Raw genomic sequence first — 252,365 nt, 5'->3', positions numbered from 1 at the left:
TTCATTCTTTAAATGATTTAAGTTTTGGTTGGAGATCATTATGCTATACTTCACACTTTTATTTGTGAGTATACATTATGTGTAGACAACTTGGATTCATTTTATATGATTATGATTGATCAGCATCAGATTTTAAAAATATCAATAAATTTAGATTGGGATAATTACTATTAGCCCCCTGTACTTTGATTTTATTACTATTGTATCCCATGTACTTATCAAAATTACTAATCCAACCTTTAACTTGGTCTACCATTACTATTGCCCCCCTGCCGTTTAGTTCTGTTAGTTTACTGATGATGTGGCATCTTTATATTTTCTCAAAAACTCCAAAATACCCTTATACTTATCTCTTTACTTATTTATCCTTTTGTCAAGTTACAGTAGTATCATTAATTAACTATGGAATAAAAAGTAACTATATTCCGTTTTATTCTCAAAAAAAAAAAAAAAACCACCAAATAAAGAAAGAATGATTGAATAAAACTCAAATAGAAACCGAAGAGGAAGGAAAATCGAATTCAACTCAAATTGGAAATTGAATATCACCTAAAATTTTCAAAATAAATGAAGTTTGCTGAAGATGGGAAACCAAATTGGATTTTATTTTGCCCATTTCTTTAATTCAAAATAAATGAATTAAAAAAATGAAGTTTAATGAAGGTGGGAAACCAAATTGGATTTGGATTTTGCCCATTTCTTTAATTCAAAATAAATGAAGCTTAGTGAAGGCGGGAAACCAAATTGGATTTGGATTTTACCCATTTCTTTAATTCAAAATAAATGAATTTTAGTGAAGGTGGGAAACCAAATCTGATTTGGATTTTGCCCATTTCATTAATTCAAAATAAATGAAGTTTAAGGTAAAATTGACATTTAATCTAGTTTTTTATAAATGGGGTAACATCATCTTTTGATTCATAATTTTAATGAAGGGCAAATTAGATTTTACATATTCAAACTTAACGGCTACTTAACACCGTTATAAGAAAGGGGGGCAACAGTAATTTCGTAAAAAATAGGGTTTTATTAGTAATAAAATCAAACTACAAGGGGGCAACAGTAATTATCCCATTTAGATTTCATCTCAATTCAGTAGTCTAGAGGATGATCTACTAAGCTTCTGTTGAGGGAGATTCGTTGTTTATAACAAGGAAAGTTTGTATTTCTTTGGGCCATGGGTTTTCATCTGATGTAGGGCAAGGGGATTTGAAGGGGGTTTCAAGCCCTTTGTTGAGGATTTCTATGCCAACCTCAAGGGAGGTGTTCATGCCGGAGATAGCAAGAACATTGCAGTTGCTGATGGATCGAGTGTTGATAGCATCACCGAGTGTTAAACATGTGGCAGCGAAAATGCTAGGTGATGCGTCTCAATTATCTTGCTGCTCCCGACTAAGCCTCCTCTGGTTCTCAAGATGATGAGTCCTGCAAAAAAGGTTAGACACGGGCCAGCTAAAGTACTGGGCAACCGCCTCCAATGGCTCAGTCTGACAGTGAACAGATTAAGGTCTCGTGCAAGAATTACACAAGACTATGTTCAGAATGTATTGGATGCTTACCGGAGAGGTGTGTCTTTGTATTTATACTGTAAGTGTTACCTTTTCTGTATTTGGTAAGTTTACTTGACAAAGGCTGTTGTTTCTCCTGGGATTGTGCCTCCTTGTCGTTGGTCCCGCCCGATCGGCTGCTGAGTTGACTTTCCCTATTGAGAGTGGTTGCCATATGAGTCTAGTGTACGTTACGCCTTGATCAAGTTGGTCGGTATCCATCCCGACTATATGGCATGTTGAGCCCCGACTGGGTCAGACCGGAAACTTCCGTATCACAAGCCCCCTATCCCGGATGTTGTTTACGTCGTGCGGGATAGTAAGGGAGTTTAAACCGTCGGGTGCATTTGATATTCTCGTTCCCTATTTTGAATGGGTCTTCTTCATACGATATCATCTCATAACCTGCCAAGTTTCTGAGAGAGTACTGACTATCCATGATGGAGGAAACTATAGATGAACACCCCAAGGACAGTCATATGTAATGTAGAGAGAGCTAGGTTAAGAGTGAAAGATGAATCTGCCTATGGTGGAAAATCGTGTATTGTCCCATGACATATGTCCCAACCAGGTTGTCTACTTAGATGTGCCCGGGCTTATGGGAGTCGGGTACAAATACTTCCCGTATAACGGACAAAAGCGTTCTATCCCGAATGTTGCTTTTATCATATGGGATGGTAAAGAAGTTTCGATGTTGGGCACATTTAATGCTTCGTGTGAAGTGGCTAGCCGTTACGCTAACGGTTTTTCTTGAAGCCCACGTCCAGTCCAGCTTTGCCACGTCAAATGGCTAAGCTTATAGCCATTATGGCTACCTCGGGAAGATGAATCATCTTTCTTGAACCGTCGATCATGAATCGTTGTAACCGTTCGATCAAGAGATGTAACGCCTCTTCCGGTAGTATAGATATTGTCTTTCCTTAATTGTTCCAATCCACTGTTTTCGTTGCTCTAGACCAAGAATTTCTCCCGACTAAGCTTTGAGATCCTTCAACTTTTAAACAGTAAGTTCTTTTCTTCCAATTATGGCTCCGAAGAAACCTAAACCGAGTTTAAGAGGTTTTAGGCATCAGCCTAGTGTTCCCATCTCAATATATCGTGAAAGGAGACGTCGTCAGGGCGAGGGGTGCGTGAGTGAGGGTGATAATGATTAGACGAGAGGAGTTAACCTAATCAGAGATTGTCTAAGGATCTTCATGAGCAGTCCTCGAATGAAGAGCGTACCCATACTTCTAGGGATAGTTCTCCCTGACAATGATCTTAGGGCTTATGAGGAAATAGTTGAGTTGAACCGTAGGGATCGGGAAATTCAAGCCGTTCGGGCCCAAGCCACCCAGGCTCGAGTTGATGATGTTCCTAGTGTTGATCCTTGGGATGCCTCTGAGTCTGCCACTGCTTCTGATTCTGCCACTCCTTCTGCCCAAAATGCTTTAAGGCTTGAATCTACGGCCACTTCACGTGACCCTTCTGCCTCATCTTCCCGAGTCTATTTGAGGCCAGAAACTTCGGCCTCTTCTCAAGTAGTTCTTTCTTGAAAGGGTCCACCCTGTCGGCCTTTCCAGCGTCCTAGTGGTTTCCGGGGAGTCATTCCCCGTAAGCCAGATAAAAGAACCTTAGATGAGGATGCCTTGGCATTGGCGAAGTCTCAGCATTTAACTCCTTGGCATGTTGATTTCGTTCAATCCTCTTCGGGACCTGAGTTTTATTCCTACTCTCTTTCCTCCGATGACTTATAAAGATTTCTTTTCAGCTTCAATTTACCCAAGGGGTATATAGTTGTCCTCTCAAGGGGGAACGAAAGAGTGACTAGTCCCCCCATGTATTATGATGCCTTCATCGGGGGGCTTTGCCTTCCTCTGCATTATCTTTTTATTGACTTTTTGAAACATTACGCCATCAGCCCGACCAACTTGAGCCCGAACAGTTGGCGTATTATGATTGGTTTTGTTGGTTTCTGTCATTCCTTAGGTGTTTTCCCGACCTTCGGTTTGTTTCACCACTATTATTCTTTACACCCTCACACCCAGTGTGGCTGGTTAGGTGTCTTCTTATTTTCAAGGGAATTTTCTTGAGAAAGATTCTCTCCCGTCCACAACCAAGAAATGGAGAGAATTCTTCTTGTTCTTCAATCCTCCTTCCCCCGAGCCTTTCCTTACAGAGTTCTAGGAGAGGTCTAAAGATGATATTGACCTCCTGAACACCCCGATCAACCTGGATCTCGACGAGGAAAAAAGAGTCGAGATCATTAATCTGGTTAAGGGGGACGATTGTGCAGTCCATGGTTATTCCATGGAGTATGAGCCTGTTCTTTAATTATGGGGCTTTTCCCCGGGTAAGCTTTCGTTTCAATTGTCTTTACTTTGTATTCCGTGTTCTGACCTGATTATATTTCTTTTTGTCGTGCAGTGGCTGCCAATATCCCAGATGAAGATCTTTTGGCTATTGTGAAACCCAGCCCTAACCTTGACCTGGAAACCCTGTTGTTTGTAGGTCCAACAACCCGAAGTAAAGCGAGAAGTCAACTATGGGCCATCCCAGTGGAAGACTTGGTGACTGGCTTTGAATCCATAAGTGTTGATGACAGTGTTCCCTTTATGGAAACTGAATCCTGATGAAGATCGGATTAGGTGATGGACTTGGAGTGCTCTCTATCATGGTTCGAAGGCATTTCTACCTATTAGGTAAGTCACTTGGTGTGTTTACAAAACCCCTTTATGTTTGGATTTGATCTGAGCCTTCAATTCCCTGTTTTGGACTTGCTGTCCTGATTGGTCGATTGGACCAGTCGACCAATCCAATCGACCAATGGGTTCTATCTTTGCTAATTAGGTCTTGCTTGCTCTATTTAAGTCCAATCTCGAGTCTACTTCGTATTTTCTGCCTCCAAACTCTTTGGAACGAACCAAAGACCTCTGCAAGTCATCTCCCTTGCGTCCTTGGTGTTTATCTTGACGGATCTTCGTCAAAACTTGTGTTCTTACACAAAAAGGTATGTCTACACTCTCTCTCTTCTTCTTCTTCTTCATCTTTGTTTTCTTTCCTCTTTGGGTTGAGACAGTAGAGGAGATGCTGCATTCTCTGTTGCAAACATCTCTGTACTTATCTCTCATGATCTTCCTAAGGATTAATGGCTAAAGCAATGTTCTTAATCATGATCATTGCAAGCTTTTGAAGGAATCATGATCTAAATCATGATCTTGTCTTCGTTCATCTTTGATTTAAATTCTTATCTTCTCAGATCTATTTTATTGATCATATTAGTAGTCAATCGTTGTGTTTTCTTTACATGATCCATAATCTATCAATCTCTAGTTATTTCTTCTTTATCATACCATGATTTCTTCAAGAATCATGACTGATACATCTATGGTAAGTTTTGTTTCCTTATTTAGATCCATGTTCTTCAGTCTTAGATCTATCTTCTTGAAGATCTATGCATGCCTCTCATGATTTCTTTATCACGATTGATGTTCCCAGGTCTCAATTCACGTTATCATTAGGTGATTAACTCATATAAATTATCAATTCAATTAAAAGAAAAACGCAACCTATAAACCCTAACCTAGCCTAACAATTCGGTCGTGTGATTTAACAAGAAAACAGAAGCAAGAAGAAGAAGAAACACAGGCGTTTGATGACGGAGTTCGGCTCTTGAGCCTACGTCTCCGGGACTCGGGATAGAGTCCAATTCACTAAGTCTTGAGATGTTACAAGTTTAGGGAAAAAGAAAGAAATACAGAGAACACTGTTACAAGCAACCATAGAGGCCAATACTTCCATCGAGTGGTCTTCAAGAATCACTGAACAAAAGCCCCCACCGATCTCTTCAAAGAGCCTCCAAGGATCCATCATCGCAGGTGTTCGAAGAAGAAGAAGCCATGAAAGCTCCAGAAACCTCAAATCGCAGATCAGAGGAAAAATCCCCAAATCGTATTTTGCACATATATGAGAATGAGAGTGAACCAAGGTTAAAGCTATACATAGCAATGAACCATCAATTGAACCAACTGGTTCAATTTCACTTAAACTGTGAAAAGTTCAGATTAACCCCAACAATCTCCCCCTTAATCTGTACACCCAAATTGACTATAGTGAACTGGATTACAACCGTCATCATCCACGAGTACCTGCACACACAAAACAAAAGAGACCACAGTACAAAGCAAAATAAAATATGCAAAATACCTAGACATATACTAACTATGCAACACTAAGGACTCCATGCAGATACACCATGCAACAAACTGCACCAGGTAGAGAAACCCTAAACATAACTCATAACTCACAACTCACTCATATAACTATGAAGAGTACACATGCACACACTAGGCAAATATCTCATAACTGAGACAAACAGAGAAAGAGTTATAAAAATTTGGGCAGCATCTCCCCTAAAACTGCAACAAATACAAAACCTGATAAACAAACACAAACATACCTGGACATCACCACACCATAGATAAATGAAAACAAGTATACAATCTCCACAAAAGATAATAACCCACCACATAGACTTACTCATGCTAACCAAAGCATAATAAATATATGAATTAAAACAAGTAAGACTTTAAACAAGAGACAAGTATAACTTCAAGAAATCCATGATGATATCCAAAACCAACCTAGATTAACAGAACCTCACAACATCAACAGATGAACAACATGGATCCTGACATAATTGTCAATGCCAATACAGCCCATAAATCTACAAATGCTTGCAATATAAGCCAAGTCAAGTTTAAAACATATCACATGATACATAAGAGAACTTAACCAACTAGAGAAAAGAGATTTAAACAATTCAAATATAAAAACATAACAAGTAAGCATAAATCTCTCCCCCTCAATCAGTAGATTCCAAAACTTAGAAAATTCCTAACAAATCCATGTATTTTCATTTCAAAATTCTGATTTAAAAAACCTTCCCCAAGGAATACAATCATGCAATCAATATGTAAACCACATAGATGCAGATATAAGATACAGAAAATGAAATGAGAAACTAGAGGCAACTGTCAACCTAAAATGCAAATACAATGAGAAAAAAAAAACTTCAACATCAAGTCTTATATATCAATGCCAAGGGTATTCAAATGAAATCACAACAGAATTCATTAACAAGTCATATTTTCAAATTCAGTTGTTAAAATGCCTAAAGAAGTTGCAAATCTTTCTTTCTTCCACACTAAAGTAAAGAAAGACAACAAAGATCCAATTACCCATTAAAATAATGAAGAGAGTAACTCAGGATAGCAAACATTCTAATAGCCTTACATTTAACCAACAAGATGAAAATATTCTAAACACACCCAAATAGGCAATAACACTTCCTCAATCCATCATTGGCTTACTACCACTACTCAAACCAAGACCTCTTCACCCACTCACTACACATGGCGGGTACAAGTCACAACTAGACACATCTAGGTCACCTAGAGTAGAAACCAAACCAGAGATAAAAGAAGTAAACTCAATAAGACTTGACAACTCTGACCAACCAGACCAGACTCAATGACCACATAAAAAATCTAACTGCAAATAAGACATAATCTAACCAATAAAACTGGTGCAAGTCATCTTACCAGACAACTCAATAAATCTGACAATAACTACTCCCAAATCAAAATCATACAAGCTGACAAACCATATCCCCTGAATCTCATGTGAACCCCAACCTGTGAGGACACACCCTCTTGACAACACATATGTCAAGACCAGCACCAATGCTGAACTGGAGAACAAACATCTCCCCCCTGGAGACCAACCTCTCCAAACACTTGACAACACTGTGTCAAAAAAAAAAAAAAAAACTAGCACTCATGCTACATATGGAGACTATACCTCTCCAAAAAACCAGGGATATATCTAATGCTATAACAAGTGAAATAGGAATCCTCATGTGTAACCAACTGTACTAAACAGTCTCAACACCACCTATTACCACTCAAGCATTACAAAAAACAGTCAGACAAGTATACCAATGCCAATAAAAGCATCCATGAGAGTACAAAACAACAACAAATACATAACATGCCATCACTATCATAATTGGTCAAGAATTCTCACACAACAAGGTATATCTTAACCAATAGAAAAACAGGCATAAAACATGTTGTCTCAGATTTATGAAAATAAACAACTTCCTTACACAAGCATATCACCTTAAAGATAAATAGACCACCTCCTTTTAACAAAGGAACAAAATAGGATAAACCAAAGTGTGCACCCAATGGAAACCCAAACAACCAGGTCTTAAAACAAGGTTTATGCTAACACAGAAAGCACCTAGGTCATCAAAGGACCTCAAACATGTTTATTTCACCAGGATTAGGCACATTATTATTAGAAGTCTCTTCTTCTTGCAGTTTTCTCTTATATGCAAAATAATTTTTCTTAAAGTGTTCTACTTTCTTGCAAAAGAAGCATCTCTTGAGGTTTGCATCAGACTTGTTGTTCCCATTATTATTCTTATTGTTATTCTCATGACTTTCAAATACTTTTCCCTTCCCTTTGGGTCTCCTTTGTTTGTAAGAGCCTTTACCCTTAACAAACAGATTCTCCCCACTGCCCTTAGTCATACCAGAAGCCAATAGTTCAGACTCCCTATTCTTTAAGGCATCAATCAGTTGTTCTAGGGAAATGTTTTGACAAGCATACTTGATTGAGTTCTTAACAACAAGATAATCATTATGAAGTGAATTCAATAGGATAATAGACAAGTCCTGATTTTCCAATTTAGTCTTCTCCCCTGTATTAGCTAAGTCTTGAATCAGCTTCATAAATATATCTAGGTTCTTGTCAAGGCTGATTGTAGGGTCCATCTTAAACCCATACAACCTCTCCTTCAAATAAATTTTGTTACCTAGATTCTTTTTCTGATAGATCTGCTCAAGCTTATTCCAAACTTTAATAGGAGTGTTGTCATCATCATCAAGACACCTGATAACCCCATCTGTGATGTTCCAGAGCATGCAACCAATTGCATTCTCCATCACTTCAGTCCTCAAGACTGGATCAATACTTTCAAAGAAAGCATCTGGGTCATCTATTGATCTTAGGAGCTTTTGCTGAGCCATTAAAGCTCGAACCTTCCTCTTCCAAATCCCAAAGTCCCCTGTCCCATCAAACTTCTCAATATCTACCCTGGAATCCCCTATAGGAGTATCCAAACTTAGGTAGCTAGGGTTCCCCCCTAGACCTACAGCTCTACTAGAGCCTGTGGTAACTACACTAACCACACTGGGAGGAGTATCCTCCCCTGGTAGACAGAAACCCTTGCTTAACTCCACTTTGGAGCAGGTAAATCACACAACTGATATAAACAATTCTGAGAAAGGAAGATTAAACTAATCAAGCATCAATTAATCACACTTTGTTTGCTAATATCATTCAAAACAAAAAAAACATCAGCATTTATTTAATTAGATGTTAACACAACAGGCCAATACAAACCAAGTAAAGTGCCAATATTAACAAACTAATCTAATAATGCAATTTTATAAAAAAAATATTCAGCAAAATTATAAAAATCAGTGATTAATCAAGAATTAATCATCTCAGAATATCTTCTCATACATAGGCTTATTCCATTACACTAATTAAAATTCTTCTCAAGCATAGGACCGAATATGATCAGGGGACAGCAGAAGCAGGTATATGCAAAATCAGAAAATTAACACATGTAAAAAACCTAAGAACCGTATGAGAACAAACAATCAAATTAGATGTAAATAACATACGTAACCTAATTTGATAACAACTAACTCAGGCTAACATGGCTACAGGCAGAAACTATACACACAAAAACAGATTATGTATATCATCAATTTTAATCAGATCATACAAAGAGCCAAAAGCATATATGAACATGTAATCAGGGTTACAGCATAGAACTGAAGCCTTATGGACATATATTTAGATTATGGCAAAGCATATATGAATATAAACATATCAGACTATGAGAACCAAATAAAAAAACATATATCAGAGGGCAGAGACCATACAAATCAAATGTATGTTTTCAAATTAACTCTCATACATAAAGTAATACAGACTACAGAGTCAACACAAGTCACACTTGAAAGAACCGAATACATACGAGTTAACTTGAGAAGCAGCAGAAGCATGTTTATATGACCAGAATTAAAATTTGTAATCAACCTATTGCAATATGAGATCATACAATCGAATTAGATATAGGAACTAAACAAAAGCCCTAATCCATCTAATTATCAATCACAAGAAAAAATGAACTGAAACACCGGCTGTCTCAGGCTAGCAGGGTAACCTCAGCTCTGATGCCAATTTGATGTTCCCAGGTCTCAATTCACGTTATCATTAGGTGATTAACTCATATAAATTATCAATTCAATTAAAAGAAAAACGCAACCTATAAACCCTAACCTAGCCTAACAATTCGGTCGTGTGATTTAACAAGAAAACAGAAGCAAGAAGAAGAAGAAACACAAGCGTTTGATGACGGAGTTCGGCTCTTGAGCCTACGTCTCCGAGACTCAGGATAGAGTCCAATTCACTAAGTCTTGAGATGTTACAAGTTTAGGGAAAAAGAAAGAAATACAGAGAACACCTGTTACAAGCAACCATAGAGGCCAATACTTCCATCGAGTGGTCTTCAAGAATCACTGAACAAAAGCCCCCACCGATCTCTTCAAAGAGCCTCCAAGAATCCATCATCGTAGGTGTTCGAAGAAGAAGAAGCCATGAAAGCTCCAGAAACCTCAAATCGCAGAACAGAGGAAAAATCCCCAAATCGTATTTTGCACATATATGAGAATGAGAGTGAACCAAGGTTAAAGCTATACATAGCAATGAACCATCAATTGAACCAACCAGTTCAATTTCACTTAAACTGTGAAAAGTCCAGATTAACCCCAATAACGATCAATGATCCATCATCCTATTTTTCTTGTCTATAATTTGTACTTTGAATTCTTCAAGAACTATGATTGATCTAATTATGGTAACTTTTGTTTCCTAATTTGTAACTTGAAAACTTGATTCGATTAGTGTTTTGAAGTCCTCTATATACTAGGATGCTACCATTGTAGTTTACCCCTTGTTTGGTACCATTTTGAACCACCAAATTCGGTTCTTATTTCTCAAAACTCTGATTTTGAAGGCCACTGTCTCGGTTGGTCGACTGAGACAGTAGACCAATCCAATCGACCAATGAGTACAACAATTCCAGATTTGGTCTGTTTTGGATGTTTTGATATCTTTCCTTCTAGGTATCTTTCCTAATATGTTGTATACACTTGTTTAGGACCTTCTTCTCAAGTTTGTCAGGATCTTACTTGAATTCTTAAGATTCCTTTGCGAGTTATATAAGGTAAGGATGGTTACTTCCTTAACTACATAAATTGTATATCTTAGTTTCTATATTTGAATCTTGTTAGTTTATTTCTTTAATTAAATTCTTACAATGTTATACTACTATTGTACTGTCTTGATATCAATAGCATTACTTGTTTATACTAAATTGACTCATGTATGATTCACTTACCAGTTCTATACAAGTTGAATGTTATTATTGATTTCTTTCCATATATGAAGTTACCATATATGTGATGTATGGATTGATGCTTGTGTATGCTTAAGTTATGGTTTGGAAAGGAGAGGTGCCCTTTTGACACTTATGTCCTTGGAATACTACGGGAATATTATGGGATGTTTCCGGAGATGCCCTCTGGACACCTTCCTAAACTGTTGGATGACATATTTAGGACTGTCTAGTAGTGTTTGACTAGGATGTCCCGTTATGTTAGACCCTAATCGGAGGGGTATTGAGACCGAACGACCCGTGGTAGCAATGGGGATTCGTGGGCGCTCAAGACCGGTAACCAATCCGTGAGAGGACATGGATCACATTGTGGATACTCGAAAGAGGCCATTTATCGGTAGGGTTGCATATGGTTAGACTTGGGCTCACGGGCTCTCAAGACCGGTAACCAACCCGTGAGAGGACGTGAGAGCTTCCCGTTTACCATATGTGGATGACCTATAGGGTTGATGAGTCCGTAGTCAAGGACTATGAGGACTATAGTGTGAAGGATACCGGAAAGGATCGCCAGGGGCGAGGAATGGACGTATCTGGATCTGACTTGATGTAACTGAGTAGGAGACTTGCATTTGGCTAGGCTTTGACCCTGACATGCGCCGGTACTTAGACCAATGGTGATGTGAGAGAGTGGTGACCTATACCCCCAGCCATGGAATGTCCCGAGGGATGCCGGATTACCAAAAGGCGTTGTGTGATGAGACCTTCCTAAAGAAGTACGGTGCTATGACTTAAAGCATGTTTGCCAATAGAGACCAGCATACATAGAGTTAGAATCATATTGCATCATGTGTTTCATATCATATAGCATTTTACTTTGCTTTGAAATCTTGCTATATATGTTGATATGGATTAACTGCCTTACTGAGTTTCGTTGAAACTCATTCCTTTTGTACAATGTTTTGTTAGACTACTCTACAGGTTCCGAGTATCATGACTGCTCGTATGAAGAAGCGCAAGGAGAAGAGGCATATCTCCAGGAAGGTGATTGCGGTTACGACAATTACACTGAAGATTCCACGGGTGGTTATGCTGCGTACGATGCTTAGTCCGACCATAGAGTGGAAGCGCCCTTGTGCCATTTTTGAGATTTATACTTATAGAGATGTTGTCTATAAGATTGAGAACAATTTAGTTACCTATTGTACCTGCTATTGGGATTAGTTTCCATTCTTTTCCTTTTCTTTTAGTACTACTATTCCGCTGGTTGTAGAGTGGGATTCCGCCTCACTTTACTTATTGATTTAGACACTCTGATTACCTTTCGTACTCTGATTATATACATGGTGTATTCTTTCCTTATTTGGATCTTTGGTTTATCTTTTGCACATTGATTATTATTGTTCATGATTATGTTATTGTTTATGTGGGAGGTTGATTACTCGATCTTGGTCTTCGGGGCTGTGGATCACACACTCGGGTATGCCAGGTAGGGTACCGGTTGGGTGGATGTGACAGCTATGGTGACCGGGTCCATGGAGGAAGCCCGGAGGAGGAAGCCTGTCTCCAAGTCAAAGGCTTCAGCTTCGGGTGTCGCCACGGCCAAGCCACCGGCTTCGAGTGCTGTCCCGGTCAAGTCTTCTGTGGCCAAAGGCCAACCCTCTGCCGCTCTAGCCGGGACTGCAAAAAGTCCAAAGAGGAAAGCCCCTCCTACTTCTGAAGGAGAAAAAGGGATTACGGCTGAGATCCTTCGTCCTCCCCCGGCCAAAAAAGTTCAAATTTCCGAGCCTCAGCTTTGTGCCAAGCCCTCCACCACTTCTGAAGTTGCTGAGCTTAACTCAATTTTTTGGGACTCAAGTTTTGTTGAATGGTGGGTCGAGGGAGCCACCCTCCAAGCTAATCGGGAGTATCTGATGAATCTCCCGAATAAATAATTTTTTGCTGACGGATACAGGTAACCTTTTTCCCGTCCGAGGTTTTTTTTAGGCATCTGTCTAATGTCTTTTCTTCAGGTATCTGGCCGAGGTTGCTCACATCTTTGCCGAGTCACTGAGTCGAGCTCGTGACCAATCGGAGCTGTAAAATCCAGCCTTATCTTAACCCTGACCCGGCCCAGATTTTGTACTGTTGTAGGTCCGAAGACCCGAAGTGGAGGTAGAAGAGACTTGTGGGTCCTCTTAGTTGAAGATTCGATGCTTGATCCAGAACCTATGGACATTGACAATGATGCCCCATACTTGAGCACATTGTCCGTGTTCAGTGAAAATATGCGCATCGAAGAAGATTGAATTAGTTGAAGCACCTATTGAACCCCCGTGCTCAATCCGAAGGTATTTCTTGAAACTAGACTCTTTGATTGACTTGTAGGAGAAAACCCAACTCAATTCGGATCAGTCTGGCCTTCCAAATCCCTGTTCTAAGGTTGTCGGCCTTGGTCGACTGACCAGTTGACTAGCAGTTATGAAATTCGAAAATTACAAAAATTACTTACCATTTTGACCCTACCTTTTTGGAACTCGTGAATGAAGGTCTACCCTGATCATTGGCACTCCAAAGAACGAGGAGTGACACTCTCTAGGCCCTCTCTTGGTGTTTGTGAAGATCGTTGATTCCAATCATTGGTTTTCCATCTCAATCATCACTTCTAGTATGAATCCTCTTATTCTTCTTCTAATCTACTCATTATGCTATCAATTTATAATCTTTGGACCATGGCTGAAGTGCTGCAACCTTGCAAACACTTGGCCATGAGCTTCCCCTTTCATTTCCATCAATCTCAATTCATTCTTGCTATGATTATGTTCACCTACATTACAATCCCATGATTCCTTTCATTTCAACATATTCTTTAATTCAAATTGATGTGTAGGTGTATACTAGGTTTGAATTACTATTGATTCATGATTCTAATTTAGTTCTTATCATCCCCTTAATTGATCCCCCATTAATTCTTACTATTGCAATCAATCCCAATTCAATCCTTGATGTTTAACATATAGAATATAGGGTTTTAATTTGGGTATTCACAATTGGACTATTGGATCGTGATAATTTTTGGTGTGTAGTGTCCCCATATTGTCATAATCATGCCCTCCAAGTTTCGTGTCGATCGGAGCACCAGAAGATCAGTTTCGGGCCAAATCCCCAATTCTGCCCGTTACTGTTTAGCTTTTGGTTACTGCTTGGTCGACTGACAGTCGACCAAGATATGACAGCAACTCTATCTTTGGCCGAAATGCTTTGTTTGACCTCCGATTCGATTGCTTCCTTCTCTAATGTTGATTATATGTTGTCTAGGGTACAAACACTGACTTTGGGCTATTCTTGGTGACTCTTGGTTTCCGACTCGATTAAGGTAAGGACAGTCGTTACCTCAAGTACATTGATAATGAAAATCTACTTCTACTTTGGAAACTTAGTAGATATACTTCATATGTGTACTCCTTAGCCATGAATGACTGTGTATGCATTTTATATCAGTAATAGTATGTTACATGTCATTCAGAATATCATGCTTAATTATTCTTTATGTTACAAATATGATTAATCATGTTATATGATGCCTTTGTTTATATGATGAATTATTGATCATGTATGATATGATGAGATTGAGCTTGTGAATGACTAAGTATGACTTGGGATTGGGAAGTGTCCTATTGACACTTCTGTCCTTAGACATCGGAGGGAATAGTATGGGATATTCTCCGAAGGTGTCCATCGATACTTTCCCGGGTTATTGGATGACATACATAGGATTGTCTAGATGTATGGCTAGGACTATCCTTGTTGTATCAGACCCGAATCGGAAGGGTATTGAGACCGAACGAATCGTGGTAGGGTATGGTTAATGGGCGCTCAAGATTGGTAATTACCCTATGAGAGGACATAAACCATACTGCGGATACCCGAAAGGGGCTATTTATTGGTAGGGTTGCAAATGGATAGACTTGGGCTCACGGGCGCTCAAGATTGGTAACCAATCCGTGAGAGGACGTGAGAGCTTCCCGTTTACCATTTGTGGATGACCAATAGGGTTGATGAGTCCGTAGTCCTAGTTGGTTGTAGCCATAGGATACGCTGACTCTAGTGTGAAGGATACGGAACCGAGTTGGTCAGTGCCATAGGGAAATCCAGATCTGACATGATACGACTGAGTAGATGACTTGCATTAGGCTAGGCTTTGTTGTGACATGCGCCAATACTTATACCAATGGTGATGTGAGAGAGTGGTGACCAAATCCCCAACCATGGTTTCTGATGAGGACTTTTACCCAATTACCCTGGCAGACCCAAGATATCATGTATGATTGAGGGGGAGTGACAGACTACCTAAAGAAGTATGGTGCTATGACTTAAAGCATGTCTACCTTAGAGACTAGCATACTTAGAGTTAGAATCATATTTCATTATTGCCTTATATCATCTTGCATCATATGGTGACTTGTATCATATGATTTGTGTATTGTAGAACGACTCACCTTGCTGAGTTCTTTGAACTCATTTCCTTTCTGCAATTGTTTTTGTTAGACATATCTGCAGGTACTGAAGACATTGATGGCTCCTACTATGAGGCGGCGCAGGATCCCTCATACTACGGTGAAGGTCCTGGCTATTACAAAGATTATGGTGAAGGTGCCGAGGGTGATTACCCTCCGTACTAGAGTTAGTCCGACCTTGATTTGGGAGAGGCCATGCTTGGTCTCCTTTGTGTACACATACGAGGGTACTCTATTCATGATGGAGGAGACTCTAGCCTAGGCCTTTATGTCTTTTTGGAACCCGGATATGTTGTAATAACTCTTTTGGATTTACTCTTTGATGTTGGGATTTGTAACTGATTTGATTAACCTTTTCCGCTACTTTGGAGAAGGAGTGACTTCTGATCACTCTTTTCCTCTTTTGAGATTTTCTTGATATGTACTTGATACTTGATAATTTCCGCACATTGATTGATTATCTTTTCTTATTCATTTGATCTGGTTATTACTTGCTTAAAACCTTGATTATATTTTTCATAATTATGTTATCGTGTATGTGGGAGGCATGGCCGCTCGATCCTTGATCCTCGGGCTGTGGATCACATTCCCGGGTATGCCAGATAGGATACCGGCTGGGTGGATGTGACAGGAGCAGTTGAAGCTTGCTGAGCAGCTTCACCAAAAAGCTTCACCAAAAGGCTAATGTTAAATCTGCTCAGGCGAAGAAAGAGCTTGAGGTGGCTCGGGAGAAACTTCTTATTTCCGTAACAGTCTTCGGTCTTTCCCAATCAGCCACTGCTTAAACATTTTTGGGATCAACACAAATACCTTCAGCTGAAACCACATGGCCGAGGAATACTACTCTTTTGAGCCAAAAATCACACTTGCTGAACTTAGCGTAAAGCTTCTTTTCTCACAGTCTTTGCAAAGTGAGACTTAGATGCCTTGCATGCTCTTCTTCATTCTTCAAATAGATCAAGATGTTGTCGATAAAAACTATCACAAACTTATCGAGCACATCATGAAATACTCGATTCATGAGGTCCATGAACACTGCAGGAGCATTAGTCAATCCGAAAGGCATGACTTTGAACTCATAATGTCCATACCTTGTTCTAAAAGCTGTCTTGAAGATATCACTTGACTTAACTTTCAACTGGTGGTATCCAGATCTCAAGTCAATCTTCGAGAACACAGTTGCACCTTTCAACTGATCGAAGAGATCATCAATCCTGGGCAGCGGATATCTATTCTTGATGGTCAACTTGTTCAACTCATGGTAATCAATGCATAGACGCATACTACCATCCTTCTTTTTAACAAACAAAACCGGAGCTCCCCAAGGTGATACACTAGGCTGTATAAAACCTTTATCTATGAGCTCATTCAACTGGTTTTGTAGTTCCTTCAGTTCGGTAGGAGCCATTCTATATGGAGCTTTAGATATCGGAGCAGCACCAGGAATGAGATCAATAGAAAACTCAACATCCCTATCTGGAGGCACTCCTGACAGATCATCAGGGAAGACATCAATAAAGTCGCAGACAATCTTGACTTCATCAACTTTCTTCTCTTCTTTAACCTTGCCTTCAGATGAAGCATCCTCCACTAACGTGTAGACTTGCATCAGTGCTGACATGGTCTTCTTACCAATCCTTCTTCTCTCGCCTTGAAATTCAAAGACTGGACTTCCACAGATCTGAAACGGAATTTTCCTTGAAGAACAAAGAAATATAGCTTTGTGGGCTGTCAACCAATCGATTCCCAAAATGATATCAAAGTCATTCATCTCGAGAAGTACTAAGTTGGCTTCCAAGTTCTTCTCACCAATCAAAACAGGACATTTAACTAATCCCTTATCTAGTTTTACAGTAGGACCAGTAGGTGCACTAATCAATAAACAACTAGATAATTTCTCAGGCGTTAGGTTAGTCTTCTTAATGAATGCAGATGATATGAACGAATGGGATGCACCCGTATCAAATAAGACAAATACAGGAATAGAAGCGACTAATAATGTACCTGTAATCACATCATGGCTTGCATCCTGTTCAGTATTGGAATATTGAACACTCTATCGGAGGGAGGAGCAAGAGCATTCTTCACTAAAGGAGCAAACTGTTGAACAGGCCTCTTCGGACATGCATGAGCAAACTGACCGGTTGCTTACCAGAAAAAGCAAACAGGATTGCTAGGTCCCATTGGAGTAGCTGCAACCTGGGGGCTTCGAACTAAGGGCCTAGGATTTGCATTTACAGGCCTAGCATTTGCATTCATCGGTGGTCGATTCCCGCCATACTGTCTATACTGGTCGGGCTACTGAAAACCAAGGCTCTGACCTACACTCCTAGGTTGGAAAGCAGGAGTAGGGTAGGGTGTAGGTCTCACAAAGCGCCGATCATTACGATCCACTAAACCAGGATTCCTGGACTGTCAGGGCCTTTGCACACGTGCACTCTCCTTCTCAGTCTCTTCCAACTTCTTCGAGTTCTGCACCACTTGAGCATAGCTCTCAATAGGCTGGACAATGAGATATGCTTTAATGGCAGGACGCAGTCCTTCAAAGAACTTCTTCACTTTGGCAATGTCAAGCTTCAAGGAGTCTGAAGCAAAGAAGTGAAGCTCCTCAAACTTTTGTTGGTACTCCAACACAGACAAAGGTCCCTGCGTAAGAGCCATAAATTCAGCCTCCTTCGCATCTTTCACTGCTTCCGGGAAGTAGTTATTGCAGAAAGCTTCCTTGAACAAATCCCACGACACAATGCCCGCATGTAAACCTTCCAAAATAGGCCTAGTGGAGATCCACCAGGCGTCAGCTTCATTTTGCAACTTCTGTTCAGCAAACAGAATCTTTTGGGCTTCAGAAGATTGCAGATGTCAGAAAGCCTTCTCCAACTCACGAAGCCACTTGTTAGGAAACAAGGCATCTTTGGACACTTCGGTGAAGGTGGGCACTTGCAAGCTTCAAAAAACTCTCCATCAGACGTGTATGAGGAGTTTCGGCCAACCTTTCCGCATTTGGGACCACAGCATGAGGAATTCCGTTAGCACCAGCACAATTCTCATTGTGCAAAGTCATGAACCCACCAGCATTTGATTGACTGGGCTGCTTGTTGCCAGCATCATATTGCCCATTATGTTGGCAATATCGCGGAAACTACCGATGTTCGGGGCATCGGGTATGTCATGGGTACCCTGATCACCAGTATGGGTCTGTTGATCAGAACCACCATTGGGTATCTCACCGCCTCCGAGAGGTATCTCACCATGTCCACTTCTCAAAAGAACCATTTTGCAAAAACCGGAAAGATCAAAACACCGAATTTCGAAGTTTCATCATAATCCACAAGTCCAAATGATTTGAAAATTTAAATCATGCTTAAATACATCCAATTACTCATCAAAAAATAATCCATAGGAAAAAAAATCACTTTTTCCCAAAATTCAACAGAAAATGAGGTCACTGGGTCCATTGGTCGATTGGTTCAGTCGACCAATGCTAACAGCACGCGAAAAATCAGGTTTTAAGGTGTAAAACCTCATTCAAACCTCATTTCAAACCTTGGACACTTGAGGGAGAACTCTAGGGTAAAGGTGCTAGAGCGTTTCTAAGTGTTCTAGGAGTGGATTGGTGCTTCAACAACAACTCTTTTCAACGATCAACATACAAGGTAAACCATTCATTCTCATCTCAAATACATCTTCCCATGTTAGCATTTCACCAAAAATCTTGTTTTACTTGCGTCTATAGTTAGAAATCATGTCTAGGAATACTTAGAAACATATTCCATGAATTTTAAATACAATGCCATGCATAGACAACAAGTTCTAACACTATTTTGCGTTTTCTCATCGTTAGCGCAACCGAAATCGCCAAACTTTAGAAAAAACTTGATTTCTCCCAAACCGCTTGGAGTTTTCGCACGAAATCAATTGCTACATGCTTGAAATGGTATTGTGGGTGTGTGCATGTAGTTTGATTCAACCAATTTCAGAATTTTCAAAAATCCAAATTTTGACCTAAATTGCAAAATCCCCAATTTCATCTTGCTGAATTTTTTATTTTAGGTCAAGATTTCGATGGATTTTCATCAAATAAACATCATAAACATGCTATTCCAAGTATTATGCACATGCTAGTATGTTCAATTTTCATTTTTCGAAAATTTCAAATTTGGGTAAAAATTACGAAAATGCCCTTCTGACTTAAATATTCGATACTACACTAACAAGCAATGTCCTTTGTCTCTTTCATAGACATTCATCATGTAGAGGGGAGGACGCGGTCGAGGTCGTATAGTAGGAGCTCGGAGAGGTAGGGGTAGAGTGCCAGCTCAGCCTAGAGCAGAGGTTATACGACTTGATTGCTTTGATACGCCACAGGCAGAGTTCCTGTATGAGGTGTACTTCAAGTATTGCCACATCAAGTACGGGCGTCTACTTCACCTCCGACAGCTGAGAGTGTTCAGGATCCTGCAGAGATTCGACACTCTAGCATGGACTCATCTTTTTACGGCGGACTTGCCCGTCTATCCAGATCTTGTGAGGTTGTTCTTCAGCAACCTCACGTCTATCGACGAGGCCAGAGGACAGGGCCGTCCTTTCAGACTTATCATCAAGAGCAGGGTCTTGGAGACATAGATCCGCTTCTCCACTAGGACACTGGCACAGATTCTGCAGGTGCCTTACTATCCACATCAGTGCTTGTGGATTCCCTCAGGAGTTGAGGTGGATAGCTACTTGATGCCCTACGAGCTTTATGAGATGTGTGCCACCCTCTGGGATGACTTGGAGTGTTATCTTCCGTGGAACAGCGGACAGATGACGGATTCAGCACGGATCATCGGTCACATTGTGGGCCGAAACATCATGCCGAAGGTCGGACATCACCTCAAAGTTACAGTGATGGAGGTCGTAGTCATCTACTAGATCTAGATGTGGCCTGACCGCTGGGATCGGGAGTCCACCTCCGAAGGCTAAGTCAGTTGATGAACTTAATCACAAACGGCTTTGCTAGAACACAGAGCTAAGGAATGAATAACAAGAATACGATTCAGATTGTAAGCATCTGAGTGTTTTCATCCGTCCCCTACCTTGTGGGTAGGTGATATCTTATATAGAGAGTACCTTTGAATCTTCTTCGTTGGATGTATTTGAGCCTTCTTCAGATAATCATTGGATCTTAACAGATAGATCTGTTGAGTGATAGATTTCTACTAGTTTGGACTAGTAGATGACTCCTAGGATAACACGATTGTTATCTGGTGGTTATCCGTATGATAGCAATGAGCGACAGCCGCCGAATACTGCTAGCTGTCACAAGGTTGATTAACCTATTCCAATCATATCGGATTAGGGTGTGCTTGTGACTGAGTTAGTTTTCTTCCTCAGCAATCTATCTTCTGGACCCGGCTTGCTCGGAAGCGAGTCGATTCCTTTCGTCCCGACCGGAGTCGAGGGTCGAACCAAGAATAAACCAAGTTCGGTCATATTTTCTCCATATCAGTTAGTTACCTACTAACTTTTTTTATTCACAATATAAAATCAAATAATAAAAATGAGAAAAAGAGAAACCATAAATAAATTGAGAAAGAGAAAGAGCATGGAACGAAGTTTCGATAATTTCGCCCGGTTCGCTACCGAAAAATCGGCGAGATTTCGTTGCCATTAAAACTCATGTGTGTGTCAAATTGCCAATGACTTTAATGTGTAACGTGAATGTTTTATAAAAAACCCATTTTTTCACTAAGAAATGAATGGGATTGTGTCAGTAGCATTAAATGTGTTGAATCAGATTTTATAAAACAAATAAAATATCATCAAGGTGACAATGTGTGTGGCTACAAATGTGACACTCAAACCACTTTTAACTTTAAAAAACAATTATTTTTTAATATGGATGGGACTTGGAAGAAAGTGGGAAGACAGCACATCGTCTTCTTCACTTCTTTCTTCAGTTCCTTTACAGAAACCGTAGGAAAGCCAAAAAAAGCCAAAGAAAAGCGATTGAAAAGTGAGAGTATTTTACAGTAATAGAGCGAGAGGTCAGAGATTCAGAGGTCATCTACTGTTGTTTCTTCAGGGATTTTTGATCATGTACCTGATGGTTCTGTTCTCATTCTCTTCTGCATAAACGGTGGTTTCGCCGGCGAGATTTGACTATGAGATGAACCAAAGAGGCAGAGAAAGAACATAGCAGCAAATTTACCATTTCCGACGATATTTGGCAGGTTGGATGGCGATTTTTGAAGGATTCGATAGTTTTTCCGGCGATGTTTAGCAACTTTCCGGCGACATTCTTGAATTCTAGTTTCGCCCCCTAGTATCGTTTCACTGGGGGGCGAAACCAGCGAATTTCGGCGATATTTCGCCGAAATTCGCCGAAGCTAAGTTCCATGAGAAAGAGTACCCAATTGTGGAGAAGATTTTTTTTTTCAAATTTTCGTTAACCGACCCTTATAGAAAGGGAAGAGATTAAATAGGAAGAAAGAAATGAAAGAGAATAAATAGGAAGAAAATAGGAGAGAGGAGAGAGAGGACATAAGAGAGAATAAATAGGGATTGAGGAGTTAGTTTCTAATTAGGAATGACATTTTGAATACTTAATAAGATTTTTTTTCCCCAAAATTTTCCTTTAACCCACGATTATAGAAAGAGAAGAGAATAAATAGGAAGAAAAAATGAGAGAGAAGCGAAGGGAGAATAAATAGAGAATTGAGGAGTTAGTTTTTAATTAGGGATGGCATTGATACAAATTATTTTATCTTTAAAAGTTGTTCAAAATATTGAAGGGGGTATGATATTTTACATTTGGGAATATAAAAAACTAGAAAAATTAAGGGAATTGTATAATTTTTTAAAAATGGGGGGGAGGGGGCATGGCCCCGCAACCCCACTTAGTTCTGCCCATGCATCCTTCCTTTGGTGCTATGTAGTAGATCATTTTGTTGTCTTTTGAATCTGCCACATTTTTGTAGGCTTGCTCATATACTCCTCAGTTAAGATTGAAGCAATTCTTGCTATATCCATAGGATTATTTGGTCTATTATTATGAATAACATGATTGTAGTTATTCTAGATGAAGAAGTAAGTTCATGTGTTCCTCTTATTGTTTTCCTTCATACAAAATCATCTACTTTACCTTGATTGAAGAGATGCAGTTAAAGTCCAAACAGTTGGTATTAGATGTGATCAACCCTGTTGCAAATCTAATGTGAGAAAAATGTAAGGGCATTTTGATAATAAAAATGACATTTTGCCATTGATTGATTTTTCTGAACACCGTAGGAGAGGAAAATGCATAACCCCATTGGGAGGAAATATATGATGCCATTTTATTTGGACCGAAAATGGCTTTAAACCAAATGGGGTCCAAATGAAAATTACCCCCGAAAAAACAAAAAAGTTCGACTCTGGATTGGACGATACTGATACCAAAGCAGGTACCGATATCAGTATGCGAAACATGCCTGCGAGAACTAAATTCTAGAAGGCGGCAACGTTCCCTCCAAGTCCTTGCTGGGCACACACGTAGGAAGCGAGGCATGGCTCAGTTCTGGAAGCCTGGTGCCGAGAGGCCTCGCCTTATCGATGATGAAGAAGGAGGAGTTATCTTCTACACTTCCTCCACTTCCTCCTCCTCCTCCACCTCCGGGTATCACTCATTATTGACCTTGCTGCTTTTATAATTTGTTTCTCTTCTTATTCAATCCATTTCATCTTCTCTTCGAGAATTTTGCTTATAGGTTCGGCTATTCGAGCATCGAGAGGCAGAGGCAGAGGCTCCCAGTCTTTAAGTATCGTACTGCCATTCTCTATCTGGTCGAGACTCACGCCACCACCATTATTGTTGGCGAGACCGGTAGTGGTAAAACCACTCAGATTCCTCAGGTCCCTTTCTCTTCCATTGTTTTCGATGCATTTTTTCCCGTTCCATTTTCAAGCATTCTACAGTATACTCAGAGTAGTTTTGTGCCATTTTTGCTTTTGACATATTTCAGTTCCTCAAAGAAGCAGGTTGGGCTGATGGTGGAAGAGTGATAGCTTGCACACAGCCAAGACGGTTGGCTGTTCAGGTTCTTTTTCACTCTTGAATCTTGATGATCTCTTGCTTTTTCGATGGGTTTATTGTTTTGGGTCCTCGTTTTATGCAGCCCTTTTCCCTGTTCTACGTACATTAGATTGTCGAAGGATGTAACCGTTGGTTAGTATTTTTTGTTTTTCATGATCTGCATCGTTCATCTGGGAGTTCGGAATTTAGGTTGCCATGAAGGATGATGAAATGTAATTTGATAGGTAAGAGGCAGCAAGGTTGCCCCATGAATCAGGAGAATTCACTCATCAGAGTCTTAGGGATGGATGGACAGCAGCCTTTTTGTTTAAGTTTTTCTCATGGAAGTACAGAATACTGATGTAGTCACAATTCACTGAGGTCATGTTAACCAAGGTCTTGATGGAACCAATCCAAAAGGGGAAAAATTAGGTACTTCGAAAATGCTGTCACGGTCTCCTTGGGGTGAAAATAGAAAAGTCTCAAAAGAGAGGGCCCTAGGACTTTGAGATATGGATGGCATGGTTATGGGAATATCCGAAAGATAATGGTATTACTTGATAGTCAAAACCGGCTTTAGATAAAACGTTTTTACAGGACCAGTTTCATAGAGATTTCGGTTGGGAGTCTTGAATCTAGGAATTCTGTGCTTGGATTGACATGTAACTTGGAGGTAACCTAGGTGATGATATAGGAAATGATCCTCCAGGTTTGGTGATGTCCTAATGGGTAAACTTCCCTAAACCTAAGTTTTTGATTTTAGGGTTTTAGGAATTACAGAAATACAAGGAAATATTTTTTCTATTATCTTGAAATTGGCTGGACAGCTAGGATGAAACCCAAGATATTATGGGGGCAGGCTGTGGTTTAAATCTTGCACAAAACTGACGGCTAAGACAGAATTTATGAAGATTCTTGCATTTCATGGTACATAGAGTTCGACTAAGGATTCTTGGCTTAGAACAAAGCAAAACAAAGGGAAAGGAGAAGGTTACGTTGCTGTACTGTACTTTAAACACCAGACCAGCCTTCTGCATAGGGAACAAAACACTCAAGCCAAAGCTGAATCGCACAAATTCTCCTCCGATCTGTCTGCTCCTTTCTTCTTTCCTCGAGGGGGGTATACATAGGAGCCAATAGCCTCACAATTCATATTAGAAATAGGAAAGAAACTCCTAGAAGAATCAGAACTGAAAAGCCTATTAGACCTAGGTCTCCTACTATGGACATGACTTGGATACTAAATACAATAAATAAAACTAAAGATTAATAACTTGAAGCATAGTCTGACCTTGGTTATAGCAGGTAGAATTTACACAATTGCTACCCATAACCGAAAATTAAAGCTACTGTAAAAAACTGTAAAAACGTAAGTATGGAATGTGTCCATCACTAGTACTAATGGTGGGTTGCAACCTCGTGAAACATGTTTGTGCTGGAACTGCATTAGTTGCCCTGGTTGCTCAGGCGGCTGCAAAATTGGCTAGGTGCTATTCCTCATATTGCATTGAAATTCTCAAACAAATTAGGAATGCCTTTGTACTCAATTGTTAAACCTCTTGCATCCAATAGTGTTACCTATATCGCTTTGGTAAGATATCATCTATTTGAGCCAGGTGGATGGATACTCTTGATAGTGGACTATATTTAGATTGGGGTCACTAAGGATTTACCTTATGTCAACTTTTAGGGCCCACGTTAGGTATATGGCCAAGCATTCTTAGAGCTCTTGTATAGAGATTGTAGAAAATAATGAAAAAATTCATATAATAAGGGGTAACCCGGCCTAGACCTGTGTCATATTGGTATCGGAACTAGATTCGGATGAAGAATCCATCTCCTTCCTTATCTTATCCTTCTCCTTTTTAAATTCTTGGGTGGTACTACCCATGTTGGGAGGTGACATCACCAACAAAGGACTGCACAACATCATTTGTTATACTGGGAGCTGGATGAGTGTTAAAGAAGAGTGATGACAGGTTTGGGGCCATGTTTGAAAGGCTAGAAGTTACGATTGGAAGAATCAAGCAAAATTTGACAAGTTTGTTGATGAGAGTTGTGAGACTTGTATCAATTTCACTGAAACCCTTTGGTTCGTGAAGAAAATTGGAGTCCAAGTTGTAGTGGGAGCTTTTAAGTCAACTCTTCACATCCTGCGGGTGAAGACACTCCACAAATGATTTCACTCATTACAAGCACAAAGGTTCGATTGCTGACTTGTCAGCAGTGATCCCTTACCCGAGAATATTGATAGGGGATTGTTTGATCCAACCCGAAACAGGTATGACAGTAATTGGCCCTCAAAGAGATGGAAAGGCGGGTTTCCAAAATTCATCAGTCTAAAAGCCGGTCTCCTTCCCAAACTTGCAAGAAGTCTATACATTCTGTGACAATTCTCTGATAGGGACTATGGTTGAACCTCTTTTGTGTTAGTTATTGTTGAGCAGAATGGAATATTTATACAGTATCCAGTGCACTTTTTCAACATGTGATCTAGTTGGATTGATACTGAACCCCATGACCAGATGATGCCATGGTATTTATTGTTCTTTTCATTGATGAATGAAACTTTTAGGTTTTTTTCCTCCCTATTTGTTAAACATCTTTTCCTGCATTTGAAAAACATATTTTGGGATGTAGAGCAATTGTTATACTTAGAGAAAAGTGTTTGTTCTTATGTATATCCTCTTGTTTCTACAATTATTCTATCTATTGCTTTATTACACAGGCTGTTGCTTCAAGGGTAGCTGAAGAGATGAGTGTTAAGCTAGGAGAGGAAGTTGGGTACACAATTCGCTTTGAGGATCTTACAGATCAAGTGCGTTTCTTTAACTTTATTTGCATTGCCACATTGGCATATTGTCATATTCTTTAGGGTCGCCATAACGTAAGGGGAAGTATCACAAGTGTCTGCATGGATACATTCGTTGATGCCTTATTATATACAATTTGGTCACCCCACCATATGAATTTTTTGTTATCTCATTAATTGGTGGTGGCATGCCATGAATGGTGGGACATGTTTCTGTTTTGGTACTACAGAATGCCACCAGGATCAAATTTCTTACAGATGGAGTGCTGCTTAGGGAAATGATGGATGATCCTCTGCTGACCAAATATAGGTATTAATTTTGAATTTAGAGACTAATGAATTGGCTTAACATATTATTTATTGAAAGTTTTTTATGTTAATTCTTTGAAGTGTATTCTTTTTCCTTTTACAACCGTATGAAATATTGTCTTAACAGTTGAAAGTTATGATATGTATGTGCTTATTGTCATGCCTTGGTGGGATATGCTATGTACTTTTATTCATTGAAGGCCGAAGTGTTAGGATTGAGGCAACCTAAAAGGCAGTGAATTGTTTTATCAACACAAACCTGGTAATTAAGGTCCATTCTCCCAGTGGTTTTACCAAGGATCACTCTTACAACCCAAACAACTTCACTCTCAACAAGAGAAGAACTTCAAGTTCTCCTTTGCCAGGATACTGCAATAAATTGTGAAAATGTGTTGAAGGAAGATACTCCAGTGAATGCATAATTGTGATTCTCACAAGATGGATGCTAAGAAAAACATTTTCAATATAATGCTCGACGTCTTCTGCCAAAGGCCCCAGCCAGAATCTAACAGGCAAAAAAGTGCCTCATCAGTTGACTGTCATTTTCAGCCAGTCATTCATATGCTAGTGACTGTCACTGTATATAGCTGTTTTATATCTGTTGACAGTAGCTGGATTAACACTGTTGCACGGTCTAAGCAACTAGAAGATTTCCAGCTGCTGTTGTTACCAGAGCCAGCATAGGTCAACTTTCTGTGGGTTTGCAACGGTTGCTGCTAGTGGACTGTGGACCTATGAAGCAGAAGGTTCTTAAAGCTCTCTAGTAGAGGAGTATAGGAAATGGAAAACCGGTCAAGCAATCAGTTGCTTTTGTGAGCTAATTTTGTTTCTATTTTGATCAACTTAGATACCAAAGTAATTCCACAATGGTCTAAGCAGAAACAGTTTTTGTCAAATTAATTCCTGAGGCTGGTCAACCAGAAGGTCCTAAGTTAAGGTATTTCATAGATTAGTTTAGGTCTTTTAGTAAGGTCTAAAATAAAGGAAGCTTTATGGAGGATTAACAATCAAGGCACAAGGTCCACATGAAAACCCAGTGGAAGTCCCGAAGAGCTTAGGAATCTACGAGCTATTTGTTCAGACCCTAGTCCATTGGGTGGGTGGAGGGGTAGAGTAGAGGGGTTGTAGGGTACCAAACCCATCCAAAGTTCCAAAAATGTGGGACATGGTCTACTACCATGCTGTCCTACATGGGACAGGGGTTGGTTAGTTGGTCAGGATTTGCTTTGGGCTATATTAGCGGTGAGGGGGTACAAAGAAAGAGAGGGTTTTGGGGGGGGGGGAGAATTTTGTAAGGGAAAGGGGACAAGCTGTGCTCATATGGGAGAGGTACTCTCTCAGGTTAGGGGTGATTGAGGTAGAGAACTCAGAGGTGAGGGATTATTGTATTTGTAGATCAATTAAGCCATTTTGTTAATGAATCAATCAAAGAGCTTCCTCTTACATTCTTGTGTATACATTTCAATTGTGTGTGTGAGTGGGAGTGAGTGAGTTGTAGGGTTGCCGTGAGCTGAAGTTCAGGTGGAGTAGCTGATTGTGGGTTCATTGGAACCGTTTAACATGGGGATTGTTTGAAGTTGCAAGATCCTTACAAGGAAATTACAGGGAAAGCTTATTCGAGGTTCGATTCGGGAAGTTATAGGGTCTTGGTATCAGAGTGCTAAGTACAATGCAGACTTTGAGTCTTTGGTTGCAGTCGTTGGAGAGAGATGCTGGTTAATGGTTAAGAGGGACCTTTATGGCAAGTTTAACTGAAGAAATACAGACTAAAGTTTATGACTTTGAATGACGATCTGACCCAAGTAATGGAACTAGCCCAGACCATTGAGGCCAGAAACTAGGCCCTACGAGGTCCATGAAGAGCCATGGGCCAACAATCTAACTCGCTTGGTTTAGGAGGAGCCCATTGAGACTTGCATATTACCACTGCTTCAAATGGGCCCAAGCCCAAACCAATGATAAGGGTTTAGACAAATACAGTTGGGCCCAATTCAGGTGGCTTACCTAATTCAAGCCTAGTTTTAGCGACGTCTAGTCCATTGGTGGCTCTTGCAGCATCCCAGGCCATGATGTCCACCACCGAAGGACACGATCACTCACTATAGTTAATGCCAGAGGAAATTAAAGTCAAGATGGACAAGGGCTTATGCTTTTGTTGCAATGCACCTTATTTCAAGGCCCATCAATGTTTGTACAAGCAACTTAAGGTCCTACTTGAGGAGGACTTGACGGCCATAGTGGGGGATGCGAGTCGTATGGTGCTGGCTACACTGGACAAACGATCAGATTCACCTTGAGGGCAAGGTGAAGGGGGACTGCTGTTAATTGTGGGGGAGCATACACCATAGAGTAAAGGGGTTGTAGGGGATCAAACCCATCCAAATATGCGGGGTATAGGATCAACTACAAGGCCAAGTGGTGAAATTTCATTTGGGAGCAGCCACAACCATTGTTAAAAATGTAAATTGCATTTTGGGGAATGTGAAAGGTGGCTTGTCATTGACAAATGGTATGCTCACATGTGGCAAAATGAGTTAGAATGTGGCAAAGGTGGCCACACGTTTTAGAACGTAGCAAAGGTGTCTACGCAGGTGTTATAATGTAGCAAAGGTGGCTACGCATGTGTTCACATGCATTAGTCTTTGAAAATCATGTTTATCACACTTTTAAATGTGGTAAATGTGCAAGTTTAGTCAAAGTCTTTAAAGGTGACTTGACTATAGCCACCCATATGGTAAATATGATTGTTTATTTTTAGCTTATGTCATAATCCTTAATTGCTAATGTATTCTATCAATATGTTGCATAAGTTCAAGCAAGAAAAAGTGTAGTGGAGTTGAAGTTCTCTTCTTTCTTTTAATCTTAAAATCTTTTGTTTTTCAGGTTAATTCATCTAATATATTAGCAAATATATTATTTATTTTCAAAGTTGTAGCCTCGAGGTCAAGGCATCAAAAGAACCTCCTAACAAAAAATGTTAAGACTATGTAGGGAAACTGCCCCCTGAACTCTACTTATGTGGAAGCCTTTGGCACTGGGTTCGCCTTTATATTATTTATTTTTGAAGTTGGCATCGGAGCTAGTTCAAATGGCTTTCTCAGATTCTGTTCAATTGCAGCCTCCTAAATTGAACGGAAAAAATTCCGGTGGCTGGGTAGGGCAATGTTGCTTAAGGTGTTCTTTAGATCGCAAGATCTTTGGAATTTGGTCAAGAATGATTACAATGATGTTACCAATTCCAAGGCCCTCAACGCATTGGAGAGGGAGGATAAGTCATTGTTGTCGTTTGTTCGTGACTTTTCAAGCTGTGGAAGAGTTGGTATCCCAAAAAATATCAAACTTGGAAACAACTATAATTAAGTGGGGTGCAAAAATCCTACAAAGGTAATGATCGCACAAAGTGAGCACGACAACAAATCCTTCAAGGAGATTGCGAGTCCCTAGCATGATGGACTCGGAATTAGTCTTGGGATATTTTGATCATGTTCAAGCATCAATCAACTAAAGACTAACGACAAAGATCTTACCAACCATCGAGTTGTAGAGAATAATCTTAGGTTCTTTGACTGGAAGATTTGACTACATTGTCGCTACCATTGAAGAAGGACAAGATATATGAACCATGACCTTGGAGCGATTAATGGGTTCATTGTGTTCGCATGAACAGCAGATGAATCAGAAGTCCAACCGTTTAAACTGAGCAAGCATTGTAAAGTCAGGTTAAACTATGCCAAGTCATGGAAGTTTTCAGGGTGGCTGGGCCGCGTATGTGGTTGAAGAAGAGGTAGAAATTACAACACTAAAAAGGATGAATCATATGAAACATGTGACAACTCACATGTTAAGTGTTATTGGTGCAATTGACATGTATGAATGCCGGCTGAGGATCCCAACGAGTTGGAGCATGCAAACATCGTTAATGCCAAAGAGAGTATGGTGCTTGCATGCAAGAAGGATGAGATGGAGATTGCAGAGTCTATTGATACCAAGACTTGGTATGTTGATACTGGTTACAGTAACCATATGGCTGGATAGAAAGAGCTGTTCACACAATTGGATGAGACCAGGTTTGATGTTATGCCATCTTTGGGAATAAATCCAAAATTCCCATGATGGGTAAAGCCGTAAAGGTAACATTAGTATCCAATCAAAAGATGACATTGTTTTACCTTTCCGATGTTTTCTTTGTGCTAGGACTTTTGGAAGTTGTTGAGTGTTGGGCAATTTATAGGGGAACAAAGTTAACATAGATAATGAAGTTTGTACCATTTAAAGGCACAAGCAGCAAGCTGATAGAAAAAATGCAGATGACAAAGAACAAGATGTTCCTATTGACTCTTTACACAAAGTGTTTGTTCAGGTTCCGGATGATAATTTTCTAAAAAAAAAAGAGGCTCTTAACAAATTTAAAGAATTTAAGGCTTTTGTTGAAAAACATAGTGGCTTTTATTTGAAGACTTTGAGATCTAGTAGAGGAGAATTCACCTCAAATGAAGTTTTCTCCTACTGTGAAGATCAGAGGATAAAATGACAGCTGACAAAAAGCTGCAAACCTCAGCAGAACGGTGTAGCAGAGAGGAAAAATAGAATAATCTTTGAGATGGCTAGAAGTATGCTGAAGTCTGAAGCTCTGCGAAAAAATTGCTAAGAAGAAGCTGTTGCATGTGCTATATTTCTAATGAGTAGGTGCGTTACAAGAAGTGTTTGTGGGAGCATACCAGAAGAAGCCTAGAGTTAACAAGCCAGATGTCTTGGCTTTTTATTATGTATTTGGATATGTTGCATATCCCCATATACAGGAGGAATGGATAAAGAAGCTGGATGGTAAAAGCCGGAAGTGCATCTTCATTGGCCATAGCGACATGACTAAGGGTTATAAGCTATATAATCTTGTCACCAAAGAAGTGATCATCAGTAAAGATGTTTAGTTTGTTGAGAATGAAGCTGGGACTAGAGCCAAAAGGGTGGCCAGAGAAGTGCTGTCATCAACAATGAACCACCAGAGGGGGAAAGAAAAATTATCACCAAAAATTTTCACCTTCCATCTGCCGTTTTAATCCACACTAGTTTCGACACTGTTGAGTCGACTGCAGCGGATTCACGTGATGCTTACACAATTGAAAGATTATGTGGTCACGTGGGATGTTGATAGTGATGAAATTACTGATGAAGAAATGGTAAACTTTTATCTTCTCGCGGATTGTGATCTGGTAAACTATGATGATGTAGGAGTAGATGAAAGGTGGGTCTAGGCAATGGAGCAAGAGATCCACTTCATGAAGAAAAATGACACGTGGGACTTGACTTCTTTACTTCACGGTAAAATGCCCATTGGGGTCAAGTGGGTGGACAAAGCCAAGTATAGATTGGACAGTCAGGTGGATCGATTCAAAGCCAGGTTGGTGGTTAAAGTCTACAAGTAGAATCTAGGTATTCACTATTTCGAGGTGTTTGCACAGGTCGCTCGAATGGATATTATTCGGATGATTATCTCTCATGCAACTCATGTATGTAAAATAAGAATTCCTCAATGGCTTTCTTGAAGAGGAAGTTTATGTTGAGCAACCCCCTGCATATGTGAAGAAAGGGCATGAGAATGATGTATACAGGCTAAAGAAGGTGTTTTACGGACTAAAACAAGTCACGTTGGGTTGGTACATGTGCATCGACATTTATTTGTTACAGCTTGGCTTTTGTAACTGTCCTTGTGAACATTCAAGGTATATGAAGTTTGATACGAGTGGAAATACTTTGATTGTGTGTCTTTATGTGGATGACTTGATATTCACAGGGAATTTTGAGCAGATGTTTGTTGAGTTTAGGAAGGCTTTGACCAGTTAGTTTGAAATGATAGATTAGGACTTATGTCCTACTTTTTGGGCATTGAAGTGAAGCAGAGAGGTGAAGGTATATGTAAATAAATATGCTAATGATATTTTGAAGTGCCTGAAGATGGAGTCCCTTAAATTGATGAACCCCAATGATGGAATGACTTAATTTGAAGAAGGTGGCAAAGGGCTAGTAAATCCCACTTAATTTAAAAGCATTGGAGGCACTTGAGATATTTGACCTGTTTGAGACCAAATATTATTTATTTGGTTGGGATTATTAGTTGATTCATGGAAAAACCCTGGGAATCACATTTACAAGCAGCTAAAAGGATATTGTGGTATGTAAGCATACTCGTGAATCGTGATCATGGAATTCTTCATTCTTGCTTGGACAATTTCAACCTAGTGGGTTATATAGATAGTGATTGGGTAGGTGATATTGATGCCTGGAAAAGCACATCTGGGTATGCTTTCTTTATTGGATTTGGAGATTTTTTTTGGGGGTCTTTGAAGAACCAAGTTGTTGCCCTTTCAATAGTAGAAGCAAAGTACATAGCTCTAGCATCAGCAGTGTCTCAGGCTGTTTGGCTTCGCAAGATGCTCAGTGAGCTAATGCATGAGCAAATCAGTCCTACCAAGGTTATGTGTGATAAAAAGTTAGCTGTTGGACTCGCAAAAAATCCAATGTTTCATGGTAGGAGCAAAAACATTGGCATTAATATCATTATATTCATGAGCTGGTCAAAGATGGCGAGATCGAACTTGATTTCTATAGATTCGAACTTAAGTTGTTGATATTTTAACTAAATCACAAAAGGCAAATATGTTTCAGAAGTTAAAGTCTATGTGTGGTGTGGTACCAAAATTAATTTATGGGAGGCTATGGAAAATGTAAAGAATGTGGAAGGTGACTTGTTATTAACAAATGGTATATTCACTTGTGGCAAAATAGGTTAGAATTTAGTGAAGGCGGCTACGCATTTGTTAGAATGTAGCAAAAGGTGGCTACATGTGTTCACATGAGTTGAGTCTCTGAAAATCATGTTTATCACACTTTCAAATGTGGTAAATGTGCAAGTTTGGTGAAAGTTCTTAAAGGTGGCTTGACCATAGCCACCCATGTGGCAATTGTGGTTTTCTGCTTTTAGCTTATGTCATGATCCATAGTTGTTAATGTAACCTATTAAAAAGGTTGCACAAGTGTTTTTTTTTTTTTGGATGAATAAAAAATATATATTAAACGCAAGGAAACAAGAGAACAAGGCCTTTAAACAGAAGGCCGAAAAGGAGAATTAAGACCCCAGGAGACAACAATAAGCCTGTTCCTTGGGGTATCATCAACATGGGGATGGGGAATAGCTATCAGCCTAGAAGAAACTTTAAAATAGATGGCATTCCAAATCCTATCTATAGAGCAGGATTTGGAGGTCAATCTCCTAAGATTGCGTTGCCACAATAAGTGATGGATCAAGGCACAATACACTAGCTTACCAATCCGATCGCAAATGGAAGAGCTTGAAAAGTTTCTCAAAATCCAAGATCAATCTCGAAAAACCCATAGGATCGCCTCGAATGGGGCCAAATGGAAGCAATGGCTTTTCCCCAGATAGATTTGGAGAAGGGGCACGAAAAGAAAAGGTGCTCACGGTTTTCGAAACTGTTCCAACAAAGGATGCAATTGGGGTTAGCAGAGATATGACGGTCAATATGGAATCATTGGGTGGGGAGGGCGAGGTTAAGGGCTCTCCAAAGGGTAAGGGAATGGCGGGGAATGTAGCCTTTGAACCAAACCAATGGGGGCCAGGGCGCTTAGGGTTATGGGATCTGATGAGTTTCCAGGCAGAAGAGGTGGAGAAGGTTTTGGATGGGGAAGGGAGCCAAACAATGTGGTCTCTAGAAGAGAGAGAGAGAGGGGGGAGGGATTCCCAAACTTGTGTGAGAATGGGGAGGGGGGTAGGGATCTATGACCCATTTGAGATGAAGTTAGACAAGGGAGTGGTTTTGGGGATACAGGTGCTGTAGACAATACAGGGGCCAAAGAAGTTATAGAGAATGCCCATCGGATGCCACGGATCAAGCCAGAAGGAGGTGGTGGAGCTTGAGTAGATGGAAGTAGAGATGGCAAAGATGGCACGGGGACGCAGCAAGAGAATTTTCCTCCAGACCCTCCAGACACAAGTTGTACAAGCAAGAACAAATGTAGTGAAGTTGAAGTTGATCTCTTCTTTGAGAAACATGCAATCTGCCTGCCTTTATAATACTGTATTTCCTTTTTAGCGCCAAGAAGAAGAAAGACTTTGGAACACGAGGTTGCCTATAGTGAAAAAAACTTTGCCTATGGTTAACTTTATTGTGTGTACAAACAATGGGGGCTTCAACGACATGAGAGGATTTCACTTGTGTACAAACTTTGCGTGGTACAGCATTATGGGTACTTGTATCCATATAACTGCCTTTCCATAGAACTCACATGGATTTTCATGATTTTTTTGTCCCTACATGCTGCATGTCATTCCTGGCTCTCTAACTTGTCCATTTCTCCAGTTCTGTGGTTCAAGTGTGCTAGCAGCTTTAATTGATATAAATGAAATAATCAATACACTATTTTTCTTCATAAGCTTGTAGTATATTTGGTGGATATAACAAAGTTCACTGACTCCCTTCCATGCCCCCCCCTTCTACCTCAAATTTGTTATGTTTTGTGTCCATCAGTGTTATAATGGTAGATGAGGCTCATGAAAGGTCCATTTCAACTGACATCTTACTGGGTCTCCTGAAAAAGGTAAATTTAAGCAGGCATTTTTGTTCTTGTTTCTAATACGGTAATTCACTTATGATATAATTATCACCATCCCAGATCCAACGACGCAGACGTGAGTTGCGTCTGATAATCTCCTCTGCTACAATTGAGGCCAAGTCAATGTCTGATTTCTTCTGCAACAGGTACCTGTCATGGTCATTTGATTTGGATATTGTCCTTGGTTTGTCTCAGATGGTGGTTTTTTTCATGATTATATTTGTTTTCAATGGAGAGAATGTTAGATGTGGCAATCATCATGCATCATGCATGGGTTATTATTGTTGGTTTTTGGTGGGTTGCATAAGATGGTGATGATTTGGATCAGTTATTAGTAGTTTCATAAAGTGAAGATGATGTGGAGTAGTTAGTAGTTTAGTAGAATGGTGTTAGTAGGGCTACAATCACCACAGAAGTTAAGTTACTTGTGTCATAGTCATTAACGGCTTGCATTGACAGCCCTAATTAATCCTTGTTGTGAATGAAGGAGGTTGTCAGATTGTAATCCTAAAACTTTTCTTGATTGAAACGAGGCTGGCTAACTCAGTTTAGCGACTCCCTTAAATGCATCTTTCATCTCTTTTAACTTCTTTGCCGACTACAATGTGAAGCATAACCAAACATTGTACATACCAGAAACTTACTTTCCCAGAATATGTTCTATTGGCAATGATTGGAGTACAGTTATTTTACAAGCTGCACATTGAGTCCTTAAGAAGACTTCCTCATAACGTGTTCTATTGGCAATTAGGTCTGTATATATGTAATACATCCCCCATCAATTAGAGATGGTTTTAGTATAGGGTATGTTGCTGCGGAAGAGTTTTGGTGATGTTGAGCAGTTCATACAAGATTTGTATAATACTACAATTTCTTCTCTTCTTCCTCTCAGAAAATTGATCTCATCCTTCTTTGGTTTTGCCTAGGAGGCTAACATGCTAGGACCAATTCTGTTTGAGAATATTAAATCAGATCTAAAATGAACTACATGTGATTGCGATTAAAATGAATGATGAAGGTTATGAAGATGATGAGCTAGATGGTGATGAAGATAGTTGACGATGAAGATGCAGCTTAGGTGTTCCACTAGTTGCCCAACCATAAGATTCCTACCTTGGCATACTTGATTCTCATGAGTTCTAACTTCTCAAAGGACAGTTTTCACAAAGTTCTTGGTTCTGAACCAGCAACCTACAGTTCCAAGATATGCTGTGAAATGCAAGGTTAGACAACATGTAATGTAGAGATATCAAGTAATTCAAATTATCAACTATCAAGTATCAAATACATTAACATTACACATTAAACTATCAAAAAACTTAAATGTCTTCAAAACTTTACAACCTTAAAAAGTTTTAGACTTTTAGTAAGTCATAAATCATAATCCATAAGTTAACAATCACAAGAGTACCAATCACAAGAGTACCAATCACAAGAGTACAAGAGTAACAAGATTACAATTTACAACTTACAAAGTTACAACATACAAGACTACAAGACAACAAGAGTATCACTCAGCATTCTGCATCAACTGATCTGAACGGTGGCCACATATGACTCCCAAGTCAACTCATCACTGTAGTATGTTACATATCGGTTTATATGGAACCGATATGTCTCCGTGTCAGAATACTGGAGGAATAGCACTCTGGGGTAACCATCAATTGTGGGTGGGTGAAAGAGCCATTGCTGCTTTTGCTGTTCGTGTTACTATTGAATATATGGGTAGGGGTTTCTAAACCAGTCAGTTAACAACCCACCTTCACTCCCATATGTGTACTCTCAGGTGCAGGGTCTTGATGAATAGCATGATCTCCATAAGAAGAATACCCAGTGTAATCATACCCGGTGCTGTGATTCCCGTATAGGGTACCCCGATGACTACCAACTGGCCAAACTTTGCAGTTGTGAACCACTATGACCATAATCTAGGCTCATGCTTCCCATGTTCATTTCAAGATCCTGCATGTTCACATAATCATTCATTTGCCCTTGGTTTGATCTGCTCTTCCTACTCCTAGGATAAGTCTTGGAGATAGGGGAATTGTGGCTCGCATGTGTTAGATGACTCCCTTTGTTGACCTTGACTTCCACCAGCAACACCACCTGCCTGACTGCCTCCATGACTTGATGGCTGACTTGGCCCTCTGGTATCATCAACATCATTTGAACTCCCAGTCTCCCACTACTAGACGTCACCGCAGTTGTTTCAAGTCGACCAAGTGGCTTCACAAATGGTACACTTGGTCCTGCTGATGCTGCTACAGCAGCCTTGACCCTCATCAGAAGGCACGTGGTTAGCCATAGCATCTGGGTCCATGGCAGCAACAATTGTAGGATCTGGCTGCCCTCCTGGCCCATCCATAGTTGTCACGGCGACGAGGCGATGCGAGGCGGTTTTAGCTAGTTGGGGCGATGAGTCGACGAGGCGCCCTCCGAGGCGCTTTCGAGGCGGTCGAGGCGTTTTAAGTGAAATTTTACTTTATGTACATCTTATACACTAATTCATTATAAACCTATCTTATATATAATAAAAAAACTAATATTAGCCATTTAGCCTACCTTAAGTCATCCATAATACTACAAACCACACATAGTAGGTCCTAAATAAATTCCAAGTATCATACTACTTGGAGTAGGATAGGATGCAGTAATCATATAGCAAGTTCAGAGTATGACATCAGAACATTACATGGATAACAACCACGTGAAAGTCACAGAGAAGTAGCTATGTCACAAGAACCATAACAGAAACTTTAATTGCAATTTGCAAGTCACAAAGAAGTAAATAATTAGTTAATAATCTCCAAACAGAAATTAAATAACGAGTAGCAACTTATAACATTGTTAAAACACAAAAGAAAAAGAAAAAAAGCATGTTGGCGACGTACCGTCGCCTGAGATGGTGAACAAAATCACCGGAGGCCGCTGCAAAACGTTAATGAATTAATGTTACAAATGATCCCATGTATTCCGTGTAACATTTGTATAAGCATTCAGCCATTAGATTATTCCCAATTGGAATCTAATTTCCAATTTATTTTTGGCCTTTGATTTGAAAAAAAAAATGGTGGTTTTTTAAAATCCCATAAGGCGGTCGCCTCAGGTTCTGAGGCGTCCAAGGCGCCGAGGCGAGCCCGAGGCGCCGCCTTATGGGCTCAACCGAGGCGATACTCGCCTCAGGCCCTCTAAGGCCGCCGGACGCGGCGCGCCAGGCGACGCCTAGGCGACGCCTTGACAACTATGGGCCCATCCAGCACTAGGCCACCTTGATCCCTAACCCATTGATATGTGACATCATCTTCCTCATCCTTTGCGAGGGGCTTGTGGAATATATCAGTCAACTCAATCGGTTCCCGATTTTCGTCATCTATATCATCTTGTATGTGCCCTACTCTCAATCTCATGTTGTAATGCACATACACTAAGTCCTCGAGCCTCTTACTCCCCAATCTGTTCCATACCTTACTATGGATGAGCGAGAATGCGCTCTAGTTCCTCTCACAACCAGAGGATGAGTAAGTCTATGAGAGTACTTTAATTGCTATATCCCTGAGATTTGGCGAACTAATTCCGTATAGCACCCACCAGTCAGCTGCATAACCAAATATAAGAATGCATTAGGCAAGTAAATCTTAATATTTATATAACTTATCAGTTATCACTTATAGAGTTATAGTAATGGACTATTTACCAGGATCATTCTTTTGCGTAGTTGCAACCATAGAAGACTTTCCAAAACTCCCGGAGTCATCCCTAAACTCCCTGATCTGTACACCAATTCTTCAATTATTGTACTTTTACTACTGTGTATGCACTAATGCAAGAAGTTGAAGAAACAATTGAATAAGTTCTCACCTCTTAATTAATTGTCCCCGGCATAATAGGATTTGACACAAGCTTCTCCACCACGTCTTGCACTGCATTTATCAACCTTACATTAAGCCCCAGATCATTCTTGTAATGGTACTTTGGGTTGAGGTAGTAAGCTTGTATTGTGGAAATAAAAAATTTGGTTAGTGATTTGGTTGTTTACTTGTTTATAAATTATAAGTTATAAGTTATAAGTTATAACGAATTAACAATGTAAATGAAAGTACACAAAAAAAACTTAAATGACTTAAAAGTGACTCACCAGCCAAGTGCAAAGGATGCATCAAGTGCGTCTCCCATATATCCTCGATGATCCTCTCGTAGGATTTGAAGCAGCAACTCTAACCAACTCTTTCATTTGCTGGAGGGCAGCATATATGTGGGGCATTGTGGGCTTCTTCTCCAAATCCACCATCCTTAAAACAAACACAATAGGCTCTAAAATGCCCATTGTCCTATTTAGCTACCTCCAGAAGGAATCATCAGCAATGGTTTGTAGGACTACTACTGCATCAGGATGGCTAAATCCACACCAATTAAACCACCCTCACTTGCAAACATGTGCCGTAGACCCACCACTTTCTTTTGGAAGCTTTTCAGAGCTACATAGTTGGTGGCGAATCTGGTCAATCCAGGTCTGACTAGATCACCCTTACAGTGGTTCCTAATCATCTTTAGCACATAACCATGGTTATAAATAAAATTACTTACCCTTCTAGCCCTGTCAACCACAACACTGATTGACTTTCTTTTCCCTAAGTCCTTCAACATAAGATCAATCGAGTGTGCTGCACATAGTGTCCAAAATAGGTGGATCCTACTGCTCTTATTCTTCATCAACATTTCACTAGCTTTTTTGAAGTTAGCACCGTTATCTGTGACAATTTGGACAACATTGTTTGGCCATACATCGAGAACCACCTGCCTAAGAAGCTTGTAAAGGTAGTTAGCATCGTTGATTTTATCTGAGGCATCAAATGACTTAAGGAAGGATGTTTTTTCATTGAAGCTCAGCATGAAATTAATGGTGGACTGTCTAGTAGGACCAGTCCATCCATCAGCCGTCACAGTAACACCATATGTAGTCCATCTTTCCTTCAATGAACCAATGTATTCCTCCACCTCTTGCTTCACCTTTGGTAAATATTTATTCATTGCTTCCCAAGCTGTAGGGCCTTTAACCCCTACACCTTCCCTAACAACTGCATTGATTATGCCTTGATAGTATGGTGTTTTGGCTACATTGGCTGCAATGTTGTTGAGAGCATGAATTTGTTGATTGCCAACCTAGCTTCCTCCTCCCTACTGCCTTCTCTACCTCCAGCAAACATATATGGAATGCTTATTTGATAGGTGTTTTGATGCTTGAAGAGGGAGGGGTTTTGGTCAAATGTGGCATCATAATGTGTAGTTTTCCTCCTCCTTTCAGTCCTCTCACTTCCATGAAAATTGTCTAGGTGGCATTGATGTCCCTGACCCCGAACCACCTGCTCCTCTTGTCTGTTCATATTCCTTCACATTCTCAAAATGTAAGGACTATCTGCTAGCTTTCATTGCAGCCTTCATCTATCTCCACTCTGCCTGTGACTCAATACCCATAACCCTCCTCTCCTCATTGTCGTTTGACTCCTCATCAACATCAACAAAAGGTCTAGCCAGCATTGTATCCTCAAATTCCCTTAGCTTTTGTGCGATCTTTTTCTTTTTTTGTCTCCCTCCCTTTAAAGTTGCTGCATTTGCTTTTTGCACTTCATAAGGAACCTTGGGACACTTGGCAACATCTTTGTAGCCACCAGTCAAATGTTGCTTTAATCTGGTTGAACCACCAGAATTCAAGGTCTTGAGGCAATACTTGCATCAGGATTTTTTCTTGTCGGTAGTCAGTGGATCCCCATGTTGCCAAGCAATGTCACGAGTCCCATTGCCAGTGCCGCCACTCCCACTGGTTGCCATTTAGGATACAAGTCTACAACACTGAAATACATGCTTGAATGTTCCCAAATAATCTTAGAATAATTTTTAGATAAATAAAAACATGTAAAAAAACAATTTATAAAACAACAAAGCACACACTTTGTTCTAAGATAACATAAATACAATGCTTAAATAGACATGTTTGTATTTTTAAAATAAACTACATAATATTAGCATCATTTAAAAAAAAAAACAGATAATTTTTTTATAAAATATTATTTTTTTAATAATTATTAAAATAAAAAAATAAAAATAAATATAGCAAGCATGATAATCAAAATATGAATACATGGGGTTGTAGCCCTCTCAATGTAGTTTAACATAAGTGATAATCACATTCATATCATAAGTATTTTTTTTTTATATTTTTTAATTTTAATTTCTTAGATAATATATTTTTTAAATACGAAAAGTCAAAAAATAAATTAATAATGAAACATTAAATTTGTTTCCATGAAAGTGTAGATCAAAGCTAGTAGATCAATATATATTTATACTACACTCACACACCTATTGTAGAACATTTTATTTAAAAAAATTCAAATTTGGGGGAAAATCTTACCTTTGTTGAAGATCTAGTTGAAATAGGCTTGAATGATGATAATCTGATGTTGTAGATGTGTTAAGGATGTTTAGAAGTTGAATCCCCAACAAATTCCTGCAAAAAATAAATTTTTTGACAAATTTTGAGGGTTGTAGCCAGAGAGAGGCGAGATATGCCTCTCTCGAGCGAGATATGCCTCTCGAGCGAGATAGGGGGTTTTAAAACCCCTTAAACCATGTGGTTGGACCACCTTTGGCGAGATCTCCCATCTCTCCCATCTCATCTCTCCTCTCGTCTCGCTATCCCAAGATAGTGAGATATCTCGCGAGATCTCCCACCATGACTGCATGAATTACTCCTTAGAATCCCACCATATGAAGCTGTTCAATTCACTAAAGCTTTGTCATAGTGCAATAAGAACATATTGTTGCAAGATCTGGAGAAATCCTAACTTGTGTCTGAAGAACACAACAAGAGCTTTATTTATACTAATTACCTTCCGAAAATAGGACAAATCAAATCTTTCTAATGTGTGAATATTACAAGAGAATAAAAGATCCTAAGAAATTACCCTAAAAATAAAGTAAATTTACTACTATTATTGCTTTACAACACTCCCCCTCAAGTTGTAGCATAGATATTTATCATGCTCAACTTGCCTATGATATACTGAAACTTCTAGTACTCAAGCTCTTTATAAGAATATCAGCTCGTTGATTGTCAAAGGTTAGAAAGGTTATTTGAATCAGTCCAGCCTCGATTTTTTCCTTGATGAAGTGCTTGTCGATCTCCACATGCTTGGCCTTGTCATGCTGTACTAAATTACGAGTTATGCTGCTTGCTGATTTGCTGTTTGATACAGCTGTATAAGTGTCTCTAAGCTGTCCCAAGCTCTTGAAGTAGCCCCTTCAACTGTAGCATTTTAAAAATACCTAGAACTGATGTCCTAAACTCTGCTCTGCATTGGACCTCGCAATCAATGCCTGCTTCTTACTTGAAGCCACCAAGTTGCCTCCAACATATGCATAGTAGCTCGAGGTAGACCTCCTATCATCTGGATCCTATGCAATCCGTGCCTGTGTATGCCTCACCTCTAAGTTGTTCATGAGCTGAAATCAGAATACCCTTCCTTGGAGTACGCTTCAAATATCTCAAGATCTAGTATAGTGCATCAAGATGGGAGGAATTGGGATCATGTATATGCTGGCTGACAAGACTAATTGCAAATGTGATATCTGGCCTAGTGTGTGATAGATAGATCAACTTTTTGACCAACTTCTAATAGCTTGTCTTATCAATTGATTTTCCTTTTGCCTTTACGTGTAGATTAGGCTCAACTAAAGTCTTTGCTGGCTTGCATCCTAACATCCCAGCTTCCTTCAGTAGATCTAGAGTATACTTCTTTTGAGGGAGAGACACACTACTAGCCATATATGATAACTCCAATCCTACGAAATATTTGAGTTTTTCCATATCTTTAATCTCAAATTCGGTTCCCAAAAAGGTTTTCAAGGTTGAAATTTCATCCTCACTGCTGTTTGTGACCACAATATCATCCACATATGCTAGGAGTACAATATTGTGTGAACCATCTCTCTCAATGAACAAGGTATAGTTTGCATTACTTTGCTTGTAGCCATAGAGATCATGGCTTTATAAAACCTCCCAATCCATGCTTTGGGAAATTGCTTTAACCCATATGATGCCCTCTTCAACTTGCACACTTTTCCATGAGTCTCAGTAGTAAAAACTTAAGGTGCCACATCCATATAACCTCCTCTTGAAGTTATCCATGTAGGAAATCATTCTTTACATCTAACTGCTGTAGGCTCCACTCTTTATTCATTGCACATGAAAGAATAGCCCGAACTTTGTCCATCTTGGCAACTGGGGCAGATGTCTCCTGGTAGTGAATCCCATATGTTTGAGTGAAGCCTTTGGCCACCAACTTGCCTTGTACCTCTCCACAGTCCCATCTGCCTTGTGTTTGATAATAGACACCTACTTGCACCTAATTGACCACTTTTCTAGAGGCGAACACACCAATTCCCACGTCCCTTCTTGTCTCCAGAGCTCACATTTCCTCATCCATTGCTTCCTTCCAATTTAAGTGAAATAATGCTTACTTCCATGTGTTAGGAATAAAAGTAGAGGACAAAGAGGAAACAAAACTTTGAAACTCAAACATAATTAGAGATAGGATGTTGGGTGCAAGTCCGTGGTTGCTTTCTCAATGTAATTGGTAAGTCCATCATAAATAGACTCACCTGGAGGAATTGGTACTTCAGTACTAGAAGTCGAAGCTTCCAACTGTCTTGGCACGGAAGGGGGTTCTTACTACTTTCTTTGATAAGTCTTCAGAGGTCTTTGCTCCCCCTGCACATTACTCACCAGTTGTTCCTGTTAGGTCACTACATCTTCTAAAGGACGATTATCAGCGGGAATCTCAGGAGAAATAACGAGAGGAGGTATCAAATTCGGAATTTGTTCACTAAGACTCTTTCCTTGAAGAGGTGTAGGGGCAAAGAAAGTAACTTTTTCTTGGAACACAACATGTATAGAGACGAAGAAACGACAAGAATTGGGATGATAAAAATTATAACCCTTTTGGGTTGTAGAATAACCTAAGAAAATGCATTGTAGCCCACATGGATCCAACTTTGAACTTACCATGAACATGGTGGTTTTGGCAAAGTCAACACAACAAAAAACCTTAGGTGGGACAGTAAAAGCTGCTGTCTCTAAAAGAACATCAAGGGCAGTGCTGGTCCAAAATTCAAGAAGGCATTCGGTTAATCAAATAAGTTGTAGTAAGGACCACATCACCTCTAAATTGAGGAGGTACATGCATAGTAAACATTAGGGAACATGCTACCTCAAGATGTTTATTCTTGCATTTGACAACCCAATTTTGAGGTGGAGTGTTGATGCAACTGGTTTGGTGTATGTTGTCATCATGGTTAATAAAGCGGCAAAGCGACCAAAGCAATCGAGGCCCCATCTTGGCGATTAGGCGACTAAGCGGCGCTTAGGCGGCAATAAAGCGACCAAAGCGGTTTAGTCAATATTTATAATATAACTATTTTTTAATACAAATACTTTTTATAATAAACTAAAGTACTAAACAAACATTCAACAATCACATTCATAAAAATAAAATAAAAAAATAAAAATTCAAGAATCACAATTATGAAAAATTTTCCAAAAAAAGAATAAAAACATAACTTCATCTCATCAAGCATCAAAAGATCATAACAATAATTATGTAGTATGTACTATATCGAATCAATGTGAAAATGAAAATGAAAGAAAAGTAGTATGACATACGAATCATTGAATATGGCCATGCTTCACATGGCCGCACGGGCCGGAGTTCATTTGCAAATGGGCTCGATTCCAAAATGGCTCACATATTTAAATTTATATATAGCATTGTAGAATAAATTATGATTAAAAAAATTAAAAATAAATAATATGCACAAATTACAAAATGTAAAAAAAAGCGGTTGCTTTAGCATCCAGGCGGCAACATGGCGCAAAGGGCAAAGCATAGTGCCTAAGCAAAAAAGCGGCAAGAAATCAGCCCGTTAATAGCGGTCACAATTTAAGCGGTTCAAAAACCGCTTTGCTGCCTAGGCGGTCGCGGCGCGCCTAGGCGGACGCTTTGATAACCATGGTTGTCATGTTCAACTTAAGATGGGAATGCACCACCTAAGTACTTATTTCCATTATCTGTACGAAGGATTTTGACTGTAACCCCAAACTGTGTCCTAACCTTCTTATGAAAATTTTGTGGAAATGTGAAAAAACATTACTTTTCTGGTTAAGTAAGTAGACCCAGGTAGTCCTTGTGCAACAATTAATGAATGTGAAACCATTTATTGCTAGAAATAGACATAGTCTGAGAAGACCCCACACATTAGAGTGAATGACAGAGAAAGAAACAATATTACAATTATCTGAAGCAGGCTAAACATGTCTAGTTTGTTAAGCTAAAATGTAGGTCTCACAATAAAAATCATTCAGATTACATCGTTTGATCAAATCAGAAACCAATTTAGTCAAAATAGGTGAAGGAATGTGGCCAAGATGACAATGCCACTGCAATAAGGTAAAAAGTGCAAGAGAGGTAGAACTAGAGGCTGTAGAAAAGGATGATGGAGACCCATCTAACAAGTAGACCCCCCCTTCTGTCTACTATAGCCAATCTAACGCTCTGTTTCTAGGTCCTGAAGCACAAAATGAGAAGGAAAAAAATGTTATCTTGCAGTTCATGTTACAAGTAAGGATACTAATGGATAAGAAGTTAGCCAAAAACTTAGGAACATGCAAAACATAAGAAAAGATAAGAGAAGGAGAATAGATAATTGATCCCTTTCCATAGTAGGAGGAAAAGATCTATCGGCAGTTCGAACAACTTAAGTCGAGGGAATGGAAGAATAAGTATAAAACAAAGATGTGAACCAGTCATATGGTCGGTTGCCCCAGAATTGATTATACACGAGGGTTAAGTCGAATTGATACTGTGACAACCAAAAACATCTTGTGGATCAATAGGGGAGCTATGGCAGAGGCTATACTCGGGCTGGAAGTCAGCAACGAGGAGTACATGTCAAGTCTAGCCATCAACTAGCCACGGTGTTGGAGCTTGTCAGAGCCAAGAGGTGCTGGATACTCAGGGTGTCAAAATTTGCTGATGTGCAGATGCTTGATTTCCTCCCCATTTGCATTCCTGTCTCCTCCACGGGAATTTGCAGGGACGGCTATGTAACTTCCAAGTTCCAACACTTGTCTTTTATATGCCGCTCTTTTATACAATACTCACACTTCATTGGGGGCGCGAGAATCACCAACAATAAAGTAAATAATCTATTATTATTTCCTTACAACAATATTTGTAGAAGGCCTAAGCTAGGAACAAGCCTTTGGAATCTTGTTATTCCGAACTACTTGAATATTCCATATCTCAGCTCTATAAACAGCCTGGGCAGTCCTTTGACTAGAAATGCACAGAGCAGTACATTTTACCCTCACATCATCCACTGTGGCTGCAATTAACTGCTCTGCTGATCTGGTTTTGTTCCTGAAGATCTGATAATTCCTATCAGTCCAAAAGTGCTTAATAGCTGCACGAAGTGCCAACTTTGTAATTACTCGAATCCTCTCCTTTACCTCCATATGATTTTTCACCCAAACAGCTGCTTCATTTAGCCTTGTTGGTGCTGTCCTGTTATTTGTTAATGTTTTAAAGTTACTTTCCACTCCAAGGAGCTAAAATGACAATGAAAGAAGAGGTGGTTCCTACTTTCAAACCCTGCTCAACAAAAACAGCAACTAGGTTGCACTGAGATTTTTCTTTTCTTCTCCCACCCCCCCCCCCCCCCAAAAAAAAAAAAAAAAAAAAAAGGCGGGTTGTCTCTAGCAGGCAATCCATCTCTAGAAAATCTCCAAACAGTAAACCAGTGTCTAGGGATTTTGTCAGTAAACACCACCACCTTTCACCAACTCAAACTCCTGTGCTCTCTGATGAATAATGTCCCAAGTGGTAAGTTTCGCCACACAGCTGTACAACTTCTCCAACAACCATCAATGAGGAACTTGTCCACCATCTCCATATGCTGAGACCTCGCATCCAAGCTGATTGTGTTGCCAATTTGCCATGTCTTTTGCTGAATGCTCCCTTAGGGTGCCAATTATCCAGCCACATACGAGTACCCTTTCCATCTGCAATTTCATGCTGTATAAGGGGTTCCGTCTTTTCCTGTACTTCAGAACCATTCGCCAAAGCATTAACAGTTAGTAATTGGTTTTACTGTCCTTATAGAGTCTTGCTTAAGGTATCTACTAGACACCCGACGGATCCATATGCTCAGTAATTGGTTTTACTGTCCATATAGAGTCTTGCTTAAGGTATCCTTCTTTCTTTCTTTCTTTCTTTTCTTTTTTTGGGGGTGTAGGTTGTAAGAGTCTTGCTTAGGGTATCTACCATACACTTGATGGATCCATATGCTCTCTTTCTCGGAAGCAATCCACCAAAGCTGTTTTAGGATACGTAGAGATTTAGAAATGGTTGTAACCAACTACATAATGCTTCTAATTCTGTATGCATGCATTAATTAGTTTTGATCTTTCTTTGACTAGTACTCACTAGATTAACTAGGACTGCTTTTTGGATGAGCCAGACAACCCGACCTGGGTGGTCTGGTATGAGCCAACTGAACCTGATTTAGTTGAATTAGAACAGGTACATTCAAGGATCCATAGGTCTGGATCCTTCTGTGTTTTGATGTTATGCTTGGAATAGAACTTATGTACATCAGAAAAACTTGCCACCTGCTATAGAGACATTTTCCTATGTTTTTCTTGAATCTGCATCGTTAAGTACTTCTAGGTTCAACTGGAAAGCAATTCTAAAATTTGAAGCTAGTCTTTGTGATTCTATTTATCAGATTGTAAACTGTAGTCATGATTGTAATGTTTTCACTTTGTTTTGTAGTCACTATATGCATTCTGATCCCTCCATTTTCATTTTTGTTGGTTTTTCTGGTTAACAGAAAGCGAGGTCAGGGGCACAACAGTGAAGAACATGGACCAAGACTAGATCCTGCTATTCTGTCAGTTGAAGTATGGCATGTTAATTTGTATATTCCTGTTAATGGTGACCATTGTCTCCTAGTGGTTTAAATAACTTTTGGCTTCTGTCTGTCGGTGTTAACAAAGAAGGTGTAAGAAGTTTAATCGAGGTTTCTCTCTCTTTTAATTGCAGGGTAGAGGGTTTAATGTACAAGTTCATTATCTTGAAGAACCTGCTTCTGACTATCTGCAAGCTGCTGTTTCAACTGTCTTGTTGATCCATGATCAGGTAGCCAGGTTTTGACATGTATTATACCAGTTTCAAGTTTGAATTAAGTCTGTGATGTAGTGTCTTGGCACCAATAGCAATGCCTAGAGAAGAAGAGTAGCTTGCAGTTTCAGGAATTCTTATCTGTCTTGGAGTTCTATTTAGAATTCTGTTTTAAGTTTCTCTTCTCATTCATTTTTATTATTTTTATATAACTAGTTCAGACTGCGGTATGAATTTGTTAGTCCAGCCTGTATAAGTTGATTTTCTCTCTTTCCCTTTTTTTGATAAGTAGCTTTGTGTTATAACAAAAACAAATATGATAAGCCGCTTCTAGGAACCCTCATGAAGGAGAGAAGAGATGCCTATCAGCAAAGAACAATCCCTGTTAACCATTATCCCAAATGCAATTCTGCCCCCTCTTACACACTATAATAGATATGGAATTCAGCATCTTTCTTTTTGAGATCGAGCAGATTATCAGGAAACACCCTAGGACAAAGATTCAACTCTGCATCCATGATTTGCACCCTAGTCGTAAAGTCCACTGGTTGGTTTTGTTCTCTCCCACATGCCTTACCTGAGACCTGCGAAGCATCTAAGTAGCTTGTGTCACTGCATTTGATTTTCTTTCATTGTGTCTAGTCCTTGTTGGTTAGGAATCCAAACATAGCTGGAGGTTCTTGAGTCATGTTTGGACGTGTTTTCAGTCTTTTATTAGTCAACTTAGCAGGCAGGTTGATTAATAATTGGGTAGGCTATTTCTAGTAGTGTTAGGAGTCATATTTGGAGAGCATATGTGTGTTCTCTTCTATTAAAACCTCAGTGAGATGTAGCAGCAACCCTTGGTAAGATAATAAGGTAGGTTGGTGGTATTCTATTATAGTTACAGGCATGGTTTGAAGTCTCATTTTGTCTCGCTATTTCACCCTACTGAAACAACCGAGATACTGAGATACCCGAGATAGTGAGATCTAGTACAAATTCTACCAGATTACAGTGGTATATTCTGGTGGGTTTATTCATTTTGAAGTCTGATTCTTCTTGGGCAGCATATTTTATACCTATAAACGCGTATTGCCCAAAAAGTAACTCATGATGGTCCTTTGGATTCTCACTCATGCTTGCTTGTATGAGGTCAAGAATCTGATGTATTTTCACACATGCATACATCCTCAAAGTATAAACTCATGTACATGACAAGCATTTTCAACTGATGATGAAACAAAACTCTGGGCCTACATTGAAGTTTGAATTACACATAACAAAAATGTAAGTACCTTCCTCGAAGTTTCAAATTTCATTACACCCTAAGTGCAGGAATAAGAGTCTGGGACCCATCATTAGATTCATTACTTTGACTACTTAGATACAAAATAAAAACCAAAAAGCACCTCTAGGCTGATAGAAACTGATACTTTACTGGTAGCTTGGATCAACCCCACTGCAACACTGTCAGAGTTGACTTGCATTCAGCTCTGATTGTTTTATATATGATTCCCTTGTCAAAGTCTCTGAGTAGAAATGGACTTAGTCTGACAGCACTAACATATATGTTGCATCATCATGACACAACACGTTGAAGGTAACCTTCCTAAGATATAGTGATGTACTAGTGCTATTACCCACTCATTTCACTAGCATATGAATAATGAATCATATAGCACTGTCAGGAACATGTAGGTGTGTGGTTACTAGTGGGTAGGGTAGGACTAGGAGAGTGTCTCATCGACAAATGATGATCCAATACTTCCCTGTGCTTGTGATTGTTAGTGGGAGCCATAATCAAAACTAGAACAAAAAATGAAGTAGGCATATGCTCCCCTATCCAGTGAACTAACCTTATGGTGGAAATATGATGCACTATACTCAGAGGGTGCTGGAGAAAAATGGCTTATCTCAAACTAAAGAAAAACCAAGCTTCTATGCTCTTGGAGCTTCAATCCAGTGATGTCTCGCATTTGTGGGCGTCGTTGTCCCTTCCAGAGAACTTGTAAGTCAAAACAGAGCCAATTGAACTGAGTACCATCCAAACTCGGTTCTAATTTTTTTCTTTTATATAAATAGAGCCCCTTGAAATACCAAAATATTGAAAAAGTTGGTCCATTTCTACTTTGGACTACCTTTTTGCCTTTCCTGGGTCGAAACTTTTGGAATATTTGAAGTTACAATGATGCTTGGGTGAGATTTCAAACCATGATTACTTCTTACTCTATGTCCGTTCTACCTTGTTGGGGATTAGTAATGTCTGTTGATCCTTTTTTGGCATTGATGAGCCTATATTTGGGTGAAAAATTTATTTATTATTGAAGGAGAAAGAGCTACATGGTACCGGGGGTGGGGGGGGGAGAAAGAATCTAGCTTCCAACAAGGGAAGCTACGGGGGTTAGCTGCTTTGACTGTTGCTGGATAGTGAAAAGCACCTGATAAATGCTGAATCTGCACTGACTACCCCATCTTTAAAAAATCATTTTTCAAGTTCAGTAGCGATTTTGGGGGAGTAACACGGAAGTAGCTGCTTTGATGATTCCAAAATAGAACTATTGTCTTGTAGCCATGCTTGGATGAAGTGTTCAATCCTCAGATTTTTTTTCCCGTAAAGAACCATGGGGGCATGACACTCTATGTGCTCATCTTCAAATCAGGAGCAACGTCCATGGGGCCCTCACCATCTACGACTTCAGCTGGCACTACTGCATTCATGGTGTTTACATGAACCTGTGTAGTGTATTATCAGTTTTGTTAAATCTCACTGAGTACTTGAGTCACCTACTCTGTCTCCTCAATAGCAATAACTTGAATATTCAGGCATGTATTGGAGTGATGTAAATTTCAATTCTAGGGTCAAGGTTTCTTGGGAGTCCCTAGAATTAGGATTTGCCCAGAATCTGCCTGCAAATAAAGTAAAAACATTATGGGATGCCTATGGGTATCCAAGAAAGTGGTTGGAATATCTTAGGAGGGATATGGGTCAATCTAAAATTATGTGGGAAGGCTTCTGGAGAAAGGGAAAAGTTAGAGTTTTGTCAAAACCTGAGATGCGATACTTTACTATGTAGTAGGGTATCCAAAATAATATTAGGGAAATTAGGGAAGGTAAAGGAACCCTGCAGTTGGGGTTTAGATGGGTTTGGGAATGAATCTTGGGAAGGCTATTGGTGGATCTCTAAAGGATCTTGGGCAATCTTGATTCTTTCTTGCTTTTCTTTTCTTCTTTCTTCTTTCTTCTTTCTTTCTTCTTTTCTTTTCTTTTCTTTTTTTTTTTTTTTTTTTTTTTTTTTTTTTTTTGTTTTTTTTTTTTTTTGTTTTTTGTTTTTTGTTTTTTGTTTTTTGTTTTTTGTTTTTTGTTTTTTGTTTTTTGTTTTTTGTTTTTTGTTTTTTGTTTTTTGTTTTTTGTTTTTTGTTTTTTGTTTTTTGTTTTTTGTTTTTTGTTTTTTGTTTTTTGTTTTTTGTTTTTTGTTTTTTGTTTTTTGTTTTTTGTTTTTTGTTTTTTGTTTTTTGTTTTTTGTTTTTTTTTTTTTGTTTTTTGTTTTTTGTTTTTCTGCTACTGTTGCCACAAGTCAGAGAGAGGAGAGGGGAGGGTGTAATAAAGAGAAGATAGAGAAAGGGGCAGCAGGGTAGGGGAGAGGTGGGGGGAGGGACTGGGAAGGGTCGTAGGGGTCTGGGGATGGGGTCTAAGGGCTGTCAGGGGTGGGGGGCTGCTGCTAGGGGTGTGACAGCAGGGGGTGCAGAGGGGCTGGGGAAGGTGTTCGATGGGTGTTGGGAGGGTAGGAAGGGGAAGGGGGTCTACTGTAGTTATTTGTAGGCTGCTGTAGTTCCTGAAGAAGATATGGGGAGTTTAAAAATATGCTGGAATTTGTTAATGGCTGCTGGAACTTGAGATTGATTGCTGATTGTTAATGAAGAACTTTTCAAAAATCCGCCGTGGCAGCGTGGCCCTCCCAAAGAGAACCACAACCTTGTGTCTCACAAATACTTTAATTTTATTCAATCAAACTTAAGGAATAACAAAGAACAATAGGCTTATTTATAGCCGACTAAAATACTTTTAACACTAAATGGGATTCTTTAACAAACTAGGATCCCATTGCATCTGAACTCTTAAAATGGAATCTAAAAAGACACATGCTGAAAATAAAACTTTAAAGTTATCTCAAACTTTAATAAGCACATGCCTGACTTCTATTTTATTAGAACTTTGAATGGCACATGTGCTAGAGTTAAAAATAACCAAGGACTCATTAACTAACTCAAAACAAGCTCTAATCAAAACTCAAAAGAAAACTCCTAAAAGATAACGACCCTTCTTGTATAAGAGTCTTTATCTTATCCACAACTTAACCAACTCAAACTAGGAAGTAAACCTAGATAGAAATCTAGGAATAATTCTGGAATTAATTCCAGCAATAAAAGAGGGCTGAAAATGCCCTAAATACCCTTACTAGGGGGTTCAGCCAGCTCAAGGGGGGTTTTGGCTAGGGGGGTCACTGTTCGCATTGTGGATTGCTCAGAATCACTTCTTTGAATTTCACTGTTTCAGCATTTGCTTGCATAGGCTTCTTCAATAATTGTTCTAGTTGTAGTATTTCTGTCGTTGGAGCTTAAAGTGCTACCTCTTTTTCTCCTTAGGAATTGCCTTGATCCCTTCAACTTTCTTCTTCATGAGTCCTTTTAAGAGAGCACAAAATTTTGTTTCTAGTGTTGATAAACCTCTCCACACTGTCATCCACCGTGTCACATACTTGTCAAGGCTGGGCAACACTTTGGCATACAGGTGTTCTTTTGAGAGGCAGTTGATTGCTTTATTCTAAGGGCCTTGCACGATTTATATTCGTGCTAAATCTGATATTGGGCCTAATTTATGCCTGATATCTTGTATTTCATTTATTCATGATATTATTTATATATAAGCAAATGAACTCTTATTTGAAATTCTGGGGTTCCAATAAAAATAGTTGAAATTTCAAATTCCAAAAGGAAAGAAGTCACCCTCAAAATCCATGTTAACTATGATCTTTCAGTTTTGGTAATAGTGAGAAAAATGGCCTCAATTTAAGAATGAAGACTGGATTTTCACTAGTTGGAGTTCTTTTTAGCTATAAAGGATTTTTTTTCTCAAATCTAGAATTTCTAGAAGTCTTAATATGGGAAAGCATTGCTTAAATCCTTGAGTGCATAAGGTCATGCATTTAGTTTTTGTATCTAAGAAAATGTTTTTTCATGTAGACAGCATTTGTGCATGCCATACAAGATTTGAACAAAGCATTAACTCATTCAATGTAAATTAGATTAAAGCAATCCTCAATTTGTTGGAAAGCGGTTTTGTGCATGGTGGGAGATCTAGCGAGATATCTCGCTTTTTTAAAGAAGCGAGACGAGATGGAGGTCGAGAGCAGAGAGTTGGGATATCTCGCCATAACTCGTTATATCTCGCCTTGAATCTCGTCATATCTCGTTGGAACTCTAAATTTTCGCCAATTTTTTCGCGGATTTCAGCTGGATTTTCACTTGCAACTACTCTTGGCACATCTACAACATCGATGGAAGATTAATCATTCTCTACTTGTCTTATGAACGTATGGTTTAATGACTTATCTAAAACTTCTAATGGTTGTATAATTTTATTATTATATTCTTAAAAATTGAGATTGTGATACTCATATGGATGGAATTTTGATGACATTTTGGTTATTTGATGCATTTGATACACTTGCTTTTCATTTATATGCCTTAAAGGTTCTATATTACATATTGTATAACCTTGGGATCATGTATAGGGATAATCCTCCAAGATGAGGAGAGTTTTGATGGGTAGATTGATGTGAATCTCACTTAGAATTTTGGCTTTCTTTGAAATGGGATTTCAAAATTCAAGGAAATAAATGAAGAGAAAGAATGGTGGTAGGGATGATCTTGATTTACGACAAACCTTGCTGCTTACCTTTTTCTTTGATGAGGACTGGATTAAGGTAGGTGTAGGCTGAAGCCACAGCCAGACAAGAATCTTGGACCTGATTACCGAGAAACTTTATCTAACCTGGACCTTAGATACTTAGGATCTCAGTTCTTTGACTTTGAATACCAAGAGCATTTAACCTGGACTTGAATCATCAGATCTGATCTCTTATGAAGAAGAAAACACAAAATACTGTTGAGCAAGAATTGTGTATGACTTGTTTGTTGTAGTCTTCCCATCAAGTAGAGCATATATTATTGAGTGGGGTAATATAGAGTACTAATGACTTCACATAAGAACTATGACTAATAAGAGTTGACTTTAAATAAGACCAAAATGTCCTAAATAGCTTTACTTAAATTGGAAAGAAATAAACCCATTGAACCAATTGAAGCATGGTTTAATTTAAACATAAAATGAACTGAAAAACAAAACTAAGTCTGTTGGATTTTTGTACTCAACTCGTTACCTGTGTTATAGGTCCATTAAGTTTGCCGATTATACTGGTAAACCATGGAATGATGGCCCAGTAAGGGTGCTACTGGTATGGTACCCAAAATAGGTACCTAGTATTGTGTTGCATATTATCTATTTAGGGATGCTATATGGTCGGGCTTGTACAAGCTTTTTAGAACCCTGACCCTAGTCCTGGGCCTATAGGATTGGGCTGGGTTTGACCCTTAACCCTGACCCTAAGCTTAACCACAAAATGATAAAACAATTCATGATTCCGTATTGTTGCCTTACTTTTACCTAGGGATCCTACAAGGTGGTTGGGTGGCCCAGGTCAAACAATTAATTTTGAGCTGGGACTTTGGGCGGGTTAGGGCGGATTCAGGCCATTAGGGCCAAACTTGCACCCGTGATATATCTACATTTTGGATTGTGTTACCATGTTGCTCCTGTATGGTATATACAAATTCAGTTACCAGGCTCAGTTACCATAGCTTCGGGAATAGTAGCAGAACTGCAATTCTCCCAGTCACGGCCTGGAGTTGCAGTGACCGATGGACAACTGTGATGGAGTACCCCTTTCCAAGACCTTGCTATGTGGAATGGTGAGCCAAGCTTGATAAAGCCATGAAGGATTCTGCTTTCTTTGCAAGTTGGTCGAAGCTTCCCCTGCGGCAGCGAAGGAGAATTGTAGATTTCGTTGTAACCTGTGATCTTAAAACAAAGGATGGACTGAAATGGTCCAAATTCGTTGATACCATCAAAATTTTGACTGAAATGAACTGTGAAATGGGTCAAAACCTGAATTTTTTTTTGCCCTCTAGGTTTCATCTCAATTGGCTGAAACTCCAAAATTTTGTTGGTTTCTACTGAAATTCAGACTATGACGTCACTACATTTTGTTATCTAGAGAAACTGCTATACTTCTGTAGATTTTCATCATTCAATTGTGATTTATTTCAAGGTCTAGAGAAACTGATTTACTTCTCTAAATTTTGGCCATTCTGATTGAGATTTCAAACTATGATGTGGCTGCTTAGTGCTGTTATTGGTACAAGTTGTAAGGAGTCTTGATCTCAAGTTTTGCTGGGGTGGAATCTTTCTTTTAAAACATTTATATTTAAATAAAAGCTAAATCTGCTCATCCAAACAATGTCAATGCCTTTCTCTTACGTTTGTATAGAATTACTGCTATTTTTACTCTGGGAAGTCTTGGCCTGGTTAGGAGCTGTTGATTGTCAGGGAAATGCTAGGACAAGGGATTTATTGTGTTTTATTTCATTTTTCTGCTTTCTTTCCTTGATGAAACTTTGGTTCGTTCCCTATACTGACATGATTTTAATATGATTATGCTGCACCAAAGTAAGTCCATATGATTTTCTTTAATTTAACATTTCTTGTGTTTGTCTACCAGGAACCTATGGGCGATATTCTGGTATTCCTCACTGGTCAAGACGAAATCGATGCTGCTGTCCAGTTGCTGACAGAAGAGTTACAAAATCGAAGAAAACAATCCTCAAGTAACTTTATTTACAAGTTTACTTCTTAAACTCACTGTTCACAATTGTCAGATACACGATTGTGAAGCAAATTGGTTATTTGATGATATTTATTAATCAATACCTTTGCTTCTATTTCAGTCATTTCTTAATGTAGTGGTTCAGGATGAATAGTGTGATGGATGTATCATGTCCTTTAGTATTGACCAGCATATATATATACTCTCAACTCTCAACTCTCAACCAAGTGTACTTTCTTTGTTGGATGAATAAACAAAATAAATGGGGGAAAGAACTAAGAAAAAAGTAGGAGGAGAAAGGTCAATAACAAATTGACTAACCTACAGGCACATCAAGTGGAAAAGAGACTACCAAAGAGGGGGAAAAAGGAGAGTCATAATCAGCCGCAGGCAACCATTCACCTGAAAAAAGGTCTACTTTACCCGTTATGATTATGGAAAGGAATGAGAAGAATCAACATCTTATTTGTGGGGCGTCTACTTTTGTCTTTTTGTATTCTGGTGTATTCTTTGTGATTTCTCACAGTTTTAACCATAAATAAGGGAAAAATTCTTTGTGGGATAACTGGGTACTTTTTTTATGGTGAATATGCATTAAAGTTTGGCGTGTGTGTGGAAACATGAGTGAAAAAAAAAAAAGTGCATGCATGGTGAAGCCGGTTTGGCCAAGCAAGGATTTCAGAAGTCTTAAATTGTGGTTGGGGATGATAATAATTTTTGAGGTTTTTGGCGGTGGTTCTTCCTTATTCCTGGGATCCCCCCCCCCTGCCTCCTTGGCTATTGTTATATATGCTTCTCTGATGTTTCCTTGAATGTTTGGGATGGGCTTGGCCCATCTGCACTTTGTATGTTACATGATGTGCTATTGATAGAATTTTGTTGTTTACAACAACTAAAGAAGAAGTTTAAAGAAAAACTTGAAAAGAAAGAAAAATAAAAAATATAGCACCAAGTTTTTTAGAGGACTTAGTGAAGTGTATGGTTGGAGTATGACTGAGTTCTCTGATAATTAGATCAGTGATGTGGCTTGTGTGGTGGGAGCTTGAAAATGACAACAATTGGGGTTTCAGTTTGGTTGTCTGAGGGCTGACTGGATTGTAATGGTGCTGATGGAATTTGAATTGGAGTGACTAACAAAGTAAGGTATTTCTAGGCCTAAATTATCAAACTATGACTCTAGGAGACATCTAAGATCAGAAGGTGAGTCGGTTAGGTTTAAATAGGCTAATTTTGGGTTAGGGTGTTTGGAGGTTTTTGGCTTGTGGTTACAGTTAATGATAGATGTTAGGTTTGAGTCTTTCAGTGAAGGTTATGCTAAGGAAAACACAAACCATGGACTGTTGACAGATTCAGTAGCAAGGGAGTGAGAAATGGAAGTTAGGGCTAACTTTATAGAAGGAAGGATGTGGGGTTCCTTGGTTTTGGCTGGTTGGGATACCACCTGACTTTGTTCAAGTTCCTAATGAGTGAAGGGAGACTTGATAAAGGTTTTTCTATTTCTATGGTCATAATGTGATGGGGTGATGTTTGTTCAATTGTTTGGGCCATGATGGTTGTTGGTGGTCTTGGAGGGAAGGAGAAGATAAGCTGGGGTTTGAATCAGATCCAGGCTTACTTCTTGTTGATGTTCCTTGGGCAGCTGTGAACTTGAATGCAGAACATTAATTTGGGAGAGCAAAAAGTATAGAATAAACCATCTGGGCTTCCCACTTAAAGTGTCAATTCCATCAAACCAGTCTTGATCAAACACGACATAATCTTCCGCCGTGAAGACAAACTAACTGCATCTCGAGGAGGTTCCCCCCCCCCCCCGCAAATTGTGTGAAGTAAGAAACCCTTCCCATTATCACCTTTGTGTATAGGGCCAAGTGGCCTACATTTCCTGTTCAGCCTAGGAATTAAAATCGCTGCCTAACTTTTGACATATATTGTCTAAGCATCGTGGAGAGAGTGGGACATTAAATTGGTACATGACTTCTAAATTGTAAAAAATCCTGAATCTGTAACCAGTACTGGGTAAACAGAAGAAGAAAGAGATTGGGGGAGAAGAGAGGCAACACAAGAGAATAGGGCTGAGTGGAAGAATCTATATTTTACTGTACCAGCCAACACATCAATTTATATTTATAATAAACCAAAAGAGAGTTACAAATTGAATATAACTTCTACCCATAGAAAAAATTTCGCTCAAAATGCTTGTAATTTGAGCGAAATGCCTGCACTTTTGAAAAACGAAACAAAATACAGTTTTTTTCTTTGGGATCAAATGTTTTGACTGAAACAAAACGAAATTTCAGTCAAAACGACACAATTTTGTATTGTGTCGAAACGACACAATTTGTATCGTGTCGAAACGACACATTCCAGGTTATAAATCTCAACATTTTCGAGTGAAACCTATGAAATAGTGTAGGTTCTGCCAGTTTCGAGACTTTCTGCCATTCAATATTTCGACCCTTTTCCAAGTTATATTTAGTTTAGAGTGTTGATTTATGATTATGTAAAGTTAAAAATAAATTTTTGCATATTGCTACTATTTTTTCATTTTTTTGTATTTAAAAATTCTTTTCTAAAAAATGTATATTCCTAAAATACACATGTATACACTCATGTATGAGCTTCCAATTGATGAATGTGAGACACCATCACTTCATCTATGCTGTGACGGTGTCGAATCAGTTTTTTTATTGCTGATTATTAATTTTAATTGTTTGAAAAATATGAAAAAATTTAAAAATTTATTTAAATATTAAAAAGATACTAATTAGTTTGTTTTGTATATTTATAAATAGGAGATTATTTATAGTAGCATGTATGTAATTTTTTTGAGCTTATTGTAATGCTTTTTAAGATACTAAGTATTTTTTTATATCAGACGCTCTCTTTAAAAGATGTTAGACATAGCTTGGCAACACGGGAGGCCACTAATAGCCGATAGGAAGAAGAGTGAGTGCAATTATTGCAAGAATTAGATAGGAGGTGGTGGTGCCACTAGATTGAAGGTGCATCTAGCTGGGGGAAGTAGGGAAGTAGTAGGATGCCAAAGGGTGCCTGCAGAGGTTAGGAAGGCAATGGACTCTTACTTGGCTGGGGGAAAGCAAAAGAGGAAAGAGAAGAGAACAAGGAGGGAGGAGTTTGAGGATGCATGCCTAGATGACCTTTTAGAGCCAGTAGAGTAGGATTTTGATCTAGAGGAGCCAAAAGAGTATGCATGTGATGCTGGCCCAAAGTCCACATAAATGAGGAGGGCGATGATGATGAGTAGGGAGCATGCTAGGATTGATGACATGAGGAGCCAGCAGAGGGCTATGTCTTCTGGGTCCTCTAGAGAGCCAACATGTATGGGAGGCACATGTAGCTCTCTAGTCCCTATGAGGAGTTAGAGTGTGAGGGAGGAGATTCCTATCCCACAGGCTCCAACAAGGTGTTGAGCTTCATCAGCTCATCCTATAGATTTGGATCTTGAGATTCTATTTAGGAAGCCTGAGCAAAAACAGAGAAAGTTGAAGCACTTGTGGGGGAGTGTGAAGGAGAAAGTGGGGATGACTTTTTCCAAATGGGCTATGTACTATAATATTCCAGCACATACAGCCTAAAGGCCCTACTATAGAGATATGATTGAGGAATAGGAAGGGCTGAGAGGGGTGTACAGGGGCCCACCCCACATGATATATATATATATATATATATATATATATATATATATATATATATATATATATATATATCTATTTGTCTAAGCATAAAGAGGAGTTGAATGAATACATTAATGGATTAGAGTCCATGGGTTTATTGGGAGAGGACCTGTGATGGCTAATGGTTGGACTGGTCCCATTAGATAATTTATCATCAGTTTCATGTTGAATTGTGATGGGAGGACAATGTTCCTTAAGTCAGTAGATTTATCTAGTGAGAAGAAGGACGCAAAATACATTTATAAATTATTGAAGCAAGTGGTGAAGGAGGTTGGAGTGGAGAATGTGATCCAAATTGTGACTGATAATGACTCCAACAACAAGAAAGCCGGGTTGAAGATGATGCAAAACTCCAGGCATCAAAACATGCTTCTACTTCTAATACTAATTTTAATTTTTAAACAAATATTAAATTACGTATACACTTTATGACTTTATATTGATGCCTTGATGGACAAATATAGGCTCTTTTGGACTCCATGTGTTGCTCACTGCATTGACTTAATGCTAAAGGACATGGGAAAGGTCAAGCTTGTGAAGAATACCGTGGAGCAATCCCGACAAGTTAGCACCTTCATCTATAACCACACCTATGCATTAAAGATGATGATGGACAAGTGTCAGTGTGACTCAATAAGGCCAAACATAACCAGATTTGCTACCAATTGGGTAACATTGCAGAGCTTTGAGAGTAGGAAGACTAGCCTTTGGAGCATGTTTGCATCAGAGCAGTGGTTTTTAACAGGGAGGGTTCTTCATTCGTAGGAGGAAGGAGAGCAGAGTTGACTATACTTGATGACAATTTCTAGAATAATGTGAGGATAGTGGTGAAGATGCTTGAGCCTGTGGTGCATGTGTTGAGGATGGTAATCAGCAGAGAAGACCTACTTTACCACACATATGAGTTGCAATAGATAGGATGAAGCAACAGCCAACAAGTTGCTTAGGTCTACCCACAGGGCAACAAAAAAAATCCTCAACATCATCCAAGTAAGATCAAAGTCTATATTACAACATCCACTAGATAAGGTTGGTGAGTTGTTAAGTCTAGGAATCAATTTAATTTTCATTATATTATCACACTATTAAGTATTGACTATTCCCTCTTATTTTTGCTTTTTCTTAGACGACATACTATCTAAATCCCAAGTACCATTACAAAGACAATCTTGGGATGAAGCAAGATTTGATAGATGCTGTCCAAAGTGTAGTGGAGAAGTTGGAACTGGATCCATCTAAAGAGGCAATCATCCTTATGGTGGTGAGATTGTGATTTGATATTCAAAATTCATAGTTTTATACTTATGTTATCAAGTGTTAACCTAGTTATTGACTTTTTTTTTTTTTTTTTTTAATATATTAGATGAAGGCATATAGGGATGCCATTGGAAGTTTTAGTCATTCTGTGGCCATATCGGGATGGGAATCCGCCCCTAGGGGTAAGTTAATTCATTATATATTTGATTAGTTATATTCTATCTTTAACTTAGTTACTTAAATATTGTATTGAATTGTTTGCTACCTTTTCAATGGTCAGCAGTATCATATATATTATATACTTGATTGTTACATTTTCAATGATTTTTTTTGGTAAACTAGTAGTTCCATTGTGTTTATTATTCTTGAAATAGGTATTATGCAAGAATCTAGATCATTTTACCTCCATATGAGGCTTGAAACTGAAGTTCGAAACTTAAGGAAAAAAATCAAATGTTTTGACTGAAATTTCTGTCAAAACCAAAAATTTTGCACTTCCCTGGGTCGAAACCAAAGTTTCGACCAAAATTTCTTCCTTGCTTCTACCTAATTAAGCCTAAAGCCTTATAGGAAACTCACTTACACTAGGATAAAATAACTAAAGATTCAACTCGATAAGCAAACCATGATAAGGGGAGTCGTCTTATTGTGTTACATAATATCTCATACCCCTAAGGCCCTAACATGAATAAATAATGTAAGATCACTTAAATTGAACCACCAGTTCAAGCAGCTTTGGACCTAGAACCCCCCCCCCCCCCCAATGTCTTACCTGGCCGATTGAGATATTGATTTGTAAAACTGCATTCATCAGAGTCTAAATTGAGAATTTGAAAAAGACAAAGAATACCAACGGTTTTATGCACAATTCCACCTTTCTTTTCCTTCTCTTCTCCTCATCTTCTCTTTGTTCTTTAATTTACAACTACACGTACTTAGGGAACTTGCTGAAGCATGTATGTGTTTTGTGCATGCTTTGTATGATGAGTTGGAGTGCTTGCTTGCAGAAATGGCATGCAGTTCTAAGTAGGCCTGACCTTTCTTGGTTGAAGGCAAGGGTGCATGTAGATTTCAGCTGATGGTAATTATTGAATGATCTGGCCAGCGGTGTTAAAAGGTGACAGCATTATGGTGATGGTACAAGGATAGTTGAGTGATCTGTTAGTGTTAATATAGACGGTGCAGGCTTTAGCTCATCCCAGCATTATGTTTTTAGCCTTCAGTAGCGCTGTGTGTGTGCATTGTGAATGCTTACAGTGTGTCAGAAGTTATAGTTGGTTGGGGAAGATTAAAGGTGAGCTAAGAAGTCTGTAAGATATAGTGTGGGGGAATTTTCAGATACTGATTCACTCCCTTCTCAGTGTCAAGCTAGGAACATCATGTCAATAGCACACTGCATTGGTTTACTTTGAGATCTAGCTAGTGAGGCATTACAGCAGAAAAGGAAAAAAAGAGAGGAAAAATAATGAATTTGCACTGTTACTTATATCATGATGCTTTAATTCTAAAATGTAACAGTAGATATATGCAGATCTTGTTGTGCAGTTTATGCTTAACTGGTTTTGCTGAACTGTTCGTTACAGGGTTGATCATCTTGCCTTTGTACTCGGGACTTCCACGTGCAGAGCAGGTTTTTGATACTTCTTGCTTTTGAAATTGGGTTGATGATTTTTTCTTCAAGGTATATAACCTTATCCTTTCTTTGTAGGACCTTGTGTTTTCTCCCACACCTAGTCGACAAAGGAAGGTTATAATATCAACAAATATTGCTGAAACATCGCTGACATTGGAGGTAAAGCTGGTCCTTTTATTGCTTTCTTCTTTGTGTAAGTCAAGAGGCCTTTATTGGGATAAGTTGTTGGAGGGGAGGGCGGGAGTGCAAGGGGACTCAGTTGAAAGTCTGATGGATATAATACTAAATTTGTATAGCACCCCCAATTTCTTCCAGAAAACTGACTTGCTATTTAATGATCTGATCTGGAGTCTGTTAAATGTAATGTTGTTCGGCAAGAGCCTTGCTTGTATTAAGAAGTGATACCGGTTAGCATGGTACCAGATCTTGCTCTTGAGGGCAATCTCGCCCTTGAGAAAAAGCGAGATCTCGCTTGAGATCTGGTATTATTTTCTGGCCAACTCGAGTGAACTCGATGGCCCATCTTGAGGGTTTTAAGGGTCAAGTTGGGCTCAAAGTTGGTATTTAGCCTATTTTAGGTCTTTTAAACACATTGGTGGCTTTAGATTTTTGATAAAACAACGTAAGTTTGAGTTCTAACTCGATCCTAACTTTGAAATCGAAATGCTGCAGGAATGAACATGCAAGGACACAAAACATGAAATATAGAGCTATTAAGACATATAAATGAAAATCAAGTGATAAGATACATCAAATAAATTAAATACCAATAGAATTCCATTAATATGAGTACAATAGAACATCACATTATCGATTCTCGAGAATACTATAATACAGCCATTGTAAATTCAATATAAATCATAAGTTCATAGCAGAAGTTTTGGGTATGACTCATGCTTCACATTTTTTTGATGACAACCTTCCCTCCGACACACATGGAGCCCGCTGCCCAGTCAGCGGGCAGGGGTCCCCGGGGTGCCGTTTGATGGAGTTGCATGGGGCAGCGCCCTGGGCCTGTAGAGGCCTCATATCACTTTGGGCCTTGGGATTTCCTTTGTAATTTGGGCTTGCTATTGTGGCTTTATGAAGCTGTTGGCGAGAGGAGGCAAAAAATGAACTTCGGAAGCTGTCGGCGAGTTAGGAGGTGAGATTGGTTGAGATCTCTACTTGTCTTGCTGGAAATGTGGGATTTTAAACTAGTGGTTTGACTGAGAGCTTGTACCGAGATCTTGGTCGAGTTATTGTAAATTTGAAAGTCTCACTAGAGATTGTCTCGAGATCTCAAAAAACGGAGATTTTGAGCAAGATCTCATTCAAGCCGATTAGGGCGCATGGATATATGTTGACATTGGAGTTTTGAGTTTACTTTTAGTGGAAACACCATCTTGTATTGACTACTTCAATAATACTTAGGTTACTTCTTCCCATATCAACGTGGATTTCCAAGTTCATCTTGTTGGATGGTAACCCATTAAGCTTCAAAGTGACATTGAAGTCATGCTAATTTGACCAATGTTACTTGGACATTCATAATTTGTAGTAAAAGAATGCTATAATAGACAAATTTTGACATCAACAACAAAATACTATCAAATAACTACTGAGGGGTAAAATATGGCCTTTGGTTCAATGGCTTGTACATAAACTGTAACAGGCCACATAGGGGTGTAAACGGTTGGTTTGGGCTGAAAAACACTCAGCCCAAACATGACCCCTTTGGAAAATAACAGTTTCGGGCCGGTGCTGTTTGGGTTCGGGCTGACTAACGGTTTAGAATTGGGTTCACTAACAGTTTGGGTTGGGCTGGCTAACAGTTTAGAATTGGGTTCACCAACTATAAAGCCGTTCATCCATCTGATTTTATGTTACTATTAACGCCCCAAATCTATACTTTATTCCATGTGAAAACATTCTTCTTGGTACTGTTTTGAAAACTCAGCACAGTATTACATCAATCACTTGTCTAGCTGATTAGGTCATAAAACCACAACCAAGATGAGGAGGTTTAGTTGTCCAGCGAGAACGAATTCACGGTCTCAACATAATTACCCATCTTGCTAAATACACTTGCTAAATATTTATTAAACCCATCTTCCAAATGGTGAAGGCTTTGACAGATTTGCTGTTTGCAGATTCCAAAGCAAAATAATTCAGGAAAACATATGTAACAAAGACCAACTTTGTCACTGAGCTTTCCAAAAATCCAAACCTGAAACCTGTAAGGAGATCAATTGAAAACCAACCAACCATTGTCACTGAGCTTTCCAAAAATCCAAACTGGAAACCTGAACCTCTCAACCCAACAAATTGAATTGGGATAGTTCATCACTAACCTTAGCATTCAATGAATAAAATTAAAATGAACAAATCGGCAAAGGCCAAAGACTATTAGCCTTGTGTAATTGACAAATGACAGTACACCTGTTTTAAGCAAATGACCTAAAACGAAAGAATTAAAAAATTCACATAGCTAAGCTACTTTACAATCTGAACTACTAATAAAAAAAACTTGCTACTTTCAAATCTGAAATACTAAAAAAAAAACATTTTGTGGCAAATTTTCATAACATGACAACAAAGAGTAAAATGTAATAGAAACTATGCTACTTGAGAATATAATTTAGCATTGCTTTTTGTGAATGAAGCAGCAGCCCCAAGAGGCCAAGCCAACTAGTTGACAAACCTGTGAGAACAAAAGTATTATTAGTGGTCTTTCTAACTAATAGAAGTGCATGGACTGTTATTTAAATTATAATGAAATGGTTGCCTAGTACACTACCTTAGTCTTTAGAAGTTAGAAGAAGCAGAGGAAGCGACAGCTGTAGAACTTGATGCCATGAAACTTCCCAACTCATTGCCTTACGCATTGTTTAAGTCATTAAGTTCATCAGCAGGTTTAGCTACACACCAAAGTAAATAAGTTATTAATTGAGACATGAAGGTTCAAACACATTTAGTAACAAAGTAAATGATTGAAGGGGGGAAAAACCTTTGAAGTAAATATCAAACATCCAATCTCGAAGACATATCGATGCTTCAACGCAAGGAAAAAGTTTCGATCGAAACATAAATTTTTATTTTGAAAATTCGAACTTCAATTCAGGCCTTATATGGACTCAAAATGATTTGGATTCCTTCATACTACCTATTTCAAGCATAATAAACATTATGAAACTACTAGTTTACCAAAAAAACCATTGAAAAGGTAACATTGAAGTATATACTATACATGAGAAGAAGCAAGAATTTTACCAATTACAAGTCTACTCTATTCCATGTCTCCCTCTTCCGTTTGCACCCCATACAGTGACAATACAAGTCCAAATGATGTTTGCCCCATATAGTTGTCGGTGTAGTCGGCAACTGCAACTTTGTACGTGGCCTCATCCACATGCCTAAGATTTCATGATGGTGGGAAGTTTTGAATCTCCGGATAAGGAAGTGGTTCAATTGCATATGGAAATGTTGGTGGTGGCTGTGGTATAGAGTGGAAGATCTGCTCAACAAATGAAGGAACACCCTGGTTGTTAGCATAAGGTCCATACTTACAATAAGGTTCTAGTGGCTAACTTTGATAGGTGACCGTGGGAGGGACACCATAAGCTCCATAAGCTCCATAACCTTATGGCTTCACTGGTGGCTGACCTTGAGTTTGATAGCCAGGAGGGACACCATAAGGTCCATAACCATAAGCTCCATAAGTCGACCCATTAGAACCAATACTCTCCACAACAATATCATATGAGGACTTTTCAGGCATATGCCATCCGGATCCTCTGGAGGTGGAGTCTTTTGAATCATCTATGCTTATTGATCTCATAGATCCCACCAAGCTCTCTGCATTAGTTGGATGGTAGGACCCATATGATGGTGTGTCCTCTGTGCTATAGCCATGCTGTCTCCCCTTCCCCTTCCTCGAATATGTAGATGAAATATTTTTACCTCGAGATGCAGCTCCAGTATGGTTTGATCTTGTGTCGCATGGGTGAACTGACTGTCACTTGTGAATCTCGGTGGTCGTCCTCCCCTTGACTCTCACGTACTGGTGGTGGTGGTGGTATGTCCTTAGGATGAACTGAATTCTGATCACAAGGTCCAACACCCTCCTCATCATCATCATTGTCATCATCATCACTATCGTTGTCATTGCTGGAGGCCTGAGTCGCATCATCCTTAGTGTCGGACCAGGCAATTAAATTTCTCACTCTGGGTGGATGCACTAGGGTATGGCATGAAGGGATGGGCGGGCACTACATTTGCACTCCCCTCCTTGGCCATAAAGTCCTCCACATCAGCCCCCATCTCTCTTTGTCCATTCCCTGTCTAATATGATCCTCCCTCAGTCTCATATTATAGTGTATGTAAACAAGGTCCTCTAGACACTTCACACCCAATCGGTTGTGCCTCTTTGAGTGAATGAGGCTGAAGATGCTCCAATTTTGCTCACAACTAGTGGCAGAATATGTCTGGGAGAGCACTTTGCTTGCAATAGTACTCAAATGGGGTGAGTAACGTCCAAATTGCAACCACCATTCAGCTGCAACAATCATAGACTCCAAGTCACTTCAATACTTAAATGACTTATTTAAAGATATAATATAATAATTAAATATATAATGAATGAACTTACCCCCAGGGGCGAATTCCAGTCCCGATACGGCCACTGAACAACCGAAGCACCCAGTGGCATCCCTAAATGCCTTTATCTAATATATAAAGAAAAAAAATACAATAACTAGGTTAATAACTTAGTATAAAATTATGAATTGTGAATATCAAATCACTATTTCACCTCCATAAGGATGATTGCTTGTTTAGATGGATCCAACTCCAACTTCTCTACTACAGTTTGGACGACATCCATCAAATCTTGCCTCATCCCAAGATTGTCCTTATAATGGTACTTGGGATTTAAATAGTATGCTGTGTAAGAAAAAAATATTTCATAAAAGGGAATAGTTAATACTTAAATACTTAATTTTGTGATAACATAATGAAAATTAAATTGAATCCTAGACTTAACAACTCACTAGCCTTATGTAGTGGATGCTACAACATAGACTCCCATCTAACTTGGATGATGTCGAGGACTTTCTTGTTGCCATGTGGGTAAACCTGAGCAACTTCCTGCTTCATCCTATCTACTGCAGCCCATATGTGTGGTAGAGTAGGTCTTCTCTATTGATCTACCATCCTCAACATATGCACCATAGGCTTAAGCATCTTCACCATTATCCTCACATTATGCCAGAAACTCTCATCGAGTATAGTCAAATGTGCTCTCCTTTTTCCTGCGGATGAAATACCCTCCCTGTTAAACCACTGCTTTGATGCAAACATGCTCCTAAGGCCAGTCTTTCTACTCTCAAAACTTTGTAGTGCTATCCAATTTGTAGCAAATTGGGTTATGCCTAGCCTCACTAAGTCACCCTGACACTTGTCCCTCATCATCTTTAATGCATAAATGTGGTTATAGATGAAGGTGCTAATTTGTCGGGCTTGCTCCATGGTATTCTTTACAAGCTTAACCCTTCTAATGTCCTTTAGCATTAAGTCAATGCAGCTGTACAACACATGGAGTCCAAAAGAGCCTATATCTGTCCATCCATTAAGGCATCAATACAACGTTATAAAGTGTACATGTAATGTAAATATATGTATCTAAAATGAAAATTAGTACTATATGTTTTGATACTTGGAGTTCCCCTGCATCTACAACCTATAGTCACAATTTGGATCACATTCTCTACTCCAACCTCCTTCACCACTTTCTTTAACAATTTATAATACATTTTCCTTCTTCTCACTTATGCATCTACTGACTTAGAGGATCACTGTCCTGCCATCACAATTCAACATGAAATTGATGATGGACTGTCTAGTGGGACCAGTCCAACCATCAACCATCACAGTTACTCCATAATGACCCCACATGGGCTTTAATCCGTTAATATACTCATTTAACTCCTCCTTATGCTTAGGCAAATGCACATTATATATCTCACATAGAGTGGGTCTGTGTACATCACTTCCAACCCTGCCTATCTCCTCAATCATATCCCTATAGTGTTGGAATACTATGGTAATAAGCCCATTTGGAGAAAGCCATCCCCACTTTTTTCTTCACACTCCCCCATAAGTGCTTCAACTTTCTTTGCTTTTGCTCAGGGCCTCCTAAATAGGGCCGGATCAGTGTGAAGAATCTCCAGATCCAGATCTGTAGGATGTGATGATGAAGCTCGACCACTTGTTTGGTCCCATGGGATAGGAACCTCCTGCCTCACACTCTGACTCCTCATAAGGACTTGGGAGCTGCCTGTGCCTCCCATACCTGCTGGCTCTCTAGAGGACCCACAACCCATAGACCTCTGTTGCCTCCTCATGTCATCAACCCTCTGCTGCTCCCTACTCATCGTCATCGCCCTCTTGATCTATTCGGCCTCTGTTGCTCTCGAAGGTCATATAGATATACATCCTTGAACTTCTCCCTCTGTGTTCTCCTCTTTCCTCTTTTTCTTTCCCCCACTTAAGTATGAGGCCATTGCCTTCTTGATCTCTGAGGGCACCTTTTTGCACCCTACTACATCCCTGTTTCCACTAGCTAGATGCGCCTTCATTCTAGTGGCCCCACCTCCTCTTATTTGTTTCTTGCAGTAATTACTCGCTCTTCCTCCTATCAGTTGTCAGTGGCCTCCCGTGTTGCCAAACTATGTCTGACATCTTTGAAAGAGAGTGCCCAATTCAAGAAATACACGCCAAGTATCTTGAAAAGCTCCACAATATGCTCCAAAAATTGCATACATGTTTTTAATAATAACCTACTATTTTTAATATTTAAAAAAGTATTTTTTAATATCTAAATAATTTAAAAATATTAAAATACACACTATTTATCTTAAAAAGCTCCACAACATTCTCAAAAAATTGGATGCATGCTTCCACTAATACTCTCATTTTTTTTAATTTAAAATAAAAATTAATTTTTTTATATTTAAATATATATTAAATATAGTAAAAATTGATAATTAACAGAAAAAATTGATTCAACATCATCACAGCAATATGGTGTCTCAACTCTCACATACATTAATTTGAAGCTCATACATTTTTAGCAATATACATAATTTACAAAATAATTTTTAATAACAGAAAAATAAAAAATAGTAGGAAGAACCAAGAATTAATTTTAACACTACAAATTCATGGATTAACACTCGAAAGTAAACTTACTTTTGGAAGCAATCCAAGAAGATTTAAGGCACAAACAAAACAAAAATAAAAAAAATGAGGAAGTTGGTTACTCACCTTGCAAGATTTGAGAAAATCTACAAATGGAGGACCAAATCTAATGTTTGAATGAAAGTAGAGTACTAGAAATTAGGTGAAAAGAGGGATGAAAGCAAGAAAAAAAAATGTCGAAATATGTCGAAATCTCAGTGGGCGATATGGGTCGAAATGGTGGAATGTCGAAATTTTGTTGAAAAGATGCATTTTTATAACATGGGAAGTATCGTTGTGGGTCGATACCAAACATTTCACGTGCATGCCCTAGTATCTCGTTTTGGTTTTGAAAACGCAGACATTTCGACGATTTTGGTCAAATTTTCTTTTGTGCTTCAATGTTGGAAGGTATCAACTTGCTTTGGGACTTATCAATGCCACAACCTCCGACACTAAAAGCATACTCAAATGCCACAATTGAAACTGGAATAACTAGTACGTTATGAGCCATTTGAGTAACATTTGAATATCTTGACCCATTTGACTTCCAATCATGGTTGTCAAGGCGGCAAAGCAACCAAGGCAATTGGGGCTCCGCTTAGGTGATTAGGTGAGAAAGCGGGCACCTAGGCGGCAATAAGGAGACCAAAGCAGTGGGTCAAATTTTTTGAATACAACTACTTTTATGCTGATAATTTCTATTATAAGCTAAACAAACATTCAAGAATCTCGTTCATCTAAAAAAAATAAGCATTCAAGAATCATAATTATGAAAGATTATTCAAAAAAGAATACAAACATAAATTTATCTCATCAAACATCATAACATATGACTGTAAACTTATATCAAATTATAAGTATGAAAATGAGAGTAGTAACTTTACATTTTTACCTACCTCTATGATAGTGTGATAGCAAATAAGTGCCTTATCCATTTAATGATTCATTGATTCCCAATTCCAAAATGAGTAGCTATTAAATTCGTATACGGCTTTGTAGAAAAAATAAAAAATATTATCATATACAAAATGTAAAAAAGGTGACCGTTTTGGCGTCTAGGCGGCAATAAGGCACGCAAGGTGACAAAGTGGTAGCAATTAGGTGAAAAAGCGGCAAAAAAACTTTATGTTAATAAAGCGGTTCAAAACAAGGCGGTTGAAAAACTGCTTTGCCGCCTAGGTGGATGCTTTGACAACCATGCTTCCAATAAACTAACACTTAAAAAATTTTCATCATCATCCGTGCATGGGATCTTTGGGTCAGTTAGATGTACATCTAGCTAAGATGTACCTCCATCATCCATCTCGGCTATCATAGTTGCTGTAAGTTCCTGAGGAATACATAAATTGTTAGTAATATTAGTAATTAAGATATAAATCTACAATTCTTAAAAAAATGATAATAGAATCTAAGTAGACTTAGGAATCACATTTACTTACAGTTCTTGTTCTAGATTTCCTAGGACAAGGAGGCAATATATTTGATAGATTCACATATCCACTTTGATGCATACTCTTGTATTCATCAAATAGTTGATACAGTGCAATCTTCACCTTGTTGAACATAACATCGGCATTTGAGTCCGAAAGAGCAACTTTTGAAAATGCCCACTTTATAAAGTCAAGCTTGTAACGAGGAAGCAATGATTTAGATTGTACTACAACTACTTCAATACTTATCAAATTTTATTTTCATCTCCATTGCCATTGGCCTCATGAAACTTCCTTCATTTGAAATCTCCTTTAACAAACTCAGATGTATCTCCCATATATAGACAAAGTATAGATTGGATGTAGGATACTTGGAACTAGACAACTAAACAGTAATTTCATAAAGAGGATGTAAGAAGCCTATCATACTTTCAATCTTTGCCCATGGATTTGAATTAGGGTATGCCTGATAATTGTTCTTCAAATCCTTAAGAACTTCAAATGCTTTTCGATAAAAGATTGCATATTCAAGCATAAGATAAGTTAAGTTCCACCTTGTGGCGACATCTCCATGCAATCCCTTGTTACTTTCTAATCCCACTTGCTTATAAACTTCCAAAAACTTTACCTTCCTTGCTTGAGATGCTTTCACATAGGTTACATTAGATCGCACTAACTCTATAAATTCATCAATACACTTCAATTCATCTTGCACAATTAAACTAAGAATGTGTACACGACTCCTATTGTGAAAAAATTCACCACTACACAAAAGAGCATTATTGAAATTTAAATTCCTATTCAGCGTCTCAACAAAACTGAAATTAGAAGTAACATTATCCTAAGTAATGAGAATAATTTTCGTTCAATGCCCCAATCATTTATAATTTGAGAAACCATGTTACAAATATGCATACCGGTATGAGGGAGTGACATTATGCAAAACTCAATAATTTCTTGTGCAACACCCAATCCTTGTCAATGTAATGTGCATTAATGAAATGTACCCATCATCGGATATGGATCACTTGTCAAAGAGATCTTACCATTAAAAGAGTAAAGCAGATACTTGATTCTATTATTCTTTGATCGATAAAGCTTCAAAATCTCAGTCATCTATTTATTTCTACTTATATGAGTGTAATCCGGAAAAATGTAAGAGATTAATTCCCTAAACTCCTATTCAACAAAAGTTAATGGTAACTCATGTCTAACCACAAGCCTAGTGACTTTGTCATGTACAAAGTCTTGATCCTTCTTTTTGTCTCTCACCATCAATTGCCCTTCATTTCCAACCATAAGCGTTTGGCCCATATCAGGATTCTCCCTCTTTGGACAAGTTTGAAGATGTCTTTGAAGAGTTCCTGTTCCATTTTTAGTACTGTTAGCCTTATATACACCTTCCCACATTTTTTGCATTCAGCTCTTTCTATCTCATTCTCAAAATTTTTCACATCAAGTACATTAAAGTCATCCCATATTGTACTTATCCTATCCCTCTTTGCAGCTGTTGCAGTAGTTATGGTAGCTTCACTAGATTGAGATGCCATAGATGCTTTAGGAAATCCCAATGTGTCATCATCAAACATCTCATCCGCATCAGACCCAACATCGGGCTCATCTACATTGTTAGGTCTTCTTGGCATTTTCCTAATCAGCTAAAATATATATTCATTTCAAACACTTAGGACTCTAAGAGGCAAAACGTAATCAAACAAAGTTATAGACAAACACTATTAAACAATCAAGTGCATGATTCAAGTTTCATGAAAATAAGTATTGTATTACTGATGTATGTTACTATTAAAAGTTGGTTTCAGCATATCTCTACCATCCTGATTTTTCTGAAAAATAACATGAGAACATAATTCATGATTTAAGAGAACAAACAAAGAGCTGGATATATTTTCAGCTGAAACCGGCCATGCTTTACTTGGCATTCTACCAGATTCTCATGGCCAGTTTCACCTGAAGATACATCCAGGCACATAGACATAAAAGTGAAGTGTTTGTCTGAGATTTGAAGCCATTCTAATTTCTATGAACACCTAGCTTCAAATAATAATCTTCAGAAGCAGTGCATAAAAATGACATGCTTTTTAGATAAGGTTTAATACCCTAGAACATAATTATTCCAGATCAATGGATTTATGCTAGAAGAAGCGTCACTTCAAACGGATCAAGTTTATCCAGCTTAACAACAGCTTGAAAAAAGAAAAACTAATGCCTTAATAGAATCACAAATGGTTTAGTCAAGGAGAAATGGAGGAGGTGAAGAGGAAACCGTCCCTGAGAATCTGGTAGAACGTGAAACCAAGAGCAGATCTGAGGAGCTCCAAGACTAAAACCTGAAGAAGCAAGAATCAAAATCTCTTTTTTGTTCTGTACCGTCCAATCTTGATCGTGTAGACTCGAATAGAGCCTCTGTGCGTTAGTAGTACTGAGAAGCTGCCCTGTGATCCATATGTTTTCACACTCCACAGAAGCACGGGAGAGTGGAGACTGCTTGATTTCAAGAAGCCATGAAGCGGACCAAGTGGTGAAGGAGAAATAGAGAAATGGAGAAAGAGAAATAGAGAAAGGAGCATGATAGTCGGAAATGAGAAATCCTAAAGCCGAACCCTGTTAGGTTTTCTTTTTTCTGTTTTCACATTTTATTTTATTTTATTTTATTCATAACGGGTTTAACAGGCTGGTTTGGGTTCGGGCTGGTTTTGGTTTGGTTCTGGCCAGTTTGGGCTATAACAGGCCGTTTTGGGTCAGGTTTTGACACCCCTAGGGCCACCTTAATGGCCCTCTAACATGACTACTAGTTTGATATATGATGTAATTGCTAAGTCAATAAGTGGAAGGAGTCATAGTTGGAACTTCAAATATTAGTTTTTTCTTTTTTAAATAGTCTTTTATTTTCAATGTAGTCAAATTTGATTACAAAAATGTTTGGGTGATTTCTAATCATGTTAGTAGTGAGCTTTAAAACTTCTTATATGTACACCTTGGAACATACATTCAAGCCGATGGATTATTAGTTATTCTTATGGTAGGTTTCTGTCTTAAATACTCTAGTTGTTACTTTCTGTTCTTCCGTTTCAATTTTTGCAGATGAGGTCAATTCTCTAGTTTGCTGTCATACCTTGTGACACTTTTGGTTTTATTTTCTAAAGAATCTTTTCATCCATGCTGCTGACATATTAATCTTTTCATCTTAATCCCAAGTTTCACATCTGAACTTTTGAAACTGTATAATTATAAATCCTATCCTAATTCTTTGTATATTTTTCTAAACCATATCATGTCTAACATTTTGAAGGCATATTTAAAGCTTAGATTTAATTTTTTTCCCTCCCCAATTTGATTGAGGGAAATATTAGAGAGAGATGTCTAAGGTGGTCATCTTTCTTGCATCATTGAGGGCACTCTGTCATTTGGGATCCAAGAAGGCACCTGGGTGCCTAGAGATGCCTTGACAACAATGTCCAAAAGTCAGTTTGATGGGCCATTGGGCTAGGACGCCAGATTGAATAGTCTTATGTTAGTTCTTTACCATACTGCCTGAAGAGATACCATTAGAAAAGCTAGTCGTGATCAATAAACCTCCCTCATGTTGATGGACTCTGCAGCCTATTCTACCTTTCATAGAGATTATTTGTGATAGATTTCTTAACTATTTTTCTGCTTATTCTCTGTCAAAACTTTGATGCAGGGCATTGTTTATGTTGTGGATAGTGGGTTCTCAAAACAACGCTTCTATAATCCAGTACTTATTCCCTCCTTATTGTCATCATTTTGTAGGACGCATCATTTGATATGTTGAGTTGTTTAGTCAAAATCTGGCACAATTGCTTTGGTCCGTCATCAAATTTGCTTTTGTAATTTCTATGCCTTGTTTCTCTGGTGTCTTATGTGTAGCTCTCTAAACTTCTTTCTATGCCAAAAGGACGTTGGTTTAAGTGGTGCTACATTTTGTTTTTCTTTGATTGTAATTTTGTACTAAATAGGGAACATATACACAAGAGACAGCATCTAAGAACACCCAGAGGTGGGCGAAAGAAATTCTTACTATGAAGGGCATATAAACTTTTAACCATGATCTGAAACAAACACTGCATCCAGCTTACATTCTACAGTAAATTTACACTGCATCCTTGTGCAATCTATCAGCTCAAAGGGATATCATGATTTCAAATCTCCACTTCCCTTGACTCTTGTCATGCAGTTAGCTGGCTGGTTTTGTTTTCTCCAAACATGCAGGACCTCCTTACCAATTAGCATAGAGGCTAAATGCTGGCAAATTACTTTTAATGCCTTGTATCTTCCAGGAACTCTGCATCCTGAGACTTACAATATCTACAGCCAACTTGGACTCTGACTGAGTTGAAACCCCCCAACAAACCACTATCAATGTCGTGTTGAATTATCAATAAATAGGACCCAGCTCCATGGCTAACAGTGAGGGCTTCTCTATCCTATGCAAATTCCATGATAGGACTCCAATTTGCTTCATGAATCAGCCCCCCATAAGCTGCACTGGGTTTGTAAGATCCCTATGGGGGTGAAGAGCAACCATATTCGCCTTGGGTGGGAACCAAGGACATTCTTCTGGGATTGATCTTATCAATCTGATTGGTATTCCCCAATTTTCTGCAATAAAAGTGTTCTGTTCATTTTGAGTTCCTGTAAAATCTATTGCCCCAGACTTTGCTCTCACACCATCTTTGATGGCTGCCACCACTTGATCTTTGGTTCTTGTTTTATTTCTGTCAATTCCGAAATTCCTGTGTGTCAATCAGTGGTGCATGGTAGTACAAAAAGCAGGCTTGCCAATTATCCCAATTTTCTCACTTGTAGAGTATTGGAGCCAAATGGCAGCATCCAAGGCACTGGTCAGTATCCTGCTATCCTTACGAGAAATTTGCATGGATGCATTTGCACACCATTGCTCTGATGCTGCACGGAAAAAATATATGCCTCTTGACTTTTCAACCCTGTCCAACAAAGGCTGCAATTAGGTTTCACTTGGAGTCTTCCTCTGCTAAGTTGGTTCCTTGTTGGCATTGCATTGTGGTAAAGAATTTCCTAGGCATGTTTTTCGTAAACCAAGTCGATGCAGTTAAGAATGTTCAAATGTATGGCTTCCATATACATTAGGCTTCTCATTTTGGGTTTATTGATGTAGTGCTTGAGTTTGATTAGGATATTTAATGGTTGATGAAATTTTATTTACGTTATTGAGTCGATAGAGTGATTAGGAGTCCTTTTTTTGAGTCATTTAGGAGTTTTAGAAGGTCTATATAGATGTAATGCCCCCATCAATTCGGGATGATTTACTTTAATAATGTAACTTTGAGTTTTGGTGCTGTTTGGCAGGGCAGATGAGATTGTCATCCTGGTTTTGATTTCTTCTTCTCTTCTCTTCTTTTCTTTTCATTCACATTAGCTGCATGTAATCTTCTAACCATTTCAATCTTTCTCTGACCTTTCGAATTGAGATCCAAGATGACTGGCCCCTAGTTGAACCTCTTCAATCTGGGACAACATACTAGTAACTCTACTACTCCACCTCAGCTGATTTCCTGTGAATGGACTCCCAAACTGAGTTGGTGAATTCCCCAGTGGTACTCCTTTTCCAAACAATTAGATCCCTGTAGGATAAAGCAGCCTCTTAGTGTTGGACAGCTCCCTCCAGGCCTGCATGGTATCCAATCTCTATTTCTCAAAAAACACTCTGCTATAGCCTTTCGTTGGTCAACTATCCCGTATCTGCTTCTGTCCCCAATTTGTTTATTAAGACCCCTATTCTGCCAGTTATCAAGCTACATCCTTGTATTCTTCTGATCGCCAACATATGTTGTACCAATAGTTAAGCTTTGCTTCTATACTTCACTTTACTGCAAACCCAAGAGGCAAGTATAAGTAGTAGGCGTTCTCATGATCCATAAAGGGTCCTGCTTTAAGTAACTGTTATACAGCTAACGAACTCAGTTACTGTCTTTCTTTGATGCTATCCATGAGATATCTATCATCATACTAGCCATGTTAATACCTTTTAATCGGTGAATCCCCAAACCCAGTGGATAAATCTAGAATCTTGCGGAACACTCAACACTTGGACTTCTGCTCTCAAAGTTGACATAAACCTGTAGTTGCAACAGAAAAATATACACAAACTGACAAAAGAATTCAAGGCCTGAGAGAACATATCAGATAATCTGAACTGTCTCTATCATTCCCTAATGGAGGTCAAAGTAGGCTTCTAATTGGCCTTACAACTTGATGTAACCAGGGCCCCCCCTCTAGAAAGGCCCCGGGAGCATAGAACAACTGTATGCCCAAAACCATGCGGCCCTATACGAAGGCTGAACCATATGGGGGGTTAACTTGGTCATTTTACCACCCCCTTTTGAGTCCCTTTTGGTTTTGTTAGGATCAACATGACTTTAGGATCCTATATCTCCTTTTATTTTGTTATTTGAGTTGTCGTTAAGAGTCCTAGCCAAGTTGGAATCCTATTTCAAATTAAATTCCTTCTTAAGATAGAAATTTCTTTAATTCTGCAATTATTATTTATTTAGGAGTCTTCGCAAATTGCAACATAGTCTTCCCTTAATTAAGTGTCCTTGTCAAGTGTGAGTTCTACTTCAAACAGAACTCTTTGTTTGTCGAGTCCTCTTGGAAAATACTTCATGTAAAGGCTATAAATAAAGCCAGTCATATGTAATCAAATCAAATTGATGATTAATAAAATTTATGATTGAAGGATATTGAGGGAGTGTCGGAGAGTTTCTAGAGAGTAGTGCTGTGGAACTTGAATTCTAGAATTTCTACAAATTTTATATATCAGCCCTCAACAACAGCAAGTACTAAGCCCCTCTTCAACCCCCTCACCTGCCTCTGTCTTCCTCCTCCCTCCTGCTCCCTCCTCAGCCCCTCTACCACCTCTCCAAACCTCCCGAACCCTTCTTCTCCCCTCCCTGAACCACAGACCCCTTTCTTCTCTAGCTCCTCCCGCTCTTCTTCGGGAATCCCCCTGTGCCATATCCCTCCCCTGACTGTCAATGGTCGTGTCACACTCTACTGTCTGGCTGGTTTTCTTGATGGCGAAGCTTCCTATTGGGGGTATTGTTTGGTGGACAGCTTCCTTGGATTAAGGCCTCCCTTCTAGGTTGTCCAAGCCTCTCTTTCTAAACAGTGGAAGTCCTCTGGCACTTTGGAAATTTTCTTGCTGAACAATAGCTTTTCCCTCTTCAAGTTTTCTAGCTTTGAAGACAAGCTTTGTGCTCTTGAAGGTGGTCCTTGGCTGATTGGTAAACGTCCTCTCTTTTGGCGTCAATGGGACCTCCAGCTTCAGCTCTCCCAGGAGGACCACTCCTCTCTCCCTTTATGGGTCTCTCTTCCAGGGCTCCCTCTTCACTATTGGTGTGTGAGCATCGCGGGATCTGCGCTTGGTACCCCTATCTCCTCCAATGTGATCGCAATGAAGGAAGAGCGGCTCTCATTTGCGTGGAAATTTCTGTAGATGCCCCTCCCCTCTTCAATCTCCATATTTGAGGAATCGAGATAGAGTTTTCATCCAAGAGTGTGATACAAATGGAAACCCCCTCATTGCCTATCATGTAAATGCTTCGGCCATCTCCCTGCTTGAAAGATCCTTCCTCGCCGGCTTTGGTAAATCTTCAACCTCCTTTAACAAGCACTGACTTGAGGCTTCCTTCCACTGATCACCTTCTTGCCTCCCCTAGTGGAAGCCTGTTGTTGCTCTGGTGTGATGCCTTGTTGGTAGCCTCTGCCAGGGCTGATTCAAATTGTTTCTTAGTGCTGGAAGATGTAGATGACTCGGCCCTGTCAACCTCTGAGTCGATTCTCCCCGATCCTAACCTTCCTTGGCCTTCCTCTGCTCTTGTTGAGGTTCCTGCAGGAATCCTTGCTCAACCTATCGCCTCTCAGCCCCCTGCTGCGAGCCTGTTAATACTTGCATCCATAATTAGGGTCCAATGTGATAATAAGCTGGTTCCCAATGAACCGGGAGTCAATGACTCTGAACCAGCAAGGGGAACATCGTATACCCTAAATAAAGAAGTTAATTTTAAAAGTATGATCTTGGATATGATGATTGCGGGCTTAACACGGGTAGTGGTACCTCAATTCTTAGTATGAGGACATTGACATACTTGATTTATCAATGAATTCAAAGGTAATTGAATGATAATATGAAATGGAAATGAATTCTAAATCATTAATGAGTCGAAAGCCAATTTTGTCTGTGGCCCCACATATGATGGAATTAGATTGAATCGAAAACGAGAAAATGATCAATGTAATTTTCTGGACCCGAAGGTGCTAAGTACCAACAATTGGATCCTTAAGTAGATCCTATACAAGATATTGTGGTGGGCCCCTAAGTCTTTAATTTAACAAACCATATATAAGATGGATATGTCAAAGACATTCTTAGTTACAGAGCCTTGGACCCGATCCATTGTAACTAGCAGCCGCTATTTCTAGAACATGGAACTCCATTTTGTTTTTCAGTCCTAACTCAATCAAAATTGGCTTACTTGAAATAGTCCATGCTACTATGAGGAAAGGCCTTTTCCTAAATAAATTCCAACATCTAAAAATATGATTCGACTAAAAAAAGCGAGAACTTTGATTCACCATCTAGTTTTAGTTTCAGAGAGAAACTACTTTCCCTATTGAAAAACCACTACAAGCCACTCATTTTTGGCTCGAAGTGGCAAATTGCATTGAGTTCTACACACTAAAAAAAAAAAAAAAAAAAGACTTTTGGTTGATTGGAAAAGGAAAACCTAATTGGGACCTTGAGAGGAGAGTCACACAAGACATGCAATCCAACTCCACCCGGGCCGATATAGAATAAACCTTGACCATCTATCTATTTATCTTTATATCAAATTCAATATATAGGGCTTTCACTGCCTCCCCTAATACAATACAACACAATTATTGTGAAGAGACATCCATGACGTAAGAATATGAAAACTGAAATGACTTTTCAATCACAGTAGAGCAAGTTCTCCCTTCTTATGCTTGAAGGTAGTGTCTTTGAATTCCTTTCAAAGCCCCATAGTTTAGAAATAAAGATCTATCACCGCTTTAGGTGATTGCGCTCTTCGACAGTTTGATCTTTCATTGCCAATCATCTGGCATTGGATCAAGACATGCGTTCGAGGACAATAAGGGATTCATTCCTAAAAAGGGCGGAATACTCTAACCCCTCCTTTCCTGAAACCCAAGTAAGCTGATTTCTCACGTCAAAGGTGCGTATATTGCGCTAGTCTTGAGCCTACCCTTAGCCCCTTGCTTTCTATTGATATGGGCTAGTAGATTCCAGGTGTAAATAAAACTCGAAAAGTGCCTTGCTAACGCCCCTTGACTAGCTAATAGCGCTTTTGGGGCCATAACTAGAGGGCAAAGTGTAGAGAGGCAAAACAAAACTTACCGCAGCTCAATGAGGTACCAATTCCGTCATACTACCACCCTCAAACTTAGGGGAGGCCCTCAAAGAGTCCACACCCTTTCTTTGTAGTTCTGCATAATCAAGTCAAGATGCGTTGTCTGCCTATTCAAACCATCGGTGAATGTACAACGCCAAGCATCTTTCTTGTCTTGGGGCAAGGGCTGAGGCTTTGGGGCATGCCTGGCACCACCTTGATGAACAGTGGTTGGTGAACGGTAGATGCATGAATAATAGTGAATTAAGGCATTATTCAATTCGCCTCTTGAACTTATGGAGTAGAACCAACCAACTCGCTTGAATAACTCAGCCTTGCCTAGAAAAAAGCATTTCTGATGCAAGGTTGGGACTTGGGGCTAGGTCTAACCTTTATGAAAAGTAATTTGAGTGCTTCCCTACTCCTTTAGAGCCTCAACTATTCATTTTCTATAGGGAAAGGAGAAAGGAGGGACCTTTTACCACCGATCCACATTCCCTTGTGGGTAAAAGAGTGGATTTCTCATGGTCTGAACTCTAAATCTGATCTGGAACTCAGGAACGAGCCGTAAGGGCTTTCTAGAGCATTAGACTAGGTCTTCAGGTACATATATTGCTGATTCCTCATTCCTGAAAGATTCTTTGGGAAAGGGCTCCATAACATCTATCTCAAAAGAAGGAAGGACATTCTTTTATGCCTTCCCCCCATTCCTGGCTGTAGCACGGGCAAATCTATCTTCAACTGGTGTCTCGAATGCTTAGTCTTTCCTAAGAGCAATTCCTACCATTATCCCACGTCCCTTGTCTTTACTGCTCTAGCAATTGCCATTCATTCCTTGCCACTTTTCATGCATTTTTAAGGGCACTTTCTAAAGAAGAAGAAAGCTCCCTTCTTCCCTCACCCTTCTTGCTAACACTAGTTATTGTGAAAGAACAACTCCGCTTTCTCTCCTTTGAAAGGCTTTGTTTCACAGAAAAATGATTATGTAATCATTATTTTTTGTAGTGGTGATGTTGGCATCAATTGACCTGGTTGATATATAAATTCCTAAAAACTGCTTTGCAGGATCGAAGATGCGCGAATGCGCTTTTCTTTTTTTTTTTGACAGCAAGGAGGTGATTTGTTCGCTGGGCGATTCAGCTAGCCAAATCGCACTAACCTAGACGCCTGCTATCCTATAGAGCAATTTATTCCGTCTAGGGCGACTCATTCTATTCTCTTTGAGGTCAAGTAGGTGAAGCGTGACGCTTAGGGGGGTGCGTTGAATTGCTGAAAGGCCTTGGTGATTTGAACCCCATAAAGCGGTAATCTGTAGATAGAAAACCACAATGATTCCAAACTTGACTTCAATAGTCTCGTATCCATGCTGCCCCGACTCCAAACTCAATCTTTGTTAACAAGCGGGATACTTCCAAACTCTTTCTTATCAAACCTCCGTTGCCCTTGCCAGGCAGTTATCATTGTGTGTCCTTGGCAGTATGACGGGAGGTTAGGAGTGAGTTAAGCCAATGCTTTCAAATAGACAAACCATGCTCCTCCTTTTATGTTGAGGTCTATTGAGGTCAGTGTAAGTCTGTCTATGATGTTGAGTCTAGGTGGTGTTGAAGCTCGCTCATTCATGCTAGTAATCTTAGAACTATGAGTTAGAACAATGTTCTCCAACTCTTCCATAGTTATCTTGTTCGTATATAGATAAAGCTTTTGAATTGGAGTTTTAATCAAAACATTAAATGAAAGTCTTTTGTCTCCTCCCCAAGGTAGCATTGCCGAGTGGGCGATCCCTGTCTTGTTTATTCAGCTAGCTTTTATCCTTGGTACTAAAAAACGATTTGTGAGAGCTCTTGGCTAGTTTTTTTTTTGAAAGGTAAGGTGGGACCTTAAACCGAATTTTGAAAATGCCTATTTATAAGTTCTGATAAAAAGAGGGAACTAGTCCCACAGAGATGTGAAGTGGGGGAAAGATTGAAATTACAATCTCTTTTGGAATGGAAGACCTCCCATCCACTGACAAGAAGACTGCAGCCTAACACCCAAGTTAGCTTGATGGTCAGCTAAATGAGTCGCTTCCTTCTTCACATTCAGAAGAACTTTCAAAATATTGAGAAATGTCTTATCAAGATAAAGCATAGGCACCAAGGTTCTTGATCATTACCATTCACCCATCGAATCATGTTAAAACATTTTTTTTTTTTTGATGACTTGAAAAGATTCAATAGTTTGGACAAAACTATGGTCATGCATGTATGAAATCTTCTGCAAAGGTTGCATCTTTGACCCCTGGAGGAGACCAGAAAAATTCCACATGACAGCACCATTGCCATCTCTTATGACCCCACCATAATCCAAATTCCCAGAGTAGCCTTCCCTACTCCTTCAAAGTTCATCTTGATGTGATTTGAAGAGGAAATTGCCACAAGATTGAGATAGATATGTTTGAATTCCAATTTTCGTAAAAAAACATTGAGTCTTGTAATAAGACCTCGTCATGTTCATCCTTACTAACATCCCATCCAATAAAACTTTTTTTATGGTCTCGATTTATTCAATCACCTTAACGAAGGAGGTGGACTTCAACCATACTTCTTATGAATTGGCTATAGAGATTTCCAAAAGAAAAGAAAAAGCCATGGTGCTCATATTTGGCTGCTAAGTACCTCTCCAATGGCAAAAATTGATTGACCAACCCACCTCTTAAATATCCTTTATCTAGAAAGTATTAGTTGGTACTGAGACACTTTCAGGCAGAACATGAGCGTCACTTTGGTTGGGCAATGGTAAGCTGATTAACCACGGGACGATGTTTGGCCGTGCCACTCTCCTCTGAGATGCATGCCATAATTAATATCAATTCACAAGGTTCTTATGACCTTAAAGTGATAGATTACATTCAATATGAAGGAGAAAAGATTCTTTTTCTCCTTATTTAACTGCCCATCCAAGAGCATTTGGCTTTAGAATACTCATTTTTTCTTTTTGTTTTCTATGGACAACAAAAATCTTCCAGCCCATAAAATTGAAGTTGCTTTTCAAATCTCTTTTGGCAGCTCAATCCTCACGATCAAAATTCTGCCAATTATGCTTAAAAATCCCTTCAGGTGATCAAGAGGGCCCCCTTTTTCAGTAGATGATATTTGGATTCAAGGTATTATTTCAACGCTTCTTTTCTCTAGCTTGCTCTTCAAAATAGAATTTCAGCTTAGTCATCATCTCCTAAATTTTTATTTTTTGTAATAGGAAAGTGTTGTTCTAAATTCTGCCTTATTCCATGAGATCTAGAAGCACTTTTGCAACCTTCTCTCTATCTATCTTTCCCTTTTGCTCTTTTTGAAGCTGTGAATGAAGGCCTGCCTTAGAAGTTCTTGCTTAATTGAAAGGTGATCACACATACGAAACCACGCTAAATAGGAAAGGCTTCGCTGACTTTCTGAGGTATAACCTTCGCCACGACATTAGTGGCTTAGCTCTTCGTGCTTCCCGTAGGAACGAGCGGATAGCGAAATGTTGGCCATGAAGTAGGAGATGTGGATTTATGGACCAGGCCTGTGCCTTTCTGTGCTTGAAGGGCACATGGGCAGATGTGTTGGTTGCGGGAACCGATGGTGATGAAGCTGGCCGATGCGGCTGGTTATTGGGAACCTTTTGGTTCCCAGGAAATGATGTTCCCTTTGTAAAGTAGGCCTTTTGATAACTAATTATAGTTGACATGAAACGGATCACGGAAGAAGACGTATTCGATGAATGAATGATTCAATCCCCTCCCACTCACACAGGTTCTTTTATTGAAGAAGTTCCCTCTTCTACCTGGATTCAACCCAATCAAGTCACTCCTTGGATGTGAACATAGATCTCATGCCCGACTTCTTTTCCTACATACTACTTAGGATGACGAATGTCGTCGAAAGTCTTGTTAAACTGGGTCGCACCAACTCACCTCTACCTGTTCACCTTATCATGTCCAGAACAATGTTATGATTGTAAATGAAATTTGTTACTTGTCTAGCCTTCTCCACTGTGTCCTTTTACATGCTGATCTTCCCAATGTCCTTCAACATGAGGTCGATGCAATGGGCTGCATAGAGTTTCCAAAAGAGATGATACTTAGGTGAAGTCATCAACACCTCACCTTGGTTCTTAAAGTTGGAGCCCTTGTCTATGACAATTTGTACAACATTCTTCTTACCAACCTCATCCACCACATCATGTAGGAGACCAAGGATATAGCTGTGGTATTTCACATTATTAGTGAAATCTACAGATCTCAAGAATATCGTTCTTCAATCACAATACACCATTAAGTTGATTATGGACTTTCTCGTCAGACCGGTCCATCAATTAGACATAATGGTGCATCCATATGTACCTAGAGTGGTCTCATACTTTCGATGTATTGCTGCAGCTCTCCTTCTCTTGTGTAAGGTAGGTGGTCATCACCTCCTTTGGGGTGGGGTCCTCATATCTAGCACCTTCCTCAACAATAGTATCTAATCATATGCTTGTTGTATGACCCTAAGCTGTGTTTGCTGGAATGGAACTGTAGAGCTTCTACTTTGCCACTAAACTTTTAACATTTTTACCCAGACTCTTCCATGCACCTGTTATCTGGGGTTGCTTGACCCCCTCCTTACTGAAAATATTAGGATCTTGCTCTAAGATCGGGTCTCGACGGGGTGGATAATCACATGGTGTTGGATCTTCTGGAGTGACCCTTTGACTTTGTGATTTGCTAACATTCCTTATATGCCATCCCTTCCCCTAGATCCAGATGCCCCAGCCCGTGCAGCCCTAGAGGGACCAACTCCTGTAGCTCTAGCTTTGGCTCTCTCTTGTTCTTGATAATGCGATGCCCTGATCTCTGCCATCGCCTGCCTCAACTCCCTCTCCTCCTGATCTCTTCTCACATCAACTATGTCAACATCCTGATTAGAATCCGAATCAATCCTGTATATGACGGTCCCCGCATTGCATCATCTAGTGACTTGTCCACTCTCCTCTTCTCCTCTTTCTTCTTCCTCTTCGCTTTGTCTAACTCCCTGATTGCCTTCACTACATCCGGATGGTCCTTTGAGCATGTGACCATATCTTTCAAACTCCTGGTGATATGAGCCTTGAACTCGTTGATGCCACTTGAGTTTAACTGCTTCTTTTAGAAATTACATTTTGTTTTGCTCTTGTTTCCATTAATGGCCACACAATACTACCATCTTGGGTCAACCCTCCCTCATACTGCCTGTCTTTGTGGCTGTCCTTGGCCTTGATGTCCACCTTCTGGTTATGAACTGCTTGCTCTCTGACTGCCTCCGGCATACATGATAACTATTGCATAAAAAATGATTTGATAAGTCATTGAACAACGCCAAAATAATTTTCACTAGACAAAGAAAAATTAGGTACCTAGCTAGCAATTTTCCTTTGCACATGTATTTTTTTTAAATATAAAATGAAAATTTTAATTTTTTTCCGTAAGAAAATAGGCTACCATACCAAAACTGGCGATGAAACCATATGGGCAGCACTTGAAAAACATATACATTTCTATTCCATAATTTTCAAAACTCTTTCCCTGTTTTTCCCTATTTTTCTATGATCATTTATAATTTTTATAAATATTTTACTAATTTTTGAAAAATAAAATAATTATTTATTGGGTGAAAAAATATTTCTACTCCATGAAACCATAGATTGGCCTATGGAGTTCTACATATACTTATTTCATCACCATACAAGACATCATGTAAAAAAGAAACCATTTTAGTGTCAAAATACAATTTTTGGCGCCCGAAAATAAAAACATAAGATACTTTGTAGGAAATTTTTTTTGACAGCGTGAGTTCGTAGATCGGCCCATGGTCTTGAACATACTTTAATATCATACTCATCTAACAACATTATAGTATTCATTTTTGGAAAAAATAAGCTTGGAGAACAGTGGTTACCTCTGAGATGGAAAAACTTCAAGATTTGTGTGAAACGCCACTTGATCGACGCGATGCATGCGATTGCTAGCAAGAATCAAGCAAGAACTAGTGGTAGATGTCGAAAATTGGAGCAAAAATCACAAGAATCTCCAAAAACTAGGAGATAGAAGCTTTGGAAGAGAGGCTGGAACTTTCGTTGAAATGAGGCGAAAGTTCGCCTCGATTCTGGTTATATAAGCAACATATCACCAATTTTTGGGCGAAAAATTGAAAAATTATGATATGTCGCCCAACAGTCGATTTTCGACCATTGGGTGATATATTGCCCCTGTGTCGGCGATATTTCGGTTACATATGGGAATATTGATTTCCTTGGCTAGTTTCATGTTGCTACTTGGCAATACATCGACATTTCGCCTAGTTTTGGCGATTTTTTGCCGATATTTCATACCTTGATAGGAACCTTTGAATTTGACCCAATATCCTAGAGTGGCCCTCTTAGCCATAGTACCTCACAAATGCCTTGAGCAATCGCCCTAAACTCGGCTTCAGCACTAGATCTCGCAACTACAACTTGTTTCTTGAAGTCACCAAGTTACCTCCCACATACACACAATACCTAGAGGTAGTAGACCTCCTATCATCTGGACATCTTGCCTAGTTTGCATGTGTATATTCTTCAATCTTCAGTCTATGAGCTGAAATGAAAATCCCTTTTCTTGGAGTGGTCTTTAACTATTTAAGTACCTCAAGATACAATATATTGTGTCCAAGTGAAAGGAGCAGGGATCATGCATATATTTGCTAACAAGACTAACTGCAAATGTGATGCTTGACTGGTTATAAATCAACTCTCCCATCAACTTTTGATACCTTGTCTTGTCAACCGGTTTTCCTTCTTTTGCCTTTAAGTGTAGGTTAGCCTCAATCAAAGTCTCAGGAGGTTTACACCTTAGCATCACAGTTTCCTCGAGAGGAACTAGTGTGTACTTTCCTTAAGAGGGAGATACACCACTTGCAGAATATGTCAACTCCAGCCCTAGGAAATATCTGAACTCCCCAATATCTTTGATCTCAATTTGGTCCCCAAAAAGGTCTTCAGTGGTGAAATCTCATCTCCACTACTTCCTATGATTATAATATCATCTACATGTATTAGTCCAGTAGTGTGGGGACAATCTCGTTTGATGAACAAAGAGTGGTCAACATTGCTTTGTTTATAGCCATTAGAGATCATGGCCTTATGGAACCTGCGAAACCACACTCTTGGAGATTGCTTCAGCTCATATAATGCCCTTTTCAATTTGCATACCTTCCCATGAGTCTCGACAACAGAATATCCTGGTGGCACATCCATGTACACCTCCTCTAGGAGTTTGTTATGCAGAAAAACATTTTTCACATCTAAAATCTAACTGTTGTAGACTTCACCCTTTATTCATGTCACATGAAAGAATAGTCCGAACTGTGTTCATTTTGGCCACTGGGGCAAATGTTTGAGTGAAGTCTTTAGCCACCGATCTTACCTTGTACCTCTAAATAGTCTCATCTGCCTTGTACTTGATCACGAACACCCATTTGCACTCAACAGTCTGTTTTCCTGCAGGCAAAGTCACCAATTCCCACTTTTTGTTTTTCTCTAGAGCTTGCATTTTCTCATCTATAGCTTCCTTCCAGTTTGAGTGAGATAATGCTTCCTGCCAAGTGTTTGGAACAGAAGTAGAGCACAAAAAGGAAATGAAACTTTGGGGAAAGGGACTGATATGAAACATAATTGAAAATAGGATGTTTGGTGAAAGTCCGCTACTGCTTTTGCAATGCAATTAGTGAGTCCAAAGTAGGATCAAATGCAGGGTCAAAGACGGACTCTCCTGGAGGAACGAATTCTTCAGGAGTAGGAACTGAAGCTTTCAAATAGCTCAGTTCAGAAGGGGTCACTCACTACTTTTTTTTTAAGTCTTCAGAGGTTTAGGCTCCCCTTGCACATCATCCACTAGCTATTCCCATCCGGTCACTCCATCTTCTAGAGGAGAATTATTTGCAAGAATAACAGGAGAAATATCAATAGGAGGAATTAAGACCGGAACCTCTTCGTTAAGACACTTATTTTGAATAAATGTAGGGGGAACAAAAAGGAACTTGTTCCTAGAAGCATCATCCATAGAGACATAAAAACAACGAGAATCAGGATGATAACACTTGTAACCCTTTTGTGTAGGAGGATAACCTAAGGAAATGCACTGTAATTCATAAGGATCCAACTTATCATTAAAGTGGTAGTTTCTGACAAAGGCAACGTACCTAAAAAGCTTAGGGGGTACTGTAAAGGCTGCCATTCCCAAAAGAGCCTTAAGGGGGCAGAGCTAGTCTAAGTCTCAGGAAGGCATTTAATTAATCAGATAAGTTGCGGTAAGAACTGCATCACCCCAAAACCGAAGAGGCATATGCATAATAAACATTAGGGAACCTGCTACCTCAAGTAGATGTTTATTTTTGCGTTCAGCAAATCCATTTTGAAATGGAGTGTCGGCACAACTGGTCTGGTGTATGATGCCATGGTCAACTAAAGTAAGAAGAGAATGCACTGCCCAAGTACTTAGTCCCATTATCTGTATGAAAGATTTTGACCGTGGCTTTAAACTGTGACCTGACCATATTATGAAAATTTTAGAAATAGGAGAAAACATCAGTCTTTTGGTGAAGTTAGTAGACCCACGTGGTCATAGTGCAATAGTTAATAAATGTGATAAACCACCTATGGCTAGAGAGACATAGTCCGAGAAGGACCCCACACTGCGAGTGAATAACTGTAAAAGGAACTTTACTATGATGGTCTAATATATGGTAAACATGCCTAGTTTGTTTGGCCAAATTGCAGGCCTCCCAATAAAAATCATTCAAATTACGTCTTTTAATTAGATCAGGAAATAACTTGGACAAAACAGGTAAAGGAACGTGGCCAAGATGACGATGCCACTGTAATAAAGCAAAAAGTGTAGGAGAAGGGAAACTAAAGGTTGTAGAAAGAAAGGGCTGATGGAGACCTATCCAACAAGTAGAGCCCCCCTTTCTGTCTACGGCTGCAAATCATACGCTGCATTTTTAGGTCCTGAAACACATAGTGAGAAGAAAAAAAGGTTATGTTGCAGTGCATATCATAAGTATGCAAGACATTGGACAAGGTAGGAGGAGGCTAATAGATAATAGATCCCTTCCTAGAGATAGGGGAGAGAGATCCATCAGTCGCTTGAACATCTTAAGAAAAAGAAATGAATGAAGAAGTAGAAAAATGAAGATGAACCAGTCATATGGTCGCTGGTCGGTTGCCTCAGAGTTGATATCCAAATGGGATAAGTCAAATTGACACTATGACAATTGAAAATAGTGGTGGATGATTGTGGATCACCAAGGGAATAGTGGCAAAAGCTACACTTACATTGGAAGTCGGCGCTTGAGAAGACACGTCAAGTTTGGACATCAACTGACAAAGGTGTTGGCACTCGTCTATAAAAAGAGGTGCTAGAGTACTCAGGGTGTTAGAACTAGCTTGGTTTGTAGATGCTTGATTATTGCCCCTATTTCCATCATTGCCTCTTTCACAAGAATTTGTTTGACGTTCGTCGAACTTCTAGCACTATTTTGGGGTGTAGGCATTGCCAGAACTAGTCTTATTGTTGCCATAACCAGCCACTAAAGCAAACATGTCAGATGTTTGAGCACGTATTGTGGCCGTTCAACGACTGTCCTCAGTGTCAACCATAGCATGGGCTTGCACTAGAGAAGGAAATGTTCCAGTGCAAGAATATGTGCACGAATCTGATCATACTCAACATTCAGCCCCACCAAAAAATACACACTTCTGATAGGCTGTAACATCCGCAACCCAAGATGGAGTAAAACGGCCATAGAAGCCTCGAAGAGTGTTGTAGTATTGAGACAGGGTAAGCTCCTTCTGTTGCGACTGATGAATTTTTCTTCAAATCTCAAAACACTGTGTATCATTTCCAACTTTGGAGTTTTGTTTGGCAACCTTCCATATAGTAGCAACATCAGAGAGGAGAAGATAACTTTCTACAATACTTGGTTTAATGGAATTGAGGAAAAATCCCATAACTAAGCATTCATCTGTTTTCCACTTTTCTTGTGTCACACCAGGAGAAGAAAGCTTAATAGTGGGTCCATGGAGATGGCCAGTCAAACCATGAGCACAAACCACAAGAGAAACAGAATTGGACCAGTGAAAATAATTGGTCTCGTTAAGATTAATAGTGGTCATTTGAAAAAGGGAAGAATCCAATCCTGTGAAAATGAGGAAATAGGATGATACTCCATGCCAGATGCACCAGATGTGGGGGAGGAGACAATGTAGGCCATTGCAGGAACAAGTCACAGATTAAAAAATTTTAAGTAGGAGAAAAATACTCATTACTGAAAACGAGTCATTACTAAAAGTTTTTTCCTCCTTTTTTTTTCTTTCTCATCTCTCTCTTCTTCCCCCCCCCCCTCCCCCGGGTTTAGATGAAGAGTAAGAAGAAGAATATGATTCTCTTAAGCCTATCGCATATGGTTGATGTTGACGGTTTTAATGGGAAAAGAACAAAGGGGAAGGTGAGGCGATGGAAGCCATGGGTTGCCTAAGTGTGTTGAGGCGATGGAAGTTATGGTTAGTTGAAGATTATAAAGAAAAAAGAAGAAGCTGTTGCTGGTTGCAGGAACTATTGCAGAGTGTTTTGCGATTCAAACAAAAAAAAGGAATGAAAGGATTCGGTGAATGTGTTCTGGGAGGTGCAGTTTGCAGACTTGCAGACGACAGCTGTGATGGAGAAAAAAGGTAGAAGGTCAGGTGGTGGTTCCTGATGGGTCTACTGGAGTTCTCTGCTATTGTGTTGGGTTCTGCAAGGCTATTTTCCCAGATTTCTGATAAAAAAGGAGAAATAATGTTCGATGGTGGAGGCAATGTTCTGGTCGCATGTTTGATTGTGGTGGATGGGTGCTGTGGTGGTGCTATGGTGGAGGCAAGGGTTTTGGTCGGAAGATTGAGTTGCAGGTAAAAAAAAAAACCCAAACCGATGTTAGTCAGAAAACTCAGTAAGTCAGAACATGGTGGAAGTTCTTGCGACTTTTTCTTCTTTTTCTTTTTCTTTTTGAGGTTAGAACCAGGTGGAGAAGGAAGGGGTTGATGCTCAGTGATGGATCAGAGTTGACTCTGATACCATGTTGGAAGAGTTGAAGAAATACTAACTTAGGTCTGAAGAACACAGCATGAGCTTTATTTATACTGAAAACTTACCAAATACAAAACAAACCAAATCTTCCCAGTGTGGGAATCTTACAAGAAAAATAAATTCCTAACAAATCTGCTCCCAATGATGAAATAACAGGAAAGGAAAGTACTAACTAAAGCTAACCACATTACACAGGTCTTTCAACAATCTGGATATATATCTAAACAGCCCTTTTCATTAACCGTCCATTTTTATATATTGTTTTATGTACATTTTATTTCGAGTTTGTTAGGAGGTATTAATTGGAAGTGTATATGGTAGGTTTCGTATTCTTTATTTCATTTGAGCTTTCTTTTTTGTACAGATTTCAGATATTGAGAGTTTATTAGTGGCTCCAATATCTAAGGCATCTGCTAGACAGAGGGCTGGTAGAGCTGGAAGAGTACGCCCTGGGAAATGTTATAGGTATTTAACAAAAGGCGAATTCATATTAAAATGCTTCATGTTCCAACTAGTGATATCGTTTTTTGGTTATTAAAACATTATGACTTGAGATTTTTTTTTGTATTGCAGTACTTCAACTAGACTTATTTTATCATCATGCACTTGCTTTGCTGATGTTGAAATCTTTTGCATTTTGAAAGGCATAGTAAAACCCTGTATGGAGTTTATGTCTATGCTGGTATTGTGGTTTGTGTGTATCATTGTATTAAAGTCATGGTTATGCATGATATCAACCAAGGTGTTTCATGTTATCACCTACATAATGGAGTGTTGTTGGTTCCTATGTGTAGCCAAAAGGCTCTCTCTCTCTTGATTCCGAGATTATGTGATGAGATGCATCAACTTGACATGCTTGCGTAATGTTTCCATATCCCAGGGCTGTAATGACTCTAGGACTTGAACTGTTATCATAATCAATACAACTTAACCTGATTTGTGTTTATTGCAGAAAATTTTATCTTCTAATGGCATGTTTCTTGTGGTGCTATTAATCCAACTATTAACATTATCTTGGGTATCATCAGGTCAGATCTGTTATACGATTGACCTGTCTAGGCATGCTTGCAAGCTGGCTCAGGGTTACCTGTTGCAGTCTGTTGTGTGATTCAAATTCTTGACCTGACTTCAAAAATGGATCTGCACTGACATACGTTGGTGGGCAACCCGAATGACTGGACTCTTGAGATATATGATGGAGTAGAGGGCTTGGGCAGTAGTCGACCTTTTTACCAAACAAAATCTATAAATATGTACCCAATGATCTATTAGGTCATTTGTGAGATGTGGGATTTTTTTTCTTAGGTGTGGATGAGAATTTTTTTAACGTCATTTTGGCAATTGGTTGAGAGATTTCATTGTAGTCCTCTTCTCACATAGTGAAAGTTCTTCGCTCGTGGACGTAGCACATCGTGTTGGTGCGTGGACCAGATAAATTTATGCGTTCCTTTAATTTGTTTCTGTTAGGATTCTTCATTTCTTGGTGTTCATTTGCACGTTCCATAGTTTTAAAATTTTTAAATCTTCACTCATGCTTAGTCTGGGGTATGTGGATATAAAAACCTACAGCCTCAAGATGAAGAAGAAGAAATAGTAATAGTAGTAATCCATAGGGAAGGCTCAAAAGGCCCTAGTACTATGAGCCAACCCTTTGCTTATTCTTGGTGAGGGCTGAATTTGGTGCTGGATCGAGATGACTACATCATAGTCTGAACCATTGGTTCAATTGAAGTGATAATATGACGGACTTTTTTGTATTGTAATTAAGACTGCTACCAAGGCCTACAATTTTCCTTGCAGGGTTTTTTTTTTTTTTTTGGGGGGGGGGGGGGAAGGTCTGTTGCTATATGTTTCTCACTGCTACCAAGGCCTTCAATTTTCCTTTTTGGGGGGGGGGGGGAGGTCTGTTGCTATATGTTTCTTATTTTAATTAAATACCTAGACTGAGGCCTGACATGGGAGGGGACTCAACTTTCAGATTTTTGAAATTCTCTCTGCAAGCAGCCGCTGCTGCTGCCTTTTGTGTCCATTGGAGTTTCAGTTTAGGGTTTGATCTAAACTCAGGTGGGACTGGTGTATGATTAGGTCAACTCCTTGACTGTGGGAAGCTGGGGGTTTCAATTCAGAGCTCCTGTCTGGCATGGTTGAACAACAACTTCAATCTCAAGATTTATTGAAAAACTTCTGTTACCCTTCAACAATGAGTTGCATTCTTCCTACCCCTAATTCTGCTTCTAAACCTCCATATCCCAAACCGTAGCTCCTGCTTTCAATTTTTGTTTCCACAGACCCTAACCACTCCAAACCTTCCAATTCCCTCGTTGTAATCAATTCTATTTTATCCCATAGCATCTCCTCGTCACGACCTATGCTTTACCCTCGCTGCTGCCCTTTCCCTCCTTGAAAACCCTAACATCCACTATAAGAATTTCTCCCTGTGAAACTCTAATTTACATATCTCACAAACTATCAACTCCGTTCAAGTCTTTGATCAAATTTAATCTACAGCCCAACTAGAAATCAATCTAAAACCTCAGCACAAAACTGCAACTCCAATCCTTAATTTTCCACAAAGATTCTTTTTCAAAATTGAAAGCCTGAGACCTAACCTTTAATTTGTTTGAAACATCAAAATTCAAGATCAGCATTCAAGCCACTTCTACGAAAGCTCGTACTTCAATTGATAGCTTCCACATTGTCTACATGACTAAAGCAAACCATCCAACCTTAAGATTGACCTAACCCTATCCCTCAAATGGGCCCCACATTCCTAGTCGAATTGGCTATTTCATACAAGATCCTGGTTTATTGGTCCCTAATTGATCCTTTTCAACCGAGGGGCACATCACTAGGAAGATGAAAAGTCCAAGGTTCCAGGTCTGGGTATATCTTACTAGAATACTATGGGCCATAAGCCCGATTTGAAATAGTGCAAATATTATGATGTACTGATAGATTTATGCTGGGCCTAGTGCATATTTGTCATGCTGAATGGTGCTAATTTGGAATGGTTTAAATGTTAGTTGGGGCCATCCTTAAACTTCATGGATTTTCTATTTTAGCATGATTTGTTCAAATAATCAGAATGGGGGGGGGGGGGGGCAGTAGAGTGGTAATTTGGCTTTTGGACCCTCGGTTGCTAGTACAGTGTATCCTATTGTATCTTTTTTCTTATCTAACCTATTCTACACGACTACACCATGGTCCTAGATCTTGTGAGCTATCTTGTTTTATCTAAAAGCCGAGATGAGATGGGAAGCGAAACCTGGAAAAAATTCCAATATAGGGGTGGGTCCTCTATTCTTAGTGGTCTCAAATTTGTCATGTGAAGATGTGTGATGTATAGTATTATATAGTTGTTTGAGTTAAAACTTAATGTATTGATAAATGAAGTAAATCATGATTACTTCATGTTTTATTAATTTGTGTCTCTTGCTTCTTCAGTGTAGGTGTTTTCAAACTGAGGGTTTAATTGGAATTTGGAACTGACATTTATCTCATAATTTGAGGGGGGCACCACTGTGTTTAGAAGACATAAAATAGGCTAAATATTGATTTCCAACCCCAAGAGAGCCCAAAAACGCACCAAGTTCGGTTGAGATGGAGGAGTGTTTTCCTCCATCTTGACAAGATCTTGCCAAGACCTTGGTTTTTTGGCTCACCGAGATGGCCATCAAGATCGAGTTCTTGAACCTTTTCTACATATCATTCAGTCCTAGAACACAGTACATTTAATAAATGTATGAGGTGCAGCATTCCGCAGCTAAGAATGATCATATGGATAAACTATGTGTAGCATAAATGAGGATGTTGAGATTGATGAGTGATAAAACTAGAAATTATAAAATGAGGGATGATCATATTAGGCCTAACTTGGGAGTAGCTTGATACATGATAAGCCATGGAAAAGTTGTTTGAGGTAGCATTGCATTGTTCTATGGAGGCCTTTGGGTGCTCCAATGTGGAGGAATAATCTGGTTCAAGTATGGGAACAAAAAGAGCCAGGGGTGGATCTTAAATGACCTTGGGATGGGATAAGTGATGAGATAGACATTTATAGCTTAATTTTAAATACCCCCCCCCAAAAAAAAAAAAAAAAAAAAAAAAAAGGAAAAGAGAAAAACATGCATAGCTCAATGTAAATGTATAATATTTGTAGTTTTGTTTTACCATGCCATAATATCTGCATAGTCTAACTTTAAATTTTTAGTGTACTGTGACTTTTTAGATGCACATAAATACATCATTCTTCTTGTCAGTAACCTTCAGTTGGCTTACCTATTTGTATTTGTTGGTGGCCTGCAATCAGACTTTATACAGAAGAGTACTTTGAGAAGGAAATGCCTGCTGAAGGAATTCCAGAAATGCAGAGATCAAATCTTGTTCCCTGTGTAATTCAAGTATGCACACTTACCGCAACAAATGACCTTTCTGTTGATTGTTTGGTGGTTGTTTATTACTACTTCATGCTGAAGTTTGATCACTGATAACGGTCAAAATAATTTGAGTTTGGATAAGTGGTCTTGTCTTTTGTGGTGATTTTATCCTTGGAACTAGTAATGAAACCCTTGGAGGATTTGGCTAGTTGCTCTGCCTTGTTCTTGGAGAGATCAGTGAGACCACTGATCAGTTTAATTGGCAGAGCATTGGGTCTGGTGGAGATGGCCAAGGAGGCATCAACAAGTTCACCACCTCCCCCACTGCCTGGTGTTGCTGCTGCTTCTGTAGCACCAGCCTGGGTGAAGTTCTCTATGTTAGGAACTGATGAGTTTCTCTCCATAAGGCTCTTAAGAGTCATGGCTGAATTTGGAAGAACAACAACAACAACAACAATAAGCCTTGTCCCAACTAAATGGGGTTGGCTACATGGATTCTTGCCCTCCAATTAGTTCTGTTCGAGGCCATGCTAGATACAAGGCCTAAGCTATACATATCCTTTCTCACCACTTCTCCTAAGGTTATCTTAGGTCTACCCCTAGCTCTTCTAGTTCCTTCGATATGGATTTTATCACTTCTCCGTACAAGGGCATTGAAAAGAAGTAACATAACAATAAATGAACAGAACAACATAGAGAAATATAACCTTAACCCAATACTGTAGGCATCTTTGATCAAGGACCCCGCGGGGGGGGGGGGGGGAGGGAAACACTAATAAACTGCTAAAAGTAAATTCCTAATTTAAGAACTGGAATGGTAGATAGTAGTGGGAATGGAGGGGGGAGAGAAGACTATTGATGAAGGTAACTTACTTGCATTGAAATATTATAATAACGAGAGCAATTGATCGATTTGAAATTCAACCGACCCTAACAACTAGATCTGGACTGAACTAAATCTAAAATTACTAGAGCTAGTTAAAACTACATTTGCATAAACAGAAGGGAGCAAACTACTAGAAACAACTAATTACATTACATGTAAGTTGAAAGCCTAAACATTGAAATTAAAAATTGAAGTCCACAAAGCATGCAAAGGAAGAGCAAACCTAAACCAAAAAACTAAGGAGAAGGGAATTTGTAACCTAAGTTTTGGAGGAGAGTGGTATTTCTAAGGGTTGGTGAAGGGAATGCAAATATGAAAATAATAATATTATAAAGGAATATTAATTCAAAGAGGAAAAAAATAAAAATCTATTAGAAAGTTGACACATGTGAAAGGGGAATGAGAGAGGCTAATTAAGTAAAGACTGAGTGAAATAAAGGAACCAAAGAAAAAAAAATGCCACCTAGATTCCTTGGACAAAAGAGGGCTAAGAAAAGAGAGAGAGAGAGAAGGTGAGAATAAAAAATAATATATCTATTTAAGGAAGTGGATTTGTGTGAGGTAAGATAGAGATGTGGGAAAGATTAAGAGAGCGTAAATATGAAAAGAGAGAGAAATGCGAGTTAGAGAAAAAATGGAAAAAAAAATAATAATCTAAGTAGAAAGTGGCAAGAGAGAAAGAATGGAAATAAATAAAATAAAACAATTATGATACAATAAAACAAAATAAAATACCACAAAATCTTGGGATAATATGGAAGAATAAGGAGACTGACTCATATAAGTAAAAGGAATCTCAATCTCCACTACTTGATTTTTTTATTTTTCAAAAAAATAAAATTCTAATTAATCTCAACCATTGATCATAATTGCCCTCTTTGGAATGATTGATTTGGCCCAAGCTTGCATTTTGATTCACTTATAGCCCACCATACTTAGAATTGGGCCCTATTTGCAATTGAGAATTTACATTGGACCTCTTTATGTGTAAGATTGCGTGTATCGTACCCAAAAATCTTGAATATCTCAGAAACTTAAAAAATCCTAAAAGCTGCAAATATGTCAGAAAACCCAAGGTAGCTCTATTCTAAGTGGGTAAAATGCATGCTTTATGCCATATATTTCACTCTCATGAGTTGTCCATCTCAAGAGCTGTATGCCACTGCATCTATCTTAACATCTTCTCTGAATGTGCAACATATGCAATGTATGGAAAATTTGAGACCATCATGGCGTAGATCGAGTTATGGTATCTCACATATAATGATTTGACATACTTTTTTCAAAACAAATTAATATGGAAATTAATTTTTAATTAATTTTTAAAACCAGAAACATTAAAAAATGTGTTGGGAATACTACAAAGGAAAACTTAATAGCATGGATTCATAGGTCATGCTCCTAAACTAAACATATTGATCTCAAGAGCATTGATGGGTCAACTATCAAAAAATTGAAATTTAGGGAATAACACACAATATCTAACTTCAAATGATCTTTGATCCACCTTAATCTAGCAAGATACATGTATGATTAAAAGTAATGGAGGGTTTTGAGTGAAAATATACATGTTTTGGAGTAAAAAAAGGGGTGAGTAGGTGAAACCCTCAGAACTATAGAGGCCATTGAAATTGAGTTTTGCGTAACTCACAGATTCAAAACTTAGTATTTTAAGTGCTGGCTTCAACTGAAATGGTTGAAACCCCCGAAACTTCGATTGAATTTGAAATGAGTTGAAACTTGTTACTTTTTTCTTCAATACCAGTTTCTTCTTAGTTAGATCTTGGCAAAGTTTTGTGAGACCTAATATGGATATCTCGGGTTTAGCCTTAGTTTTGGATAGACTTGAAACTGAAATATGTGTTCTCTCATATTAAGTTTTTATCGTTGGGTTTCAACTTGAGGTTTCATTTTGGTCGAGCTTGAAATCAATACAACTATTCGGTCATTTTCAACTAAAACCATGGAATAAACGAAGTTTCAGTCGAAATGCCTGCATTTGCAAAAAATGAGACAAAACTGCTAGGATTTTGTCCCAGTACAAAGTTTATATCGAAATTTCGTAGGTTTTGTCGCTCCAACTTGTTTTTTCTTGGTTTTTGTTTATTTCTATCCCATTTTCACCTAATTTTCACAACAACTTTGCCTTTCAACACCTATTTTTCTCCTCTATTGCCTTCAAACACCTCTTAAGCCACAATAGCGATACCTAATAGTTCCAAACTTCCCATTTTTATATTGTTGTTTTGTTCATTCCTTGAATGATCTTGTATTGCTTTGAAATTAATATATGTCTAGTCTAGGACTATGATTATGATTGTGTGTTAAACTTATTTTTTGATTATTCTACTATTTTTTTTTATTTTAAAAAGTATTTTCAGTATTTTATGTATACATGATATATGGGTTTGAACTTAATGTATTTGAGACACCATCACTTGATCTAGTTGGTCATTGTATATTGTTGACTTCTTATATATATGGTTTTCAAGGCATGCCTAGGTAGTAAGATGGTTTTTCAACTGCCTTATTTGCCACTGCTTTCTTTGTACGCAGTTTTTAAGCCGCTTTTTCACCTAATTGCTACCACTTTGTCATATTGTGCGCCTTATTGTTGCCTAGACGCCAAGGCGGTCGTTTTTTTTTACATTTTGTACGTAGTATTTTTTTTCTTCTTTATTTTCTTTTAAATCAAATTTTATTCTACAAGGCCGTGTACGAATTTAGTAGTCTGAATGCTTTTTTTTTTTTGGATGAATGTGATTCATGAATGTTTGTTTAGTTTATAATAGAAACTTATCAGTTTAAATGTAGTTGTATTGAAAAAATTTAACCCAACCGTTTTATCGCCTAATCGCCTAGGCAGAGCCCTAACTACTTTGGTCTCCTTGCCGCCTTGATAGCCATGGTTGTATATGTAACCATTTTGTTTGACAATTCATGTATGTTGATGATTCTATGCTTGTATGCAATACAATTTTTACTAGTCAGAACCAGTCATTTGTTAATATACTTGAATGATAACTTTTCAACAGTTTTTTTTGGCAAAATACTATTTCTATATTGTTTATTATGCTTTAAATAGATAAGAGGCAAGAAATCAAATGAAATGGAGGTCATACAAGGCCCAAAACCTAATGTCGAAATTTCAAAAAAAGTACCAAATTTCGATAGAAATTTCAGTTGAAATATGGAGATTTCGGTTCTTGCCTAAATTTCAACCGAAATTTGCACCATGACTGAAACCTTCAGCCATATTTGAGACAAGACTTAAAGTATGCATTTCTTTGGCCTTGGTGTAATGCTTATGGTTGGTTAATTGCATAGTTGTAGACATTTAGGCTATATTGGCATGCGAGGGGGCGGGGGGTGCCAAAAAAATCAAGGCGACACTTAATAGTTCACTTAGCCACAAGGAGGCACCTTGGTGTCTAGGCAATGCTGAAGCGCCTAGACACCTATGCCTTGACAGCTATGTTCCAGTGTGACCTAATGGGTTTGAGTCTGGAAATAGCCTTAATGTGAAAGCAAGTTTAGGGCTGCATACTTTATGACCCTCCTAGAATCCACAATGATAGGAGCCTTGTGCACTAGGTGTGCCCTTTGATCATCAGCATGGTAGAAGATCTCGATACCATGAAAAACCAAGATCTCGACCATCTTGGCGAGATCTCGGTCGAGATATGCCATTTTTTGGGCGTCAACTTGATAACCCATCTCGGGTTTTAGGGTCCTAGTTGGGCTAAAATTTGGTATTTAGCCTATTTAAGGCCTTTTGAACACACTAATGACCTTGGATTTGTGAGAAAACAGCTCTAAGTATGATTTCTAAGTTTACCCATAGTGTGAAACTGAAATGTTGTAGGATTAGAGAATGCAAGGTTATATAACATGTAATATAAAACCATTAAGGCATATAAATGAAAATCAAGTGTATCAAATACATCAACTAACTTAAATGTCATTAAGATTCCATCCATATGAGTATTACAATCTTGACTTTCGAGAATAAAATGATAAAGTATACAACCGTTAGAAGTTCTATATAAGTTATTAACGCATAAGTTCATAAGATAAGTAGAGGATGATTGAGCTTCCTTTGATGTCGTAGATGTGCTAAGAGTAGTTGCAAGTGAAACTTTGGCTGAAATCCACAAAAAATGGGGCAAAAATTGCAAGATCTAGGGCGAGATATGTCGAGATCTCGAGTGAGATATCCCATTTCACGAGATCTCCCACCATGATCATCAGATCTATCCTCCAAAGTGATGCATCCCAAGGTCTCCTTTGATCATACTTGTGTCCAGCTCAATGCTCAAATAGCTTTCATATAACTTATAATGTATTGGGGCAACTTTAACTCAGCTTTAGTATGGTCATTCTTACTTTATTCTCCCTAATCAATTGATCCTAACATCTCATCTTTGCTGCTGGGTTTATCTACTTGAAATTTCATAGCTGCTCATTCCACTTCATATATCATAGCCGGTTGTGCAACTGTCATATGGACTTCCTTCAAGCTTTAGGAATACGTTAATCACCCAACATTCTGCACATACCTCTTCAATTCATCTATTTGACATTGAATCTTTGTGAAACATCGTTGTATTTCACTTTTTTTTATTGGCGTCTCATCTAGCAAACCAATCATCAGCAAATCACACTCCATGACGTACATGTCCTTCTAGGACAGACGTTGTTTACAAAAATGGAATAATTATTATTTCATGTATTTAAAGATATTCTTCAAAATTAAGGAAAAAGCCTCTACTTGAAAATTGTGAAAAAATATTTAATTCCAAAGTGGTAATTAGTCAGCGGCTCAGCGCTTTCAGTTAAAGAACAAAAGGTTAGATTTCCCGGCCTTAGTTGAAAACTTCAAGTTTTAATGTTGGGTTTTTCTCAAATCTGAAAATTCCATTAACTTTAATATGTTTAAGTATTGTTAAAAGCCGAAAGAGTGGTGAAAAAATTGTTTAATCTAAAAAACTATTTCCATTTAGAGCGATTTGACAACATTTGTGCGCACCAAATAAAGTTTGACCGGGACATAACCCTTCAGTATGAATCATATTTATGCAATCTTTATTTGTTAGGAAGCTGGTTTTGTTCTTGACTTAATTCATGTAAAAGAAAAATTAAATCAGTCATTTCCATAGTCACCCCCACAAAATTCAATTTTAGCAATAATTTCCATCTGAAACTTTATTCAAAATCAATACATGTTAAGAGAGAGAACAAGAATTTTGTGCCCAATGGAATCTAAGAGTCAAAAGGTAAGAGCACTCAACTGAATATTTCATGGCAGCCAGCAGAGCCAAATGTGTTGCAATTCAAGTTTGTGTTTTACATTTCTCTTAATGGATCTTCTTCATGGGTGAGTTACATATAAAATCATCCATTTTAATGAGCTGCTTGATTATCCATGAAGTTTGAGTATTTGAAGAATTAATAAATGAAGCCATAGTATTTAAGATGGGAAAAAAATAAAATTGGAGACCCGTACCATTTGCCTCCCTACCCAGTCCCTCTTTAAGTCTTTATCAGTTGGTCTATCACCCTCCCCTTCTGCATTTTCTGCCCTGAGCCAGAAGACACTATCTTTTCTTTGCCTACCCCTTCTCCAAACACATTTGGGTCCTTGCCTCGTGCTGCTGCCCACAAGCCTTTGAGACTGAGTGCTGCTAGATCACCTCCACCTTCTGTGGCTCCATGATGGCTAGCATGGTGGGGAAGTTGCTGTTTGGTGTGTGTATTTCACACATCTGGTTGGAGCACTATCTCCGCAGATGGTCTACCAATTCTAGATCTGCTCACTAGATTTAAAAGCCATCTGTAGGGACTGGGGATGTCTGTTGCAAGCTCTCTTTTCTTGTGCCTAAACTTTTGTTAGACTTCCTCAAGAACGGACTCGTTGTTACTTGGGGTCTTGATTCTTCTTTATTGACCCCTCCTAGGGATTTCTAATCTAGGTTGATCCCCTCCCCCCAGGGGGCGTATTCTTCCCTTTTGGGCTGTTTGGGCAAATTCAGTTGTGCGCTCACCCATTGGTAGCTGTATCCCCGAATCGACGGGCACCCAAGTTCAATCCACAAACAATTTCACTCAACATCCAAAGGAGAGAGAAACCACAATGTCTCTCTTGTGATGAACACCGTCTCATTTCAGTTAAGATTTGGAGGGGAACATTTTCCTTCACAGATATTAGCCAAAACCTAGTCCCAAAGCCAAAAAGGTCTATGGATGTGCTCAGTACAAAATTCTTACCTGTTGGGTGAACCAAGAGTTCTAGGATCGTTGAGCCTGCAGTGGCACCTTGATTGTGATCCAAGTGAAGATAAAATTGAGTGGATCTGGACATACCGTTGTAAAAAAAAAAAATAATAATAAATAAATAAAAAAAAGATTAAACCCCTAGTTTTCTGTGTCAGACATGTAGGAACGGTTTCTTTTTTGAAAATTAAAATGACAACCGTGAAAGCTTATTACTCAAAAGATGAAAAGGGAGAGATTGAGAGCAGAGAGAAGATATGTTCAGACCAAGAAAGAGTAGGCCTTCCCAGCCAAGAACCTCTGTACAGTGCTCAGTCCTCTGAATTGGCTTCTCCAACCATTGAAATGATCGAACCTCTGTTGAGACATGGTATCTCATGTTAGAGTGAAAGACAACCCTGCCCTCATGGACTGAAGCGAAATCCATGTTCCTCTGCCATTTTGCTTAGCAATGTTTCTCAAATGGTATTTCTGTACGAGGGCTCAAAATGGGTCAAGTTTTGAGTTCATGCCAGGAACTACTTGAATTTGAGGTGTTTCTTTTCCGAAAAAGATGAGAAAATGCCAGAAATGTGGAGATATAGTGTCATCACATGGTGACATGCATACGTTGTCCCATAGATTTGTAACAATTAAATATGCTAATTTTTATTGGAGATATATCTTCTTCGTAATTTCTGTTTAAATTATTCTTGCTTATTAGAAACTGATGATGCTTTTAAAAGCAGTAGTCAATGTTCTTATTGCCCATGATAAATGGCTGAAAGACACTTTTGTGTTATTAGCCGATTTGTTATCCTTAAATTCATTTTATTCTTAAGATGGTGTTTGTGCATCAGCTTTGAAATGAGCTTCAGTTCCATGTAGTCGATTGACTTGTTTTTATTTTACAGTTAAAGGCCTTGGGCATAGATAATATTTTAGGCTTTGATTGGCCAGCAAGTCCATCGCCAGAAGCAATGATTAGAGCACTGGAAGTTCTATATGCACTCGGGATCCTTGATGATGATGCAAAGCTTACTTCGCCCACTGGATTTCAAGTGGCTGAGTTTCCATTAGTATGTCCATTGCTTTCTTTTCCTTTTTATCTTTGTGACATTGTCCATAAGTCCATAAGGTCATTAGCAGTTTTATGATATTGTTGTAAGCAACATCAGTGTTATTTCTGAAAATATACTCTAGGACATCTCTTTGACTTGCTATAATAAACATTTGGATAGAATCATGTTAAAGATCTAGTTTTGGAAGGGTCAAGGTTCATTTCCATTGTCAAACGCGTTTAATTTCCTGTATAATGCTTATAACTCTACAGAATGAGGCATTTGGACAGATAAACAGTCTTTACAATGTGAATAATGACTAATGATCAAGACATCAAGTAGTGATGAAATTAAATATGGAAATACTGGTTTCCCACTTCTTACAGGTTAATTAGTGTGCATTTGTAACTGCAATTGTTGTTTGGGATAACTATCCACCATAGGTAAATAAAGGGCAGCTTGGAATAAACAGGAACATTTAGATCAGGTGAGTAGTTTCCCCGTCATCTAGAGCCATAAATGATGCGTATTGAATGATGAATCTGCAAGTGATGGGCTAACTTATGGGTTGTAGGGAAAACATCTGGATTTAATGGAAGATATAAGAGCAACATATATAAGCTAGATAGAATTTCAGGTTCTTATGGTCAGGCTTATAATACATGAACAACAACAACAACAACAACAAGAACAAGCCTTATCCCAACTAAATGGGGTTGGCTACATGGATCCAAGGAAGAAAATTCGGCCGAAACAGGAATTTCGACCTTGCAAAAGGCCGAAATTTCGATGTTTCAGTTGAAATTTCAGTCGAAACTGGACACTTTTTTCTGGAAATTGGAACTTCAATTTTGGGCCTCATTTGGACTCAAAATGATTTGGATTCTTGCATATTACCTATTTCAAGCATAATAAACACAATGGAACTAGTATTTTGCCAAAAAAAAAAAGCAATTGAAAATTTATCATTCAAGTATACTAACAAATGACTGGTTCCGACAAGTGCAAATTGTATTGCATATAGATATAGAATCATCAGCATACATGAATTGTTTGGTAGAATGGTTACATATACAACAAGTCAACAAAATAAAATGATCGACTAGATCAAGTGATGGTGTCTCACATATATTAAGTTGAAGCCTATATATCATATATACATAAAATAAAAAGTACATAACTTTAGAAAATAATTATTAAAATTAGAAAATGAAAAAATGGTAGCAAATAATAAAAAGATAAGTTTAACAAAACGCAATCCTAGATCATAGTCCTAGCCTAAACATATATTAATTTTAAGGTAATACAAGATCATTTAAGGCATGAACAAAACAAAAATAAAAAAAGGGGAAGTTTGAAACTGTTGGGTATGGCTTATGCTTCACATTCTATTGTTGCCGGAGTTTCCTTTGTAGCTGTTGTGGTTTAGGAGCTGTTTTGAGGCAAAAAAATGAGCAAAATAGATGCTTGAAGGCAAAGAAGTTGTGGAAATTATGTGAAAATTGGATAAAAATAAACAAAAACTAAGGAAAAACAATTTGGAATGCTGAAATGGTCGAAATGGTCAAAATGGTCAAAATTTCGGGTCCAAACCTCTGAAATGGTCGAAATCTCCAAAATTTCAGTCGAAATTTGACACTTTTCCGAAATAATTGGAATTTTGTTTCGTTTTTGAAAAATGCAAACATTTCGACCGAAATTTCAATCGGTCGATTTTCTTCTATGTGTGGATCCTTGTGTTCAATCCCAAAAAAAATGGGGATGGCTACATGGATTTTTGCCTTCCAATCTGCTTTATTTGGTGTCATATAGATATAAAACCTAAGCTATGCATTTCCTTTCTCACCAATTTTCTTAAGGTTATCTTATGTCTGTCCCTAGCTCTTCTAATTCCTTCAGTTTGGATTAAATCACTTCTTCGTACAGGAGCATTTACAAGTCATCTCTAATATGAATATTCCTTACATTACCTAGCTGTTTTAATTCCTTCAATCTGGATAGAATCACTTCTCCATACAAGAGCATTTACATGCCAGCTCGAATATGAATATTCCTTACACTATCTTTCCTAGCTTTGGCACTCATCTGTCTTGGCATCCCAATTTTTGCTACACTAAGTTTATCTATATGATGCCTTTTACTAGCCCAATACTCTACGCCATACATTGCAGCTGGTTGTGTGATGGTTCTATAGAATTTTCCTTAGTGCTTTACAGGAATACATCAATCACACAAGACTCCAAAAACACCTCTCCTCTTAATCAACCCTATTTAAATTCTTTAGGAGACATCATCCTCTATATCGCCTTCTTTATTTATGATTGAGCCAAAGAACCCAAAATAATCATATGTTGTGGAATCTCCTTCTCATCAAGTTGTTCCACCTCATCACCCATTTGATCAAGATTGAAGTTTCACACTAGATATTCTGTCTTTGTTCTACATAATTTAAAGCATTTTTCAAAGTTGCTCTCCATGATTCCAACTTAGTAGTAATCGCCACATGTGTCTTATCTACCAAAAGAATACCATCAATAAAAAGCATACACTAAGGAACCTCACCTGAAATATCTTTGGCTAAATCATCCATTATGATTGCAAATAAATATGGGCTTTTGTAGCTCATCTTTATTAGGAAATTTACTACCTTGTCCCCTTGTTTATACACTTTTCACTAGACCATTATAGGTATCTTTAACTATGTCCACATATTACTCACAATATTTATTTTCTCTATTACTTGTCAAATTAAAACTCTAGGGACTCTATCATAAGTTGTCTTTTCCTAGGTCAATAAAGACTATATATCATTTTTACGCTATCTATACCTTTCCATTAGGTCTCCTAATAAGGTATATAGGTTCCGTTATAGATCTTCCCTGCATAAAACCAAATTGCTAGTGTTTTCACATCTAAACAATTAAATGCACACTGTGGGGTTCAAACCTCTAACCTTTCTCCAATCAATTCAAATTTCAATAATTTGAACTACATTAACAAAATATTTAATTATTTACCCCACCCCCAAAACAAAAACAAAAAAAAAAAAATATTGGCAGGGATTCATCATTTACTTAATATTGCCCTTCTATTTTACTTGGGAGTTCTAGCTTGACTAGGACTCTTCAAAAACTTACCCAAAATGAACCAAATTCAAGAACAAAAATAGACAGAATCCTACTAGCATATTGGATCCAACCAACCCCTAAGTTGACTCAACTAAAGCAAGCAAAATTACCAAAATACCACTAGTTTCCCATAGGGTGTAGGGCCCTAGGCCTTGTTTTGGCCCTTAGAGAGGTCCTAAAGGCATTTTTGGGGGCTGAATTTGAAATGAAAGACATGGGGAACACATATTTTCTAGGCATTGAACTGGCATATTCGGCTAATTGTGTCTCTCTTTCTTAGAGGAAATATATACAATATCCATTAACCGAGACAAGTAGGTTGGGATGCAGGCCAACTGAAACTCCTATTGAGAACTCACTTGAAGGATAAAGAAGGGAAACCGTGGACAAGACTAACTATCAGAGATTAGTTGGGAAGCTGATTTATTTGTCTCATACTAGACCTGGCATCACTTTTTCTGTTAGTTTAGTGAGTCAAGTACCTGAATGATCCTTACTCCACACATCCGGAATCCCGGATGCAGTCTACCGGATCCTAAGATATCTTAAGGCAGCCTCAGGAAAAAGGATTCCGATTTCTCCTCATGGAGACTTGAACATTAAGGCATATACAGATGTGAATTGGGCAGGATGCTTGTATGATAGGAAGTCTACCTCTAGGTACAACACCTATGTGGGAGAAAACTTGGTGGCTTGGAGACGTGAAAAACAGGTAGTGGTCACTAGGTCTAATGCCAAAGCAGAAGTTGGAGCAATGGCACTGGGTATTTGTGAAGTGTTGTGGTTAAAGGGGCTACTTCAAGATCTGAATGCAGAGTCAAAAGCTCTCATACTATTGTTTTCAGATAGTAGATGGACAATCAACATAGTCCATAGTCCAGTTCAGCATGATAGGACCAAGCATGTAAAGATTCATAGGCACTTCATTAAGGAGAAAATTGAATTTGGACTGATACACATTTCTTTTGTCTAGTTTGACAACCAGAAGGCTGATATATTCACTAAGAGTCTTGAATACTAAATTGTTTGGCAACATTGCTAGCGAGTTGAGCATGATAAGTATCTATGCACCAAGTTGAGGGTGAATGTTGTAATTCTAAGAACAGAGGGTAGAGTTGTCTCTAGGATATTATTTGTAATAATCCCACATAGGGAATTTCCTATTCTTTTGTACTCCTCTTATTATAGATAAAGGCTGACTGTTTCTTTGACACAACTCAGAAGTTCTTGGACCATTCAATAATGTGATCTTCCTCACATCCACGATTCTGGAGGGAAAATAATTCATTTATCTTGATCTCCTTATGAACAATTTCAATTTGTGTATTTCTGATTAGAATAAGTTATTGGGGGCTCCACATTTTCTGTTGGACTGTTGATCAATTCTGTTGCTTCAATCTTGGTCATCTCATCTCTTGGAGATTATCGAATGGGAATACATCGGCTATTGGATTTTCTAGCTTCTCTTGTAGGATACACTGAAATTTCTTTTTCAATTTAGATCTCTCTTGAGGTATAAGTTCTCTCAGTTTCCCTCAAACCACTTTTGTAGCCTTTTTATGTAGTTTCTGCCAGGTGTGTTTTTGTTTTCCAATCAAATGTCAATTTAATTACATGATAGATCTTGGTCACGTCATCTCTTGAAGATCATCAAATACATCAGCTATCTGATTTTCTAGCTTCTCGTAGGATATGCTGAAATTTATTTTTCAATTTAAATCTTTCTCTAGGTATAATTTCTCTCTGTTTACCTCAACCACTTTTGTAGCCTTTTTGGTAGTTTCTGCCTAGTGTGTTTTTGTTTTCCAACAAAATGTCAAAAAATCACATGATTGACAGATTGCTTATCCATGTTCAGGATTATGGTCTGACACCTAATTATGCGGATAGAATGAGAAGTGATTGGGGTAGACATGGCTTTCCACTTGTGACTTATAGGGAAGTGACCGTCTGCACCACTGTTTTATTGTATTTGGAGTTGTAAAAGATCAAGAAATGGACTCAAACCCCAGACCTCTTTGTTAGATTTTGGCTTCCTCTCCTTTGATGTTAAAAGAAGACTTTCTTTTTTGCAAATGTAGGTACTGACTTCCCCCAGAAATAGGAGCATTCTAGCATCCTGAGGGATCTCCCTGTCTCCCCTCTGGTGTTTCTTGCCTTCCCTGTTTGAGGTTGAGCTTCTTGTTCTTGTTCCCTCCCTTTGGAGTATGCAGCTGTTTCTTCTGTCTGGCTCTATAATATTTTTTTCATTTCCCCCCCCCCCCCCCCCAAAAAAAAAAAAAAAAAAAAAAAAACAAAAAACAAAAGAAAATTGCAGATTGAATGATGTTGAAATTGCTCTTTCTTTAGCACGTTTGGTAGGCAACCTGTGATCCTCCTTAAATCGCCAAAAGCAAGAGATTTGGCATGTTAACATGAGAAACTGCATCCCACAATTTAAATTATGAACTTGAAGTTATTTTCAATTAAACTGAGGTCTAATTTTTTTATTTTTTTGGGGGTGAATAAATAAAATTTTACCAAGAAACTGAAAAGAAAACAATATTCAAGACCGTGCCCTTCATAAAGGGGGGCAATAGCATTTAGAGAAAAGAAGGGGAGAGGCCCCAAGAAGCAACAAGAATACTAAGAATACTATTTATAGGGGTGATGGCACTGGCAGATGAAGAGGGAGCCACCTCAAGCTTAGCTCTGAATTCAAAGATGAAGTCCCAGATCTGATGGAAAGACCTGGACTATGGGAGGGTCCACCAGCTTATTTGTTGTATAGAGATTTGTCAATTGAGGTCTATTTAGTTCTTGACTTGATTGTAGATATTTTGCACCTTGAACATTTCAGAATAAGTTCCACAAGAGAGGACCTTGATGTAGTTCTTTCTGATATGGTAACTTTGTATGTCCATTTTACTTGAGAAATACTTTTCAAATAGCATTCTAAATTAAAGGTAAGGTCATTGCAAGACAAATAAATGAAAGGCTAGAATGTGACAGACCACATAGCTGGAAGAAAGAAAGAAAAAATAATAAAAAATCACTTTGGGCAAATCTTGTTAGACTAGATTCAAGAAGTTGTTCTTTTGTGGAACTCTTGGTCCAAGGATGTTTAAACAGTAAATTAAGGAACTGATATCATGGTGTTGAAAAGACATTTTGCCAGTAAATCCTGTTTTCCTACTTTCAAATACAATCCAAATTGTTCCAAATAGGTATTCACTAAATAATATGCATGGGTTTGTCTGAAAGATGCTATGTCAACTGTGTACCAAGTAATGTCTAAGTATTATTTATTCCCATTTGTTATATACATGAATTTTAAGTGAACTTTGTATTCAAACTATGTTATTTTCTCCTTTTACTTGCAACCAGTCTATTTTTTGATACATCATTTCTTTGATATTTCCTTGCAATTTTTGTTGTAGTATATGTGCTTAAGCATCTGATGCTTGATTAATGCATGGTTAATTTCTAGTTGTTTACTGATGTACAGTCCTTCGAAAAATTAAATTTCATTTATATTTCTATACTGAATTATTTTTAGGATCCGATGATCTCAAAAATGATTTTATCTGCAAACCAACTGGGTTGTTCCGAAGAAATCATCACCATGGCAGCAATTCTGTCCGTTCAGGTGGAGTGCTGCATGTTACATATTTCATCAAATTTTATATCATATGATCAAAGTTATGGATTCCTTGCCTTGTTATTCTAAAATTGCTTTCTTATTGATCAAACTACTTGAATCTGTTAACTTTGTTGGGATGACGCTGATATTTTTGGTTGCCCTTTTCACAGTCTATCTGGGTTTCTATTAGGGGAGCACAGAAAGAGTTGGACGATGTGAAGCTGCGATTTGCTGCTGCTGAGGTTTTTCATCTTAAAACCCTGCTGATCTGTCTCAATGACTCAAATAAAAAAAAAAAAAAAAAAAAATGTACCTTATCTCAGTTTAAATATTATTTGAGAGTTGTATGGATGGTTTCAATATTGGGAGTACATAGGTGTTTCTGGAGATGATAACTTGCCACTTAGTCTTTTGGGGTTTTGTCATGGTTTAAAGTTGTTAGAAATCATGCTCTTAAGAATCTAAACAGTAGCTGATCGATGAAGATAATAGAAGAAGAAGAAGAAGATCCAGCAGCAGGAGCCTGCGATTCTAGATAGAACTCCTAGAATCGCAGGCTGTCTTATTTATAGATTGCAAATTCCAAAGTACAACTTAAGAGACAAGCATTCTTATCCTCTAAAAAAGGAAATGAAAATATGACTCATGGACAGAATAAACTAATCCAAAATCTATCCAAAATAGAAAGAAACAAAAAAGGAAAGTATGAAATTACAAAGAAACTGGAAAATAGAAACTATGCAATCTAACTCTTCCAAACTTTGTGCACCAATGATTCTTCTCCAAGAAAGGAAACAAAGCAACTCAAACACACACCAAGCCAACTATCCTAAGGCAGGTATCCTTAGACCTTGTGCACTAAGCCTGTGTAACTCTCAACACTCCCCCTCAAGTTGAAGCATACAAGTCTCCCATGCCTAGCTTGCAGCAGATATATTGAAAACTAGGTTTGAACAAAGTGAACAAGTCAGCTAGCTGACTAGCTGAACCACAAAGGGAATCTCGATCTTGACCGCATCACGAAAAAAATGACAATCCACCTTTATATGCTTCGTCCTCTCATGGAACATTGGGTTGCTAGCAATATAAGTAGCAGCCTGATTATAAGAGAACAAATTCATAGGGGTAGAGATTGAAAACCCCATCTCCTCCAACAAGGAATGAAACCACATCAACTCGGTAGCTGTGTGGATTATACTCTACTTCAGGCTAGATAGGCAATGGTGGACTGCTTCTCCTCCAAGTCACAAGATTCCTACCAAAGAAGGTACAATAACCTGTAGTAGACATGCGATCTGCTACAGATTCTACCCAATTTGCATCAGAAAAGGCAACCAAATCCATTCTCTGATTTGGTCGATAAATAAGCCTTTTACTAGGACCACTATTGAGATACCAAAGTATTCTCATCATTGCATCCCAATGGGCCTTTCTAGGAGACTCCATAAATTGACTTAACACAACTACATAATAAGAAATATTAGGACGTGTAACTGTGATATAAATAAGCTTCCCAACAAGACTTTTGTAGCCATGAAAATCATCTATCAAGTCACCTCATTGAGCCCCAACTTTAACTGAGGATCCATGGGAATGTTAGTAACTTTAATGGCAAGCATTCTAGTTTTTGTCAAAAGATCCAAAACATATTTTCTGTGACAAACTACTTTCTTACTACGAATTACCTCAATTCCTAAGAAATATTGTAGGTTTCCTAGGTCTGGAAATATCTCTGTAAGTGTGCCTTGACTGTATTGATGGCCCCAACATCACTGCTTGAAAGAATAATATTATCAATGTAAACTGCCATAATGATTACATTACCATCCCGTCGTCTAACAAAGATAAATGGTTAGAATAACACTGGACATATCCAAAAAACTCCAAAATCTTATTAAATATCTCAAACCAAGCCTGTAAAGACTGTTTGAGTCCATAAATTGCTTTACATAGCTTACAAAGAGTGGCACTGTCCTCCCACGAGCAACATACCCTGGAGGTTGCTTCATATGAACTTCTTCATTGAGATCACGATAAACATTTGTGATATTGAGCTGAAAAACAGGCCAGTCATAATTCACAGCTAAAGAAATCAACATATAGATTAAATTGAGTCTAGCCATAAGAGAAAAAGTCTCAAAATAGTTTTCACCATATGATTGTGTATAACCCTTGGCCGAACCTTGAGCCTTGAGCCTTGAGCCTTGAGCCTTGAGCCTTGAGCCATTCAACAATACCATCAGAATGATACTTAACTGTATACACTCACTAATAACGGACTACATCTTTTCTAGGGGGTAAGCTTACCAAAGACCATGTATGACAAGACCATAAAGCATCCATTTCCACATCCATGGTGGCTTTCCAACCAAGAATTTTAAGGGCCTCAATAAGATGGGTCGGAACATGAATGGAAGATAGGGAAACTGTAAGAAGACGGAAGTTAGGGGATAGATGAGAAATAAACACATAATTGGATACATGATAAACAATGTTATAGCGTAAAGTGCAAGTACAAGTACCTTTCCTCAAAGCAATTGGTAAGTCATCTGAAGGAGTAGGGCCTCCACTAGAAGAATCCACTGGTGGAGATAGTGAAGATGGAACAGTTGGAGGACTTGCATCAACCTCCACTGGAGAAGAAATGTTAGTATCAACAGCAAGGAAAAATTTTCGATCAAAACAGGAATTTCGACCATTCCGGTCGAAATTTGTAATTCTTTTATGAAAGTTTGATGAAAATTCGAACTTCAATTTTAGGCCTCATATGGACTCAAAATGATTTAGATTCTTGCATACTACCTCTTTCAAGCATAATAAACACTATAGAACTACTAGTTTACCGAAAAAATCATTGAAAAGGTAACATTCAAGTATATAGTATATATAAGAAGAAGCAAGAATGTTACTAATTACAAGTTTACTCTATTCCATGTCTCGCTCTTCCATTTGCACCCCATACAAATGAAAATAGAAGTCCTATGATGTTTGCCCCATATAGTTGTCGACGTGGTCGGCAACTGCAACTCTGTACGTGGCCTCATCCACATGCCTAATATTTCCTGATGGTGGGAAGTTTTGAATCTTCGAATAATGAATTGGCTCAACGGCATATGGAAAGGCTGGTGGTGGCTGTGGTATAGAGTGGAAGATCTTCTTAACGATTGAAGGAACACCCTGGTTGTCAGCTAAGGCAGGGACACCATAAGGTCCATACTGACAATAAGGTTCTAGTGGCTCACTCCGATAGGTGACCATGTGAGGGACACCATAACATTGTATGTTACATGTTGTATAACATTGCATTCTCTAATCCTACTACATTTCGGTTTCACACTATGGGTAGACTTAGAAATCATACATAGGGTTGTTTCTAACAAATCCAAGGCCACCAACGTGTTCAAAAGGCCTTAAATAAGCTAAATACCAAGTTTCAACCCAATTGGGACCCTAAAACCCACCAAGATGGGCTACCGAGTTGATGCAAAAAAATTGTATTTCTCGACCGAGATCTCTCTTTTTCAAGGTGGCGAGATCTTTCTCGAGAGTGAGATCTTCTACCATGGCTGCAATATAAAGTCCCATCTAATTTGGATGATGTTGAGGACTTTCTTCTTGCCATGTGGGTAGACCTGAGCAACTTGTTGCTTCATCCTATCTACTGCAGCCCATATGTGTGGTAGAGTAGGTCTTCTTTGCTGATATAACATCCTCTACACATGCACCATAGGCTCAAGCATCTTTACCACTATTCTCACATTATGCCAGAAACTCTCATCGTGTATGGTCAACTGTGCTTTCCTTCCTCCTACAGATGAAGAACCCTCCCAGTTAAACCACTGCTCTGATGCAAACATGCTCCTAAGACCAATCTTCCTACTCTTAAAACTCTGCAGTGCTATCCAATTGTAGTAAATCTGGTTATGTCTGGCCTCATTAAGTCACTTTGACACTTGTCCCTCATCATCTTTAATGCATTAATGTGGTTATAGATGAAGGTGCTAACTTATCGGGCATGCTTCACAGTCTTCTTCACAAGCTTGACCTTTCCGATGTCCTTTAGCATTAAGTCAATGTAGTGAGCAACCCATGTAATCCAAAAGAGCTTATATTTGTCCATCCATCAAGGCATCAATACAAAGTTATAAAGTGTACATATAATGTAAATATGTGTATTTAAAAACGAAAATTAGTACTAGAAGTAGAAGCATGTTTTGATACCTGGGGTTCCCCTACATCTTCGACCTAGATTTCTTGTAGTTGGAGCCATTATCAGTCACAATTTGGATCACATTCTCCTCTCCAACCTCCTTCACCACTTGCTTTAATAATTTATAAATGTATTTTGCATTCTTTTTCTCACTGAATGCATCTACTGACTTGAGGAACACTGTCCTGCCATCACAATTCAACATGAAATTGATGATTGACTGTCTAGTGGGACCAGTCCAACCATCAACCATCACAGTCACTCTCTAATAAGCCCACATGGGCTTTAATCTAGTAATATACTCATTTAATGCCTCCTTATGCTTAGGCAAATAGACATTATATATCTCATATGGAGTGGGTCCCTGTACACCACTCCTAGCCTTGCCTATCTCTTCAATTATATCCTATAGTAGGGCCCTTAGGCTATATGTGCTAGAATACTATGGTAATAAGCCCATTTGGAGAAAGCCATCCCACTTTCTCCTTCACACCCTCATAAGTGCTTCAACTTTATTTGCTTTTGCTTAGGCCTCCTAAATAGGGCCAGATCACTGCGAAGAATCTCCAGATCCGGATCTGTAGGATGTGTTGATGAAGCTCGACCCCTTGTTAGGGCACGTGAGATAGGAACCTCTTGCCTCACACTCTTAACTCCTCTTCATATGGACTTGGGAGCTGCCTATGCCTCCCATACCTACTGGCTCTCTAGAGGACCCATAACCCATAGACCTCTTCTGCCTCCTCATTTCATCAATTTCGGTTGAATTTTTTTCTATGTCAACAGGAGGGACTATACTATCCAATGTACGCTCTGCCAACTTACGCTTCCGCTGATAAACCTATAGTGGGGCATTGTCGTTTCAAGGAACTAAAGATGGAATGGGAGTAACATCATTCAGAATAAGGTTTTCGTTAAACAAAGGTGGACTAGAATAAATACGAGGTATCCTCAAAAAAGGTCACTTCAGCACTCAAACTATTTTTGATGAATAGGTTCATAGCATCGAAAACCTTTTTGGGTACAAGAGTACCTAAGAAAAATGCATGTAACAGATTGGGAGAAAGTTTATCCATAGTATGGGGTTTGTGAACAAAACAAACACAGCCAAAAGCTTGGGTGGCACCAAACATGGGTCTCTGCTCAGAAAAACAATTGAAAAAGGAGATTTGTTAGAAAGCAAAACCATAGGCATTCGGTTAATCAAATGACAAGCAGTCGAAAGAGCATCACACTAGTAACTCTTGGTACATTCATGTGAATTAAGAAGCTTGTAAAACCTTCAAGAGGTGACGATTCTTGCGTTCAACCATTCCATTTTGTTGAGGAGTGAATGAACAAGTGGTTGGATGAATCATCCCTAGAGAATTACAAATGTTAGATATATAATTTTGCACTTATTTTAAAGCATTATTAGATCTAAAAATTTTAACAGGAAGAGAAAATTGAGTCTTTATTTCATGAATAAAATTTTTGAATATAGGTAAGAACTCACTCCGATCCTTTCAAAGATACAACCGTGTAAAATAAAAAAAATAAAAAATCTAGAAAAGTGACGGAATACCGAAAACCATGCTTATACTAACTTTGCCAGACCTCAATTATCTGAATGAATTAGAGAAAACAAAGACTCACTGCAAGGGACAGAGGGTGGATGATAGGTGGCACGATGATGCTTTCCTAACTCACATGCCTTGCAATTTAACCTAGAGACAAACTTAAAATACGGAAACAAAATTTTTAACCTAGCCAAGGAAAGGTGGCCTAAAAGGCAGGTCATTGGAGAATATCTACGCCTTCATCAGAGAGAGCCGTAATTGGGGCAGCATAGTCTAAGTAGTAGAGTCCATTCCATTCACACCCTCCATCCATCGTCTTCCTCGTGTGAAGATCTTGAAAAACTCACCAATTATGAGGAAAGGTCATAGATTAGTTCAAGGCTTTAATTAACTGGCTAATAGATAATAAATTAAAAAGAATGTTAGCGACATGAAGTACAGATGACAAAGTAAGGGAAGATGTGGGAAAAATACTAAATAAGGATGACTTACCAATCATGTGGGAAGAAGCCCCTAAATCAATGATCTATAAGGTGGATATAGAAGTAAGAAGTGTTGTGTTTCCTATATAAGAGAGAGTCGTAGCAGAAGTACCAATGGATGTGGAAGTAACGGTTTCAATATTTTGCAGATGGTGAGGGATTTGGCTTACATCATCTTGTAGAGTCTTGGATAGTTCCCCAGAAGAAGATCTAGAAACATTTTTGTTGGTTGTTACTCTTTTAGTACCACCATCAGATACGACATGACTGGCAAGTTGCTTGACCCATTCTAGTTTTTCATGTTAAGCCCAACAAGCTTCTACCAAGTGTCCACCACAGTGAATACATAGGCGAGATTCCTTATCCAACTATTGGACCCCACGACCACCAGATACTAACTCCCCCTGAACGACTACCACGACCCTTTCCACAGGTAGTAGTAATGGCAGAACTTTCTCCTTTAGAACTATTTCCAGGCAATGCAATCCGTCAAAGCCTAGAATATGCTTCACTGAGATTAGGGACATGCTTACCAGCGAACAAATGTCCTTTGATAGCTTTCAGTTAGGGTTCAATCCGGCAAGAAACTTAGACACAAAAAATTCATTCCACGGCGCCTTAAGCTTCTTTGTGGTCTATATTTGTAGTGAGGGGCTGAAAAACATTCAACTTCTCCATTATGCCCTTGAAACAATTGTAATAATCCTACAAAGATTTGTCAGGCTGCGGAAACTGAATTTTTTTTTCATAAATGCTATAAAAATGTCATATTTTTAGCTTGGGAATAGGCCTCCTGCAAATCATCCCATATTCCCTTTGCAGTCTTGTGGAACATAGCATTGGCTGCTATGTCATGCATGGTTGTCAAAGTGTCTGCCTAGGCGGCGGTTTTTCAACCACCTTGTTTTGAACTGCTTAATTGACGCCCAATCTACAAAGGAACTCGAAGGCCCAAAGTGATAGAACCTATTATGCAGTGTAGAATCGAATTGGTAACTACAAAACCGAAAAAATAGAGAATAGATCTGTAGAGTGCAGAAACAAAGGATTAAAAAGATCCGGTCAAGTTCTGGGATAATTAAGGAGTAAAAGGTAGGGAAGATCAGTTTAGATGAACATCTGATCTAACATTAAATTAAGTGCAGCAGTAGGTGGCTATGCACCAATGAAAACTAGAGTAGAAAAGGAACTTCAGAAGAAAGCAAGGGAGACAGCACTGTGTAGATTAAAAGTGTTTTGATGCCATCTTAGAAATCAAGCTCTTAAGAATCTAAATAGTAGCTGAATTGATGAAGAGCACAGAGAAGAAGAAGAAGAAAAGAGGAGAAGAACCAGCAGCAGGAGCCTACGATTCTGGATAGAATTCCTAGAATCGCAGGCTTTCTTATTTATAGATTTCAAAGTCCAAAGCACAACATGAGAGACAAGCATTCTTGTCCTCTAAAAAGGAAAATAAAAAATACAACTCATGGACAGAATATATTAACCCAGAATCTGCCCAAAATAGAAAGAACCAAACAGGGAAGTATGAAATTAGAAAGAGACTGGAAAATAGAAACTATGCATTCTAACTCTTCCAAACCTTGTGCACCAAGGATTCTTCTCCAGGAAAGGAAATAAAGCAACTCAACACACACCAAGCCAGCTGTCCTAAGGCTTGCACACCAAGGCAACAACCTTAGACCTTGTGCACTAAGCTTGCTCAAGTCTCAACAAAAGTATTGTTGCATTCTTTTGGGGCATTATCCATTATCTAAGGGCAATGATATCAGTACCGTTGGGTGACCTGATGCTCATTCCAGGTTAGCGTATAAATTTGCACTATTATGTTATTCTGAAAATTTGAATTCTCTTTATTAGAAGATTAAACACATATTATCATATTTGTAATGTGCTTAATTTAAGTCACTGGATATTTAAGGATGATGGCAAAACTGTTTCCTTTAGTTTAAAGAAACAACAGAAAATTCTGTTTAAGTTTATCAAGAGTGCCAGATATATGGCATTGAAAAGCAATTACATCTGAAAGTGGTACTTCTCGTAAAGGTAAAATACAGTTTTATTTTTTATTCTCAGATCCTATTGGAGTTGGGGGTTTACCCCTAGTTGACCAGTTAGAATTCAGTAAACATTTGCCACTAAAAGTTCATATTGATAAGTTAGTTGTAGACCAATTTATATACCTAAACACCAAGAAATAAGAGAGGAAAGATTTTTATTTCTCCTAGATCTCAGATGGATAGTCAGCATCTTTCTCTTTTCTTCTTTCTTTCTGATATATGTGTTCTTTTTAATCCCTTTCCCTGATATATGATATGCAGGGTGATCTTGTGACATACCTGAATGTATATAAAGGGTTTGTTCAGTCTGGTAAATCTTCTCAGTGGTGTCATAAAAACTTAATTAATTATCAAGCAATGGTAAGTTTTATGTCGTAAAAAAATTCTAGAAGCAATTGTGATCTGCTCTGCTGTCAAGGATCATCTATGATACTCTATGTGGTGCTAATGTTAGAAGCAATATCAATGCAGAAGAAGGTTATTGAAATTAGAGAGCAACTTCGCAGGACAGCGCAAAGGCTAGGTATATTGTCAAAATCATGTGATCGAGACACAGAGGTAATATATTTCTTCCCCTTCTGTAGCCTGTTAGAATAGTTACTTCATTGCTTTACTGTTTCAGTTCTAGTCATGGGTAGTTCAGCTGTCCTCTAATTTCTTGTTTTCCTAGTGTGTTACTTAAGGCATTTGTTAAAAGAGTTGGAAATCCTGACGTGTGTCGGAAAGGCACCGCATGAGCTTTATTTATACTTAAAACTTACCAAATACATAAAATATTAAATCTTCCCAGTGTGGGTATCTGCAAATCTAATCCCAATGAGGAAGGAACAAAAAATGGAAAGTGAACTAAAGTCAATCCAAATCAACCAAATCACCCAAATCTCCCATAATCCATTCTGTCTTTCAACACTCTATCATGCCCAACTTTCCATTGATACTACTGAACACCTTGGTACTCAAGCTGTTTGTAAGCACATCAGCCCACTGATTGTTTGAGGTAACAAAGTGATACGAATCAACCTAGCCTCAAGTTTCTCTTTGATGAAATGCTTGTCAATCTCCACATGCATTGTGAACTATGCTGACTACTAACTGAGTACAGATGCATAGGAACCTCTGATTCTGACCCAATTTCCTAAAGCAGCCTTTTAGCCATAGTACCTAACAAATGCCCTAAACTCGCTTTGGCACTGGACCTCGCAACGACAACCTGTTTTTGCTTCTCGAATTCACCAGGGTACCCCCTACATACACAATGTCGTATGCTAGATCTCTTATCATCTGGACACCCTACCCAATTTGCATCTTTATATGTCTTATTCTTCAACTGTCCATGAGCTAATAAAATCAGAATCCTCATTCTCTAGGAAAGGCTAATACCTTAACTTCTCTGTAGAATCTCAATTCTAAGAAAATATTGCAAATTCCCCAAGTCCATCTAAAATCGAGTGCCAAGAGTTTTCGTTACTTCCTCAATACATGTAGTATCATTTCCAGAAACAATTGTCATCGACATACACAATTAGTAACACAATTCCAAACTCTTTCTTGCGTACAAAGAGTGATCCATATAGCACTGGGAAAATCCCACTTCTGATAATATGGAATTGAACTTTTCAAACTAAGATATTGGGGACTGTTTCAGTTCATAAATTGACTTATGAAGTCTACATACTTTAGTAGAATCCTCCCCTCCCATCCCCCCCCCCCCTTTCCCCCTTCCCTAGCAACATACCCAGGAGGTTGCTCCATATATACCTCTTTAGCCAAATCTCCATATAGAAAGGCAGTTTTTACATCTAACTGATGGAGAGGCCATCCAAGTTAGCCGCAATGACAATAAAATATGCACTATATTCAAACGGGCTACTGGAGAGATTTAAAAACAATCTACACCATAAGTCTGGGTATACCCTTTTGCAACCAACTATGCTTTAAGGCACTCCATAGGACCATTAAAATTATATTTAATCACAAATACCCACCAACATCTAACTAGATCCTTACCTTGAGGTAGACTCACAAGAGTCCAAGTATTTCTAGAATGTAAATTCTCAATTTCAGATTTCATCATAGCTTTCTAACACAAATCAGAGAGAGCCTGAGAGTATGTAGATGGAATAGTAATAGAAGACAAGGATATTGTAAGGCTACACTAATGAGTAGGCAAGTAAGAGGTAGTGACATAATGAAATAGGACGGACACAATTTGACCTTGCAGAACAAGAACGCTTACCTTTCCTCAAAACAATGGGAAGCTCATCAAGATTATGAGACACTAGAGGAGGTCCATAGAAGAAATGATATTGATGGTTGTACCATTTGATTGTTTTTGTTTCTTTTGCCAATGAAGACTTGCAATGGTGGAAATTGGACTTGCACCTTGTCCGGACTTGGAAATATAAAGGTTCATCTAGGCCTTTAGAGGGAAGCTCAAAACATTCAGATGTTTCCTTAGGCACCCCAACCGTTCGGGGGTCTTAGTTGAAAACGACACAACCACAGGTAAAGAAGGGTCAAACTTGTCGTCTTAAGTCAGTTGGTTAGGATCATAATATACAGTATCATCAAAGATTAGCTGTGACAAATTGATGCTTGGTTATAGGATCAAAAACTTTGCATCCTTTTTTAAATCGAGGACAACCTAGAAAAATACACTTATGAGCCTTGACCGAAAACTTATCTTTTGGTTGAAGCAAAACATGTGCATAACACTCACAACCAAAGACTCTAGTGAGATGGAAAATAGGGGTGACTCTAGATAAACAACTCAAAACGGATCCCATTTTGCAAGATGAAGATGGCATTTGATTTATCAAAGTATATGTTGTAAGTACACAACATCACACGAATATTGTTTGGGAACATTCATATGGAGCATAAAAGACCTTGCTTCTTCTAACTAATGCCTATGTTTCCGTATGGCCACACCATTTTGTTGAGGTATGTATGAACAATTCGATTGATGAAGAATTCCTTTAGTAGAACATAAGTCAGAAATCGCATTTTGCATATACTCTAAGACATTATCAGTATTAAAAATCTTGACAGAGGTATTGAATTGAGTAGAAACTTCAGCAAAAAAATCTGTAATATTTTTAAAACTTCACTCCAATTCTTTATTTGAAATAACCAGGTAAGACTGGAAAAGTGATCCACAAAAGTAGTAAAATACTAAAAACCAAACCAATTGGGAATGCGACAAGGCCCCGAACATTGGAATGAACTAAAGAAAACAAACTTAATTCTAGGTTCAATCCTAGTAGGAAATTTGTCCTACGATGTTTACCTAACTCATATGCTTCACAATTTATTGAGTAACATTTTTTCAATCAGGTACTAACAACCCAAGCCCACTAGGAGAAAGGTGTCCCAAACAATAGCGCCAGTCCAACGGAGAGACACTGTAGAGTTTTACAGTAAAAGTATCAAAATTGGTTAGAAGTACAATCCATCTTTTCCAATTGCCACACCAATCCTCATTTTTGTTGAAGATCCTAAAATTCAAAAATTAAAAAGGGGAAAAACAACACACAACAATGTAAAGCTTTGGCAATACGACTCACATAAATAAGATTAACTGGAAATTTTGGAATATATAAGACAGAGGAAAGGTTCAAATTTTGGTAAAGAATAACCACTTCATTACCGATTGTAGATAACTTCTCCCAGTTGGCCATAACAAAAGGGGTGGGGTTGGGAAACTCATAAAATTTTCAAAGTAGGGAAGAGGTAACAAGTCATATGCTCGAAGGCCTAAAAGTCTATAGTTTAGGTGCCCAAAGCGTAGGACCAGTAGATATACCTGTGAGCAAGATTGGATGTACTTTGGCTCTGCTGCAACTATTGTAGGTGCTTTAGATTTGACTGTGGTCTACACTAGGAGACGAGGAATTTGTGAATGCCACACACCCAGAAGAATGATTAATACGAGTTTCTCTAGTAGTTGCTATCATGTTAACATAATTCTTAGCCCACTCAAGACGACCATTTTTATCCCAACAATTTTCTTCAACATGATATTGTTTCCATAGTAAGAACACAACTGATTACCTTTTGACAAATTTGTGAAGGAGGGGGACCTCCTCTTCCTCTTCCTCGGCCAGCACCTCTTACACGTGATGGATAGGTACCACGGCCACGACCAACAACCATGGTTGCATTCTCTTTGCTTCCTTGAAGATTTTTACTTCCACTAATAAGCAACAATCTGTAGAACGCATCACTTAAGATATGAACAGTTTCAGTTGTTAAAATTTGACTTTTACTTGTAAAAAAATCTGGGCCTAAATTGGCCAAAAAATTGAAGACATAAAATTCAGCCTTCTAGGTCTTTAATGTTTCAAGATTAGTGGTGGGAGCATGGAATAAATTTCAATCGGAATAATTTCGACCGAAATCACAACATTTTCGAAAATGGAAATGAAACCTTCAAAATTTTGTCGAAATCATAGGTTTCAACTGAAATTTTGCACATTTCGACCATTTCGTAGGTTTTGACTGGAATTTCACAAGTTTCGACACTGCAACTTTTTTTCCTTGGTTTTTGTTGATTTTTATCCCATTGTCACCTAATTTCCGCAACTCCTTTGCTTTCAAACACCTCTTTTGCCTCCAAACACCTTTTAAGCCACAACCGCTACAAAGGAAACTCTGGCAGCAGTAGAATGTGAAGCTTGAGCCATACCCAACAGTTCCAACTTCCCATTTTTTTAATTTCTGTTTTGTTCATGCCTTAAATGATCTTGTATTGCCTTGAAATTAATATATGTTTAGTCTAGGACTATGATCTATGATTTTGTGTTGTTAAACTTATTTTTTTATTTTTTTATTTTAAAAGGTATTTTTTAAATTATGTGTATACAATTGTACATGATATATGGGCTTCAACTTAATATATGTGGGACACCATCACTTGATCTAGTTGGTCATTGTATTTTGTTGACTTGTTGTATATGTAATCATTCTATCAAACTATTCATCTGAGCTAATAATTCTATGTCTGTATGCAATACAAGTTGTACTTGTCAGAACCAGTCATTTGTTAGTATACTTGAATGATAAATTTGTAGTTGTTTATTTTTGCAAAATACTAGTTCCATTGTGTTTATTATGCTTTAAATAGGTAGGAGGCAAGAAATCAGAGGAATGGAGGTTATATAAGGTCTGAAACCTAGGGTTGAAATTTAAAAAAAAATACCAAGTTTCAATTGAAATTTCAGTCAAAACCTGGAGTTTCGATATTTTCCTGGAAATTTGCACCATGGGTGGGAGGCTGATGTTGTTACAACTCTTGATTAATCCTTGAAAACCACTATAATACTTGATCAACAGACGATCATTCTGAGTGTAACTAAACATCTAATTATATAAGTCATATACATGCAAAATATTTTTTTCTTAACCAAAAGAATCACACAAGTCCTCTTGGATTTGCTTGGACGTGTCATAAAAAATAATATTATTAGCATTGGAAGAATCAACATTGTTCCAAATCAATACCTTGACAACAACATCATCGCTATCATTTGCAAAAATTGAGATTGTATATCAACAATGGGGCAATCCTAATTTAAGCACTTCGGATTAGTTGCGCATGGATAAAGGTGTATATCGCCTTCGCCCAGAGAAAATAACTTCCTGCTCCTTTCACCTTTTTTTTTTAAGTGAACCTCTTTCAACTTAATACTCGTGATTTGGAACGGTATACCTTCCTTGACATATTCTTCGAAGGATCAGTGTAACGCCCCAATATAGAAAATTAGGTCAATATTTAACCCAATAATCGGTTTCCCTTAGGTAGCGAACCAGTCGTGATAATGACCATAAATTAAACTCGAAGATTTAGAATATTTAAGCAGCGAAAGTCTATTTTTAAATTGTGATAAACTGAAATATTTTCATTATTCTAAAATATCCAAAATAAAGGGTTCGACTATTACATTTATCAAATAAAACATTTCATGACCAATTACATAATTATTTAAATATAGATAAAAAAAAATATTTTAAGTCTTTAACAAATAATATATGAATGAGGTTCATCAGCAATATGGACTTCTTCTGTATCACGACCCAATTCTTTAAAGTCATGCCCTACACATTCACCATCTGGAGAAAAATATTGGGTAAGTTTCGAAAAACTTAACAAGATTAAATCCAACAAGATATCGACATGTTTGAAATAACGTATCGAAATAATACAAGAAATACTATGAAATGAAATAAATAATGCAATAATGCTAATGCACAAAATTATTATTTATCTTATTTGGAAACAATACGATGCTCCATGCCGTTACATGGCTTGCACACGTTATACAGCCTTGACATGCGTATTGCTCCATTTGGGATTCAACACATCATACCCCATGCCGTTACATGGCTTGCACACGTTATACAACCCTGATATGTGTGTTGATCCCTCCAGTGTTATCATGGGTATTTTTAATAGGAAGGGATGAAGGTTGAAGGGATGAAGGTTGATCCACGCCGTTACATGGCCTGCGCGCATTACATAGCCCTATCAACCCATCCAATTCTGTATCGGACCATGATAAATGGAAAAGTTAATGTCTTCTTCTTATAATGCAATACGCAATGCAATGCTAAATCTTGATATTCATATAAATTTATAAAAGACAGCAAATCAAACATATAGATATAATGCCGGGGTTTGCAACATAGATCAAATGATACAATGGTTCAAGTTAGTAGATATACATAAAGGTTTCTCACTTGCAATACATATCAAGATAAAATACAATATTTCAAACTATAGATAATATGAAGAATTATTACTTGTAATTTATATCAAATAAATATTACATATCAAACATGTAGATATAGTGCAAAATTATCACTTGCAATACAAATCAAACACATAATTATTCAAAAAAGTGGATATAGTGCAAGATTATCACTTGCCTTTCTAATAGATTTTAAAATATAGAAATCAACCAACACTTTGTCAGCCAAAAAGCAATTACTAATTCTCTCTCTCTCTCTCTCTCTCTCTCTCTCTCTCTCTCTCTCCCAATTTTTGTATAGAAATCTCCCCCGTAAGGTGAAATCCCTCCCCCTATTTATATGCAAGAAATATAATAATAACAATTAAGTAAATTAATAAAACTTAATGTATGATAAATTCTTAAGGGATTAACTATTTTTAATATACATAAATTAATTTATTACATTATATTTTAACTCTTAACGTATTTTGATTTCTTTTTACTTGATTATAAAGTATTGAAAGAGTTAAGATTTATTAAACTAATAATAATAAATACTTAACTGATATTATAATTATTAACTTAATATTTGAGTTTATTTAATTATTACAAATTGAATAATAGAAAGAAATAAAAAAAACCGTTTAATTCAATTGTGATTTGGTTTCCTTATTTTCATTAAATAATTAATTTATCAAAATTATTATTACTTTCTAAAAAAATGGTAATTACTATAAAACAAAATACATATATAACTAAAAGATATAATAAATAATTATTTTATGAAAATTGACCAAAATACCCTTAGTAAAATCTAGGGGTATTACAATCAGCCATGGCCATAACTTATGCCATGATACTAATTACAGACAAGAACAACTATCATGAACATAGAAGATCATTGTCTTCGTCTTACCTCTCACATTTTCAAAATTATAATACTTTTGTACCTTGAGGTCGCTGCTGCCACGCACGGCAGCAATTGCAAGAACTAATAAACCCCAATTTATGGGTAGATCACACCTTCAATAGATAGCCTTTGATACCATGTAACAGAACCAGAACCTTTATTGAAGATCAATTGATGACAGAGACGAGATAAGACGAGAGAGAAAGAGCGAAGAAAACGAGAAAAAGATATGGGAGAGAGGCATGACTCAAGCAAGCCTCTCTTCTTCTAGTTCACATGTTATTTATTCCTATTGTTCCATCTGAGAGCAATCGCCGACAGGCAATACTTTCTATAAAGCATGGACTGGCTGCTCTGTCTCTGGCCATGGAAGGATCTTGCCCTCGGTCTTTCTGCCCATACAAGCAATTCAGTCAAGTCCTTGCTCTTCTCATATCTACTCTTCTCTTTGTAAGCTCTTACAAGCTTAAGATTAGATCCCAATATCTGATGGGATCCATACTACTAATTTAGGACACCTAACTGAATAAAATCGAACAAACATAAGTTCTAATGTAACTAAAAAGGAAAGACAATATTCCACCAAATCAGCCAGCTTGACAACTTGATTTTTTATTCTCTATGATCCAGTTTCCTTATTTTTTCATTTGATAAGCTCCACGACTGACTTTCCTTATTTGCAACATTGAAACGTCAACAACTGTTTCTTAAGATGGACTGGGGTCGAAACGTGCAAGACGGATTGAGCTAGACTGAGATTTGGTACTTTTTTTTCCTGTCAACTGATCTTGTCTCGATTTGCTAGGAAACATGAATTTTGGCAAAATCATGATGTAAGTCCAGTCTAGAGTCTAATTAGAATCAAAGCTTCAAATAAAAATAATGATACAAATGTTACCTACCGAAAGGTGTGACACAATACTTTTTGAGTGAGTGATGATGTTGTTGGGAAATGCCATGTCAATATTGCCACATCAACCTCCATTAGTTTTAATGATAACAAACACAAATTAATAATGTCTGCATTAAGCGGTGTTTCTCCAGCTCATTACTAAAGTGGACTGATTCCAACTCATTGGACCAAACTCACCGGATGCTCAAGCCCAAGTCAAGATCAAACAATCTTGGACAAAGAATCAAAGTCAAGATGAGTATCAAGTTCAAAGCACAAGAAGATGTGAATATCAAGTCAAGATCAAGACTTAGATGAATTTAGTCTTAGGACACTTTCACATACACGCATATGTATCCACATTAATTATATGCATATCATGTTACTAGACTGATCTAGGACATAGTAGGAAAGTGTATGAGGCTTAGGGTTGACCAAAAATACCAAAAACCCAAGCCAAGTCCAAGTCCCAAACTTGACTGGACCACTATGCTGTAGACAGACGACCGTCTGGCCCAAACGGACGTCCGTCTGATCTTGACATAAGTCTAGCGGCTATATTTTAACGGATAAAATTTGAGACGAAGCTTCGTCTGATTAGACGGACGTCCGTCTCAAGGTATCCGTTGGGAGGTTGGGCCAAACAATTGAATAACACTTCTATATATGCCCAACCACCCCCATTTGAGAGTCTCTACCTTGTCCATTGAGCTATTACTCCATCATAACTCACAAAGCTATCATTTGGTGAATTAGCATTGATTACTTGCCTTCCAACTCCATCCAACTTTGAAGGACATTCCGAAGTTATCAAGCAAGCTCATTGGAGTCAAGCTTGGAGTTATTGAAGGCCATTGAGACTTCTTGATGGTGCATTTCATATCTTGAGCATGCATTCCTCATTTCGTCACATTCACACAAGGGGTAAAGTGTCACTCCCCTTGTTAGGGTAATATCCTTCACTTCTTCAAATTGTATTGATTGTTCAATTCTAGTATAGGTTGATCAAAACTGGTAGAGGGTGCTCTTGCCCTATTTAGAACAAAGATTGTAAAGGTTGCTCTTGCCCTACTTAGAACAAAGATTGTAAAGGGTGCTCTTGCCCTAGTAAACATAGATTGTAAAAAGTTTGATCTCTACCCATTGTATTGAAAGAGAATCACTAGTGGAATAGAGGAGTGGACGTAGACTTGTAAAGTCGAACTACTATAAATACTTGTTTTGTGGATTGATTGCATTACTTAATTATCTTTGAAATACACAATTTACTTTGCATTTGCAATTAACCGAAAAATTAGGCAAGTCCATTAGTTGCAACCTATTCACCCCCCCCCTCTAGGTTGTATTAACAGATGTGTAGTGTTATGAATGAAGTTTTAACGCACCAATGGTCTCCTCGAATGACTTCTTCCTCTTAATGATGCTTTAGGGAAGGTGCTTTGAGTTAGTTGCAGCAAGCTCTTCAGTTATAAGCAATTAAACTCTAATGAAATTTGGCCTTTTAGGGAGACAAGGTTGAAAGAGAGGTTAATCATTGTATTCTTAAATATGATTAAGGGGTCATTAAGACCTCTATCTATAGCCAAGATATAAGCAGTTATATTTTTTTTGTCTGACAATCAATCTGTGCTTGTGTTGGTCTACCAATACACTAGCCGTTGTAGAAAAGTAATCGTTGGAGGCTTTTTGGGCTAGACGAGTGCTTTATGGTTGATCTGTACTTTTGATCGTTAGGCTGACAATTGACCTACTAGCCTAACGGGCACAACCATCAAGCTTCTAACTCTGACAGTTAACGCATTATCAACTTCTTAAGGCTAGTTAGGGCTACTTTTCCAAAGTTTACAACTATTCTAAGGTCTGATGCACTCATGGTTGTCAAGGCGGTAAGGCGATCAGGGCTCCGCCTAGGCAATTAGGCGACAAAGCAGCGCCTAGGCGGCAATAAGGCTACCAAAGCGGTTGGGTTAAAAGTTTTCAATACAAAGACTTTTAAACTATTTTTCAATACAATTACTTTCTATAATAAGCTAAACAAATATTCAATAGTCACATTCATCCAAAAAAAAAAAGCATTAAAAAATTATAATTATGAAAAATTATTCGAAAAAAGAACACAAACTTAAGTTCATCTCATCAAACCATGGTTGTGAAAGCGTCCCCCTAGGCATTTACTAATTCATTGATTCTTGATGTTGAATATGGCTCATGCTTCACATTCTGTTGCCGACGGGCACAGGGGTCCTTTGGAGATTCGGTATCAATTAAGCGGTTTAGAACAAGGCTGTTGAAAAACTGCCTTGCCGCCTAGGCAGACGCTTTGACAACCATGGATACACTAGTAGCTCATGCACAAATGTTCAAAACATATTTAGATGTTTACATCATGCCAAGTTTCCTAGTCTAGATGCTAGGTCTTCCATATATGCAACTGGATATTTGAATTGATCTCTTTTAATATGTCCAAGCATATTAAATCTTCTTTAATTTTCTGTCACATAGATTGTTTGCATGTACCCGCCTGTCTGTGGTTCTTAAAGTCACTTGGAGGGTAAAAGGGTCATTTCCAAATAGTTTCTGCCCATACAATAACTTCTTGAGCTGATACACTATATCATTGTCCTTAATCAGAACACGCAATGGATTACTCCATATAGAGGTACTCATTGAGATCAGATGCAGAAAGTGGGTCAAGTAGGCCTTAAAATATTTCATTTTAGCACATGGGTAGATTCTGGGGGTGGGCCTTGGCGCAATGGTCAGTGGACCACCAGTTGTAGCCTACGTTCAAGGCAAACAAATAGTCTCTCAGCGAAAAATTGTTGGGCTAAGGCAGCGTAGGAAAACTACCCCCCCCCAAAAAAAAAAAAAAACAAAAAAAAACAAACTTTGTTTGTCGGAAGCCTTTGGCACCGGGTTCACCCTTTTTTTCTTGATAAGTTCTATAGAAACCATGATCACACCAAGCCTATTGAGATTGGGTATTACTTCATCAAGGATGAGCTGAAATAGGGAGTTGATTCAATTGTTCCCATTTGCTCACTCTAGTGAGGAATTTAACTATTCTCCCCAAGGGAATCAGTAGTAGAAGTTTTGATTCTATGGTTAGCAAGTAGGACATTTCTGATATTTATGTACTATAACTTGAGAGCAAGGTTTTTCTCCCTTGGGGTATTTTTGTCCTTGTTCCTGTTCTAGAATGTTCCTCGGTTCTTCATGGATAAAGTGGCTGTGACCATAATATCATAAACCATTATTCTTAAATCTCCACATGCACCATGAATGGGGAATCATAACATCAATTATTTATTTCTGATATGGTAAAAACTACCCAGTAGAGCATACGTAAACACTCAAGTCCCAATAACAGAGTACCGTTTGACTACCCAGTGTGTCCCAATAACAGAGTACTGTTTGACTACCAGTGTTGTTTACATAAAGACCCAAGTTCCAACAATGCAACCGCATGGTAAATGCATGCCAAATTATAGTATGGGTGAAGAAACTTGCATAGCCCTCTACAATTCCCCATAAATGACCTTATTGACATAGTGGTGGTAATCCATCCTAGTGTATAGAGATCACCATAATTTGAAGAACTAGCATGTATGACTTGATAGCATGGCAGCATGTTACTGGTGGGATGGAGTTAACCCCCGTTAAATGTTCAAGGATTACCACAGCATTTTAACGTACTCCAGTATTTTCTCGATACCATCTCAGACTGTGGTATGTTATTCATGTACTGTTATTGGTTCTGAAAACACTATCTGTTTGGGTTGTACATGTGATCCTATCTGGGGTTCTGCTCTTCAATTCCTTGCTTTACATCACTTTTATCCCACAAGCCATCAGATGTTATTAAATAATCCATCTTGGCCACCCATGGCAGCTTCTATGCATTGCCACTTAATATATCACATGGAAATAGGATTTGGGAGATCCACTCCCCCAATAAATAATAAAGGAATCTTTAAACACTGCCACATCACCAGCTCTGGTTGAGCTTAAAGTTGACTGGTAAGCGACATCACCGGCTCTGGTTGAGCTTAAATTTGACTGGTAAGCGGGGTATCATGGGACATACTCATGCACGAAATCTGGGCCTTAACTTATTTTCCTTGGAGACCGTTTATTTGATGGAATAAAATGGGGGTGGACAAAAACGAGTGAGAATATTATGCTATTTCCAGTGAGATCCCGCTAATTGAGTTTGTTTGGTTCTCTAGGGTCGGAGAATGAGCAAACAAACTTCCTTGAATAAGGAGCTTGTCTACTGACGTGGCTCCATCTTTTTCCCACCCCATGTCTAAAAAAAATACCATCTTTTTTATTGGATTGATGAAAACATAAAATAATGTCGTGGAACCCAGACATTTTACTTCTCCCTTAGGTCTCTTACTTTTTATCCCCTCACCTCATTGTATATGGGTCCAACACTTTTAACTATCCCACCCCTTTTTCTCCTGCGAACAAATAGTCTATTATAGAAAATAGGATCCTATATTGTAACATCTGACGGGTGGACCTAAAGTATCATGGTTCAAAAAATATTTTGTGCTTATCTTGAGCATATCCATCTGAAAGGATAAATGATTGGGGACTGTTCTCTAAAGTAACATTTAGCTGTTCATTCAATTCTAGGTCTTTGGTTTGGTGACCTTTTAATATGCTGATACCCCTCTCTCTCTCTCTCAAAAGCAGTATATGTCATGATGCTGGTTGTTAGTTTCCCATATATTTTTGACCTAGTAGTCAAGAGAAGCATTCAGTTGTGAAATGTAGGACTGAGAATGTTTTATTTGGGGATGACCAATTAGTTATTATTATTATAATGATAAATGGTGATGATGATGATGGGGTGAAAAGAGTCTGCATTCAGAGTACGATTTTTTTTTTTGGGTGAAAGGAATGATCATTTAATGCTTGCCTGCTTTTCAAGTAAACATTCTGTGTTTGGTGGTTGTTGCATTTGCAAGTCTGCTGAGTATCAGGATCAGAGGTAGACAAATTTATCCAAATTATGTGTAAGATCTACTGCGTTGACTGGTTCAAGGTTAAATATGGGCTGCTATTAGCCTAAATTTTGTGTGGTAAGATATTTGTGATAGGAAAGGGCCTTTAAGCTAGCAGCTCTGACATTCAGTTTTGATTTTTGGGGGTCAGCAAGTGGAGTGTTTCCAACTAACATAATTAAAGGAAGGATGAAGGGTAGAAATATAGGTTTATACAATGCCATATTTTGTAAATCCAATGATGTCTATTTTCATTTCATGTTTTTGTTTTTCTTTGATGGTGTATGAACTACCAACGTCAAATTCTTACAGATATTGAGGAAGGCAATTACCGCTGGGTTGTTTGCTAATGCATGTCGTTTGGAAGTAAGTACCATCTTTTTCTTCCATTCGACATTACAACTTGTTCATGAACATCCTGATGTTGTTTACTCATTTCCTTTCTACCTCCCCCTTCTGATTTTGGGAAGGTATTGTGTTAAGACCCCTGATAGTCTCAGCCCAATCTCAACACCACATTCACACTACCACCACATTCACAGCCAAGGAAGAAGGTTTGACCGAAACAGGTATTTCGACCTTGCGAAAGGCTGAAATTTCGTGTTTTGGTCGAAACTGGACACTTTTTTATGGAAATTGAAACTTCAATTTTGGGCCTCATATGTACTCAAAATGATTTGGATTCTTGCATACTACCTATTTTAAGCATAATAAACACAATGGGCTGGTTCTAACAAGTGCAAACTATATTGCATACAGGCATACATGAATTGTTTGGTATAATGGTTACATATACAACAAGTCAACAAAATAAAATGACTGACTAGATCAACTGATGGTGTCTCACATATATTAAGTTGACGCCTATATATCATATATACATAATTTTAGAAAATAATTATTAAAATAAAAAAAATGAAAAAATGGTAGCAAATAATAAAAATATAAGTTTAACAAAACACAATCATAGATCGTAGTCTTAGGGCTAAACATATATTAATTTCAAGGCACCCATTTAAGGCATGAATAAAACAAAAATAAAAAAAAGGGGAAGTTTGGAACTGTTGGGTATGGCTAATGCTTCACAATCTATTGTTGTCGGAGTTTCCTTTGTAGCTGTTATGGTTTAGGAGGTGTTTGGAGGCAAAAAATGAGCAAAAGATTTATTTTAAGGCAAAAGAGTTGTGGAAATTAGGTGAAAATGTGATAGAAATCAACAAAAAACTAAGGAAAAACAAGTTGGAATGTTGAAATGGTCGAAATTTCAGTCGAAACCTCCGAAATAGTAGAAACCTCCGAAATTTCGGTCGAAATTTGATATTTTTCCAAAATAATTTGAATTTCGTTTCGTTTTTTAAAAATGCAAACATTTCGACCGAAATTGTCGAAATTTCGGTCAAATTTTCTTCTATGATCACAGCCATGAATAATGAACACAGAATACAATAAGGATGCTTCAATCTCAGTATATGATTACAAATAGAGCATCATACACATTCAGCCTTCCATTCATCAACATCAAAACCATTACAAGCCTAGATTCTTTGCTGAAAGGACGACCTTCTACCACTCCGCTTCCACTTGATCCAAGCATTTACAAGGCCTCCATTGAGGTATCTAGCAGCCAGCGCTCCATTACCCTTTCTTATCACCTTTTTTTTTTTTTCTTTCTTTACTTTGAGTTAACAATACACCCAAAATTCAAGGTCAGGTATACTTTAATCGAACCTTTAGATCTGTCCCAACCTTGGAGGATCATATCCCTAAACTATTACTTATGTTCCCTCCAAGTTTCTGCCCTTTCTGACACCTTATAGACCCAATTTCCCTACCTGAAGCCACTTATCCTACATCTCCCATGGGATAGGCTAATAATCCTCAATACCCTAGACATTATTTAAGAGCACATCACTTTTAATCACAGGACCCTGAGCTAACCTTTTCCCCCCAGAGCTAAACCTATCCACCTCATATGAGTTGGTTTTCTTAGAAGATCTTGATAAAAGTGGCCCTTCATTTGAGGTTATGAACATTCCTCTTAATGGATCCCACACCTGATCCGCATTACAGCCCTCTCCCACCCTTGAATCCCTAAAATTTATGAAACCGTAAGCCTAACACAAATTCGCAATTTTCAGGGTTCATTCCTTTAAAAGCTCTAGGCAACATCGACCTTTAGTTGCTTTTATCATTCTAGGGCTACAACAGAGCCGCTCAATAGCTAGAAGGGGGGAAAAATAGCATCCTATTGCACGAGGCTCCGACAACATGGTCTGGAGCATAAATGTAATAACAAATAGGGTAATTTTCATCTAGACCCCCTAAGGTTTGGTCCATGTCACTTTTAGTCCAAAGAAAGCTTCCCTTTGCATATGGCTCCCCTGAAGTTTTTGAAAATGACTAATTGAGGACAAGTCATAATTTTGATGACCAACATACCCTTTTTCAAAGTCATCTTCCTCGTGATCTTTCTTCTTTTTTTTTTTTTTTTTTTTTTTTTTTTTTTTTTTTTTTTTTTTTTTTCTCTCCTGCCTTCTTTGATTTCTAAAACCAAAACCCCCCAATATTTTACAGAATGTTCAAATCAAAATGAACACAAATCTAGATGTGATTCAACAATTCATTACTTTGCTGGTTGCAAATAAAGAAGTCTCAGAGAAAGGATTTTGTAACCCATCTATGGTATTAGTCAGTCTTCACAACACTCAACAGCAGCCAAAGAAAATTTCCAAACAAAGTGAGATACAGGAGAAAGAGAGAGGTTACTCCATTTTACTGCAATCGGAGTATGGCAGAGATAATCTAGATATTCACCCATCTCTTGAAACGTCAGCACATCATCAACAAACTCTACATTCTTCATGAACACTAGGCCAGTGAATATTTGTTTGCAAGGAAGATCAGTGAACCGAGGGTAAGAGCGCATTATCTCAGAGGCATCAAGGATTATTAACTCTTTTTCTTTTTTGACCAAAAAAAAAAAAGAAATCTTCTGTTTCTTAAAATTTTCTGATCGCTTGAAGAAGATGATACGGCAAGAAGAAAAATACAAGGAAAGAGCAATTAGAATCTTCGGCAATAAATCTAAAAAATCTTGTTTCCCACAATTGCTTTGGATTTAAGTTTCTCCCTCCCAACTCTCGATCTCTTTGCTTGAGTGACGATTTGAAGAACACTGGTGTTTTCATCACTTTTGGTGATTAACCCCATTAAAATCTCTTAACACAATAGCAATGCCCTCAGATTTTGAAAGCTAGAAAGATTAGGGCTTTATGAATTAAACAACACTAGGATCAAAATTAGAAACATACAAATCAAATAGTACAGTTGCAAAATCGAATGGAGCAACTCAGCAATAGGATCTCGCGGTTGGAGGTTTGGCTTTCAATGGAGAACAAGGTTTTTAGAGAACGAATGGAGAGGAAGAAAACAGGGGTATTATCGTCACCAAATTATGATTTGTCCTTAAGTAGTCATTTCTAGAAACCTCAGGGGAGCCATATGCAAAGAAAAACTTTTTTTGGACTAAAAGTAACATGGACCTAACCTAAGGGGGTCCAGATGAAAATTACCCTAACAAATAACATATGCAGCCTTACCCCCTGCTTCGTAGGATAGGCTATTTCCAAGATTTGAATACTCAACCAACGGGCAACAGGTTACAATAGCATGACTTAACTAGAACATGATATATAAAAATCAGCATCATCTGATGGACAGAATTAGTAACTAAGGGTTTCACCAAGGAAAAAACTAAGGGCAGAATTTAGCGATTACCGGTATATCCCTAACCACAGAACCTATCAGTTTACAACTAAGGTCAATGGCAGTGTAGTTAACTCATTTATATCTTCGGATTCAGCCCATTCCAATGGCGATAATGAAATAGTTGTCCTGGAAGTAGCAATCCATAAAATTCTCAAAACAACGAAATTCAAACCCTCTATTGGTCTGCAGGAATCTTCAGATGCTAAAATTACATGCGTACCACCAATAGCCTTCTATTTAGCAACAAAACAAAGGTTTGAAAACACCACAGTAACAGGTATGGCAGCTTTCAAGATTCCAGATCCAGAAAAATGGAATAAGAAGTGGTTGAAAAAACAGCGGGATATGACATAGCCCCCCCCCCCCTCCCCATGGCCGTGGGTCATCTCACCATCTGTTAGGGACTGTCAACTTCATCATCGTATCTCACAGCAAAAGGCAATGATATTCAATCTCTTTCTTTGATCTCAAAATCATGGAGTGTTTTATGACCACCACCCCCGCCCCCATATTGATAGCAGCAGCTAGGGCTCCCTTCTTGTGTGCAGAAGGAATGCCATACAAAGTAGTATAATCAGGGTTCAAGATCTCACTCTCAAGGGCCATCTCGCCCTTGAGAAAAACTGAGATCTCCTCGAGTTAGCGAGATCTCAAGTGAGATATGGTAACTTTTGGAGGCCAGCTCTAGTGAACTCAAGGACCCATCTCAAGGGGGTTTTGAAGGGTCAAGTTGGGCTGAAACATGGTTTTTTTCCCCTATTTTAGGCCTTCTAAACATATTTGTGGGCTTAAATTTGTGAGAAAACACCCATATGTGTATGAGTTCCCAACTCAACCCTAAGTTTGAAACAGAATGCTGTAGAAAGGAACATGCAATGTTATAAAACATGGAATATAAAACCAACTGATAAGATACATAAAATAACATAAATTGTCCATCCATCAGTACTCAAGAGAGGAATACAAATCATCAGTCTCAACTCTCAACTCTCAACTCTTGAGAATACAGTAGTAGCAGCATCATTACTCATAACAACTACTAAAAAAGGTGAAATGAATCAATCAACTATTTATCAAGGCCCAATGGCTCGTCCAGCAACTCCATATCCTACAAGTCCTCTTCTGACGGCTCTACGTCATTCAGCCAACTTAATGATGTGGTCAAGAATATCATCTCTCACAAAATTAGGGACAACAAGGCACCTAAGTGTATCCTTATGGGTGGTCAATATTTTTTTATTTTAATTTCTTAGAAAATATATTTTTTTGAATCCAAAAATTCAAAAAAAATAACAGAAAATAAAAAAAAATTCCATGAAAGTGTAGATCGAAGCATGATGTTAGACATATGTTCAACCCACGATCCAAGACCTACTCTAGAATATTGTATTTGAAAAAACATTAAATTTGGAGGGAAATTTCACCTTACTTGAAGAACTCCTTCAAATGGCTTTGATTGATCTTGTTTTCTTGACATAGATTTACTAAACCTTGCTTAGGAGTATTGTAGGCGAAGATCTAGCGAGAATCTGGCAAAAATGAACATTTGAAGCTCACTGGCGAGATAAGAAGCAAGAGGAGTTAGACAAAATTGAGACAAGATTGATCTTACCTCGACTCCATCTGCGTTGTAAAATATATTTATATTTATATATATATATATATATATATATATAACAACAACAACAACAACAACAATAAGCCTTGTCCCAACTAAATGGGGTCGGCTACATGGATTCTTGCCCTCCAATCAGTTCTATTCGAGGCCATGCTAGATACAAGGCCTAAGCTATACATATCCTTTCTCACCACTTCTCCTAAGGTTATCTTAGGTCTACCCCTAGCTCTTCTAGTTCCTTCAATATGGATTATATCACTTCTCCGTACAGGAGCATTTATAGGTCTCCGTTGAACGTGGCCGTGCCACCTCAAACGACTTTCTCTAAGCTTATCACTTATGGGAGCAACTCCCAGCCCAACTCTAATATGATCGTTTCTTATCTTATCCATCCTAGTTTTGCCACTCATCCATCTTAGCATCCTCATTTCTGCTACACTGAGTTTATCTATATGATTCTTTTTAACAGCCAACACTCTGCACCGTACATCATAGCTGGTCGAACAACGGTCCTATAAAATTTTCCTTTAAGCTTTAATGGAATACGCCGATCACATAAGACCCGGACGGACGCACCTCTCCACTTCATCCACCCTATTTTAATTCTTTGGGAAACCTCATCTTCCAAATCACCTCTTTTACTTATGATTGAACCTAAGTACCTAAAACAATCACTCCGAGAAATCTCTTTATCGTCAAGTATCACCACCTCATCATCATCTCGCCGATCATGACTAAAGTTACAAACTAAATATTCTGTCTTCGATCTACTAAGTTTAAAGCCTTTTGATTCCAAAGCTAATCTCCATGATTCTAATTTGGTATTAATCCCCACTTGGGTCTCATCAATCAACACAATATCATCCAAAAAAGCATACACCGGGGGACCTCATCTTGAATGTCTTTGGTTAATTCATCCATTACCGGTGCAAATAGATATGGGCTTAAAGTTGACCCTTGATGTAGCCCAACTGTTATCGGGAATTCATTACTTTGTCCCCCCACTTGTTCTAACACTAGTCACCGAACCATCATACATATCCTTAACTATATCTATATATTTACTTGCAACACTTCTTTTCTCTAGTACTTGCCAAATTAACGCTCTAGGGACTCTATCATAAGCTTTTTCTAGGTCAATAAATACCATATGAAGATCTTTCCTACATTCTCTATACCTTTCCATAAGTCTCCTAATTAAGTAAATAGCCTCCGTTGTAGATCTTCCTGGCATAAACCCAAATTGGTTCTCCGTAACTATAGTTAAGTGTCTCAAACGGGTTTCAATTATTCTCTCCCATAATTTCATCGTATGGCTCATCAATTTAATGCCCCTATAGTTATTACAACTTTGAATATCTCCTTTATTTTTGTAAATTGGAACCACAACACTTCTCCTCCAATCATTTGGCATTTTCCCTGTGCTCATAATCTTATTAAACAACTTAGTCAACCAAACTAGTCCATGGGTTCCTAAGCTCTTCCATACTTCAATTGGGATTTCATCAGGACCTTGTGTCTTGCCGAGTTTCATCCTCCTTAAAGCTTCTTTTACTTCGGACATCGAAATTCTACGTATATAAGTTCGGACCTTGGTGCCTTGGTGAAAAGTGTAATCGTCCGAAACATAAGTGCTTGAAGAATGCTCATTTAGTAAACTAGAGAAATAGGTTTCCCATCTTTTCTTAATATCCTCCTCACAAACTAATACTTTACCATCTCCATTTTTAATACATCTAACATGGTCAAGATCTCTACTCTTCCTATCCCTCATCTTAGCTATCTTATAAATAGATTTTTCCCCTTCCTTTGTGCCCAATTTATTATACAACTCTTCATATTTCCTTTCCCTTGCTTTTCCTGCAATTTTCTTAGCTTCATTTCTATCCAACCTATACCTATGAAGATCCTTAACATCTTTAGTTCTTTGCCATGCCTTAAAACTAGCTTTTTTATTCCTAATGGCAACTTGAACCTCACTATCCCACCACCACGTCTCTCTATAAGAATGAGTCTTTCCTTTTGATTCACCTAGAACATCTTTAGCCACCTTCTTAATACACATAGCCATCTCATTCCACATTGCATTGGTATCCCCTTTAAAATCCCATTTTCCTTGTTTGACTACTTCATTAATGAAGGATTTAGAGTACTCTCCTTTCAAAAACCCCCATTTTTTTGGGGGGTGGGGTTTGGGTGGTTTTTTTTGGTGTGGGGGGAAGAAGCACATATCCAAAATTGTTGGACCAAGATCTCAGTCCAGTTAAACATCTTTTGGTATTGCCTAGGATCGTGACTCGCCGGGCCAAAAAATCGAGATCTCGCTATGATTATAATATTGAACTAGAAACTAATCTTAATCTAAGATCTTAACTTATGGATGCAAATCAAAGTAGAAACTACATCAAGTATTAGATGGAAACTTATTAGAAAGTCTTACCTAATATACTAGGTTCCAATCTAAGTTACATTATGTGGGGTCTCCTTAGATTGAATTAGATTTTATTTTATTCTTCTCAAATTTTATTTTATTTCCTTAACTCCTACTTATTTGATTAGGATATTAGTTTCTATTTTTATGTAGCTTTACTAGCAAGCAATACTTGGGGGAGATTTGTTCTCCTTTTCTTCTTGTTACTTGGGTATGAAACAAGTCTATCTTTGGATTGTTGAAGATCTTGTAACCAGATTTAGGGATATTTTGAAGATTTTTCTAGTCTGGACATTTTTCAATAATGAATGCACTATTGAGGGGGGCTGCTGCATCGTGCAGAACTCTCCATTCCCTCCTTGTCCATCTCTTCATCTCCACCACTTCTTTTCTCTTCCTTTTGTTCTCTGTTTTATGCTAGTTATTTTAAATTTAATTCTGTTAAGAATATAATGTAACAAGCTACTACTGACACGCAATTTATATAAAAACATGTAAAAAAACAAGAATTAATAATCCCCCACGCATGTATTGTTTAATTTGTAGTATTGGACCTAAATCTGGTCTATGGAGACCACAATGACAAAGGCCCATGCTGGCTTGAAGTTGCCTACCTGATGGGGCTTGCTAGCTATTGAACTTTTCTTTTCCACCTTTGATCTATATAGCTCTATGTATATGAGAAGCCTAGATGATGGGGAAGTTGAGGAGGTTAAGCCAATGGAGGTTTTGGAAGCGTAGTGACTGAGGAGGCGGGGGGGAATAACTAAAGGGTGTCGATGGGTAGTGGAAAAGAGAAGTTTTTTGTTTAGGCTTTTTATAGACCTTGCATGGTGCGAACTGTTCCTAGGTGTTTTGGGGTGTTGACTAGAGAAAATTTGATAAATAGGAAGTGGAAGGTGATAGTGTTTGTAGGTTGTTCAGGGATGTGCCAAGGATGGATATCATTTTTTTTAACTGGTGGTCGCTTCTCATTGGGGTTCTTGGTTGATTCTTTCATTAGTGGGAAACTTTGTTGATGAACCGTATATGCTGTGCAAGTGCACAGAAGAATCCTCTATCTGATGGATATTCTTTTAATTTGAACCGTTGTTATGAAGCATATCTTTCTGCATACGAACTTTCATTTGAAGGATTGATAGTTTCAATTTTAGTCTCCTTAGCACATCTTATGATTGTATGGCCTTCATTAGCATTTGGTCACTGTTCCTTTGAAACTAAATTTTGTCTTGGCTATTTCTGATGGTTCTATTTTACCTTTTGTCTCAAGTCCTACAGTCAGAATGGGATGTACAAGACTGTCAGGACTTCTCAAGAAGTATATATTCATCCATCATCTGTGCTGTTCAGGTAAGCAGAGTAATTTTCTACTGCCATACTTGATTGCTATAGATAAATGCTATATTGGTTTGTCTTTCGTGACTTAAAATTCAAGTGGATATGTTGGTGCACTATGATGGTCTTTGATAAGTATCCTGCTAATCTTGCCATTGCAGTTTCGATTAACTATCACTGTTTCCAAAAAATTAAAATTAAAATATTGTACCAGCAATTTACATTTTAATGAAGATTCTTTGAATGATATGGTGTTTAAATCCAGCAAAAAACAACACTTTGTACGTGTTTCTAGAGTAAATTTATCTGCTTGTTTTAAATCTACTGTATGCAAAAATTTCCTCTTTGCCCAGTGCATCATCTGGCAGTGAATGCACTCTTGGGGTCAAGGTGTGAAATCACCCTAGAGTTTGGGACTGCAATACCTAATGACTCACAAAAATTAAAAAGAAGAAATAAGAGAACCAAGAAAGAGTAAAAAAGAAGATGCCAGGATGGGGAGACAGCAGGGAAGAAAAAGAAAGCAGAAAGTGTTGATGGGTGTAATATGTCCAGTAAGATGAAGATGAGTCATACCCACCTAGCTTACCTTATTTGTTACCTTGTTTCCTAAATGCAGTCTATAGATAAAGTTGGTCTCTGCCGTGTAGTTGCAAGTCAAAACCCATTCTGACCCCCACTCTATTTTTCAACCTTGTTACCAGGGCACCAAAGAACCCTAAATAATGTTTGGTTTTCTTTTTCTGCCGCTGCCACCTCACCAGGGCAGACATGGTTAACATGCACCAGTACATGTTGTACTGCATATGGCTGCTGTTGCTACTTGCTACTGCTATCACAAGCTAGCTCCAGTGGCAGCTGGTTCACTGCTCCCACACCATCCCAGGGCTCCCAACTCAGACTGAGACGCCCAGGGCCGAAATTTCTGGCAAAACATTTTCGGTTGAATGTTTCAGTGGGTTCTAGGTGGGTTTTTGGTCTGCTTTTTTGTGGACAACCTGATTTGAGGCCAATAAGCACAATGGCAACATTATCTTTCACTAAAACCTAACATGAACTGGTCTTCCTGACTTGCACATGCCTAACTGTATGCGGATAAAACTAGATCATGTATTTTCACAAATCTAAACATGGATATACAAGAAAACATTGAAACTTTCATTAAAATGCAATAACGAATGCTGAGAAGTAGTCTATTTTCAGTTATAGTGTACAAACTACATAATACGAATTACAAATTATAGTTACAACCATGGTGGGAGATCTCGCGAGATCTCTCGTTTTTTCACATAGGCGAGACGAGATGAAGATCGAGAGCAAAGAGTTGAGATATCTCGCTCGAGATCTCGCCATATCCGCCCTAGATCTCTCTGAAACTCTCACTTTCTGCATTTTTTGTGTGGATTTCGGCTGGGTTTCACTTGCAACTACTCTTAACACATCTACAACATCGAAGGAAGATCAATTATTCTCTGCTTGTCTTATGAACTTATGATTTAATGACTTATATAGAACTTCTAATGGTTGTATAATTTTATTTTTCTATTCTTAAAAATTGAGATTATGATACTTATATAGATGGAATTTTGATAACATTTAGGTTATTTGATGCATTTGATACAATTGCTTTTCATTTATATGCCTTAAATAATCCTACAACATTTCGGTTTCACATTATAGGTAGACTTAGAAAACATACATAGGGTTGTTTTCTGACAAATCCAATGCCACCAATATGTTCAAAAGGCCTCAAATAGACTAAATACCAAGTTTCAACCCAATTGGGACCCTAAAATCCACCAAGATGGGCCTTTAATAGGCTAAATATCAAGTTTCATATCATGCCTATCAGACAATTCATTGAGATACTGATGGATTTCTTAAGGCTCTTTTTGGTATCAATTCGCATTCTCTATTATGCCTATTTAAAAGAAATAAGTACAAGAATTCATTATTGGTCAAGAATGAAAAATGGTTTGGTGACATTTCTCGAGAATAAATTATTGAATGAAAAATAAGTTGGGTATGTCAAAATGAAAAATTGTTAGAAAATGATAATGAAAATTAATACAAAAAAAAAAACCCTAATAATCTAAATATTAACAATTAACTAATTATAAAAAATGCATTAAACAAAATATTAGCTTAACAGTATTCATATAAACCATGAGTATTATAAGAAACAATCATACTCACTACAATTTCAATGTAATCTCTACTAAAATTAAAACTACACCAAACACTTGTAAGGAAAATAAGTATCCATATATTCACATCTATCCTAATAAACTTCCATGATTTGTTTCGCAATTTCCTTTCGATATGCTTCCCATCGTAATTGCTCAATGTAACCTACCACATTGGCGATGTCCAAGACCTCATCATCATCACTATTACTGCTTTCAAATTCATCATCAAACTCTCCCTTCTCAGCTTTCTCAAAAAGCCAGTCTAAAGCCACTTGTTTTCTAATAAAGTTATGTAAAGTAGCACAAGCAATAACGATCAAAACTTGGATTTTGAACTTATATGGCAGAATTGTCTTTAAAATAGGAAAGCATTTCTTCAACACCCAAAATGACCTCTCTATAATGGTTCTTAATGAATAATGTGTAAAATTAAATAGTTCATCTTGTCCTCAAGGTTGACGACACCCAAAGTATTGTTGATGATGCCGTACATTCTTGAAAGGAGCCATATAATAGGGTGCATTTGTATATCCAGAATGAACAAGATAGTATTTTCCTGCAAGAAAATCAATTAATTAAATGTTAACAAATCAAACAATATATATAACTACTTCATAAAAAATATGAAATGTTACCTGGTGGTGGATGTGGGAAGTTCAGACGAGGAGTGTGGATAACTTCCCCTAATATATGATTATCATGTGGTGTCCCTTGCCAACCAGCCCAAAGAAAAGTGAAGCACATATCAAAAGAACAAATAACACACACATTTTGTGTAACTTGACCTTTTCTACCAGATCTATATGGCACTTGTTTCGAAACTGGAATTGATGCATTTATGTGTGTTTCATCTATTGCTCCAATGCAATTTGCAAAGAATAAATAATACTTTTTATTGGACTTTATATATGGTGATGTCTTATCAAATGATGGAGGTTTTATCATTTCCCTAGAAAATGTCCGCAGTGCATCCAATACATTATGGAAATGACAGCTCACAGTTTCACTTGAATGTTGAAAACTTTCTTATATAACTTCATTTCTAACATTGTGAGTCATAATAAACATTCTCATTGCCAATTGTTCCTCTACTTTGGTGTTCTTTGTATCTGCCATCAAATCCCTCCCTTTTAATGCACTTACCAACCTAGAGAAATGCTCTCTAGACATACCAAATAGTCTTCCAAACCTTCTACAATGTGTATTTGATCTCAGCATTTCAAATATCCAAGTATGACCTGTGAATTGTTGTGTGTGCATAGGTTGTTTTGTAAATCGAGAACTGAGCTCATCACTAGTTTCACTATCATTTACATCATCAATATTATCATTGTCTTTTGTCTTATGTTTCAAATGGTGATGTACACAACCAATAATAAGTGGTAATAATGAGCTTTCACTTAGAAGTACTTAAACATCACTATCCATCGCAACTGAACATATAAAAACCTCATGTTAAACACATACATTCAATCTATAAAATTGAAGTGATAAAAAGTAAAGTAATCATGTGAAAAAGAACACGCACACATATTCTAAACATATATTGAAATCTAAAACATAACATCTAAACAAAGGTCCAAATACACATTGACATAAATATATATGTTTATGATTCTTACAAGGAATTTTAAACATAACAACTTAAAATATCCCCACATTATAAGTGTTTATAGAAAAAGAAGTTCCAAAGCACATTCTAAAAGATCCAAAGACACATATAAGTAGCAATTTAACATATATCAAGCAAGAGATCCAGACTCGTCTCTTATTTTCCTCTCAATTGCTCTCAAAAGCCAAGGTAAGCGAGCCTTTCCATTCATTGATATGAAGGCTTGTCTCTTGTTTTGATCTTCCAACACCTTCAAAGCCATCACATAGTTGTTGCTACAAACCTCAATTCCAACTAAAGTGTCAAAAATCTAATAAGCTTGGTCAAATGTTGTGTTTATCTTTTCTCCACTCATACCCGCTTTTTTCATCTCAAGGTAAGTTGTTATACCTGCTGTCTTATGCTCTTCTAGAGCAATCACCTTTTCAAGTGCTTCTTCTAAAGTGTTGCTGCTCCTAGATCTCTTGGAGGATCCACCACTTCTTTGTTGTTTCTTTTTCTTTTTCATTGACAACTCACTTGGCAATTCATCATCACTTGAGTCATCAATATCCAAGGCTGCTACACTATTAGAAGCAAATCCCATCTTTGATAGTGGTTCATTTTCACTTGTGTAAATGGTACCACTCCCATCAGCAACAAATCCTTTAAATAATTCTTGCAGTTGTTCTTCATATTGTAAGGGGCCATTCTTGAACTACTTTCCTTGTGGATATCTCTGCAATTTTATTGACATAAAATAATTATCTAAAAATATTTTACATTCTAAATTGAAAATCAAAATTGAATTTATTGTGTAAAGGGTTCACATTCACATAATCATTCCAATGCTCTTTGCTAGGTGGCTCAACAATTCCTAGATCCATGTTCCACCCACACCTAGTTGTCTTATTCTTCAAATACAACCACCCATTCCACAGTGACTTCAAAACATTCCGTTTGTTCTTGAGTTCAATTGAGGTCACTTTCTTCTCACAATTTTTGTTATATTCTTGCAATATTCATTGCCAACCTTCCTTTGTAAAGTTTGCATTCAACTTTTGTCCATTTCGTGAACATTAAATACCAAGATTTATTAACAATTTTGTCCTTAATCATCCAAAAAAAAAATTGTCCTTTCTTCTATCCAACAATATGTTTCTCTTAAACCCTTTGAATCACTCGCCATACTAACTTTAACCCTTCATCAAAACATAATAAAAAGTAACAATGTGAAGACCAAAATACCACAACTAATCAGTACAAATCAGGATATCATTCATAAAGCCAAAACAACTAGACTTGTGATTTGGGGTAAGCACTAAGACTAATGATAATGAGCTATAAAGTGATGATTCAAGGACAATAGCCGAAAAGTTATGATTAAAAGCAACTTTTGCCCAACTTTTATATCACTTCCTCAGATTCTGTCTTAAAACAACTTAAAAGTCACTACATTAGGCAGACAGATACAGGTGCTGCTTTTTCCACTGAAGAAAAGTGAAAAAGAGCATTTCTATCCTCTTGTACTAATTGGCCAGCTCAGGTGAGGCTTTTATTCATAGGCCGATTCAAATTTACTAGTTTCTGGATGGGTTTGGAAAACTTTGAGGTCCCCACACAAAGCCCCAAATAGACAACTGGAAAGTGCAGTAACACCAACCACTTTGGGTGTCTGAGGGCAATAAGCCATTAAAGCAGAGCTGTAGATCAGTGCATAAGGTTAAGGAATTTAAAGTCACTACCTTTTGGATAATATTTGAAGCCCCACATTGGCTTTTCATTTACAACTCTTCTGAGGAAATTAATGGTAGATCAACAAACACTCCAATCAGACAATTCACCACCCACCAAACAAGCATCTGTGTTTACCCAAAAAAAAAAACAAGCATCTGTGAATAATCTGCATTTGGCAGCTAGCCAAAAGGGGTCTACATATTGACCACTTCATTTTGCAATTAAGCTAACTAAAATAATGAAGCTCTAGTCTCAAAGCACTCTCAATTCCGATATGCAGAACCCAATAATAAACCCTTCTCTCTTGGGTATTTCCTTGTTAATAATATCTTTTCCCTCCTTTGCTCTGCTAACCGAGGCAACTTAACTTGCAGGCAGAGAGACACATAGAGAGAGAATTGGGAATGGAAGAAACTTAATATAATAATCTAATGGCATTAAACTAAGGCATATTTTGATGGGTATGTAGTACAGAACTACCTGTTCACTCGATTTACCTGCATAATTTCATGTTTGAGGACAAATTGCAGCTTCTACCCAGATCTCAAGCTCTTAATAAGTCTGCTTGTGCTTTCCCATTAAACGGTGGAAAAAATTAAAGAACCCAAGAACAAGCATCCATTGAGAGATAAAATAGCTTCCGATCCCAGAGGGGTCAATCTAATACTTTACTCTCAACAGCATAAACCAAATGCACGTCTGCAACTCAAAGATTCTGCAGGTTATTTTTCCCCCCAATTTGCATTCTTCAAAAATGATTAAACTGTTGCAATGAAGTGCAAAACGATAGCATAAATGTAGAGCAGTGAGGTAATAAAAGTTTAGGTGAGATGGGAACAACCATTATTGTTAGGGATATTTCTTTCATCTGGAAAATCTAACCACCATGTGTGATAACCTTGAACCCCTTCTTCTCTGATGCGAAGAATATCAAACCCAGAATACAAATTAATCCACAAAGCTCTCTCTCTCTCTCTCTCTCTCTCTCTCTCTCTCTGAATGTGTTTTTCTCCCATTTTCCTTCTCTGTTGATCTGGGTTTGGGGTTGAGGTTGAACGACCGTGGTGAAGGCATGGTGGTTATGGAAAAACTTGTTGGTGAAGGCACACAGAACCACAGGGGAAGGTAATAAAAACAGGAGATAAATACAGAGAAGCAGTTTCATGAGCACCGGAACTCACGCTGCTTAACCCCCACAAGCAAAAGATAAAAAGGTAAAACGAAGCACACAGACAGCTGAAACGCTGAAATGTCAGCAACGCATTATTCAGTTCCTCTCTCCTCACTCAACAGTCAGAGAGGCTGAGAAGAGAAACAACAAACAAATATCTTTCTCTTTCTTATTGTTTTCCTCATTCTCTCTTGATCACTCGAAATGAAAGGAAAAAAAAGAAAGAAAAGAAATGAAAACAAACCTGAAAAATGTGGAGCGTATGATTCTCCTAAGAATGACGAATCTGTTGCAGAGTTGAGAAGTCCACCGCAAGCGTTCGTTCTAACGTTTGGATTTGAGAGTGAGAAGTGAGAAAAGAGGGATCTGCAGAGTTGAGAAGCCAAGCTGTTCGTTCTTAAGCAAGAGTCATTCTTACGTTAGGGTTTGAGAGAGGGCTTGAGAGTAAGTGAGAAAAGAGGGAAAAAGTTGGGTTTTATAAAAGAGTGTATTGACTGTTTTATCCCCCATCTTAACTTTAAATTTCAAGTAAACCTGTGCATAAACGAGGAGAATGAAATTCTCACCCATAATCCATAATAGACAAAAAGTCTATTATGGATTTTGGAGGTTTTTCTATTATTTTAAATAAAAATAAAACTGATAATAGATGCCAAACAATTTAAAATAATGAAAAATTCTCATAATTGAGAATGATAATGGATACCAAAAGAGCCTAAAGCAAGGAGGAAATCGAAGAAACCTTTTTGTTTTCGGGATGAATAAATAACTATAGCAAAAGCCACAAAGAGGAGGAAATCAAAGAAACTTATTTTCACCGTATTGTACCATTAACATGTGATATCGATAGTTGGCAGCTGAAACTTTGAAGCTTGAGAAAAATATTAGATAGGCCAATGCATTTTAGAGATTCTACGATTAAACATGAGTTGAGATCACCAAAAACACATTTTAACATATATTCTCTCAACAGATAACTGTGTCAGTCAAGAAACCTTGAGGTACCTTCAAATGGTCAAAAGTATAAAAAACCAAATCTAGCACTTGTATTCCTGTTTGTCCTGCAAATGATGAAAGCATTTGGATGGCATATAAGGTAGTTGAATTTACATGTGATATGTTGTGTTTTCTCCTCTGCTTTTCTTGTAATCTAATGCATTAATTTTCACATAGCTGGAGCTGAGCCTAGAATCAGAATATAAGTTCATTCAACACCTATATTTCTTGCAGGGTAAATCCAAAGTGGATTGTGTACCATTCTGTTGTCTCCACTGATAGGCAGTATTTACGCAACGTAACTGCCATTGATCCTTCGTGGTTGACAGAGGTTGCTCCTCACTTTTATCAGCACCAGATGATCAGTTCTACCGCTCACTGACTCCACTAAAGGGGGAGAGGAACAAAGCTATTTGACCATTGAAATTCTAATACGGATGTTCAGATCATCTTTCACAGGAATTTGATGCAGCGGACAATTCCTTGCTGAAAACATGCTTCAGGGTTAGTGACAATGAATTTTATATAGAGAGAGCTGTTGTTAGGTTTAAAAAAAAAAATACAACATGAGTATAGAGTATATAAACAACCAAATGTTTGTACTAGTCATTTTGTTTAAAAAATTATGGTTTCTTTCAATTTAAGGCATACGATAGCGAAACATCCTGTGTTTTCATTGTTCTGCAGCTTATTCGACTGGGTATTCAATTTATTTCATTCTGGATAGATTTGACCCATCATTTGGAGTTGAGACTTGATTATGTTTGGGGAATAAAGAAGCTACGTTTTTCCATGGTACGTCAACAATGGAGCAGAGAGGAGATCAAGTGACAGCAGAAGAGGCTTTCAACTTACTCACAGAGACTTTACCATCTTTGTAGCATAGGAGTTTGATACTTAACACAGCCTTGAGATTCTGTATGAAGCAAAACATTTGCATAGTCCTGAACATTTTTGTTCTTTTGGAGGAAGGTAAACAAGGCTGCCTTGAATGCCATTTGACGTTACCCAAGGTATGTATGTTTGTGAACGCTTGTTTTAGTTACTGGTATTTGTTTTAATCATTTGACTCTACAAAAAGTTTGTAATTTCATGAAGTAAAAGAACTTCAATTGCTAGGTTGAAATTGTTGCAAAAATAAAAGGAAAGAATGTAGACCAAGCAGAGACATATGATCAGGGGCTATAAATCCATAGGTTTGGATAATGAAATCCACCTTCCACCATGTTCTAGAAATGTTCTGATACTTACCAAAAAAAAAAAAAGAGAGAGGGAGATGTTCTGATACTGGATCTGTCTATTGTAAAGGGTCAAAGGAGGGAGCAAAAAACACTGAACTTTTGTCCCATTTGCTACCAAAACAAAATGAATAAGAGTTTCATACAGAGTCATAATGTCCCTCTGTCATTCTATTTTGTGCCTAATGCCCACCATCTAAACCCTTTGATCTCTTCTGCATGTATGTAAAAGACTACTACTTTCTGCAAATATTATGGTTCTGCAAGGAAAAGGAACACTCAGATAAAGAAAAAGAAGCTAGTGCTGTTACAAGTCTATAATAGCTTTATGCTGTTTTATGCTGTTTGAAATTTTGAAGCTACAATCTCTCTCTTCTGGCAGTTTTAACTTCAGCTTATGTCCAGAACATTGTCTTGTCAATGGATCCTTAAAATCCTAATTAGCTCGTCTACTGCTTTTATTTATATTTTCTGTGATTGTAATATTCTCCCTGAGATTAATAAACTCTTCATTACATTGTTGCGAAAACAACAAAGTTTGTTGAAATTGATCTGTATGGGCCTATTATTCCTTATATGGTGTCATGAAAGCATTTCCAAAATACTTGCTGATGCGTTGATAGAGGATCTGGACTTAAAATGAGGTGGGATCCTCTAGCCGTTTGGTTAGAAGATTGTGTTTTTTCCAAACACCTCCATCATGTATGATATATCTAGGAAGTGAATTTACTGTTTGTACATTGATAAAATGAACCATAAATACTTAGAAGTAGTGAGATGAACACAATCTTTGGGGTAGAGGATTTAGACTTATTTTTTATCTAAACTTGTACAAAAACCTTATTAGAATTTTTCAAATAATATGATATTGGTGCACGAGAATGCTTATTGCATGAATTATGAAACAAACTCAGATTCTTCATCTGGTTCATTGGAACACAATGACCTAAAAATATGCACAGCTTAGGTTAGAACCTAATAGTATTTAACATAGCCTTACTTTTTAAACTTGGTTGAGGAATGTTACAATATTCATCTCTACAATCGTTAGAGATCTTAAAGGAAACAGTTTTTTGTATGGGAAGAGAGATATTTATTTTTCTCTCTTTAATGAGTAAGCTTTGTAGTAGGGGTGCAACTTTGGCCCTGACCCGCCCTGAGCCCGAATAGGGCTTGGGCTAAAGATTTTGGCCCTAAGGGCGGGTTAGGGTCAGAATATTCTGGCCCTGAACTAGGGCCAAGGGCGGGCCTGGGATTGCTCTTTGGCCAGCCCAGCCTATCCCGGCCCGTCTCTAATTTTGGCCCTAATCTTGGGCCTGATTCTAGCCCTGATTCTGACCCTAATCTTGGCCTTGATCCTAGCCCTGATATTGGCCTTGATCTAGGCCCATGATTTGAGTCTGGACCTCCACCCATATGGAGAGGAATTAATTATAATCCACATGGGTGAATATTTGACACCTGTCAAATTTTAAAAACATTATCATGTTTTGTAAAAAAAATTAATAAAAATAAAGTATATTTTCATTACCAATATAGTAAGCATCTACCTGATTTTAACTCAATCCTGACCCTAATTTTGGCTCTAATCTTAATGTTAATTTGACACTCATCGTGTATTAGATTTTACCTTAATCTTCACATTAACATTGATATAACTATAAGTCTTGACTTTGACCTTTAGTCATTTTGATAATATTAGACTATGAGTTCACTTTTTATATTATTTTTATTTTTGAATTAAATCATTTTAGTTCCAAAAAATCATTGATTTTTTTTTTTTTTACTAAGGCGAGATAATACATTAAAAATAATAAAAGCTAGTATATAGAGAATTAATATCTAACAAATCTACACCCCAACTTCTCATCATGAATATTGACATCTTTTTTTTTTTTTTTTTTTTTTTTTTTTTTTTTTTTTGCCTCCAATGTGATATTTCAACAAATATATATATATATATATATATATATATATATATATATATATATAATATATATATATATATATATATATATATATATATATTAACAAAGTTTTGATATGATTTTTTTGTTGAATGTCAATGGGAGGAGTTTTCAATTTCCATCACTAAAGTAATGGGGGAGGTTTTCAATTTCAATCATCAAAGCAATGAGAAACTTTTAGAGATCATATAAAATTATGGAGTATGAATTAATTTATGTTTAAAGCAACATTATCAACTTATTGATTATTTTATCATTTTGTATGAGCTTGAATCATCTTATATTTCTATGAATTTTATTTTTAGTTTACTTATGATATTTTTATTATTATTATTATTATTATTATTATTATTATTATTATTTTATGAATTTATATTTGTTATTTTAGGTCAAAGAATATGACCAATTAAGGCTAGGGCCAAAATAGGGTCAATCAGGGCCAATCAGGGCTAGGGATAGGGCCAATCAAGGCTAATCAGGGTCAGGGCCAATTAGGGCGGGAATGGACTTGGCTTGACCCTGTAGGGCTTAGGGTCAGGGACAATAATCCTTGGGGGTCAGGGTGGGAATGGGCTCAGATTAGAACATATAGAACTGGGCTTGAAATTGCAAAAGTTCGACCCAATTGCAGCCCTACTTTGTACAAGAAAATGAAGTGCATAATAAGCAATCTCCAATAACCACCAAAAAAGTGAGAGACTGCATCCATGAAGACAGTTTTGGTGTTTCTATTGTATCGTCAGGAATATTTTTTTTCTTTTATAAATATCCGAGTGAATATCCATGGACTTCTTTTCTTTTCTTTCTTTTTTGGAGCTGAGTTTATTCCCAAAGTTGAATATCTGTTCTTTTGGAAATGAATTAATAAAATATTATTGATTAAGGACCTTTGTAATCTTTTTTTCCAAGTTTATAAATATAATAATGGATCATTTTCTCTTTTTATTTTTTGTTTTTTGGGAGTTGTGGTTCATGCAGACAACTTACATGCACCTCGACTACTTCCTCAGGAGAGACACCTTAGTAAGAATCAAACCCACAATCTCTCACTAAGAGGCGTGGGTTTTACCGTTACAACAATTCTATGTTGACCCAGAACCACTATGTTCATACACAAGGAGGATTATTTTCATGAATAGTTTATCATTTTACATTTTTTTCATAAAAGGATTCTTTAAAAATCAAATCCCAAAAGGTTTTTAATTAGCTCGAATTAAAATATTATGCTTCAGTTAGAAAAGTCTTAAGTTCCATTCATTTATCTATCTAATTTACCAATGGCTCTTTTGCCCAATTTGATTAATATTGGATATTAAAAGATCCATCTCTTCCTCTACTAGTGCATGATGATATTATATACTTATAATAAATGGTTGCCTTGAATACTTATAATAAATGGTTGCCTTGAATTATGATATTTTATGGCCTTGGTCAATGGTTCCATAATATACATTTCGTACACATTATCACTAAAACCACTTTAATGGCGAGACATGCACAGAAAATTGGGGTAGATCATATGTAAAAATAATAATAAAATAAAAAGTAAAAATTCAAAATAATAGTATCTTTTATACGAGGAATCAAATTGACTTTTGAATTAAGGTTGATTCGAGGAAAATCTAAAATTATTTGAACTTATATCTCAAAGCATTATAATAATTAAGTAGTCTTTACTTGGATTAACAAACCCATATGACAAAAGGAGTCCGGATCCTCACCCCATCGGGGGAACACATACTGCTCATGACAAAAGATTCATTGTTTGTGAATTTTTTTTTCCTCTCTCTAAAATATAGAGATGGCACCAAAGAGAGTCATTGGCAGCTGATGATACGAAATCCTGCTCGTCCTTCCTTGTCAAGTTCCTGCAAAACACGTGCTCGACCTTAGGGGGTCGAGGTATGTCTCCAACGAGCAAGTCAGTACCAATGAGATATGATCACAACTACTCAATAGAGAATTCAAGTAATTGATCACACATAATATGAATACTTACTTTCTTATGTCTGCTTAAGGTATTTATATAGTATAAGATATTAGAGTTAGATTTGGAATCTAACTTTAGGAAGAGTTATTTTACTTGACCCATTCTTCTAGATAGTTGACGTACCGTAGAAGTATACTTTGATCAGGCATCTTAGTAAGATGGCCTAGCCGACCTCATGAAGTAAAGTTCTAAAGAACCACTGGTCGGACCAGATAAGTTCCAGATTAGACCAAATTGTATAGAATGACCTTTTTGGCCATTAACATAAGCCCCCAATTCATTGGAGTCGTAAGCCAAGTGTTCGACCCAAGGGATTACATAATTCCCGTGCATGACGTACTTGGTCGGCCCGATCAACCCTCTTTTTTAGAAGACATAACGTCATACTTATTAGCACACGTATATCGACGCATGTCTTACGAAGTTTGCACGAGATTTGACACGTGTCACAACAGTGATTTATCATTAAATGACGATCATCATGGCAAAAAAATCTCTTTATATTCCAACGTCCACTTGTCCGTTACTGCAGCCCTTGGATTAGTATCTTTAGACAACCTGATCATTGCTGTTCATTGAATAGATTCGCAGCTTCGTTGGATTAGAATCTTTTCTTTGTATATATATAAGTCATCGTCTACTTCTTCATCACTTTGTTTCTGCAACCTTGAGAGCAAAAAAAACGAAGCTTCCTATCTTTGAAGTGTGCTTCATTTTCTTGCGTGAGTTGCTACTTGACTTCTTCTTCTCAACAAACTTGAACCAGTAAGGTCCTTCTACTTCTCTCTTTTTCTTTTCGTGACTTTTTGTAGGCTAAGTAGTATAATTTTTCTTTCCCCAAACCCTTATGCATTTTTCTGTTTTTCCTTTGTTCTTATGTGTTTCCCTCCTCACCTCTACCGTAAACTTTATATATTTACTTTTTAGAAAACCATGGTAGTGGTAAGGAAAGGTTCTGTAGTCATAAGACCTAGGAATGACATAGAAGAAAAACCTTCGGCTTCGACATCTTTGACTGATAAGAAAACCGAAGATCCTGTAAATCCAGATCACAGCTCCAGTTGTAGGTCCGATGAGACTCATGAGACATTTTCTGCTTGTGATCCCACTAGTTACGATGGTGAGGAAGTAGAAGTAGATGTTGAATCCCAACCTCATGTAGTTGCCCTTAGTGCTCGAGCTTTAAAGTCGAACGCAAAAAGTGGAAAGATAGTCTTTCTCTTGAGGAATATAAGCTCGAGCAAGCCAAGGATCTTACTCACGATCATATTGATTATGATCCGTATTCCACTGGCCCGGACTTCTTGCCTTCCCAAATGAGTGAATTCCGACTAGATTACCTAAGACAAAAATATGAGATACCCTCTGACTATGTCCTTTGAGTCCCGACCCAGATGAAAGGGCTAACTCTCCCTGGCCCAGGGAGTTTGTTCTTTATGAAAATGCCTTAAAGAGTGGCTTTCGTCTTCCCATTCACCCCCTTTTTCAAGAGATAATGCTTCATTTTCACATGTGTCCGGGGATGTTTGTACCGAATAGTTGGAGGAATGTCATTTGTTTCTAGGGCTTCTGTCAGGAAAAAGATGTTAGGGCCCGACCATCCCTTGCTTTATGTCTTCAATTTTTCATGGCGAAGAAGCAAAAACAGGATGGGTGGTTTTATCTGGTCCAGCGGACATCCTCCTAATGTGGTTAGGATGGGAACTTCGTCGGTACTAGTACCCTCCCATCCAATACAAAAGGATGGCGACCCAAGTTTTTCTTTGTACGACCACCTACCGAACCATCTTTCTCTGTGCATTGGGTTCGTGGTCCAACTCAAGGATCAAATGATTTTCCCATTTTCCCATTTTCCCATTTTCAAGGTCTATCTTTTGATTGGTTCAGGAGTTGGCTCGATTTCATTTTGGTCAGACTCCTGCGTTTCAATAATAAGGTCTGCCAGGGACTGAGCTTTGATACTTGGTCGAGGTTTGAATTCTATTTGATGTTTGCTCAATTCTACCACCAAGTCACCAATCTCCCTGCCAAGTCTAGTCAGTGTATAATATTTTTCAGAGGTAAATTTGTCATCACTGCAATGGGGTGAGATTGGAAGTACAAATGGAGCTTTCTAGCTGCTATAACTAGTGCCAACACTTGTTTATCCATTTTTGGGTAGCGAGTCTCTGCATCATTTAAAACATGACTAGCATAATAGACCAGTTTTATATATTACCTTCTTCTTGAATGAGTACTGCACTAACTGCAACTAATGATGCGACCAAGTATATTTGTAGCTCCTTCTTGTTGGTCAGCATCATGAGCAAGGGTGGTCGTGATAGTTTTTCTATCAATTCTTTGAATGCGCCCTAACACTTCTGATTCTAGATGTCCCCTTTTTGGTTGGCTACCTGTTTCAAAGCTTTAAAGAAAGGTAAGCATTTTTCCCCTGATCGAGAAATAAATCTATTCAATGCTGCTACCCGACCTGTCAAGCACTGGACTTCTTTGATGTTTCTTGGTGGTTTCATTTCCAAGATTTCCTTTATCTTCAATTCCCCTCTGAGATACCATGAAGCCAAGAAATTTTCCAAAAGATACCCCGAAGGTACATTTGTCAGGGTTAAGCTTCGTCCTATATTTTCAAAGTACTTTAAATACTTATGTCAGGTCAGCCAAATGGTCTCACTTTGAGATGCTCTTTACAAGCATATCATCTACATATACCTCCATATTTTGACCAATTTAATTTGCGAAGATTTTGTTTACCGCCCTTTGGTAGGTTGCTCCATCATTTTTAAGACCAAATGGCATTACTTTATAGTAATAACTATCCCTGTCAGTCATGAAAGTTGTATGCTTCTCGTCGTCTGGATGCATTAGGATCTGATTGTATCCTGAGTAAGCATCCATAAAGCTAAGCATTTCGTGTCCAGCAGTTGCATCTATAAGAAGAAAATTCTTGGCAGTGGGTAACAATCTTTTGGACAGGCTTTATTGAGATTTGTGTAATCTGTACACATTCGTCATTTCCCATTTGCCTTTTTACCATCACCACATTGGCCAACCATGTTTGGTGATCGGTGCGCTTTAAACCAGAATGTCTTAGCTTTTGCACTTCAGTTCGAATGGCTTCATGCTTTTCGATAGCGAAATTCCATTTTTTTTGCACTACTGAGATTGCATGTGGATCAATACATAATTTGTGTTCGGCCACCTTTTTGTCTATACCTGGCATATCCTCTGCCGACCAATCAAATGTATTAGAGTTTTCTTCTAAAAAGTGTGTGAGCTTGGATTTGAAATCTGTTTCTTGCTCTGATCCAATCATTGGTGCCTCGGTTTTTCTGGTCGGGATTTAGGTATATTTTTTCTAATTTCTCAACTGGCTCAGCTCTTTGCAAAGTTTCTTCATCTCGGTCATCTCTGACTTCAATAGACATTGTTGAGTTCGTCCTTGCCTTCTTTCGCATGTAGTTGTTGTAACTTTGTCGGCTAGATTTATGGTTGGCCGTGCATTCTCTAATTCCTTCTGTGGTCAGGAATTTCATCTTCATGTGTAAGGAGGAGACAATTGCTTCAAGCACATAAAGAGTTGGTCGTCCAAGAATAACATTGTATGCTGACAGGTCCCAGACGACCATAAAATTTGATTGTACGACCCTATCCCTCGGATGTTCCCCAATCCATAGATCTAGCCGAATAGTACCCTCTGCTCGAGTGGACGATCCCGTGAACCAATAAAGTTGAGTTTCACAAGGAGCGAGCATATCCTCCCTCAATTTTAATTTTTGAAGGCTTCCAATGATAATATATCTGCTGAAGATCCAGTATCTATTAGAACTCTGTGAACCTCGGTTCCTGCAACGATTCTCTCTTCTTAAACAACCTATATCCTCAGGATAACTTTGAATACAAGAGCATCATCATAAGGAATCGTGATATCATGTATGTCTTTGGAGGAAAAAGTGATGGGCTCTATTGATATCTTTCTATCGGTTTCAGTGTTTCCAATATTTCGAGCTTTTTTCTTTATTTGTCGGCTTGATTCTTCTGTTGGGCCACCAAACACCGTGTATATTGGACTTATCTTTCTTTGATTGTTCTCCATCTCTGGTCGGCGCTTGGTCGGACTCCTTCTTCCCTCTTGATTATCCGGCCTTTCTCTTTTCCAACTGAACTTGTTTTGTGGTCGAGCTCCTTGCTTGGTTTGGACATATTTCTTTAGTTGTCCCTGTGAGATTAAATTTTCAATCTCTATCTTCAGGTTTCTGCAATCATCCGTCCAATGACCATGATCTTTATGAAATTCGAAGTATTTTCTTTTATCGTGATCACTTGGTGGAGCGTAGATTTTGCCCAGCCATTTGAGAAGTCCTTGATCTTTGATTTGCATCAAAATCTCCAACATTCTTGTATTGAGAGATGGACAATTACCCTTGTGATGTTTAGGGGGTTCTGGTCGACCAAGTTTGGTCAAACTTAACCCTAACATCCTGGTCGGTGGGATTCTTTTTCTGTTGTTTCTCCTTTCAACTCTTGGCTCTTTCTTTCGGGATTCTAGGGTTTCTGATATATCTGTTTGTTTGTGGCATCTCTCGACTAGATCTGTATATGTTTTTGACATATCTAGCAATAGTCATTCGAGCAGGCCTTCATGACTGAGTCCCTGGTACAATGCATGGAAAACAATCTTTTCATCCAAGTTTTCAACTTGCATGCTCAGATTGTTGAATCTTTGAAGAAAGTTTCAAATGGACTCTGTTTGACCTTGTTTTATAGAAAACAAAGTATCTTCTCTCTTCTTGGTACCTACTCCGCTTTGAAAGCGCAATAGGAACACCCAACCAAGATGATCGAAATTTTTGATAAAGCCGTATGGAAGTGCCAGGAACCAATCTGATGTTGCTCCAATCAGAGAGGTAGGGAAGCTTTGACACATAGTCACTTCATTGTGTCTATATGATGACATGACAGACTTGTAATGCATGATGTGGTGCCTTGGACATCTTGATCCATCAAATATAGTAAAAGTAAGGCATTTGAAGCTTTTTGGCATCTTTGCTTTCAACATGGTTTGGATGAAAGCATCCTCTTTTAAAACAGCATATAGCTCATCTTTGCAAGGATCTTTCAACTTTTTTAACTTCTCGTCCAATTCTTTGATTCATTTGCTCCTGTGCCCCTCACGCTTACTTGGGCCATTGTTGCTCTTTTCGTCATTTGGATTTTTGACTGGATCTGTACTACTTCCTTGATCTTCGTCTTTGTCAATTGGAGGTTTTTCCTTTGGAATTGCTTCCCTCGATGCTCGAGACTTTTCTCCCTCCTTCTCTTTTGCTTTTTGTAATTCTCTTTGAGATGGTCGATGTAACAACCCCCGTTTTTCTAACCCGGAATCCGTATTGCAGGTCCGAAAACCTGAAGGTCTAGTAGGATTAATTTTGTGGAGTGTCCAAATAGAAGTCCATGATCCATATCCAGAACCCATGGATCCGGATTCTCTTGTTGAAAAATCTGGCTTACTGGGAAGTTGGATCTCTGGTAGAAGGCAAGTGGTGTTTGGAGATGTCCGGAATGAAGGTAAGACCTCCCCCATGTGTTGTTTAGGGCTAGGTTGTGTTTGGGTTTCAACCCCCTAAGCAAAGCATCCTTGTATAGCAATATACTTGGGGGCGGTTGCTAGTGGCGGTTGATTAAACCAAGCGACCGCCCGGTTCTGCTTGCGGGAAAATGCCCTATTTTGCCCCCTGTTCGTTATAAATAGCATCCCTCGCCCTATTAACGCATTATTATGTTCGGGATTGCTATTTTGGGCGATTAGGCGGCAGTGGAAACGTGCTGGAAGGTGGGCGAAGTGTTGTTAGTGATCTGGAACCTTTTCCCTTCTATTCTTGATGATTCTGGTTAAGGTAATGAATCTCTATCTGCAATTCTCTTCTTTTTAACCTCAAATCGATATAAACCCATCTCCATTTTGTTAGTGTTTACCCAACTGATCAATTGTAGCTCTCTTTCCAATGTCCTTGATGAGATCCTGTCCATAAATGAATCCCTGCATTTGTTAATGGATGGATCTAATCAAGGGGAATGATTTGGGTATTATATCTTTGTTAATTTTAGGGTTTCGTTTCACTCCTTTGTTATAGACCTATTAAGTTTGAAATTCGGACTAAGATCATCCTAAAACGGATTGAAATTGGATGATCAAAAGTCTAATTTTTGGAGTTGGAAACCGCCTGAAACAGGGGCGGTCACTTGTGGAGGTCGCTTAACCTAAGCAACCGCCACTAGTGACCGGCTGGTTTCCATAGAACTGTGTAGGTTTGATTTTGGATTTGTTTTGACTCTTGACTCTTATACATTCTTGTAACCATGTATATAGGTGTCCTCTGTTTCTACTTAAAGTTTTATAATTATGTTTGGATTGCAATTTAAAGGACTTCTACTAAATTACAGGTAAGGACATACATTCTTCTTTATATGCAATTACATATACATGATAATTTAGTTGTTCTATTTACTATTCTTTGATCATTTAACTTGCTGTAATTGTGTAAAGCATGTGAATCTTATTGTATACTTGCTGTTAGTGCTATTCTTTGATGTACTTCATCTTTTATGATATTGCACAACTGTTCATGGTATTATAAAAAGTGATGTAGTGTAGTTGTGATGGAAGGGGTATTCCATTCGGATATCTTGGCTAGAGATATCAGAGGGTTGTGGTATGGGACACATGCTCACTAATGCCTCTAGCACTGTCATGATTACTGGATGACATACTTAGGAGAGTCTAGAATTGCATGGCTAGGTACCCCACATGCTATTACCCTTTCGGCAGGGCAATTGAAGCTGGGTGACCCGTGACAATGGTGACGTGACTCTGTTTCATCCTACAGCGGTAACCAGTCCCGTGCAGAGATTCAGTGGTCCACTGTTGGTCATGCAATGGTAGGGTTGCATATGTTAGGGTTGGGCTCATGGACGTCCAAGGAGCGGACCAGGTGTTGTGAGGAGTCATGAGAGCATCCGCCCCGAATAATATGTGGATGACCATAGGGTTAAGGAGTGGAGTCCAATAGCGGTAGCCAGTCCGTGAGGGTTCTCACTCCTAGGTTGCGAAGGATATTGAACCGAGTTGGTTGGTGCCATAGGGGAAGTATCTGGACTTCATATAGTATGTTACCTTTATGACTTGCATTGGATTAGAAACCCCGACATGCGCCAGTACTCATTGCCAATGGTCATGGTGAGAGAGTGTTGACTTAACCCCAGCCATGGTTTGAGAGCCAGGTGTGGACTTACCCCTTTGCCCAGGATCCCTACAGAGGTAACCAGTCCTTGCCGGATCAAAGTGACTAGACCTACCTAGAGGAGGGCTAGTGTATATCTTAAAGCATGTCAGCTGTTAGAGACTTGCATAGTTAGATCCTATTAGCATTCATATTTCTGCATATCATCCATATCATTTCATGTATGCATTCGTGGATTGTATTGACATATATATGAGAATTGTCTATTCCTTATTGAGTTCACCAGAACTCATTCCTTTCATTGTATATATTATATGAGTTGTACAGATGGTGGCACAACGTCGGAAGTTGGAGATGATTCGTATGAAAGAGCCTTCTCGTATGAAGCTGATGTGGCACAGACAGTGGTTCATGAACTTGCAAGCATGAAGCCTCTTGAAAATGCTTGGTGTGCGCTTTTAACACCCATTGATAGCCGACGGAGACAGAGTGCCAGGATTTTGATGATCGTATGGAGAAAGATTGGAGGACCCCTTTACTTGCTAATTTAGAAAATCAGTTTTTAGATTTAGAAAAGAAAATTGAAAAGAAGATTATTAATTTTATTTATTTTGCTTCCGCTGAACTCGATTTTACATTTGATTCTTGATTCTTTCCTTTGATTCTTTCTTGGAGAATTATTGGAGTATTTGGACTCCTGTAATCTTTTTATTAATTATTGCACTTATTTTTGCTCTTGATTGTCTATACTTGTGTTTATTATTATTGATGGGTAAGACAGTGGATCCTGTGACAGTTCACTCCCACGAGTTGTAGGGCGGATAACCGAGACCGGCAGGTGGGGTGTGACAGTCGGGGTGTCTACTCGGGTATTAGTGGTCGATCATGTCTGCTCCCCTTCGGGATTGTTAGGTTTTCCTGATGACCTGCTCCCAGGGCGATTAGGTGACGCATGCTCATCCTGACCAGCTCGTTCAAAGATGAGATTTGTTTTTGGAGCTCATCGATCTGATTCATGATTGCGAATTGGTTAGATTGCTCGAGATGGTCAGACTTCTCCTTCCGTTGATCGGGATTATCCTTCTGCTAAGGAATCTCCAGTGTTTTTTGTGGAGGATTTTCTTTATCGACTTCATCTCCGTTCTCATTGTTGTCTCCGAGCATCGATCTTGTTCGCACCATGGCTTCTTGATGCGTTTCCCACAGACGGCGTCAATTGTTGATACGGAATTCTGCTTGTCCTCCCTGTTGAGTTCCTGCAAAATACGTGCTCGACCTTGGGGGGTCGAGGTACGTCTCCGACGAGCAAGTTAGTACCAATGAGATATGATTACAACTACTCAATAGAGAATTCAAGTAATTGATCACACAGAATATGAATACTTACTTTCTTATGCCTGCTTAAGACATTTATATAGTATAAGATATTAGAGTTGGATTTGGAATATAACTCTAGGAAGAGTTATTTTACCTGACCCATTCTTCTAGATAGTTGACGTACTGTAGAAGTATACTTTGATCGGGCATCTTAGTAAGATCGCCGAGCTGACCTCGTGAAGTAAAGTTCTAAAGATCCACTGGTCGACCCGGATAAGTTCCAGATTAGACCAGATTGTATAGAATGACCTTTTTTGGCCATTAACAGCAGCTGTTAAATTAAGAAGGGAATGATAAGTAATTGCAATAGAAAATTTGAATACTTAGAACATGGTAGTGGCATTGATGTGAATTTATATATTTGAGTCTCAAATGAATAGTTGGCTAATTTAACAGTGCTGCTCCCATGTTAGTCTCTAATTTTTTCAATCATTTTGTTCAATTTTAATGCATATTTTTGTTAGGCTACCCACCATTATAAGGTGTCTACCTATACAATTAAATCGAAAATAATACAGAAAAAAAATATTGATTTGGTGATTCAATGAGTTCTAACTTTATATATTTAAAATAAAAAACCGAAACATAATCATGGATTATGTACTAGGCCCTCCATTTTTATTTTGAAGGGCTGTGATATGTGAAGGAAGACTTTTCTTGATACAAAATCCTTTGATGATTTTAAGTTAGTCACGTTTATGTACCATAAGGAAATCAGATGCAAAATGTGGATTTTTTTTTAAAATTATTTAAAATAATAATTATCTAAGATTTAAATTGATTACAAATTTTCTTCTTTTTAATAGAGATTTGTTATTATATTACCGTAAGAATATATGAGATCTTCACATACGTAAATGTAAGTGAATGCTTGTGAGACGTCTAATTAAATCCACCAAAATTAAGGAAGAGAAACTTATTATTTTAGGCATAGAGATCATAGTCATACAATGAAATGTTTTTTGTGTAATGGTGACAATATTTTACATAGAAATAGTAACTTAGAAGGAGGTTTCAGATTTGAGTCTCCATCTCTTGACACTATCTCCCAGATTTTTATTTACGGCAGCCTGTGACGTATACGACTAAAAATCTAATGGTGTGAATAAAAGTGCGGAGATGTAAGTGTAAATATAATTTTTTTTATTTTACAAAATCTCAATTAGTTTTTTGAAATTTACAAAATCAGCTCCCTGGTGTTCACCCGACTATGATGCCCTCGATTTAGGGCTTTTCAATCCCGCTTTCTTCTTCATCCCTTCCTTTTTTCTGATTGACATATTCATTCATGTTTTCAGGTAGTAGAAGAAGCCGAGATCATCTGAGATTTGGAACGTGTTTAACCTGAGCTCTTGCTTCTTCCTGTTTTAATTCCTTTATTCATCTTTCACCGTCTTTCATGAAATTCACAGTTCTATCTCTCTGTTCACTCGTTACTGTCGAGAGGAGATTCCCATTCTTAATTAGGGCTCCAAGTCTCCAACTTTCATGTGGGATATTTCATATTTCCCCTGTTTTAGGGTTTTCGAGCTAATTTCGAATCAGAAATTATCCCGATTTGTACTTAGGTTAGAGTTTTCTACCCGGAATACTCTCTGCCCATTTTTCTCACGAATGAGCTCTGTTGGTTGCTAGGATACCTAAGTGATGCGTCCAAAATCTGCTCAGCCCTTAGATCTCCTCGTGATGTCCTGCAAAACGAAAGCGTCAGATGTGGCCCGACCGCTGGGGTCGGGAGTCCACCTCCGAAGGCTAAGTCAGTTGATGAACTTAATCACAAACGGCTCTGCTAGAAGCGCAGAGCTAAGGAATGAAGAACTGGGAAAGGTGATCTAGATAGCAGATCGCTGATAGTTTAGGTCTATCAGTATGTATCTGAACCTGAGTCTCAGATAGTATTCTTTTCGATCCCCTCACCTTGTATGGTAGTGAGGTTTATATAGAGTGTACCTTCGAATCTCCTTCGTTTGATGCACTTGAGCCTTCTTCGGGTAGTCGTTGGATCTTTAACAGTTAGATCCGTTGAGCAATAGACTTCTACTAGTTTGGACTAGTAGAGGACTCCTGAGATAACCTTTAGGTTATGTGATGATTATCCCTTCGATAATGATTATCCGCAGCCGTCAATTCTAGTCTGCCATCATTAGGGTGATTACCCTAATCCATAAGTAGGATTAGGGCACGCTTGCAGCCGAATAAGCTTTCTTCTTTAGCAAGCCATCTTCCGGATCCGGTTCGCTCTGGAGGGAGTCGGTTCTCTCCGTCTCGACCGAGGTCGAGGGTCGGGCCAGGTATGAACCCGGTCTGATCATAATCTCTCCGTATCACGAGCCCCCCAGACCAAGCGTTCGGTCGATCCCGAGGGCTTGGTTTTTAACTAGGTTCGTCGTCAGGTGATAATCTCTGCGTGCTTCATTAAATGTCATATCACATTTAATGCGGTGGTCACTTTTCCTCGAGCGTTGTGAGTGTAAGGCCACATATCTTCTTGCAGTTGATCTGTCGTGGCTCACGTCATCCAAGCGACAGTTTCCGAACGCCTATTTCGGATTCATGAGTTCAAACTTTCAAAACGTCTTTCAATCTTGATCGCTGATTTTGAATCAATCTCGATCGTTCAGATTCCCGAACACTCGTGCGGGAGTTTTAAAAGCGGTTCGTTGTCTTCGTAGGTTTCATTCTTCCTGTCTGGAATTTGAACCTTTGTTGTCTGCTTCGCGCTTTCTTGCTCTCAAGCTTCCGCCTCACGAATCGGTAAGTTTCTTGGTCTTTTTCTTTTTGTAGTTTCTTGAAACAAGTAATGGCGGACGATAGGGCTTCTCTGGTACCCAGTGTTGGTAATAGCATTGAGGCTTTTGCTTCTCCTGCTCCCGAACAGTCGGATAGTGATAACAAAACCCTAACTGTCCTCTAGCGCGAGTTCGCTGAAGTTTCTCAAAAAGGTTTAGAAAGAAAAACCGAAACTTCTCCTGTCCTTCTCGAGTCTGGATCTTCCAAGATTGTCGAGTCTTCTAGGCAGCCTCAAACTTCCGAGTCCGATGGTGGACCTGGCTCTGTTCCCTCCATTTATAATGAGGAAACCCTTCTTTAAGCTGTCCAAGATTTTGATTTTCCTTCCTCTTATCAGGTTAGGGCTCCCCACCCTGATGAGAGGGTTGATTCATCCCTTTCGGGTGAATTTTCTCTGTATATAGATGCACTGGAAAGTGGGGTTCGCTTTCCCTTTTTTAATCCTTTGTTCTCCGTAGTTCTGAATCATTGGAACATTTGTCCCGGAATGCTCCTCCCCAATAGTTAGCGTCTTATCGTCGGCTTCTTGGGTTTGTGTTTTGAACTTGGCATTATGCCATCTCTTTCTCTCTTTGTACATTTTCATGTTCTTTCTATCTCCCATCCTCCCGGATGGGTTTTTTTGTTCAAACGCAATAAGGCTGAACTTGATTGGAGGGGCAGCATCCTTGTCAAAGGAACTTGCCCTTCTAACCACAAAAGATGGCGCGAACGATACTTTTTCTGTCGAGCGCCTCCATCAGATCTTAACTTCCCAACCACCTGGAGGAGGTGTACTTCTTCTTCCGAGAATAACCGAGGCCTTCTGTGAAATCCCGCCTAATCCTAACCTTGCTACTGTGCCAAATCCATACCTACCTTATACATTGTTCGATTTATTCTTTGTCATATGAGTTGCCTAGTTTCATTTGGTGGAAGTTTATCTCGAAGCTGATCTTTTTCCCCTTCTATTTCTTCCCTTTGATGAGAGAGTGATCTTAAGTCATTCCCATGACTGATCCTTCTATCCCTGCTGTTGTAGAGTGGACCTCCATACACCCTATAACCTTGTGAACTCTCCACATGATGATTTCTGAGAGAAATCAAGTGTGATCTTCATGATTTGTTATTCCTTCTAATTATTTCTAGACTTCAAGCTTTTCATCCCCTGTTCCTCAATCAAAGTTTAGTAACCTCTCTTGTATTGTATTGATCTACTTTTACTATGTTTTATCCTTTGTGATTGAGATTTAGAAGAAGATGCTGCATCCTTGCAACCATCTCTCTACAATCTATTTTCATTTTAAGGTTTTATGATCTTCATATTGATCTTCACCATGATCCTTATGAAATCTTCATAAAGCCATGATCGTACTTTACTCTTACTATGTTTTATTCTTTGTGATTGAGACTATGAAGAAGATGCTGCATCCTTGCAACCATCTCTCTACAATCTATTTTCATTTTAAGGTTTTATGATCTTCATATTGATCTTCACCATGATCCTTGTGAAATCTTCATGAAACCATGATCATACTTTTGATTCGATTTCAAAGCATGTTAGATTTATTCCTTGTTTCTTATAAAAAACTTTTTGTTAATTGTTTTCCTAAGATTTTGGGAGAAGAAAGGTCAAGATAAAAGCAATGTCCTCCATCTCTTTAGAAGCCTAGTACTCTCCCAATTTCGAGGACGAAATTATTTTAAGGGTGGGAGAATGTAACATCCAGCCCAAACCTAGCCCGGACACCCTTCTTATTTTGGGATAAAGAAAGACTTGTTTGATATTAGACCTTAAAGTTGGACTTTAGTTTCAATATTATTATCTTTGAAAACCTTAGGAAGCCATGTTAGACCTTTCCCTTAGGGTAGATTTGTAATGTTTGGCCTTATCCTACCTTGGCCCGGCCTGGGACCTATTATGTTTGTAGGTCCGAAAACCCAAAGTGGGGGGAAATGAGACTTGTGGACCCTTTTGGTTGATGATTTGGTGTCGGAACCCAAGCCCGTGAACATTGACGATGATGCCCCTCACTTGAGAGCATTGTCAGTGTTAGTTTTGAATCTGCACACCAAAGAGGGGTGAATTAGTTGAAATACCAAATGAACTCCTGTGCTCAATCCGAATATATTTCCTGAAACTAGACTTCTTGATGGACTTGTAGGAGAAAACCCCATTCCATTTGACCCCATATAGCCCTCCAAATCCCTATTCGAAGTTGCTGAACTATGTCTGGCAAATCCTGCTTGCGCATCGAAGAAGGTGAGCTTAGTTGGTGGACCTAATGACCTCACATGCTTGATAAAAAGGTATTTCTGGAAACTAGACTTCTTTATTGACTTGTAGGAGAAAAACTCACTCAATTTGACCTTTTATAGCCCTCCGAATCCCTATTCGAAGTTGCTGAACTATTTTTGGATTTTCTGCTGAAACCTGTTACCTGTTTTGGTCGAAGCTCTTTGGTCGATACCATCGACCAAGGACCATCGACCAAAGTTGCCCAGAATCGAGAAAAAGATGCTTTTTGGATATTCCTTCATCTTTATAAGTGAAACCTCGAACCTAGAACGATATTTCACTCATTTCAACACCTGAGAACGTGGGAAGGCTCCTTTTAGGCTCCTCCTTAGCTTGGGTGATGACCTTCTACAAGAATCCTTGTCTCTCTTCTCCAACTACCATCTTCTAAGGTATGATTCTCTCTCTTGCTCTCTATTCTACTCACTTCCCTTCTTCTTTTACTGATGAGACCATGGCCATCGACCAAAAGGATCGACCAAACTTGTTGCTGACAGCAACCTTGCTCCGTTTTGATCCGTTTGACATCCGATCTTCCCAACTTCTTCTCTAACTTATTATTGATGTTTGTTTAGGGTCTTAACAATTCTTTTGGACTAATTCTTGGTATTCTCAATTCATCATCAACTCAACCTAAGGTAAGGATGGTTATCTCCATAAACATATAGATCATCAACTTATGATTCATGTTCTTATTTATGAATAGAATCTCTTGATTATTTTTAATCTTTATAAGACTGTTATATATGTGTTAGAACAATAGTATTGAAATCTTTATACTCTTGTCATGTTACTTTACTATTCTTGTTTACTTATATCTATGATGATTCATTTCAATATCATGATTTAACTTGTATTATGAAGATGCATTGGATGCATGAGAAGTGATGAACTTGAATATGTGATTGCCTACGTATAACTTGGGATTGGGGAGTGTCCTATTGACGCTTCTGTCCTTGGGCACCGGAGGGAATAGTATGGGATGTTCTCCGAAGGTGCCTATCGACTCTTTCCCGGGTTATTGGATGACATACATAGGATTGTCTAGTGGTTTGGCTAGGATGTCCCTGTCGTATCAGACCCGAATCGGAAGGGCATTGAGACCGAACGACCCGTGGTAGCAGTGGGGATTTGTGGGCACTCAAGACCGGTAACCAACTCGTGAGAGGTCATAAATCTCATTGTGGGAACCATTTATTGGTAGGGTTGCAAATGGATAGACTTGGGCTCACGGGCGCTCAAGACCAGTAACCAACCCGTGAGAGGACGTGAGAGCTTCCCGTTTACTATTTGTGGATGACCAATAGGGTTGATGAGTCCGTAATCCGGGATTACGCTGACTTTAGTGAGAAGGATACCGGAAAGGATCGCCGGGGGCGAGGAATGGACGTATCTGGATCTGAGTTGATATGCCTGAGTAGATGACTTGCATTGGGCTAGTCTTTACTGTGACATGCGCCAATACTTATACCAAATGGTGATGTGAGAGAGTGGTGACTAAATCCCAACCATGGTTTTTTTGAGGACTTTACCGATATTCCCCGGGCATTCCCAAGATATGGAACGGGAGAGTGACAAACGACCCAGAGAAGTATGGTGCTATGACTTAAAGCATGTCTACCTTAGAGACTAGCATTCATAGAGTTAGAACCATACTTGCATCATGTGTTCCATATCATATTGCATCATGTTATGGCTTGTATCATATGGTTTATATTTTATGGAATGACTACCTTCTTTGAGTTCTTTCGAACTCACTCCTTTTTGCAACATACTTTGTTAGACTTTCCTGCAGGTACTACCACCGTTGGTTGATTGTGGCGATCCAACCCTCCGGAGGCCGAGTTGAAGACTTGTATCATACTGGTGGCGATGAACCAGTTGATAAAGACGAGTAGACCGAGATCGGGACTTGTTTGTAGCAGTTCAGTTTTATATTTGTGTGTTAGGGATGGGATGTCGCCTCATTCCCTTTTTAACCTTTTATTTGAATTGTCGGGACTATAGCTTAGTTGTTTCACTTGTTATTTGGTGAATTGGTTGTAACCTTTACTTTTAGTCGTTTCATCTTCCGCTAATATTATAGGACGGGTTTCCTCCCTCCATTTTACACTTGATTGTTTATACTAATGAAATCCTTTCCGCACTCTGATGTTATTTGTGAATCCTTCTGAGGTACTTTCTCGACTTTTATTATTGAATTATTTGGAAATAAGGAATTGTTCTTGCTTTTGATTATATTATTGTGCTAAGTGACTATGATTGTTCCTAAACTTGATCGGCGGGACAGTAATTCACTCCCCGGGTAATCCAGATAGGGTATCCCCTTGGTGGATTTAGGGCGGGATGTGACACCTTCCCTTATCCAGAGAAGACGAGGCGGCCGTCAGGAAGATCAAATCCATTCCATGGTATCAAAAGATACATGGACTTGAAGTGGAGTATAACTCCATCCTTCAGTACTGGGGCTTGGCTCATTGTGAGCTTCTAACCACCATCCTTTAATTTGACTGAAGTGATATGTTTTTAATTCTGACTCTTGTCCTTCTTCTTTGCAGTGCCTCCAAGAATGAACCCTGAAAGCCTGCAGGTGAAGGCCGCTAGGGCCGTTGTGACAGCCGAGCAACGATCGCCCAGAGCCTTGACCGTAGATCAAGAGGCTTCTATTCCCTCTCCCGACCCCTCTTATAGGGGTATCAGGAATATCAGGCCCGTGGCTGCTGCTTCGGGTAAAGGGAGGAAACCGATGGTGGAGAGGTCTAATGTCTCTTCCTCCGCCCGAACCAAGAGGAGGCATGACACAATTGATGCTCCTTCCAATAAAAAATCCAAAGCTTCAACGGATGGTGAGGAGGTCTTCACCCCCCAGTGGACCCTGAAGCTGACCGACAGGGTGACTCGGGATCCCGAGAAAGCTGCAGAATGGAGCTCCCTTAGTCTTGCTCCTTCTGATCGCCAGGAATTTGAAGCCCTGGATGACACCTCCCTTGTTAGTCAATCTACAAGGTACCGGTCTTCTTGCTTAGTTATTTTTTCATAATTTCTTATGACTTCTTCTGATATTTTCCGCCTTCCCAAGAATGTTGTGTTGAGCTTTTATCAACACATGGAAGCATTGAACCGGGTTGGTCGCACCAGCTCCTTGCTGCAAACCTGTGAAGAGAATTTGGCGAAAGCCAATTCTGAAATAGACCAGCTGACCTGCAAGCTGCCGTGGAGCTGCGGAAAAAGCATGAGGAAGAAGTGATCTCCCTCAAGGAGGCCCTCGAAGCTTCGAAGATTCGTGCCGCTGCTCGCCGAGCGCGAGGCCGGGAAGCAAAAAGCAGCTGCCACGTTGTTTGGTGACAGGCTTGAATTCAAAAGTAGGGAGCTCGAAGAACATCTGAAGTTGGCGATCCCTAGCAAGCCCAAGCATATAAAGCCAGAGCTTCGGAAGGAGTGTGTTCGGAAATACCTGAACAGCGTACCTTTCTCCGAGCTGCTAGGTATCTACAACCTTCAAGCTTATCGCTTGGGGCAGAACGACGTTTGGGAGCGAATCCTCGGATCAATCCCTGCCTTCGACACTGCTCCCTTTCGTGAGGTGTGCCATAAAGAGGTCATCGGGAAAGTTGGTATGGATCTCCCGGACCGGGGCTCGGGAAGAAGATGATCCTTTTCCACTGACCCTCAATATGAGGCATACCCGGCTGACGAGCCGGCACTTCCCGGAGGAGAAATCACAAGCCGAGTCTCAAGTTGCTGCTGTAGAGGACTCAGCCGATGCCATTCTTGAGGAAGGCTCTTCTCATGATTCTGAGAAAAGTCCTCCCGATCAGGGTCCCTCGGGCAACGATGAAGAAAAGGCTTAGGGAGTTATTTTTTTGTACAGATTTACCATCTATTTAATAAATAGACATTTCTTTCTCATGTTGGCCTTTATATTTCCCCGTCTCCTGCCGAAATCTTGCCTTAAATATCAAAGTATTAATGATAAAACTCATCACTTAACTTTACATTCCTCGCCGAATAATAATCTTGTAGAAATATTGTGAAGATGCGTTTCGGGAAGATGCATTAATCTTCTCCACTACTTCATTTATTGCAAAGTCCGCACGTTTCCCTTCTGTGAAGTTCAAACGTTTTCTTGCTTTTGTATACCATTCACTGTTTCCAATGAATCGGAAATACATCTATTATTTTAATGGCGGTGCGACGATTGGAGGTATCTCTGCATCATGTGCTCGCTTCCGCATGTTTCCATGTGGCATCCCTCCGACCGTTGATCTTGCTTTCTGCGGATTTCGAAGCGTCATTTCGATCTAGGTCGTCGGTTGTCCTTAGCCTTCAACCGTCGTCTTAATACCTTAGGCTATTTAAAGCCTTCGTGGGTACTCTCCATCTATCCCGCATACGCAAGTTAGATTTGCTAAAGTGTTAAAGCGACCTTTCGTCCTTCGGCCCTCTTCAGTATTCCTCGTACTCCAACAATAGCTCTATCAACTTCTGAACAAGTGAGTTTCTTGATTACTCATCTCTTTCCCCACTTACCCCCTGAGTAAACTGCACAGTAGTTATACTTGGGGTTTAGTTATTTGGTTTTGTCGGAAGTGATAAAAAACTAGGGTTTTCCCTCTTGTTGTTGTCGTTTATTTCTGTACTGATACGGCTCGTTTGTTTGCATAGTGGCTCCCAAGATCAACCCGAACTTTATCAGAGCAAAATCTTGCAAGAAAATCGTTCCGTCGGTGGTGGTTGGGGCCAGTGTGGTGGTTTCAGCTAGTGAATCCTCCAAGCGTACGGAGACTTCTGCCGGTGAATCTTCAAGTCAGATTCCCATAGTTTCTATTGATGTCGTCCCTGCTCCTCCTTTGCCCGGAAGTGATCGCTCGTCTTTCCTAGGAAGATCTTGATCACTCCGTTGCCGATGGTGCTGCCGACGCCCCTGCTGGTGAGACTGTTGGTGCACCCCCGAAAGAGACTCTTCGGGCATCTGAGGCAACTATGTTGGTGTCTGATGAAGGTGTGGTCCCAGAAGGTGCTGCTCCTATTTCCAACTCCAGTGCTTGTTTGGCATCCTCCTCCTCTCCTTTCGAGTTGGAGGATTTTGCCACTAGGAAGCGCCATCGGGTGACAAGTGATGCAGCTCATCCTTCTCTTGGTGTAGCTCATCCTTCTCATCCTTCGCCTGAATTAGTGTCAAACGAGTTTGACAGAGCGTTGGAATGGTGTACTGCTGCTCAAATGACTTCTGAGAGCGTAGTTCTTTCCAAACTTCCAGATGAAGTATTTACGAAGTCACTAGTGATGTAAGTCTTTCTTCATTATCCTCTGATTTTGAAAAATTACTTTTCTGCTCCTCGTTAACTCGGAAGTTGTTTGCAGGAGTCTTGCTGGTAACTTCCACAACCAAGTGGAAGCAGTTACTAGGCTCAGTAGGTTGAGCAATGAAGTTTCTAGGCTTCGGGAAATCTCCGAAGCTAAAGATGTTGAGATTGCTCGCCTTCGGAATCTAGCTTGGGAGGTGACAGGAGAAAAAAATTCGATGATTGGTCGTCTTCGGTCGGACTTGGATGATGCGGGGGAGAAGATCCGGCGACTAGAGCGAACAGTTGGAAAGTCGGGAGCCAAAGGATCCGAAACGTTACCTGAAAGGCAAGTCGTTCCTTTGCCCGAATCCCTTCCAACCGATGTTCGCAGAGCTGCGTCCTCAAGTATTTACACGGTAAGCCTTTTGTTGATATGCTGAATGCTTATAACTTGCAGGCGTCGGGATGGTGAGAACGAAGTATGGGAATCAATATTAAGGAAGGATCATCATTTTGATACGACTCCCTACAAGTCTTGTTTGCCATCCTGAAGTATTTACTGACCTGGGTATTCCTCCTCCCGACTGGACCAAGGATAAGATTGATCCTCCACCTTCCGATCCAGATATTATGCATTATCTGGAAGATTCTCCTGTTTATTCTCCCCTGGAAGAAGTCAATTATGACGAGCTTGTCCTGAATGCGAGTTTGGTCGAGGACCATGCTTCTCCTGGACAAGCTGGACAAAGAGTATGAAATTGCGGAGGATTTTATGCATACCGAAATATTTTTTGTAATCCTCACTTCTGCTCTTCTTTTCCTTGAATCCCCACCAATGGTTGACTCATATGTTTGTTCTAGCAAAGTCGCGTCGATCTTGTATAACTTCTTAACAGTCACATATGATGACTTTCTTTTTTGACCAAAGATTGTATCAAGCTCTTGTAATTGTTTTGATACTGGCCTCTTTGGATCTTTTGAAGAAATAAGAAATTAACTTTATCTTGAACTTTGCTAGCCACTTGAATTGCAGTTGCATTAGGTCTTAGTTGTTTGAAACAATGCCTTTACTTAAGGATTTCCGGAGAAATACAATAAGTCTGAGAAGGAACTCACTCGGGTTTTAAACCGATGCCTTTACTTAAGGATTTCCGGAGAAATACAATAAGTCTGAGAAGGAACTCACTCGGGTTTTAAACCGATGCCTTTACTTAAGGATAATTCAAAAATTCAATAAGTCTTGAAGGAACTTACTCGGGTTTCAAACCGACACCTTGCAAAAGGAACTCACTAGAATTTTCATCCGATGCCTCGACTTAAGAAAGTCCGAAAATTTTCCATAAGTGTTGAAGGACCCACACGAATTTTCATCCAATGCCTTATAGTTGGATCTTGTTCTTGAATGTGGTGTATGATGCCCCCCAATCAAAAGATAGTTTGTTGAAAGCCAAAAATTGCATTGATTGAGTTGAAAATGATTACAATGCGAACAAAATTGAAATCATCCTCAAGGATAAAACTTTATGAGATGCCTAGCATTCCACGATCGATCCAACTCTTTCTGGGTGTTGATGTTCTTCAGCCTGTAAGCTCCTGAACCGACCGGTTTCACAACCATATAAGGTCCTTCCTAGGAAGGGTCCAATTTTCTTTGGTGACGCGGGTCGGAAGCTAGGGTGTTTCTCAACACCAAATCTCCGGCTAAGTACCGATGATTCTTCACTCGAGTATTATAATGAGACGCTATCCTTCTTTGATAATGTTGAGTTTGTGCTATTGCCTTTGCCCGAACTTCGTCCAACAAATCAAGACTATCAAGCAGTCCTTGTTTATTTGCTTTTTCCTCGAACTCACGATCCCGTAATGTCCCCGCCATTATCTCCACTGGTGCCAATGCTTCGGATCCATATGCCAACCTGAATGGAGTTTCTCCTGTGGGTGTTCGAACCGTAGTTCTATAAGCCCACAAGACATTATGAAGTTCTTCGACCCAAGAAGCTTTGTCGGCTTTGAGTCTTCTCTTTATTCCTTCCAAGAGCGTTCGGTTAGTAACCTCTACCTGTCCATTGCTTTGGGGGTATGCCACTGAGGACATACGATGCTCGATCATATATGTTCCACAGAATTGCTCAAATTGTGGACAGTCGAACTGAGTACCATGGTCAATGACAATAATCTTTGGAATCCCAAAGCGATATATGATTGATTCAAGCACAAATTTCTCCACTTTTTTCTCAGTAATTGCCGCCAATGCACTGGCTTCTATCCATTTTGTGAAGTAATCAATTGCTACTATCGAGATATTCCCGTCCTCTGATGCCTTTGTGAATTTGCCCATGATATCAATTCCCCACATCGCAAAGGGAATGGGATTTAGAATTGAAGTCATAGTTTCCGCCGGGCGCTTCGATACTGTAGCATGAATTTGACAGTTACCACATCGACGAACGTATTCCATAGCAGCCTCTTGGACCTTAGGCCAATATAACCCAAGTCTCAAAATTTTGTGAGCCAGGGCTCGTCCACCCATGTGAGCTCCACAAATTCCTTCATGAACCTCAGCCAAAGCTGATTTTGCTCCTTCGGGGCCTATACATCTCATAAGGGGTCCAGCATAAGATCTTTTGTATAGTCTCCCATTCTGAATGACAAATCTAGCTGATCAAATCTTGATCAACCTTGCCTCTACTGAATCCTCAGGTAATTTGTCATCCCTTAGATACTCGATTATCGGATCCATCCAGCAACGTTCTGCTTCAATATAAGAAATTTCTTTCTCATGATAACTTGGAAAAGTTATCTCTTCAATGTAGACCGAAGGGTCTAGATTCTTTTCCTTGGCATTGGCTAGTCGAGATAGCTCATCTGCCACTGAATTTTCATTCCTCGAAATCTGAGATATCTTCAAATTCCGAAATTGGTTTTGAATGCCTGCACTATCTCTTGATATTTCTGCAAGCGTGGTTCTTTAATACCATACTCCCCCTGGACTTGGTTGACTATAAGTTGAGAGTCACTATAAATAGTAACATCTGCAATAGATAATGCTTTTGACAACCGAAGTCCTGCTATCAGAGCCTCATATTCTGCTTCGTTATTACTTGCTTCAAATGCGAATCTCAAAGCATATCGAATAATAAATCCTGCTGGACTCTTTAATAGAATTCCAGCTCCTGCTCCATCTTTATTACTCGAACCATCCACATATACCTCCCAAGTGGTTGGTATAATGGGATCCTCAATGGTGGGTTCCACCGGTGCTGTAGTTTCTACTACAAAGTCGGCTAATGCCTGAGCCTTGATTGCAGTTCTGGGCTTAAAGCTCACTTGGAACTCGCTGAGTTCAACCGACCAGGACACCATCCTTCCAGACAAATCAGGTTTGTTAAGAACTTTACTAAGAGGAAAAGTTGTAAATACCTCGATTGGATGAGCCTGAAAATATGGCCTTAGCTTCCTGGCGGCCATCATGAGAGCCAGAGCCTGCTTCTCAATCTGTGAATATCTTGTCTCCGCATCTAGCAACACGTGGCTTACATAGTAAATCGGCCAGTGTTTTTTATCTTTTTCCCGAACAAGTACTGCACTGACCGTCGAAAGGGACGTCGCTAGATATAGCTGTAATATTTCCCCCTTCTCTGGGTCCGGACACGGGATCGGTGGTTGTCCAAGTGCTTCTTTTAATTCCTCAAAAGCTTTCGGCACTCTTCAGTCCACTTTGCTTCCTTACTGCCCTTCAGGTCTTTAAGTGCCTTGAAGAAAGGCAAACATTTTTCTCCAGACTTGGAGATGAATCGATTTAAAGCAGCAACTCTCCCTGTTAAACACTGCACATCCCGAACAGTTTTGGGAGCCTCCATATCAATTAGAGCTTGTATTTTGGCAGGATTAGCCTCAATTCCCCTCTGTGATACCATGAAGCCCAAGAATTTGCTCGAGGAGACTCCAAAGGCACATTTTTATGGGTTTAGCTTCATTTGATGTTTCCGCAGTACTGAGAATACCTCAGTCAAATCTGCAATATGATTTGCTTTTGTAAAGCTTTTCACTAGCATGTCGTCAACATAAGCTTCAACATTCTTTCCTATCAGCTCTTTGAAAATCTTGTTGACGGCCCTCTGATATGTTGCTCCTGCATTCTTCGAGGCCAAAAGGCATGACCTTGTAATAATAGCTTTCACGATCAGTCATGAAAGCCGTATACTTCTCATCCTCCTTATTCATAAGGATCTGATTATACCCTGAGTAGGCATCCATGAAACTTAAAGTTTCATATCCTGCAGTTGCATCTATCAAGAGGTCAATCCGAGGCAACGGGTAGCAATCTTTTGGGCAAGCTTTGTTAAGATCTGTGTAGTCTGTACACATCCTCCACTTCCCATTCGCCTTTTTTACCATTACCACATTGGCCAACCAAGTTGGGCACTCAATTGGTTCTATGAAACCAGAATTCTTAAGTTTTTCAACTTCGCTTCGAACGGCTTCATATTTTTCAATGGAGAAATTTCTTCTTTTCTGTATCACTGGTTTCGCCTTAGGGTCTATCCAGAGTTTGTGCTCTGCAATGGCCCGATCGATTCCGGGCATGTCCTCAGCAGACCATGTGTTGTGACTAAAATATCCACTTCTGGCTTATACCGGTCTGACCAGGTTCAACCGGATTCAGCTGATGAGACGAATGAATTTAAGGGACCACCCAAAGGTTAAACAAAGGCTTAATCATAGCCATCCGATCTATACTTTCCATCCGACGGTCATCAGTGACAAGAGCCAACGTATTAAAGCCTATAAATAGAGCCAAGATTCTCAGGAGAGGGAAGCTCATTCTAATATTCACACTCTTCTCGCTCATTTTCCATTAAAGCTCTCTGAGAGCTCCACTTCTGATCATTTACTGACTAGATCGTCGGAGACGGGCCGATCAAGACGATCGGCTTCGTTTCTCACTGGTGTTCTATATTTCAGGAGCGAGAGGTTGATTGACGATTGAGCAAGCCAGATCGATCCAGATCTGAATGGATTGGTGCAAGGATTACGGTTCAAAACCTCCGGCAATTTTAGCACCAACATTTGGCGCCGTCTGTGGGAACCTGAGGAAGAAGCTATGGCTCAACTACCGGAAGAGCATGATGATTGACCGATCGTTTTTCTGCAATCTTTTTGTTCGGAGATCTTTGGCTCAGTGATCAAGTTTTTCTTCTAAGATCTATTTCATTTTTTGGATTCTTGAACAGTCTTGGAGAAGCATCAGAACTTCTATGTTCTTTTTCCGATGAAGTTTCATATACTTCAAGCGAGATCTGAGTCGGTTATGTGAATTTGGAGAAGAAAGCGAGATCTTCTTCACAGCTCTTATATCTTGGTTTTCATAAAGTGACAATAATGGTGGAGCAAGAAGCATCCTGCTATATCTTGTTTCTTGATTTTTGGTTCTAGCTTCGATCTATCTCTAGATCTTTGATCGGCATCTCAAAAGATCCCTATTATTCTGATCGGTGTCTCGATCGGCAGTTTTTCTTTTTGTCCTGTGACTAGCGTTTCTTCTGGATTTGGTTCTTTACCTTCGATCTATTGGATCTACTGATTATGGTTCCACAGAACAACCAGCAAAACGAAGTCTCTTCTTCAAGTAGCCTCTGCTTCAAGATCCCCGCAGCCAACGATGACACTCGGCCATCATCAATCTTGCTGATAAGTTTTCCATTCACTCTGCTCTAAGTGTCTCTGTTTTCAGATCCGAGGTCTCAATCATCGTTTTTCCAGATCTAAACATCTCCGTTTTCTTAGATCTCTACTGTCCTCTCGGATCTAAAGTATCTCTATTTTCTAAGATCTTCATAGCTCCTTTCTCGCAAATTCGTTTTTGTTGATCTCCAAATCTTTGTTTCGGTATTGCTTCTGCTCCAAGGATTAAGATGGTTTTGAGTTGTCTCATTCACATTGAATCCGAGAATTCCATTATTTCAGCCAAGTCCGAATCGACTTCGGTTTTCTTATCAATTGAATGAGAGATGTAAACGTTTTGAAAAGGTTCAAAAGAGTCTTGGAAGTAATGAGAACGGGAAATTGTTGATCTAGATAAGCGATTACATCGAATTTTTGTTGAATTTGATTGTTTATGGAGTTGATTACAACTTCAGGAGGCAGATCTGGAGATTGCGGAGACCATAAGCAATTCGTTGCGAAATTCGGGAACTAATGACGGAGATGAAGTCGAGTATTGAGATGCTCGGACACTCACGGAGGCTTCTCTAGTTATGATTTCTTGCTTCGAGACACTGCTCGGATCTATTACTCGAGCTATTAGATTCTCAAATTTGTTAAAGATCGAGGTAATTTGATTCCTTTCTCAGCTGAGTTTTCTTTGATCAGCTGTGCTTCCTTATTTGGATTTCTCAAGGAATTAAAGAACCTAAAGAACTGCGACTGAGTAAGTTTCCATTGCAATTATGATTTTGTGTGTGATCTGCATCGCTTCACTGTTCTTAATCAAGAATGTGAAGAATCTATGTTATGGTTGACTTGTTCTGATTTAGTATTCCGAATTCATTAATTCACCTCGGGAGTGCTTTTTTTGTGTGGATCCTTTTGAGTTTTCTCATTTAATTAATCATTGGTTGCGACATTGATCTTGATTCTCAGAGCCAGAAGATTGCTTGACCTTTTGCTTCATTTGGTTATGCGTAACACTTAGTGGCTATTTTTTCCTGTGTTTTTGCTGGTTCAACTAACGAATTTGGTTGGATGAATGGTAATGCTAAGTCAATAAGCAAATGGAGGAAATTGACAACAGAGATTTTCAAGGAAATTTCAGTAGAAAAGCTTTCTTGTTGCAGCGATTATACCACATCAGCTTCGGACGGTGGTTTCTCTTGAAGTGATTCTTCAAGCAAATGGCCGATTTGAACGATCTCCATCTCATCTAATTTGATTGCTGCTCTGGATCAGATTCGCTTGTTCCATATCTCTCTGGATTAATTTCTGGATTTAAGATCAGAGGTGAAGCCATATAATCTTCAGTGAGCTTCTTCGTCTACAACAAGTTTGCGAGATTTCTAGGTTCATTCATGGTTCAATTATTTTCCCATTAAAAATAACAATTGACTATAGTATTTGTGGATAATTATGGTCTGATTACTCCCTAATTGATCTGCAGTAACTGATAACCATATAATCCATGGTATAAATTGTTTTTCTGGTCTGCAGTAGCCATATTTCTTACATATCTTTGTAGTTCTTATTTATATATTTATCTGAAACATCTGTTTGGGCTTGATCTTTGCTTTTGTTTGAGCAGAATACTTGTTGCTAATTGCTACATGCCTTCCTTGGATGACTTTTGATGCTGCAATTTTATATTTCTTTACCCATTTCTCTGATTTCTGAGTTTATCGTTTCTTTCCATTGGAGTCAATTCTAGACGACTGAAAAATGAGAAAGCAAGTGAAAGGAAATTGCCAGCTTTGACTCTTGTGACCAAGTTAGACAAAAATAAGACAAGTGTTGGCAATAACTCAAGCTTTGCCTTCCCTATCTACTGGTAAAAGACAAATTCTGAATATAGAAATTGTGAGACTGGATTCTCCTCCACTTCGAAAAGAAGAGTTGTGGATCGATATGAATAAGTTTATCATGTTTTTGCCTATACCAATTTTTGGGTGAGGCACTGAAATCAAGTTCTGTAGATGGGATTTCTGATAACCCATAAATCTTGAGGAAATTGTGGTGCCTAGATCTGGGATACAACTCCTGTAGCTGTTTTCATGCATGACTTCAACTTTGTAGGTCCTCTAGAACTTCAAGTCTTAGTTTCAGATTTCACTGATGCAAGGATACTCTAGGCTATTTCTTAATATTCAAGTGTATGGTGCTTAACATTAATATTAGGGATGAATTAATGGTAGTTGCATTTCAGAAAAAAGTAATTTACTTTTATGTTTGATTGTGATCATGTCTTTATACTGTTCTTTAGTGTTGCTCCTGAAAGTAAATATCTCTTTGCTTCTTTCTAATATCTAACAATTGTTGTTCGGTTGCTTCCTTTATCACTTTTGGGCAGTGAAAATTCATTTGTATATTTATAACAGCCATAAGTATTGGGCTTGGCATTCATTTTAAGTTACTTAGCCATGATAATCCAATTTATATGTTCTCTAATAGTTTTTCTTTTCAGTAAGGGAGTGATTCTGAGAGACCAATTGTGTCCTATGCACTTAATATCCATAAGCATATTTGAATCAAAATTCAACCCAAAACCATATCTCATTTAGCACCCATGGTCTATTCCACCAAGAAGACCTGATACCCAACATAGCCTATAAGAGTATGGTTTATACTGCACTTGCTATTGCAGATCATCATCTGATTGAGCTTCTGTGTATGCTTGTGTTCAGTAAAGATTTTTTAAACTGCTGGACGTTTTCCTTAACTCATTGGAGATTCTTGTTTGACAGTCACATTGTTTTGATTTCTTTGAATTGCTGCTTCTGAAGGTATGGATGTATGAAGTGTTGGGATAATCTTATATATTCTTATAAATGGAGATGAAATATTTGTACAACTGCAAAGAAGCAAGAAAACAAAATTTTCTCATGTTTAGATGCAGGGGATGCCACCACATACACCTGGCTCTTGGTCCTCGCTTCTCCCCTCCAAAGTGTTGAAAGAAATTTTGATTATAACATGACCAACTCATAATTGATTAGATGTATATGGCTGAGATGCAAACTGCAAAATAGTTGAAGGATTGGGGTATTCAATATCTTGCCAATTTTGTTTTCTTGCCTAATAGTTTACTATTTGATATTAGTGAAATAGATTACCACAAAAAAAAAAAAAAAAAGGGAGAAAGAATAGACATTGGTGAAATATGCATTCTGTTAGTATTGTATATAGTTAACTTATGACGGAAGTTTGAGTAAATAGAATATAAGTTTAGAGGAGTCATAGAAGTTTTTATTTTGTTTTGTATGTTTCTGTTAATTGCATATAGATATCAGTACCCTAAACAAACATTTGTGAAGTGTCTTATTTGTTTTTATTATTAATCATAAAAGAATGTCTAGTTATCCTTCCCTATAGTCTTATCTTTAATGAGATAACGTTTTATCTTTAATGAGGTAGGAATCCCATATATTCTATACTGAATTGATATGAAATGCTTAGTTCCTAACTATTCATTAATCAGTCTTTTTATTAAGTTTCTAACCGTGGGCTTCCCTATAGTGTTATGATATATTATTCTCCTTTTATGATTGTCAGGTTTAGAATTGAAGCTTTAAGTTTGCAGGTGGAAATAGAAAAAGGAGGAAATACATCTTGGGAGTTCATCAGTCCAAAACTACATAAATTAAAATTTCTTGAGGAGTTGCAATTATTGCAAACTTCATATTATCATTTTATTATTTGATCTTGCACTTTATGGCAAACTTTGATGTTTTACTCTGCTCAATTTCAACAGGCTGAACATTAAAGCATTGATCATTGTGCAACTTTCTCTAAAGGCTTCTCTCAGCCACATAAAAGGTTGATCTCGGTTATGAAGGCTTCTGACCAGCAATTTTTTATAGAGCAGAGACTGATCATCATTCTTGAAGACTTACATTATTCTTGAAGACTTATATTATTCTTGAAGACTTATTTTTATCAGTAGAAAGAATCTTCTGGTATTCTTGGAGAAATCATCTTATTAACCGTGGTCATCCAAAATTTCTTCTTCATTATTAATCCAAAGGACATTTATGCGAACCAGTTCTTCTGATCAAGCCATTTCAACGCTGATCCAGGGTCATTCCTTCCGAGGATGATCCCGACTTTCCGAAGTCAGGCCCAAGTGGCCAGCCTTCCGAGGCCTGGTCATGCTTTTCGAAGCTGATCCGGATCATTCCGTACCGAGGATGATCCCGACTCTTCGTGAGTTAGGCTCAAGTAGCCAGCCTTCCGAGGCCTAGTCATGCTTTCCGAAGCTGATCACGGATCATTCCGTACCGAGGATGATCCCGACTCTTCGTGAGTTAGGCTCAAGTAGCCAGCCTTCCGAGGCCTAGTCATGCTTTCCGAAGCTGATCACGGATCATTCCGTACCGAGGATGATCCCGACTCTTCGTGAGTTAGGCTTGGGTAGCCAGGTCACGCTAAGCTAATCACGGATCATTCCTTTCGCGAGGGTGATCCCGGATTGTTCCTTCCGAGGAATGATCCCGACTTTCCGAAGTCGGGCTCAAGTAGCTGAGCCTTCCGAGGCCCGGTCATGCTTTCCGAAGGCGATCACGGATCATTCCGCATCGAGGATGATCCCGACTTTCCGAAGTCAGGCTCCAGTAGCCATCTTTCTAAGGCAGCATTCGGATCAAGTACGACGGAATTAATCAATAAAACAATTCAAGGATCAGGTTATATGGAGGATTATTTATTGAAAGCTCAAAGATTTTCTGCAGGCCATTATCTGAGAATATCTGATCAGCTATTAAAGCTTCATCAGCTATATTTTCTTTAGAAATATCTCATCAGAAGCTAATACTGAATACAAGTTTGATCAGAAGTATATATCTAATTAGATATGCAATGATCAGAGGATGATAAGTCAATATTATAAAGAATTCCTTCAAACTACATTATCATCAAGGCCAAAAGGAGCTGATCAAGAAAATTTCTCACAAAGCAGATTATATTGAAGATTCTAATCAAAGTTGCTAAGACTCTCTTCAACTATTGTCTAAAGGACAGAAAGCTTCTGATCAGCTATTAAGGCTCTTGTTAGCCGTTTTCTCTAAAAGTTTCTGATCAACTATTAAGGCTCTTGTTAGCCGTTTTTCTCTAAAAGTTTCGATCAACTATTAAGGTTATCATCAGCCATTTTCTCAGAAAGTTTCTGATCAATTATTAAGGCTCTCATCAACCATTTTCTCAAAAAGGCATCTGATCAGTTATTAAGGCTTTCGTCAGCTGTTTTCTCAAAAAGTTTCATCAGCCACTCTTTCCTAAGAATACTTCATCAGCAACTGATCAAAGATACAGCAAGTGATCAGAAATACAACGAGTGGTCAGAAGTATATTAGATGTGCAGCAGATAAGCTCAAGTATTGAAGAATTCTCACAACCAATACAAGACGAAGAATATTCTGAAGTCATTTGAAAGAAAGATTCAAACCTCCTGACCAGAGTCTCATACAAGTTCGACCTGATCAGCAGGCTTGGGGGCTTGTGTTGTGACTAAAATATCCACTTCTGGCTTATACCGGTCTGACCAGGTTCAACCGGATTCAGCTGATGAGACGAATGAATTTAAGGGACCACCCAAAGGTTAAACAAAGGCTTAATCATAGCCATCCGATCTATACTTTCCATCCGACGGTCATCAGTGACAAGAGCCAACGTATTAAAGCCTATAAATAGAGCCAAGATTCTCAGGAGAGGGAAGCTCATTCTAATATTCACACTCTTCTCGCTCATTTTCCATTAAAGCTCTCTGAGAGCTCCACTTCTGATCATTTACTGACTAGATCCTCGGAGACGGGCCGATCAAGACGATCGGCTTCGTTTCTCACTGGTGTTCTATATTTCAGGAGCGAGAGGTTGATTGACGATTGAGCAAGCCAGATCGATCCAGATCTGAATGGATTGGTGCAAGGATTACGGTTCAAAACCTCCGGCAATTTTAGCACCAACACCATGCAAATACATCTTTATTCTGCTGAAGAAATAACTTCAACTCATTTTTAAATTCTTCCAGCTGTTCAGACCCGATATAAGTAATCTTTTTCTCATCCTCGGTACACAGCTGGATTTGTTTCAGCTTCTCCACTGGTTTGGGTCTTTGCATCTCTATCTCTTCCCGATCATCTCGAACTTCTATGGGGAGGGCAGTCACCTTCCTCGGGCCCTCCTTGTCTTTTAAATAGGCAACATAACACTGCCGAGAGATCTTCTGGTCAGAGGAGACTTGACCAATTCCCATATCAGTCGGGAATTTTATCTTCAGGTGTTTTGTCGAAACAATAGCACCTATCTTGGATAAAGATGGTCGCCCGAGGATCATATTATAAGCTGGCAATTCCCGAACCACCAAAAAATTGATTCGGACAGTTGTTTCCTTAGGAAAACTTCCAATGGATAAATCCAATCTGGACCGATCCTTCCGCGGTGCGAGATGACCCCGCAAAACCGGATAGATGTGTGGATGAAGGTTTCATCAAGTCCCGATCCACCTTCAATTTTTGATACACTTCGTAGGAAATTAGGTCACCTGCAGACCACTCGTATCAATCAAAACTCTATGCACTTCCCGTCGTGCAATCTCTACCTTGATGACTATAGCATCATCATGAGGTAAACAAACATCTCTTTCGTCTTCCTCGCTAAAGGTGATAGAATCTTCACCATTCAGCTTCTTTCGCTTCTGCGTCTCTCTCCGGTTCCAACAAATTTGGATTTTGTTTTCAGACTCCGGAGTGATTCGGGCTCTGGTCCCCCGAAGATGGTAAGGATTGGTGACCGAGTAGCTTCAATCACCTCCTTGCCCTTCTTAGACTTCGGGGCCTCCCTTGATCGTTCCGAACTAACCGAACGATCCCTTTTAGGAGCAGCCGCACGTGGCTCACGTGGCTCCTCCCTTCTTCTGCTAACGAAACTGGACAGATGTCCCCGAGATATTAATCTCTCAATATCTCGCCTTGGGATGACGACAATCATTAGTATAATGACCATAGTCCTTGTGGAATCGGCAATACTTTTCTCGATCCTCGCCGCTCTCGGGTTTCAAAAGAATTTTAGGCAGCCACTTTAAAATATTTTTTCTTTTGAGGATATTTAAAATATCAGCCCGAGGAGCATTCAATGGAGTGTACTCACTTTTACCGGGGCACCTTTGGCGCCAAGGCTGAAATTTTCCAACCTGATCACGAACATTTTTCTTTGGCTTACGTCTTTCAGAGCCTTCTGTTCCTTATTGGAGACTTTATTATCTCCTTGGCGCACATCTAGAATCTCCATGACTTCAGCCTGCTTTTGGCATCTCTGTACCAACTCAGCATAAGTCGTAGGCATATCCTGTAGTAATAACTCATGGAGTTTCCGATTAGTGAGTCCCGTGAATAGAGCAATTTTGGCTACTTGTTCATCCAAATTTTCTATCTCCATCGTCACTTTGTTGAATCTTTTCAGAAACTCTCCGATTGATTCGCTCTTTCCTTGTTTGACAGTAAACAAGGTTTCTTCCGTTTTCTTGACCTGTATTCCACTCTAGAATCGCCCTATGAATTGGCGAGCCAATTCGTCAAAGTTTACGATCCTTCCAGAGGGGAGGTTTGAAAACCACTTTTGTCTTGCTCCGATAAGTGATGAACCAAAAACCCCGCATAAAATTTCATCAGAATTACCGAAACTGCCATGGTCTGTTGGTAATAGCCGATGTGAGCTGTTGGATCTCTGGAGCCATCGAATGTTGAAAAGGTAGGCAAACGGAAGTTACGGGGAAACTGATATCCTGCAATTGGCTCGGCAAAGGGAGTCTTCCGAATGACTGAGTAAATATCCTCAGTTATTCTTCCCTTAGCAAACTGCCCTAATTTCTCATTGATATTGGCCAATTCCTGACCAATCTGGGTTGGGTGATCTTCAGCAATATGATCACGACCTCGATTAACACGATCATCCCGTGCTACTCGATCATCACGAACAGCCCGTCCTTCCCGAGCATTCCGCTCGTCGCGAACTGCTCGATCATCACGAACGGTTCTTCTGACAATGGGTGAGTGAGTTCTTACCCCTGTATCCAACCTTGTATTTGAATCAGTTGTACTCTCTTGCGGTCTGTCGAACCGATCGTCTCGCCTTGGTTGATCATCGATCCTCTTAAGTCCTCGGTCTCCTTCACGGAAATTCTGATCAATATTCCGGTCTTCAGCCAATCTCTGGTCACGTGGCAATGCACGTCTCCCTGAATCGCGCTGATCAGGCTCTTGTGGTAAAACCACCCGTCTGGTGAGCATGCGGAGTGCTTGGCTCACCTCCAAGAGTTGAATCTTTACCTGATCCAATTGATCTTGGATTGTATCAGGAGGAGGATTGTCACGCCCTCCCAGCCGGTACCCTATCTGGCATACCCGAGAGTGTGATCCACAGCCCGAAGATCAGGTATCGAGTGATCAACCTCCCACATAAACAATAACATAATCATGAACAATCATAACATGAGTGCGGAAGATAAATCATAGATCCAATAAAGAAAGAATGAATCATAAATGAATCAGAATAATAGATATAATCAGAGTATCAAACAGATAAGTAAAGCGAAGCAAAAATCCCACTTTACAACCAGCAGAAAAAGTAGCTCTAAAAGAATAAACTAGACAAAATCTAATCCCAGTAACAAGTACATTGGGTAACTAAATTGTTCTCCACTTTATAGACAACATCCTTGTAGGTGTAAATCTCATAAATAGCACAAGGACGCTTCCACTCAATGGTCGGACTAAGCATCGTACGGAGCATAACCACTCGCGGGATCTTCAGAGTAATTGTGGTAACCGCAATCACCTTCCTGGAGATATGCCTCTTCGCCTTGCGCTTCTTCATAGGGACCGTCATAGTACACAAGTCACTGCAGGATAGTCTAACAACATTGTACAATAAAGGAATGAGTTTCAAAGAAACTCGGTAAGGCGATTAAAACTCCATAATAACATAAATGGCAGGATTCCAGAACACTCATAAATGCAATATGATATGAGACAAACAATGAATGAATGAATCTAACTCTATGTATGCTGGTCTCTATTGGCAGACATGCTTTAAGTCATAGCATCGTACTTCCTTAGGAAAGTCCACTCACATCCTCAACCATTTAAGATATCTTGGATTCTCTCACGGATCATTTCACCGGTCTTGAGCAGCCGATTGGTAAAGGGTCCTTCATCCCTTAGGACAAACCATGGCAGGGGGTTAAGTCAACACACTCTCTCACAACCATTTGGTATAAGTACTTGGCGCATGTCGGGGTAAAACCTAGCCAAATGCAAGTCTTCTACTTGGTTACATCAAGTCAGATCCAGATACTTCCATTCCTCGTCCCTGACGATCCTTTCCGGTATCCTTCACACTAGAGTCAGCGTATCCTATGGCACCGACCAACTCGGACTACGGACTCATCAACCCTATTGATCATCCACATATGGTAAACGGGAAGCTCTCACGTCCTCTCACGGGTTGGTTACCGGTCTTAAGCGCCCGTGAGCCCAAGTCTAACCATATGCAACCCTACCAATAAATGGCCCCCACAATGTGATTCCTGTCCTCTCACGGGTTGGTTACCGGTCTTGAGCACCCATGAATCCCCATTGCTACCACGGGTCGTTCGGTCTCAATACCCCTCCGATTAGGGTCTGACATAACAGGACATCCTAGCCAAACACTACTAGACAATCCTAGATATGTCATCCAACGGTTTAGGAAGGTGTCCGAGAGGGCATCTCCGGAAACATCCCATAATATTCCCGTAGTAGTCCAAGGACAGAAGTGTCGAAAGGACACCTCTCCTTTCCAAACCATACGTAAGCATACACATGCATCAATTCATATCATCACATATATGGTAATCTTCATATATGGAAAGAAATCAGTAATTACAATCACTTGTATAACATTGGTAAATAAATCATACATAAATCAATTTAATATGAATAAGTAATGCTACTGTAATCAAAGTTATGCAACAGTAGTATATCATTGTAAGAATCTAATTTAGGAAACATATTAATGATATTCAAATATAAAAACTAGATTCATGCTATCTATGTAATTAAGGAAATAACCATCCTTACCTTTTATAACTCGCAAAGGAATCCTAAGAAATCAAGTAAGATCTTGGCAAACTTGAGAAGAAGGTCCTAAACAAGTATATACAACATATTAGGAAAGATCCCTAACAGAAAAGATATCAAAACATCCGAAGCAGACCAAATGCGGAGTTGCTTTGTACTCATTGGTCGAGTGGATTGGTCGAGTGGTCCAGTCGACCAATCAGTCGACCAATGCGGACGATAAGCCTATAAAATCAGAGTTTTAAGATATGAAATCCGAATTTGGTGGTTCAAAAGGGTACTAATCAAGGGGTAGACTACATCAGTAGTATTCTAACAAATAGGGGACCTCAAAACACCAATCAAATCAAGATATCAAGATCCAAATTAGGAAACAAAAAGTTACCATAATTAACTCAAACATGGATCTTGATGAATTTGAAATAGAAAACAAAGACAAGAACAATAGGAGGATGGATCATTGCTTTCGGTAATGAAAACATGAAAACTTACATAGGTCTTCATGGAATAAGGCTTAGAAGCATAAATCTAAATAAGGAAATAAAACCTACCATATATGTAACTATCATGCATCATGAAGAACACATAGTATGGTAGAAGAGAACATCTAGAAATCTATAGATTATGGATCATGGAAAGAAAACACAGTAATTACTACTAACATGATCAACAAAAGAAGATCCAAAGAGATCGGAATTCAGATTAGAAGTTTAACGAGAGATTAAATCATGGTTTGATCATGAATCCTTCAAAAGCTTGCAATGATCATGGTTAAGATCATTGTTCTAGCCTTAAATCCTTAGGATGATCATGAGAACATGTTCGAGAGATGTTTGCAACGAGAGAATGCAGCATCTCTTCTACTGTCTCAACTCAAAAAGGAAAGAAAAACAAAGATGGAGGAGAAGAAGAGAGAGTAGACATACCTTTTGATGCAAAAAGAAGAGTTTCGACGAAGATCCGTCAAGAAAACACCAAGGATGCAAGAGAGATGACTTGCAGAGGTCTTTGGTTCGTTCGAGAGGGTTTGGAGGCAGCAAATACGAAGTGGACTCGAGATTGGACTTAAATAGAGCAAGAACAACCTAATTGCCAAAGACAGCACTCATTGGTCGAGTGGATTGGTCGATGGCCCGATCGACCAATCGGTCGACCAATGCCGACAACAAGACCAAAACGAGGGAATTGAAGGTCCAGATCAAATCCAATCCTAAAGGGGTTTTGCACACAAGTCAAGTGACTTACCTAATAGGTAGAAATGCCTTCAAACCAAGATAGAGAGCACTCCAAGTCCATCAACTAATTAGATCTTCATCGGGATTCGGTTTCCATAAATAGAACCTCATCATCAACTTTCATGGATTCAAAGCCGGACACCAAGTCCTCTCTTGGGATGGCCCAAAGCTGACTTCTTACTTTACTTCGGGTCATCGGACCTACAAATAACAAGGTTTCCGGGTCAAGGTTAGGGCTGGGTTTTACATTCTCCCCCCCTTAAAGAAATTTCGTCCCCGAAATTGAAAGCGTACTGTGCTTCCAAAGAGGTAAGGAAACTTCTCCTTCATATCTTCTTCCTTCTCCCAAGAAGCTTCTTCAGGGGTATGGTTCTTCCACCGAATCTTCACCAAAGGAATGGCGCGATTCCGCTTGTTGCTTGTCCTTCCTATCCAAGATTTCGGCCGGTTCTTCATCATAGGTCAAATCAGCACTAAGTCCTTCGGTGCTTGCTGCAAAATGTGTTCCGGATTCTCTATGTATTTTCGGAGCATCGAAATATGAAACACATTGTGCACACCAGCAAGAGGCGGAGGTAATGCTAATCGATACGCAACAGGTCCAACCTTTTCCAAAATCTCGAAAGGTCCAATGTAACGAGGGCTAAGCTTTCCCTTAACATTGAATCTCATCACACCCTTCATTGGTGAGACCTTGAGAAAGACTTTCTCTCCAACTTGAAATTCCAAATCGGTCCTTCTCTTATCAGCATAAGATTTCTGTCTCATTTGGCGAGACTTAATCCTTTCTCTTATCATATCTACCATAGCACTTGTAGCTTCAATCATCTCGGGACCTAAGACTTTTCTTTCACTGTCTCGAGTCCAGTACAAAGGTGTCCTACAAGTACTACCATACAAAGCCTTGAATGGAGCCATGCCTATTGTGGCTTGATAACTGTTGTTATAGGCAAACTCAACCAAAGCTAGGTGTTCATCCCAATTACCACCCATATCCACCACACAAGATCTGAGCATGTCTTCCAATGTCTGAATTGTCCGCTCGGATTGTCCATCGGCTTGTGGATGGTGAGCTGTACTCAAGTTCAATTGGGTTCCCAAGGCCTTCTGCAAACTATTCCAAAACCTTGAGGTGAACCTAGGATCACGATCCGAGACAATACTCAATGGCACACCATGCGGACGAACCACATTATCCACATAAAGCCTTGCTAGCTTATCCCAGTATGAGTGATCTTCATAGGAATGAAATGGGCTGATTTGGTCAACCTATCAACAATCACCCACACGGTGTCATTGCCTTTACTTGTCCGAGGCAAGCTAGTCACAAAGTCCATGGAGATATCCTCCCACTTCCAACTAGGAATAGGAAGAGGCTGAAGTAATCCAGGATGGAGGTTGTCGAACGGCTTTCACACGTTGGCAAGTCTCACACTTGGCAACAAAATCATCAACATCCGCCTTTAGACCAATCCACCAAAAATGTTCCTTCAAGTCCTTGTACATCTTGGTGCTTCCGGGTGTCTGATAAAGTACCTGGTGTGCTTCCTTCAATATTTCTTTCTTAACTTCTTCGTTTGCGGCACACACAGTCTTCCTCTAAACAACAAAGCACCATCCATGGATATACCAAAGTCGGGGTCCGACTCGGGATTCGAAGAAATCTTCTCAACTTTGATCAAAAACTCTTGATCAGAACTCTGCAGAGCAACAATCTTATCTCTAAGACCAGATCTTGCCGTCATGGCGGAAAGAATAAAATCAGAATTCTCGGGGACGATTTCCAAATCAAAACTCTCAATAGAAGACCACAATGGTAAACTCAAAGCATTCAAATCCAAAGTCTTCTTCTGGTTCTTCCTACTAAGAGCATCAGCAACAACATTTGCTTTCCCAGGATGATCCTGAATATCACAATCATAATCGGAGACTAGTTCCAACCATCTCCTTTGTCTCATGTTCAACTCCTTTTGGGTAAAGAAGTATTTCAAACTCTTATGATCCGTGAAAATGGCAATCTTCTCACCGTAAAGATAATGTCTCCAAATCTTCAAAGCAAAGACAACGGCGGCAAGTTCTAGATCGTGAGTGGGGTAATTCCGCTCATAATCCTTCAATTGCCGAGAAGCATAGGCTACGACCTTGCCATGTTGCATCAGTACACAACCCAAACCAATCTTTGACGCATCGGTATAAACTGTCATACCACCGGAACTATCAGGTATAGTCAAAACCGGGGCACTTGTCAATCTATCTTTCAACTCTTGGAAATTCTTCTCACAGGCGTCGGACCAAACAAACTTCTCTTCTTTCCTGGTCAACTTAGTCATAGGAGCAGCCAACCGAGAAAAGTTCTCAATAAACCTTCGGTAGTAACCCGCCAATCCAAGAAAACTTCTTATTTCCGTTCTGACTTCGGTCTCTCCCAATCAGCCACAGCTTGGACCTTTTCAGGATCGACACGAATACCTTCGGCTGAAACTACATGACCAAGGAATACCACTCTCTTAAGCCGAAATCACACTTGCTAAACTTAGCGAACAACTTCTTTTCCGCAACCTTTGCAAAGTGAAACTTAGATGACTCGCATGCTCTTCTTCGCTCTTCGAATAGATCAAGATGTCATCAATGAAAACAATCACAAACTTATCAAGCACATCATGAAATACTCGGTTCATGAGGTCCATGAACACCGCAGGAGCATTGGTCAATCCGAAGGGCATGACTCTAAACTCGTAGTGACCATACCGCGTTCGGAAAGCTGTCTTGAAGATATCACTAGACTTCACTTTCAATTGGTGATATCCGGACCTTAAGTCAATCTTCGAGAACACAACTGCACCCTTCAACTGATCGAAGAGATCATCGATTCTGGGCAGCGGATATCTATTCTTGATAGTCAACTTATTCAACTCACGGTAGTCGATGCACAAGCGCATACTACCGTCTTTCTTCTTGACGAACAAGACCGGAGCTCCCCAAGGTGACACACTAGGCTGTACGAAACCTCTATCAATGAGCTCATTCAACTGATTTTGCAACTCTTTCAACTCAGTAGGAGCCATCCTATACGGAGCTTTAGATACCGGAGCGGCACCGGGGACGAGATCAATAGAGAATTCGACATCTCTGTCCGGAGGCACTCTGATAGATCATCGGGGAAGACATCAACAAAGTCGCAGACAACTCGACTTCATCGACTCTTTTCTCCACTATACCCTTGCCTTCGGATGAAGCATCATCCACTAGGGCATAGACTTGCATCGGTCAGACAGCACCTTCTTACAAACCCTTCTCTTTTCACCCCGAAATTCAAAGACCGGACTTCCACAAATATGGAACTGAATCTTCTTTGAGGAACAAAGGAACACAGCTTTGTGGGCTGTCAACCAATCGATTCCCAAAATAACATCGAAGTCCTTCATGTCAAGAATCACAAAATTGGCTTCCAAGTTCTTCTCACCAATCAACACGGGACATTTAGATAACCCCTTATCTAGTTTCACAACAGGACCAGTGGGTGTACTAATCAATAAACAACTAGACAACTTCTCAGGGATTAGGTTAGTCTTCTTGATGAATGCGAGATGACATGAACGAATGAGATGCACCCGTATCAAATAAGACAAATGCGGAAATAGAAGCGACTAACAATGTACCTGTAATCACATCATGGCTTGGATCCTGCTCGATCTTGGAAATACTGAAAACTCTACCGGAGGGAGGAGCAGGAGCACTCTTCACCACTGGGGCAGGCTGCTGGGCGAGGCCGCTCGGACAGGCACGAGCAAAATGACCAGCTTGCTTGCGGTAGAAGCAAACAGGATTGCTTTGGATCCAACGGGGGTGGCTGCAACAGAGGGCTTCGAACAAAAGGCCTTGCACTTGCACTTGCACTTGCACTTGCTGGTGGTCGGTTTCCGCCATCTTGTCCTAAACTGGCCGGGCTGCTGAAAACCCGTGTTCGACCTACACTCTTAGCCCGAAAGGTAGGAGTGGGGTAGGGTGTAGGTCTCACAAAACGACGGTCATTGCGATCCACCAAACCAGAATTCCTTGACTGCCAAGGCTTTTGCACACGAGCACTTTCCTTCTCTGTTTCTTCCAACTTCTTCGAGTTCTGCACCACTTGAGCATAGCTCACTATAGGCTGGACTGTGAGGTAAGCTTTAATGGCGGGCGCGATCCTTTGAAGAACTTCTTTGCTTTGGCGAGGTCTTCCTTCAAAGAATCTGGAGCAAAGAAATGAAGCTCCTCGAACTCTGTTGGTACTCCAACACAGACGAGTTCCTTGAGTCGGAATCATAAACTCAGCTTCCTTCGCATCCTTCACCGCCTCGGGAAAGTAGTTCATACAAAAAGCCTCTTTGAATAACTCCCAAGTTACAACTCCTGCATGCAAACCTTCCAAAACAGGACGAGTGGAGATCCACCATGCATCAGCTTCTTGTTGCAACTTCACGCTCAAGCAAACAAAATCTTACGAGCTTCCGAGCATTGCAGATGTCGGAAAGCCTTCTCCAACTCACGAAGCCACTTGTTAGGAAACAAGGGGTCCTTGGTAACTCCAGTAAAAGTGGGTACTTGCATCTTGAGAAAACTCTCCATCGGGCGAGTATGAGGAGTTCAGCTAAACCTCCCGCATTCGGGACTGCGGCATGAGGATTCACATTAGCACCAGCCCGGGTCTCATTATGCGAGTCATGAAACCCACCAACATCTGGTTGAAGCGAGCCGCTTGCTGCTGCATCATATTGCCCATAATATTGGCAATATCTCCGAAACTTCCAACATTCGGGGCACCGGGGATCTCATGAGTACCCGATCAGCATTTGGTATCTCACCACCTCCATGAGGTACTTCACCACCTCCCTGAGGTATTTCACCACCTCCATGACCACTGGATTCACCACGCCCACTTCTCGGAGTAACCATTCTCGCAAAACCGAGAACATCAAAATACCGAATTTCGAAGATTCAACATAAACCACAAGTCCAAATGATTTGAAAACTTAAATCATGCTCAAATATATCCATATAGTCATCAAACAATATTCCATAAGGCAAAAATCACATTTTCCAAAAATTCAACAGCAAAAGAGGTCATTGTGACCATTGGTCGAGTGATTGGTCGAGTGACCCAGTCGACCAATGAGTCGACCAATGAAGACAGAATGCGAAAATTCGCATTATAAGCCTCATTTTCACATTCCAACCTCATTCTAACTTCTTCCAAAGGTGAGAGAGCTCTAGGGAAAATCTCCAAGAGTTCCCACAAGTGTTCTTGAGGTGATTTAGTGCTTCAACAACAACACCACAACACACCATCTTCACAAACAAGGTAAATCTCTCATTCTTTCTTCTATTTTCATCTTCTCATGCTTGCATTTCAATAAAACCATGCTTTACTTGTATCCAATGCTAGAAATCATGCTTAGGAATGCTTAGAAACATATTCCCTAGGTTTTAAACACAATGCCATGCATAGACAACAAGTTTTAACACATTGGTGCTCATCTCGCAAAGTTTTATACCGAAATCGATATCTTTAGAAAAATTTCGTTTTCTCTCAAACCGCTTGAAATTTTTGCACGAGATCAAATGCTACATGCTCAAGATGACATTGTAGATAGGTCCATACAATTTGATTTAACCAATTTCAACTTTTCAAAAATCCAATTTTGACCTAAATTGCAAAATCCCCAAATTTCCTTCTTGCTGAATTTTTCGCTTTAATCCAAGTTTTCGATCGATTTTCATCAAAACAACTTCATAGACATGAAATTCCAAGTATTGCGCACATGCTAGTATGTTCAAATCAAATTTCCCCCAAATTTGAAATTTTCCGAAAAATTACGAAAATACCCTTTTGGCTCAAATCTTAAAATAGCACTAATTGGAATTGTCTCTTGTCTCTTTCACAGATACACCATGCAGAGGGGAGGGCGAGGAGGAGGTAGAGGTCGTGGTCGCATCGTAGGTGCTCTTAGGGGGGCAGAGGTCGGGTTCCTTTCGAGCCTAGAGAGGAGGTTAGGAGACCGGACATGTTTGACACACCTCGGGCCGAGTTCTGTACGAGGCCTACTTCAGCTATTGTAACATCGAGATGGGACGTCTACTTCACTTACGCCAGCTCAGAGCCTTTAGGATTCGGCAGAGGTTCGACACTTTGCAGTGGACTCATCTCTTCACCGAGGATTTGCCGGTATACCCGGAGCTAGTGAGGTTGTTCTTCAGCAACCTTACTTACACGGAGGAGGCTCGAGGCCGGGGACATCCACTCGGACTTGTCCTCGGGAGCGGGGTCTTCCGGACTCAGATTCGCTTCTCTACCCGGACAACGGCTGAGATCTTGCAGGTTCCTTACTATCCACGGCGGTGTGTGTGGATACTGCGAGGAGCAGATCTGGACAGCCATCGATGCCGTACGAGCTTCGCGAGATATGCTCTACGCTATGGGATAGCCGTCGATGCTTCACACCGTGGACTAGCGGACGGATGACGGGTTCTGCACGTATTATCGGTCGCATAGTCGGCCGAAACATCATGCCGAAAGCCGGACATCACCATCGGGTCACAGTGATGGAGGCCTTGGTCATCTACCGCATCTACATGGGCTTCGAGATCGATCTCTCCTACATCATTCAGCAGGTCATCTTTGGACTTAGTTCTGCGGCCTAGCATGCGGAACCTTTGCTATGGGAGGCTTCGACTTTGATCTTCGGGCATTTCGGGGTGAGTTTCGAGGATACACCGATGGACACTAGATCACGGGGATACCCCATTGGGACTCGGACCATTCGTCGGATGAGACTACATCGGTCGGAGAGATCTCCTGGTCCCGGAGGGTGAGGATGATGATGAATCGGAGGATGAGGATCAGGGATCGGAGGATGGAGGAGAGGATTTCGGTCCTGATAGTGATGATCAGGCCGGAGATGATGCGGATATGCGCGAGGCTGAGCATGTGCATCACGAGTTTCCTTCATCACACTTCGAGGTAGGTGGCCCTTCACATGCGGTTCCGGAGACTTCAGATCTTGGTGCACAAGATGAGATCGATGACTTCCATGCTAGAGAGGATGGAGGTCGGACGGGGAGCAGATGTACGAGAGGATGGAGTCACGACGGGATAGGATAGAGCATCGGGTGACTCAGCTAGCGAGAGGAGTTCGGAGCATACGAGAGATCGAGTAGATCACCTAGATAGACTGTACCTTAGGATTTCCATTTATGCATTTCGGATGTAATCATTGTAAAAACTTTTGAAATTAATGAAGTTCATTTTGTTTCTCTTTAATTATTGTATGTTATGCAACTTTCTTTTCCTTGCATTAGTGACATTTGTTCAAGTATAATTATGGTATGTTATTCAGAAATGTTCTGTTATGCCTCAAAGGTCAAGTTTCTAATTCAGTGTTCTATTATTCACTTCTAAGAGTAGAGGAGTCATTTCAGATCAATGACTCGGGAATGTTCAGTTGTTGTCTTTTGTGGTTAGGATCTCCTCGAACCTTGGGCTCTGATACCAATCTGTCACGCCCTCCCAGCCGGTACCCTATCTGGCATACCCGAGAGTGTGATCCACAGCCCGAAGATCAGGTATCGAGTGATCAACCTCCCACATAAACAATAACATAATCATGAACAATCATAACATGAGTGCGGAAGATAAATCATAGATCCAATAAAGAAAGAATGAATCATAAATGAATCAGAATAATAGATATAATCAGAGTATCAAACAGATAAGTAAAGTGAAGCAAAAATCCCACTTTACATCCAGCGGAAAAGTAGCTCTAAAAGAATAAACTAGACAAAACCTAATCCCAGTAACAAGTACATTGGGTAACTAAATTGTTCTCCACTTTATAGACAACATCCTTGTAAGTGTAAATCTCATAAATAGCACAAGGACGCTTCCACTCAATGGTCGGACTAAGCATCGTACGGAGCATAACCACTCGCGGGATCTTCGAGTAATTGTGGTAACCGCAATCACCTTCCTGGAGATATGCCTCTTCGCCTTGCGCTTCTTCATAGGGACCGTCATAGTACTCAGTACCTGCAGGATAGTCTAACAACATTGTACAATAAAGGAATGAGTTTCAAAGAAACTCGGTAAAGCGATTAAAATCCATAATAACATAAATGGCAGAATTCCAGAACACTCATAAATGCAATATGATATGAGACAAACAATGAATGAATGAATCTAACTCTATGTATGCTGGTCTCTATTGGCAGACATGCTTTAAGTCATAGCACCGTACTTCTTTAGGAAAGTCCACTCACATCCTCAACCATTTAAGATATCTTGGATTCTCTCACGGATCATTTCACCGGTCTTGAGCAGCCGATTGGTAATGGGTCCTTCATCCCTCGGGACAAACCTTGGCGGGGGTTAAGTCAACACACTCTCTCACAACCATTTGGTATAAGTCTTGGCGCATGTCGGGGTAAAACCTAGCCAAATGCAAGTCTTCTACTTAGTTACATCAAGTCGGATCCAGATACTTCCATTCCTCGTCCCCCCGACGATCCTTTCCGGTATCCTTCACACTAGAGTCAGCGTATCCTATGGCACCGACCAACTCGGACTACGGACTCATCAACCCTATTGATCATCCACATATGGTAAACGGGAAGCTCTCACGTCCTCTCACGGGTTGGTTACCGGTCTTAAGCGCCCGTGAGCCCAAGTCTAACCATATGCAACCCTACCAATAAATGGCCCCCACAATGTGATTCCTGTCCTCTCACGGGTTGGTTACCGGTCTTGAGCGCCCATGAATCCCCATTGCTACCACGGGTCGTTCGGTCTCAATACCCCTCCGATTAGGGTCTGACATAACAGGACATCCTAGCCAAACACTACTAGACAATCCTAGATATGTCATCCAACAGTTTAGGAAGGTGTCCAGAGGGCATCTCCGGAAACATCCCATAATATTCCCGTAGTAGTCCAAGGACAGAAGTGTCGGAAAGGACACCTCTCCTTTCCAAACCATACGTAAGCATACACATGCATCAATTCATATCATCACATATATGGTAACTTCATATATGGAAAGAAATCAGTAATTACAATCACTTGTATAACATTGGTAAGTAAATCATACATGAATCAATTTAATATGAATAAGTAATGCTACTGTAATCAAAGTTATGCAACAGTAGTATATCATTGTAAGAATCTAATTTAGGAAACATATTAATGATATTCAAATATAGAAACTAGATTCATGCTATCTATGTAATTAAGGAAATAACCATCCTTACCTTTTATAACTCGCAAAGGAATCCTAAGAAATCAAGTAAGATCTTGGCAAACTTGAGAAGAAGGTCCTAAACAAGTATATACAACATATTAGGAAAGATCCCTAACAGCAAAGATATCAAAACATCCGAAACAGACCAAATCTGGAGTTGCTGTACTCATTGGTCGAGTGGATTGGTCGAGTGGTCCAGTCGACCAATCAGTCGACCAATGCGACACGATAGCCTATAAAATCAGAGTTTTAAGATATGAAATCCGAATTTGGTGGTTCAAAAGGATACTAATCAAGGGGTAGACTACATCAGTAGTATTCTAACATATAGGGGACCTCAAAACACTAATCAAATCAAGGTATCAAGATCCAAATTAGGAAACAAAAAGTTACCATAATTAACTCAAACATGGATCTTGATGAATTTGAAATAGAAAACAAAGACAAGAACAATAGGAGGATGGATCATTGCTTTCGGTAATGAAAACATGAAAACATACATAGGTCTTCATGGAATAAGGCTTAGAAGCATAAATCTAAATAAGGAAATAAAACCTACCATATATGTAACTATCATGCATCATGAAGAACACATAGTATGGTAGAAGAGAACATCTAGAAATCTATAGATTATGGATCATGGAAAGAAAACACAGTAATTACTACTAACATGATCAACAAAAGAAGATCCAAAGAGATCAGAATTCAGATTAGAAGTTTAACAGAGATTAAATCATGGTTTGATCATTAATCCTTCAAAAGCTTGCAATGATCATGGTTAAGATCATTGTTCTAGCCTTAAATCCTTAGGATGATCATGAGAACATGTTCAGAGATGTTTGCAACAGAGAATGCAGCATCTCTTCTACTGTCTCAACTCAAAAAGGAAAGAAAAACAAAGATGGAGGAGAAGAAGAGAGAGTAGACATACCTTTTGATGCAAAAAGAAGAGTTTCGACGAAGATCCGTCAAGAAAACACCAAGGATGCAAGAGAGATGACTTGCAGAGGTCTTTGGTTCGTTCCAGAGGGTTTGGAGGCAGCAAATACGAAGTGGACTCGAGGTTGGACTTAAATAGAGCAAGAACAACCTAATTGCCAAAGATAGCACTCATTGGTCGAGTGGATTGGTCGATGGCCCGATCGACCAATCGGTCGACCAATCTGCCGACAAAGAAGGCAAAAACAGGGAATTGAAGGTCCAGATCAAATCCAATCCTAAAGGGGTTTTGCACACAAGTCAAGTGACTTACCTAATAGGTAGAAATGCCTTCAAACCAAGATAGAGAGCACTCCAAGTCCATCAACTAATTAGATCTTCATCAGGATTCAGTTTCCATAAATAGAACCTCATCATCAACTTTCATGGATTCAAAGCCAGACACCAAGTCCTCTACTGGGATGGCCCAAAGCTGACTTCTTACCTTACTTCGGGTCATCGGACCTACAAATAACAAGGTTTCCGGGTCAAGGTTAGGAATGGGTTTTACAAGCCCTCTGTTGCAGCCACCCCTGTTGGATCCAGCAATCCTGTTTGCTTCTACTGCAAGCAAGCTGGTCATTTTGCTCGTGCTCTGTCCCGAGCGGCCCGCCCAAGAGCACCTGCCCCAAGAGTGAAGAGTGCTCCTGCTCCTCCCTCCGGTAGAGTTTTCAGTATTTCCGGTGTTGAGCAGGATCCAAGCCATGAAGTGATTACAGGTACATTGTTAGTCGCTTCTATTTCTGCATTTGTCTTATTTGATACGGGTGCATCTCATTCGTTCATGTCATCTGCATTCATCAAGAAGACTAACCTAATCCCTGAGAAGTTGTCTAGTTGTTTATTGATTAGTACACCTACTGGTCCTGTTGTGAAACTAGATAAGGGGTTATCTAAATGTCCTGTGTTGATTGGTGAGAAGAACTTGGAAGCCAATTTTGTTATTCTTGATATGAAGGACTTCGATGTTATTTTGGGAATTGATTGGTTGACAGCCCACAAAGCTGTGTTCCTTTGTTCCTCAAAGAAGATTCGGTTCCATATTTGTGGAAGTCCGGTCTTTGAATTTCGGGGTGAAAAGAGAAGGGTTTGTAAGAAGGTGCTGTCCAGACTGATGCAAGTCTATGCCCTAGTGGATGATGCTTCATCTGAAGGCAAGGGTATAGTGGAGAAAAGAGTCGATGAAGTCGAGTTGTCTGCGACTTTGTTGATGTCTTCCCCGATGATCTATCGGGGAGTGCCTCCGGACAGGGGATGTCGAATTTTCTATTGATCTCGTCCCTGGTGCCGCTCCGGTATCTAAAGCTCCGTACAGGATGGCTCCTACTGAGTTGAAAGAGTTGCAAAATCAGTTGAATGAGCTCATTGATAGAGGTTTCGTGCAGCCTAGTGTGTCACCTTGGGGAGCTCCGGTCTTGTTCGTCAAGAAGAAAGACGGTAGTATGCGCTTGTGCATCGACTACCGTGAGTTGAATAAGTTGACTATCAAGAATAGATATCCGCTGCCCAGAATTGATGATCTCTTCGATCAGTTGAAGGGTGCAGTTGTGTTCTCAAAGATTGACTTAAGGTCCGGATATCACCAATTGAAAGTGAAGTCTAGTGATATCTTCAAGACAGCTTTCCGAACGCGGTATGGTCACTACGAGTTTAGAGTCATGCCCTTCGGATTGACTAATGCTCCTGCGGTGTTCATGGACCTCATGAACCGAGTATTTCATGATGTGCTTGACAAGTTTGTGATTGTTTTCATTGATGACATCTTGATCTATTCGAAGAGCGAAGAAGAGCATGCGAGTCATCTAAGTTTCACTTTGCAAAGGTTGCGAGAAAAGAAGTTGTTCGCTAAGTTTAGCAAGTGTGATTTCTGGCTTAAGAGAGTGGTATTCCTTGGTCATGTAGTTTCAGCCGAAGGTACTCGTGTCGATCCTGAAAAGGTCCAAGCTGTGGCTGATTGGGAACGACCAAAGTCAGTAACGGAAATAAGAAGTTTCCTTGGATTGGCGGGTTACTACCGAAGATTTATTGAGAACTTTTCTCGGTTGGCTGCTCCTATGACTAAGTTGACCAGGAAAGAAGAAAAGTTTGTTTGGTCTGACGCTTGTGAGGAGAATTTCCAAGAGTTGAAGGATAGATTGACAAGTGCCCCGGTTTTGACTATACCTGATAGTTCCGGTGGTATGACAATTTATACCGATGCGTCAAAGATTGGTTTGGGTTGTGTACTGATGCAACATGGCAAGGTCGTAGCCTATGCTTCTCGGCAATTGAAGGATTATGAGCGGAATTACCCCACTCACGATCTAGAACTTGCCGCCGTTGTCTTTGCTTTGAAGATTTGGAGACATTACCTTTACGGTGAGAAGATTGCCATTTTCACGGATCATAAGAGTTTGAAATACTTCTTTACCCAAAAGGAGTTGAACATGAGACAAAGGAGATGGTTGGAACTAGTCTCTGATTATGATTGTGATATTCAGTATCACCCTGGGAAAGCAAACGTTGTTGCTGATGCTCTTAGTAGGAAGAACCAGAAGAAGACTTTGGATTTGAATGCTTTGAGTTTACCATTGTGGTCTTCTATTGAGAGTTTTGATTTGGAAATCGTCCCTGAGAATTCTGATTTTATTCTTTTCGCCATGACGGCAAGATCTGGTCTTAGAGATAAGATTGTTGCTCTGCAGAGTTTCGATCAAGAGTTTTTAATCAAAGTTGAGAAGATTTCTTCGAATCCTGAGTCGGACCCCGACTTTGGTATATCCATGGATGGTGCTTTGTTGTTTAGAGGAAGACTGTGTGTGCCTGCAAATGAAGAAGTTAAGAAAGAAATATTGAAGGAAGCACACTAGTCAGTCTTTACTATACACCAGGAAGCACCAAGATGTACAAGGACTTGAAGGAACATTTTTGGTGGATTGGTCTAAAGGCGGATGTTGATGATTTTGTTGCCAAGTGTGAGACTTGCCAACGTGTGAAAGCCGTTCGACAACCTCCATCTGGATTACTTCAGCCTCTTCCTATTCCTAGTTGGAAGTGGGAGGATATCTCCATGGACTTTGTGACTAGTTTGCCTCGGACAAGTAAAGGCAATGACACTGTGTGGGTGATTGTTGATAGGTTGACCAAATCAGCCCATTTCATTCCTATGAAGATCACTCATACTCTGGATAAGCTAGCAAGGCTTTATGTGGATAATGTGGTTCGTCTGCATGGTGTGCCATTGAGTATTGTTTCGGATCGTGATCCCAGGTTCACCTCAAGGTTTTGGAATAGTTTGCAGAAGGCCTTGGGAACCCAATTGAACTTGAGTACAGCTCATCATCCACAGTCTGATGGACAATCTGAGCGGACAATTCGGACATTGGAAGACATGCTCGGATCTTGTGTGGTGGATATGGGTGGTAATTGGGATGAACACCTAGCTTTGGTTGAGTTTGCCTATAACAACAGCTTATCAAGCAACAATAGGCATGGCTCCATTCAAGGCTTTGTATGGCAGTACTTGTAGGACACCTTTGTACTGGACTGAGACAGGTGAAAGAAAAGTCTTAGGTCCTGAGATGATTGAAGCTACGAGTGCTATGGTAGATATGATAAGAGAAAGGATTAAGTCTGCCCAGTCAAGACAGAAATCTTATGCTGATAAGAGAAGGACCGATTTGGAATTTCAAGTTGGAGAGAAAGTCTTTCTGAAGGTTTCACCAATGAAGGGTGTGATGAGATTCAATGTTAAGGGAAAGCTTAGCCCTCGTTACATTGGACCTTTCGAGATTTTGGAAAAGGTTGGACCTGTTGCGTATCGATTAGCATTACCTCCGCCTCTCGCTGGTGTTCACAATGTGTTTCATATTTCGATGCTCCGAAAATACTTAGAGAATCCGGAACACATTTTGCTGCAAGCACCTGAAGGACTTAGTGCTGATTTGACCTATGATGAAGAACCGGCCGAAATCTTGGATAGGAAGGACAAGCAGCTGCAGAATCGCACCATCCCTTTGGTGAAGATTCGGTGGAAGAACCATACCCCTGAAGAAGCTTCTTGGGAGAAGGAAGAAGATATGAAGGAGAAGTTTCCTTACCTCTTTGGAAGCACAGGTACGCTTTCAATTTCGAGGACGAAATTTCTTTAAGGGGGGGAGAATGTAAAACCCAGCCCTAACCTTGACCCGGAAACCTTGTTATTTGTAGGTCCGATTACCCGAAGTAAAGTAAGAAGTTAGCTTTGGGCCATCCCAGTAGAGGACATGGTGTCTGGCTTTGAATCCATGAAAGTTGATGAGGAAGTTCTATTTATGGAAACTGAATCTTGATGAAGATCGGATTAGTTGATGGACTTGGAGTGCTCTCTATCTTGGTTTGAAGGCGTTTCTACCTATTAGGTAAGTCACTTGACTTGTGTGCAAAACCCCTTTAGGATTGGTTTTGATCTGGGCCTTCAATTCCCTGTTTTGGTCTTCTTTGTCACAAGCATTGGTCGATTGATTGGTCGACTGGGCCAGTCGACCAATCCACTCGACCAATGAGTGCTGTCTTTGGCAATTAGGTTGTTCTTGCTCTATTTAAGTCCAATCTCGAGTCCACTTCGTATTTGCTGCCTCTAAACTCTCTGGAACGAACCAAAGACCTCTGCAAGTCATCTCCCTTGCATCCTTGGTGTTTTCTTGACGGATCTTCGTCGAAACTCTTCTTTTTGCATCAAAAGGTATGTCTACTCTCTCTTCTTCTCCTCCATCTTTGTTTTTCTTTCCTTTCTGGGTTGAGACAGTAGAAGAGATGCTGCATTCTCTGTTGCAAACATCTCTGAACATGTTCTCATGATCATCCTAAGGATTTGAGGCTAGAACAATGATCTTAACCATGATCATTGCAAGCTTTTGAAGGAATCATGATCAAACCATGATCTAATCTTGTTAAACATCCGATTTGAATTCTGATCTCTTTGGATCTTCTATGATTGATCATGTTAGTAGTTAATTACTGTGTTTTCCTTCCATGATCCATAATCTATCAATTTCTAGTTGTTCTCTTCTACCATACTATGTGTTCTTCATGAAGCATGATAGTTACATATATGGTAGGTTTTATTTCCTTATTTAGATTTATGCTTCTAAGCCTTGTTCCTTGAAGATCTAAGTATGTTTTCATGATACCATTACCTGAAGCAATGATCCATCCTCCTATTGTTCTTGTCTTTGATTTCTATTTCGAATTCATCAAGATCCATGGTTGATCTAATTATGGTAACTTTTTGTTTCCTAATTTGGATCTTGATATCTTGATTTGATTGGTGTTTTGAGGTCCCCTATATGTTGGAATACTGCTGATGTAGTTTACCCCTTGATTAGTACCCTTTTGAACCACCAAATTCGGATTTCATATCTTAAAACTCTGTTTTTTAGGCTACTGTCTGCATTGGTCGACTGATTGGTCGACTGGGCCAGTCGACCAATCCACTCGACCAATGAGTACAGCAACTCCAGAATTGGTCTGTGTTGGATGTTTTGGTATCTTTTCTGTTAGGGATCTTTCCTAATATGTTGTATATACTTGTTTAGGACCTTCTTCTCAAGTTTGCCAAGATCTTACTTGATTTCTTAGGATTCCTTTGCGAGTTATAAAAGGTAAGGATGGTTATTTCCTTAATTACATAGATAGCATGAATCTAGTTTCTATATTTGAATATCATAGATATGATTCCTAAATTAGATTCTTACAATGATATACTACTGTTGCATAACTTTGATTACAGTAGCATTACTTATTCATATTGAATTGATTCATGTATGATTTACTTACCAATGTTATACAAGTGATTGTAATTATTGATTTCTTTCCATATATGAAGTTACCATATATGTGATGATATGAATTGATGCATGTGTATGCTTAAGTATGGTTTGGAAAGGAGAGGTGTCCTTTTGACACTTCTGTCCTTGGACTACTACGGGAATATTATGGGATGTTTCCGGAGATGCCCTCTGGACACCTTCCTAAACTGTTGGATGACATATCTAGGATTGTCTAGTAGTGTTTGGCTAGGATGTCCTGTTATGTCGGACCCTAATCGGAGGGGTATTGAGACCCGAACGACCCGTGGTAGCAATGGGGATTCATGGGCGCTCAAGACCGGTAACCAACCCGTGAGAGGACAGGAATCACATTGTGGGGGCCATTTATTGGTAGGGTTGCATATGGTTAGACTTGGGCTCACGGGCGCTTAAGACCGGTAACCAACCCGTGAGAGGACGTGAGAGCTTCCCGTTTACCATATGTGGATGATCAATAGGGTTGATGAGTCCGTAGTCAGGGACTATGAGGACTCTAGTGTGAAGGATACCGGAAAGGATCGTCAGGGACGAGGAATGGAAGTATCTGGATCTGACTTGATGTAACTAAGTAGAAGACTTGCATTTGGCTAGGTGTTACCCTGACATGCGCCAGTACTTATACTAAATGGTTGTGAGAGAGTGTGTTGACTTAACCCCCTGCCAAGGTTTGTCCTGAGGGATGAAGGACCCATTACCAATCGGCTGCTCAAGACCGGTGAAATGATCCGTGAGAGAATCCAAGATATCTTAAATGGTTGAGGATGTGAGTGGACTTTCCTAAAGAAGTATGGTGCTATGACTTAAAGCATGTCTGCCAATAGAGACCAGCATACATAGAGTTAGATTCATTCATTCATTGCTTGTCTCATATCATATTGCATTTATGATTGTTCTGGAATCCTGCCATTTATGTTATTATGGATTTTAACTGCCTTATTGAGTTTCTTTGAAACTCATTCCTTTATTGTACAATGTTTGTTAGACTATCCTGCAGGTACTGAGTTCTATGACGGTCCCTATGAAGAAGCGCAAGGCGAAGAGGCATATCTCCAGGAAGGTGATTGCGGTTACCACAATTACTCTGAAGATCCCGCGAGTGGTTATGCTCCGTACGATGCTTAGTCCGACCATCGAGTGGAAGCGTCCTTGTGCCATTTATGAGATTTACACTTATAAGGATGTTGTCTATAAAGTGGAGAACAATTTAGTTACCCAATGTACTTGCTACTGGGATTAGATTGTGTCTAGTTTATTCTTTAGAGCTACTTTTCCGCTGGTTGTAGAGTGGGATTTTTGCCTCACTTTACTTATCTGTTTGACACTCTGATTATATCTATTATTCTGATTCATTTATGATTCATTCTTTCTTTATTGGATCTATGGTTTATCTTCCGCACTTTTATTATGATTGTTCATGATTATGTTATTGTTTATGTGGGAGGTTGATCACTCGATACCTGATCTTCGGGCTGTGGATCACACTCTCGGGTATGCCAGATAGGGTACCGGCTGGGAGGGCGTGACAGTGGGGCTAACCCTGGTACCCCGAACCATAATCCTCCTTGGCACAATAATCTTGGCTCTCATCATAGCCATCACCCGAAGGGTAGTATGTGGGATCATAGCTCGTGTCGTAGAGTGCGCAATCAATGTCTTCTACACCTGCAGGATAATCTAACAAATTGCACAAAAGGAATGAGTTCAAAAGAACTCAGCAAGGCAAGTTGTTTCATAATACACAATTCATTCGATACAAGTCGCGATATGATGCAAGATGATATGAGACAATGATGATATATGATTCTAACTCTAAGTATGCTAGTCTCTAAGGTAGACATGCTTTAAGCCATAGCACCATACTTCTTTAGGTCGTCTGTCACTCCCCCTCAATTATACATGAAATCTTGGGTTTGCCGAGGTAATTGGGTAAAGTCCTCATCAAAACCATGGTTGGGGTTTAAGTCACCACTCTCTCACATCACCATTGTTATAAGTATTGGCGCATGTCATGGCGAAGCCTAGCCCAATGCAAGTCGTCTACTCAGTCGTATCATGTCAAATCTGGATACTTTCCCTATGGCACCGATCAACTCGGTTTTGTATCCTTCACACTAGAGTCAGTGTATCCTATGGCTCCCACCAACTTGGACTACAGACTCATCAACCCTATTGGTCATCCAAAAATGGTAAATGGGAAGCTCTCACGTCCTCTCATGGGTTGGTTACCGGTCTTGAGCGTCGGTGAGCCCAGGTCTATCCATTTGCAACCCTACGAATAAATGGCCCCTTTCGGGTATCCGCAGTATGGTTTAAGTCCTCTCACGGAGTGGTTACCGGTCTTGAGCGCCCATCAACCATACTCTACTACGGGTCGTTCGGTCTCAATACCCTTCCGATTCAGGTCTGATACAACAAGGATAATCCTAACCATACACCTAGACAATCCTATGTATGTCATCCAATAACCCAGGAAAGTGTCGATGGACATCTTCGGAGAATATCCCATACTATTCCCTCCGATGTCCAAGGACAGAAGTTTCGGAAGGACACTTCTTAATCCCAAGTCATACGTAGTCATTCACAAGTTCCATCTCATCATATCATATCAAATCAATAATTCATCATATAATTAAAGGCATGTCATAACATGATTAATCATATACATAATCATAAAGGATAATTAAACATGATATTCCGAATGACATATAACATACAATTACTAATGAAAATGCATATAATAGTCATGCATGGTTAAGGAGTATACATAGGAAATATATCTACTGAGTTCTCAAAGTATAAGCATGTTTACATAATCAATGTACTTGAGTTAACGACCATCCTTACCTTAAATCGAGTCGTAAATAAAATCAATGATCACCAAGAATAGTCCCAAAAGTCAGTGTTGGTACCCTAGACAACATACAAGTAACATCAGAGAAGAAAAAAATCGAATCGGAGGTCAAACAAAGCAATTCGGCCAAGTGCAGGGATGCTACCATCTCTTGGTTGACTAGCTTGGTCGACTGTCAGTCGACCAAGACTTGTTAACAATGGGCAGAATTGAAGATTTGGTTCGAAACTAACCTTTTGGTGCTCCGATTGACACTAAATTTGGAGGGCATGATTATAACAATATGAGGACACTACACACTAAATTTCATGACGATCCAACGGTCAAATTATAAATACCCAAATCGAAGCCCTATGTTCTATATGATAAATATTAAGAATCGTATTAGAATTGATTGACATTGTAAAGGATGATGGGAATCAATCAAGTGAATGTTAAGAATTAAGTTAGAATCATGAATTCATAATAATCTAGACCTAACATGCATTTACATATCAGTTTGAATCAAGAGTAGATTGAAATGAAAGGAATTAAAGCAATGAAATGTAAGCAATTCTAATGGAAGCATAACATAGCAAGAGTGGGGTGATAATCATGGAATTGAAAGGGGAAAAAACTCATGGTTAAGTGTTTGCAAGGTTGCAGCACTTCAACCTTGCAAACACTTAACCATGGTCTTAAGATCATAAATTGATAGAATAATGAATAGATTAGAAGAAGAATAGGTGGAATCATACCTTGAGTTGATGATTGAGGTGCAAGACTAATGATTGGAGTCAAGGATCTTCACAAACACCAAGAAAAGCACAAGAGAGTGTCAAACCTCATGCTCTGGAGTGCCAATGATTAGTTTAGGTCCTCATTCACGAGTTCCAAAAAGGTAGGGTCAAAATGGGAAGTAATTTTGTAAATTTGCGAAAATCATTTCTGCTGGGCGATCGACCAAGGCTTGACAGCAACTTAGAATAGGGAATTGGAAGGCCAGACAGATCTGAATTGAGTTGGGTTTTCTCCTACAAGTCAATCAACAAGTCTAGTTTCAAGAAATACCTTCAGATTGAGCACGGGGGTTCAATAGGTGCTTCAACTAATTCAATCTTCTTCGATGCGCAGATTTTCACTAAACACTGACAATGTGCTCAAGTAAGGGGCATCATTGTCAATGTCCATAGGCTCTGGATCATGCATCGAATCTTCAACTAAGAGGGCCCACAAGTCTCTTCTACCTCCACTTCGGGTCTTTGGACCTGCAATCAGTATAAAATCCGGGCCGGGTCAGGGTTAGGATAAGGCTGGATTTTACAATTGGGACTAGGACTATCAGACAAATGAGGCTCACTCAGACTGTGAGGTCTCCAGGTCCAGATGGTGAGGAGGATACAGAGATGCATAAGGCTGATCCTAAGCATCATGAGATTCCCAGATCACCACACTTTGAGACTGGAGGTCCTTCACACTCAGTTCCAGAGTCTTCGGATCTAGGTGCACAGATGAGATCGATGGCTTCCATGCTAGAGAGGATGGAAGTCAGACATGATCAGATGTACGAGAGGATGGAATCATGGCAAGAGAGGATAGAGTCTCAGATTACTCAAATGGCCGAGGACTTCAGAGCATTCAAGGAACTGTTTTTCTTTGCTCCTGAGTCTTTGAAAGTTGATCGAGCAAAGGTGAAGAAGTCCTTCAAAGGACTTAGTCCCTCAATCAAGACTTATCTCACTATTCATCCGATTGAGAGTTATGCACAGATTGTTCAAATTTCGAAGAAGGTTGATGTCACATCCACCCAGCCGGTACCCTATCTGGCATACCCGAGTGTGTGATCCACAGCCCCGAAGAACAAGTGTCACATCTACCCAGCCGGTACCCTATCTAGCATACCCGGGAATGTGATCCACAGTCCAAGGATCAAGCATCGAGGGACCATGCCTCCCACACACGCGATAACACAATCATGAACAATGATAATCAAGGTAAAAGCAATAAATAACAGATATCATGAATAAGATAAGAACAGATAATTAGAGTGCGGAAATAAATGATACCAAGTGTATAAGTATAATCATAAAAATGAGAAAATGAGCGAAAGTCACTCTCTCAAAGGCAGCAGAAAGGTAGTAAAATCAACTTAAGTTACAATCCCATATCTAAAGAGTAACTCAAAGAAAGTTAATTACATATCCCAAAGTTTAACAAATGACCAGGGCAATGGGGCACTATTCAAGGGTTTCTTCTATCTTAATAATTATCTCTTCAAAAGTGTGGACGAAGAAAGCCCAGCACGGCTGCTCCCTCACCACAGTGGGGCTAACCCTGGTACGTAAAGTAATCCTCTTCGGCACCATAACTTTGATCTTCACCGTAGCTACCACCCAGAGGGTAGTATGAGGGATCAAAGTCCATCTCGTAGGGTATGCAATCAGAGTCCTCAACACCTGTAGGAAAATCTAACAACATTTGCACAAAAAGAATGAGTTCAAAAGAACTCAGCAAGGTAGTTATTCCATAATTCATAACCATATAAGTACAAATCATAACATGATGCAATATGATATGAAACATATGATGTAAATATGATTCTAACTCTATGAATGCTAGTCTCTATGGTAGACATGCTTTAAGCCATAGCACCATACTTCTTTGGGTAGGTCTCCATCACTTAAGTCGGTGGAAAGTGGGTCCTGCATCCCTCTCAGACAAATCCATGGTTGGGGTTTCGGTCACCGCTCTCTTACATCACCATTTGGTCTAAGTATTGGTGCATGTCAAGGTAAAGCCTCGCCTAATGCAAGTCATCTACTCAGTCGTATCAAGTCAGATCCGAATACGTCCATTCCTCGCCCCGAGCGATCCTTTCTGGTATCCTTCACACTAGAGTCACGGATATTACCCACTAGACTCATCAACCCTATTGGTCATCCACAAATAGTTGATGAGAAGCTCTCACATCCTCTCACGGATATGACCCACCGATCTTCGAGTGCCCGTGAGCCAAAGTCTAGCTATTTGCAACCCTACCAATAAATGGCCCCTTACGGGTATCCGTAGCATGGTTTACGTCCTCTCCCAGGTTGGTTACCGGTCTTCAGTGTCCATCAAACCATACACTACCACGGGCCGTTCAGTCTCAATGCCCTTCCGATTCGAGTCTGACACAACAAGGACAATCTTAGCCACACAACTAGACAATCCTATGATTGTCATCCAAAAACCTAGGAAAGTGTCGATAGGCACCTTCGGAGAACATCCCATACTATTCCCTTTGATACCCAAGGACAGAAGTGTCAATAGGACACTTCCCAATCCTAAGTTATACCTAAGAAATCACATACTCAAGTCCATCATATCTCATACATTTGATACATCATCAATGATAAAAGTTAAATCATAACATCAAAATGATCCATCATAAATACAAGTAGCAAGAATAATAAATCATTATGACAAGAGTACATGAGATCACAATACTACTATTCTAAAACATGTATAGCAGTCCTATGATATTCAAAAGCAATTATGAGACTATGTTCACTAAGTTATAAGCATCAACACATAAGTACATAGCCTATGTGTTTATGGAGATAACCATCCTTACCTTATGTTGAGTTGATGACGAATCAAGAGTTACCAAGGAATGATCCAAGAGTGGTGTTAAGACCCTAAACAAACATAAATAAGAGATTAGAGAAGAAATCGGGAAGATCGGATGTTGAACGGGTCAAAACTGGTTGAGGTTGCTGTCAGCAACAAGTTTGGTCGATGCTCTTGGTCAATGGCATCGACCAAGGATGATCGACCAAAATAGTTTCGGGACTGCATAATGGGTTTTAGGGATTTTGGTCCTAAATTGGTCTTCCGGGGCTCGGATCGATCCGAAACTTGGAGGGATGCTTAAGAACAATATGAGAACACTACAAATCAAGGAATTAACATAATCTAATGGTCTAAATAGAAAGCCCCAAATTGAGCTACTAAGTTCAATAGACAAGAATCATAGCATGGATTGAAATCGATTGCATTTGCATTGGAAAGGAATGCATTAGCTAGGGGAACTTATAGGAATTGAATTAGGGTCATATGCTAGCCTTAAATATAGACATAGCACCCTATATACCTCAGTTCATGATAAGAAAGCATGAAGTTAAGAAGAAAATCAAGGAATGCATATGCAAGGCTTGAAATGAGAGCATGGCATCAATGGACAAGGGAGAGAATCATAGTTTAAGCAAGAGTGAACACTTGGAGTGATGGTTGCAAGGTTGCTGCACCGTCTCCAAGGTTTCAATAGCAATAGAAGGAGTAGAAAAGAGTATAAAAGAATAGAATAGAGAGTGAGAATGATGAATCATACCTTGTAGTTGTTGATGGAGGCAAGGAACAATGATTGACAATGATTTGGGTGGAATCTTCCTCACCAATGCCAAGGAGGTGCTTTGGGAAGCTCTCCCCATGTTCTCGGGGAGTGATAATGATTAGAATAGGGCTCAAAATACGAGGCTAGTATAAATAGCATAGGGGATATTCTAAAGAATCATTAACTTTGAGTCTGGGAAACTTTGGTCGATGGCATCGACCAAAGAGGATCGACCAAAATAGGTTTCAACAAAAAATCCAGAATTAGTTTAGCAACTTCAGGTAGGGATTTGGAGGGTTATACAAGGTCAAATTGAGTGGGGTTTTCTTCTACAAGTCAATCAAGAATTCTAGTTTCGGGAAATACCTTCGAACTATGAACGGCAGTCCATTAGGTACTTCAACTAAATTACTCTTCTCCGATACACAGATTCTCACAAAACAGCGACAATGTACTCAAGTAAGGGGTATCATCGTCAATGTCCATGGGCTCGGATTCCGACTTAAAATTATCAATCAAAAGGGTCCACAAGTCTCTTCTACCACTGCTTCAGGTCTTCGGACCTATAAACAACAATAGATCCGGGTCAGGGTCAGGGTCAGGGTCAGGGTTAGGATAAGGCTGGATTTTACAACAAGTATCGAGGAAATCATCCTCCCACATATGCAATAACATAATCATGAACAGAATATAATCAATGTATAATGAAATGAACAAGAGATCCAAATAAGGAAAGAAATGACAATGTAATCAAAGTGCAGAAATGATACCAATTGTAGATATAATCAAAAAGGAGTAGAGTGAGGCGGAATCTCACTCCACAGTTACAGCAGAATGTAGCTCATAAATAAAAAGGAAAACACAATTATTCTCAAAGGAAAGTAAGGAAATGATAATTAAACTAACTAAATGTTTTCTACTTTATAGACAACGTCTTCATAAACATAGACTTCATCAACTACGCACAGATGTTCCCATTCCATGGAAGAGCTAATCATGGTACGTAACATGATCACATGAGGAATCATCAACGTGATCTTCATAGTTGCCAGCACCTTGCGTATAGTAGGCTTCTTCATCTTGTGCTTCCTCATATGGCCCTTTATAGTCTTCAGTACCTGTAGAGTAGTCTAACAAAAGAGATTGCACAAAAAGGAGTGAGTTCAAAAGAACTTAGCAAGGCAAGTTAATCCACAACAACATAAATAACATGATTGCAGAACATAACAAGATGCAATGCGATATGAAACAGACAATGAATGTTTGAATCTAACTCTGGGTATGCTGGTCTCTATAGGTAGACATGCTTTAAGTCATAGCACCATACTTCTTTAGGAAGGTCTCATCACACAACGTCGTTTGGTAGTGGGTCCGGCATCTCTCGGGACAATCCATGGCTGGGGTATAAGTCACTGCACTTTCACATCCACCCAGTCGGTACCCTACCTGGCATACCCGAGTGTGTGATCCACAGCCCCAAAGACCAAGTATCGAGGTAATCAGCCTCCCACATAGACAATAACATAATCACGAACAATAATAATCAATGTGCAAAAGATAAACCAAAGATCCAAATAAGGAAAGAATACACCATGTATATAATCAGAGTACGAAACATAATCAAAGTGTCTAAATCAATAAGTAAAGTGAGGCGGAATCCCACTCTACAACCAGCGGAATAGTAGTTCTAAAAGAAAAGAAAGATTACAACTAAATCTAAAATAGAAAAGAAACTGAAACATACTAACTAAAGTCTATTCTACTTTATAGAGAACGTCTTCATAAACGTAGACTTCATCAACTATGCTCAGACGTTCCCATTCCACATCAGGGCTAATCCTGGTAACAAGCAAAACCACATGAGGAATCCTCAAGGTAATCTTCATGGTTGCTAGCACCTTGCGTGTAGTATGCCTCTTCAGTTTGCGCTTCCTATAATTGACTTTCATAGTCATCGGTACCTGTAGAGTAGTCTAACAAAACATTGTACAAAAAGGAATGAGTTTCAAAGAAACTCAGTAAGGCAATTAATCCATATCAACATATATAGCAGGATTTCAAAGCAAAGTAAAATGCTATATGATATGAAACACATGATGCAATATGATTCTAACTCTATGTATGCTGGTCTCTATTGGTAGACATGCTTTAAGTCATAACACCGTACTTCTTTAGGAAGGTCTCATCACACAGCGCCTTTTGGTAGTGGGTCCGGCATCCCTCGGGACATTCCATGGCTGGGGGTATAGGTCACCACTCTCTCACATCACGATTGGTCTAAGTACCGTCGCATGTCAGGGTCAAAGCCTAGCCAAATGCAAGTCTCCTACTCAGTTACATCAAGTCACATCCAGATACGTCCATTCCTCGCCCTTGGCGATCCTTTCCTGTATCCTTCACACTAGAGTCCTCATAGTCCCTGAGTATGGACTCATCAACCCTATAGGTCATCCACATATGGTACACGGGAAGCTCTCACGTCCTCTCACGAGTTGGTTACCAGTCTTAAGCGCCCGTGAGCCCAAGTCTAACCATATGCAACCCTACCGATAAATGGTCCCCACAATGTGATTCCTGTCCTCTCACGGATTGGTTACCGGTCTTGAGCGCCCATGAATCCCCATTGCTACCATGGGTCGTTCGGTCTCAATACCCCTCCGATTAGGGTCTGACATAACAGGACATCCTAGCCAAACACTACTAGACAGTCCTAAATATGTCATCCAACAATTTAGGAAGGTGTCCAAAGGGCATCTCCGGAAACATCCCATAATATTCCCGTAGTAGTCCAAGGACAGAAGTGTCAAAAGGACACCTCCCCTTTCCAAACCATACTTAAGCATACACAAGCATCAATCCATAACATCACATATATGGTAACTTCATATATGGAAAGAAATCAATAATAACATTCAACTTGTATAAAACTGGTAAGTAAATCATACATGAGTCAATTTAATATAAACAAGTAATGCTACTGATATCAAGACAGTACAACAGTAGTATAAAATTGTAAGAATCTAATTAAAGAAATAAACTAAAATGATTCAAATATAGAAACTAAGATATACAATCTATGTTGTTAAGGAAGTAACCATCCTTACCTTCTATAACTCGCAAAGGAATCTTAAGAATTCAAGTAAGATCTTGACAAACTTGAGAAGAAGGTCCTAAACAAGTGTATACAACATATTAGGAAAGATCCCTAAAAGGAAAGATATCAAAACATCCAAACAGACCAAATCTGGAGTTGCTGTACTCATTGGTCGATTGGATTGGTCTACTGTCTCAGTCGACCAATCAGTCGACCAATAGAGACAGTGGCCTTCAAAATCAGAGTTTTGAGAATAAAGAACAGAATTTGGTGGTTCAAAAGGGTACCAAACAAAGGGTAAACTACTATGATAGCATCCTAGTATATAGAGGACTTCAAAACACTAATCGAATCAAGTCTTCAAGTTACAAATTAGGAAACAAAAGTTACCATAATTAGATCAATCATAGTTCTTGAAGAATTCAAAGTACAAATTATAGACTAGAACAATAGGATGATGGATCATTGATTGTGATAAAGAAATCATGAAAGGCATGCATAGATCTTTAAGAAAATAGATCTAAGACTGAAGAACATGGATCTAAATAAGGAAACAAAACTTACCATAGATGTATCAGTCATGATTCTTGAAGAAAGCATGGTATGATAAAGGAGAAACAACTAGAGATTGATAGATCATGGATCATGTAAAGAAAACACAGCGGTTGACTACTAATTTGATCAATAAAATAGATCTGAGAAGATCAGAATTTAAATCAAAGATGAACGAAGACAAGATCATGATTTAGATCATGATTCCTTCAAAAGTTTGCAATGACCATGATTAAGATCATTGCTTTAGCCATTAATCCTTAGGAAGATCGTGAGAGATAAGTACAGAGTTGTTTGCAACAGAGAATGCAGCATCTTCTCTACTGTCTCAACCCAAAAAGGAAAGAAAACAAAGATGAAGAAGAAGAAGAGAGTGTAGACATACCTTTTTGTGTAAGAACACGAGTTTTGACGAAGATCCGTCAAGATAAACTCCAAAAACGCAAGGGAGATGACTTGCAGAGGTCTTTGGTTCGTTCCAAAGAGTTTGGAGGCAGAAAATACGAAGTAGACTCGAGATTGGACTTAAATAGATCAAGCAAGACCTAATTAGCAAAGACAGAACCCATTGGTCGATTGGATTGGTCGACTGGTCCAGTCGACCAATCAGAACAACAAGTCCAAAACAGGGAATTGAAGGCTCAGATCAAATCCAAACATAAAAGGGTTTTGCACACACACCAAGTGACTTACCTAATAGGTAGAAATGCCTTCGAACCATGATAGAGAGCACTCCAAGTCCATCAACTAATCCGATCTTCATTAGGATTCAGTTTCCATAAATAGAACACTGTCGTCAACACTCATGGATTCAAAGCCAGTCACCAAGTCTTCCACTGGGATGGCCTATAACTGACTTCTTGCTTTACTTCGGGTTGTCGGACCTACAAACAACAGGGTTTCCGGGTCAAGGTTAGGGCTGGGTTTCACACCATTGGTCTAAGTACTGGCGTATGTCAGGGTAAAACCTAGCCCAAGGCAACTCATCTACTTAGTCATATCAACTCAGATCCAGATACGTCCATTCCTCGCCCCTGGCGATCCTTTTCGGTATCCTTCACACTAGAGTCAGCATAGTCCCTGACTATGGACTCATCAACCCTATTGGTCATCCAAAAATAACAGACGGGAAGCTCTCATGTCCCCTCACAGATTGGTTACCAGTCTTGAGCGCTCGCCCAAGTCTACTATTTGCAACCCTACCAATAAATGGCCTCTCACGAGTAACCACAATGTGATTCATGTCCTCTCATAGATTGATTACCGGTCTTGAGCACCCATGAATCCCCATTGCTACCACAGGTCGTTCGGTCTCAATACTCTTCTGGAATCGGGTCTGATATAACAGGGGTATTCCTAACCAAACACTGCTAGACAAGCCCTAGGTATGAAAATCAATAATTCGGGAAAGTGTCAAAGGGCACCATTGGAAACATCCCATACTATTCCCACTGATGTCCAAGGACAGAAATGTCGAAATGACACTTCCCAATCCCAAATCATACCTATTCAATCACATTCTCAAATCAATCACAACATACATAACCGATATCTCATCATATAGAAAGATTCACATACACATGATCAATCGCATATGTAACTGACAAGAATACGTATGCATAATCAAAAGAATACATGAACATGATGCTACTGTAGTCAACGTACTTACATCAGTAATAGAATAATAAGAAAATACATTTATGGTAGAGAATCTAAGAGAATTCAATAATAGAAACTAAGATTCATGTAATCTATGTAATTATGGAAATAACTGCCCTTACCTTAAATAGCTTTGATGAATATCCAAAGATCAAAGAGAGAGGTTCCAAACTTAGCAAATAAATCCTAAACAATCATAGATACAACATTAGGAAAGAGGCCTATAAGATCGAAGATCAAACGAATCAAATTGAGCGAAAAATAGAGCTACTGACTTGCTTGGTCGATTGGGTGGTAGCTTGGTCCATTCGACCAACCAATCGACCACCTGAGTTAGTACGAAGCAAAATTGTGAATTTTGATTCGAAACTCAATCTACAAGATCCGAAACTCTACGAAACATGGAGGAAACCTCTAGAACAGTATTCTAACACTAAAGTAGTATAGATTAGCCACTAACAATGATCAAAAACACTACTTACTAATTTGAAATCATGACTCTCTAATTTGGTAAAAATCCCTAGTTTTTGATGAAAATATACTATGAATCCAAAGGAAAACTAAAGAAGATCAAATCTCATTCCAGTAGATGACAAGCAAGAGATCATAGATGAAAACATCATGCAAAACAGATCTATAATGCTTAAGAAATCAAATCTAGAGAGTGATCATGGTTTCATGAGGGTTTTACAAGGATCATAGCGAAGATCAATATAAATGTCATAAAACCTTGAGAATGGAAGGAGATCAATGAAGTGATGGTTGCTAACAAAGAATGCAGCATCATCTTCATAGTCTCATCACAGAGATTAAGACATAGTAAGAATAAATCACAACACAGAAGAGATCACTAACCTTTGATTGAAGAATCGGAGATGAGAGGCTTGAGATCTTGCAAAAGTTCTTCGAATTCACCAAGGAAGGCTTTGAGAGAGTCTTCCCACGTTCTTTGAGAGTTTTGGAGGCAGAGGATACTAAGAAATACGAAGTTCACTTAAATAGAGAGCTAAAAACCTTAAACAGAGGATTTTCTCAGATTTTTGGCTCTGTTGGTCGATTGGCCCAATCGACCACCCAGTCGACCAAGCCAGTCAGCAAGGCCAAACACAAGGAATTGAAGGCCCAACTCAAGTCCAAACCTAATGAGCTTCTCCCAACACAACATATGACTTACCTAGTATAGAGAAATGCCTTCGAATCATGTCCAACTATACTTCAAGTCCATCGACTTGACTCATCTTCAACAAGGTGAAGTTTCCTTTCTAGTTTTGAACAAGCTTCCAAGTATGGAACACCATCATCAACTTCCATGGGTTCTGGGTCAAACATGATGTCTTCCACTGAGATGGCCCATAGTTGGCTTCTTCCTTTACTTCGGGTCTTTGGACCTACAAACAACAGGGCTTCCGAGTCAAGGTCAAGGTTAGGATAGGGCTGGATTTCACAGTTTAAGAGTCTGAGAAGGAGCATTTCCGTCTCCAAATATCCCTGCAGAGTAGGAATCCTAGCTATGTGGAAAAGACTGATAGGAAGTTTGCTAGACCTACATCATATCCTACCCTGACATTTCAGCCTTGGGACAAAGCTTTTGGAGAAAGAATTGCAATTTACATTGACCACAATAGTTTGAAGTATTATTTCACTCAGAAGGAGCTATGATTGTGATATCCAATATGGTTGGAATTGGTAAAGGATTATGATTGTGATATCCAATATCATCCTGGAAAAGCCAACATGGTTGCTGACGCTCTTAGCAAGAAAAGTAAACGAGGAGAACTTGATTTGAATGCTTTGAGAAAACCACTATTGTGTTCTATCTTAGAACTTCAAATTTGTTTATGAAGTATCCGAAGTGATAATTGCTGCAATGAAAATAAGATCCACCTTAAGAGACAAGATTATTGCATTACAAGGTTCAAATCTAGATTTGAAGGAGAAGATTTCTTCTAATCCTGATTCGAAACCCAATTTCTATATGTCTACTGATGGTGCAATGACTTTTAGAGGAAGATTGTGTGTGCCAACAGTTGAAGTAATTAAAAAGAGATTTTGAAAGAAGCACATCAGTCAAATTTCACAGTATAGCTAGGAAGTACAAAGATGTATAGAGATTTAAGAGAATGTTTTTAGTGGATTTGTTTGAAGAATGACGTAGAAGATTTTGTGGCAAAGTGTGACACATGTCAACATGTGAAAGCAATTCAACAACCACCATCTGAACTATTGCAGCCTCTTCCTATTCCTAGTTAGAAATGGGAAGACATCACTATGGATTTTGTGACTAGCTTGCCTCAGACTAGCAAAGTGAATGATATGGTATGGGTGATCATTGATAGATTGACTAAATAGCCCACTTCATTCGTATGAAGATTACTTACACTATGGATAAGCTAGCGTGACTATCTGTGGACAATGTAGTGCAACTACATGGTGTTCCAGTGAGTATTGAGTCTAATAGAGATCCTAGGTTCACCTCAAGATTGGAATAGTTTACAGAAAGCATTGGGAACCCAATTGAACTTTAGTACAGTTCATCAACCATAGACAGATGGACAATCTGAGTAGACAATTCATATTTTGGAAGATATGTTCAGATCTTGTATGGTGGATATGGGAGGAAATTGAGGTGAACACCTAGCTTTGGTTGAGTTTGCCTATAAACAATTATCAATCAACTATAGGCATGGCTCTGTTCAAAGCACTTTATGGAAACACTTGTAGGACACCACTGTATTGGACCGAGACCAGTGAGAGAAGAATTTTAGGTCTACAAGTATGATGGTGGACATGATTAAGGAAAAGATTAAGTCAGCCCAATCAAGACAGAAATCTTATGCGGATAAAAGAAGGACTGATCTTGAATTTCAAGTGGGGGAGAAAGCTTTTCTAAAGGTAGCACCTATGAAGGGGATCATGAGATTTAATGTCAAGGGAAAGCTTAGTCCTCATTATATTGGCCCTTATGAGATTCTTGAGAAGGTCAAACAAGTTGGTTACCGTTTAGCCTTAACGTCGTCTTTGGCTAGAGTTTATGATGTGTTTCATATATCAATGCTACAGCAGTATGTAGAGAATCTGAAACATCTACTTCAGCGAGAACCCAAAGGTCTAGGTGTTGATCTATCCTACAATGAAGAGGCAGCTGGAATTTTGGACAAGAAGGACAAGCAATTGTGGAATCCAACCATCCCTTTGGTAAAGATCCGGTGGAAGAATCATGCCCCTGAAGAAGCTTCCTAGGAGAAGGAAGAAGAGATGAAAGAGAAGTATCTCCATCTCTTTGGTAACCCATGAACGCTCTCAATTTCCAGGTTGAAATTTCTTTTAAGGGGTGGGGGGGGGGGAGGATGTGAAATCTCTCAAAAACCCTAATCCGAAAATCTATGTTGTAGGTCCGAAGACCCAAAGTCAAGGTAGGAAACAGCTATGGACCCTCTCAATTGAACCCATTGGCTCTGACCTAGAACCAATGGAGATTGATAGTGTCACATCCAACCCTAAATCCAACAAGGGGGTACCCTATCTGGATTACTCGGGGGAGTGAATCACGGTCCTGCCGATCAAGTTTAGGAACGATCATAGTCACTTAGCACAATAACATAATCAAAAGCAAGAACAATTCTTTGTATTCAAATAATTTAATAATAAATGTCAAGGAAGGATCTTAGAAGGATCACAGAGAACATCAAAGTGCGGAAAAGATACAAATGGGATATATAGTCAAAGTGTGAAAAGGAGAGGGAAACCCATCCTATAATAATAGCGGAAAGTAGATCGACTAAAAATAATGATTTACAACCGGTTCCCAAAGTGACAAGGAAACAAACTAAACTACGGTCTCAACAAATAAAAACAAAAGGCTAAAAAGGGAATGAGACGATATCCCATCCCTAACACATAAGTGCTAAACTGCTCCAGATAAGTCCCAATCTCGGACTACTAGTCGTTATCAACTGTACACCGTGACCGGTGTGGTACGAGTCATCAACTTGGTCTTCAGAGTGTTGACCATCATAGTCAACAATAGTAGTACCTGCAATAGAGTCTAACAAAAGATGTTGCAAAAAGGAGTGAGTTCAAAAGAACTCAACAAGGCAGTTATTCCATAAAACATAAGCCATATGATACAAACCATAACAAGATGCAATATGATATGAAACACATGATGCAAGTATGATTCTAACTCTATGAATGCTAGTCTCTAAGGTAGACATAGCAACTACTTCTTTAGATAAGTCTCAGTCACTCTGTCACATCCTCCCAGCCGGTACCCTATCTGGCATACCCGAGAGTGTGATCCACAGCCCGAAGATCAGGTATCGAGTAATCAACCTCCCACATAAACAATAACATAATCATGAACAATCATAATAAAAGTGCGGAAGATAAACTATAGATCCAATAAGGAAAGAATGAATCATAAATAAATCAGAATACTAGATATAATCAGAGTGTCAAAACAGATAAGTAAAGTGAGGCAAAAATCCCACTCTACAACCAGTGGAAAAGTAGCTCCAGAAGAGAATAAACTAGACAAAGTCTAATCCCAGTAGCAAGTACAATGGGTAACTAAATTGTTCTCCACTTTATAGACAACATCCTTATAAGTGTAAATCTCATAAATGGCGCAAGGACGCTTCCACTCAATGGTCGGACTAAGCATCGTACGGAGCATAACCACTCGCGGGATCTTCAGTGTAATTGTGGTAACCGCAATCACCTTCCTGGAGATATGCTTCTTCGCCTTGCGCTTCTTCATAGGGACCGTCATAATATTCAGTACCTGCAGAATAGTCTAACAAACATTGTACAATAAAGGAATGAGTTTCAAAGAAACTCGGTAAAAGGCGATTAAATCCATAATAACATAAATGGCAGGATTTCGGAACAAACATAAATGCAATATGATATGAGACAAGCAATGAATGAATGAATCTAACTCTATGTATGCTGGTCTCTATTGGCAGACATGCTTTAAGTCATAGCACCGTACTTCTTTAGGAAGGTCTCAAACACTCATCATCAGTTGGTAATGGGTCCGGCATCCCTCGGGACATTCCATGGCTGGGGGTTAAGTCACCACTCTCTCACATCACCATTGGTCTAAGTACCGGCGCATGTCAGGGTAAAACCTAGCCAAATGCAAGTCTTCTACTTAGTTACATCAAGTCAGATCCAGATACGTCCATTCCTCGTCCCTGACGATCCTTTCCAGTATCCTTCACACTAGAGTCCTCATAGTCCCTGACTACGGACTCATCAACCCTATTGATCATCCACATATGATAAACGGGAAGCTCTCACGTCCTCTCACGGGTTGGTTACCGGTCTTAAGCGCCCGTGAGCCCAAGTCTAACCATATGCAATCCTACCAATAAATGGCCCCCACAATGTGATTCCTGTCCTCTCACGGGTTGGTTACCGGTCTTGAGCGCCCATGAATCCCCATTGCTACCACAGGTCGTTCGGTCTCAATACCCCTCCGATTAGGGTCTGACATAACAGGACATCCTAGCCAAATACTACTAGACAATCCTAGATATGTCATCCAACAATTTAGGAAGGTGTCCATAGGGCATCTCCGGAAACATCCCATAATATTCCCGTAGTAGTCCAAGGACAGAAGTGTCAAAAGGACACCTCTCCTTTCCAAACCATACTTAAGCATACACATGCATCAATTCAGATCATCACATATATGGTAACTTCATATATGGAAAGAAATCAATAATTACAATCACTTTGTATATAATTGGTAAGTAAGTCATACATGAATCAATTTAAGCAATGCTACTGTAATCAAAGTTATGCAACAGTAGTATATCGTTGTAAGAATCTAATTAAGGAAACATATCAATGATATTCAAATATAGAAACTAGATTCATGCTATCTATGTAATTAAAGAAATAACCATCCTTACCTTTTATAACTCGCAAAGGAATCCTAAGAAATCAAGTAAGATCTTGGCAAACTTGAGAAGAAGGTCCTAAACAAGTGTATACAACATATTAGGAAAGATCCCTAACAGAAAAGATACCAAAACATTCAACACAGACCAATTCTGGAGTTGCTGTACTCATTGGTCGAGTGGATTGGTCGACTGGTCCAGTCGACCAATCAGTCGACCAATGCAGACAGTAGCCTAAAAAAACAGAGTTTTAAGATATGAAATCCGAATTTGGTGGTTCAAAAGGGTACTAATCAAGGGGTAAACTACATCAGTAGTATTCTAACATATAGGGGACCTCAAAACACTAATCAAATCAAGCCATCAAGATCCAAATTAGGAAACAAAAAGTTACCATAATTAGATCAACCATGGATCTTGATGAATTCAAAATAGAAATCAAAGACAAGAACAATAGGAGAAGGGATCATTGCTTCAGGTAAAGGTATCATGAAAAGCATACTTAGATCTTCAAGGAAATAGGCTTAAAAGCATAAATCTAAATAAGGAAACAAAACCTACCATATATGTAACTATCATGATTCATGAAGAACACATAGTATGGCAGAAGAGAACAACTAGAGATTGATAGATCATGGATCATGAAAAGGAAACACAGCAATTAACTACTAACATGATCAATATAGAAGATCCAAGGAGATCAAAATTCAAATCAGAAGTTTAACAAAGATTAGATCATGGTTTGATCATGATTCCTTCAAAAGCTTGCAATGATCATGGTTAAGATCATTGTTCTAGCCTTTAATCCTTAGGATGATCATGAGAGACAAGTCCAGAGATGTTTGCAACAGAGAATGCAGCATCTCCTCTACTGTCTCAACTCAAAAAGGAAAGAAAATAAGAGATAGAGGAGAAGAAGAGAGTGTAGACATACCTTTTGATGAAAAGGAAGAGTTTTGACGAAGATCCGTCAAGAAAATCACCAAGGATGCAAGGGAGATGACTTGCAGAGGTCTTTGGTTCGTTCCAAAGAGTTTGGAGGCAGCAAATACGAAGTAGACTCGAGATTGGACTTAAATAGAGCAAGCAAAACCTAATTGCCAAAGACAGCACTCATTGGTCGAGTGGATTGGTCGATTGGTCCAGTCGACCAATCGGTCGACCAAGTGCGACAACAATTCCAAAACAGGGAATTGAAGACCCAAATCAAATCCAATCCTAAAGGGGTTTTGCACACATGTCAAGTGACTTACCTAATAGGTAGAAATGCCTTCAAACCAAGATAGAGAGCACTCCAAGTCCATCAACTAATCCGATCTTCATCAAGATTCAGTTTCCATAAATAGAACTTCATCATCAACTCTCATGGATTCAAAGCCAGACACCAAGTCCTCCACTGGGATGGCCCAAAGCTGACTTCTTACTTTACTTCGGGTCATCGGACCTACAAATAACAAGGTTTTCGGGTCAAGGTTAGGGCTGGGTTTTACACACTCAATCATCGAGGGGAATTGGGTCCTGCATCCCTCTCGGACAATCCATGGCTGGGGTTTCGGTCACCGCTCTCTCACATCACCATTTGGTCTAAGTATTGGCACATGTCAAGGTAAAGCGTAGCCCAATGCAAGTCATCTACTTAGTCAAATCATGTTGGATCCAGATACGTGCATTCCTCCTATCTCGAAATCCTTTTTGGTATCTTTCACACTAGAGTCACGGATATTACCCACTGGACTCATCAACCCTATTGGTCATCCAAAAATAGTAGACAGGAAGCTCTCACGTACCCTCACGGATATGACCCACCGATCCTTGAGCGCCCGTGAGCCCAAGTATATCCATTTGCAACCCTACCAATAAATGGCTCCCACAATGTGATTCATGACCTCTCACGGATCATTTCACTAGTCTTGAGTGCCCACAAATCCCCACTGCTACCATGGGTCGTTCGGTCTCAATGCCCTTCCGATTCGGGTCTAATACAACAGGGACATCCAAGCCAAACAACTAGACAATCCTATGTATGTCATCCAATAATCCCAAAAAGTGTCGATAGGCATCATTGGAGAACATCCCATACTATTCCCTCCGATGCCCAAGGACAGAAGCGTCAATAGGACACTCCCCAATCCCAAGTTATACCTAAGCAATCACATACTCAAGTCCATCATATCGCATACATTTGATACATCATCATGATAGAAGTTAAATCATCACATCGAAATGATCCATCATATATACAAGTATCAGGAATAATAAATCATTATAACAAGAGTATATGAAATCACAATACTACTGTTCTAAAACATATATAGCAGTCCTAGGATATTCAAAGGCAAGTAAGAGGCTAGGTTCACTAAGTTATGAGCATCAAGACATAAGTATATAGCCTATGTATTTATGGCGATAACCATCCTTACCTTAAGTTGAGTCGATAATGATCCAAGAGTCACAAAGGAATGATCCAATAATAGTGTTAAGACCTTAAACAAACATGAATAAGATATTAGAGAAGAAATCGAGAAGATCGGAGGTCAAACGGGTCAAAACAGAGCAAGGTTGCTATCACGCATTCCCAGCCGGTACCCTATCTGGCATACCCGAGAGTGTGATCCACAGCCCGAAGATCAGGTATCGAGTGATCAACCTCCCACATAAACAATAACATAATCATGAACAATCATAACAAGAGTGCGGAAGATAAATCATAGATCCAATAAAGAAAGAATGAATCATAAATGAATCAGAATAATAGATATAATCAGAGTATCAAACAGATAAGTAAAGTGAGGCAAAAATTCCACTTTACATCCAGCGGAAAAGTAGCTCTAAAGAGAATAAACTAAATAAAATCTAATCCCAGTAGCTAGTACATCGGGTAACTAAATTGTTCTCCACTTTATAGACAACATCCTTGTAAGTGTAAATCTCATAAATAGCACAAGGACGCTTCCACTCAATGGTCGGACTAAGCATCGTACGGAGCATAACCACTCGTGGGATCTTCAGAGTAATTGTGGTAATCGCAATCACCTTCCTGGAGATATGCCTCTTCGCCTTGTGCTTCTTCATAGGGACCGTCATAGTACTCAAGACTGCAGGATAGTCTAACAACATTGTACAATAAAGGAATGAGTTTCAAAGAAACTCAGTAAAAGGCGATTAAAAATCCATAATAACATAAATGGCAGGATTCCAGAACAAACATAAATGCAATATGATATGAGACAAACAATGAATGAATGAATCTAACTCTATGTATGCTGGTCTCTATTGGCAGACATGCTTTAAGTCATAGCACCGTACCTCTTTAGGAAAGTCCACTCACATCCTCAACCATTTAAGATATCTTGGATTCTCTCACGGATCATTTCACCGGTCTTGAGCAGCCGATTGGTAATGGGTCCTTCATCCCTCAGGACAAACCTTGGCAGGGGGTTAAGTCAACACACTCTCTCACAACCATTTGGTATAAGTACTGGTGCATGTCGTGGTAAAACCTAGCCAAATGCAAGTCTTCTACTTAGTTACATCAAGTCGATCCAGATACATCCATTCCTCGTCCCTGACGATCCTTTCCGGTATCCTTCACACTAGAGTCAGGGTATCCTATGGCACCGACCATCTCGGACTACGGACTCATCAACCCTATTGGTTATCCACATATGGTAAACGGGAAGCTCTCACGTCCTCTCACGGGTTGGTTACCGGTCTTAAGCGCCCGTGAGCCCAAGTCTAACCATATGCAACCCTACCAATAAATGGCCCCCACAATGTGATTCCTGTCCTCTCACGGGTTGGTTACCGGTCTTGAGCGCCCATGAATCCCCATTGCTACCACGGGTCGTTCGGGTCTCAATACCCCTCCGATTAGGGTCGACATAACAGGACATCCTAGCCAAACACTACTAGACAAATCCTAGATATGTCATCCAACAGTTTAGGAAGGTGTCCAGAGGGCATCTCCGGAAACATCCCATAATATTCCCGTAGTAGTCCAAGGACAGAAGTGTCAAAAGGACACCTCTCCTTTCCAAACCATACTTTAAGCATACACATGCATCAAATCATATCATCACATATATGGTAACTTCATATATGGAAAGAAATCAATAATTACAATCACTTGTATAACATTGGTAAGTAAATCATACATGAATCAATTTAATATGAATAAGTAATGCTACTGTAATCAAAGTTATGCAACAGTAGTATATCATTGTAAGAATCTAATTTAGGAATCATATCTATGATATTCAAATATAGAAACTAGATTCATGCTATCTATGTAATTAAGGAAATAACCATCCTTACCTTTTATAACTCGCAAAGGAATCCTAAGAAATCAAGTAAGATCTCGGCAAACTTGAGAAGAAGGTCCTAAACAAGTATATACAACATATTAGGAAAGATCCCTAACAGAAAAGATACCAAAACATTCAACATAGACCAATTCTGGAGTTGCTGTACTCATTGGTCGAGTGGATTGGTCGAGTGGTCCAGTCGACCAATCAGTCGACCAATGCAGACAGTAGCCTAAAAAAACAGAGTTTTAAGATATGAAATCCGAATTTGGTGGTTCAAAAGGGTACTAATCAAGGGGTAGACTACATCAGTAGTATTCTAACATATAGGGGACCTCAAAACACCAATCAAATCAAGATATCAAGATCCAATTTAGGAAACAAAAAGTTACCATAATTAAATCAATCATGGATCTTGATGAATTTGAAATAGAAAACAAAGACAAGAACAATAGGAGGATGGATCATTGCTTTCGGTAATGGTATCATGAAAACATACATAGATCTTCATGGAATAAGGCTTAGAAGCATAAATCTAAATAAGGAAATAAAACCTACCATATATGTAACTACCATGCATCATGAAGAACACATAGTATGGTAGAAGAGAACAACTAGAAATCTATAGATTATGGATCATGGAAAGAAAACACAGTAATTAACTACTAACATGATCAACAAAGAAGATCCAAAGAGATCAGAATTCAGATTAGAAGTTTAATCAAAGATTAGATCATGGTTTGATCATGATTCCTTCAAAAGCTTGCAATGATCATGGTTAAGATCACTGTTCTAGCCTCAAATCCTTAGGATGATCATGAGAACATGTTCAGAGATGTTTGCAACAGAGAATGCAGCATCTCTTCTACTGTCTCAACTCAAAAAGGAAAGAAAAACAAAGATGGAGGAGAAGAAGAGAGAGTAGACATACCTTTTGATGCAAAAAGAAGAGTTTCGACGAAGATCCGCCAAGAAAACTCCAAGGATGCAAGAGAGATGACTTGCAGAGGTCTTTGGTTCGTTCCAGAGGGTTTGGAGGCAGCAAATACGAAGTGGACTAGAGATTGGACTTAAATAGAGCAAGAACAACCTAATTGCCAAAGACAGCACTCATTGGTCGAGTGGATTGGTCGATGGCCCGATCGACCAATCGGTCGACCAATGTCTGACAAAGAAGACCAAAACAGGGAATTGAAGGTCCAGATCAAATCCAATCCTAAAGGGGTTTTGCACACAAGTCAAGTGACTTACCTAATAGGTAGAAATGCCTTCAAACCAAGATAGAGAGCACTCCAAGTCCATCAACTAATCAGATCTTCATCAGGATTCAGTTTCCATAAATAGAACCTCATCATCAACTTTCATGGATTCAAAGCCAGACACCAAGTCCTCTACTGGGATGGCCCAAAGCTGACTTCTTACTTTACTTCGGGTCATCGGACCTACAAATAACAAGGTTTCCGGGTCAAGGTTAGGGCTGGGTTTTACAGTTGCTATCAGCAGCATGTTTGGTCGATGCTCCTTGGTTGATGGCATCGACCAAAGAGGATCGACCAAAAGTGGTTTTGGACAGCAAGTTGGATTTTGGTGACTTGGTCCGAAATTGGTCTTCCGGGGCTCAGATCGGTCCGAAACTTGGAGGGATGATTAATAACAATGTAAAGACACTACCTAGCAAGTATTATCACAATCCAATGGTCCTATGTTCTATAGACAAGAATCATAGCATTCATGAGAAATCGATGTAATTGAAAGGGAAGCTTGAGAATTAGTTGGGGAATGGGTTAGGAACTAGATTACAATCATTTGCAAGCCAGAAATTAGGCTAATCATACTCCACATTTAAGTCTAGTATAAGAAATCAAGTTGTTAAGCAAAGAATCATGGTAATGCATATGCAAGGATCAAGATGCAAGTGAGGCATAGCATGAATGAAGGAAAAGCAAGTATAAATGGGAAGAGACATTCATGGCAAGGTGTTTGCAAGGTTGTAGCACCTTGGCCATGGTCTCATCAGAAAAGAGAAGAAGGGAAGTGAGTAGAATAGAGAGCAAGAGAGAGAATCATACCTTAGAAAATGATAATGGAGTAGAGAGACAATGATTGCAATGATTGGGGGCAAGAATTCTTCACAAATACCAAGAGAGTGCCTTGGGAAGCTCCACTCTCGTTCTCAGTGGTCTAAATGAGTGTAATAGGGCTCAAAACACGAGGCTAGCATATATAGATGAGAGAATATTCCAACAGCATATTTTACTCGAATCTGGAAAACTTTGGTTGATGGCATCGACCAAAGAGGATCGACCAAAACAAGTTTCAGCAGAAAATCCAGAAATAGTTCAGCAACTTCGGACAGGGATTTGGAGGGCTATACGGGGTCAAATTGAGTGGGGTTTTCTCCTACAAGTCCATCAAGAAGTGTAGTTTCCAGAAATACCTTTGGATCGAGCATAGGAGTCCATTAGGTACTTCAAGTAGTTCACCCCTCTTCAATGCGCAGATTCTCACTAAACACCGACAATGTACCCAAGTAAGGGGTATCATCGTCAATGTCCATGGGTTTCAGGTCAAACACCATGTCGTCCACAAAAAGGGCCCACAAGGACTTCTTCATTCACTTTGGGACATTGGATCTACTCTAAGGAAAAGGTCGAACATAACCTCCTAAGGCTCTCAAAGATAATAACACTGAAATTAAGGTCCGACTTTAAGGTCTAACATCAAACAAGTCTTTCTTTATCTCAAAGCAATTAGGGTGTCCTGGTTAGGTTTGAGCTGGATTTCACATTCTTCCCCCCTTAAAATAATTTTGTCCTCGAAATTTGGAGAGTACTAGGTTTCTAAAGATATGGAGGACATTGCTTTTATCTTGACCTTTCTTCTCCCAAAATCTTTGGAAAACAAGCAATAGTAAGTCTTTTGTAAGAAAACAAGGAATAAATATAACATGCTTTGAAATCAAATTGGGAGTATGATCATGGCTTCATGAAGATTTGACAAGGATCATGGCGAAGATCAATATAAAGATCATAAAACCTTAAGAATGAAAGGAGATAGTAGAAGAGATGGTTGCAAGGATGAAGCATCTTCTTCATAGCCCCAATCACAAAGAATATAACATAGTAAGAGTAGATCAATACAACACATGAGAGATTACTAACCTTTGATTGAAGAACAGGAGTTGAAAAGCTTGAAGTCTTGAAACAATTAGAAGGAATATCAAATCATGAAGATCACATTTGATTTCTCTTCGAAATCATCATGTGGGGAAAACACAGGGTTATAGAGTGTATAGAGATCCACTCTAGAACATCAGGGATAAAAGGATCAGTCATGGGAATGACTTAAGATCACCCTCCTATCAAAGGGAATAGAAGGCACAAGAAGAAATCGTAGAGAAGATAGATCAGCTTCGAGGTACACTTGTACCAAATGAAACTAGGCAACTCCTACGACATAGAATAAATCGAACAATGTATATGGTAGATATGCATTTGGCACAACACCAAGGTTAGGACTAGGTGGGATTTCACAATCTTCCCCCCCCTTAAAATAATGCCGTCCTCGAAATTGAAATCATACCTGGACTTCAGGGGTGCGATTGTTCCACCGAATCTTTACCAAGGGGACGGAAGGTACAACGAAAAATAGGTTTAATAGGTAAAGAAATCTGACTCTTGTCTGATTTCTTAAATAGTTAAGAGGAGCTCAAAACACTACTCACAGGTACTTTTATACAGACTAGGCAAACTCATATGGCAATAATAAATCAAAATAATGCATATGACCTATATGCAATATATCAGTAAGGATTAAATCAAGCAACATATATGATATGTATGTAATGCATAAGTAAAGAATAAATTAGGGCAATGCATGTGGTATTCATACAATGCACATGCAACTATAAATCAAAACAATGCATATGGTATTTATGCAATGCAAAAATCAAAGAATAGGTCAATAATAAGAGTTGATGTTAAGAGTAACGTACCGGTTACGAGATCTTGATTTGGTTCTGACTCGCTTTCAACAATGTTAATCACTTCATTGGCAAGAGGGGCTTGAACTGGTTTTGCAGCTAAAGCAGCTTGATGACTTAGTTTACGAGGGCAGCGGCGGGCGAAGTGTCCTTTTTTACGGCAGTAAAAACACGCAAGTTCTCTCTGTCCTACAGGTTGTACCGGCTCTATAGATCTTTAATTCACTAGCCTCGGGTCTGCAGTAGTTTGATTGAGGTTTGCATTCCCAACACTTTGTCCCACAGTTCTGGGTTAATAAGTCGAAGTGGGATACGGTGCAGGCCTAGTGAACTTTTTGTCGGTCCTTTTAGCGTGGCTAGAACTTCTACTAGGTAGGGACTTCTGGTGACCTAACTTCACTTTCCCAACGTCCAGCACAGTAACAAGGTTAGGGTTTTCCTGGGCAGTAGCACGGGTATCGCTGTGCATGGCCACTAACCCAATCAAGATTTGGTTGAACTACACACACTGTTGTTGCAACATTTCTCCCATAAGATTAATGATTTCTTGGTAGTTGACTACTAGAGGAGCACCGGATAGATTGCCTATAGCTTGACCTTTCGGAGGGTTCTGGAATTCAATACTTCCAGAGGACACTCCAGCTTTAGGAACAACTCTCTTTCCATTCCAACTTGAGGAAGCACCACAGTTCCTTCTTCTGGCCATTCTAACAACCAAACAAAAGTTAAAAACTTACAGGAAAAAGTCCAAATTCAAAATCACACTTCCAACATGACAAACCTACTTGCTTTCAACTGTACAAGTCATCAAAATCAAAACAAAACATCAAAAAATCATTTTTTTTTTCAAAACTGGCCAAAGCAGCAAATTTTCACCTTTTTGGTCGATGCTCTTTGGTCGATGGGATCGACCAAATAATTTCTGCGTGAAAAGATCAACTTAAGGGCCCAGTTCTTCATTTCATTCTCATTTCAAACACCTCCACTTCGAGTTTGGCTTTGGGGAAAGGTTATCTAGGGCTCCTAAGGTTCCAAGACTCTCAAGAGGCTTCAACAACTTCACACAAACTATTCAGGTCAACAACACAAGGTACTCTTCATTCTTACCTTTCTTTCTTTTCAAATTTCATTACCAACAACATGATTTTCTTCAAAACTGAGAATTGCTTGCTGATATTGGTTAGAAACATGCCTAGGGGTGTTTAGAAACATGCTCCAACCAATTTCCACACAAGCCAAGCTTCAACCAAAAAGATTTCCCACACTTTGCACCAATTTCACTATTCACTTTACCAAAATCCCAACTTCACAAACACTTGTCCAATTTTCAAACCAAAAGGAATTTTGACACCAAACCAAATCCTACATGACTGTTTCAACATGAGGAAAGTGCTCACACACTTCGTTTGGCCAAAATTCGGCTTTCTGGAAATCACAAAACCTTGCCCAAAAGAGGATTTCTTCTTCTAAAGTTGCTGAATTTTCATGTCCACACTGCAAAACTGATAGACTTCCTTCAAACAAACCATCCCAGCATGTTTGCCCAATTCTTATGCACATGCTACTATGTTCGTATCGCAATTTCGATAAAATCGAAATTTTTCAAAAAATTACGAAAATGCCACTCTTTCATGCAAAACAGCTCAAGAACTCATCCAATTGAAAACTTCTCTTGACTCGACAGGTTCACTATTCCTAGAGGAGGTAGGAGGGCTGATAGAGGTTGGGGACACGTTCTACAGCTAGTAGTTCTACAGGAGGATCTTCCACAACTTTCATCCTGGCTAAAATTTTCCAAAATCCAAGGGTTTCGATGGATCTTCTCCAAACAAACCTTATTAGCATGTTAAATCAACTCTTGTACACATGCTAACATGTCCAAATCGCAACTTCCATCGAAAACAAAAAATTTCCGAGAATTTACCAAAATACCCTTCTTCGCCAACTATTGCATTACTTAACTTCCTTTACTCATGAAATGCAAATTTCAACTTGTCTCTTCGGATTCCCATCAAACTACCACGAAGGAAAAAAAAACTTAAGGGTTAGGAGAGGTAGAGACGAGGATTAGAGTACTATTTCATTGCCACAAGTAGAGGTAATGCAAGGATAAGGAGACAACAGTCCAAACTATAAATGAGGTTCAAGATCAGGATGAAGATGATGATGAGGACGAGGATAATGAGGGTGAGACTCAGGATCAAGAGGTTCAGGAAGATGATGAGGAAACTATTCCAGCTCGACAATTTGAGGTTGGAGGTCCATCGCATTCAATTTTCAGGGCACTGGTTGTTGTTTCTCGGTCGTCAGCCATGACTTCCATACAAGAGAAGATAAAGACACACATATGCATTATAGAAGATCGATTGACACGAGTAGAGGAGGAGTCTCAAGCTATGAGAGCCCAACACGATTCTCAGGAACAACTTCCTAAACAGATAGCACAAGGATTGTCTTCGAGTCTACCATTGGAGGCAGAGCGATCAGCTTCACTACTAGGGACACCATAGGGGCTTCGTGACACGGCTAGGTCAAAGGATGAGGATGAAATTGCCAAGGCTGATGGTACAGAGGATGATGGTGATGAGTAGGATGAGGATGATCATGGTGATGCTGTTGGTGATGATCACAGAGATGGTGATGATGATGATCATGACGGGGTTCCAGCTCGGGATGAGGATGAGGATAAAGATCAGGGAGATGAGGATCATAGAGATGAGGATCGAGGTCAGGATGAGATTCTGAGACACGAGGAGATTTCTACTCTGCGATTCTTTGAAGCTGGAGGTCCATCTCATACGACTTCTGAGGCTCCAGGTGTGGCTTCTCATCAGTCATCGATTTATTCCATACTTGAGAGGATAGAGGCTCGTCAAGAGGCTATAGAGACTGGCAGAGGAGGATAGAGCTCCTACATGTTCACCCTAGGTGAGCAGTTTGTACGATTGGAGGAGGAGTTCAGATCTAGGAGGGATCGGACAGATTGTCAAAGTCGATCACCTAGATAGATAGTACTAGGAGTTTCCTTTTATGCTTTCCCAGATGTATTTCCTTTTAAACTTGTAAAAATCTCTTATGTGATTATTGAAATTAAGTTTGTTTTACTTGTGTTATTGTACATTATGCATTTTCTTTTGTTGCATTAGTAATTGCTAATGTTAAATTATGACTTATAACTCATGACGACTACTCACGACCATTACTCCCAACGACAACACCCGACTCAAACTCATATGACAACACATGACGACAACATGACTCAGACTCATGACAACTTACTCTCGACAACAACTCAAAACAAAGACTCACTCACCACGATGACTCATGACGACAACTTTCAACTCAAGACTCAACTCACAACTCAACACACAAACACAATACTTAAAACTGACAACTTAACTCTAACCATGACTACAACCCAAGTACAAGTCATAAGCTTTAATTATTGTGTATTATTCAACCAAGATGTATTATGCTTCATTTATTCAAGTTTATAATCCAAGTTTTCTATTATTCACTTCTAAGAAAATTTGAGTCACTTCTGGATTTATGACTCAAGGATACTTCATTATTGTGTTCTGTGGTTATGATTGTCCGAAAACTTGGGCTCTGATACCATCTGTCACATCCCACCCTATATCCACCAAGGGGGGTACCCTATCTGGATTAGTGAATCACATTCCCGCCGATCAAGTTTAGGAACGATCATAGTCACTTAGCACAATAACATAATCAAAAGCAAGAACAATTCTTTGTATTCAAATAATTTGATAATAAAAGTCAAGGATCTCAGAAGGATCACAGAGAACATCAGAGTGCGGAAAAGATACAAATGGGATACATAGTCAAAGTGTGAAAATGAGAGGGAAACCCATCCTATAATAATAGCGGAAAGTAGATCGACTAAAAATGATTTACAATCGGTTCCCAAAGTGACAAGGGAACAAACTACACTACGGTCTCAACAAATAAAAACAAAAGGCTAAAAAGGGAATGAGACGATATCCCATCCCTAACACATAAGTGCTGAACTGCTCCAGATAAATCCCAATCTCGGACTACTAGTCTTTATCAACTTGTACATTGTGACCAGTGTGGTACGAGTCATCAATTTGGTCTTCAGAGTGTTGACCATCATAGTCAACAGTAGTAGTACCTGCAATAGAGTCTAACAAAAGATGTTGCAAAAAGAAGTGAGTTCAAAAGAACTCAGCAAAGCAGTTATTCCATAAAACATAAGCCATATGATACAAACCACAACAAGATGCAATATGATATGAAACACATGATGCAAGTATGATTCTAACTCTATGAATGCTAGTCTCTAAGGTAGACATGCTTTAAGTCATAGCACAATACTTCTATAGATAAGTCTCAGTCACTCAATCACCAGGGGGAATTGGGTCTTGCATCCCTCTCGGACAATCCATGGCTGGAGTTTTGGTCACTGCTCTCTCACATCACCATTTGGTCTAAGTATTGCTGTCACGCCCTCCCAGCCGGTACCCTATCTGGCATACCCGAGAGTGTGATCCACAGCCCGAAGATCAGGTATCGAGTGATCAACCTCCCACATAAACAATAACATAATCATGAACAATCATAACAAGAGTGCGGAAGATAAATCATAGATTCAATAAAGAAAGAATGAATCATAAATGAATTAGAATAATAGATATAATCAGAGTGTCAAACAGATAAGTAAAGTGAAGCAAAAATCCCACTTTACATCCAGCGGAAAAGTAGCTCTAAAGAATAAACTAGACAAAAGCTAATCCCAGTAGCTAGTACATTGGGTAACTAAATTATTCTCCACTTTGTAGACGACATCCTTGTAGGTATAGATCTCATAAATAGCACAAGGACGCTTCCACTCAATGGTCGGACTAAGCATCGTACGGAGCATAACCACCCGTGGGATCTTCAGAGTAATTGTGGTAACCGCAATCACCTTCCTGGAGATATGTCTCTTCGCCTTGCGCTTCCTCATAGGAACCGTCATAGTACTCGGTACTGCGGGATAGTCTAACAACATTGTACAATAAAGGAATGAGTTTCAAAGAAACTCGGTAAAGCGATTAAAATCCATAATAACATAAATGGCGGGATTCCGAACAATCATAAATGCAATATGATATGAGACAAACAATGAATGAATGAATCTAACTCTATGTATGCTTTGGTCTCTATTGGCGGACATGCTTTAAGTCATAGCACCGTACTTCTTTAGGAAGGTCCACTCACATCCTCAACCATTTAAGATATCTTGGATTCTCTCACGGATCATTTCACCGGTCTTGAGCAGCCGATTGGTAATGGGTCCTTCATCCCTCGGGACAAACCTTGGCGGGGGGTTAAGTCAACACACTCTCTCACAACCATTTGGTATAAGTGCTTGGCGCATGTCGGGGGTAAAACCTAGCCAAATGCAAGTCTTCTACTTGGTTACATCAAGTCGAGATCCGGATACTTCCATTCCTCGTCCCGACGATCCTTTCCGGTATCCTTCACACTAGAGTCGGCGTATCCTATGGCACCGACCAACTCGGACTACGGACTCATCAACCCTATTGATCATCCACATATGGTAAACGGGAAGCTCTCACGTCCTCTCACGGGTTGGTTACCGGTCTTAAGCGCCCGTGAGCCCAAGTCTAACCATATGCAACCCTACCAATAAATGGCCCCCACAATGTGATTCCTGTCCTCTCACGGGTTGGTTACCGGTCTTGAGCGCCCATGAATCCCCATTGCTACCACGGGTCGTTCGGTCTCAATACCCCTCCGATTAGGGTCGACATAACAGGACATCCTAGCCAAACACTACTAGACAATCCTATATATGTCATCCAACGGTTTAGGAAGGTGTCCGAGAGGGCATCTCCGGAAACATCCCATAATATTCCCGTAGTAGTCCAAGGACAGAAGTGTCAAAAGGACACCTCTCCTTTCCAAACCATACGTAAGCATACACATGCATCAATTCATATCATCACATATATGGTAACTCCATATATGGAAAGAAATCAATATTTACAATCACTTGTATAACATTGGTAAGTAAATCATTCATGAATCAATTCAATATGAATAAGTAATGCTACTGTAATCAAAGTTATGCAACAGTAGTATATCATTGTAAGAATCTAATTTAGGAAACATATTAATGATATTCAAATATAGAAACTAGATTCATGCTATCTATGTAATTAAGGAAATAACCATCCTTACCTTTTATAACTCGCAAAGAATCCTAAGAAATCAAGTAAGATCTTGGCAAACTTGAGAAGAAGGTCCTAAACAAGTATATACAACATATTAGGAAAGATCCCTAGCAGAATATATATCAAAATATCCGAAAGCAGACCAATTACGGAGTTCTTTGTACTCATTGGTCGAGTGGATTGGTCGAGTGGTCCAGTCGACCAATCGATCGACCAATGCGAGACGATAGCTTATAAAATCAGAGTTTTAAGATATGAAATCCGAATTTGGTGGTTCAAAAGGGTACTAATCAAGGGGTAGACTACATCGGTAGTATTCTAACATAAAGGGGACCTCAAAACACTAATCAAATCAAGGTATCAAGATCCAAATTAGGAAACAAAAAGTTACCATAAATAAATCAAACATGGATCTTGATGAATTTTGAAATAGAAAACAAGGACAAGAACTATAGGAGGATGGATCATTGCTTTCGGTAATGAAAACATGAAAACATGCATAGGTCTTCATGGAATAAGGCTTAGAAGCATAAATCTAAATAAGGAAATAAAACCTACCATATATGTACTATCATGCATCATGAAGAACACATAGTAAGGTAGAAGAGAACAACTAGAATTCTATGGATTATGGATCATGGAAAGAAAACACAACCATTAACCACTAACATGATCAATGAAAGAAGATCCAAAGAGATCAGAATTCAGATTAGAAGATTAACGAGAGATTAAATCATGGTTTGATCATGAATCCTTCAAAAGCTTGCAATGATCATGGTTAAGATCATTGTTCTAGCCTTAAATCCTTAGGATGATCATGAGAACATGTTCGAGAGATGTTTGCAACGAGAGAATGCAGCATCTCTTCTCTTGTCTCAACTCAAAAAGGAAAGAAAAACAAAGATGGAGGAGAAGAAGAGAGAGTAGACATACCTTTTGATGCAAAAAGAAGAGTTCCGACGAAGATCCGCCAAGAAAACTCCAAGGATGCAAGAGAGATGACTTGCGAGAGGTCTTTGGTTCGTTCCGGAGGGTTTGGAGGCAGCAAATACGAAGTGGACTCGAGGTTAGACTTAAATAGAGCAAGAATCAACCTAATTGCCAAAGACAGGCACCCATTGGTCGAGTGGATTGGTCGGCTGGCCCGATCGACCAATCGGTCGACCAATGCTGGCGACAAGGCCAAAACGAGGGAATTGAAGGTCCAGATCAAATCCAATCCTAAAGGGGTTTTGCACACAAGTCAAGTGACTTACCTAGTAGGTAGAAATGCCTTCAAACCAAGATAGAGAGCACTCCAAGTCCATCAACTAATTAGATCTTCATCGGGATTCTGTTTCCATAAATAGAACCTCATCATCAACCTTCATGGATTCAAAGCCGGACACCAAGTCCTCTCTTTGGGATGGCCCAAAGCTGACTTCTTACTTTACTTCGGGTCATCGGACCTACAAATAACAAGGTTTCCGGGTCAAGGTTAGGGCTGGGTTTCACATTCTCCCCCCCTTAAAGAAATTTCGTCCCCGAAATTGAAAGCGTACTGTGCTTCCAAAGAGGTAAGGAAACTTCTCCTTCATGTCTTCTTCCTTCTCCCAAGAAGCTTCTTCAGGGGTATGGTTCTTCCACCGAATCTTCACCAAAGGAATGGCGCGATTCCCATGTTGCTTGTCCTTCCTATCCGGGATTTCGGCCGGTTCTTCATCATAGGTCAAATCAGCACTAAGTCCTTCGGTGCTTGCTTGCAAAATGTGTTCCGGATTCTCTATGTATTTTCGGAGCATCGAAATATGGAACACATTGTGCACACCAGCAAGAGACGGAGGTAATGCTAATCGATACGCAACAGGTCCAACCTTTTCCAAAATCTCGAAAGGTCCAATGTAACGAGGGCTAAGCTTTCCCTTAACATTGAATCTCATCACACCCTTCATTGGTGAGACCTTGAGAAAGACTTTCTCTCCAACTTGAAATTCCAAATCGGTCCTTCTCTTATCGGCATAAGATTTCTGTCTCGGCTAGGGGAGACTTAATCCTTTCTCTTATCATATCTACCATAGCACTTGTAGCTTCAATCATCTCGGGACCTAAGACTTTTCTTTCTCTGTCTCGATCCGGTACAAAGGTGTCCTACAAGTACTACCATACAAAGCCTTGAATGGAGCCATGCCTATTGTTGCTTGATAAGCTGTTGTTATAGGCAAACTCAACCAAAGCTAGGTGTTCATCCCAATTACCACCCATATCCACCACACAAGATCTGAGCATGTCTTCCAATGTCTGAATTGTCCGCTCGGATTGTCCATCGGCTTGTGGATGATGAGCTGTACTCAAGTTCAATTGGGTTCCCAAGGCCTTACGCAAACTATTCCAAAACCTTGAGGTGAACCTAGGATCACGATCCGAGACAATACTCAATGGCACACCATGCGGACGAACCACATTATCCACATAAAGCCTGGCTAGCTTATCCGGAGTATGAGTGATCTTCATAGGAATGAAATGGGCTGATTTGGTCAACCTATCAACAATCACCCACACGGTGTCATTGCCTTTACTTGTCCGAGGCAAGCTAGTCACAAAGTCCATGGAGATATCTTCCCACTTCCAACTAGGAATAGGAAGGGGTTGAAGTAATCCGGATGGAGGTTGTCGAGCGGCTTTCACACGTTGGCAAGTCTCACACTTGGCAACAAAATCATCAACATCCGCCTTTAGACCAATCCACCAAAAATGTTCCTTCAAGTCCTTGTACATCTTGGTGCTTCCGGGTGTGTCTGATAAAGTAGACTGGTGTGCTTCCTTCAATATTTCTTTCTTAACTTCTTCGTTTGCGAGGCACACACGGTCTTCCTCTAAACATCAAAGCACCATCCATGGATATACCAAAGTCGGGGTCCGACTCGGGATTCGAAGAAATCTTCTCAACTTTGGTCAAAAACTCTTGATCGAACTCTGTGAGCAACAATCTTATCTCTAAGACCAGATCTTGCCGTCATGGCGAAAGAATAAAATCAGAATTCTCGGGGACGATTTCCAAATCAAAACTCTCAATAGAAGACCACAATGGTAAACTCAAAGCATTCAAATCCAAAGTCTTCTCTCCGGTTCTTCCTACTAAGAGCATCGGCAACAACATTTGCTTTCCCGGGATGATCTTGAATATCACAATCATAATCGGAGACGAGTTCCAACCATCTCCTTTGTCTCATGTTCAACTCCTTTTGGGTAAAGAAATATTTCAAACTCTTATGATCCGTGAAAATGGCAATCTTCTCACCGTAAAGATAATGTCTCCAAATCTTCAAAGCAAAGACAACGGCGGCAAGTTCTAGATCGTGAGTGGGGTAATTCCGCTCATAATCCTTCAATTGCCGAGAAGCATAGGCTACGACCTTGCCATGTTGCATCAGTACACAACCCAAACCAATCTTTGGCGCATCGGTATAAGTTGTCATACCACCGGAACTATCGGGTATAGTCAAAACCGGGGCACTTGTCAATCTATCTTTCAACTCTTGGAAATTCTTCTCACGGGCGTCGGACCAAACAAACTTCTCTTCTTTCCTGGTCAACTTAGTCATAGGAGCAGCCAACCGAGAAAAGTTCTCAATAAACCTTCGGTAGTAACCCGCCAATCCAAGAAAACTTCTTATTTCCGTTGCTTGACTTCGGTCTCTCCCAATCAGCCACGAGCTTGGACCTTTTCGGGATCGACACGAATACCTTCGGCTGAAACTACATGACCAAGGAAAACCACTCTCTTAAGCCGGAAATCACACTTGCTAAACTTAGCAAACAACTTCTTTTCCCGCAACCTTTGCAAAGTGAAACTTAGATGACTCGCATGCTCTTCTTCGCTCTTCGAATAGATCAAGATGTCATCAATGAAAACAATCACAAACTTATCAAGCACATCATGAAATACTCGGTTCATGAGGTCCATGAACACCGCAGGAGCATTGGTCAATCCGAAGGGCATGACTCTAAACTCGTAGTGACCATACCGCGTTCGGAAAGCTGTCTTGAAGATATCACTAGACTTCACTTTCAATTGGTGATATCCGGACCTTAAGTCAATCTTCGAGAACACAACTGCACCCTTCAACTGATCGAAGAGATCATCGATTACGGGCAGCGGATATCTATTCTTGATAGTCAACTTATTCAACTCACGGTAGTCGATGCACAAGCGCATACTACCGTCTTTCTTCTTGACGAACAAGACCGGAGCTCCCCAAGGTGACACACTAGGCTGTACGAAACCTCTATCAATGAGCTCATTCAACTGATTTTGCAACTCTTTCAACTCGGTAGGAGCCATCCTATACGGAGCTTTAGATACGGGAGCGGCACCGGGGACGAGATCAATAGAGAATTCGACATCTCTGTCCGGAGGCACTCCCTGATAGGTCATCGGGGAAGACATCAACAAAGTCGCAGAGACAACTCGACTTCGTCGACTCTTTTCTCCACTATACCCTTGCCTTGAGATGAAGCATCATCCACTAGGGCATAGACTTGCATCGGTGCGAGACAGACACCTTCTTACAAACCCTTCTCTTTTCACCTTGAAATTCAAAGACCGGACTTCCACAAATATGGGCCTGAATCTTCTTTGAGGAACAAAGGAACACGGCTTTGTGGGCTGTCAACCAATCAATTCCCAAAATAACATCGAAGTCCTTCATGTCAAGAATCACAAAATTGGCTTCCAAGTTCTTCTCACCAATCAACACGGGACATTTAGATAACCCCTTATCTAGTTTCACAAGGAGGACCAGTGGGTGTACTAATCAATAAACAACTAGACAACTTCTCGGGGATTAGGTTAGTCTTCTTGATGAATGCGAGATGACATGAGCGAATGAGATGCACCCGTATCAAATAAGACAAATGCGAAATAGAAGCGACTAACAATGTACACCTGTAATCACATCATGGCTTGGATCTGCTCGATCTTGGAAATACTGAAAACTCTACCGGAGGAGGAGGAGCGGGAGCACTCTTCACCAGGGGGCGGCTCTTTGGGCGGGCCGCTTCGGACGAGCACGAGCAAAATGACCAGCTTGCTTGCGGTAGAAGCAAACGGGATTCTTTGGATCCAACGGGGGTGGCTGCAACGAGAGGGCTTCGAACAAAAGGCCTTGCACTCGCACTTGCACTTGCACTTGCATTTGCTGGTGGTCGGTTTCCGCCATCTTTGTTTAAGCTGGCCGGGCTGCTGAAAACCCGTGTTCGACCTACACTCTTAGCTCGAAAGGTAGGAGTGGGGTAGGGTGTGGGTCTCACATAACGACGGTCATTGCGATCCACCAAACCAGAATTCCTTGTTGCCAAGGCTTTTGCACACGAGCACTTTCCTTCTCTGTTTCTTCCAACTTCTTCGAGTTACGCACCACTTGAGCATAGCTCACTATAGGCTGGATTTGTGAGATAAGCTTTAATGGCGGGCGCGAGTCCTTTGAAGAACTTCTTTGCTTTGGCGAGGTCTTCCTTCAAAGAATGCGGAGCAAAGAAATGAAGCTCCTCGAACTTCTGTTGGTACTCCAACACGGACAAAGTTCCTTGAGTCGAGAATCATAAACTCGGCTTCCTTTGCATCCTTCACCGCCTCGGGAAAGTAGTTCATACAAAAAGCCTCTTTGAATAACTCCCAAGTTACAACTCCTGCATGCAAACCTTCCAAAAACGGGACGAGTGGAAATCCACCATGCATCGGCTTCTTGTTGCAACTACGCTCGGCAAACAAAATCTTACGAGCTTCCGAGCATTGCGGATGCCGGAAAGCCTTCTCCAACTCACGAAGCCACTTGTTAGGAAACAAGGGGTCCTTGGTAACTCCGGTAAAAGTGGGTACTTGCATCTTGAGAAAACTCTCCATCGAGGCGAGTATGAGGAGTTCAGCTAAACCTCCCGCATTCGGGGGCTGCGGCATGAGGATTCACATTAGCACCAGCCGGGTCTCATTATGCGAGTCATGAAACCCACCAACATCTGGTTGAATTGGGCTGCTTGCTGCTGCTGCATCATATTGCCCATAATATTGGCAATATCTACTGAAACTTCCAACATTCGGGGCACCGGGGGATCTCATGAGTACCACTGATCGGCATTTGGTATCTCACCACCTCCATGAGGTACTTCACCACCTCCCTGAGGTATTTCACCACCTCCATGACCCTTTGGATTCACCACGCCCACTTCTCGGAGTAACCATTACGCAAAACCGAGAACATCAAAATACCGAATTTCGAAGATTCAACATAAACCACAAGTCCAAATGATTTGAAAACTTAAATCATGCTCAAATATATCCATATAGTCATCAAACAATATTCCATAAGGCAAAAATCACATTTTCCAAAAATTCAACAGCAAATGAGGTCCTTTGTGACCATTGGTCGAGTGGTTGGTCGAGTGACCCGGTCGACCAATCGGTCGACCAATGAAGGCGAGAATGCGAAAATTCGCATTATAAGCCTCATTTCCACATTCCAACCTCATTCTAACTTCTTCCAAAGGTGAGAGAGCTCTAGGGAAAATATCCAAGAGTTCCCACAAGTGTTCTTGAGGTGATTTAGTGCTTCAACAACAACACCACAACACACCATCTTCACAAACAAGGTAAATCTCTCATTCTTTCTTCCATTTTCATCTTCTCATGCTTGCATTTCAATAAAACCATGCTTTACTTGTATCCAATGCTAGAAATCATGCTTAGGAATGCTTAGAAACATATTCCCTAGGTTTTAAACACAATGACATGCATAGACAACAAGTTTTAACACATTTGGTGCTCATCTCGCAAAGTTTTATACCGAAATCGATATCTTTAGAAAAATTTCGTTTTCTCTCAAACCGCTTGAAATTTTCGCACGAGATCAAATGCTACATGCTCAAGATGACATTGTAGATAGGTCCATACAATTTGATTTAACCAATTTCAACTTTTCAAAAATCCAATTTTGACCTAAATTGCAAAATCCCCAAATTTCCTTCTTGCTGAATTTTTCGCTTTAATCCATGTTTTCGATCGATTTTCATCAAAACAACTTCATAGACATGAAATTCCAAGTATTGTGCACATGCTAGTATGTTCAAATCAAATTTCCCCCAAATTTGAAATTTTCCGAAAAATTACGAAAATACCCTTTTGGCTCAAATCTTGAAATAGCACTAATTGGAAATGTCTCTTGTCTCTTCCACGGATACATCATGCGAGAGGGGAGGGACGAGGAGGAGGTAGAGGTCGAGGTCGCATCGTAGGTGCTCTTAGGGGGCGAGAGGTCGGGTTCCTTTCGAGCCTAGAGAGGAGGTTGGGAGGCCAGGACCTATTTGACACACCTCGGGCCGAGTTTGCATGCGGGGCCTACTTCGGCTATTGTAACATCGAGATGGGGCGTCTACTTCACTTACGCCAGCTCGGAGCCTTTAGGATCCGGCGGAGGTTCGACACTTTACGGTGGACTCACCTCTTCAGGGATTTGCCGGTATACCGGGAGCTAGTGAGGTTGTTCTTCGGCAACCTTACTTACACGAGAGGAGGCTCGGGGCCGGGGGACATCCACTCGGACTTGTCCTCGGGAGCGGGGTCCTTCGGACTCGGATTCGCTTCTCTACCCGGACAACGCCGAGATCTTGCGGGTCCCTTACTATCCACGGCGGTGTGTGTGGATACTGCGGAGCGGATCTGGACAGCCATACGATGCCGTACGAGCTTCGCGAGATATGCTCTACGCTATGGGATAGCCGCCGATGCTTCACACCGTGGACTAGCGGACGGATGACGGGTTCTGCACGTATTATCGGTCGCATAGTCGGCCGAAACATCATGCGAAAGCCGGACATCACCATCGGGTCACGGTGATGGAGGCCTTGGTCATTTACCGCATCTACATGGGCTTCGAGATCGATCTCTCCTACATCATTCGGCGGGTCATCTTTGGACTTGGTTCTGCGGCCTAGCATGCGGAACCTTTGCTATGGGAGGCTTCGACTTTGATCTTCGGGCATTTCGGGGTGAGTTTCGAGGATACTCCGATGGACACTAGATCACGGGGATACCCCATTGGGACTCGGACCATTCGACGGATGAGACTACATCGGTTAGAGAGATCTCCTGGTCCGGAGGGTGAGGATGATGATGAATCGGAGGATGAGGATCGGGGATCGAGAGGATGGAGGAGAGGATATCGGTCTGATAGTGATGATCGGGCCGGAGATGATCTGAGATATGCGCGAGGCTGAGCACTGTGCATCACGAGTTTCCTTCATCACACTTCGAGGCGGGCGGCCCTTCACATGCGGTTCCGGAGACTTCGGATCTTGGTGCACGAGATGAGATCGATGACTTCCATGCTAGAGAGGATGGAGGTCGGACGGGAGCAGATGTACGAGAGGATGGAGTCTCGACGGGACGAGGATAGAGCATCGGGTGACTCGGCTAGCGAGAGGAGTTCGGAGCATATAGAGATCGAGTAGATCACCTAGATAGGTTGTGCCTTAGGATTTTCCATTTATGCATTTCGGATGTAATCATTGTAAAAACTTTTGAAATTAATGAAGTTCATTTTGTTTCTCTTTAATTATTGTATGTTATGCACTTTTCTTTTCCTTGCATTAGTGACATTTGTTCAAGTATAATTATGGTATGTTATTCGGAAATGTTACGTTATGCCTCAAAGTTCAAGTTTCTAATTCGGTGTTCTATTATTCACTTCTAAGAGTAGAAGAGTCATTTCAGATCAATGACTCGGGAATGTTCGATTGTTGTCTTTTGTGGTTAGGATCTCCTCGAACCTTGGGCTCACGATACCAATCATCACGCCCTCCCGGCCGGTACCCTATCGGCATACCCGAGAGTGTGATCCACGGCCCGAAGATCGGGTATCGAGTGATCAACCTCCCACATAAACAATAACATAATCATGAACAATCATAACATGAGTGCGGAAGATAAATCATAGATCCAATAATGAAAGAATGAATCATAAACGAATCGGAATAATAGATATAATCGTGAGTATCAAACGGATAAGTAAAGTGAAGCAAAAATCCCACTTTACATCCAGCGGAAAAGTAGCTCTAAAGAATAAACTAGATAAAAGCTAATCCCAGTAGCAAGTACATTGGGTAACTAAATTATTCTCCACTTTGTAGACGACATCCTTGTAGGTGTAGATCTCATAAATAGCACAAGGGCGCTTCCACTCAATGGTCGGACTAAGCATCGTACGGAGCATAACCACCCGTGGGATCTTCGAGTAATTGTGGTAACCGCAATCACCTTCCTGGAGATATGTCTCTTCGCCTTGCGCTTCCTCATAGGAACCGTCATAGTACTCGGTACTGCGGGATAGTCTAACAACATTGTACAATAAAGGAATGAGTTTCAAAGAAACTCGGTAAGGCGATTAAAATCCATAATAACATAAATGGCGGGATTCGAGAACAATCATAAATGCAATATGATATGAGACAAACAATGAATGAATGAATCTAACTCTATGTATGCTTTGGTCTCTGTTGGCGGACATGCTTTAAGTCATAGCACCGTACTTCTTTAGGAAAGTCCACTCACATCCTCAACCATTTAAGATATCTTGGATTCTCTCACGGATCATTTCACCGGTCTTGAGCAGCCGATTGGTAATGGGTCCTTCATCCCTCGGGACAAACCTTGGCGGGGGGTTAAGTCAACACACTCTCTCACAACCATTTGGTATAAATCTTGGCGCATGTCGGGGGTAAAACCTAGCCAAATGCAAGTCTTCTACTTGGTTACATCAAGTCGGATCCGGATACTTCCATTCCTCGTCCACTGACGATCCTTTCCGGTATCCTTCACACTAGAGTCGGCGTATCCTATGGCACCGACCAACTCGGACTACGGACTCATCAACCCTATTGATCATCCACATATGGTAAGCGGGAAGCTCTCACGTCCTCTCACGGGTTGGTTACCGGTCTTAAGCGCCCGTGAGCCCAAGTCTAACCATATGCAACCCTACCAATAAATGGCCCCCACAATGTGATTCTGTCCTCTCACGGGTTGGTTACCGGTCTTGAGCGCCCATGAATCCCCATTGCTACCACGGGTCGTTCGGTCTCAATACCCCTCCGATTAGGGTCGACATAACGGGACATCCTAGCCAAACACTACTAGACAATCCTATATATGTCATCCAACGGTTTAGGAAGGTGTCCGAGAGGGCATCTCCGGAAACATCCCATAATATTCCCGTAGTAGTCCAAGGACAGAAGTGTCAAAAGGACACCTCTCCTTTCCAAACCATACGTAAGCATACACATGCATCAATTCATATCATCACATATATGGTAACTCCATATATGGAAAGAAATCAATATTTACAATCACTTGTATAACATTGGTAAGTAAATCATACATGAATCAATTCAATATGAATAAGTAATGCTACTGTAATCAAAGTTATGCAACGGTAGTATATCATTGTAAGAATCTAATTTAGGAAACATATTAATGATATTCAAATATAGAAACTAGATTCATGCTATCTATGTAATTAAGGAAATAACCATCCTTACCTTTTATAACTCGCAAAGAATCCTAAGAAATCAAGTAAGATCTTGGCAAACTTGAGAAGAAGGTCCTAAACAAGTATATACAACATATTAGGAAAGATCCCTAGCAGAATATATATCAAAATATCCGAAGCAGACCAGTGCTGGGTTCTTTGTACTCATTGGTCGAGTGGATTGGTCGAGTGGTCCGGATCGACCAATCGGTCGACCAATGCGGACGATAGCTTATAAAATCGGAGTTTTAAGATATGAAATCCGAATTTGGTGGTTCAAAAGGGTACTAATCAAGGGGTAGACTACATCGGTAGTATTCTAACATAAAGGGGACCTCAAAACACTAATCAAATCAAGGTATCAAGATCCAAATTAGGAAACAAAAAGTTACCATAAATAAATCAAACATGGATCTTGATGAATTTTGAAATAGAAAACAAGGACAAGAACTATAGGAGGATGGATCATTGCTTTCGTTAATGAAAACATGAAAACATGCATAGGTCTTCATGGAATAAGGCTTAGAAGCATAAATCTAAATAAGGAAATAAAACCTACCATATATGTAACTATCATGCATCATGAAGAACACATAGTAAGGTAGAAGAGAACAACTAGAATTCTATGGATTATGGATCATGGAAAGAAAACACAACCATTAACCACTAACATGATCAATGAAAGAAGATCCAAAGAGATCAGAATTCAGATTAGAAGATTAACGAGAGATTAAATCATGGTTTGATCATGAATCCTTCAAAAGCTTGCAATGATCATGGTTAAGATCATTGTTCTAGCCTTAAATCCTTAGGATGATCATGAGAACATGTTCGAGAGATGTTTGCAACGAGAGAATGCGGCATCTCTTCTCTTGTCTCAACTCAAAAAGGAAAGAAAAACAAAGATGGAGGAGAAAGAAGAGAGTAGACATACCTTTTGATGCAAAAAGAAGAGTTCCGACGAAGATCCGCCAAGAAAACTCCAAGGATGCAAGAGAGATGACTTGCGAGAGGTCTTTGGTTCGTTCCGAGAGGGTTTGGAGGCAGCAAATACGAAGTGGACTCGAGGTTAGACTTAAATAGAGCAAGAATCAACCTAATTGCCAAAGACGACACCCATTGGTCGAGTGGATTGGTCGGCGCCCCCGGTCGACACGGTCGACCAATGCGGCAACACAAGGCCAAAACGGGGAATTGAAGGTCGAGATCAAATCCAATCCTAAAGGGGTTTTGC

At 39.3% G+C, this 252,365-nt stretch overlaps 2 protein-coding genes and 2 pseudogenes across 4 annotated transcripts in view; 2 read left to right on the top strand and 2 right to left on the bottom strand.

The window, feature by feature from the left end:
• Positions 1-22,991: 22,991 nt before the first annotated feature.
• Positions 22,992-151,807, top strand: LOC149005032 (RNA helicase family protein). Of its 3 annotated transcripts, none has more exons than XM_089167626.1 (24): positions 22,992-23,196; positions 23,288-23,432; positions 23,543-23,617; positions 26,321-26,410; positions 26,635-26,714; positions 35,257-35,326; positions 35,402-35,487; positions 48,287-48,356; positions 48,499-48,594; positions 56,397-56,502; positions 63,037-63,083; positions 63,162-63,245; positions 75,441-75,494; positions 92,694-92,794; positions 96,639-96,729; positions 104,758-104,922; positions 111,571-111,660; positions 111,825-111,896; positions 120,227-120,325; positions 120,437-120,523; positions 133,826-133,879; positions 142,601-142,680; positions 150,584-150,853; positions 151,077-151,807. In XM_089167626.1, exons 1-23 carry the CDS (start codon positions 23,087-23,089, stop codon positions 150,729-150,731), a joined length of 2,100 nt encoding a protein of 699 aa, XP_089023752.1. In that variant the 5' UTR covers positions 22,992-23,086; the 3' UTR covers positions 150,732-150,853; positions 151,077-151,807. The 3 variants fall into 3 exon arrangements, with proteins under 3 accessions (XP_089023752.1, XP_089023751.1, XP_089023753.1); XM_089167625.1 differs by having other exon boundaries at positions 151,037-151,807; XM_089167627.1 differs by lacking the exon at positions 151,077-151,807 and having other exon boundaries at positions 142,609-142,680; positions 150,584-150,727.
• On the bottom strand, positions 71,611-73,383 carry LOC149005034 (zinc finger BED domain-containing protein RICESLEEPER 3-like; annotated as a pseudogene).
• Positions 144,603-147,052, bottom strand: LOC149005033 (uncharacterized; annotated as a pseudogene).
• A 71,127-nt stretch (positions 151,808-222,934) lies between the features above and the next one.
• The window catches only part of LOC149005031 (uncharacterized), a 35,537-nt gene continuing 6,106 nt past the window's right edge, over positions 222,935-252,365 (top strand). The window contains exon 1 of the mRNA XM_089135780.1: positions 222,935-223,351. Coding sequence (XP_088991906.1) covers positions 222,935-223,351 — 417 coding nt within the window. The remainder of the gene's footprint in view (positions 223,352-252,365) is intronic.

This window comes from Hakea prostrata, chromosome 9 (genome assembly GCF_041222555.1).
Source record: "Hakea prostrata isolate BN-2017 chromosome 9, UWA_Hpros_2, whole genome shotgun sequence".
NCBI lineage: Eukaryota > Viridiplantae > Streptophyta > Magnoliopsida > Proteales > Proteaceae > Hakea > Hakea prostrata.
The sequence above is the reverse complement of the archived record's forward strand: the minus strand, read 5'-3'. Positions and strand labels throughout refer to the sequence as shown.

Bases quoted from the DNA above. Each gene is read 5' to 3' on its own strand.
- LOC149005032 (XM_089167626.1), top strand. From the start codon at position 23,087: ATGGCTCAGTTCTGGAAGCCTGGTGCCGAGAGGCCTCGCCTTATCGAT. The intron at 56,503-63,036 runs GTAACTTTATTT...TGTTCGTTACAG, and splicing joins TCGAAGAAAACAATCCTCAA to GGTTGATCATCTTGCCTTTG. The intron at 96,730-104,757 runs GTATGCACACTT...TTTATTTTACAG, and splicing joins TTGTTCCCTGTGTAATTCAA to TTAAAGGCCTTGGGCATAGA.